The sequence below is a fragment of the Drosophila suzukii genome, chromosome 3 (assembly GCF_043229965.1).
Source record: "Drosophila suzukii chromosome 3, CBGP_Dsuzu_IsoJpt1.0, whole genome shotgun sequence".
NCBI classification, from domain to species: domain Eukaryota; kingdom Metazoa; phylum Arthropoda; class Insecta; order Diptera; family Drosophilidae; genus Drosophila; species Drosophila suzukii.
In genome coordinates, this window is record NC_092082.1 from 86,440,474 (window position 1) to 86,684,407 (window position 243,934).

Genomic DNA, 243,934 nt, shown 5'->3' on the forward strand with positions numbered 1-243,934 from the left:
CAATTGAGCCCCCTGATTTATGGCTGGGAATTATCTAAGGGGGGAAACCAAAGTCCGACGCAGCGATTTCCGGTGAATAAATAAGATTTTTATGCCTTTCGGGGGTGTCTTTAATGTTATAATTTATGTAGCTCGCCTGGAAGCGGGGCACATTATTTTTGTTTATTGCCTGCCGGACAGCCGGCTGTCAGCGAAATGTCGTCGTATTGTGAGCGGATTTCAGCTGGCGCATCGATTTGAATCGATTATCCGGGGCTTGGGGCCCTTAACTCACGTTTGCCATGAAAATAAAATGTAAATAAAAGGCGACAGCGACACATTTGACACACGGCAGCGATAACTTTTTCAATTTAGATATGATCCCGAAAGTATGTCGGGAAATGGCTGGGATAATCCCCCGGACCAGCGAATGGGCCAGGTGTATGGGTCTGAGCCTGAGGTTGGAGGCTCCTTTCCATTAGCAATATGCGACCAAATGGCAAAACACTGTGTTCCCCTCGCAGCTACGAGCAAAGTGAAATCTACGGCGAAAGGGGATTCCCCTTTTTGCACATAAAGGCGCAGGGAGTAAGCGATGTGTTTGTGTGCGTGCGAGAGGATTGGGCGCCGGAGGATGAAAATCTGCAATTCAGCCGGAACATAGCATACATTTTGTCGTTTTGCCAGCCGCAGGCGGCCACCAAACAAAAACCCCCGCACACAAAGTCGTACACTGAGAAAAACGGCAGACATTGTCATTCCCCCTTTTTTGTTTAATGTTCGAAGTGAAATAAAGTTGAACTCCACTCTTAAAAGTATTAGCTAATTTATAAGATGTCTAGTTCTCAAAGTTGTAGTTCCAAATGTGTCATATTTTCGAAGTAGAAACCTTTATACATATTATTTTTCTTTTAAATATACTTTAAGATACAATTACCTTCCATATATTATAAATTTTATTTATACTTCAAAATGACAGTTGAAAAGGGATTCCCTATGTAAAACCCATAAGACTTATTATTTATTTTTAAAATATGTTTTAAAAAATATACAATATACCTCTAATTTAAAATTAAGGAATGATAGAAAGGATATTTTGATACTTTAAATTTAAAACCCAATAGATATTTTTCTCATATTTTTTGTATTAGGTATTCTTTAAGATACGGATACCTTATACCATTTATTTAATAACTAGAAACATCAGTTAAAAAGTATCTTTTATTGTTCTAAATTTTAAACCCCTAAGATCTAAGATTTTTTTCACCATGTGTTACTCAAAAGCCAATGAGCCTCGGCAGTTGGGCAAAAGAAATAGAACGAGGAAACGTGGCCAGAATTGTGTGTGGCTCGAAGGGATGTGTACGTGGATGGAGATGGTGGCTGGGCCTTGGGTGTGGGGATGGGGCTGGAATGCATCTGAGCGACAACTTTGTGCAACTTCTGATGCAGGAAACATGGCTGTCATTGGTCACGCCGCCGCCACTGTACTTTGTTAGCGATGCGCAGCCAACGATAACTTTGGTGAACAATATCTTTCGCTCTCGGTTTTTTTCGACTGCCTCTTGGGCTTGTGTTCTTTGTCAAAGGGAACCGAGAATGCAATTGCATTTCACGTTGGGATGAGATGTGAAATTGACGTCAAAAAGGGTTTTCTATTGGAGAAGGCAAGCTCGCGATTTCTATGGCAACGAGAACTTAGTTTTTCAGAAAGACTTGGTCTTAAATTTCTTTCGGGATAATTAGGGTGGGTAAAAAGACCTGGCTAGCTTTGCTAAGGGAATAAGATATTAATAATATAAGAATATAATGATGATATTTGATCTATCAAACGTTCAGTGTATATATTCTTAAGATCGATTACTTTTAAGATCGATTACTTCAGTTTTACATTGGTTATTTATTTTATTTATTTTTTAATAATATTTATTTTTTAATAATATAATAATTACTGATTTTAAATTTGAGTTGTAATAATTATTTTAGACAGTAAGTTCAGCTAATGATCTCAGCTGCACTGCTTTTGCCGCGACTGTACCTGTCGCCATTCGGTTATCGGGAATGGCAACAGGGGGAACTTTAATTACAGGCCAACTCCACTGGCCACCACCACACCAATTCCACCGATGCCATTGCAGTCGAAAGGACCTCGCCATGTTTGCACATCCTTGCAGTTGTTGTTGCAGTTGTAGCTGTTGACGATGTTGCCGTTGTTGTTATTATGGCTGGGTTATCCTGGGGCCAATTGCATGGCACATGCACACAAGGTTAGTAGGCAAGTTCACAAGCCAAATATGCTGTGCGTATGCCATGGAATGTGTGGGTGGCGATGGGTGTTGGGTGGTATATGGTGCATGCCCCCTATACTTCCAGGACTCTAGGAGGCACTGCGTCTTACACGCAGGAGGACGATGTTGGCTTGTCGGTCGAGTTGTTTGCACCACGTCCTGAATAATGGATACGTTTCGTGCCACATTGAATGCCCAGCAGTGAGTGACATTGGCCGACGACTCGGGGTTTTTTGGGGCCATGTTTTCGGAATTGTTAATGTAATTACGCCTGAGAGCCCTTCCTGTTGCCACCTTTTTGGGGGGGGGGGGGGGGCAAAGGCAAAGTCGATAAGCATGTGGGAGTTTAAAATGCAGCCTGGCAATTTGCCTAATTGCCGTGCGGCTAATCAAGTGACGTATTCTCGGCTTTTCGAGTTGTCGAGTCTCCTCAAACACACCACCCCCTCAAAATTAGGGGCTGAAATAACTTTGTAGACGGTCGTTGAGCGTGAGTAAAATTCATCAACTTCAAGAAGAAGTAAAGCAGAAAATAATGAAAATAAGAGGAGACAACGGGAGGCTGTAAGCCGCTTTTGTTGGCCATGATAAAATGGCTACAAAATGGCGGCAGCTGACTTAACACAGTGTGTGTGGGTGGATGGGTGTGTGTGTGTAAGTGGGGGTGTCAGTGAGTGCATGTGGCACACACACTCACACACTCGAATCCCGAGTCCTTTGGCCTTGGCGCAAAACTGTCGTCTGTCTTGTGCCCTGCGTGTGTGGCTTAAATTTCACTTTTTTATGTCCTGCCCTGCAAAAAAGTTGTGCGATTTCCCTCACTGACCTTGTCCCGGGGTAAAATTACTTTCGCGCAAAAATTGCCGCTCACTGCAGGGAACATGAAAATGGATGCTGCATCCACAATGTGTAAAAGTTATTATGGGAAAAAAGAGGAAATATTGTGTGGCAGCAAGAAAAGTTTATAGAAATTAATTTATGATTACCTTTTATTGGCAAAATGCAGAAAAAGGTGGACATCTAATTAAGATGTTCAATGAAATTGAAACTTTTTCGGTCCCATTTGCCTGTTAGCATAGTATTTTCGGTTTTCAATTTATCCCATATTTATTTTATATAATGTGCCCTCGAGGACCTCAACTTAATATAATATAATTTCTGTGCGTCTTTCGGCTTGTTTGCAAATTTTCAACTTGAAACGACATCGCCAGATGTCGACGGTTCGAGTTCTGAGCGCAGCGGGCAGGATTTCTTCTCGCTTTTCCATTTCTTGTAGCAAAAGCAAAAGCACGGAAAAAGCAAAAAGTTCATATTGCGGTTGGCAGCAGATTGCACTTTGTGTGTGTGTCACTGTGGTTGTGCGTGTGTGTCAGCGAGTGTGGCCGCCATTTTGTTAACATGTTAAGTGGTGTGCGTGGGAGGATATGCAATGGTGATGACAGAATAAGCTGATCTGCATTAAACGAGTTAAGGTCCTTTTTATAAAAAATCTTAAGCAACTATGAAAGGATTTTTAAGGACAGAGGATCCTTGCATATTTTAGGTCTAGCATAGGTTTATAGTGAACATTTTTTGAATGAACCCATCATATTTAACTCTGTCTAAAACCACTGATGAACCATTTAATTATTCGAGTCCCAAAAAAACTGATTATTTGGCGAATCATTTTATTATATAAACAATTTCAATTGGTTCTCTATCTTCCAACTGTAATAAAATAATGGATTTATTATACGAAAAATGCCATCGACCGAAATGTTATTTAATTAAGTATTATAATCGCTGAAAGTGTTCATCGCTTTTGGCAAATAATGTGAAATATTTTTGTGCTGGCCAACCAATTAATGGCAAACAAACAAATCCGAATACTATTAGAGTGCACATGCGAATAGACGGCAAACTAATTCGCAAATCGTGGCGTTGTGCTGCGAAATTAATTAGATTTAATCGAATGTCAGTGGTCTGTCAACATTCGTTCGCCAAAGTTATTGAAGGACCTTCGCAGCAGATCCTACATACTTAGCTGTTGTCGTAATACCCAGTGAATATGTTTTAGGTGGTAAACCAGACTTCAGAAGATGGATGTAACAGGGATGTATAAGATTTTAAAATATTATAATACGTTTATGCTAAAAACATACTTATACACTATCCAATTATTTTGAAATATTTTGTTAAATACAAAATGATATTTAATCTGTAATTTTAATAACCTACTTTCTGTTTTAGTGTACACAATCTTTTATAAGTATCATTTCGAATTTTTTTTTTAAAATAATCCATGTTCTTTTCTTTGAAATAAAAATGTTCTTCAAAAGTAAAAAAGTGCGAACAGGATATAACCTAGTTCGACCTTTCCCACTGGCCTCTTTTGTGGCTCTGAGTGCGTGTGGCAGCCTTTGCAAACAGTGAAAGCAAGCCAAGTCCAGCTTGCGAATGACAGTCAGACAGAAAGCAAGAAATATATGGGAGACAGCGGGCTGTTGGCAGGCGGAAACGGCAGGTGAATTGGCAGCCAGCACGTTTAATACCGAAATTGACATTAAATTGCTTGTGACCTGAATCGCAACCCACGCACCCACTCACCCACTGGTCACCCAGCCTCCAGGCTCTGTTATCGACTTTTACGACAATTCCAATAAAGAAACATTGCAGACGTTGTCCTGCTGCTCCTGTCCCGTCCGCCTGATCCCAATCCTGATCCTGATTTTGACAGGGCGCAGAGCGATGTCACCTGTAGTGAGAGAATGCTTACCCTGCAGAGGACACAAAGTGAATTTGCTGCGAATTTATGAAGGATTTGCAGGGATACAGTGACCAGCAGATAATGAAGAACCACAAAGGCCAGGGGGAAATCAAACTTTGGTAATGGAAACAACGTGATTAACAGATTTCTAAATAACATTTCGGTCTTTAAAAATCAATTAATTTTATTACATTTTTGTTAATATTAAAACTATTTTTTTAAACCTATTATAATTACAAGCTCAAAAACAAGAAGAAAATTTACTGAATATGATAGAAATATTATATATATAAATTTATTTAAAAACTATTTTGACATTATATTTTATTAAATGAACTTTCTTAATTTAAATGAAATTTAAATGCACAGTTACTCAAAAAATTAAACATAGAAAAATATTTAATAAAACAAGTCTTGATACCAATCTTTTAACATTACAAAGAAATGTTTATATCATTTATTAAAACCTTTTTAATATTTTCCAAGAAAGCTTTGTAATACTTCCGGAAACACCCTCACAGGTGGCACCAGAATTGGCACGCACGTTATTTTATTATTACTTTTTTTGAAGAAGGGAAACAAGCGCACGTTGTCATCAATTGGGGGAGCCTACCTTCCTGCCATCGGATCACCATCACCCGGGAATATTGACAGCCATTTTGCCGAATGAAGTTGTTGATTATGTCGAATGCTGTTACACGTGGCTCTGCAAATACGCCTACATACCTACTCCGAGTAACATATATACATAAGCAATGACATGGCCAGGAGATTCGCAGGATGAGCCAGCGATTCTGTTTTTAGCCCAGTCGGCATGAGTCGGGGATTTCCTCGATGGCACTGCTCACTTACGTGACGCAAATGTCTAACGTAATTGTCATAACGGCGCACGGGGACCACGGGGCGTATGACTATTTCGGCCCACTGAGTTGCCGATGTGGAGAGGCAAATCCCGAGGCAGACATTGTTTAAGATCGACCAAATGTCCCCGGTAAGCGGGATAAACGGAAAACCCCCAACACACAAGTACACACACTCGCTGGAATCGAAGGATGTGGAAAAAATAAACACAACGGGGCAGGAGTAAAACTAATTTAAAATGACCTTCGACATGTGGGCCAGTCGGCACAATAGTCCGGTCATGTTACAGTGTACAATATGTCTCCCTAGATGCGTCCGTGGGTGGGTGCTTTTTTTGGACGCAGCTTATTTAACTTTATCCCGGTTAGCGAGGGTAGGAACGAAGGTTTTTTAAATTAAATTAAAGACTTTTTTAGAATTTATTATATGCAAAAGAGCTTCAAAATAATTAAATTTTTTTAATGGTTAAGGTATGAGCTTACATATTTGTAAAAATCTATTTTTTTGTATATATAATTTATTTAGTTACTATTTTTAAAATACTCTTAAAAATTAGGGACATTTTTTTAATGATCATTTTAAAGATGCACTTTAAACTTATTGTATTTAAAAGAGGTCTTACAAATTATTTAAGTTGTTCCGTTTAAGCGTTCCGTTTAAAATATGTTAGATAAAATATTTATTTTCAAAGTTTCAAATGTGGTGTTTGAGTTATTTAAGCCATACTTTAAAATGTCTTATTTAAATACTGAACATTTTATTAATGCTAGTGTAATGTAAAAAATATATTTTTTAATCTGAAAAATATTCATAAGAACCTGTTATTGTTTCCAAATATTTAAATTTATTTTCCGAACTGCATTTTCCACCCTCTGCTGCTCGTCCTCCCACGCTTTTTTCCATAGCCTACTTTTTGGGGCAAAGCAGCAGCGACTGCACTGCAGCAATTCGCATTCATAGTCCAGTGCCTTCTTGAGAACCCCGCCTGCGGCCGAGACAAAAACAGAATCGCCTCAATCCTGGCTTTAAGACTCATCCAGTTGCCTTTTAACATTTTACCATTTCCCTCGCTTTTATTTTATTTTTTGTGTGTTTTTGTGATATGGCCGAGCGAAAAACACCGAGTGACCAAACGGCAGCACCACCCCTCCGCATTTTTCGCCAACCGTTTTTGCTTGTTCTATAATTTTTCCTGTTTTCGCCTTGCTTTGCGGTGCTTTCCTCGCCGCTTTCCCCTACTTTTCCCGGTCTTAGTTATATTTTCCCTCCTTTCTGGTGGCTTGCTTTTGCTATTTTAGTTTTCTAACCAACAAAACAAATTGAATCACGTTCGCCTGGGAGAAACGTGAGTATTTTATTTTTTCCGTTAAACATTTTCATTTTTCTTTCCCAAAAATGGATGATAAATATATATAGGTCAGGCCGAAAATGTTAATACCCTTTGGGGAATGGTTTTAGAAGGAAATCTGATCGGATTATTACCATTTACATGTGTAAGTAGGTAGTGCTTACATTTGGTCATCTGTAATATGCTTTTTCTGGGAATCTCAAAATCCAGATCGTAATTTTGAAAGTAAATTAAAGTAACCTCATAGTCAAATCAGAAAAGGGAGTGATATATGATAGTATGATATAGTTAAATATCTGATTATCTTAAATATTAGTTCTAAGATCTTATCTTTTATATATTTTTATTTGTTTCTGAGTGTTTTGTAGGAGATAGATATTTTCTGACATTAGTTCTATATACAGAGTATTAACTAAAACTATTTTCATGGGTTCAAAGTCTGGTCTGAACTGGGACCAATGCGTTTTCCCCGATAATGACGCCGTTGAGCCATCGCCATAGCTTTCACTGTTGTTTTCGGACTTGCCGTCGAGTGTTGGCCGCTGAAGCATACAAAACACAATCACTTTGCCTTGTTTTTATTTTATTTCTTCTTCTCTTGTTGTGTTTATTAAAAAGAGATTGGAGTGCAGAAAGATTCCCAGTTTTGTCATGACCGGAGGAGAATGCCTCTGCCACTGGTGGCCACTTGGGCCTACCGAGCGACCGGAGCAACCATTCATCATCATTCCGGGCTGATGATTTTATTTTGATTCCGGGACGTTGGGGGATTACCAGGCTAATGATTTTATTATAGTTTTTCATACGGCCCTCGTTGGAATTTTGATTGATGGTCCTGTGATTGTGCCTCTCTGTCCTGATTCCAGATTCTGGTCTCATTGTCTTGACATTTAAGCGGCTTCATTATATTAAAAGCGAATTAATCCTGTCGCCATGGCGATGCGAGTTCTTCAAGTTGAAATAAAATTGCTCATTTTTCCATTCGCAAGAATTACATTTCCAAGTACCAACTGCCGAGAGTTTTGCTCCTATTTTTGGGTTTGCCAAATTAAATTTTCCTGAGTCCGTCTAGCTAACTTTCAATGGGCTTTAGAACATTTTCGAGGTCTGCACGAAATGGGCAAATTAAGATAGAGTGCTGGGAAATAAGTAAATTTGTAATAAAAGGTAAATCTCTTGTTAAAAAATATTTATTAAAGTGGGATCTTGAAATATATAAATTCAATTTAACATAATAATGGCAGTAACTTCATACAATATATTTCTAAAATCTAAGATAGCTTCAGCAAAATATGTAAATACAAAAATCCTTTGAACTTACCCTTATCACTCGCCTTTTGTTAATTGATGTGCGGTTTCTCCTGCTCCTTGTGGCCAACACCTATCATTCTGCCCGCATATTGGATGCTTATTACAGGAGTTCCCATCTTCTGATTTTAGGCATAAACTTAAGTGGGTCCCTCGGTGGGAAAACAGGCGGAACCGCCCAGCCTCAGAGGATCCCCAGGATGCCCGTACATTGTTATAATTACGCGTAACTTTCGACAAGTGTCGCCTTAAAATCGCCAAACGTTCTCATTTCAAGTGCCGTTGTCCAGGAAAAGTTGTCCCCATCCCACCCTTTTCTCCAAAATGGCAGTAGAAAGGGGAATCCCCCGCCAGCTGCTGTTTAATCTTCTTTTAAGTTGCACCCCGCCCCATTTTCGTTTCGTAAAAAGATGGCGACACCGTAAAGCAAAAGTTTGCCGCCACTTGTGGGTTTATAACTTAGAACAAAGCCAAGTCGGGTTGGCATGTGGGCGGGGGAAAGGGATATGGCAGTTGGGGGCGTGGCAGTTGGGGGCTGAGGGCTGAGGGTCCTGGAACGAGGGCAGTCCTTTGCACAGCTTGAAAATAGTTGGAGTTTTGTGAAAAGTCATTGTTACTCTACTCTGAAGAGCTCGCCTTCGCCCTGCGCTTTCAGCTCTCTAATTAGTCGTCATTGGCGTGTGATTTGTGGGCAGACTTTCGAGCATTTCCGAAATTGGAGAGCCAAACGCATTTCCAAAACCAGAACTTCTCCCACCACAAAAGCCAACTTGTAATTGTGTTCAGATTTTTGATTTACCTCAGGACAGAAATTTGATTGGTTTGCACTGTGGAAAGAGTTTCTGTCTTATTTACAGATCAATATATATATCAATAATTTTGTCACGGTTGTATAAGGATTTAAAGAAGTATGCGTTAAAAGATAGGACATTAATAATAAACTTTAAACTAATAAACATTTTTCCATAAAACAATTTCTTTTTACCCATAATTAAAGGGTGGTCATGAAACAAATCACATATATCTTTAAAAACTAAGATCTTAACTATCCAATATTTGTATTTTTCAGTGAAATGTTTTTGTTCTGTTTTTAGAATAAAATATTAACTAGTATAAAATAAACCGCAGTGTAGAAACACCTTAACCATAAATCTCGAACAGCACCTGCTGGAGAAAACTATTGCGACCGGGCTTCGCTCTCATTAGTAGAACCAATTGCAGTTCATGTTCAGTTTATATGGTTTATATTCGGACCATGGCGTATAGCTAGCCGCAAATGATTTAAAGCGAAATGAGGTGGCCACAATTTATGCTGACCACATTAACCATTCTCGACATAAAGGGAGAGCAAAAGTCCGAGCAAGTATTTAATTAAATTAAGCACAAAGGAAAACACCAAAGTCCGAGAGGCGAGCGGGCAGATGAAGTTGGCTTCTGTTTTTATGGCCTGGCCTTTAAAGCAGTCGTAAATCATTTAAGAAAATGGCAGAGCGGATGGCGATGGAGCTTATAATATAGAGATGGCCGCTAATGGCCAGCAGAACCAGGTCTTCCAGTTCTTCTTTTTTGTCCGAGTCGATCACGCCCGCTGGCCACTCGAAGGGCATTAAAATAGACTAAAATGCCCGCCGTTCGGCTGCCTTTATGGCCACTTAATGTAAAACAGTTAATTAGCCCACTCACCCACACACACACACATACGGCAAATGTCCTGGCTTAATGCAAAATGGCCGCCATCATTTTGTTTTTTCCCTTCCAGCCATTTCCTTTCCGGTTTCCACCGCCTTCGCTGCTGACGTTTGCCATCTTCACTCGGTAAAATTCGCCAGGTGAAATCAGGGGGTGGTGTTGGGCGCCGACTGCTGTGAAAGGCGGAAAATTACTTTTGATTAATGAAGCGCAATGAGGCGCGCAAAAAAAGAACCAAATAAAAATTATAAAAGGCAGTGGAGGGACAGGGCAAAAATCGAACACCAAGCTTAAATTCCCTTTGCAAAGGGATAGTTTTTCCCTGAAAAATGGATTATTATTATTTCATTTACAACGCTTTGTAGATTAAACTAAAAAAACGTTCTTTCCTGATAAAATACGTTTTAATTTTAAGTATGGAAGGATTACATTTCAGGATTTAAGACCTTGCTTTCAAATTGAAAGTCTTTATCATTAAATTACAAATTTCTTAGGGCAAATCATGCAATTATTTATAATAATAATATAATCCATTTTTTATCAATGTAACATTTTATTATTAACGCATGCAGAGTTAAGTTAGAATCTTCTTTTGAAAATAAGATAAAGAATTTTACAAATATAATCTAATTAACTTTATTATTTACATCTTTTAACTCTCAATGCTACATGTTTTTGTTTTCAATTGCCTTGAGGATACTTAAAAAGTTTCAAAAGGGCATCACAAAAAGTTGTCAATCTCTTCCGCAGGCGCGCATTTTCCGCATTTCCCGCCCTGCTGGAGCTTCCTGTTTATGGCAGACAGCTACTGAGTAGCCCCGAGTGTCATTCAGAAAATCGGGAAAATGGAAGGTGGTTTCTGGAAATTAACATGCAGACTGACGGCTGACATGCCATGGACATTATTGGACCCGAACACCTCGGCCTGCAGTTCATTATTAATGCCGATGCATTGTCTTCGATGCCCGGGGGAAAATTCCCGGTAAGTGTCATCGCCTTGTCCCCCACCTTTAATTACTATGATGCCCAGGACGTGACATAATGACCCAACCCATAAAAGAGATATATATATTTCTAAAAGATTGCTTTGTGCCAGCCTTGGCAAAAATGCAACCTGGCAGTCTTTCATAATTATGCTTTCACTAACTAAAGAAGGCATGTCCGTAATTGTGGCCATTAAACGTGGAACAGATTCGGCCTGGCAACTTTCGGGAAAATTCATTAGCCAGCTGATAGGGTCAGGTCATGGTCGAGCCACTGCCAAAGTTTATATTAAGTAATAAACGGTAACCGCGGCTTAATTTCCATATCCAAGACGGCCGCCGAGCAGCTTTTGCCTGGGTTAAGTGGCAGTGTAATTAAATTTAATCCAATTAAACGACTGACAAGTCCAGAGCAGCTTGCGGTCCGGCTTATTAATGGTGGCTTCATTAAATATATGCCAAGCCGGACCTAGCCTCATTCGGGAAAATGTTAATAAATTAAGAATAGCCCGTGAGCTCTAAATATTGATCCAACTGCTAAAAATTATATGGGGCCAGCATGTAAAATGAGGTGTTGAGGTGTTGTAAAGTGTACTTTTTGATGACGTTACACATACGATTGTTTACAAGACATTAGTATTTGAAATTGTAGTGCAATAAATTCTGAATATTAATTTCTTAACTTTTTTCTGAACTTGTTTAAATAGACATAAAAAGATTCCGCGTGGAATATTTATTTTAAATAGTTTAACGAAAAACCTTTTTTATAAATCATGGTTGCCGCAGTTTATTCCTGAGTATCCACATTGAAATTAGTAATTTTTAGATCGCTGATCTTTTTTTGTATGGATGAGAGTCATTCATGTTGTAGCCTGAATAGGAACCTTATTAGCCTCCAAAATGATTGGGAGTATTATCAAAAACGTGTGCATTACAATAAAACTGGGTGAATATAAATGGTGAAGTCAGATTTTATATCGAAACTGACCAGATAATTTATAATTAATCATTATATAAACAGCTGAATAAATGAAAATTGCAAATAAATTAAATTGAGCAATTCAAAAAAGCGTTACACGCGCATTATTTAGTGCATTCTGGCAGTCACGTGGAGTAATCGGCGCCTTATCGATTGTGTCATCGCCGTATCGATAGTGTTATCGGAGCCGACTTGTGTAATAAAAACAAGACAAAATTGTGTTAAAATTTCCGTAAATGCCGTGGACTGATTAATTAGTAATTGAATATTGAACCAGATTTTGTACTGCACCCAGGGGCAACTGGTGAAAAAGGATCCCCGACAAATGGTGGGTTGTTTGACCGGTGATAACGACGTCCAAAAGTCGGCGGCCGATCTATTTGGAGTCAAGGTTACGGATCTCAATAAATTGGAGCTGATTGTGGTGTTTATTTGTGATTGCAGAGCCCGAAAAAGAGTCTGAACTTGAGACTGGGATCGGACGTCTATTAACCCCATGCTACCCGCCATAATTTTCCGGCAGGTGCAGCGGCCACTGCATCATGGAGCCGCCACTTTGGAGCACGTCCTGGGCGTCGGCGGTAGTAGCTTCGTGAACTGCCTAAATCGCTATGCCGCCGCCACGGGATTCATCCGGATCTCGTTCCTGGACATAAAACGGCGGCGGAACTATGAGTTGGCCCGCCTCCGGCTTTATGCCGATGCCAAGAAGCAGTCGCTCCATCTGCGCACCCTGCAGGGACGCCACCTTCTGCAGGGCGTCATCGAGAGGAAGAACTTCCTGGTTGATGACATCCGGGAGGCGAGGCACAAGGTCCAGGAGCGAGTGCGCGAGAAGATCGACGAGATCCGCGAGGAGCGGGAGAATATCATGACCATACCCAACATGTTGACCATCAGTCGTGCCGTCCTCTCCCCCTACATAGGATATGTGATCGTCCAAGGGGATTTCACTCTGGGAATGAGTCTTCTAGCCTTCGCTGGGGTCACGGATCTGGTGAGTTTCTTGGGGTCGGATTTATTTAGGTACTTTTGTATAATATTGTATAACAACTATGTCAAAACCATCGAAATTTCTTGAAAGGGAATAGTAAACACAAGACAAAACAGGTTGCGGCGTACATTTTGGCATCATTTATTGATTTGTGTTCTGCCCGCCTGTGTTTATTTCAACAATCAAATACATATAATACAATTTAAATAGAAACAATGCACTATACTCAGTTCCAAAAATAGTTTGCTTATCCTAACAAAATAGCCACATATACTTACTGCCTCTCTGCTAGCAAATATGTTCTGAAATGATTCAAATATTTCCTGAAACGGCTCAAACGTGCAGATGATTCTAAAGAAAAGTGTTTTTACATATATTAAAATCTGTTTTCTTTCCCCCTAGTTGGATGGCCAGATCGCCCGTCGTTGGCCCTCGCAGGCGAGCAAGTTCGGCTCTTTCCTAGACCCCATGGCCGATAAGTTGCTGATGGGCTCGCTGGTCATCGCTCTGTGCTACACAGATTTGCTGCCCATGTGGCTCGCCGGAATCGTGGTCTTCCGGGATGTGTTCCTCCTGGGAGCTGGATTTGTTATTCGCTACATAAGTCTGCCACCGCCGGTAAGTTAAAGATTCCTTTTAATTTTTAGTCACTCATTAACATTTTTAAATCTTCCTTAGAAAACCTTTTCGCGCTATTTCGATGCCACTCGTGTTACTGCTCAGCTGGAGCCCACGCTCCTCAGCAAAATCAACACGGGCGTGCAGTTGGCCACCATTGGCCTCAGTTTGGGGGCTCCAATTTGGAACTATTTGGGTAAGATATAACACTCATTCATAAACAAGATAGAGTAATCCAATCTTTTCCTCCCTGCCACAGATCATCCCGCCTTGCAGGGTCTTTGGTATCTAACTGGCCTAACTACGGCTGCCACTGCCGTCAGCTATGTACTGAATCGGCGTAATACATTTAAGATAATCCAGAAAAAGACGTAGGACCGGGCATTTCCGATATACATATATCCGAAAACTACAAGGAGTAGTTACTCTCCTTAAGCAATGACTAGTATGTATTGTGTTTTCTAAATGATTACCATCTAAAATTAAATAAATCTATTTTGTTAACAAATCTGAGGGTTTTAACTCAGGAACTTTAAAAATGTTGGGTGATAACCGTTGATGGTTTTTCAAAAATGTCCACAACATATCGATTGTTGGTGTGTGTACTTGCTAAGCGGGTGTGACCACACTTTTCATTCTAAATATAACCTGCAATGCGCAAAGTGTGACCGCATCTTCGCGTTGTTATCGAAAAAAACGAGTATTTCCCAGCTCTAAAATCTCCCCTTCTTTTCTTTTCGCCCGTTTCCGGTGAGTGGTGTGCTCCGCGTGTTAATTTAGTTAAATTTTAGCCAAAATATATTTTTCTGTGAATTGTTAGGACTGTGAGTGGTGTAAATTATGGAAACCACGCCCTCTCAAAGTGGATTTTAATTTAAAATGCAGAAAACGTTCTGTTTCCGACCCTATAAAGTAGATTCAAAGATTCGCCGATGGCAATGCCCATCTGTGCCCATGAAAAATCCCAACAATTTATGCATGTAACACTCCGCATGGTCTGTTTGACCACATCTTTAGACTTCATAGGGACGGATAAATTCAGTGTTTTTAAAGATAATAATATACATAATAGGAAATCAGCACCCCAAAGCATCCGGCTTACTAGCTGAAAACGTGTTTGTTGGAGACATATTTTGGTTTCATGCTGCTGTATTATAGATTCCTCCAAAGATCTCAACTTACCATAGGAATAATTTAACTTCAAGGCACCTGTCTTCCCAAATCAACGGATATTACTATATATTTTGGCGGGACTTAGATATAAATTGTAACTACTGATTTGTTGATAAACTTACTAACAATTTGTTATTTTCCATCCCATTTCATGCACTCTTCAAACAAAAACAACGGATTTACAGAGCAAGCCGCCAAGATGAGGAAAATCATGAAGCAGGGCAAGATCGTAATCGTCCTTAGCGGACGTTACGCCGGTCGCAAGGCCATCATCGTCAAGACCTCCGACGATGGCACCCCTGAGAAGCCCTTCGGCCACGCTCTCGTCGCCGGCATCGACCGCTACCCGCGCAAGGTGACCAAGAAGATGGGCAAGAACAAGCTGAAGAAGAAGTCTAAGGTCAAGCCCTTCTTGAAGAGCCTGAACTACAACCATCTGATGCCCACCCGCTACACCGCGCACGACATCAGTTTCGAGAAGCTGTCGCCCAAGGACCTGAAGGATCCCGTCAAGCGCAAGACGCACCGCTTCCAGACCCGCGTCAAGTTCGAGTCCGTCTACAAGGAGGGCAAGAACAAGTGGTTCTTCCAGAAGCTGCGTTTCTAAGCTATCCATTTGCTACCCGTGGTTACTGGATTGTCGCTCTTTTTAAGGTTTAATAAACAAAGAAGTAATTCTGATAAAACTGACCGAAGTGAAAAACTGTGCCTTCATTCTGTGCGTTGAAGTGGGGCATGTGCCTATGGAACTATGTATATACCCATGTGATAAAGTTGGAAAAGCATGAAAACTGATGTTCCTATCTCAATCCAAGTTATCAAAAGGTTGATCCTCTGAAATTTAGATATTTTTCAAAACTCCCAATTGGTATTACTTGTTTATCAATAATGCAAATTCTAGTATCCCACTAAATGCCCATTATTTTTCCCGCCCAATCGAAAACATTAGTAAATACAGTGTCTTTTTTTTCTAATAAATATTCGAACAGAATAATACATTTTGTTTGAATCAACTTCTCAATATTACAATTCTTTTGGAAAATTTAAAATTACAATTTATATCGCTTTGACTATTTTTGGAAACTTGCTTGGCTTTTTAAGAGCGCAATGTGTGTTATTCTTGTTGTACATTAAACTGTTGCCTTAGGGTATTTTGGATAGAAAGTTAAAAAAAGAAAATGTATCTCTTAGTAGGGAATAAAAAAAGAACCAGAGTGAAGAAACATTGGATAGGACCGGCAAGAAAATCTGTGAAATATAAGAAAATACTTTATTAGTTTCCATTTAAAGGGCTCAAGATTTATAAAACTGAATTATACTTGGAGTTTGTATTACCTGAATTATCACACTTGGACATCGAATGAACACACAATGGACATTTAGCCGGGGTAACATATCATATTTGTTTGGGTTAAGCAGCGGAACAATTCGACCTCGATTTGATTATAGCGATTCTTTTTTTCTGGGCATCACATTTGGCTGAATGCATTGGCTTGGGGAACAAGGCTTCTCGAATTGGCTTAGTTTGTGGGTTAATATAATTTTGATTGGTTTGGTATTAGACTTGGTTCGATTTGGTTTGTTTTGCTGAGTTTGTTAGCAGTTGGTTGAGTTTCGGTAGTGCAAGAGAGCCTAAACTTGGCTAAAATAGTTTCCATGTGGCCTGCGGAGCGGTAAAGCGTTTTGGGTTTTCGGGGAGAGGAGAGAAAACAGAATAATTTTGTTGATTAGAGCTGGACAAGGACATTTTGGTTACACGTTCAAAACGAAAACTACATACTTGTGTACTGAATGTGTGTGTGGTGGTGTGATCTACTGGAGGACTACTTAAAATAAATATACAACAGAAATTTTTCAACAAAGCAATTGCTAAATAGGACGCCAATTTTGTAGACAGAGAGACCGAAAAATATTCCATAAACAATTTAAAGTCACTTGGTCACAAGTTATTTGCCATTGCTTACAGTAAAATAACCCAATATAGTTGTAAAGAAACCAAAAAGTTAGTTGTTAAGTGTAGTCTGTGGGTGTGCTGGTTGGTTAGAGACACAGTTAGGCCTTTTTTGGCAATAACACTTACAGTTCTGCTAAAGTAATCAGTAAGTAATTAAAATAATACAATAACAGAGCATGAAATCATAATACAAGGTTCTCTTAGGCAGAACCCATCGCAACAGTAAACAGTAGAAGGGGGACAAGCGATAGATGTTTGTTTGTTTAAAAACTAAATAGAAAATACAACACTCGGTTGTGACAGCGCGATAAAAGAACATATAAGCTACTCTAAATGCAGACGATTATTTTACCAATTCACGCGCTTGGCACTCAAGATCTTGAGTATGTTTTCAACCACATCGGTACTGGAGTGGGTGCCGCCAACATCTGCAAGATACGGAGATGATGTAAATGATTCTGTTGGGTAAGAACGCTACGGGGGATGATTACCTGGCGTGCGAATGGCATCGTTGACAATGGTCTGGTAGACGGCCTCCTGGATGACATTAGCGTGCTCCTTGTGGCCCAGATGGTTCAGCATGTCGACACTGGCATTGATCATGGCCACCGGGTTGGCAATGTTCTTGCCGGCAATGGCGGTTCCTGTGTTACGGGTGCCCGGCTCGAAGATGGCGTACTGAAAATGGTATAGTGAACATGAAGGGTGATACGTTTGGTGTAAGGGAGAGGTACTCACATGATCACCGTAGTTCCTGCCGGAAATGAGACCAGCTCCTCCCATCAGGCCGCAGAGGACGTTGGACACAATGGTGCCGTACAGATTGGTCATGTTCATGACATCGAACTGGTGCGGGTTGGACACAGACTGCATGCAGGTGTTGTCGATAATCATGTTGTTGTGCTCCAGCTCAGGATAGTCCTTGTGCACACGATTGGCTACCTCCAGGAAGAGACCATCGGAAAGCTTCATGATGTTGGCCTTGTGGATGGTGGTCACCTTCTTGCGATTGTTTTGGCGGGCATACTCGAAGGCATAACGAGCCACACGTTCCGCGTTGTCGACGGTCACCACCTTCATGCTCTCCACAATTCCGGGCACAGACTCGTGCTCCAACATGGCGTACTCGCCATCGGTGTTCTGGCGGATGAGCACCACGTCGATGTCGTGATGGCGGGCCGGGATGCCGGGATACGACTTGCAGTGCACCACATTCACGTACAGATCCAGCTCATTGCGGATGGCCACGTTGCGCGAGACTTCGGACAAGGTCTGCGACTTGGTCTCAATGTTGCCCTTGAGCGCCACTCCGTTCCTCTTGATCGAGGTGATGGCGTAGTCCAGATCGTCGTTGCCCTCGGTGGAGGGGTCGATGTCGATCACCTCGAAATCAATGGGGGCACCGCAGTACCGGAAGATCTCGCGCACATAGCCCATCAGCTCCGGACCGATGCCGCCGCCGGGCAGCATGGTGACTGCATGACGACCTCCGTACTGTGCCGAGGGGATGTCGGTGCCCTGTCCACGAAGATATATAAGGATGCTATAACCTCACTTGGGGGGCAGTAGTTCCAGTGGCCAGACTCACCGTGACTTTCTTCTGCAGCGCCGATTTGGTGTGGGCCACATCCTCGGACTTCTCCTTGGTTACCAGCAGCGGGTAGCCCTGCAATGGGAATAGTTAAAGACAATCTGTAGAATCTGCCCGCCGCGTAATTTCTTATGTAATTTCTATTTGTTGGCCAATTTCCCGGCCGAGAAAACGTACGCGGGTGAGGAACGGCGTCTGCGTCTGCAGCAGTCTCTGGGACAAGCGAAGGGCCATGATTCGATCCTGGGTTTATTTGTTTCTAATGCTGCTGCCGAGCTTTTAATATCGGTTAAATCACGGCCAATTTTATTCCACTTGGCCAAATAGGTGCTGCTGTTCCTCTTCTTCTTCCCAAGAACGACGGCTATCTAGGGTTGTCAAGTACACATAAAAGGTATTAAGTTATTTAAACCATTTAAAAAATTTAATATTTATATAAAAATGTATAAAAATTTTATATTTTTTAAAGAAAAATATGTTATAATATATATTTTTTCTAGGGTTAAAATATGGCTGAAGTTTGAACACCTTGACAACTCCACAGCAATCAGCTGTGGTGCACAGCGTTGCCGGACCATTAAAAACCAGCTGACTGTTACGTTAACAACCACATTTTATATTTTTGTTTATTAAATTAGTTTAAACAAATACTCTTGCGGCATGACATAAACTGGGTGTCTAAACCAAACTACTAGGACATGGCAGCGGAGCTAGGTCTGGATTCGGCCGCAGGGTCATTGGAAATCGGCATGCAGGAGCCGGTTAACAAATTGAAATTTCTACATGCCCTTGTGGTGAGTACCTACAATATTTACATGAGAATCAAGATCTTAAACTTGGGTCTTACAGGCTGGAGGCGTGGCTGGCATGGTAGTGGACATTGCCCTCTTTCCCATAGACACAGTCAAGACCCGCCTGCAGAGCGAGCTGGGCTTTTGGCGGGCAGGAGGCTTTAGGGGCATCTACAAAGGACTGGCTCCTGCGGCTGCAGGAAGTGCTCCCACGGCGGCCCTGTTCTTCTGCACCTACGAGTGCGGGAAGCAGTTCCTCAGCTCACTTACCCAAACCAAAGATTCGCCCTATGTTCACATGGCAGCGGCTTCAGCAGCAGAAGTGGTGGGATTTACCTAGATACTCCTTACTCTGTTTATAGAGCTAACAAATTTCCATATCCCTTAGTTGGCTTGCCTGATCCGCGTTCCCGTGGAGATTGCCAAGCAGCGCTCCCAAACATTGCTGGGCAACAAACAGTCTGGCCTCCAAATCCTGCTAAGGGCCTATCGCACCGAGGGTTTGCAACGCGGTCTCTATCGGGGATTCGGTTCCACCATTATGCGGGAGATCCCCTTCAGTCTGATCCAGTTTCCCCTTTGGGAGTACTTTAAGCTGCAATGGACTCCCCTAACCGGCTACGAATCCACTCCCCTGTCGGTGGCCCTTTGTGGAGCCGTCGCTGGTGGCATTTCCGCGGGTTTAACCACACCACTCGATGTGGTCAAGACCCGAATCATGCTGGCCGAAAGGGAGAGTCTTAACCGACGTCGCAGTGCCCGGAGCATTTTGCATGGCATTTATCTGGAGAGAGGCTTTGGCGGGTAAATATTTACCTTATAAACTTGGCTAGCAATAGGTTAATAGTTATGTTTACATTTATTTATGTATGTTTATGTGTTTTTTCAGTCTGTTTGCTGGCTTCGTGCCGCGAGTGATGTGGATCACGCTGGGCGGTGCATTCTTCTTTGGTTTCTACGACCTGACAACGCGAATACTGGGGGCAACCAGTACGGATCATTAAAATTAGGGCTATTTTCGTTGTACTTGTAGTAGAGGCACGTAGTTTGCAGTAGTAACTTAGTCGAGGACAACCACCGTTTGGATACAACGTGGACAATAAAGTGTTTGGAAGTAATTTAAGATTGTCTAGGCAATGGAAGCGTTACTTGGTTCCTGTGAATAAGATAAGCTATAGGAGGAATAGGTCATTATATAGGCTTCACTTACATCCTGAATGTGCAGGCGTCCGGAGAGCAGGCTGGCTGTAATCTGGTGATCCCCCAGTTCATCTCCGCAGGCCATGGGCACATCGGAATCCTCCTCATCCACGTTGATGTAGCCACTTCGCGGGGCCTTCCTGCGTCTTAGACAATCCAAGGAAACCCGGCAGCGACTACGAGACATGACGTACACCTTTGGAGACCCAAATGCATAAATTAAACAAATGTAAATTCACTTGAGCAAACAGACTGCGATAAGGAATGTAACGCACCAAGGCTGCCAGAACAAAAATGCCAACGAGCACCGCAAAGGGCAGCCAAATGTACTGGGCATCGTCGGGATGCAGGATATCCGTTTCAGTACTTTTCACGGTCGTCTCCGGCTCAAAATGTTGCTCCATTTTCGGGGGATTTACAAAAAAATCACAACAACAGCGGAGCAAAAAAGTTCTTAAAAATTTAAGCGCTCCCTGGCGTTGCCAGCCTGTCACCGAACAGGTGGCAACTCTGCGGCAGCTATGTTTAGTTTTTCTTTGCATTTAGTGTTTTGAGCGGGGATTTTCAATTCCTAACCGGATAGTACTAGTAATTTAAGGAAAATAACGCCATCTTATAATGATCAACATTCCACAGATGGATCCGCAAAAGATAAAAGTGGGAAAAACGCTTACCTTCACCATACGAAAGAGAGCGACCGAAGTTCGGGGTCATCTTGTGTCCCAAGAAGTGTCATTTTCAGGAGGTGCTTCGTTTTTGGAGCTCATCAACTGCTGCCGACTATGTCTGGAGGAGCCCCATCCCAACCAGATGCTAGACATGTCCAGCATCTATGACCAGGAGGCGGAACTCAGTTACTACGACTGCTACGAGATTTGCACCAAGGAAGATCTCCGCCAGACTCCCAGCCATGAGCCCAGAACCTTGTGCAAACGATGTGCCGTGGAACTGCATTGGGCCTACGATTTCCACAAGAAAGTGTCCATTGCCAACCAGCAGCTGAGGGAGATCTTTGAATCCACAAAAAGTTGCGAGCAGGAGGTACCAGAGGAAGAGGATGAGGAGGATATGAGCAAGGAGTTCCCTCTGGAGGAGATTGAAGAGAAGCAGGGTGACCAGGATGACCCTGAATCTTCCAATGCCCTTGCCACTTTAGAGGGCATCGTACCCCGTCATCGCCACTCAGGCGAATTTACCTGCAAATACTGCCACAAGGTTTTCAAGAACCATTCCCGCATGTCCAAACACCAGTTGATTCACCTGGGCACTCGCCCACACTTTGAGTGCAGCCAGTGCGACAAGGTCTACCTCACCAAACAGGCACTCAAAGTCCACGTGGACTCCAAGCATAGGCAAGCTGGAGTCCGCTGCGACACCTGTGGCAAGGTGTTCGCCATTGCCAAGGCCCTGGAAATTCATAAACGCTTTCACAACAAAGATTTTCCTTATGCCTGTGATCTCTGCGATCGTCGATTCGCCCAGCGTTCCCATCTAACTGTCCACCAGCAGGTGAAGCACACGGGATCTCGCTTTATTTGCGAGTTTCCCGACTGCCAGAAGTCCTTCACGTCGTCTTCATCGCTTAGGAATCACGAGTGCACCCATACGGCCATGCCATTTGAGTGCTCCCACTGCCAGCAGAGCTTTCCAGCACGTAACAAGTTAGTATCCCTCCTGAAATCATAATAAAATGTGCAATTAATAATATCTAATTCTATTTCAGATTGAAAGCGCACCTTGAACGTAAGCATAATATGGTAGTGGAATTGGAGGACCTGGAGGAGATGCGCAAATTTCACATGGTGCGCTCCAAGTTGGTAATGGCGAAAGTTTATACAGGTCATGAGCAATTAGACAACAGTGGCAAAAAGAAAACCGATGGAGCTTCTAATTAAAAAGAATTTGAAGCATCTAGCCAAGTATGCTTGATATCTCCCTAGTTTCTGTTCACACATGTCTAATGGAATCGATTATCTATTTTTAGTCCCATTATGAAATCTCCAAGATTGCCTTACAAATATCACATTCAATTTATTTCACACTTTCCTTTGGTTATCTTACACAAATAGGGATAGATTTTCACATACACATATAAATAGATATTCGATATCATAGACAAAATAAATGCTGCTAAATCTGATGGTATACAAGTTCGATCTCCGCCACAATAATCCTTCAGTTTGACAGCGTAAGGGCTAAAGGCATGGCTTTGGCCAGTGCTGTGGAGTCATCCGGATGTTGAGAGGATCCCGTAGCCGTGCCCGTCGTGGTGGTGGCCACATTTCCATTTCCCGCCTCCGCTCGCTTTCTAGAGGTTATCTTTTTCCAACCCCGCAAGAAGATTTGATTTCGATACTTTGGCGTGGTGAAGGTGTACAAAAGTGGATTAACCGCCGAGTTCAGTGGTAAGACGAAGACCACCAGCCAGGCGTATATGTCATCGGAAATGTTGTAGTTGAAGAAGACCCAGATCTTCATAACGATGATGGGCACCCAACACAGGAAGTCAGTCAGCACGATGAAGAAGAACCTCACTGCAAATTCGCAATCCAAGAGAGTCAGCGGAGTGGCACTCCGCGTGCGCCAAATCGAGATTAGGAGGGCCGTGTAGAGCATCGCAATCATGACCAGCAGCAGGAGGTTGACGCCCAGGAACACAAACGCCGAGTAGAGCCAGCCCATGGGAAAGGCCTCGTGGATGTGTAGTGGGAAACCTGTAATAATAAATTTCATTACTTATCTAGATTCATTTTCTCATGGAAATTTGTATACAGGTGCCGGAATAGGATCCGTAGTATGGCAGGGTGCTCGTCCGCCACAGAAGTACTGGTACTACAGCTAAGCCCACGCCCGTAATCCAAATGCAGATCAGCGAGAGCCACATCACTCGACTTCCGATGCTGCGATGACCACGGAAGGGATCAGCGATCAGCAGAAAACGCTCCAGCGACATGAAGGCCAGGATTAGCATCGATACCTCCGAAGAGCTTACGGCCAGGGTTCCAATCACTGTGCACTGCCATGAGCTTATCCAATCCAGCACAACCCTAGAAGATTATAGGATATTAACTCACTGTACAGTATATCTAAAGAATCGGATAAAACTTACTTGTAATATTCGTTCCGGTAGCGGTAGTCCTGCACTCCAATAGTGACTAAATAGAACCCCATCAGCATATCAGCCAAGGCCAGATTTCGGATCACCATCGTCACAGCCACATTCTCATCCCGGTAGATAAAGCGTCCCCAAAGGACCAAAACATTTCCGGCTATCGTAAGGGTGGCCATCACCCAAGCGGAGTAGCGCAGTACGGGTTTGCTCAGCAGATCCTGAAAGGAGCTGACTCCATCAGTGGACGGCTTGCACATCCTCACCCGCGGCGTCATGGAGCAGTAAAAGAACCGATCGTAGATGATGTATTTGAGATTCCGCATCGCATTGATGGCCGTAAAGTCGATGTGATCATAACGAATGCCCGTGAGATTGAGGAACGATATGTTCAGAGGCTCCATTAAACTGCGACTGATGTGGATAGGCATTTGGGCCAGAGAACTGGTGAGTGTTCCAAATAATCATACAAATAAAACCATATTTTTAAGGCACTTACAACTCTTACAAAGTGAAAAATAAAATTTTTTATTAACGAAAAAAATAGGTTTTTTGATTTTTTTAAGAACTAACTCATTGTAAATTTAAAAACCCCAACAAAATATATTTTTCCGAGTATACTCACAGTGCCTCCAGTCGAGTGTTGTGCAGAAATGTTTCGCCAGATAACTCCTTAATGGGATTACCGACAAGGCGGCTGTAAAACGAAATGCACGTCTAAGAATTATTCGTAGATATAAGGTTACCCATACGCCGCGTGTGCCGCGCATAATGGCCCCGCGCTTTCAACTGATAAAGCCAGCACACATTGTCGCCTTTAAAAGTTCTTAAAAAACAATTTTCTCCTTGGTGCGACTTTAAGCCAAAGCCACAACAAGTTGGCCGGGGCTTTTGAAAGTCACATAATAAAATCCCGCTGGGCAGCATAATAACAAAAATTCTTATTTAATAGCTGGCTGAGTATAAATCAGAGCGCAAACATTGTCTATCAATGTGTGGAATAGATGCAACTGGCCGGAGCTTAATGTGCTGGCAGGAAAGGGCGCATCATTCATGGCAGACAGGATGTGGCACAGTGGTTTCAAAACCACTCCAAAATGTTATTATATATGTGCAACTGATTTTGAAAGTCAATGCACCAAGAAAAAAGAGATTTCAGGTTTAAGTCCCAGTTTTATATTACATTATAAAGATTTGAATCCGGAAAAAATATGTCTACCTATATCTATCTATGAAGTGTGTTGTTAGAGGGCTTTTAACTTTAAATTGAATTTTAAATTCATAAAAAATATATATTTAAGGGTAGTCCTTTAATTTGTTGTTCAAAGGCTTTTAAGTTCTTTAGGAACATACTACCTCTGCAAGTTCTATTCTGAAACCCAAATTACTATTTATTTATAGTAAATTTAACTATAAATTTTGTTTTGTTTAAATTTATTTACTATCTTTAACCTTAGCAAGGAACTACCAATTTATTGACCTATTTTGGCGACACTTTTCCTCCGTGTGGAGAAAGTTATTCTGCTTTATTATTATGTTTATCGCGTAGGGTGATAATAACTTCAATATTTCCCCTGGCTCGGGACAGGGGAGCTTCGGTTCCACCGTGTCACGTCCATGGGAATTGCAGCATCTGATGTGAGATCTAGGGAACTGAATCTGATGGAGATGGTGCTGTAGATGTGGCTGTGGATACTGACTTTGAGCTCTTCGCCGAAGCTCCATTGCTTGCACTTGTCTGGTCAATCAATGCCCGAGCACCAACTGTTAACAGTTTGTTTTTATGGATTGTCGCCCAAAGACAATGGCCACACCACCCACACCACCCACGCCCACCAGGAGCTACCACAGATTGCTGGTAATTGCTTGCTGGCTATAAAGTTGCAGCGCAATATCTCGTGGTCGAGGCGAGGAAAATCTTAAACTAAATATTTAACTTGGCCACAAATTGAGCCGTTGGAAAAATGGCTACTGCGGCCAACAGATTTTTATTATGTAAATTTCAAATTAATTATTGAAGAACAGGCCTCTCGGATCTGCTGCCATCATGATTTTGCCAGCGGTTCCATGAGCTCCAAAAATCCGCACTTAATAACTTCATAAATATCCGGCCAAACCAGACGAGGACGAAAACACACGAGCACAATTAACATATTTCTTGTGGAGGGCAAGGCAACAAGTTGCAGTCCCTCAGTGGTGGGCCTCCCAATAAGCCCCGGTTAATGCCCATTGTTCATGGACGAGCACATCCTCCAGTGGCCACATACTACACGTGGCTCATTCCGGGGGCGGGTGACAGAAAAGTGGACATCGCAAATGCGTCAGTATCCAAAGGACTGAGTAAACGATGAAGGGCTGGAATGGCGGTCATTGCGCATTTAAGAAAATGACAAATAAATGCCTCTAGTTGTGTTTGTGCGCTACGTGCAAGGAGCGAAAAATCATGGCGGAGAAATATCACAGATTTGGGTGAGTGGATCGAACCGATTGTTAAATACACTTCCTGGGAAGTCCGTGTATCTATAAAACATTAACATTTTTGTGGGTCAAGAAAGATTGTTAAAAGGTCTACATTTTTTAAGAAGAATTCTTAATTGTCTAACAGAATTTCCCAATGATCAATGATAACTATCTCTAGAGATCATAAATCTTAAATTTAACATAGCATTGAGCAAATGAATTTATCCCTCCAAACAATTTAAATTTATGTGATAGGTAACAAACTAGAGCATTAACATGACTTAGATAAATCACACCTTACTTGTTAGAATGTTATTAGATTAACAAATTAAGCAATATTTAAAGAAGATATTTTAAATATTTCATGTGATATGTGACAGTTCTGACAGCTTATTAATAATTATTGTCAGTCCCAACATTCCCTTGATAATTTTTCCCTTTGCCAACTGATTCAAAGTACCCATTTCACTGCGAGTGCACATTAACCAAATGAAGCCATTTGAGCTTCCCTTGCAAATGACACGTTTCAGTTGTGGATTCTTTTGGGGCAATGTGCTCTGCGTAGGTACTGCGGAATTTGTTGCACCGATGCGGAGGCGGGGCTTTATTGACCATAATTAACGTCACGGCCATGTCCAGCGAACAATGCAGAACTTGAAGGTCTTTAAAGCGAATGGAAAGCATCCAAAAAAATCCAAAATCTCCGTAATGACCTGTCAGTGGCTCAGTGGCTTGACAGCAGGAATCAAATTAGTGCAACGATTTCTGAAATATTTTCGCTTTCGTTTGTTTTATGGCCACGTCGTCTCCACCCCCGAAAACCCCTGGGGGATACGTTACCAAAGACAAAACAAATCAGCAGAAATTGCTGGAGGAAGACAGGATACATGAGCAGCATTTAGATGCGTATCTGATAGATACAAATACACGGACACAGATACGCTGGCCAAAGGAATCTCTGTGCAGTTTATTTTTATCTGAGCACACAAGAAAATAGTGAATTACTAGTAAATATCATTAAATACAAAATGAAATCTAAGATAAATTATTAAAGGGTTCTTCATCCTCAGAAAAAACAGTGCAGAATAGTATGCTACATTTTGTGAATATTACAAAATTTACGAAGGTCTAATATACAAATTTTGATAGTTATTTAAGAAAAATATTTTAAAATAAATAAAACATACTATAAGAAGCCAGAACATTTGTCTTAAAATATAGTATTTCTATGTTTCTGACAAAGTAAGATCTTTTGAAACTTGTTAAGACTTTTGATAGGAATAATTAAAAACTCAATCGATTGCCACTTAGATTTATATTTTCTTTCCGTGTGGCCATAAAAGTCTTACACTTGCCATACAAGCTCCATGGAATGCTGAGAAATTCCTAGCACGCCAACAAAGGGCGAATTATTTGCATGGATCTGGGTTCGGAAGTGGGTGGTGTTACCAAGATGGGTGGTTTATGGTAAGATGGCAAGAGGTGTCATCAACAGGCGTAAAGGATTCGCAGATCAAAAGGGGGAGTGGCAACATCTAATGAAGCAATGACGATTGGGGAATACCGCCCGAGTCGATTTCAATAAACTCCTTCATTATTGGCCCACAACTTGGCTCGCAGTTGGTCTCAGTTACTGGCCAAGGCTTTGGCGAAATTGTTTTCACATAAAATACAAATTTATTTGCATTTTTATTTGGCCATAATAATGTTTGTTTATTTGTTGCTCTGGCTGCGGTGGCCAAAAGTCAAAGTCCCACAAGATACAGAAATGTTTGTATTAAACCCAATCTGGTCAGAAGAAAAAATGGGAGTGTGGTGTGTTCGTTATCATCTCGATATGCTGATGTATGTGTATATGGATGGGTTTGGTAAATTTATTAAGGCCACAGCTTGATGCTAGACGATGGATTCTGAGTTTCCCTGGACATTTATTGAATATGCCATTGATATATGGTTATGAAAGCCACACAGCTTTTGGTATATTTTCTTTTTACAAGCCCTGCTTAAAGACATCATTGGTTTTCCCTATCAAATATTGAGCATACGCCATGTTGTCTGAGGCTCATCAAATTCCTTCCTCAAAGCGCTAAACAATTTGTTTTCCCTTTTACGACTACCGTTTATAGATTCGCCCTCTTATTTTAGAGTTGGCCATAACTTGCATAATAATAAACTATGACTATAAAGGTTAGATTAGTTGGCCCATGGGGGTAAACTTTTTTATAGCGCGGGCGTGGTCAAGTTCATAAAAAAATATTTCTAACATTGCAATTGTAGGGAATTCAAGCATCCCCCAGAAATTTCTTTCCCTTGTTATTATTTATCTGTCTGTGGGCGCAAAACTTTTCGACTTTAGGTTTTCATAAACAGAGAGATTCCCATTTCGTATACGTAATTGCGCATTAATGAACTGAAATTAATATCATAGAATATGATTTTGAATCACAAAGCGAATGTCCAGAGAGGGGGCGGGATTTTTGGGGTTTGGCCGTTTGAAATCCTTTGCCAAATTAGGATTTACTTTGGGGACATTCCTGCGGCTTTGTGCGCAGTCCTGATTCTTTGACCAGAACTCGAGTTCATTTACTTGTGTTTCGCAGCATTATTTGTATTATTATGCTAATTAGCTCTCTGTCGCCATAATTCATGCTTAGTGTCGGTGTTAAACTTTCAGAAATCCAGAATGGAATTCACTCCCTACCCTTTCGTATACTCACATATCTCGCATATTGGTTAGATTCGCAAAGGCTCGTCCATGGATGTGGGTGATGAGGTTGTGCTGGAGATCGCTGTGGAGAGACAGGAGAATTGGTTAAAAATAAAAATCATAGAAAGTATTTTGTAGTCGGGGGTCATACATTTCACTTTTAAATACAATATTAGGTGTCTAAAAGTATGCAATAATAAATTTAAAAATCAGAAGTTTAATGAACTCATTCAGAGAGACGATTGTCCTTTACTCACTGCATACTTTTAGACACTTAAAATTTATTTAAACAATACTAGTGAACACATCACTTATTTTCTTATTTCTCCTTATATCACTTTCAATACATTTATACTTTCTATCTTAACTTCAACTTCCCATATGCTTCAGATTACCAAATAAATTGACGACACATATGATGCGATGATGGGCACAAAAATTGCTACACAATTTATACCATCCAAATCGCATCGCTGCCATTCGTTTCCAATGTCTGTAAAGGTTAACACATTTATTTACGTTGGGCAATTTGGGTAACTGATTTATTTTCAGTTAGCAGCTAGGCGTCGGGCACCCAGACGACCCATTGACTTATATTGTCAGCTATTGATGCATAAATTAATGATTATGTATGCTCCGCCAGTCGGGGATTTTGAAGGATAAAAAGAAGAGAGCCCACGACATGTGAGGCGACCTCTGATAAATGCTTCCAAGTTGTTTAGGTGACTGCCGTACGAAGTTTAAGGATTATCAAGGTATACCCTTTCAAAAAATAACCCAAAAATAATCCTTTTTGTGTAAGACTTTAAAATGTATAAATATATAATCTGTAAGTCCAAATAAAATGTTTTTAAATTCAGAAATCTTCTGCCAAGGGTAAACCCATCTTCGGTTAATAGATTCGATTTTTCCGCCTTGTTATTCCACGTCACTCTTCGTCTAAATATATGTTTAGCATATGTTATTTGCGTAAACAATAAAAGTGCCAATTTATGGTTATTGGCGCATAAATTCACTTGTTCTTGGTTTGACGGTGAAAAGGTGTCGAAGTATCGGGTATCCAGCTCAGTGTCATGTCAACAGTGCGTATACGCAATGCCCCGTCTTCCTTTTTCACTGCCTCAGCAACAAAGTAACCCACATAAATCTCTCAAAATAAACAAGTTAAAAAAACCAGTGAAAACGAAAGCAAAATGCAACGAAGAGTAAAAATTACGCATACGCCCCATAAAATCTAAGTACAACATATTTCAATAGACTTTTCGACACTTGCTGGCATCTTCTTTTCTTTTCTTTTTTTTTTTTGGTGGGGGAAAGGGGAAAAGTTGATTGTTTTACTTACAGCAAATGTAAATTATCCAATTGGGAAAAAGTTTGCTCGCCAATGTATTCGATACGATTGAAATCCAAATAACTGTAAAAGTAAAGAGATATTTATGCAGGCATCAAACAATCTGGCTAAGCTGTAGGCCTAGTTTTGTGTATATATATTTTTGGGTTAGTGCTCTAAGACTGCCTTAAGTCTTTTGTGTGTGCTTGTGTGGACGAGTGAGGAATGTTCCTTGGCCGGATGTAAGATAATCACAGTTGATGCTGTGCTGGGCAACTAGACTTTAAGGTTTAACTGGAAGTTTAAGGCAAGAACCTTTGAGATATTAAAATAAAAACTGAAGAAATTTGGAGAAACCTGTTTAACAAATACAAGAAATCACATTAAATTGATTTTCTAAATTTTAGAACATTCTGTTTAAAACAAAGCTTGTAATACAGGGAAAATACATTTAAAGATACATTCTCTAATAACTTTGAGGACATTAAACCAGTTAAAGTATAATAATATCATTCTTTTAAAGTTAATTTAAAGATTTTTAAGGTACAACAGGTGAGCAGTTAAAAAGCGTTTAATGATCCATCAAAAAAATTTCATGTTGCAACTTCACACAAGTCGCCACTAAAGGACATCAAACAGATACTTTGGGCACTAAGTGAGTGCCACCACGTTGACAACATTGTGTCAGTCCTTAAAGGGAATCACCCAACAGTTGCCGGTTTGTGGAAAACCAGCTAACCAGCAATCCTGGAGGACAGACACCCAATACCCGGGTAACCCAATGAGCAGGGTGCACCATCACCACCATTTTAAAGAGCATTTTACGCTTGAATACATCAGCGGAGCTGGATGTCCAGAGTACGACCCGATTTCTTCTCAGTTTTTAATCTAGCAAATAGAAGAGTAGCAGCGCAACCAATTCGATTTACTCACACTTCGTAGAGCGACGGGATTTTCGGCAGCTGCACATTTCGCAGGGTGAGGCGATTCCTGCTCAGGACCAGCCACTCCAATCGGCGGAAGAGCCGGAGCTGCTCCATGGGCAGGTGGTGCAGCTGGTTGTTCACCAGGAACAGCCACTGGAGGCTGTCCAAGCCCTTGAGGGCGTCGTGGGGCAGGTGGCTGATGTTGTTGTGGCTCAGCTCCAGGCGCTCCAGGTGGAATAAGCCACTGAAGCTGCCCAGCGGGACACGTGATATGTTGTTGTATTTCAGAGTCCTGCGGAAGGAGGATAAGTCCAGGTGAGTTGCAGTATAAGTTGCCAATTGTTTCTACCCAATTTAACTGATTTATGGACTTGCATAATTTTTTTTAGTAAGCGCAAAAATGAAAATATTGCAGATAACGCTTTTAAAAACCAAAGATACGTTTTATGTCAGTTATAAAATCTATAGCTTATTAAGAGCTTAAATATAATAAAATGTAGATTTAAGCTCACAAACTAACTAAAAAAATATATAAAAAAAAAAATTTTAATATAATTAATAAACATATTTCTTTCCTTACAGCTTTTGCAGACGCGTCAAATTGGCGAAGACATTGTCTTTCAGGGTCACATTGTTGCGGATGATGATCAGATTGGTGACCTCCGAACTGATCCTTGGAAACCGACGCAACTTTGCAAAGCGACCGCAATATATAATTGTTCTCTGGCCGCACTGACAGGTTTTTGGATATGTGACGATATCTAAAAATAATTTAATATAACCCGTAAAAATACATTTATTAATTTAATGCTGTGATGAAAAGCATAGAAATTCTTTTAAGTATACTTCTAAGTAATTAAAACATATTAAATGTAGCTGTATCTGAAAAGGAATATATTTTGTTAGTAATTCAAATAATCATAACTAATTAAACATTCTAGATATTTGCTCTCATGCTTCCTTTAGGATTATATATCTCTTAAAAACAAATATTTTTGAGTAGTTATTGACTTACCACAAGTCATGTTTAAAGTTAGGCTCTGATTCCTTGGCACCGCCGGCGGTGACAAATCCACCCCGCTCGAGTTCGAAGCGGAGGAGCTTAGACGCTGTTGCTTCCTTTCAATCGCATTACGCACAATCTTGTCGGCAATCTCCTTGCTTCCGTAGAGGAGTCCGCACTCCACCGGATTTTCATCGCTGCTGTCGGCGCAATCGTGGCGATTGTCGCACATCTGGCGCCTTGGAACGCACAGCGTGCCGTTGTCGCAGGCGAAGCTGCCCGTGGGGCAGGGTCCTGAGAAGGGGGAAAACACCACAAACAGATCCCAAATTAATTATCACCCAAGGACATCAGAGCATACTTCACTCGCTTTGGATTTTGTTCAGCTATTTTAGCACAGCTTTCTACGCATCAGTTATCATTTATGAATTATCTTTATTGATAGGGGGATCTTTAGAAAAACTTTTCAAGAGAATTTTTTAAGAACGTTTAAATTATGTTTTTGTTTGAAAATAGTTCAGTTGAAACCTCTAAAAATCAAACAAATCAAAATCTTTTATGCCAATCTAATACCTACGTACATCTATATTTCTATATTTATGTTTTATACATTTTATATCTAATTCATTTTTAAGACATTTACAACAAGTTTATAAGTGTAGGCTTATCACATGGCCCATCCTGCGTATGAGTAATTATTCTAATCGCTGTCAGGCAAACTTTAAACTCAAGATGTCAACTTAATTTGTGGGCCTATATATATACCCTCTATCAAAAAAGTATTTCAGTTTATTGTTAGCCTTTTTTGTCTTGAAGGCAATTAAACTTAATGTGCAAAAAAGTTTTGCCTGACTTTACTTTTTGTTTTGGGCTGCTTGCTTTGTTAACAATATGTTTTTTTAAGCATTGAAATCAAGTACATGAATCGAAATGATGGCTTGAAAGAAATCGGAGCTAATTTAACTTGAAAAGTTGAACTGAGTTTTAACAATTGATGGCAGAAATAACTTTCATTTCTTACTCTTAGATTTAATTTATCCTGAGAATTTTTTTTGCCTGAATGCCTACAACTTTTTTGGTAATTGTCGTAAAACGAAATGACCTTTTGTTTTGCATTTTATCATTTTTATGATTTGTTTGGGTGCCACGACTGGAGACTCTCTGCAGAATTTGGACCATAGTTCGTTAGACAAATGAGGGAATAAAAGCGAAAGTTGAGCACCTTGAGGAGCTTTTAATCCAATTGCAAGGATTGCGTCAGAGACATATTTTTTTGGGGTGGTTGACTAATTTATCTCGTAAAAAGATTTCTCTTGACCCGCTTGGCAAAGCATTTAGCAAATATAGATATTAAATTATAAGTGCTTAAATGTACATCGTTTAATTAACCATGTTTTTAATATCCTTAAAGTGAAAGTGAAAAATGTAAGTGAACATGTGTGTGAAATCCTTGATTTAAATTCCCTCTTAACATGGATATGCACTTTCTTTGGTTAAATACCCAACTGCATAGATTTATTTCTTCCTTTATTTCCTAAAGGAATAAATATGTAACTTCATTAGGAAGGACTCGTACTCGTGCACACACAAAAGCATAGTGCATTAGGCGGAGACTTTCAATTTCATTGTGTCCATGACAAGGACACATGTTAGCACACATCCTGGCTCCCTGTTTTCCCGTCTTTAAATCTATTTTACTCCAGCTGATTTAAACCTAAGCCGGACAAATGCTCTCTGGCAGATAAATAATTTCTCCTGATGCATGTACTTGGAATCCGAGGCGACAAAAGGGCATAAATCAAACATGTTTTGCCTATATCTGCTGGTATGGCAAATCAATACGCAAATTGGCATAAAAAATATAATATTGAGGCAGCAAAAAGCAGCGCGAATTTCTCGATATTGATACTCGTAAAACAAGATAAAAGCCTCGAACGAGGAACCAAAACATTGAAGAGCAAAAGCCCAGATATATATATTTATACATTTTCTTGTCCATGGATGTGCGAAAATTGTTTTGTGCTCAAGACAAAGTTTGCGCCGTACTCGTATTTATTTTTTTATGGTCAGCCGTTTGTTGTTTTTCCCAACCGTTTTTTGTTGCTGCCTTATTTTTTATCGTATTATACAACAAATTACTTTCAAATACTTTTGAGTATAAAATTTATGGCCATTTTGCAGCTTGGAGTTTGATTTTGGTTTTTGTTTGGGCGAAGGAAGGTTTTCAAGCAGTTGGGCTTTTCAATTGAAGGATGTGAAAAGGATATACTCATTACCACTATTATCGTGGACTTACTATTTTCAATTGGTTCTTAAGAAGTTTAGATATTTATAGGAACAGGCTAGAAAGCAGGTTCTATTATAAAACCTCATTGAAAACTACATAAAAATGGTAAAAAATGTATTAATATCCATTAGAAATACATTATAAATATCAAAACAATAATTTCGATGGGCTAAGAACTAGAGGTTAGAAAGATGGATATGATTAGGGACAAAAAAGTTATAAACATGTTTATTATTATTTTTCTTGAAAGTTGAAATTCAAACTAACGATTTGTGGGACACCTTTATAACAAGAAGTTTGGAATAGGTTCCCCAATAATAGTTTCGCCTGGGTATTACTCACCCAGACTCAAGTAAAATATTCCGGCGGCGAGCAGAAGGACGATGGTCATCAGGCAGACGCCTACGGCGATGCTCCTCCCGTAGACCATGGCGATTTATCGGTTTGGTCCTGTTTTCCACGCTCGCTTATCTAATTACTTGGCCAGCGTGGCTGCACTGGCTCCTTGACCGAGTTCATCATTAGGAGCACTCAATTCCCACTCCGGGCACGCCCCCACTCGCAGCAACAACCGATGCGGTGCTGACTCATTGAGTTTTTATATTATTATTTCTTATATCGTTCCCTCTTTTTTTTTTGTTAATTTCTTGTCACTTCATTTGGCTAATGTTCACAGCTCGTCGAGAAGAGTTTTAAGTGCCAGGATTACACAGCAGATGGAGCGAAAGGAGGACTCTGGTGTTGGTAGGGGGGTTCAAAATTAATATTTTGGATGGCAAGTGCTTTCCACTTGGTGGGGTTTCGATTTCAGCGCTGGATAAAATTGATTTGATGTCCATAAAAAATATGCATAAAGTGCTATTTTGGCAGACGACGAGCTTGAGTTTCACAGAAAGATTAAAGTTATGGACAGTTTTTGAAGGGGAATTGGTATTTTTGAGGTTTTAATCAATCAAAAGTAGGAACATAAGTAGAACAAAAGGTTACGATTTTTGTAAGTAATATTAAAATATGTCTTAAATTACAATACTGATCTAAAACCGTTCCACTTTAATATAACATATTTTGGTTAGTTCTCATTTCTTCCAGAAAAAGTCATAAACCTTTATATATTTCCCCCGCTGAGTCTAACAAATCGAGATGAATAATTTCAGTTGCGAGTCCGAGAGAGAATAATTTGGCTCCATTCATGTGGTTATATTTTTAAGTAGCCACTTTTATTTCCTGATTTATGCAGGACATTAAGCCCACAACTCAAGGATATAAATATATACAACAAAATGGAAGTGCAATATGTGACTGGCAATATTTGGGGGCCCTTTTTCTGCGACATTTCATCTCAGGCTGATTAAATTTCGCTTAATTGAATCCGGGGGCGGGGTTGCGCCTCCCCAGGGGGCTCAAGGTCAGCCGGAGACAAATCATAATTTCCGCAAAAGGTCACATTGTCTCTGCGATGCATGATCCCTAAACCGAAACTGGGACTCTCATTATCGCAATCATCGCAATTGAACAGCATTTGGTGTGGAAGAGGGCCATAAAAACGGAGCGGTTTCGTTCCTTTTTGCTGCCGGGCCACTTAATGCTCCCTCGACCACTTTGTAGATTGTGTCAATGCGATAGGATGCCCCCAAAACAGACCATTCAAATGTGTGTTCCTTCGCCTCTTTATTCCTTTCGGGCCACTTTCACTGACCCGTTAAGTGGGAAACACTTTTCTTTTCCTTTATTTTTTAAATCGAAAGTCGCGCGCGCTTCTCCAGGAAAGGAGTTTCTCAAGGGCGACGGAAATCGGCAAGGATAAAAGGACCAAACGCGTCCACGCACAGCGGCCAACTGAAGCTGGTAAGAGCATGTGCTGCTGATTTTGTTTTCCTCCGCAAAGGAAAAGTGGCCGAGCAGCTTCGGGTGCCAAAGGACTTCGGCTGACCGTTTTGTTTCAAAAGCTGCGGTTTCCTTTCCTTTCTGGATGCTTAGAGTGGTCCTGGGTTCAAGTCCCAGTGCTGGTTTTATGATTTTTTCAGTTTCGTTAAATATTTCATTCAAATTTTAGAAAATCCTTAGGGAAATACATATTTAACTTTCTAGTTTTCCAACTCCCCCAACAGTAAATACAAATCATCTTCGAGTTTTAAAGAAATAAATCATAAAAATGTATTTATTAGCTAATTAGATATAATGCAATTAGAATTTGTTCTAAAACCTTTTTAGTTTAAAGTTAATAGTAGTGTATATTATTCGATAAATTGCATTTCGGTTGGTGTTTTTTGTGGTTTACTATCAATTTGTGTAAATATTAAATATTGCTAATTAAAAACATAATACACAAATGCGACTTATCGGTTGTCTTTTAGTTTTATGCATTAAACCTTCCAAATAAGGATCATATACTAATGCGTGACACCTTTTCGGTCGCATGTTTCCATATTCGGTGGCTAAGGCTAAGCACTTTAAAAGTGAAACTTTTCAACAAAGCATTGCTAATTTGTAATTTGTTTTTTAAAGCTGCGCTAATTGCTAAGTACATTAATTTTTGTGTAATTCGAATTCTATAATGAATTATTCTGTGGGAGACAAATCACTAAGTGCACTACTTAAATGTTAAAAAGGCGATTCAAGTTACGATACTTTCGAATTATTGCAACAATTAAAGTTCACTGTTAAAATTAACAACTAATGGCGAATTGTAGAGATTGAAAAGGGTTTTTGTTAACATGTAGACTAGCAACAAAAATTAAACAAAAGTATAGCACACAAAATTAAAATTAGGGGCATGTGATTATGGACTCATTAACTACATTAAAATACAAAGTGCAGTGCAGAATGTGGAGACATGTGGGTTGTGTTTGCGAATTTGTAACATTTATCATTGCATTGGGAGATCCATAGAGTGGTTGGAATGTAAACATACTGAATGCACGTTAATCATTGTAAATTTGTATAGAATATTGTGTAAAATTGTGATATTCATATGGAATTCGATTTGTGTCAACTCCATTATGCATTCAAGATATGTTCATCAATTTTGTTCCCAAAAACATTATTTGTTGGAGGAGGAATAAGTCTAGAAAAATAGTTTCGATGCCTAAGGAGTGTGTGCGACTTAAACCCAGACGCCGTGAGGATTTTTACTGGTTGGAACAGCCGTTTCTAGTTGCCTGGGCGAGCCGATAATCCGCCGACTGCTGCCCTGCTTGTTAGGTCCCTCCAACAGGTGCTTGATCTCCTCCGTGGTGGTCACAGTCAGACTTTGCAAGTTCACCTCCTTCATTTCGTTGACCAGCTGCTCCACCTGCCGTTTCTTTTCGGCAATGGCATGCTCGATCATCAGCAGCTCCTTCTTCAAGTTATCTGTCGACTTGTTCGAAGTGTCCGTGTTGTGCAGGGCCTGGTCAATTTCGCTCTGTATGCGCTCCATTTCCATTAGGAAGTCACGCTCCACAGTTTGCCTGCAACAATCAAGGAGTGTCAATCAAGCTGGCTTAAAGAAATATCAACACTTTTACTCACCTATTAGTCTGCTGCTGCTGTTGCTGTTCCAGTTCTATGTCATCCATCAGCAAGCGCATCTTGTTCTTGCATTGCAGCAGCTCAGTCTCGCAATTGGCCAGCTTGGATCGGAGCAGAGCAATTTCCGACTTCAGAGTCTTCTCCTGCTGCTTGACCAATTCGTTTTCCTCCTCCACATACTGCAGGGTCTGGAGCTGTTCGCTGCCTTGACGAAAGATTTGGTCCGCCTTGGAGATCTCACGCGATATGGCCTCCAGCTCGTGGGCGTGGTCCCGTTCCTTGCTTTCCAAGTATACTATTTCCGTATCGAACTGAAGGAATTAAAATAAATAAACAATAAGTAATGTATGAAATCATTCTGAATAAAAAAATGTTCTTACCTTTTGCAATTCCATTTGCTGGGCTGTAATCTTTTCGCGCTGGAACTTGATGAGCTGCAACAAATCGTTGTATTGCGTGGCCTGGAACATAGTCTCGCCCTCCTCCATGGCCTGGCTATTATTGTTAATGCTGTTATTGTTATGGTTGCTGTGCTGATCGTAGTCACTGAGGAACGGATTCGTCGAGGAGGAGGCATTGGACATGGTGTCCGCATTGCTGCTGGGCAAACGTTGGCCCTGGCACATGGGACTGTTCCTCGGGGGCGGAGGATCACGATACGGAGGTGGTACTAGTGCTCCATTTGCAGAAATCGTCGGGGTTTGCTTATACAGCTCCGGTGAGTTATTGTTGTTATTCACAATATTGTTATTATTGTTGTAGTACATCTCGTTGGGACTGGAGCGTCGCAGTTCGTTGCTGGATTTGCTCAGCTGGCTGTAGATGTGCTGGTTACTGCTGCTGTTATTGTTGTAGAAGTCGTTGTAGCCGTTTGCTGAAGTTGGTGGATTGCTGCCCGTGCTGGTCATGTCCAAAGGATTCGATAGCGACTTCTCGTGCTTCGGCACCAGTGGTGCTACATTGTTGTTATCCTGCGGCGGCATCTGCTCCTGTGGGACAACTGGTGGGCTCACCGGAGCTCCTGAAACCGGTGGCTGCTGCTGAGGAATCCCTTTGACAATTCCAATGTTGTCAAACTGTTTGGCATCATAGCCGCTGCAAGGAATAAGGTTCATATTATATTATTTATAATAAAGAAATGCAGCTTGGTAGCCGAAGGTTTAAAGGGTAGCTCTAGAGTTAACTGATGTATTAAAAAGACTCACCCAAAACTCTTTTTCAATTCCTTTGTGCGGTAGCTGAGTTCGACGTTCGACTTTTGCTTTTGCAAAGTGGGCGCTGGCTTATTATTGTTATTGTTTGGGCCCAGCGGCTTTTTCGTTGTCATCACAGCATAGTTGTTGTTGTTATTGTTGTTTTGCTGCTGCTGTTGTTGTTGCTGCTGCTGCGTTTTGTTCTCGGATCGTTGTAATATAAACTGCACATCATTTGCATACTCGCCCCATTTGAGCAGCAGCTTCATGGGATTTTCGTTGGGGGCCAGGTGACGTTCGTTATTACGCCACCTTTCGATTAAAGTGAATCTGCCGACTTTTCCAGTGGCATGGGCCAAGGCAAATACCACATCCTGTGGAAAATAAAAGGTTAATTAGAGAAAAGTCAATAATATAGGGGATGTATTAGAGTTAATGACGAAGTAACAGCACTGGTAATTTAAAATTGTTATCAAGTACTACATTTCAATTTATTTAAAAACCATCCATTGTTGGTTTAAATATTTTAAAGCAATAGTGCTACTATTTTGACTGTGATTGACAGTACCTGACATGTGGTGTTCACTGTAACGCCGCAAACGATCCGCTGGATGCCCTCGACCCAAACTTTCAGCTCCATTCCGATTCCGGCTAATTGTCGCTGTCTCTTCAAAGATTTCGACCAATTATTCGCGTTTCTTGGTGTTTCTGTTTCTGCTACCAGAAAATTGCTTTCTTGTGCCGCTCCAGCTGAAAATGGGGTTCTACACTAATGGCTTTTGGCGCTTGACTGGCGTTCTGCTGTCGCGCAGCCAGCGAAGCGTGCTAGCTGGAGTGCAGTCTCTCCACTTTCCACCGCTTTTCCCCCGCCCCGTCCCGCTTTTCCACGATTTTCGCTTAATTTTCCGATCCCAGCTTCTGCTTCCTCTTCTTCACTTGCACTTATTTACAACAACAACACGACTGGTTCCGTGCGTTTGCATGTGTGTTTGCTGGGCGTGCGGTTGTGTGTGTGTGTGAGCTGGAAAAATTCTGATTCACTTTTCGGATTTCCGATTTTGTGTTTACTTTTGCGCTTCCGGTGGCGTTGGTCCGTTGTTATTCGACTTGTTTTATGCACCCCTTTCGTGTTATCAAGCAGCTGCACTGCTTCTCATTCGTTTTCACGGAATTTTCAACGGATTTAAGCGAAAAATAAACGCAAACATTGTTGTTGCACTTGTACTCGATGCCAAAAATCGATAGCAACAGCAGCGGACCAGGGATGGCCAAACAGGTGTCTGCAGGGGCTATCGATTAGATTTCTAGCCGATAGCCGGGACACCCACCTAACATTTGCGTGTGACCGTACTCGAAATACCGACGGTATTTTTCAGCAGGCAAATAAGGCGTTTGGTATGTTTTGGCGCTCTGGGTGCGGTCACACTGATGGCAACTCTACAGCCATTTTGCATTTTAGATTCGTGTTTTTTAGCAATTTTTTAGTTTTTCACCGCATTTAACCATATTCAGAAAGCTGATGACTCGGTAGCCATGTCACGTGCAGTGGTAACCGAGGAAGCGCTGGAGGCGCTGGTCTTCGAGCGCTCAAAGCTCTGGTCGAGCATAATGAAGGTGAGTCCGTTGGAGTTCCAAATGGCGTCTCTTTCTGATGGCCCTGTTTTATCAGAATTTCTCCACCGTGGACGACGGCCAAGAACTGGATGTGTCGGAGTTTGATAACCTGTTCGAGGGCGAGGACGAGAACTCCGACCTGCAGGACGAGGAGGAGGAGGCCAAGGAGGACAACGAGGCGGACGCGAAGCTGGAAGTGGGCCACATCAACGCCACCAGCGTGGCGGAGCTGACAATGATACTGTGCGCCGGCGAGGACAACAAGGCCAAGGCCGAGATAGAGGAGATCCTCAATCAGACGGTGCCAGTCGTCGAGGAGCACAAGCGCAAGTGGCGGGAGGCGGGCCTGGACCGGATTCTGGACACCTTCGATGAGAAGCAGATCGAACACCATGTGGGCCATTGGATGCGGCGCCACAATAGCGTCTACATAAATGCTGAGCCACCGAAATACCTCCACCCGCACGGCAACTCAATCTCGGACCAGAGCGACGAGTCGCTGCACTCTATCGATACGGCCCGCTACATCCAGCAGAGCCGCCGCAGGAACGCTCACATGACCACCAAGAACCCCAGCTTGACCACCATTAAGATGTACCGCAAACACTCGCACAAACGCGACGAATTAAGGGCCAAGTACGCTTACGACGACGAGCAGGAGCATCGCCACCACATGCAGGCCTTGCTGCATCGTCGGCGCGAGAAGGAGCGCAAGCTGGCTTACCTGGCCTCCACCCCTATGCACTGCACGTACTCCAGTGGGCATCATGTGAGGCGCAAGCATCTGCGTAAGCGGCGCAACAATTCCTGGATGTTTGAATCGTCGTCCGATAGTGATGACGATCCATCGTTCAGTGGCTGCGACTGCCACGCCTGCCGCAGACATCAATCTCTGTCCAGGACTGCCTACCAGTACTTACCGTATGGCAGGGACCAACGAGAGTATCACCACCGCCAGGCAGCATCGCGGACCATGCACACCATGCGCCGCCATCACACCTTCGACATGGACATGGACCTGCGACCAAGACTGCCGGAGAACGAGTGCAGCTGCTGCAACAGCGACCGCCTCTGCTCCAATTTCGTCCACATAGCCAACAGCTCCACAGAGGAGTGGGTGGTGGAGAATCGTAACAGCCCTTTGGTTGTGGGGAAGCCGGCCAAGAGCAGAAAGCACAAGCAGGTGGTCGCGGTTAGCCCGCAATCCGTTCGATCCAAGTGCCACAAGCTGAGATTACAGAAAACGAAGTCTGCCTCTACTTCTAAGTTGCCTACAACCAAAGCGAACTACATGTTTGATAGTGACACTTCCGACGAAGAAGCAAGAAAGCCAATGTTTTGCCATCCAGAGCGAACAAAAGTGATTCCAGTTGCACCTATTCCAATTGCACCAAAAGCAAAAAAGGCCGCAAGGAAGGCTATTGCAATGCATCCCAAGAGTTTGCCACAAATCAAGGAAGAAGAGCCCACTCCTGGCAGGAATAAGAATGTGGCCACTCCAATAAGCGAATCCTCCGATGAAAGTGAAGGCGAAATAAAGAGACGAAAAAGAATTGTGAGTTTCTCTGAGGCAAATTCCAAATCTAAAAAAAACGGTGAAATTCCCCAAGAGTCAATAACGGCGCCTATCCTAAATGTTCCACCAGTTAATGGACAGGAAGTAAAGTCCCTTCGAAAAATTCCATCAGTTGAAAAGGGTAATGAGGCAACAATCAACGCGAAAAAAGAATCTTCTCAAAACGGAGAAATCAAGTCTTATTGTATGATTTTGGAAACTACATACATCACCGTTAAAGATGCTGAGTCAAACTTAGACCCAGTCGGATCTGGAGCAAACAAAAACACATTGGAGGAAATCACGTCTCCCTTAATCACAGAAAAAGAAAACGCTTTAGCTGAAAAAGACAATGGTTTGAGTAACAAGAAAAAAGCTATAAGACATATTAAAAGCGGTCCAACCGATACAATCGATGAAGAAGTCATGGACAGGAAATGCATTGTGAGTTTATCTGAGGCCAATACAAAATCAAAACGTCCTGCTAAGAAATCTACCAAACCAATAACGATTCTAGCACAAAAGTCCGATTCACCTCCCATTCCCGAAGAAACCAATACCAATATCCCGGAAGTTGTATGTATAAACTCATCATTATCCTCTTGTGATTTAAAAGAGGAACGTCTAGTTGTACCGAGGAGAAGGACTAAAAAGAATTCAGAAAACTCAACTGGAAAGACGTCTACTACGGCACTCAAAAAGGCCAGACCCAATTCGCTTAAAAAGAAAACTACTTCTCCTGCTATTAAGAAATTGCCGCAAATCACTGAGGAGGCGCCCATCCGATCTCCCGATTCACAAACAAACCCTGAATCAAATCCCACAACTAAATGTTTAAAGACAAATGTAAAGAAGCCCGAAAATTCCAGTAGAGAAGAGACTGCAAAGGATGTGAATGACATTCCACTCGATTCAGAAGAGGAGCTGCAGCGGGCCTTGGCTTTGTCAAAGGTCGCATACAAGGAGGAGCAGCAGAAGCGGCGAAAGACAAAGAAACAGGAATCCAAGGAGCAGCCCCAGTCTCCTGCAGAGCAATCATTGGCGGTATTCAACAATCAAAGCGTGACGTGCAACTCCACAGCTGTGGCCAACGACACGGCCTGCAATCGTGTGCTGCCCAAGAGACGGGCGGTCAAAAGGGTAGCCGCCGTGAGCACCACAGAAGAGCAGACAAGTTCCCCGACGGGCATGTCGGTGGAGGAAGCCAGCGCCACAGGTGGCGATCCTGACTGCACGGTGGTGACGTCCACCACTTGCTGTGAACCGTCCGCAAGTGAGCCGAACCCACCGCCCATTAAGCTCACCAAACGGGGCATCCTGCTGCACAGCTCCTCGGAGCCGGGAGCGTCCAACTTTACACTGACCGAGCAGGGACTCGGAAAGTTCATAGGCGACCGTTGGGCCCGCAAGTACCTGAAATACCACATCGGCAGCCGTAGCTTTGACAGCCGACACTCTGTTTACTACCAGCCCACACCACAGTTAGCCGCCGCCCTGACTGCTCCGCAGAATGCGCAGAGCCTCGCCAATATCTCAAGCTCCAGCGCCAGCGATGATGACATCTTCGACCAGATAAACCGGTACGGAACGGTGTACAGCGTGCTCGAGAAGAAGTCTGGTGACAAGTAATTCTTAAGTTTAAGTTACTCTTTTTCCATTAAGTCCAAGTTTTGATTATACACAATGGTTTCAATGCGGTGTTAAACACATCCTTGCAAAAGGAATTATTAGAAACATTATAGTAGATTATTTTTTTAAGTTTTGATTTATTTCACGTAAATTACATGATCGATAGTGATAATAGAAAACATAATACGTCATAATCATTATAATCATCATAAATTTTCGCTTAAGTATTAAATAATTGTTTAAGAGATTTATTCGCATTGCAATAGTAATTCTTGTGTGTCGTTTCCATGAAGTTTATCAAAATTCATATCGGCTATTGTTAATTTTATGTATTCACAAGAAAACAAATAAAACGTAAGATCAATTTATAGAGTGAAAATGGCGCGTCGAAAAAAACCGAAGCTTCTTCCTTCCATGTATTTACAAATAACAAAAACTTACCTAAAAATATGTTGATAAATCAAGAAATTAAAATTAAACAAAGAGCGTTATGATGAAAACAAGAAACACACGACTTTTGACCCTGGAACATGCGCGCCCACACACATACACATGCGAAGCATATATCTACACGTACACATATGCCTGGCCGGCTATATAGCGCCCTACACATCGATCTGGAATGGGGAGCCGGGTATATGCTCCTCGCCCCACTTGATTAGGAGCACGTACTGTCCGCGGTCGCGCACCAGATACTGCACATTGTAGTTGTTGTGGCCAGCGTGCTTCACGTGGAACTCCTCACAGGGCCCCTTTGGTCCGTACATGCCCACGTACAGGATGTTGTTGCCTGAAAAAGGGAAAAATAAGTGATTAAGATAGGTTAAGTAATTGATATGGTATTTTAGGTCTGATATTTCAATGTCATGTAAAGTTTTAAGTTTGTTAACTTTCTAAGACGAAGTTAACATTAAGTATTCTCGCTTTCTCAAAGTTATGTTAGTTGTCAGTTACCTTCAAGTTAAGATACAACCTGAAAAACTGAATTTTTCCAAATCATCAATTTAAACTAAGGGACAAAAGTTAACATGACGTTGAGAAATCGGCTTTGAAAAGTTAATTTGTTCTCAAATTTTCAGATTGTAACTACATATGACCTAAGTGGAGATATAACTCACCCGCATCGGTGGCACAGATGCTGAACTGGTTCTGCTTGCCAATGTAGGCCTTCTTCAGTCCCATGCCCTTGGACACCACCTTGTTGGCATCCGACTTGAAGGTGGGCAGATGGACGCCCGTGTTCTTGCCGCCCTTGGCCACCTTCTGGACCGTCTCCACGATCACCGTCGACGTCTCCTGGGCTCCCTCATCTGCCAACTTGTCGCCGGTGGCGTTCACCTTGAATGGCGAGCCCACGATGTGCATGTTGTTGTACTTCACCGTGATGTAGTGCTCGCCGGGCAGCAGGGGAGTGTAGCGGACCTTGTAGCCCTCCTCAACCTCAGTGCAGTCCATGGCCACCTTGGAGGGTCCGTCGATGGAAACGGCGAGCGTGCCAACGCCGGCGTTGCAGGTGTTAATAATAAAGTCGGCCTTGTGTCCAGTCTTCACCTCGTCCAGGCCGTTGCCGCTAGCGTGCACGGCAGCCGGATCGGCCACATCCTTACCCACCTTGATTCTGAACGGCGAGTCGGGTATGTGGACGCCGTTGAACTTGACGTGGATGGCATGGATGCCGTTCTCACGCGGATAGAAACGCACTGAGTACATCTCGCCGTCGATCACCTGGATGAAGCAATCATCGTCCGTGCCGGAGGGAGCCACGATCTTGGCGTCCAGCTCACCCTTGGCGCCGTTCTTGCGCACCATGAATTGGTACGGAGCGTCGGCCTGGATGTTGCCCTGCGGGAACTGCTGAACCTCCAGCTTGTGGGCATCGCCAGCATCCGGCGACACGTACACCTTGAAGGGCGAGTCGGGTATGTGGCGGTCGTTGAACTTAAGACCCACGCGGTACTCTCCGGGTTCGGTGACCTTGTAGGACACATCGCAGCTGCCGTCCTTGCGGTCCTTGAACTCGATGTCAGCCTTGCTGGGACCCTCTACGGAAATGGCCAGGGAACCGCCGCCCGCCTCGCGGGTCCAGACATTGAACTCGGCCGCCTCGCCGACGACGCCGCGCTCCAGACCGGAACCTCCGGCCTTGACCAGATGGCTGCCGGAATCGCGCAGTGGACCCACGGTGAACTGGAAGGGAGAGCCAGGTATGTGCATCTCCGAGTAGCGCACCGACACAGTGTGCACGCCCAACTCCTTGGGTACAAAGTGCACGGCGTAGAGACCATCCTCCACCTCCTGAATCTCCGCATCCTCAGTCACGTTGCTGGGTGAGGTGACGCAGGCGGCCAGATCGAACGAGGTGATGCCGGGCATCTTGAACGTCAGCTTGCACTGGCTGCCGATCTCCGTGATGGGGACAGCATCGCGCTCCCGCTGGATCTTCTCGCGCTTGCGGTTGCTGCCCTCGCCGGCCACCTTGACGGTGAAGGGTGATCCCTCCACGTGGTGATCGGCGAACTTCAGGTTCACAATGTAGTAGCCCGGCTCTGTGGGCTTGTACGAGATGTTGAGGGTGCCGTCGTCCTTGTCGGTGCACTGGATCTCCGCCTTGCTGGGACCCTCGATGGAAACCGACAGACCGCCGAAGCCGGCGTTGCGTGTATCCACGGAGAAGATGTTGTCGGCATGAGTTTGACCCTCTTTGAGGCCAGCTCCGGTAACCTTGACCTTCTTGGCGTCGCCCACCTCGCGCTCGCACACGGTAACCTTGAAGGGGGAGTTGTTGATGTGCTTGCCCAGACGCTTCACCGACACCAAGTGCTCGCCGATCTCACGGGGCGTGAACGAGATGCCAATGTTGCCCGTGGGCATGCGCTTCAGGAAGCAGGGCTCCTCCAGGCCGCTGGGTGCCTGGATCGAGGCGTTCAGGGCGCGCAGATCATCGTCGGTGATGTCGCCGGGCATGGTGACCTCGGAGCAGGAGCCCACCGAGATCTGGTTGCGCTTGCGTCCCTCGCCGGTGATCTTGGCAAAGTACGGCGATCCCTTGATATGCTTATCACCGAAGCGAACGGATACCTGGTATTCGCCAGGGGCAGTGGGCAGGTATTGCACGGAGACAGTGCCGTCTTTGTTGTCGTGGTAGTTGATCTGCAAAGTGGAGAGACCATTATTAAATGTTTTCCTAGTCCTGGCAAAGGATATCGCTTACGTCAGCCTTGCTGGGTCCTTCGACGGCCATGGTCAGGCCACCGGCGCTGGCTCCCTTGGTGGAGATGGTGAAATTGGCCGGCTCACCGGTGACTCCGTGAGTCAAACCAGGTCCATAGGCCGTCACATAGCCGGAGGTGATTGAGTCAACGTGGAATTTGAAGGGAGAACCTGTGGACCAAAAAGAGAAGTTAGCGACTCTAGTAGGGAACTTCTTTGTATTTCTTATCCACTTACCTCGCACGGGTTCTCCGTTGTATTTGACCACCAGCTCGTGAGATCCCTCCTCGCGGGGATCGTACTTCACCGAGACGGTACCATCACGGTTGTCCTGGATCACGGGTTTGTCTACTTTACCGCTCGGCATTCTGACTTCAGCTGGAAAGGCACAAAAGGTAAATAAATATTTGTTAGATACTGTCTTTAGACTTCTTACTATTAACCTATATATTATAACCTTAAAGAAATGTCGATTTAACATTAGTTAATTATTAAGAAAACAATTTCTAATGAAATTAGATATTTAAATTGTAAATATTTATGAGAATTTTTTAAAAGCTGATATACTGATAGATAATATTTGATTTATGCCTCGTAAATTTTATAGTTTGATTTTCTAGGTTGTGCAAAATGTACAGTACCCCTAGAAACGCAACCGATACAAAACTCTGTTTGAAGACCATTTAATGGATCTGTTTTGTATACGCTGAATTATGTCACCAAAGCATTTTTCAAATAATTTGCGTGGGCGACAGCCACAAGTTTGAAAAAATCATAATTTAATTTTTATGTTCGAATTTGCGACCCATTTTTTATTCCACAAAATCTATTTCTGTTCTCTGCAGAGATCTAAAGATCGAAGAGCCTGTTATATTGGTGTCGAACCGAAAAAATAATTTAAACGGAACAAATGGTATTTGCCTCGAATGAATTCAAAAAGTTTTTCACAGTTTCCGAACAGGATATCATATAACTAGGGAACACACTTACTTATAAGCCGATAAATTTATTGTTATTAGGTTTCGAATGCTTCACAATAATATTCCACTAGAGAGACACATCCACAAATATATATTTAAGGTGAGTTCTTGTTTAGGCTGGATGAGTATCCTTGTTAAATAATCCTTGGCACTTGGGACCCGGAGTCCAAAATCACTTGTCAACTGAACGAATGCTCTGCATCGACTGAGTGGCTAGTAATCTGTTGGCTTTCCAAAGAAATTTCCACTAACGCCTACAATTGCTTTTATACTTTCCCACGCCATCAGGCAAGAAAAATGAAAACAACATCGTTCCTGAATTTCGTTGAGGTCAAATATAGGACACACTTTATATGTTTCCCAGTCACATATGTATGAGATCCACATATAACACTATATTGCCACTTTCATAGGTCCTCATCCCTCCCCCTAGCGATCCGGAGTATATGTCAGAAATGCATAAAAAACTATTTATAACATTATAGGTGACTATGTGCTGGAACGATAAATTTGGAAATTTATGCACGTGTCTGAATTTATATTTAATGTTTGTCCTCGATATTTATAAATTCGGGAAGAGGGCTTTATATACAGACAAAATTCCAATGGTTTTTTGCTGTCAAAACATCATATGGCATCTTCTGCTTAGCGGATCATTAGATAGAATAGAAAAGTCTGTTGTTGTTGACAAAAAATAAACGTATTTAAATGAATTAAGACATAGAACCCGGTGAATCATCTGGACATTACCCTTATTTTAAGTTTACAATTAAATTTATTAATCACTCTATATATTTTCAGTTTATTTAAGACATTTGCAGACACTTCACATGATCATAGCCGTAAATTTTGTTTTATTAAAAAGCATTTAATTTTGCTAAGAATATTTTCTTTGAACCGATCATAAATATGTTTAAAAAGGCCACTAAGCTTTCCACTTTCATCGGAATAATATTTCGCTTAGCTCTGATCCATCAGAATTAATGGGGTTTTTTTTTTGCGGCCACAAACTAAACCAAAAACAATGACGGTAAACACAGATAAATCAGGGGATCGTGTCGCGTGCCCAACCAAAATTTAGAACAGCACACTACATGTGAAAAAAACTAAACACCTCAAAAACACAAGACAATGGCTGCCAGAGAAAAATGCGAACGTGTCTTTGAAGAATCTGCCAAGAGAAAAATGTTAGAATTTATAGCCAACTTATGGGGTGGCTAAAATTCAAGGAACCTTTAAAGAACAATTACAGAACAATCAAAGGAAATATGCAAGACCTATATAGAACACAATGCATTTTTAAATGAACCAAAAATTTCGAGGTTATTAAAAGCACATTTTTAGCATATTTCCAACAGTTGGCTTCAGCTGCTTGCTTTACCAGTTTTAATGACTTGTAAAATTCAAAGAGGAACTCAAAATATGTTTTAATGGAATTTTGCATTCGGAATTCATAAAAAAATTCTTGAGAAATTGAATGTATTAAAAAACAGCGGCTGCCACATGACAACTTTATTTGCTATGCGTGAATATCTAACTTAGAGAACCCTCCCTCCAAAAAAATGAAAATATAATTATTTATGTTTGAACATTTGCTGCTGTCCGTCGTCCACCGCCCCTCCTGACCCCCCTTTTCCCACGATCACCTGCCAGCGCCGCCCATTGAAGCATGAGATACGACTGCGACTGAGGATGGGGATTGGAATGGGAATGGGAACGGGGATGAGGATGAGGATGAGGATGAGGCGGTGGCCACGACGACTCGGACATCTTTCGCATCTAATGGACGCTGGCAACACAAATGAAAGATTTAATGACTCTCAGGCCGCCATGGGCAGGCCAACGATGGTTTCGATACATCAGCGAGAGTTTGCCATTTGCGCATAGCGAATAAAAGTCTTACACAAGTCAGCAGGGATCTAAATTCTTTAGTACCTTCTTAGTACCTAGTAAGAAAATATAGTTGTCTTTCCTTAACTCCAATAAAATAGAAAATGTTCGGAATTTAATGTATAGTATTGGGTAGTATCCTAGGGATACCCATTTAAACGTAAATGTTTTATTAGGCTACGATACAGACGGCAACCTGTTGAAAACATTTCTTTCTTAAACTCCAGAAAGTCTGACTAATAAAATAAAATATTCAGATTGTTGGTTCGATTTTTTTAATTAGACTAACTACTAGCAAGGCTAAGATTAACCATGTTTTATTACATTTTCATGAGACTTTAGATATTAAAGTATTTTTGGAAGAATATTTTAACACATTCGGTTGAGATATCGACTGTATAATTTGATAAGAACCATTTCGTTTCAATTTTAAAAATGCAATGAATTTTATAGAAATCGAGGTGAACCATTCTTGGCAAAAAAGGAAAGAAATCGCGTTGATCAGTGTAAACTATCATCGCGGTGCCCAATACGCAACCATTGAGAAATTGCATGTGGAGGGAGCCAAACGAATTTTACGCTTTGTTGCATATTCTGATAATAAATCATAGAAAATAATTTGCAGACAAATGCCTATGGGGCCTTGGGGGCCCCCGAGGAGGAGGACATCCGTCCGGGGCACTTTTGGGTAATAATTCAAAGTTCTTTGCCCAATGCGCAGCAGCAAGTGCTTTCTGTGTGGGCCCGAATGGCGCTTGGCCGCTCTTTGAGTTGAATTGAATCGAAAATGCGAATGCGAATTTGAATATGAATTTTGGTGTCAGTTTTGTCATTAACACAAATGAGAAATTCTTGGGGCTTTAGTCAGGATTATTCGGTGGCTGCATGTGACATTATGGACGTCATTACGTTTTTGTTTTTTTTGGCAAAGCGTCAAGAATCAAAGGCCCGCAACTCCTTTGGCCCTCCAGAAATGAATTTACCTTGATGTGTAACAATTGAAAACGATGATTTGAAATTCAATGGCATAAAATCTGAACCATTTAGTCCTTGGTTCTCCGGTATGATGGTCTCATTGAAGTAGACGTTCGTCCGCTCGGGATGATCGCGCTCGGAAACGGTCACCTTATAGTACTGCGGCCGGAAGAAGTACGAGTGATCGGCCCAGGTGGCTAGCGGCGTGGGCGGTTTCTCCGTCAACCAACTGAAGTGCATTTTCCCGTAAATCGATTTTGGGTTCGGACAAGGGCGATTTCAATTTATTCGGCAGGCGCACGCGATTGGTTTTTGCAAAAAAAGACACTTAAAATTTATAACAATTTAATTTAACAACGACAAACAAAAACTTCTTGTTCGAGCAAACAGCAAGGATATGGAAATTCCAATTAAAATTATTCTTTAAACAAAATGCTTCGCATATCCTTGCTGGCCAAAACCAAAAAAGACTGATCGATAGGAGAAAATTATTGATTTGGACACTCACACTTGGGCAATCGACTAGAAGGGTTATATAATAATGGTATTTACAATAAAATTGCGAACGATCTTGGGGGCTCTTTGAGCGAATGTCCTGCACTGGCTAGATAGAGAGAGTCCTGGCAATCGATTGCTGTGCACTTGAACTACTTGATTATTATTCGGTTGGGAACGATTTTTTTAAGGTTTTTTTTATGGCCAGCGACGGTTTTTATAGGTCCACGCGTCTCCACGTCCCGATTTCAAGTGAACATCGACAGTTCCAAATCGAAATTAAGGCCAAAATATGAAAGCACATCGGTTCCTACCACCAAGATGCGTCTGCTGCCGTGGCCCAAAAGCAGCGCAGCCGCGGCGCAGCAGCCCACACATACATACAAGCCCATAAAGTCGGGGCTTTTCGAAAATATGGCCGACTGCTATAAGGCAGGAGAAGAGATCGGACCAATGAACGACATATGAAAGATAAAAAGATAGAAAATTGGAAATATTTGCTATGCGCCCGGATCTATGTGTGATATATACATATTTTTTATATACAAGTATAAGCATAAATTTCTTCTCGATCTTGGTGTTGGTTTAACAGTTGCCATTTCGAACATTTCGAACTCGAAAGGTGCAAAAAACAGCGGGGACTTCGGGTCAAAAGCATAGGTATACCCAACATATAGCTTTTTGGATGGGAATGTGCATGGAAGAATTCAAATTTATTACTTATTGCATCTCAGACGACATAGAATTTATTAATATTTTACCATTAAAACGGCGGGAAGCGTTTAAAAATAAATCGAACAAACATATAGACAATTCTATATTTTATTTTATTGGCATGAAGGCAGGCGGATTCGGCCATAAAACCCATAGAATACAAATATAGTCTTCTTGGTATGCCGAAAATGTGTTAATCATTTCGTTTCTATATCCGTATTATGTCGTATTAATCGTTAAAGTGGAAAACATTCCATTCGATGAGCCGCACGCTTTTATCCAATACTTATGTAATGGCCTTTGCCAATGGGAAATCGATTTGAAATCGAATTTGCAAAATGGCCAGAGCTACCGAACCAATTGGCCAAAATCAATCAACATTTTTGTTGATCTTTCAGATGACTACTTGGCAGCGATTATTGACTAATCAAAATTTACATACTCTTGGGGAAATAAATAAATATAAATGTGTGTGATTTATTATTGGGCTGGCCAAAAACACATACGCGAAAGCCTTACGATTATCCAGTCCATAAAAACTGTTGATGTCCCTACGATTCCGATTCAACCTGGTTAATTATATACATTTTGCCCCTTTCATTTGACGGGCAATGAAAAATCAATGCAACAAATGCGCAACAAATCTATGTCATTTGGTCAAAACGAATCATTTACAATAAACCATCTTCAAAGCAAATGGAGCGCGACATAGAAAGCTAAAACCCACAACGAGGCGTGGTCCAGATTCCTCCCAAAAACCACCAAATGAAACGTGGCGCGGCTTGTGATCTTAATGATGACCAGGATCCTCCACTGCCCCCCAGTTGCTCCTCCGTTCTGGCCCATCCTAGCCAAGCGGCTAAAATGCTTGAAAATTGCATGGAAGCGTGAAAAATCGACCAAATATTTGCACGGAGAGGAAAAGTGCAAAGTGCTGTTCATTGATTTGCATGCAGAGGGTGGAAACCTCATTAATCATGTTGAAAATGTTCATTAAATCGCGGTGCAGCGATTTGCAACTCGTAAATCGCTCGTCAGTCCAGAAATGACCAAATAAATTTAGGTAATTACCAGATTTCTACAAAGTGAAATACCCAATTACTTTCCCACGAGTCACAAGCGTTGGCCCAGTCAATGAACGTGTCGGAATGGAAAACAAAAGAAAATCCCCTCGAGAAAAGTGAGATGAGAGACTGCCAAGAAATGCAGCCAAAATACTAGAGACCTCCCAGAACACAGAGAGCACGGGCATTGTCTAATTAAGTTGTCGCCTGTCAGCGTTTAGCCTGATAACCCGTCACTCGGACGTCCATTTTCCCCATCCCAAGACTTGGGTGCGTTGCCACTTGTCCATGTGTCCCATCCAAATGCGACGCCTCAGCTGAGTATTTATATTTCTGTATACATTTCAGAGATTTACGACACACGAAAATCTTTGTCTGACAATGGGACACCTATGATATTTATATTTTCTTCACTCGCACTAGATTCTAAGCAAGTATGAGATACATGTTTCTTGCTTTAATGGCGCATAAATACTTTCTAGATTAAATAAACTATTCTACAATGTGGATTAATTAAATGCATGGCTACATGCACGGCTACTTTTTGTTCGCAAATAATTAACTTTGCCACGAGGCTTGAGTTTAGCACTTAAATATTATTTTAGAACTAGTACATTTTGCGATCTTGGGTTGTACATACCTGTAACGTTGCCGCCTGTTGTGGGTAGAGGTAGTTTCTCAAATGCTACACTGCGATACGTGATCTCCGATTTTCCGTTGACGAGCTCGCTCTGAAAGTGTTTAGTTTCATGCTATTATATTTATTACAAATTAGGTTACATCCTTTTTAAGTATTGGGAACCATGATATGTCTAAACTGAATAAACTATTTTTATAGATCTGTTTTGATCCTGTTTCAATTTTGTAAGATAAATTTCAAGTCCTCAAAACTAAATTACAAATTTTCTTATATCGTTTTGCATACATATGTATTTAATGTAATATAGTTATTATTCTATTGGTGCAATAGATTGCTGTCCCATTTTTAATACCAATTCTATCAAATTGGATGAAATATTTTTCAAAAAATTTGATGATGATTTGAAATACAATTTCCAAATTTAAGGATCATTATTTTGAATATTCCAGAACTTACCTGCGTTGTTTGCTGCACCACTTTGGTCGTGTGCTCCTCGATATATTCACTATGCGAGTATTGTTCGATACTTTCGACAGCCTGAGGTCAATGAAAATAAAATTGAAAATTAAGAATGCCGGAGCTCGTTTCGATAGAAAATTCGGAAAAACATAAAACAAACACACACTCAAACCAACAGCCAATAGATCATTAGCATGGCAGTCTGGAGAATGAGAACAATGCCCGAAATGGCTTACTTTTCGAGTCCATTTACTTTGCACTTGTGAATATTGAAGAACTACCGCATCAATATTGAGGGAGATGTCTGCTTTTTATTAAAACTTGACCTATTGAGTGAGATGGGGAAACTTGAAAGTGTGAAACAACAATACACGAATGAAATTATTAGAGAGGAAGTGAAATTGATTGACGCGGGCACGATTGTGCAAAAGAATTTCCAATTTCCACAATTGCAGCTGTTACATAAGCAAATAATTATATTTATATACGTTGTGTATATATCGAAATCATTTCGTATCCGTGGCCAAATCGAAAAAGTCAAAGATACAAATCGCTATAAAATATTTGAGCTATTAATAAGAAGTACGCCAATGCACGGCCAATCAATAGACCAGCAAGGAAAATCGAATTGCCAGTGGGCGACAGTTGTGGCTCCTCCTCTACATCTACATTTTGTATCTCGGAATATGGATCTCAATCTGAGAACCGTATACTATATATATATATATTCATCCCATTGACGGGAAATCCATCTCAAGCATCAAATCGGGAAAGTAGATGGGAATGTTGCGCACCGAGTTTTATACTTCCAGTTAACACCACTGCGACACGATCACGACGACGACCAGAACAGGACAATCTATGACTAAGACTAGACTAGATCGGCTGGCTAGCTAATGCCACTAGTGTCGGGCCTCCGCTCTTCTTCTAGCCACACTTTATGGCGCTTCCACTGGCGTTGGCAGCAGAAATCAGCACAACACACTTTGCGCCATTTTCATTATACATAATTTCATTTTCCTATTTTAATTACTTGCGAATTTTGTGCGCTGGCTGGCTATACAAATTCATTTTCATATGCAAATTCAAATGCAGTCGTCGTCGTGCCAGGCGGCGTATACTTGATTTTGTTGCAACCTGCCGAAAGCATCAACGGCCGACTATGGCAACTATCACAAAAACAGCGTATAGAACATGCTGATTCAGCGTGGGATGTCATCGCAGCCCCCGGCCCACTCCCCGGAATCATTTGGATGCCTCTATAGACTGCAGTGGCGTAGATGGAAAAGTCTTTGGGATGATTTTGTAGCAACAAAGTCTAAATATAAGTCCTACGAAGCACCCTGTACCAACAAAGATGTGCCAATAGAAGAAATTTTGATACAGCTCGGCAATAACAAAACAGTTTGTTTGTCTTATTTAAGAACCCTTAAAAAACGATTTAGAAGTCATAGCTTGGAGTATTAGCTCTGATGAGTTTTCTTTTGAAATGCCTTTTGAAATGAATTCCAGAAATAAATGGTTTAACACAAACTTTGACCTTTTTAAAACGCTTTTCACTTTTTTAAACATAGCTAGTATAACATTTCGAAAATTGTATAAAAAAGTTTTCTTCAAAAATATAAACATATAATTCTGGCGTGTCGCCCTATTTTATATTTCGTGTATAATAATAATATTTAATTCTTTTTGGCTAGGAAAGTCTGTGCATTTTTCTTTATCAACCACAAATGTGTGCTCTAAAATAAAACATAATAATTTAATAGCAAAAATGTGGTTGAGAAATTTCTAAATAAACATTGATGTTTCTTTTTGTGTGCGGCAGATCACGTAGACAAGTTGACGGTCCCCATAATGAAGTTGCTCTTGTCGGAAATAGTGGCAAACAAAGTTTCCCTTTACAAGTTGAATAATGTGGATAAAATTAATTTTGCACCCAGCTAATTGTGCAAATCTGTTAAACATAAATTTTGTGCGAAAACAACAGACAACTCAATTAATCTTGGGTTCACGAATCGAGCAAAAGTATTTCATTTTGGGCACTATGCCCGAAATCCGCAACTTTTTCGATCCCAGTGAGGCGCATTGTTCTTGGGGCTGTCAGGTCCCATGATTCTCGACCAGAATTTATGACACTTCATTTTTTAGATTGTCAACGCAGATGGCACGTGAATGGGTTAATTTCGTCATTCTACTTACAGGACGAACCCCCCCGACCGCTGAAATAGAATTTTTAGGCAAGTGCAAAGTATAGGCTCTACGTGGGTTAGGAATATTGTTGTTAAATTAGCAATTATTCAGTGATTAATTAACATTTTTTTTGGCAAACTTGTGCTCAAGCGTCAAGTGAGTGCGACCAGTTGTAGTACTTTTGGTTTTCAAGTGGTTGCCGTTTTGGTTTTGGTTGCGTTAAGTGCGTATGGATCAGTCTTCAATAAATTACAGAAACACACACAAACAACTTACATAGACTATGGGCTGGCTGGCTTACAAACAAAAAAGCATTAAGAATAATTGTTCATTAAATGCATAATGTAAAACAAAGCGCAATTGGCAGTGTAGCATAGCAGAAATAATTTTGAGAACGAAACAATTTTCATGCAATTAATTTTAGAATTTTCATAAGAGGATTTTGATTTTGTTTGGTGGGCAAACCAAAAGTTGTTTCTTTTGTTTCAGTTTTTTTTTATTTTTGTTGTCATGTTTTACAATGTTGCACTTAAATCGTATTCTTCTCGCTGAGCACTCTTAATTGGTATGTGAAAATTGTTTGCGTGTTTTTCTTTCTTTTTTCGGGGAAGCCCAATGTAAAATTTACACAGAAATTTAAAAACAATTTGAGGGGACGCACGGAACACAAACACAAAACAATGACAATGGACTTGACTAGAATATAGTGTAGATGAGGCTGAGCTCTAAACGGCTGCAACCTGACTTAAGTGACTAGAAAAAAGTTTAAATATAGATAAACTTTAAAATAATTGCTAATTTTCAACAATTCCCATTTGTGACTAGACTAGATTTGGCTGTGTCTGTTTTTTTTTGGTTTGGTTAAATCGAGAGTTTCGAAAGAAAATGTAGTTCAGGCTACCTTGATGGAGAAGCTGCCGTTCGGGATGTCCTTGCCACCAAACTTCACGTTGATGTCGTAGTCCCCGGGATCGTTCAGCGCATACAGAATGTCGAAGAAACCATCCTTTTCGATCACATCAATGTCCACAATTTCGCTGAGGTAGTTATCAGGTTTATGTTAGGTATAGAACGAACCCAAATCGACTGCAATCCTTACCTGCCCGCCTTGTTGGTGATCTTGCAAGTCACCGCTCCATCTCCCGCCTCACGGGCATCCACCTTCAGGTGCGACTGACTGCCCGACGACTGGATCTTGGGCGCCTGCTCCACCAGCTTGCACTTCTTGGCCTCGCCGGTGGGGAATGCTTCGAGTTTGAAGGGAGAGCCCTCGATCTCCTTATCGCCGTATTTGATGCTGCACTGATAGGTTCCACACTCATCGGGCACAAAGGACACCACATACGTGCCAGTGGACACTTCCTCCAGGCGCGGCTGCATCGGCTTGCCCTTGGGGTTCTTGATGGCCACATTGATGTCTGCCTGGCCGGCCTGTTTCGTATCGATTTCAAACTCGGCTGGCAGGGAAGCAGGCGTCTTCTTCTTCTCATTGACACCCTTAACCTTAACCTTGGTGGGTTCTGACTTGGGGAAAACGGTCATCACAAATGGACTAAAGGGAAAAGGGATTTATAAGTCAGTAAGGTTTATTAAACTGGTCTTTAAAAACGAGGAACAAGTTGTCCTCCTTAGAAAAGTTTAAAAAGTTAGGTATTTTTAATACCATATTGGGGACTTACCTGCATGGCACCTCCACCTCGGAGAACTTCACCTGGCAGGTGAGCACGGATCCGGCCTTGGGCGGCACATAGTGCACCGCGTAAATGCAATTGCCCTTGTCCTCCACGCGCAGGTTGTCCACCGGAATTCCCTCGGAGTTGGTTAGCTTCACGGCGATGCGACCAGGACCAGCCTCGCCCACATCCACGTTGAAGAAGGTGGGCACACTCTCGCGCACCTGGCCGTGCTCGATGCCCGGGCCGTACACCTTCACCTTACTGGGGTCCACCGTCTCCTCGACGAGGACGCGGAACGGAGAGCCGGGTATGTGCTTGTCGGCAAATCGAATGGTAATGTCATACTCTCCCGGATCGGTGGCCAAATAGTCCACATCGCAGCTACCATCGCGATTATCCGTGCAGGTCATCTTCGCCTCCGAAGGACCCTCGATGGCCAGCGAAAGGCCACCATTGCCGGCGCCCTTGGTCTCCACCGTAAACTTGTTCTTCTGATTGGTCAGACCCTTCTCCAGACCAGGTCCGTAGGCCTTGCAGCGTGCCGGATCGCAGCCACTCTTCACGTTCACCACAAACGGAGATCCAGGCACGGGGATGTTGTCGTACATCAGCTCGATGGTGTGACGGCCAGCCTCGAAGGGTGTGTACATGATGCGGAAGATGTCGTCGGTTGGACCTTGGACAATCTTGCTGGGCAGCACATGACCCATGGGATCGAAGATGGCGCAGGACAGCTTGCCGGAGTCAATTTTGCTGCCCACCTTGCTCATGTCCACCATGAAGTCCGTGGCCGCATTCATAATAACACCTGAAGGGGAATCAAAAATTAGTAAAAGGCCAATATATAGGGATATTTCGAAACATCAAGGCACAACATCAACAAGATTACGATGCAGTTAGAAGTGACGGATGGGATAGGTATTTTATATACCTATAGGTAACAGGTTTAACAGTAGGTCATTTTCGTACTTGAAAGTACAAATGAGATATTCCATACTGAACAGAATATTCTGAAGTATCTAGGAGCCTCAGAATTGCTCCGGGGATCAACCTTAGCTTGCACCTAGATATTCCCCATCGCTTTTGATTAGTGGTTTATGGTTTAGTTAAAATCAAACAAACAGAAGGGACAGCACAACAACAAGAAGGCATGGCTTGGCGATTGCAGAAAGCAACCTTGGTCAGGTGGTGAGTAGAGCGCAGAGGATTAGAGCTGTACGGCAGCAGGAACACTCGGAACTGGCAATTGGCAACTGGCAACTGGAACTCCTCATAGCCTACCATGCGGCTGGATGCCGATGCCACTGACGCGGGTATTCTTGAGATTCGGCACCGGAACGATAAGTGGCTGGAAGGGTGAGCCGTTGATGTGCCGCTCGTTAAACGTTATGTTGACGGTATAGTCGCCCGCTTCCGTTGGCAAATAGGCCACGTTGCAGGTGCCATCTCCATTATCCCGGCAATTGATGGCCGCCTCGCAAGGACCCTCCACCGTCACTCCCAATCCGCCCTGTCCAGCGCCCCGGGTATCAATCATAAACTCTGCCGGCTGACCCACAATACCACGCTCCAAACCGGGTCCAAAAGCTTGAACCTTATTCGAATCACTGCCCGTGAGGCACTGCAGCCGGAAGGGTCGTGGTGTTATCGGGGTGCCACCAAAGCAGATGCTCAACAGGTACTCGCCCAGCTGGGTGGGCGTAAAGTTGACCAGGAAACCCTCCGCCGTAGGTATGATGTGGGCCTTCACGCGATTGCCAGATGGACTGGTGATTGTTACCGCCAAATCTGCCTTGGGCAGGCCGTGTGTGATAATCCGGAACTGCTGCAAACTGTTTAGGGGCGCGGCTTTTGTTTTGGGTGAATGAAACGGTGACTTGGACTTAGACCATGACGCACTCAAGATGGGCATTTTGTATATAAAGTAATCTAGCTTTCTAACCTACGAATACTTACTGGGTTCGAGTCCGTCGACCTTGATCTTAGACACATCCACCGTCTGCTCCACGACGACCTTTTGTCCCAAAGGAACACGCTGTCCTCCGTATGTCATTGTGGTGGTGTAGGCGCCCTTGGAAGGAGGAATCACTTCCACTGAGTAGGTGTTGTCCTCGTTATCGATGATTCGGCACGGTACTTCAATCTTGGACTCCTCGTGTACGACCTTTACCTTAAGTTCGGCATCGCCTGCCTCGCGGGCGTCTACATTGAAGTGTGTGGCCACGTTGGGGCGCACTCCGGGCTGCAACCACGGTCCAAAAGCCTGCACCTTGGCAGCGTCTACCGGAACTCCGACGTAAACGCGGTGCGGTGAGTTGGGTGTGGACACTCCGCCATAGTTAACTGGAATGATAACATTGGTGTTATTACTTAAAGGCATATATAATGATCGCTAGGACCCACCTTCAACGGTGTGCGGAACTCCGGAGGTAGGCGTATAGGTGGCCTTCGTGATGCCATCCTTGCTCTTCAGCTCCACGGGCAACTTTGTGCCGTACACATCCTGAACGACAACGTCCAGCGGGGCATTGCCAGCCTTGCTGGGGTCCACAGTAAAGCTGGTCGGCTGGTTGATGGTCACGCCGTTTTTCTCCAATCCCGGACCACTGGCCTTGACCAGCTCGGGATGGAAATCAGTGCGTGGCAGGATCTGGGCGATGAACGGCGACTTGGGGATGTCCTCGTTGTCGCACAGAATGTGCACGGCATACTCTCCGACAGCAGTTGGATGATACTTGACCAGAGCGGAGCCATCGCCATTGTCGTGGCACTCGATCTCGGCCTGCGAAGGACCGGCCACGGTGAACCCGAGGGCACCAGTCTCGCCATTGGTCTCCACCACAAAGGCAGCCGGGTAGCCAATGACGCCGCTGCTCAGTCCAGGCCCATAGGCCACAATCGAGGACTCCTTCTTGGGTCCCACCTTCACCTCGAACGGGGATTTGGGCACTTCCTGGCCCGCAAAGGTCACCATGATGACGTAGCGACCCTCCTTGGTGGGATAGTAGTGGCATTCATATGTGTTGCCATCCACCTTCGACTGCATGACGTTCTGGTTCATGCCACCCGGACCAATGACGCGCACCTCTGGCTCACCCTCGCCGGCTCCCTCGGTGTGGATCTTGAAGTCGGCATCGTCGCCGACACGAACTCCCGTGGCCTGGAGTCCACGGCCGGAGGCGCGCACCTTACGTGCATCCGACAGCGGAGCCACCTTTACGGGGAACGGACTGTTCGGGATCGGAGTGCCGGCGTAGAAGACATTCACCGAATGCAGACCCTGCAGGGCGGTCACGTACTCGCAGCGCCAAGTATCGTTCTCCAACTGACGCACCTTGGCCGCCACAGAAGTCTTGTGGTTAGCCGGATCGATGATGATCACCTCGGGCACTCCACGGCCCGCATCCTTGGCAAGAATGTCGAAGAAGGTGGGCTTCTTGATGGTCACTCCGGTGGGCTGGATTCCGGGACCCGTAACCTTAACCTTGGAGGCGTCGCCGGCATGTCCTTCCACCTTCACGGGGAACGGCGACTTAGGGATGTCGCGACCGGAGAACTTAACGGCCACCTTGTGCGAACCCTCGGCTTTGGGTATATACGAAACCGTGTAGGTGAGGTTCTTGTCATTATTAAAGCGCACATCAGCCTTTTCGATCTCGCCATTAGGTCCCTGGATGTCCACATCCACGGAACCTAGAAGTAAAACATTGTACTTAGGTTCCTTTTTCTTAAATGGAGCTATGAAAACATACCCTTGCCAGCGGAAAAAGTTTCCACGGTGAAGTTGGCTGGGGCACCCACCACAGGGCCAATGGGTTCAATGCCAGGACCATAAGCACGCACTCTGTGAATGGAGAAATGAAGATTGGTTAATGTATATTTCAATATTTCGTGATGAGCTCTACATAGCCAATTATGATACATTGAATCAACATTTAAATTGCAGACAGCCCAGCGGCTTCAGCTTTTGATTCTAAAGGCTTTGCAAAATAAGTAAAATATAAACAAAAGATATGGAGTTTTTAAGAATGCGCAGATACTTCGTTAAGAAACAGAACTAGGAAACCAATTTTTTAAACTTTTTTGAAAACATTTGTTCGAGTGGCGCCACATTATTTCGAAAGTGGTGTACCGAAGAACTAATATTTAACATGTTTTTATGAAGCATACTTTTTGGATATTCTACATAAACAGATGTATGAAAAAAATTTAAAAATGAAAGTCTATTTTATTTGCATGTTTTCTTAAAATCAATGTATTGTATTAAGGCGTAACCACCTTCAAACCAGGTTTTAAATGCGGTTGTTAATAATTATAAGAGATTATTTACAATGTACGAAAGTCATAATTATTTGAAAAATGCGAGATCTTTAAGCCTGATCAAGAATAATAAAATCCCCGTTATCCACGGGTTACCCGGCTTGTAATCAAAAGCCTTGGTAGCTTAACAAAGCAGCAAATTAAATCAGCGTCGGCCAAGATGAATGCGTTTAGTGAGCGCTAATTGTAGAGAGCAATAAAAGCCGCCAGCCAGCGCAAGATACAAAATACAAACAGGAAAGCAGCGGCGTTGAAGTATCCATTAGATACGGATCGCTCTGGGCTAGCGCGAAAAGCGGAGAGCAACATAACAACAAAAGTAACCGAAACTGAAGAAACATTTAAATCACAAATACCATAAGAAGTCAATAAATTATAAGCCGAAAATCAAGCCAATAACAATGTTGGCCAAAAGATCAGAACGGAACGCAAAAGAACGAGAGGAGGCATGCCGAAGAAACTTACCGCGGCGGAGGAATGCTGAGTTTTGCATTTTGAGGCGTTTAATAAATATATATGGGTTGGTAGTATATATATATACATATTATGTATACGGAGCGGATAGGGAAAACAAGAACAATATCCAAATACATTAAAAACGTTGCTCAAATATACACGGAGGAAAAAAGATATAAAAAGAAAGAGAGAGAGAAGAAAGATAGATAGAGTCTAGATTAGAACCAAAAGAATGCATTAGCCAAAATAACAGACGGAAGAACTTTAGGATACAACTTGAATTTGAAATAGAGTTGAGTAGAAAGAACAACGCTGGTTTTATAGATCGTACAAAGAAGTCAAACTTTTCCAACTCGAACTTGAACCTGAAACGTTACGTCGAAGAACAACTTTCAAATCTTTTTTGCTGAATCTCAAAGTTTATAGTTTATGATAATGCTACAAAAATTCCATATTTAAGTAGTCTAATAAAAATCGAGGGATAATTTTACAAGGCCTAAAGTTATACCTTTTCAGAATTTCAGATATTTAGAAGGAAATCTTAAAAGATGATTCCAAACAGTACGAGTTAGAATAGTTCGACTTTGAGTTTTTACTCGCACTCACCTGTTGGGGTTCGTCTTGGGCCTCAAGGGAGCACCGGTCTTGAGCTTGGAGTTGGGATACTGCGACAGATAGGTCATCATGGACTGCTCGTCCACGTTGGGGTTCACCAGCTCCTCGGGTTTGATCAGCTGACGCACGTTGAGCCAGTCATCGGCCAGGCCCATGGCCTCGGAAGCGTTCTGCACAGCATCCTTGGGATCCCAGAGCTCCCAGTCGGGACAGAGACCCGGGGCACAGGCATCGACAAGGGCGCCCACCGCCTTGCCCGTGGTCCAGTCGTTGGTGAAGTTGTTGATGGGCAAGTCGGGTATCTTGGCGTGTATCCAGTTCAGCAGGCTGTCGATGGAAGAGTGATTTAGTGCACTGAACAACCAACCAAAACCAATTGGGTAGGCGTCACTTACCGCTGCTTGGGCGTGTGTCCCGATCCGTTCAGCTGCTTGTCGTCCTCGCCATCCCACATGGGCATCGATATCGAGTAGTGCAGAATCAGTGTCCATATCAGACCCAGTATCAGTTTCAGCTTGCAGTCCACAATGTCCGAGGAGTCTGAGGAGCAGGGCAGAGAAAGAAGAACACAGATTGGATTACACTGGATTGGCCGGGGGATAAAACCAGAACGCGCACCGTTACCAATCGTATATGTATGTTCTTAATGTATCTATTAATTGTCCCGACAACTTGTGGCAGCCACTGCAACTGCGTCTGCTGCTGCAGGCCTCCTCATCTGTCACTCGCAACACTTTGATGGGGCTCTGCTGCAAACCTGTTGCCATTCGACAAGCTGCCAATTATGGTCAGAGATGTCCGCTAACTGTTACAGCCACTTTGCCTTCTGGTCAAGTTCAGGGCTTATATTATACACGCAATCAACAGGTCTTGCCGGTTTCTTTCAAACGAACTGGCGTCGAACTGCCGAGTCGACCTTAAACTTGGCCAACAATGCCTGCGCTTCGGACGGATCGCCTTTTGTCATGCTAAACCATTGAGGAGAGATAGTCACCGGGGTTTATTGAACCTGTGTGATAATGGGATCTTCTTAATAGCCTTAATAGCGTAACACCGCAAGGTGAAAGGCGTGGGGATCGGTTCTGATAACCTATCGCCGATTAGTCAACACCTGGGCCCTCGGCCAATGCATTTGGCACGCACTCAACCATGACGCGAATGGAATTCCGCCTCCATCATGGGGGAAAGTTGCCACGGGGAAAACGCAGTGGCCAGTGGAATAACCAGCGGATTGGTAACCCAAACCACCAAGTGACGACAGACAGCAAGCTACGTCGTCAACTGACGTACTAGATGTTCTACATTTCTTTGCAGTATTTCAGCCGAGGGCTTTCTAGTAGAACCTGGCAACGTTTTGTGCTTTTTGGCCTGCTCAACGAGCCGTTAAACGATTGCTGATAGAGCCGGAGCTCTCTTACTGCCCAACACCCGCTACAGCAATAACCACTTTTTGCTGAAAATTTGCAATTTGGCTTTGTTTACTTGAGTAGCCGGTGGTCGGTCAACAGGTAAACCGGCTGGATGGGTTGGCAAAATGGCCAAATGACTTCGTTCGCTTGGCCTCTCCTAAAAGCCATCAAATTGCCGGCCATCTCTGCGTTTGGCCATTTAAAATACTTTTACGGTCGAGTGATGCCTTGACAAATGAATTAGCTGCCAATCTGTAAGCCCAGCCCGTTGACATATTTATGAAAAATACATCGATGGCACTGAGCAACAACTTCATTCGCGAGTCGAAAGAAAGCCGCAATTAAAACGGCATAGAAAAACTAAAATAGCCAGAGATGATTTGGCTAATTAGGCAGCAGTCGGCGTGCCAATCGGCCTGCCTTGGTAACTGTCTTGGCCAAAACTCCACTTCAGCTGGATGTCTTTGTGGAGCTCAAACTGGTTGCTTGTCAACTCCAAGACCCCGAAGTTTGTTTTTGGCACGGCAGCGCGAACAAGAAAATATGCTGTAAATTATATAGAAATATGCTAATGCCTGGAGAGGAGCACGAGATGCCATAACTGTGATAGGAATATGTAATGCATACTAAACCAGGCAAACTCCAGTCGAGGGAACTTCAGTTCCATACATATGCATAAGTGTGAAGATCGCGGTGAGCGGGAAAAGAACTTCACCCGAAGAGGGTGCTCTGAAATGGGAAATCTAATCCATCTTCGAAGTACAAAAGAACTCTTGGAATTCCCGATGGCTGCATGATCAAACTAATGTGATTAAGGCTTACAGAAAACGGGCATTCTTCGATTCCTGGAAAGAAAACTTATTTCCCGCTATATAAATAGGATTGTAACCTAACTATAGTTTTAGGACCAAGGATTTACTTATTTTCAGTTCTTAGCCAGGACCCATTAAAAAAAAACAACATTTTGGCAAAACCCACGTTACGTACGTTATTAAACTCAGATATTGGCTAAAATTTTTGGGACAGATAAGTTAAGTTTCCAGATAGACCAAGTATTATATTGTCATTGATATGTCTTAAATTATGAAGTTTTATTAGTACTTTGTTTGTCTAGCAACCTATACCTGATATATTCGTCTATTGTGTCAAATTTAACAAGTTCAGTGACACATATTTCTCCAGTACAATCTTATCTAACGACAGTACTCGTCATAAAGCATTATATAGACAAACTTACTCCTCTTTGTTTGGGAGTTTCTAAGAACAATGGCAAATCTTAAGGTTATATTTAAAATGATGTGTCACGCTTTAGAGCTTTATCTAAATATATGCACTTATTATTCTCGGAATAAAAGACAAACTTAGAAACCAAAAATCAGCTAACTAGCCTCTAAACAACAAAGATAACCTTATACCTTGGGTAAGATAAGTTTATCTGTTAATAGGAACATGTTATTGTTATAAAACTCTCTTATCTTAAACGAGACAAACACTTGATTTCAAAGATGCGGCAAAAAGCATTCAATTGAAGAAATTACGATTCGAAAGCTCTGAAATCTCTGGGTCACAATCTATCATAATTTCGCTGTCATTATACACAGCAGTCGGATGTGTCCACCCGAAACCAAGAGGCAGAATCTCGAACCAGACCTGTTACAGAAGCTCCAATCGTTTGGCCATGTCAAATGATGACTTGACATGATTTATGTGGCAGCGATTCTCGCCTCTCGAAGAGGCCAGAGTTATTATGATGTTAAGTGCAACGGCAGAAAAGTATTTAACATTCAGATAACAAGAATGTTGAGGCTGCAGCTCGGATTCCGAGGCCACAGTCCCGGTCGCAGTTGCGTTCACGGGTAACCGGCTTGGGTCACCAGACACGTTCTTCGAGCGGCACGCGCATACCAGAGGCCCGAGTTGGAGTTGGAATTGGAGTCGGAAAAGCAGCCACGATACAATGGAACGTCTGGTAAGATTTTCCAGAACGGATAAACCTGTTTCCGTTCGGTCTGGAGCCAATCCACCAGACGCCTAACTGTTGCGCGGCTAATTAAATTAGAGCCAGGGCAGGGCTAAGCCGCAAAAAATTGTTGACATTGCATGGAAAGTCGGAGCCTGGCTGACTGGCTTTGACTTTTTAAGCCGCTCAGTCAGAGCTGGATCTCCATTTTGGGCGCATTTCTGTGATGTGGGTTGTCCCACATTCGGGTGGCGGTGTCACAAGCGCTGAAAGTTTCTGTTATTTTTCACTTGTTTGGGGTTAATTGAGCCGGGTGTCGACGTCCCCAAGATCTCTCTAACGACCAGCTTTTACTAATTTAAATAATTGACTTACTGCCCGACCAGGGAATCTTGACATTCCATCGAGTAGCTGGGTAACGATGCTCATAACAACCTAATCTTATCACAATTGCCTTTGAAGTGTGACGAGAGGTATGTACATATAACCCGAGGTAAAATCATTGCTATTTTCAGCTGGTGGATCAGAGGGTTAGCCGGAGCTCAACGGTGACGTGTCTGAATCGATGGCGTCATGTTGATCCATTGCGAATGATTTATAAAAACACTGGTGAGTACGTGCCAGGTGATCAATGCAAGTACTGAAGTCCGGCCGTGTCATTTTCGAGCCATTCAGCAGAAATTCAACGGAAATTTAACGACAGTGTGGGCATATTTCCTTACTTCTAGCTGATTCACTAACTTAAGCTTATAAACTTAGGAAACGGAAGCTGTTCACACGAACCAAAGCCAATTTTCTTGACTAATTTGTCAAGAATGTTATACAATCTTTTTTGAGGAATGTTGATATTGCATATTGGGCTGGGCCTTAACAATCAAATTTGCAAACGGAAGATTGTAACCACAAACGAAAATAACTTCCATGACCAATGTTTTTTTGGGTAATGTTCTAGAGAACTGCTGATAAAATACATAAATTGTTATGCATGGCTATTAGATTCTTGCCTCCGTGGTAATCAACACATCATGGGTAAATCACAAAAATATGAACAAATTATTAACAAGCACACAACAGAAATGAAATTGGGTCAAATGGATGATCAAGAGGCCTTCATTAAGTGATATATGCATTCATGTGCTTTACTCATCGCCTGGAAAAATCTTTAACGCCCTCCATAGATGATGATTTTTAATGATGTTCGGGCGATGATGGCGTCATCAATAACAATCAATTGGCTGTGACAAATTGAGCCTGTCTTTATAGGAATGGTATGGTTTGCTGCTACTTCTGCTGCTGCTAATGGGAACTTAACTTTTTCGGACCCAAAAACTCCAGGCAAAAAAGTGAAGTATACCCCAAAAACCAGATGATGTCATGGAGAGTCAACTGAGCGACTTTATCTCTACTCTATCCGGCACGTATTAGGTTTGTTCTTCCCTCTGCTTTGTACTTTTAATTTTGTTATTTTTATTTGCTTATTTCGCTGTTATTGTGGTTTTTGTTTTTGTTTTGCATTTTATTGCGACCGCCCGAGAGGCTTTATTATTGTTTCTGTGGATTTTTTAGCGCAAACATTTGTAGATACGAACAGCGCCGCTCCATGGAAATCTACAATCCCACTTGGAGCCGGGTCTCCGGACTGAAAGACAAGCTCTTGAGCCAGCAGCTGCGTGGTTTTTGGCACACAAGCCGACACACACATAACTCCACGAAATTTCGCGCTAATTCAATTGACAGCACAAAAAAAGCAAAATACGACTTGGAAGGAAATAACACCGAACAGAAATGATCTGTGCGATATACAGTGGGAACCCAAAATGCTACCATCAAGCACTGAGAACCAAAATTTCACTCGGAAGCTTTCACTATACCAATTTAAGTCGATTGAAACCACAAACATTTTGGAAAACGGAAAGAGGTGCGGCTCGTTAAATTAATTAACTACGTTTTCTTATAATTTTTCTATTTGTGCAACCGATAATTGCCGAAATTGGTTGCGTTATCTGGTTTTGGTTTGTTTGCCAAAATGAACGAGCAATTAATGTTTGCATTCCTGTGATTAATGCCAGTTAACCAAAATTTAGCTAATGACTAAGCTGATGAAAAAGGTTCGACCTGACTAAACAGATGAATCATCTCTCCTTGCAAACACTTTTCGGTCAAACTCGCATTTAATTCGCGAAATTTGAGTTGCTAGCGTCGAAAATTTCGGAGTAGATATGAAAGCGTCTTATCGCTAACCCAAGTCCAGAATGGATGATATTGTATTTTTTATCGCACGAAAACGAAAGTGCTGATAGCTATATAAATACCTCTGAAACGATTGTACCGCGAAAAAGCAAAACGCGAACCGAAATTCCCTTTAAAATATCTTAAAATTGCATTTACTTAGCTTTCGGTGAACGATCGCGTTTGTTTGGCTTTCGTTTTTGTATCTACATTTTAGAGTCAGCTCCCCTTTGGGTTGATAAAAAAAGGTGTATGTAAACATATCTGTAAACATTATTTACCTAGCTGTCAATTATTGACAAACTGCCTTTTTTTCTGGAGCATTTAGATACTGAAGTTGTTTATCTGTTTTATACGGGGTAGTAAGTCCCCACTGAATGATTAAATTATTTCAAGAGTTTTGAGACTGACGGTCTTATCAATAACGTCACGGGGTCGTTTTAAAAGGCGTACAGGGTAACTGATTACATTGTGAATGAAATGTAATACCAGGCATAATCATCCACCGACTGAATGCCTCAGTGACCGACTGAGGCTTGAGTTAGAACCCTGACTGTGAGTCATAAAGCACCCTATATCACATGCTTCATCTGTATAGTTTTCAATCAAACAAATTAGCATGATGCAGTTAGTTGGCCATTGATATCAGGTTCTGTTACGCTCGTGATTTGGCAATGGAAATGGTCTTTGAAAGCGATAGTGCTCTAATGAAATTAACCTTCCAAATTGTCCACGCTTCGCTGGTGCTCTCTTGTCTAAAGGTATATGTGGTCGAATATATGATATGATATCTCTATTTTATCATATTCTATATTTTCAATATCGTTTCAATGTAATTCATGAATTGGGTCCTTTAAGATCAATGCGTTTTTAAATCATACTTTTCAAGGCTTTGGGCTTTGTCTAGCCGAATATACCCCTTTTTTAGGGAAAACTCAACTCGACTGATTGCGTACTGTGCAGGTACTGCAAATTACTCTACACAATCTTGAATTATGCATATAAATACAAATGAAAGTAAAACTCGCATTGAAGCTGGCGCTTTGAATAAAAGCGGCAATGACATCATTTTGTTTTGTAGTCTGGAAGCGAGTCACTCGCTAAAGGCAGAAATTTCGAATAAATAATACAACGGATCCACATGGGATCGTGCGGAATGCAGCGGGCAGAGGATCCGGTGTTAGCCCGAGGCTCTTGTGGCGTTGGCGGCACATCTTCAGTTGACTTATCTCCTCATTGAAAGAGCAAATTATGCAATTTTCAATGGAAACATTTCCGATGGCCAACGATGCGAGCGCTTCTAATTAATTCATAAAGTTGATTCACGACCACAATTGTGCGGTTGCTAAAACTATTAGAGATACGTGAGACCCAACCCAAATTCTGTGCCTTAAGTTAATCCGAGAATTCTGGGAATTTCATACAGACGAACATATATGTGCTACTTACCAATGTTAACGATTTTGATACCCTCATCCTGGAGGAATTTCAGGGCCACCGAGACGTTTTCCAGTTTCTGGCTGCGGAATGTTGGGCGTTTGTTGTACTTGGGCATTCGCTTCTGGGACAGCACCTCGACGAGGGCGATCAGTCGGAGGCCGTCGGACAGGTCCGTCTCCAGGTTGCTGATCGACCGATCGATGGTCTTCAGGTGCTCATTGGCCCAACGGGTGAAGGTGTTCTGTTGGATCTTCTTCCATTGCGCATCCTCGGCGAGATCGCGTTCGGCCTCCATGTCCTCGTCGAAGTTCTCCTCGTACTGTTCCGCCTGCTGGCCCTCCTGTCTGGATTGGTAGTAGTCGTTCGTCTGTGGGTTAGCGATTACGCAGAGATCAAGTTAGCCGGGTTTAGTAGGGTTGGATGATGGGTGTGGGTGTGCCGGTAAATGGGTGTCTTAATGGCTGCGTGTGGGATGTTGTTACTTCGAAAATCACTTAGCAACTATGCAAAACCGATCTCCATTAAAAACCGTCAACTCCACTCCTGGAGCAAATTGATTCGAATGGATCCGATTGGATCACACAAGGTGTGGCGTAGGCCAAGACTTGTTCCAGTTTCGTATGGCGAGCCCAAACATCCCAAGCAGAACTTCGGTATCGTTTCGGTGGACTGTCCACTTTCCACACATGTCCCACAGCCAAGTGGCAATCAAGAATTTAAGACCAGGCGACATCTGAATACGCTTTTTAGGACTACTATTCTAGGATTTTACAAAAACTATTTTTAGAAATAATCTTTAATGGTTCCAAAAATGTTAACTACTAAAGTTTGATTGTAAATTAGCCTTTTACTTTTAAAGGAACTAATTATGTGATGTTTTTTATCCTACTGAACAGATATATTCCGAAATAATAATAACAATGAACAAGAATGAATGAATGCTAATGAATTTGTAAGTGGTTCAAGTTGAAGAACTCCGTATTTTTTCAAACTTGTGGTTCGCCCTTATCTGTTAACCGGAGAAACAAGTTCCCAGGTAACTCCGCCTAAATTCATTGTTTACCAACTTGCCCGAAAAGTTCCCGAAGAGGGTATAGAGACAGAAAGGCCCGCGAAGAACGAGCCCAAAGCGGAGTGATCAGAAGACGGACAAGGCGGACAAGGGAGCAAAACGGAGTTCGCGTGCCACACACAAACAGAAACGTAGTCGTCCCCAAAAAACCAACAGAAATAGAGCCCCCGCAGCCCCCTCTTTCATCCGTCTGGGCCTGGCCAACATGGGAATATGGCTAGAAAAAGAAATTGGAGTGGAGTGCTCGAGTGCGCAGCGTGTGAAGTTCATTAACATTTTCATTAATTGCGAAATGCCGCGACAAAACGCAATGTGAACTGCAGCAATTAAAAGGGGCAAAGTAAACTACAGTCAAAGCTGGGGGTTCTAAATTACCTGCAAATTATAGGTACCTTTAATATTTTACAATTTTGTTTTTAAAAATCAAAGAATTCTACAAAGTATTATTATTTAAAAAAACATTTGAAGGCCCCAAAACAACTTTGAATATATTGTTATATTTGTACATATTAAACTACAAATTCTTGGTTACTTTTTTTAAGCAATTTTACGATGCAAATTTTATATTTTAGGGTTCTCTGAAAAATGTTCTATACAAAAGTGGGAGTTCCCCGGAACCGTTGAATTTTTACTGGTTAAAAAACCGTGAGCTTCAATTCTTGGAACCACCAAAAGTCTGTTGTACTATTTAACACCCAATGATAAAACTGCTAAGAAATCTAGATAAAGTTTGTCTGATTGAAATTTAAGCCCAGAAAGGCAAAGAAATTATGGACTTTGATTATGAGTATAAACTTCATTGGAGTTATGGTATGGTATTTTCTTGCTAAGAGCAAATTCCACATATTTTCTTGGAAAGTTCAACTTAGGGAAGTTCGCCTGTGGCCCTACGCACACTCCCGCGTTCCCCCACACACTCACACACACCTGTTGATGCCAAACGTCGTAGTGTGCGGCTGGCTGTTGGGCGTAGAAATTTAAGTTGCTAAAGTTCTGCTCCGGATTGTTGTTGCTATTGTTGGTACTGTTATTGTGGTTGGTTGTGTAAACACACGCGTTTTGCTGATTTTGCTGCGAATTTGGCGGGTTCTTTCTGTGGTTGTTGTGGCCGTTGTTGTAGTGGCTATTGTTGTTGTGGCTGAGGAATATGGTCGCCTGCGTCTGCGTCGTTTGACCGTTTGTATAATTCGCGTTTTGCACTAATTCACCGCCGTGCGTCGAAGTTGTTTCTGCCGATTTGCCGGGACGATCAGCGTTGTTACTCTTGCGCGTTAAACCGTTAACTAAATTTGTGTTTTTCAGCGCTGCCGCTGTTTGTCGCACACCGGCATTCGCTCTCTCGCTCTCCATCTCGCCGTCCCGCTCCCGATCGCTGTACATTGTTGTAGTTCCTGTTGATCGCCGCTCTCTCGCTCTCCCTCTCTCTCTCTCTCGATTGTTTTGTTGTCGTTTTTTCAAGTTTGTTTACCGCTCTCTTCGCTACGTTGCGTCAATTCACCTTACGTAAGCAAAGACACAAACCATTGTTAAAGAAAAGGTGTCCGTTTTGTTAAGGGGGTTCACACTTACGCCCGTGAACCCCGTTTATAAAGTTCGTTGAGCTTAAGAAGAGTTTGGAATGCTGAGCCTAACAGGCCTGTAAAAGTAATCATGTTTTTATTGTCTTGAAAAATTGTACAGCCTATCCGCCTTTTTCCAATTCAACTAGAACAATTTTGGTTGGAGTTCTTAACAATTGAGGAACTCAACAGTTATTATTTATAATTTTTATAAGAGCCCCAAAGTATGCACTAAGCTTGGTATGTCGCTTATAAAATATTAACGCTTTTTCTTCAACCTGTTGACCAAGTAACTATTTTTAAAAAAACTTGCAGTTTTTCCTTAAATTTAAAATAAAATAATAAACAAATTTTTGGAATTACCCTAAACGTACGTAAGATTGAATATATACCCGTTTAAAAACAGTATTAGACTTTGGCCAATTAGAACCTGTTTAGGAGAGCTATATCAAATGCTATGAATCAGTTTTATATTATGTTTAATGACTAATTTGTATATTTTTAATGAATTTTAAATGGATCTAAACGATCTAAACCGTTTGTCAAAATCTAAATAAACCAACATAACTATTCAGGAAAAAAGCTATTCGTCAGTTTTATATATTATCAAGAACGTAGCTTGAATGTATAGAATGTGATGACTAAATAACTTGTCATCGAATCTCACCGCTATTTGTAACTGTTCTATTGAAAATATGTGATTCGTAGTCAATAAAAACAAATGTGATTTTTTTCAGAATCACAATTATGATATGTGTGACATTGAATCTTATAAGACCAAGCCTTCGAATCTCTGAGTCCCGACCCTTTTTAAATCGGGAACCAAAAGCCCAGCAAATAACATGATTCATGTTCCCCCTACACACCCAAAACCAGGGAAGAGCAAATAATTCTGGTAAATATTTTGGCATTTTTGTGGATTGCTTTTGGCAATGCCTTTTTAATTCCACTCCCCCTTTTTTCGCCTGATCAAATGCAAAAACGAAAGGCAGACACAAATGCACAACGACGGTCAGACAAGTGAATGAGCTCAGCAAATGGGGCTGACAACCAGCGACCTTCTCGATATGGTTAGGAATCGTTAATTTTAGCCAAATGAGTCAAAGTCAAAACGGGTAGCTATGTATGATCGATGGCGGATCGATGCTCGGCGACTTCGTAATGCCGTTTTTTGGCAACAAATCCTTCGCCGAATTTCCCAAGGGAGCTTTCCAGACCCTTCCTTATATGTTCGTAAATCGCAAATCTCAATTTAATCAAAACATAGAGCTAAAAATAGAGCTACCATATTTGCGGAAAAAACGGGCAAGATGAGGTATTTTAGTATTTGTTCAATTGTTTCTTTTTGGGGAATTACATAGTAAACATTTGACTAGCCAGAACAGAAAGTATAAAACTGAGAAATCATGTTACCACGTTACCACTGTCCATACAGAGTTACCAAAATGAAGTTCTTCGCTGTATTTGTTCTTTTCTGCGGCATTGTAGGGCTAATGGCCCCCTCTGCGAACGCGTCCTCCTCTTTCTTCCCTTCGGATTTCGACGGTACACTCACCAGTACGGAAGTGGTGGGTTCTACTACCAGTACCTCTGCTCCTGCGGTAAAACTCCCCTGTGGCCCAGTCGGACGATGTGGCAATAAGCTTTACTTTTTTTACTGAATAAAATCCTTGCTTTCCAGGAGCAATAAAATATAAAAAAAATGTAACCAAATCAAGTTCTTTATTATGAAAAAGGGGGTTATCGAACCGAGAACGTGATTCCTAATCGAAAGAAAGAAGAGGTTTTCAGAATAACTTTTGGTAAAGGAAACTTTTTATTTCAACCAAGCACCAAATATAAACTTATATATATAAACTTATAAACTTAATTTAAACGGCACGTGGTGTTTAAAATGAATCTACTATTTTTGTCGACAAACAGCGGTACAAAACTTCAAAATTCTGTAATTACCACATTCTATACGGAGTTACCTGAATGAAGTTCTTCGCTATTTCTATACTCCTCTGCGGTTTTTTAAGACCTCCTGTTTGAATTGTTGCAATCGATCAGATACATGTACCACAAAGAAATTGTCTACATCTACTACTACACTACCCACATATTGTGGAAAAAAACGTGACTTTTATTACTATCTTAAATCACAATTTCTTCGTAATAATTTAGTAATATATCTACCTACCTCTACCTCTACTATCAATTGTTAATTGGTAAAATAAGTATTGACCTTAGAGACTCGTGTGCTAACAATAGAGCTACCATATTTTTAGAAAAAAGGAAATGTTATAATTGTTATAAAACTTTTCTAGTGTTTGTCCAATTGTTTTAATTTTAGGATTTTATTTACCAAACTAGTACTTTTAAAGCATTTGTATCAATATTTGATTTGCCAAAAATGGCAAGTATAAAATCCGGAAATTCTATCACCAAGACATCACTGTCGATACAGAGTTAACAAAATGAAGTTCTTCGCCGTTATTATTCTTTTCTGCGGCATTGTAGGGTTAATAGCACCCGCAGAAGGCTCGTCCGCCACTGTGACATGGGAGACTCCCACTACCACTACCTCTACTCCTCCGGTAGAACTCCCCTGTGGCCCAGCCGGACCCTGCGGACAAGCCCCTCCCCCACCCTGTGGCGCTGGAATTGCTAGCGGCAAGAAACTTTACTTCTTCTACTAAATAAATTTCAAGATACCCAGGATTAATAAAATAATAAAGAATAATAATAATAAAATAGTTCACTGCCTTATTCAAAAGTGACAACAAAACCCTAACAGATAAATTTCACAACATAATGCATTTTAAATAAATTATAGTTTTACTAAACAAATTAGTCTCTTGCTCAGTTACTTAAATGATTGGAACTTTAGAAATCGGAAAACAATTTCACTAGTTAACATCTAGTTCGCCTAATTTAGTATTTACGAAGATATTAACAGCGCAGTTGATGGGAAGATGATTTCCAGAGGCTTTCAGAACAAATTTCGTGTAGCATACTTTCTTAGTTCAAACACCTGACGGGCGTTGTAGGCTTGATTTAGGCGGCGCATGGCACTACAAATAAATCTACCATATTTGTTGACAAACAACGGAAAAGATTTTGATAAATACAATATAAATCTTATATTTAGCATTTGTGTTAACAGTTGTTATAACCAAATAAGGAGTACACAACTCCGAAATGTCAATAAAGGTATCCCGATTTTTAAAGGTATAAAAGTGTAATGTTTTAGATGCGAACTATAAGTTTTAGTAGAAAGTTAATAAAATGAAGTTAATTGCCATACTTCTGCTCCTAAGTGCTTTTGATCTAGCTGTTATTGTAGAAACGCTAACCTCAACGGAAAATGCAATGTATATAACTACTACTGAGCTTCCATGTAAAGGAGATATTGGAGGACCTGGCGCCCAAAAATTGTACTTCTTTTATTAACCGAGAAATAAATAAATTGAAGTAAAAATAAATGGAAGTCTTTGAGAATAACCTATCCCCCCTTGGGATCCCATTATTACAACTAGCCAGCTGATTTATATTATTATTCTAACAAACACTCAACTTATGGAGTTTTAGGAAGCCAGTCCTTCATCACATTCCACAAGGGAGTGCGACATTGCAACGCGGCCCATATAGAGTAAGTTCGCCTCGCTGAGGCTTCCCTTATATGGAAATAAACTTTTCGAATCGGGCCAAAAACGGCAGCTACGTGAGGCGCCACTTGCATCGCTGGGGAATTGCATGAATCAGCGTCGCCGAGCGACGCCAATGAAATGCTAAATAAATTTTCACTTCCACTTTAATTAATTTGAATTTATTTGAAACTAAAATTACACCCAACATTTACACGGCGAAGGCGCAAGTGAGCAAAATTGGCCCGCCCGTTTGACTAAAAATAAATTCACAAATATTTTGTTTTTATGAAAAGGTAATGAAAACCACATGTCCTCCATTTTCGTCGTACATAAGTATATTGTAAAATATAAACCAGCAATGGAAAATCGTGTGGGTGAAATGCAACGATCGGCGATCAGATAAGGGCCACCCCTTCCCCAATAATGGACTCACTTTTCGGGACGCCATATCGATGGGGTTTGCTGTTGAATGATCTCAAGTCGTAATACTTCAGTGGGTGCTTAATACTGATCACTTGATTGCCCGCTAATTACACAATTCCTGGCGGGGCAAGCACGTTCAAAAACACAACACTAACAAACTGGTGAGCCTTCTTTTTTTCGTAAACAAATTTCAGAATCTTTTTCGTTTTGAAAATATTTGCACGAGCTGCGCGCGTTGCTTTCGGTTTCTTTGGTACCTGTACTCGTACTGGCCGCGACAATTTCTCAACTCGACTGAGTTGTGTGCGCCTCCTTGCTCTAAGTTTTTATGCAGCCAAATGCTCGCCGCTTATTCTCAATTTCTTTATTATTATTTTCTCAGATAAATCATACAGCTGAGGATGGTCATATAGAACTGAAGATCCCCTTGAACAACTCCTCTTAGAACTTGAAGTAAAAGAACTAAATTGTAAATGCATTACGTATACGTTTTTAAATCGTTATTGGTTCTTTGGTTTGCCTTATAATACTTCCCTAAAGCCATGATTAAAGTAACTCCCAAAAAGGTGAGCTGGTGTTAAAACAAGATAGTATGAAACATTTTTGGGGTCACTTATAAATCTTTAAAAAAATCCAATAAACTTTATCTTATAATAGTTATATATATTATTATGAAAGTACTTAAGTTAAAAATATTATCCTATAATAAACAATAACACCTTTTTTTTAATGCAGTATGTTAATATGTTATAAAAATGGTATGACCTTATACTAAAACCTCATATATGAAGATGATAAATGACCATCCTCGACTGTGAAACATCTTCAATACATAATTTGTTCAATATTTATTTCGCTTCATGTTTTGTGTTGTGTTTTTGGTATTGCATGTGACGTTGACTGGACGTCGACGACGACGCCGAAGTCGACAGCACTCTTGACTCTGTTTGGCAGGTTTTTGGCGACGCTGCTATAAGGTCCCCCGATCCCCACGATCCGCACCCACCGTATACCCCCCGAAAACCCCCTGTAACTCATCGCCAATGTGATTTTCGACGCGCAGCTGATTTTGTTGTCATTCTATTCATAGAACTGGTTGTGGTCATTTGTGTGTTATTTTTTGCAAATATCTCTGTTGCTGGCCACAATTGAAAGTGCCTCCTGCGAAAATGATTCGTTTTTGGCCATCGCTGGCGGTCGCCCCAAGTGCATTCCGCGTTCCGTGTTCCCCCGCCAGTTGACTCACGATTCGCGAATAAAATATGCTAAATCGGGGGACCGTAGAACCCATAAAACTCTTAAATCAAAAGCATATGTACGTATATTATATGTTTGTGCGGCTTGTTTAGTCTTTCGGGATGACTAACTCGCTCCGGCCAAATCAGCTGTCATAAATTCCTTAAATTTATTTAGCTTGGGGCGAAAGACCCTCTATGTTTATGTATGTTTCTAGATAAAACTCAGCGAGAGCACGCTACAAATATCGTAAATTTTATTTTGATTATATGATTTCATAGCTCTAATGATGCCATAAAATCTAGAGTTAGGTATTTAAGAAATGTATGGTGATTTTCTTTAATATTTTATTTGAATCGATATCTTTTAACCTTTATTTAATTATTCCCTAAGTGCTGAACGATCAGTAAAAAAAATTATTTTAGTGCTTAATATTAAATTAATGTTAACCACAACTACATTTTTGTATCACACCACATTTTCAAATTAATAATATTTAAAAAAAAAACATAAAATATTTTTGTTGTAATCACAGTCTCGTGACTAATGACAACAAAAAAACATTGTTTTGATAAGAATGTGTTTTTTTAAAAGTTGTGTTGTGATAAATTTAAATTATGCCGAAGTTGTAGTCATTTTTGTAGTCATTGCAAACAGAAAAACCGGTTTTGTTTATCTTAAGAACAAAAATACACAGTTCCGACAGACTTAACTTGATAGGCTTATTGTTCTTATAAGTACACTAGTTTTGGTGCCTCATTCATCGAAATTCTCTAGTGAAATTCCCTTTATTTAATTAACCAATTCATTTAGTTGCTGCTTATGGACGCGAAGCGCGTGTACTTTTAAACAAATTTTATTTGTATTGGTTATCATTATTCATGGTACTTGAGTTTATCCAACAGCTGCTTCGGTTGTTAATATTTTTGGTTGCGCATACGCCCCGTTGCCGACAAGTAATTTCACGTGCCAATGCTCTTTCTAAGATTTTCTCTCCGAAAATAAATGAAATACAATTAACAACAGAACAGCGGGGATCCGAAGAGAATTTAGCATAAAAATGTATTGGATAAAATTTGTATAGGTGTTTCCATATTTTCTAAATTTTAAAAGAACTTGACACACAACAGCTGTCGATAAATTTCGCAATATAATATTAAAAATAAATATTTGCCAGAGAATGATGGCATTTAAATAAATATATTATTAGAGCAACTGTTTTTTATAAAAGTTTTTTAACAATTGAAAGCAAATAAGGGGCAAAGTATAAATTTGACAAATTGGTATCAAATATTTATCAGTTTGTGTTGAAATCTGCAGAGATGAGGTTCCTAACGATCATTGCAATTATTTGTGCTCTGGCAGTCCGTGTTCTTTGCGAAGGCCAAGCAACGACATCATCTGGATATTATTGGGATCCGAATTCTTCCTTTTCAACTACTTCGTATCCTTACCGGGCGGATACTACTACACCTGTACCCAACACTTTGTCACCGCCATGTGAGGAAAAGATCCAAGGACCTTGCGGCAAGCTTCCCAAGGGTGCCCAGAAGATGTACTTCTTCTATTGAAATCGTTCAAATTTTGTCACCCCATCTTCAATAAATGATTTGGAAAAACTAATTGCCCACTCCCCTTAAGTAATCCCCGAAAATAACGCAGGTGCGCCAGAGCCCATCGAGGCTATATAAAGATCAGAGGCGGGGTTAACATCTGGTGCCCGACAGATAAATGCACTTCACGTTCTCACAGCTAAACATTTAATGGCTCTTTCGCTGGGATCCAGCAAAAAGAGACCTTTCATCGCCGGCATATATCACAAAATGGCAACGCCTTGTACGCAATATTTCACCCAGAAATTCACATAACATGAAATATTCCGAATCTATTATATTTTCGCATATGTATATAATATTTTCTTTAATGTGTAGTGGGCCGTACACTTTTGGCCGTATTATTCATCACTCATTGTAGATATGTCGTAAATATTTCACCGCGCATTTGCCTTTATTGGAGACATTATTTCACATACTTTGGCATTTTCACTTGTTTTCTAACAATTTCCCCACGATAATGCACAAGTTGCGAAATTTCACTTGCTATATTTTCGTGTATATATAGAAATATGGGCGACACACGCGTCTACATATAGTTCACGGATTGCGTATACGCCGCGTATTCCAAAAGAAATTTCGAGACTCGCACCGCACACGTCCAAGTCAATGCAGCAACTGAAAATCTTTTCGAAAATGCCAAGATACAACCCACAACTGAGTGTTTTTCCCGCTTTTCATTTTTTTTTGTTTGTAGCTGAATGGCGAGCGCCGAATGAAATATTTTCAGAATTTCCATGCGCCGTGAGCGATTTCTTTCGACATCTTTCTCACATCTGAAAAAACATGACTAAGACCACGGCTGTCTGGGTCTACCTGCCTTCAATTAGATCAGCGCTACACGTGTGGCCAGTGGGACACTTTTGTGTCTTCGGCATAAATCACAAATCAGAAATCCTATAGATGCGGTGGGATGAATCAGTCGGACATTCCGGCAGTCTGTCTGCACAGCCTTCTGGCCGAGGGCCAAGAATTTCTTTTGCCTCCAGCAGCATCCAAATTACCCACAGTCTGTAATCAGTAAAGAATATCATATAAATTTAGTCAAACAAGTATGGTTTTTAGGGGCAAAGTTTAGAAAATTGGTAAGTATTCCCAGAATTGTTAAGGTTTTATGGGAGCAATATACATATACCTTTTATATTTTCCTAGAAATTTTTGACAGCGTTTATTTAGTATTCTTAGACAAATGAGCGCCCATTATGTTAGATAGATAAAATGTGAATTTCGATTTATAAAAATGTTTCTTTGACTGTACCAGCAATCTTTGCGCAAAACTATATTAGTATCTTATGCCAGGCTACAAAACATTTTACGTATTTCATTCGAACGTTTTGTGTATTTAATGATATTTAAATAGTTAATATAGGAGACCATTCTTAGCACACTTGTAATTGTTGGATTGTTAAATGATTTCTACTTTTTAGGACAGACATTTTCTGAGAGTGTTTAAATGTATTTATTTAGCCATTTATTGTCTGCTGATTGACCTGCGTACACCTGCCATTTCCGCTCATCGTTTGCCGCATCCAGTCGTAGTAGTACATGACATCCATGAATACATCCGGAACCCCCTGTGCACAGGGTACGAAAAAATTGAGTATGCCCACGAGGGTGCTCTGGTGAACCAGAGGTCCTCCAGAGTCCCCATGGCAGGCTCCAATGTTGGCCTGCCGGTAGGCACATAGGTGGCAGGGACCCAGTTCCAGATCATCGTAGCCGGAGAGTAGGGATGCGCAGGCAAGGCTGCTGAGATGTTGTTGCTGGACTCGCTGCAACTGGGAGGGTAGACTTCCCGCCGCTGACTGGGATCCCCAACCAGTGAAGACCAGTTCCGAAGTTCCTCGGGGAAAGGAAGATTTTGGAAGCTTAACCGCCTGAGTCAAGGCATTAAAAACCACACTTTCGTTTAATTTCAGCAAGCCTATGTCATTATGATACTTGGGACTGTCGTAGTTGCAGTGCAGGTAGATAGCTTCCGGATAATACAGCGCCCCTGGTTGCGCATAGCGAACTGTTCCAGTGGCCACTTGGAGTCTGCTGGCTGGATAACCCTTGACACAATGACCGGCAGTTAGGATCCAGCGATCCGAAATGATGGCGCCACCGCACAAGTGACTGCCCAAAAGTGTTTGCAGCGACACCTGGTATGGGGCATCTCCCTCCGCCGCATTCTGTCCACCCACTATAAAGTGCTCCTCAGCCAAGAGATCTTTAAATAGTATACAACACAGGAAAATATAAAGAAGGCACCGTGCAAACGCCATGGCTGAAATGCAATCGCAGACTGAACTAGTTTGGTTTTACCTTTTCGATTTTGATTGGCTTGGCCAAAGGTTCCAACAATCGAGGCGAACCATAAACTGATTTTTTTATCTGGTTCCGATAAATGGTCAAGAAAGGCAGTTATTCGGTTTACTTAGTTTGGAACTTTATTAGCTGACCAGGCCCAGAACCAAGATGTCGACAGTCTGTTTGCTTGTAATACTGGGACTTGCAGGACTTTCCTCCATCTCAGCCATACGAATCAAAGGAAACTCCACTGCAGCCGGGGTTTTCAAGGATCAACGGATCATTGGAGGGCAGGTGGCTGAAGAGGGATTCGCTCCCTATCAGATATCCCTGCAGGGCATCTCAGGAGCCCATTCTTGTGGTGGTGCCATAATAGCCGAGAAATTCGTCCTTACAGCCGCCCACTGTGTGGTGAATGCCAATATCCAATGGCTAGTGGTAGTTACAGGTACCAATAAGTACAATCAACCGGGAGGCAGATATTTCCTAGAAGCCATCCATATCCACTGCAACTACGATAATCCCTCGATGCACAATGATATTGCCATGTTGCAATTAATAGAGCCAATTGTGTGGAACGAACGCACCCAACCGATTCCCTTGCCCAAGGTGCCCATGCGGCCGGGTGACGAGGTGATCCTCACCGGTTGGGGATCCACGGTGCTCTGGGGCAGCAGTCCCATCGATCTGCAGGTTGTATACCTTCAATACGTTCCGCACCAGGAGTGCCTGGAGTTGCTGAGCTACGATCCGGACTGCGATGTGGGCCACATCTGCACCTTTTCGCGTCAGGGAGAGGGAGCCTGCCATGGAGACTCCGGTGGTCCTCTGGTCAGCAATGGTTACCTAGTGGGACTGGTCAACTGGGGATGGCCCTGCGCAACTGGTCTTCCGGTAAGTTATCTTCATTATTTTTACTCTTCTAGCCTTTAAACATAACTTGATATATTATCAAGATCGAAATTCCATATTCTTGGAAGTATAGTCACTCGAAGTAATCTTATTTTTTAGAATTTCTTAAGTAGTAAAATAATCAAATAATGATTCAGCAGATTTGTATAATTCCGAACACCTACAATTATTAACCAACAGAAAAATAAGACTTATCATCGTTAGAGAAAGGCCAAACAACAAATACCATAGTTTTTTTCCACCTAAACCTATACATACTTTTCAGGACGTCCATGCTGGTATATCATATTATTACGATTGGATACGCAAGGTTATGAGTGGCAATACGAAATGCACTGGCTTCAGCTCTACGGAGGGCTAAAGTTTCCATAAAGTCCATAAAATTGCCCAGTTTATAAGGCCACGATAAATTGACTCTCGATAAGACCGGGCTAGTTAATAATAAAGTTCTGATAGCGATCAAGTTGACTTTTAGTGTTCAGTACGTGGCCAAACCTTCGAGATGCAACTGCTTTGCCTAAACCTTTTCCTCCTCCTGCTTCTGCAGCCCCCGAACTTCTGCCAATCGAAGCGCTTGTTTGGACCCCATTCCACGGAATTATCGGGTAGGATTAAGGGTGGCGAGGAGGCTGAGATTGGATTTGCTCCATATCAGGTTTCCCTGCAACGCACAGTGGGTTCCCATAACTGTGGTGGTGCCATACTTAACGAAAAATGGATCATCACCGCCGGTCACTGTGTGGAGAACTTTACTCCCGCCCTGGTCAACGTGATCACGGGCACGAATAAATGGGCAGAGCCGGGAGGCATCTACTACACCGAAGAGATCCACATGCACTGTATGTACGATCAGCCCTATATGCATAACGACATCGCCCTGGTGAAGCTCACCCAGAATATCACCTTTAACGAGCTGACCCAACCCATCGATCTGCCCAATAGACCGGTGCGTTCCGGCGACGAGATTGTCCTAACGGGTTGGGGCGCCGAGGAGGCCTACGGTGGATCGGTAGAGAACTTGCAGAAGTTGACCCTGGGCTTTGTTCCTCTGGACGAATGCTACGATATCTTTAACCAAACCAGCAGCATGGGTGTGGGTCACATCTGCACCTTTTCGCGTGAGGGCGAGGGATCTTGTCACTGCGATTCCGGTGGTCCGCTGGTCAGCAATGGCCACCTGGTGGGCGTGGTCAACTGGGGAAGACCCTGCGGTGTGGGATTCCCCGATGTCCAGGCCAATGTGTACTACTACTTGGACTGGATTCGCAGTAAGATCAGTGGCAACGACAGGTGCTACTACTAAATGATTTACTGCCTAGAAAAACGATCAATTTGCTGAAATGGTTAATTTTCATTAAACAGAAGAAAATAAAGAAAATCAAGGAAAACTTTGTCTATTAATATGAGGGGACTTCAAAAATACGTAATTAGTAGGTATATTTGAATAAGGCGATGTTGTTATTATATCGCAAAAGAAATAGAATTGTTTTAGAATTTGGGAGTTATTTAATGGAATTGTAACTTTATGATTCTTGCTCTTACTTCGTTGATTCCGCCTGGAAAATATTATAACTTGGGAAAAAACTATTCCCAATTTTATGATAACATCCTTTTAAGAAACGCAGTACTGTCGATAACAAATTGTATAGTTATGATAACAGTTAGATAACAGTAATAAAAATTGTTTGGGTTTCGGTGATTCAAATCGCCTGTTACCTAGGTAGCAAAACTATACGTTCTTTCTTAATCTTAAATTTTACGATCTGCTCTCGACTTTTATTCGGCAATAAAATGTACATTTTAAATAAAGCCACTTAGTGAGAAATTTTTGTTTAACACCTACAATGGTTAGCCTTTTTTGGGAGGGGCAGATGGCCAAGTAACTTACTCGAAGGAAGCCATTGAGAACTCCTTTTTAAAATCACAGGCTGGGGTAGTTACTGGCGTAGCAGTGGCAGGTGCTGCAACCCAAAATAATTTTCCTGATCCAATCCAGATAATAATACACGTTGGCATGGCTGTCCGGTTGGCCGACGGCGCAGGGATAGCCCCAGTTGACCAGGCCATAGAGGATTCCTTCGAAGGTTAGTGGACCGCCGGAGTCGCCGTGGCAAGCTCCCTGTCCTCCGGTAGTCAGGGTGCAAACGTGGCAGGGTCCGTTCATCGGATCGTTGTTCATTATCGCCTGGCAGGTTGGGTAGTCCACATGCGTGAGATAGGCCTTCTGCAGCACATCGGGTGTATCGCCCCACAGTTCCGTGGATCCCCAGCCCGTCAAGAGCAACTGGGAACCATTGGCCAGCGGTGCAGTGGGCAGCTGCGCCGGTTGAGTGTACTCATTGAACTTGATCGTATCGTTCAGCCGGATCACAGCAATATCGTTGTAGTACGAAGGACTATTGTAGTTGCAGTGTATCCAATGCTCCTCCACAAAGTACAGGGCATCCGGCTGGGCCCAACGCACAGTTCCCGTGGCCACTCTTAGGTAAGTTGGGTTATAACCATAGACACAGTGGGCCGCCGTCAGGACATGGCGTTCGTCGATGATACATCCACCGCAGAGGTGACCGCCGTACATTCCCTGCAGCGATATCTGGTACTTGGCCTCGCCCAGTTCCGCATCCTCGCCATCGATCACGCGATTCTGAAAGTTCAATCCTCCCGACTTGGAAATCCACGCCAGCTGCTCATCACTAAGTTGCGCCGATCGAATGGCATTACTGGGATTATATCCACTGCAGACCAGAAGGATAACAAGGATCCCAAAAAGACCCGGTTGAACCGCCATTATCGTGAGTGCTCGAGTTTCAATGCGCCAATTAAACCTGCATATGGGTCGTGATTTTGCTTTTATACTCGAACAAATCGGTGTTTTATCGTAAGTCTTTCGCTTTTATCGTAAATCGGAATCGATGTTCAAACAAGTTGTATCTATGCCATAAAGTCGAGAATCGTATAAAGATATAGACGCACACTGATTATGATTTTGTGATGGGGCAATCAATGTCAGCGCCGTCATGGGATAAGAACATTACCTGAAAATGGTCATTCCCTGGACATTGCCATTGGAAAATATTAAAAGCGAGGGCTGAATTTTTTAGTTAAATGGATAAAAATTTCTTAAATCAAAATATATGTATATTTTTAGGAAGAAAAGGAATCAAGACCCATGTTTGCCTAAAAACATATGTGGCCGGTTTTGTAAGGCGCAACAATTATCCCATTTAGTCCATTATTCCAAAAGTTAAATTCGACAAAGATTAGCAAAAATAATATTTAAATTTCAAAATGTTAAAAAGAATACTTTTTACTTAATACAAACTGTTACAGTACTGACAAATTTCCATTTTAAATTTCGTCAGCCCTAGCCATTATACCATTATCTCATATCATAATGTGTTAGCAAACAGAGCCATAAAAACATGGGTAATCACCCATTTAAAAGCAGCTTATGGCCAAATGAGTAAGTGGAAAATGTTATAAGCGTTTTTTTATCAATAAATATATTTCACATGTCAATACACATTTTAAAAATCCATCTCCTTTGATCTCTTTCAGTTAACACGATTTTTGCATCCCGTGCGAGTTCTTCTGATCCATTCCTGGTAGTAGATAGTGTTGGCATACCTAAAACGGATAAGAAAATGGATTAGTTCTTTTTAAAAAGTTCTAGAACTCGAACTTACATATCTGGCATGCCCACGCCGCAGGCTCTTCCCCAGTTAACCAGTCCCACCAGCTTTCCCTCCCACATCAGAGGACCTCCAGAATCCCCTGAGCAGGCTCCCTCGCCTTCCCGCGTAAAGGTGCAGATGTGACCGATGTCGATGCCGTTGTGGTAGTCCCACCTCTCCCGGCATTCCTCGTGGGCTATGATGGTCAGGTTGATGGTCTGCAAGTGCTGCACCGTGGGAAAACTACTTTCCGGAGCACCCCATCCTGTCAAGGTGACAATGGAACCCGCCGGCGGCTGCTCTCTGCTCAGCTCAACAATCTGGGTGCGATCATTGAATACAATCGATTCGTTGACATGGATCAATGCTATGTCATTGTTATAGACGTAGGGCACATCGTACAGACAGTGGACCAGAGCCTCATCCGGAAAAAGAGTTTGTCCCGGAACCAGTCGATCATTCGTGCCCACGATAATCCTCAAATCCTCAATGCTAAAGTCCAGTGCACAATGACCTGCGGTTAGGATCCATTCTTTATTGAGGATGACGCCGCTGCAGATGTGGGTTCTCCAGGTGGTCTGAATGGATACCTGATAAGGAGCCACCCCGTCAGCCGCCTCCTGGCCACCCACAATTCGATTGTCGGACAGTTTATGATCCAAACGCTTGCTGCGCGTGACGTCAATGGAAGTGCCCAGCAGAAGTAGCCAAATTACCCAAATCAGAGACATACGGACAGCCATCACCACAAAATTAACTCCGGAGACGAGGGACAATTCCCGGACAGCGCGAATTAATGACTAGCAATGGAAAATTGTATGACCCAACTGGGCGTTTTTATATGGATTCCATATAAACACATAATATCGCACCTAGTTTGGGTTTTTTGTCGCGACCAACTGACCACTGGCCAGCAAATCTTTATGACCACCAACGGTCGGGTATCTTTACGGCTTTAAGGATAAAACCCAATCGGTATAGGCGGAACGTTCAATTGGACCCGTAGGACTATAAAATAATGGACTGGTGTGACACGGCAAATCTCGGCGCTCTATAAATGCACCGGTCGAAGTTGCTGGTCAGCTCACAATGCCCACGGCTGCAAGCCAATATGTATGATGTGTATGGATCCATTATCGCCCCTGTCCAGTCCCATAAATGCCATATTATCCAAAACTTGACCATTCGCTGCGATAAGATCCGCCATATGAAGTGTAATTTTAAGGTGGTCCGTTGGTGGGGTTTTAGTTTCGATTGTACCGTGCATATTATACCTTATACCATGGGAACCAGGTGGAACTTGACGGAACTGCTGGCCCTGATACTTCTGGCAACTCTTCAGAAGCCCACGGAGGCCATGAGGATGCGAGGGGAACCGCTTCCGGGCTTGGCCAATATCAATAAGCATCGCTCGAGCGAAGTTGTCCCTGAAGGTCGCGTGGCAGGGGGCACCACCGCCACCGAGGGGAAATGGCCCTGGATTACGACCATCCAGAATGTATACTCGTATCACCTGTGCGGTGGCATGATCATCGACAAGGAATGGGTGCTCACAGCGGCCAGCTGCGTGGCGGGCCTGAGAGCCAGGAACCTACTAGTGGTCACCGGAACCTCCGATTGGTGGGATCTGTATGCCGCCTACTATACCGTGGACCAGATCCATGTCCACTGCAACTTTGATAAGCCTCTGTATCACAATGATATAGCCCTTTTGCATCTGTCATCCCCAATTGAGTTCAATGATGTGACTACGAATATAACCCTGGCGGATATTGATGAGTTGCAGGAGGGCGATAAGTTGACCTTTGCCGGCTGGGGCAGCACAGAGGCCATGGGCACCTATGGGCGGTATCTGCAGGAGGCCTCGGGAACCTATCTTCCCGTAGAACCGTGCCAGGAGAAGCTGCAAAACTATGATGATGTGGATCTGGGTCATGTGTGCGTCCAAATGGAGGCTGGCAAGGGCGCTTGTCATGGCGACACCGGCGGTCCACTCATCGATGAACAGCAGCGCCTGGTGGGGATCGGCAATTGGGGCGTGCCATGTGGTCGTGGCTATCCGGTGAGTTTTCGACCCATATCTGGGAGTACAATATGTATTTATTACCCTCTATTTCCATTAGGATGTGTATGCGCGAGCCGCCTTCTACAACGATTGGATCCGCACCACCATGAACGGGTGTACAATCGCCTAGACATTGGACACCTCTTATCTGTGCACTGAGGGAAAAGGCACTTTTCAAACCGACAGTGGATTTTTTTGATATGTATATCGAAAATAAATATAAAACATGATTTGTTAAGTTGGCAATGAATTCTTATTATCAAAAAGACCGATTACATTTGATTTATTAAATTGGCAAGGCATATATTCATTATATACTGACTACCTTGGGTTCAACATAATATGTGTGGCACTTCCAACATTTTAGGGCGTGAAGATTTAAATCTTCCCATTTTTTTGATAGTGTTATTTGAATACATTACACTATTCTAAATGGAAAAAATAATAATAATTAAAGGTATAAATGATAACTTTTTGATTGGCCTAAAAGATACTTTTAGAGCTTTTACCGGTTTGAAATAGTTTCGTTTATAGTGATAAATTCAATTTACAAAACTTTTCAACAATTAAACCTTTCTCAAACCTTTTTTTGTATAAATCGATTTGATGGAAATTTTATTAGTTATTAGATACGTTCCATTATCTTGAATCTGTTTAAATCGAAGTCAACCTGAGTGTAACCACAACTGGAATAGCAGAACAACTATTATGATAAGCTTGTTGATAACCTGAACGATAGAGACCCAACACACATTATAAATATTTGGTTATTAAGTTTTTTTCAAGTGTAGGCACAGGTACTCATGATTTGTGTTGGTGATTTAATAAAAATTATGGGATTTTTACGAGGGGAGAGTTTTTGGTTTTTTGCTCAGGCTGACCATGATTGAGATTGCACAACCTTTATGGCAGATCATTAATATCACGCCAGCTATCTTATATCGTATATTGAATATCGTATATCGAAGGTTAGTTGATTTTCAGCTGCAATTTCGTGCAATTAGTCCAACTTTAGCTGTTCGTCAAAGATGTCTTTCCAAATCAGAACGGTCTCCTTGGTCGTCCTCGTCCTGCTGGCGATATCCTTTTCGGAGGCTAGTCTTCGTCGTCGCGCTGTTTCCTCAGACTCTGCTCCTTCCGCGGAGAAGTTTAGCTCCAGAATTATTGGAGGAGAAGTATCCGATGTCCTGGCGGCTCCCTATCTAGTCTCGCTGCAAAACGGCTATGGGTATTGACTTTTAAAGAATTATATCTAAAGATAGTGCTGTAACTCTCATGATTTTCTGATATTTTTTTTAATACATTAACTAAGACTATAGGTAAAAGCGTTCCTTTTCTAAATATGTTAATTTATAACATTACGTCCTTTTCGAGTTTTAAGGACAAGGAAGTAAATGAATTGTGATTTGATTTCTAACATTTTTCTAAAAATGTTAAGTTCTTGTTTTTGTTTTCGATTTTTTAAGCATATAATTTTATTTTGACAGAGAATTTTAACAGTAGTTTTTTCCTTACCATTTTAGGTATGGTCGATACTTATAAAAATTATTATTCGCATTTCTATCATATTCTATGTAACCTCTTTCAGCAACCACTTTTGTGGCGGTGCCATCATCGCAAATCAGTGGGTGGTGACCGCAGCAAGTTGCCTGGGTGGTTTGCGTAAGAACAATGTGAAGGTGGTCACCACTACCTACAACAACTGGGGGTCGGCTGGCTGGGAATACTCCGTGGAAGATATCATCCTTCACTGCAACTTCGATAAACCGATGTACCACAATGACATTGCCTTGATCAAGACCCATGCGCTTTTCGATTACGATGATGTGACGCAGAATATCACCACCGCTCAGTTGCAGGATTTAACGGAGGGCGAGACGCTGACCATGTACGGATATGGAGCAACGGATGTCAGTTTTGATTTGTCGTGGGAGCTGCACCAACTGGATGTGACCTATGTATCGCCGGAGAAGTGCAACTCCACCTACGGCGGTACTCAAGATCTGGATCTGGGTCACCTGTGTGCCGTGGGAAAGGTGGGAGCCGGAGCCTGTCATGGGGATGCCGGAGGACCTCTTGTGGACAGTCGAGGTCGCCTGGTGGGCGTTGGTAATTGGGGCGTGCCCTGCGCCTACGGATTCCCCGATGTCTTTGCCCGCATAAGCTTCTACGACAGCTGGATTACATCCACGATCAACGGTTGTGCTATTTCCTAATCAATAAATTTGGATAAAACTTGTGGTACGTCTTTATCTATCAGATATGGTGAGACAGACTTTTCCAAAGAGAAAACTCCTAAAGATACTACACACATTTTCGATCTAGTATCTGTATTTTTGAATCAATAAAAAAGAGTAATATGTGTGGTCGCTTCTGATGTATTAGTTGTTTTGCCCTATACTTTTCCAAAAAAAAGTGGCTACAATTTATCTTTCATGTTTCCTAAGATAATTCTTAAAATTATGTCAGAGTCCAAAAACCGCTATTTAGGCATTAAATTGCTGGTAAGAGATTAAATTGAAGTCTTGATAATCCCTAGACCAGACGTCTGCATGTTGTTGTAATTTTTGTGTGATAAGTGTATTGTCAAAGTTTCATTGAAGCCATAAAATCCATTGGTTTTTCAGAAAGAATAGAATACTCTACATAAGTAGTATATTTCCCTGCCCTTAGACTCCCAATCATGTTGTATTAATATTTATCAGGGTTTGATAAATGTTCTCATATACATTGGATATTTAATTTACACCCTTATCTAAATTATTTTTTAATGAGTCGATTAATTCTCTTTGTGATTGTCCTATCTAGAAAGTTATATATTTCTTCAGAACTTGATTACCCTAAGGGTATGCCAACTTCTGTATCTTTAAGGGGCCTTCAATCATTTCCCAATTATTTCAGCTGAGTTTCGAGTAAAGTTCCATTCGATTACGGCCCTATCAAGCGACATCGTCTGAAGATCTCCCTAGTACAATTCCAACCACGAACAAAGTCCGTAACCATTGCGTATGAGTAATCTTATTGTGGTCGTGTGCTAGTTGTCTATCACTCACAGTCCAAATGGTAGTAGAATTCCCCCCCTATCAGGCACCATATATTGGCTATGGTAATTGTCATTATCAAAGCTTCCCCCAAAACTAAGTCGCTTATCGCAAAAAACATATTCGAAAGAAACTCTCGGCGCGATAAGGAGAATTCGCATAGACCCCGGGGCTATAAAAACGATTGCGGTGCCGAAAAGTGTGCAAACAGTTTACAGAAGTTGAAGAAAACGCAGCACCCAGAAATATTAAATATATAAAACAAGAAAGAGATAACTATAGCAACATGAAGTTCCTAGTAGTGATTAGTGTTTTGGTGATCCTGACGCAGTGTTCGGCGAAAAACATTAAGATCCCCCTTCGTCATCAGTTAAATCATCATTTGGGTTACGTTAAACCCGAGACCCGTGTGGTTGGTGGCGTGGATTCCCCCACTGGATTCGCTCCCTACCAGGTGTCCATTATGAACACCTTTGGCGAGCATGTCTGCGGTGGCAGTATAATTAATGAAGAGTGGGTCCTCACCGCCGCCCATTGCATGGAATGGCCCATTCAGTATCTGAAGGTCATCACCGGCACCCTGGACTTCACGAACCCTGGAGCGGAGTACTTGGTGGATAAATCGAAGGTCCATTGCAGTCACGACAAGCCGGCCTATCACAATGACATTGCCCTGATTCACACGGCCAAACCCATTGTTTTTGATGCACTAACTCAACCGATCCGGCTGGCCAGAAAGGGTAGTCTGCCCAAGGCGGGGGATAAGCTAACACTGACCGGATGGGGCAGTACCAAGACCTGGGGAAGGTATTCCACCCAGCTGCAGAAGATCGAATTGAACTACATAGAGCACGATACCTGCGAGTCCAGCGTGCGAAATGCCAACTGGCTGGGCGAGGGACACGTGTGCACCTTCACCCACGAGGGCGAGGGATCCTGTCATGGCGATTCCGGCGGTCCCCTGGTAGATGCCAACCAAACCCTCGTCGGAGTAGTCAACTGGGGCGAAGCCTGCGCCATTGGCTATCCGGATGTATTCGGTTCGGTGGCCTACTACCACGATTGGATCGAGGAGATGATGACCGATGCGGGAACCGCCTGTTAAAAGTCCAAAAGTCACCCGAGGGGGTACAATCGCCAAAAAACCGAACAAAAATAGCACCTGCCATATAATGGCTCCTGGCTATTGAACAAATTAGCTCGTAAATTTTATCACTCAGGTATCATAGATATCATAAATTATTTATGAACAAATAAATGTGCAATTACGCTTCACTTTTAAGTTAAAACTCTTTTATGACTTGCTTTTTACTTAACTAGACTATTATTTTGACTTTTTCTTAAAAGGAATAGCAATCTTTGAGGCTCTCTCCAAAAGAAATCCCCCACTTTAAGGTGTCTAGATAATTCCACATGCCAGTCATTCTTACGATCAATCATGATATTTCTATTCGCAGAACTGAGTCAGAAAACAAGTAAGCGCCAGTTCGGAAGAAGTGGGCTATCAGGAAGTATTGGTTATCAGTCTTCCAATTACCTAATTTAAAGATAAGAAGCACTACTTTGATTGGTTATGGAAGTAAACAAGTTTTAACTAAGTAGTTTCCAGGAGGTTCTGTCTCTTTCTCAAATTGTCAGATGATTAAGCTTTGAGTACCTGTTTATTAAAGCCTAGCACTAAACATAGAAAAATCACTTATATCCGGATTAAAGAATCCATTCAAGATCCAAGTATAAGTATTTCAAGGTATACAATTGTCGTTTAATTCCACAAACGGTTCAAAGCTCTACTTATTGAAAAAGCACTCTTATCAAAATATTTGAATTCTTTGTTATGTAAATTCAAGTTTATTTGATAGCCTAAGCCACCCTACTTATCAGGGTAACCTTGTTTTGTGACAAGTGCTTGCCTAGAATTAAGTGTTTTTCAACAACTCAGCTGGACTTTTCCAACCAGGAACGTGACTGAATTACTAATTGCATAAGCCCAAATCAGCCTATAAGAAACATTTCCAGATGGTGCAAAGTTCAGTTCTTCAAAAGTAAAGGAGTCATCATGTTGTTAATTCTACTACCACTAGTTCTGTACAGCTCTTGTGCCTCTAGTCAGATCCTTTATCCACCGCAGTACACCAATAATCGAATTGTGGGCGGCGAGGAAGCCCCCGAGGGCATGGCACCTTACCAGATTTCCCTGCAGGGAGCTGGAAATGGATCCCATTCCTGCGGAGGTGCGATCATCGATGAGCGGTGGATTATAACGGCGGCTCACTGTACAAGGGGAAGACATGCGTCGGTTTTTCGAGTCCTTACTGGCACTCAAGACCTGCATCATAATGAGTCGAAATATTATTATCCTGATAGGATCGTAGAGCATAGCAATTATGCGCCTCGCAAGTATCGCAATGATATCGCCTTGCTGCATCTGAACGAGTCGATTGTGTTTAATAATGCCACTCAGCCGGTGGAACTGGATCATGAGGCCCTGGTTCCCGGATCCCGACTCCTTTTAACCGGCTGGGGAACCCTCTCCCTGGGAGGAGATGTCCCCGCCCGTCTGCAGAGACTGGAGGTCAACTATGTGCCCTTTGAGCAGTGTCGAGCGGCCCACGATAATAGCACTCGGGTGGACATTGGCCACGTTTGCACTTTTAATGATAAGGGACGTGGAGCTTGTCACGGCGATTCCGGTGGTCCTTTGGTGCACAATGGCAAACTGGTGGCTCTGGTCAATTGGGGTTTGCCCTGTGCTAAAGGTTATCCAGGTAAGAGTGATCTTATACGATTTTTTCTTTTATTAAATCTTATTTATTGCGTTTTTTAGATGCCCATGCTTCCATTGCTTACTATCATGACTTTATACGCACTCACCTTAGTCTTTCTAAGACGGACAGTTCTGATGAGAATACCGAGGAGATAACCATTGTCAAAGATTAAGATCTAAAATTGAATTGAGTTTAAGCTGATAGAGATGTTTTTCAAGTGGACCTTTTTTTATGCAACCTTTTTTTATAACTTAAAATCCTGAAATAAAAAGAGTACATTTTGTCATTTATATAGGAAGCCAGTTCTAACTTGTTGATCAAAACAAGCCGAAAGTAACAATGTAGCTTCATTTTTAAAAAACTGCAAAAATTATAAGTTTTAAGAAAACACAAACAAATAAACTTACCAATTACGGGAAAGGGCGAATTGGGTGATGCCTGGAGATGGAGTTCCGTAACAATGGAAAGGTTTTCTGGAACTTGGCAAAGGGTTCGGTTAGGCAGCAGATTCGAAATGCCGCCGTCAAGAAAATGCTTATCGCCAGCTTTAGCACCACCAAGGAACATTCGAACTCGGAGCAACCAAATCTTCTAAAGTACCACGTTATACCACTTGAAGAAACCCTGAAAAGGTTTTTGACCACTGTTGAACCACTGCTGACTCCCGAGGAGATGGCCAAGCAAAAGGACTTGACTGTTAAGTTCTTGAGGAGGGAAGGCTCCGATTTGCAGAAGCTCCTGCAAAAAGTTGGCAGTAAGGAGAAGAATTGGTTGGCCCACCGCTGGCTTAAAGTGGCCTACCTACAGTTTCGATCCCCGGTCACTGCCTTTGTGAGTCCCGGCATGACCTTTCCCAAACAGTGTTTTGAAAATGAACACGAGTTTGTGGACTATACGTCCAGAGTTATCTTTGGATTGGGTGAGTTCAATGACATGGTGCATGCCAAGAAAATTCCGATTGTTAAGATGGGCGCAAATGAGTTGGACAACAGTCAGTTTGGCAAGGTATTCGGGACATGTCGAATACCCAGAAGAACTACCGACGATATCGTCTACAATCCATGCTCTGATTATGTGGTGGTGATCTACAATAATCATTTTTACCAACTCAAAATATATGATAAGGAGGGAAAACTAATTATAGCTCCCTGTCTGGCTGTTCAGTTGGAAGAAATCATGTCGAAGGAAACCAAACTGGGAATTCCCTATGGTATTTTGACCACCGACTCGAGGGACAACTGGGCCGAAGCCTACGAACATCTCTCAGATAGTTCTCGAAACAGGGAAGCTCTGAAGACCATTCAAAATGCTCTATTTACTGTCTCCCTCGATAAGTGCACCTCCCCAAAGGAAGGTAGGGAAGATGAAGAGCTAATTCTTTCCCTGATCCATGGAAAAGGAAGTAAGGCCAACAGTGGCAATCGCTGGATGGATAAAACTATTCAATTGGTGGTCAACCCGAATGGAAACGTGGGATTCACCTATGAGCACTCACCGGCTGAGGGCCAGCCCATCGCCATGATGATGGACTATGTGGTGAAGAAGTTGGACGATGATCTTAGCTATGGGGAATGCGGATCAGAGGACTTTACCCCGGCACAGAAAATACAGTTCTGTCCCGTTAGTAAATGCGTTGAGCAATGGCTGACTATAGCGCAAAGGAACATTGATAAACTGGCCTGCGCTCTGCAAATCAAGGTTCTCCGGTTCGAAGGATATGGCAAGGACTTTATTAAGAAACAGCGCCTTGGTCCGGATAGTTTTATTCAGATCGCCCTTCAGTTGGCCTTCTTTAAGATGCACTCTGAGCCAGCTGCCCAATATGAATCGGCACATTTGCGAATTTTCGATGGCGGTCGGACTGAAACTATACGTTCCTGTTCCAATCAATCCTTGGCCTTCTGTTACGCTATGGAGGATCCGGGTTTTTCAGTTCAGGAACGGGCTGATAAACTTCGTGAGGCGGTTATGTGCCATCAGATGTATGCCAAACTGGCTCTTCAAGGCAAAGGAGTTGATCGTCATCTGTTCGGACTGAAACTGATGGCTGTGGAGAATTGTCTGCCCATTCCAGAGTTCTTCACATCGCCAGGATATGTAAAGTCCACTCACTTCCGAATGTCGACCTCCCAGGTGGCCACGAAATATGATGCTTTTATGGGTTATGGTCCCGCCACAGACGATGGATATTCCTGCTGTTATAACCCACGAGAGAACGACATTATTTTGGCCATATCTGCGTGGCGCCATTGTCAGGTAACAGATCCCATTAAGTTGGCCAAGATCCTTAAGCAGTCCTTTACTCAAATGAGGGAGGTTCTAGAAAACTGCCCAGATTCGGGAGAGAAACCACCTGCGCCTAATTGCAATCTTTGAACATGTTTTTGATTGTCCACTTTCATTTTAAAATTATTAAAGTATTTTATAACACCATGCAATCAATGTTTATATAAGAATAAAATAAAGAATCAACGCACAGAGAAATCAACTTTATGATAGGGGTATAGTCCATTATAATCATCTAGAAATGGACTCTAGAAATTGGGGGTTTCCTTAGCAACCACTTTTAAATACTTGTTTAATCAAAAGAAAAATTTTTTTAACAATTGTATTTTAATACAAAATCTGGTAACAATTGGCAATCACTTAAAACTAAGAGGTGTTGATGACAGCTAACTAGATCTGGATGTGACGAGCAATGAAGAATACTTAGAACTGATTCGGCGGCAGGTAATGGTTGCCGATGGGACCTACTCCAGAATTTCCAGCGCCATTGTCCACAAAGTGACCCTCTGACTGCTGCTGCTGCTGTTGCTGCTGCTCCTCCTCCTCCTCCTCTGGGGGATCCAAGGATCCAACCACCGAGGTAATGGGGGCCACACCCTCGTCGGTGATGGTGGAACTGCCTCCCAGGGTGTCGTACTGCGACTGAATCTGCCGCTGGGCATTCAGGGCCTCCTCTGGAGTGCGGTACTTGATGAAGAATACCTCCGGCTTGTTGATGTGCTGCGGCGTCTCGGCAATGGCATCCTGCAGATCGGAGGCGGTCGTCTTCTTGGCCAGCACATAGACCACGGTCTTCTCCTGCTTGAGGGTCTTGGCCAAGTTAAGAGCAGCCGCACGGTTCGTCTGCGCCGGAGTCTTTACAAATAGCACATTGTAGTGGTTGCGTGGCTGCTGGGCCAACTGGTTCAGTTCGTCCTGGACCTCATCCTCGGATTCTTCTGGCGCCGAGTGGATGAAGAAGTTCTTGGTCACAATGGGACGCTTGGGAATCCTCACCCGCGGGCGGGCACGTCGATGCTGCTGGACTGGAGCGGTCTGGAAGTTGACGGGGAAGCCGGTGGGCATGGGGAACGATCCGGAGGTGGGACGAGAAGCAGGCTGGGATTGGAGCTGGCCACCGGGAGGTAGATAGGGCAGTGGCAGAGGCGGCAGCACTGGATGGGAGGATTGGTGGGACTGGAGGTGTTGCTGCTGCTGCTGGAGCTGCTGGTTCAACAGGTGGGCCACCACTGGTGGCTGCTGCTGCTGGATGCGGTAGTTGTAACCCACCTGGGTCAAACTGATGTCAGCCTGGCTGAGGCTCAGGCTCAGGGCCCCCATCAGAACCGTCTGAAAAAGAAGTAATGATTATAATCCTCTGTGATCCATTTGGGTTAGAGTAATCCAAGGGCCAACGCACCACAAATATCTTCATGCTGTCGCTTGGGTGGGTGTCTCTCTGCTGGTTAGCTGTCTTTGCCGGATGCTTCCTCGCTGTCCGAGTTTCTTATTGCTGTGATGATGGGTCAACTGGGCACCATGGCTTTTATACCAATCTCCAGTCACAACTTGTTTATAATCGGAAACAAATCGTGAAACAGCAGCCGACACAGTTGCAACAGTCAAGGGGTCATAAAACATTTGTTATGCATGGCGAAGAGATGGTTTCGGATCCATCTGGTTGGGTGGCAAGTGGGCTTTTGTATAAACTTTACAAGGGGTTCCCCAAACGTCAAGCGAGAGGAAATCCAAACAATGGGCGATACACATAAGGGAAAAAATTAGCAATCGTTGTAAGCAAGTTGGTGAAGTTGTAATCACATTATTTCGAGCATTCGCTTCAAAAATACGATGTTTTAGTTTCGTATCACTTCTTGCTTATATTGCTTGGGACAAGGATTATAATATTCCATTTCAGATTTGATCTATCTTAGAAAATTGTAATATTTTTAAGATATCTCAGCCACTCTGCCATGGTTGCCTTGTATGCAATCAAACCCTCATTTAAATTAATACAAAAGTATTATTATTCCTCAATTTTTGCAGGTCAGTTGAATGTCGCAGAGGGATATGTAAATATTGATGACGAAGATAGGCGACGAGGTTACAAGCCCGAATTAAAATGCACTTTTGTTCATAGGACCATTGTCTATACTTTGTTTTATTGTTCGAAACTTGTGCTATCAAATGGAAATTGAAAATTGTATATTCGGGGACTACAGTATTTCGCATCTGTTTTAGTTTGATCCAAGGTCTAGGTCTTTGTATCCATTCGATGGGGCGTAAATATAGTCAGCTCCAAATGTGCCAAATTGAGACAAAATGCTCGTATATTTGGAATCGGAATTGGTATCGGTTGTCGAACTAAAGAAGTGAAGGTAAATCACCAGATAAAATCGAAAGTAAATCTTGTCAATTGGATATGGCCAGCTTCCAGCGGAAATTAGTTGTCATAACAAACACAAAACAGATGCATACGAAATGAGATCAGATATAGGGCCTTATAGGGCTAATTGCCGGGTCTATTATAACGGGGTGATTGTATGCTGTAACATAAAAACGGAGATAGGAATCCTTTCTAATTTTGACTTGTTCACTAACCCACTTGAGATATATTGCGGTATCTTGTGCATTTAACGGAGTGCATCTCATTAGCCGGGGGGATATTCTACCCACAAATCAAAATAAACAAGCCAAGGGCAACTTGGCCACCAGATGACAAGTTAGCCCACATTTCTAGCGGCTGATATCTGGTCAAAGCTAAAATGAAAAACTGGTTTTCTACTTTCTCACGCCAATTTCGTGGGCCATGAAAAAAGCAGTGAAATGAAACCGAATCATTGTTTATTTTTTGGCTTGAATCATTTGTTTATGTGCGGGCATTAAAGATGCAAAGATCTGTCAAATAAATATACGATAAATTTCCGTTTGTAATGGGAAACCAAAATTACGTTGTCATTAATTAATAGACCCAAATGCATTAAGATGAAAGTAGCCAACAAAAAAATACAAACATTTTAATGGGAGCTAAAAATGGAATCCGACCAAAGTAGAGCCCTGTGATTAATGGGCGCCAACTATTGCCGCACTTTGCATATTTTATGCAAAGCGAATAAGTTGCTAAAATCTATTGAATGCAAAACACTCGGTGCACAGATTAGCCAAAGCATAAAAGTGAATGTTGACGGGACACAAATTATGATTTGCGTAACAAAACTATTTTATTTTAATTTATTAATTCACACCATGAGGGATTTTGACATAGACAGCCTTTGTCCACTTCTATGCATAGTATTAGCAACCGAATCCGACCCCAAACCCCGTCAGTCCGTGAATCCGTATCCCACATCCGTCAAATCGCATTGATTGGGCGATAAATGCCCCTGCGAGGCCTATCATCCGGTCATAGTAAATTCATTTTTAATTATTGGCCTAAAAATGAGTCAAAATTAATTATGGGACACCTCGGGTTCACAACTATTTCGGGATGCCCCCGAAACCCAAGATAAGACCACCAATTTTATAATAAGCATGTGGAACGAATCGTCTTTTGCTCAAAAGCTGACAGTTTTACATGGGCTGTGGCACAAATATTGACAAATGATAGGGATCAATATCCGAAACAACTTAAGTGGATAATGTCTTATAAGTTTCGAGAAGATCAAACAAACATAATAATTAATTATGGTTACTCAAAAGCGAAATAAGCAAATTTGTTTGGAATAAACTGGTGTAAAATAGAGCCTAACCTTTGCGTTATACCCAATTAAAAACACTTAACCATATTATTGACAGTAAACTGTAAACTATTCAATTTATTGATTAGATTTGCGTTTTACTCAAAATTCAGTAGATAATTATTCGATCCGGCTTATGCAACACGCGTGCTATACGAACTCAATCCATCGGTCTCACAGAAATGGTTGTTAAAATACTTGCTGAGGGCCAAGACAATATTTTGGCCCACACGCATACACGTAGTACATAGGTCTAAAAAGCATGGTAATCATAAGAAGTTAAGGGACAAATGCTGTCGAACAGGTTGAGTGACTTTGGCCCTCTCACAAATTGCAATTCACATAGTTATCGAGTTCGATTTTAGTAGTTCAACAAGTGTTCAATTAGTTATTCTAGTTGTATGTATATATATATATATAGTATATATTTAGTATATGTTTCAGGCGTAATTGTATGTATGTAGATAATGTGTAAACTGTATTGGCGTTACAATGAGTTCCTCTCTTTAGGATCTAATAATCAAACAGCAGAGCAGAATTTGTTAAGTACAAAGATCCGCCATTCGCTTTGTAAGTTCTCTAAAATATTAATGTTTCCGATACACTCTCTATATATATATGTAGTTTTTAATATCACGTTCATCGTTTACACTTTTTGCTTGTTCTGTTACAATGTTTGTTCTGATTCTGCATCTATTTCTTCTGATCTCGATTGGAGTTTTAAACTACTTTAAGCCGATTTAACAATAGATATAGATATCTGTAAATATGTATTTAATATATAGAGCGAGACAAAGTAACCGACACTGGTGAAATTTTGAAAATTCCGAATGGGGACAATCCTTTTGGGTTGAAACGCCTATAATTTAGACATAAGACATAGACATTAAACACGCTTCCGGCGTTTTCTTCGGATTTAGCTGCCTTTTCACGGTTCGTGGCTTCGGACGAACTTTTCCAGCTGTCTGTGGAGCTGATTGTGGTAGGGTATTCGGTGTTTGCTGATCGCCGTCGCCGCCAAACACTGCAGCGTCACAAAGTTGAGCAGCGGAATGGTACTGGTGGGATTAGAGGCTATTAGGTCGTAGGGCCGCTTGTCGGCACGATTCGGCTGATCGATGTCCGCTCCGCACTTGAGCAATAAATGAACAATCTGTGGGTATAAATGGGCGATTAAATATATTTTTGTAAACTTTTCTTTTTGATTTCTGAAATATCTGCTTATAAATATTGTAGGGAGACCAAATGACCCACTTACCTCATTGTCGTAGTTGTAGGGCTGGCAGGCTACGTGCAGGGGCGTGGATTTGGCTTCGTTCTTGATGTTGACATCGACACCGCACTGGATGAGCAGCTTGATGACATCCGCATTGGGGAACACAGTCTTCTAAGGATGATAATAGGGTCGTTTATTAAACAAGTCAAATTTTAATAGATGTTACGCACATCGGCAAAGTTGTCGTCAGTGATGTAGCCGCTCTTGATGACGTTCAGCCGCGAGGCGCAGAGATGGAGCATTGTGTCGGCGGTGCTGGCACTACGTAAATTGCCCACAACCACGGTCTCGTGTACCGCCTGGCAGATAAGTTTGTTCTGCGCCTCCGTGTGGACGGTATTGATCAGCAAATAAATAAGATGAGCCAAACACCTCATCACCCGGTCGTAGTTCTCCTGCTGCCTTCTAAAAACAGGCCTCAAGAGTAGCAGGTGCTTCACCACAATGGCGCTTTCCGCCAGCGTTCGAAAGACGCCGAGCACATCCTCAAACCTGGGCAGCACTTTATCCTGGTGCACAAACCTGGCTCTGGCATCGCTCCTTATATGACTCGAGTTCTGAACATGCAGATCCAACATCAATCGCACCAGCGCCTGCGCTGCGAAACAAGTTTCAAAATGCAGGATGGACCAGTTTGACACGCGCACTTCGAGCAGGAACCGCCACAGGTCGATGCAGCGCTGAAGCTGGAGTGAATCCGCATACGAGGCGCCCCTGGAAGAAGAGATTCAAAAGTTAAAAAATGTTGCAGCCAGCTTATTCCACTTATTTTAATACTCACCTAAATGTTAACCGAAACAGCATATCCTTATGGGTCAGCCCCAGAACCCTCTCGCAAATGAGCAGGCTCTGGGTTCGCATCGCATCCATATCAGTGGCAATGTTGTCCAGTTCCTCCAGCGTACTAAACTCCACAGCATTCTCGTAGGCAGTGCGCAAAGGAACCTGTGGCTTCTTCTCAATATACGGAGAATATGCTGCCCGTATGTGATGTGCCATGCGCCAATGTAGGATGCACACCCGCGACTCGTTGTGCTCGTCCAGGAACGTCGATCCCATCAACTCGTGTGCCTCCGCCAGTCTGGCAGGCAAATAATTCAGCTCCTTCTTCAAGAAGTCGAAGATCTGATGAGCTCCCTTCAAGCAGGCAGTGCGAAGGGCATCGTCTCCGTTCCGACTCTTGGCATACGGGTCTGCACCCTGCTCGATTAACATCTTTGTGGTGTCCAGCCGATGCTCCTGGATTGCATAGTGGAGCGCCGTTTTGTCCTGAATGTCCCTTGCGTTAATGTCCGCTCCCTTGCGCACCAGATACAAGCACAACTGCACCGACTGCACCGAATTGATCAGACAGGTGCCGCCATTGATGTTCGGTCGCTTGATATCCGCTCCGTTCTCCACCAGAAACTTGACTGTTGGGTTTAATCAGGAATTTTTGTATTATTAAGTTTATTACAAGTCAATTGATAATTTTACTAAGGATTACATTACGATTTCCATATCTAACCTTTATTTTAAGAAATAGTTGTAAATATATAGGAATGAGAACGAGAATCACTATCAAAGATTTCTTTCTCCGAAAAATTAAAAATTCCATTAAAAACTATTGCCCACTTGTATTAAAATGGTGAATAATAAATTTAGTATCAACTTTAAAAATATATACCTTGGTTATTATATTATATTAGTCCAATGGGATCCATTCTAAGAGGAATGAAACACCTTAGCACAAGCAACTTTCTCTGACCTAGTTTTATTTGTTATCATGCGAATTTCTATTGATACTTTGCTAATCAACAATTACAATTTTTTATACGTTCTTAAAGTTATGAAACGTAATTTAATTTGGTATCAAGACAGAACATACGATTACATCGTGTGATTAAACCATCTGTTTATGGAACTTGTTAGTGCAGATTGTTTAAAAGTGGGAGTGTGTGTACAATTGCAAAGTTTTGAATTAAATGGACAAATTGCGTGTGAACGAATTTAATTGGAATGAGAACCTACGCTAAACAACACGAAGCACGGTCCGATTACAAAATTCCAAGACTACTACCTAAGCAATCTTGAATGCTAATCAATAATGCATAGCCCTCCGCCCCTTAAGATTGCTTTAAAAAGCTTTACTGTAGAGACCAATAATAATTACCGATATCAACGTGGGTCATGTAGCAGGCACTCCTCACGGGCGTCGATCCCGAATCGGAGGTGGCATTAATGTCGCATCCGATCCGCACAAGGTACTTGACCATGGAAAGTTTGCCAGAGACGACGGCTGCCCAGAGTGGCGATACATAGTGGAAGCTGTTATCCTCCGGCACCTCAAAGTGACCCCTTTGCTCAATGTCCGCCTCGCAGATGGTGATGAGATACTCGGCGATGTCCACGGCTCCTCTTTTGCAGGCAATGAAGAGGGGTGCGCAGCCATTTCGCTGCTTCCGCACCAACTCGCGACGGGAATCGCGGGGCAGCCTAAAAAACAAAATTGCATTTTGAATTTTAACTAATGTTTATGTTTTTAAAGTTAATTATTATTTTCTGTGTAAGTTTAAGGGTAGAGAATCGGAAGCTTTCGATCAGCACGTGCAGGGGCAATGATTTGGTGGGTACAATTATTGATAAGACGTCAAAACATTGGGAGCTTTTGGTAGAGATTCCACACAAATGACTAGTCATTTCAGATTAGAAGCTTTTCCAAAATGAATGAAAAATAAAAATAAATATTTATGTACATTCTCCGTTTCAACAATATAAAAGATAATTTCTGCAAAGATATTAATTAGTACTCTTTCAATTAACAAATATTTAATATAATGAAATCGTATGATAGTTCAGTAAAGAAATATTTAATCGGTTTCCAAGAATATAATCTAATAAACATATCAGTTATTGCAGTAGCTATTTATCGGTAATCAAAATTATCTCTTGTATGTGCCTATAAAATTTAATGTTATAAAGTTTATGTAAAAGAACCCGGTCTACGATATGGCGTCATTGTAAATTATATGTCAGACGGATCGATTAAGACGTTTTTCATACTATATAAGAAATTACTAGCTGTTCAAGAAATATGGTTGTAAAATACACTGTAACTTTGACTTGCAGATGACCTTTCCTACATATTTGATTATTTCTGGGCCTTACTTTCGCTATGGACATTTGCTTATCACTTTGTTTACAGAATATGACATTTTATGTTCACTTAATAGAGAATTTATTCAGCTAACGATGCACACACCTTTCTTTTAAATGAAATGTAATGTACAGTGGAACTTTGGGAGTGGACATCAACTTTCTATTCCAACAAGCTACCCAATTGACTTGTTCTATACAGAACACATAATTCTATGACTCTTTTTTACAGACATACTTTTCCAGCTCGTGGCGCAGGTGGCGCGACAGCAGCGAGTCCTCCTGGCTGCGCTTGCACTCCTCGATCAGCTCGTGACTGAGCTTGGTTAGCTCCACCTTGGGACTGCTCTGCTTGCGTTCGTTGGCCATCGATGGCCGTGCGACTTTCTGCTCCTGCTCCTGGCGGGGACTCCGAACCTGATCCTGATCCTTGGCTTCCAGCTCCAGCTGCAGCTGCTCGACCTGTCGACGGCTGCCTTCAAGTGAGCGCATTGCCAGCGCACCGTCTCATTGCCAAACAAAATTGGTGGGTGGGTGGCTGTCTCTATATCCTTAGCAGTGGGCGTGGATTGTGGGGGCTTTGTGTTGGGGGCCTCCTCCCGAATGTCCTTGGGCCACTGCCCCCTTGCAAAAACGGTGCGGCAGTGACCTACTGAACCCACCAGCCTGGGCTACTTAATTGGGTTGCTTGGCGCTGCTCCCGTTTTTCGCCCAAGGCCGTCGGAGCACTTTCTTTTTCTCTCTCTGTATCTCTGCTTGGTTGCCTTTCCTTTCCTCCGTCTCTTCGAATCAATTTCTGTGCAGCGTGCAACTTGGGTGCATAATCTTTGGGGCTCCTTGGGCGATTTTCACAATTGGCAATTGCAAAAGTTCAAATGAAACAACAACAAGTGCGGTGTGGTGTGTGTGTGGCCGTGTGTCGGTGTGGTGTGGGTGTCTGGCTCACGGTTCACACCATGTTTTCCCGTCTTTTCTGTTTATAAATAAAAAGTCAGCAAAACTCTTAACGTCAAAACAGTGTGTACACAATGACAATAACCAAAACAGCTGCTGCAACAGACGACTGTTGGCCATAACAGAGCGGCAGGGTTGTCGTCCATTAAGATAGTTGCCGATTTTTAAGCCAACGTAACTATCATATAAAAGTATTTCCAATTTTATATGACTGCTTTTTATTTTTGAGTACATATATAAAATTAATCTATAAAAGAGTTAAATTTATCAATGTTTTTTGTCTTGCATCATATGGAGTTGCCTTGTTGACGACTACCCCACACGCGTAGGTCCGAAGAGAGGGTGAACTTTAAGGGCGGCGTGCGCCTGGTGGCGGTCGATCGGGGCGATCGTTTTATTCTGTTAACAATTCAAATCAGCCTCATACATTTCAAACTAATGAGAAGCACAATTTATGGCGGCATCCATTAAACCGATATTAGTAGGCCCGCACTTCAAGGGCCAAGAAATCCATACGACATCGGATAAATTAACAAATACTAGATTTCCTTAGTCTACCTATCGATTACAATGTTCGACCGTCGACAAGTTTAATTTATCAATGTTTTTTTTATTTTAATATTAAATACAATGTTTGCTGCAAGTAAATACACAGTATATCAGAATGATAGAGCATTTATGAACCCGCTACAACTAGTTCTCTTTGTTTTGTTTCCATATTTAACTCCCTTTATAAAAAATCTATTTGATATAACAGATTTGATTAAAAATTTACCAAAACCTGTGACTTAAAGCGATAGCTGTGCTCGGTATTGAAACAATAAATATCTTATCGATACCCACACACTGATGGCAACTCTGCCAGTAAGGTATAAGGTATCGATATATGGCAACCCTGTTTTCAAAGCCACAGCAACAACGACGCGCTGCCTGCAAAAAAATAGCCATTATTTGTGTTTGTCTCTCAAAATTGTGAAATAAAACCAAATGGAATCTCCGGCGATCAATGATATTGCAGCTGGCATGGGTGGCGAGAAACTGGAGGTCTTCCGGAAGCTGAATCTCCTGGAACAGCATCGCGTGGAGAGCTTCAAGAGTTGGCCCTTTCCAGATACGGCTTTGTGCAGCATTACAAAGGCAAGAATGATTGGATTAATTATCTTAAATACCGATCAGAGCTCATAACAAATATTACTCAACAGATGGCCGAGGCGGGATTCTATTGGACGGGCACAAAGCGGGAAAACGATACCGCCACTTGCTTTGTGTGCGGGAAAACGCTCGATGGCTGGGAATCTGAGGATGACCCGTGGAAGGAACATCGCAAACATGCTCCTCAGTGCGACTTCGCCAAGCTGTCGTGTCCCGAAAAGAATTTAACTGTGAGTTCCCAAACCCTGAACCCACATACCATCCTATAACTTGGTACATCCCTTTCATAGGTCTCTCAATTCCTCGAAATACTTGGAACTGTTGTAAAAGGCAGCATAGAGAAAACCTGCAAAGCCTTCAAAGCTAGCTTCATTCGGGAAAACGAGGAGCGTCTAAATGAGTTTACGCACAATCAAAAATAGAACAGTAATATTTAAAAATTTTTAATATATATTTAACCCTTTGTTTATAAAGATTTGCTAATAAAACGGGATGTTTATGCCATAATAAAAACAAATACTAACTAAAAAATAATATTAATTAGTAGAAGATTAGATAAAATTGACTTGGTTAAGGGCCAAATCCTTAATCACCCCCAATCAGCCAGGCTACTCCAGTCTACGGTCATACTTAAACTTCAGTAAGGAACAGCTGTTCTAAAACAAAACTAGTAAACAAATCAAAAGCAGTTTCAAGACCAACCATTTATAGCACTTTGGACTGCGTAAACGGTTTGATTAAACGCCATGTTAAAACGAAAATTAAACCAGCAAAAAGATAATCTGGAGGATGTGGAGCCCAAAAAATCATTTCCAAATGAAGAAAGTACCATATCCGATTTCTTCATCCAGCCTCTGTGGTTGAAATTCTATAAAACAGAGGTCAAGTTGAACGAGTTGCTAGAAGAACTGACCCCCCCTCCGAACATTAAGTGCATCTACAACCCCATAGTGTATGCGTCACAATTGCACTGTGATTATGTGCGACGGTATTTGAGTGGTCCGAAAAAGCTAGTGTTTATTGGGATGAATCCAGGACCCAATGGAATGGCTCAGACTGGGGTAAGTGTGTATTATGATATGTGCATCCTTGCTGTTGATATTATGTATCTTATTGAGTATTTAAATATCCTACTTTTCAGATACCCTTTGGCAATGTGCGCACTGTAAAACTTTTGTTGCAACTATCAGGATCTGTGGACAAACCTCCTGTCGAACATCCCAAACGTCCTGTTTTGGGCTTGGACTGCAAGATTGAGGAGCCCAGTGGGGTTCGTCTGTGGGAGTTATTTCTGCGATTGGCTGGAAACGTAAACATCTTCACCCAGCAATGCTTTGTGCACAATTTTTGTCCTCTGGCCTTCTTCGATGAAGCGGGCAAGAACCTAACGCCCAGTGAATTGAAAGGACCTTACAAAAAGCAGCTGCGGGAGTTTTGTTTGGAAACACTTGAGGAGCAATTGGTTCTACTTAAGCCCCAAGTTCTTGTGGCTGTGGGGGAATATGTCCATACCGCATTGAAAGGATCAAGGTACTGCCAATCGGATTCCGTTTCTGTCCTCCGGCTGCCTCATCCAAGTCCTCGATCTGTTAATAATAACGATTGGCCGAATAAGGCTCGAGCTTTTTTGGAGGAGAACAACCTAATCCGTTTTTTGCGGAATGAAGCTTAAAACACAAAATGCATCCGGTATGCATTTAAAAAAACAAACTTTTTTATAGGGCTTACAAATTGGCAATACTCAATTACTCATTATTGGCTAAAAAACCAAAGTACAAATTTTATAATTTTTGTAAGCAATTCCAACACTTTTTATAATCTTAATGAAACTATTTGATACAAAAAATGGATCTTCTAAATGTAAACAATCGTATAAGATTAAGGGGGACAAATATATATATAATCATTTTCAAAGCTTTCAAAATAAAAAGTTTTTAATTTTAAAGTACAAAATACTTCTATGCTAATATTGAAATAGTTTTTTATAGTTGCTTAATTTTATACATTTTTTTAATACAAAATAAATTTTTTTTAAATTCTTAGAATATTGAATTAAAAAAAATTGGGAGTACCCTAAATATTTATTGAGGGTGATTTCGCTGTGTCACTGTGACCGCTCCGGTCGTGACCGTTCACCGCCAGCTGTTGCTCAGTGTTGCAAAACGCCGCCAGAGTGAGAGCTGTTCCGAAGTCGCCTTTTGTTTTTGTTGACCTGGTCATCCATCTGTGTGCGGCTTTTCACCCAGTTCGCCCGAGATTATTTCCATGCCAAATGGCCGCCTTTATGGAGGAAGCGTTGGTGGAGGCACGGCGGGCACGTGACGCCGGCGAGGTGCCCGTGGGCTGTGTTTTCGTTCATGGAGACAAGGTGGTCGCACGTGGCGGGAACGAGGTGAACATCCACAGGAACGCCACCCGACATGCCGAGTTCATTTGCATCGACGCGATCCTGGCCAGCTGTCGCGAGAGGCGTCTTCCCGCGCGTCAGCTGTTCAGCGAGATTACCGTGGTGGTCACCGTGGAGCCCTGCATCATGTGCTCCGCTGCCCTCCACACGCTGGGGGTCAAGGAGATCATCTATGGCTGCGAAAACGATCGCTTTGGTGGCAAGACAGTGGTGGACGTGGCAGCCGTCGTTGGCCAAAGGATCGATATCACGGGCGGAGTTCGAGCGGATGAGGCGATGGCCCTGCTGAAAGAGTTCTACAAGGGCGACAATCCGGCGGCACCGCCACAGGCCAAGAAGAAGAAGTAGGATGAGTCAGGGAAATTGCCAACCACTTTCGGGAAATGGGGTAACTAATAGTCAAGTATTTGAAAAAGAAGTCAATATATATCATTGCTTTCAGGAGCAGGTATGGAGTTACCGACAAACCCTCAAGGAAAGAGGGTAGCTGCAACAGTTCGTGGATCATAGAACCTTCGAGAACTTACCCTAAAGAAGATAAGGTAGTTAGCCCCCAGAGGTAAAGAAGATCAATAGGTAGAGAAACTGTGAACCTTCGGTTAAACTAACTATTTCCCGACCAAAAAATGCCTGGGAACCAAAAATTTCCTGAAATCCATAGCTTAAACCTACAAAAGGGGCAAAACAACCAACTTATTTATTTTATAAAAGAAAATTAAGTGTTCCACTATGAAATGGAGTTTGCTTCCGTTAAGAAAAAGTAGTTAGCAAAGAAACTACATCCATTGGCATCCTGGAAAATAGCACCGAGAGTAAAATAAGTTACAGTGCATCATTCTTCGACGATTTTTGTATATGTTTCAATTTATTATAAATTTTAAGCATAGTCTAAGATATATATATTATTGTATATGGCGTTCAGAACGTATGTTTAAACTCTAAACAATACAATTACTGCATAATAGCTACAACATTTACGTGTGTGTAGTGAAGGCTGTGCCTGTTTCCACTATAGGAAGACTACTCAAAAAACCTTTTGTTTCCTTTTCAAATGCGTAAAGTGCAGTCTCGCAGTCCGACACCAAGAATAGTTAACCCTCCAACAACCAAAGCTTCGGGACAATTTATATACTTCAATTGGAGATTTGACATTTCAATACTATAAGTTGAAGCTTTGTACTTAAGTTTAGAATTGTTTTCTTTTATGTTCCTTTTAAGCTGTATATGTTGGAGGGGTAAACCCGGTCTTAACCTACTGTAATTTCCCTACGTCCTAAGCTAACTCTTCTGTTCGATCGTTTGCTGTGCCAGCCTAGTACAAAGATGTGAATCCCGGGCTGGCGCAGCAAACAAACAATGGCGGGCTTCTAAGCGAATCTAGACTAAATCTAATTAAATGCGCATGCTGCGGCGTCTATGGCCAATGTTGAGCCACTCCAGCGGCACATTTCCGCCCACATTGTAGGTGGTTGGTGTGCAGTTGAGCAGCTTTCGGGCGGGTTCGCATCGACGACTCACGTTCCAGTAGGCGAATCCCTGCGGGCAGCGGTGGATCTGGCCCTCAATGCGTCCCGTCTGCTCCGAGAATCCGCACTTGACGAACAATTGGCCGCACTGGTCATCGTTGAGCGCGAAGTGACCCTCATCCGGGCAGAGAGGGGCTGTCGAGCTGATTTGTACCTATTGGTGGGATACGATTAGATGGTATTAACGGATTTGATCTAAGAAATTTTCTGGACTTTAAATAGGTGGATATAAGGACCGCTTTGGCCATGACTTACCACATTCTGAAGCTTTGATTCCTGTTCGAACAAGGTTCTCTTCATGTCCTTTAAGCATTTGTCACCCGCCTGGGGTTTGCCACAGCTGCAGGTCTTGTCCTGGTAGACAGTTCCATTAGGACATTGGAACACCACAATGTTTAGATCGTTGCTATCCGAACTTTCGCTGCACTGGTAGAACATGCCACACTTCTCCGGATGTTGACGGAATCCAGTAGGGCAGACGTACGCATTCTGTCCAGGACCGGTAGTGGGGCAAGGGGCGGAGGTGTTGGTGCCGGGAGTGGGAATCTCAGTGGTGGTTGGGGCTTCAGTCGATGGCTGATTGGTTGTGGTTTCTTCACCACTTGTGGTGGTTGTCTCTGGCCTGGCTGATGTAGTGGTGGTTTCAGGAGGTACGGTGGTAGTGGTTCCAGGACTAGTGGTTTCAGTGCTTCCAGAAGTAGTGGTTACGGGGGTAGTTCCACTGGTAGTTGTTTCCGATGTTGGCGTGGTGGTGGTCTCAGGAGCTCCAGTTGTAGTGGTTTCGGGAACTTTGGAAGTTGTTGTTTCAGGAACTTTAGAAGTTGTTGTTTCCGGAACTTTAGAAGTGGTTGTTTCAGGAGTTCCAGAGCTTGTTGTACCTGGTTCCGTGGAAGTCGAAGGCGCAGTCGTCTGTCCAGATGAGCAATTTCCCGACACTTGATCGGCATAATTGCAAGTTTCGGTGGATACGTCCCAAACAGTTCCCTTACCGCACTTAAAGGCATAAACCTTGTACTTGCCATTCTTGGCCGCATCTACACAGCGGTAATAGCGACTGCAGTCTTCGGGATCGGGGAAGAATCCCTCGGCGGAGCAGTTATAGTTCGGCTGTGGCTCAGGCTGAATGGTGGTCGAAGGACCTTCTGGTGTGGTGCTTTCTGGGTTTTCCGTAGTTGTTGTCGGTTGAGGTGAGGATGTGGTAGTGGGTTTTTGAGGGGCAGTGGTGGTGGTAACAGGCTCTGTGGTTGTTGTAGAAGGTTCTGAGGTGGTGGTTGGCTTATAACCAGGTGTGGAGGTTGTAGTTTCAACTTGAACAGGCGTTGTTGTTGGGTTATAGCCGGGAATATTTGTGGTGGTAGGTTCCTGTGTCGTTGGTTTCATTGTCGTCGTTGGTCTCTGTGGTTTTTCTGTTGTAGGTTCTGCTGTAGTGGTTGGCTTTCCGGGATATTCGGTCGTTGTGGGCTTCTGGGGTTTTTCTGTTGTAGGTTGTTCTGTGGTAGTTGGCTTTCCGGGATATTCAGTCGTCGTGGGTTTCTGCGGGTTCTCCGTGGAAGGTTCTGTGGTTGGTTTTGTGTTGGGCTTTGTAACTGTTGTAGGTTCATCCGTTGTTTGTAGAGTTGTACTTCCAGGGTCTTTGGACTCTTCACTTGGTGTCGTAGTCTCCGGCTCTGCAGGTAACTTTGAGCATCTCGGTATGTTCTGCATGTAGTCACAGGTCTGCACTTCTTCATTCCATCCAGTACCCTTGGGACACGTGAAATTGTACTTCCTGTAGGAGGCTCCAGCGTTGATGCAGCGGTAGTATTTCCTACAGTCTTCGGGATCGGCCATGTAACCCTCTCCTGTGCATTCAGTTCCAGCCGGTAGGGGTTTCATAGTGGTTGTAGAAGGTGATTGCGTAGTGGCTTCCGGATTTGGTGTCATCGTTGTGGTTTCAGTTTCCGAACTGATTGTTGATGTACTAGGCGGTATTGTAGTGGGGGTACTGGTCGGTGTTTCTGTGGTCGTTGTGGGTGGCAAACGTGTTGTTGTAGTGGGAGGTAATCCAGTTGTAGTGGGAGGTAACCCCGTAGTTGTAGTGGGAGGTAGCCCAGTTGTTGTAGTGGGAGGTAAATCAGTCGTGGTAGGGGGTAGATCAGTTGTGGTAGGTCGTTGTGTGGAGGTTACAGGTTTCTGAGTGGTCGTTGTTCCATTGGTTGTTGGTTCGCAGGGAGGTTTCGTTGTGGTGGATTCCGTGCCAGTGTTACAATTGTTGAAATTGTGGTTGCAGGTCTGTAGATCTTGATCCCAAACGGTACCAGCTCCACATTGGAATGGGATTGGGGTGAAGCCACCTTTGTTATTCCTAACACAGCGATAGAACTTGGAGCAGTTGCTGGGATCAGCCATAAAGCCTTCGGAGTTACATTTGCCATCGGTGTTGGGTGACTGAGTAACAGGAGATGTGGTTGGGGAGGATGGAGATGTGGAAGGAGAGGAGGTTGTTGGTCGGGTGGTGACAGGACGTGAGGTACTAGATGGATCTGAGGGTCTAGATGTGGAAGATGGTCCTGAAGGTCTGGATGTGGAAGATTGTCCTGAAGGTCTTGATGTGGTTGTTGTTGATGGTCTGGGGGTGGTGGATGGAGGAGGAGTCGGAGGAGGAGCAACGCCACCGCATTCCTTTACAGCCCAAGCATGGTTACAGGCCTGAAGTTGGGCATCCCAAACAGTACCAGGGCCGCAGCTGAAGGCCACCATATTAAAACCTCCCCTATCATTATCCACGCAGCGATAAAACTTGGAACACTGTGTCTTATCTCCAATAAATTGTCCATTGACCTTGCAAGTTTCCGATGGATTTGGTTTTGAGGAAGTTGAGCTGCTGCTTGAGGAGGATGAATTAGAGGACGATGAGGATGAACCTTGGTTATTGTTGTTGCTTGAAGAAGATGAAGATGATGACGATGAAGAAGTCGATCCATTTCCGGAAGTGTTGGAACCAGAAGAGGAGCCACTATTGGACGAGGAGCCTTGATTGGATGATCCACTGTTGGAAGATGATCCACTGTTTGAAGATGATCCAGTATTGGAGGTCGAGCCAGTATTGGAAGATGATCCACTGTTTGAAGAAGATCCAGTGTTGGAGGAGGAGCCAGTGTTGGATGAAGAACCAGTATTTGATGAGGATCCACTGTTGGAAGAAGTGCTGTTAGACGAGGAACCACTGTTGTTGGATGAGGTTCCGCCTTGATTGACCACTTTTTTGCACTTAAGGGGCATGGTCTGGATCTGATCGGGGTGATTGCAGCTGTTGGCCTCAGGGTCCCATAGAGTGTTGGGTGGGCAGGTGAATGACACTTTTGTAAATCCACCCTTACCATTATCAACGCAACGATAGAACTTGGAACAGTTTTCTTTGTCATCCAGGAAAGTTTCTTCACTCTCACATTTCTCAGCGGGCTTGAAGGGTTTCTGCGTGGTGGATGATGAAGATCCTTCAGTAGTAGAGGATGAAGTCTGGTTAGAAGAAGAAGACTGCTGAGAGGACGATGTTTGATTGGATGAGGACTGGTTGGATGAAGATCCCTGATTGGAAGAAGATCCTTGGTTGGAAGATGACCCCTGGTTTGAGGAAGATCCCTGGTTTGAGGAAGAGCCTTGGTTTGAGGAAGAACCCTGGTTTGAGGAAGAGCCTTGGTTCGAGGAAGATCCCTGGTTGGATGAAGATCCCTGGTTGGAGGAAGATCCTTGGTTTGAAGAGGAGCCCTGATTGGAAGAAGAGCCTTGGTTTGAAGAGGAGCCCTGATTGGAAGAAGAGCCTTGGTTTGAGGATGATCCTTGGTTTGAGGAAGACCCTTGGTTCGATGAAGATCCCTGGTTTGAGGAAGAACCTTGGTTCGAAGAAGATCCCTGGTTGGAAGAAGAGCCTTGGTTGGAAGAAGATCCTTGGTTTGAAGAGGAGCCCTGATTGGAAGAAGAGCCTTGGTTGGAAGATGATCCTTGGTTGGAAGACGATCCCTGGTTGGAAGAAGATCCTTGGCTTGAAGACGAACCCTGATTGGAAGACGATCCTTGGCTTGAGGAAGATCCCTGATTGGATGAGCCACTTCCATTGGCCATTGCCTTGCACTGCTCCTTTTGCACATCCGTGGGATGGTTGCAGCCCTTAGTATCGGGATCCCAGACCGTTCCCGGTGAGCAATCGAACGGAACCTTATCGAAGCCACCATTTCCATTCTCTACACAACGATAGAATCGGGCACAGTCTTTTTTATCTGCCAAATATGTTTCCGTATCCTGGCAATTACCATCGGGATTGGAGGGCTTGGGAGTCGTTGATTGAGTGCTGTTGCCTGATGAATTGTTATTGGAGCTCGAGCTTTGATTGTTGGATGACGAAGATGAAGACGAACCTTGATTGGAGGTCTGATTGTTCGATGAGCCTTGGTTGCTGGATGATCCTTGATTGCTGGACGATCCTTGATTGCTGGAGGAGCCTTGGTTGCTGGAGGAGCCTTGGTTGCTGGAGGAGCCTTGGTTGCTGGAAGAGCTCTGGTTGCTAGAGGATTGATTACTAGAAGAGCCTTGATTGCTCGACGATCCTTGATTGCTGGACGATCCTTGATTGTTGGACGATCCTTGATTGCTAGATGATCCTTGATTGCTAGATGATCCCTGATTGCTGGATGAGCCTTGATTGCTAGATGATCCCTGACTGCTGGATGAGCCTTGATTGCTAGATGATCCCTGATTGCTGGATGAGCCTTGATTGCTAGATGAGGTCTGGTTGCTTGATGATTGATTGCTAGAAGAGCCTTGATTGCTTGAGGAGCTTCCACTAGATTGCTGTCCAGAGCTGCCACTGGATGTTCCCGATGGGATGTTGCATTTCTTCTTTTGATCTTCAGTGGGCAGATCGCATACCTTATCTTCTTGGTTCCATACGGTACCGGGTCCACAGGTGAAAGGCACTTGTTCCAATTTTCCATCCTTATCTAGACGACATCTGTAGAATTTAGCACAGTCTTCTTTGTCGGGGATGTAAGTATTTTCATCCTCGCATTTTGTAGGCGCGGGTTTACTAGATCCACTAGTGGTTTGATTACCCGAGGAATTCTGGTTGCTGTTCGAACTGGAGGATTGGTTGTTCTGGGAACTCTGATTGTTGCTGGAGGATTGATTGCTGCTAGAGGAGTGGTTGCTACCGGAATTTTGACTGTTGTTCGAGGATTGATTGCTGCCAGAGTTTTGGTTGCTGCCAGAGGATTGGTTGCTACCGGAGTTTTGACTGTTGTTGGAGGATTGGTTGCTGCCGGAGTTTTGGTTGTTGCCAGAGGATTGGTTGCTGCCGGAATTCTGAGAGCTTTGGTTACTGTTTGAGGATTGGTTACTTCCTGAGCTTTGACTGCCGCCAGAGCTTTGGTTCTGGTTACTGCTAGAGGATTGATTGCTTCCAGAATTTTGGGAGCTTGAACCCTGGTTGCTGTTTGAGCTTGTGCTAGACTCCTGATTGTTGCTAGACCCGGAGTTGGACTCCTGATTGCTGCTAGATCCTGAGCTGGACTCCTGATTGCTGCTGGATTCGGAGCTAGATTCTTGATTGTTGCTAGATTCCGCACTGGACTCCTGATTGTTGCTAGACGAGGAGCTCGACTGCTGATTGCTGCTGGATGTGGAGGACTCCTGACTGGAGCTAGAATTGGACGTAGAACTAGACGTAGAGCTGGAGCTTTGCGTGGAATTTGAGGAACTGGAAGTGGAGGAGCTCTGCTGGCTGCTTGAGGTGGAGTTCTGGAAACTGGTCTGCGAGGATTGTGTTGACGTTTGGCCGGCGTAATAACCGTCGTTCTGGGGGACCGCTTGATTGCGACATCCACCATTGGCACGTACGTCAAACATGTGGTTGCAGGACTGCAGGGATTCATCCCACGCCGTGCCATCGGAGCAGCGGAAGCCGATTTTGTTGTAGCCCCGTCCATTCGAGATGCAGCGATAAAACACGGTGCAGTCGCTGGGATCGTTCATGAAGCCATCATCCCGGCATATTACCCCCTCCGCCTCCTCGGGGCCAACAGCTCGCAGGGATGATGAGCTGGAAAAGGATATGACAGAGACACCGCTGAGACCTGCCATGCCATAATTCGTGGGTAGCCGATGGGTGGAGGCGTAGGTTCGCAGCTCATTGGCCGCAGGTGTGACGGCCAGGTTAAGCATCGCATTATGGTCATCCTGTCCGTAGTCGTCCTGCTCCCACTTCTCCATGCTGCTGCCGTCGTCCACCTCTTTCACCTGGTCCACGCACTCATCCCGGCCAGCCATCGCCGGTGGCAGACACATTCGCAGGGAGCGCGAGAAGACCGCATCCTCGGGACAGGCCAGCAGATAGGGCTGGATGTACTGGCCCGAACGCCGCTCGCAGCGGTAATAAATCCGGCAATCGTAGTCGTCCGCAAACAGACCTTCTCCAGGACAGTAAAAGGCCACGTCTGTCTGGTCCATCGACGAGGGAATGTCTGAAAGAAATGCGAATTTCAAAGATATTAAAACATTTTGCCATTTTATTAAAGTAGTTAAAAATATGGGTACTAATACGATCACCACACACAATTTTAATAATGAATCAATGAGTTATCAGGTATGTTCCGATTTTACGTTAAAGATCTTAAGAGGCTTAAGGTAAACCACTTATGTTTGGGAACTATTTTCTATGAATTTATGGTCTTAAATGGCATTACCTACAAAATGGTATTTCCTTACAAGACTTGGAAACCAATTCTCGAAAATGTTATGAGTCTAGATATAGAAAAGTTGTATATTGCTACTATTTTCCAAACGCTATTCCGAGCTAAAATATATAACAAATCGTTTTGACGTTATCAATGAGTAAAGAAATGCATGACAAGTTAAATAAAAATGCATTTTTATTTAATAAAATATTTGTAGATATAAAAAATGCACTTGGCCCTTTCCCTAATTTGTTTTCGAACTGGAGAGTATCAATCTACAAATTAGCATACTTTTTTGGAACATGCATATACACACACTATGGCCAGGCAATTTGAAATCGCCCGCTGGAACAAACCATTGAACTGAAACTTCCTGTCACAAATTCTCTCGACTGCATATATTACATACATATTTATAGTACATGTATGTCGAACACATCTATCTACATATATTTTGCTCAATTTCGTTTGACATTTTCCGCGCTCGTCTTTCGTTTTTCGTTGCGGGATTTTTCGCGCTGTCAAAATAAAATTGATAATTTATTGTCATTCAATGGGCGAGAGTCCTCTTTTTTGAATATTTTCCTTTTTGGTTTTTTGTTATTTTTCTCGTTATTTGGTGGCGGCATACGCAGACTTTGGCTTCCAATAAATTTAAATGCATTTATGGCCGTTACAGCGGAACAAATTCATTTTGAAAATGAATTGTGAGTATGTGTTTTTCTTTGGGCCTGTTTTCATCCAGCTTTTTTGGGCTTTTTTAAGTGCTGTTTGCCTGTGAACATTGTAAATGCGCGGCTAAAAATTAGACCGGGTCTGGGCATAAATTCACATCAGTCACTGCCTAATATATTTGATTTCGCTTTTTTTCACCCCGCCCTTTCCTTTCCTGTTGTTATTATCGGGGCTTGTAAGCCTTGGCCAATGGTTTATGGTCTAAATGGCCGGAGGCCATATATTTCTTATGAAAATTGCCAAATTTAATGGCCATAAAATTTAATTATACCAAATGTGGTTAGGCGGCACAGCAGAGAATGTTCATTTGGGCAAAAAGTGTGTCAGATTGATGGAAACTTTCAGTGATAGGTGGATGTATGCTTCAGTTTGTATAAAAATTAATTGCAAATAAATGGGTGGTAAGGGATGTGTTCTGGTCAATATAAAATAAGTTAAAATGAATTGATATTATGGAAAAATACAAAGGGGTAGTATCTGGCAACCAAGTTTAAATAGAATAAACTGTGTTCTTTGAGTTTGTAATTTTTTTTAAATTCTTGTTAATTCTCTGAAAAATTCTCTTGTAATATTAAATTGAAAATATAATTAACAGAAAAACTTGATTAAAATTAATGTTTATTATGGAAAGATACCAGGGAAAGTATCAAGAACACAGTATAAATATTTAATAACACCTTCCATTGGTATTCACTATTGCGAATTATAAATTTGATGTTTAGAATTCATAGTAAATTTAAATGAGTACAAAATTGTAATTAATTTAACTAGAAAATTTATATTTTCTCTAAATTCATTTCTGAATAAAATTCCTAAATAGGGCAAATTTTACTTAAATTCTTAATGACCCCTGGTATTTACACGCCCATTTGCATCGATGGCAAAGCGCTTAAATTTAAAATGTAACCTCTTGCCTGGCCGCAGCCGAAAATCCAGTAAACTAATTTAATAGAACGCCTCACAGCACACGGCTTGGCCCGCTGCTCGTTGGCAAACAAACATAAAGTTTCAATTTGTACACGAAAGCCCAAAAATGCTAAACCCATTACACAGATGGCGGCGAAGGATGGAGATGTGTGTGGTTGCCGTTTGTGTGTGTGTGGGTGTGTGTGGAGGATCCTTTTCGTCCTTGTCCTCCAGCGATGAGGGAAAATTGACCGTTTTACGATTTTAATTATATATGATGTGTACTTTAGAACTTATGCAAAATGAAACGAAAGGAGAGCGCGGCAATGCGACCGCAAACTTATGCGTGGCCGTTGCCCCACCGAAACGCCCCAGTATCCTCTATAATATATATTTATATATAAATGTATATATACCCACTGGCATCTGCCAACCGGGAGCAGGCGTAACATGGTTAGCCACAATCTGACCGCAGAGCATGGCCGCAAATAGTTTCGGATATGCCATTGCCACTGCCACCACGCAGCACCCAGAAACACCCATTAAGCCGCCCAAAAACAGTAGTCCCCCCAACTACCCATTGCATTAAAATTTCAATTTTCAACATTTAAGCACGTTACGGTTTACGAAAATTTAGTTATAAAAGCATACATAAGTACACGTTCACTGTGTGCAATTTTCCTCTTTCCTTTATTTTCCATTTTTTTTTTTGGGCTATATAGGCATAATTTTCATGGCCCAGCCAGCTGGCGAAAATGACAAATTGTGATTTCTATTTTTCACTCTATTTTTCCTTGATAATTAAATATTTATTGAGCGGCTGGTTTGTGCGGTTTGCTGTTTTGCAGACCCCATCCATCCAGCTGGCTGTCATTGAGTTTGCTTCGTTGAACAGCAATGTCTGTTATTTAAATTTTCATTTGACAGATAGAAAATCTTGCCAAATGACCAACTGTAATACCAAATTTTTTTTATAGTTGTTTGTTTTGGAGGTTCCACAAAATGCCAACTGGGTACGCTTAAGCGTTCCATTGTCGCCTGGGGCAGTTTTCGGTGTGGTGTGTGTATTTTGTTTCAAGAAGCCAGAGCAAATGTCCCTTAATTAGTCATTAAAAGTTTCGTCATTATATTCTGTGCTCTATTTTGTTGCCTCTTTTTTTGTGATACCACTACCGCAGGGGTTTTGTAATTTAACTTGCCCTGATAGTGAATTAAAGGTGTGAAAGGGGGGAATTGGTGGAAATTTAAATCCTTTCCTCGACTATATATAAAATATTGCATACGAAATAATATAATATTTTAATAGTAAATTAAATCTGTTTAATTTTTAAATGTATTTTTATCACTAAATATTTTTAGATATCTTTGTTTAGGAAGTTTTATATATAAAAATGCACTTTAAGGGTTTTAAATCAAAAACTTCCCTTTCAAAAATATTTAAAATTTAAACCCAATACTTTAGCTCCGTTCTGTATTGATGGTTTATAAATACGTTTTCTTAGGTTTTCCTTTCCGAACTACGAACTTTACCATCTGTTTTAATGATTTTAGTGACTTGATTCTATTACTTGGCTTAGAGAGTGCAATGGAAAAGGGGAATTCAAATGTCAGTTAGCAGCTTGACATTAGCCGCCTGTCGCTTCCTTTAATATCCTTCACTCTGGGTCTGTTTTTCTCCATCTGTCTCTATCGCTATCGCTGGCCCGCTCCATCTGGGAAACTCCCCGGGGGCCTTGTAGTTGCAAGTTGTAAATATGATATTTGGATTTTTGAGCTTTCGCCCATCGTCGGGCTGGCAACTCGGTAATTTCATTTGCCTCTGGTGGCATTTTGCGCCTGTGTCTTCATGTTGAAACGAGCGAGGTTGTCGTACGTGTTGGCCGGATAGTCCGGAATCTGGAGTCCCGGATGGTGGGGTATACGTATTTTCGTTTCAAGTGCATGTTTATGCCACGCCCATTTCATTCGGTTCCGCCTGCCCCGCTCAAATTTCATGGTGGCAAATGACCAGCTACAGGAAATTCAATTTATTATGCAGCTTGACAGTTTTTAGCCATTCTCTCTCTAAGATGACAGCTGTTTCTACTGCTCCAGTTATGATACTGAGAAGAAATCTGTTCTATTCCATCTACCAATTTTTTTTTGTTTTTTATAGCATCCTACCGCAACCCTTTTTTAAACTTATAAAAACCTATTTTAAATATAAGAGTAATTTATAAATATTATTTTTCAGATACTCAAGAAATATTTAATATTAAATATTAAAATATTTATTTGGCAATACCAAAGTAAAAGTCAGTTATCTATTGTATTTTTAAAAACATATTAATAGTTTTTACGATAACTCTCTCTCTATAATTTCTCTCTGTGTACTACTACTTCTTTTGCTGATCCTGTGCTGCTGCTTTCTGACAGCTTCAGTGGATGAAAATGAAACAGAAAATAAAAATGAGTGAACTTCTCGCTAATTCTGGCATCTGTCGGGCTTCATTTTGGAGTCTCCTTTGAATTTTTTTTTTCTATTCAAGCACCGATTTCGAATGCGATGCGCCAGATGCATTTGAATTTCGCGCTGCGCTGCGCTCGAGCAGATTTTAATATTGGCAAACGTCCTTGAGGGCATCGATTGTTCCCTAGGAATTTCGCTTTGGCCAGCAGTTCCAGTCATTACTCATACGCAGCGTGTGACACAATCGCCACTATGCATTATTCATGGCGATGCGGCTACGCTGGATAAACTTGTCGGAAAAGCTGCCGACAGCTGGCAGGAAAATGTTAAATATTTAAATGCCTTTGCCATCCCGCAAGCCCCTTTCTCAATAACCATCTATCCCTCTCTCTGTCGGGGAATTGCCTTTAACTAGGAGCAATTAATTTGAATTTGAACTATTTAGAGGCACCCCCGCACTCATGGCAGAGGGGGCGTGGCGGATGGGAGGGCGGTTAACTGGGTTCTGGGTTCCAGGACCAGCCATCCTGCCGGTAAATTAAGCATAAAGCGCTTTTAGTTACAATCACGTTCGTCTCAATTAAACTACATTAAATTCAATTAGCAGGCAACAGGAACACGAAATGAAAGCAACATTGTCATTACGGTTTCAGGCAAAAGCATCTCAGGTGCACTGAAAAAAAAGCGGTGTTTATGGAGTATGATATTATGTTTATGTGGCTTCGAAGCATTTTTATGACTATTAAATAAGCATTTTTATAATGTTTCTGGTTTTCTAGGATGATTTAAAAACAGTTAAATAAAAAATGAACCAGTTCAATATTATTACGATTCTTAAGTTGTTAGTATATTTCATAATGAATTTTTTTCTAATAAGCATTTAACACATTTAATAGCAGGATATAGTTTATATTATTCGCTGACATTCTCAAGAAAACTAGGGATATTAAAATACACATTTTCCTTGGGAAGAAAGAGATATTGATGACCAAAAGTTAACGGAATTTCCAATACTATTATTTAAAACTGCCTTCCGCTCAGTGCAGCAACGATAAGAGCCAAGTCTTCTGGCCAGGACGAAAGGACTCAAGACGCAGGACACCCAGGAGGTGGGGGCAAAAATCTAGCGATGGCCTGACTGACAATTGACTTTCATTATTTCCTACATTCCTGGCTGCATTATTGAGGCCTGGTGCTGGGCAAATTTGACAGGACGAAGGAGCTCCGCCTTTTGTGGAGCCCCTTCAATGGTGTGCCTTACTGGCGCTGCTGCTGCCTCGGCGTGTTAGTTTCTCAGTGTAATTAAGTTTAATATTTAATTTAATTGCATAAAGATACACGCACACAACTACATTGTCAATGGGCCTCATAAAAGGACACGCGCAGAGACAATGTTGGCCATTTTGCTACTGCTAACTGAAATTATGATGAAAGCAGCGGCGAAGGCTTTTACAGTGGGTGGACCAAAGGGGCAGAGTGGGCCACAAAAACCCTTAAAGGTGAAGGTCAGTCCAGTGCTTTCTCGAAACTGGAACGTGCTCGTCTTAGCCGGGACTTAACTCGGTGTCCGGTTATCCAGTCACTTGGCCAAGTTACTTCATTTGCCCCTGCTGACCTCCTTGGGGCTGCATTATTATCATTGGAGTTTTCCTGCCCCGACTTATATTATGTCCTTGCCGTAGGATTATGGCGTGTTAGCAGGTAGTTCGTGTGCCCTCCAACTGCTCTAAACATATATATACATATCTACACTGTGAGGCGGTCATGTAATGAATTGTGTGCCGGCAGCTTGATGTTTTGTTTGCTGCTCAATTTACTCAGACAGTTAATCACATTGCGTGAAAGCTAATGTCATTAGGAGGTCTTCGTGCTCCATTTCCACACCCACATACTTTGGCTGGGTATACTTCCCGAGGTATAACGAATAAATTTCCCATCCAACTCTCTGTCGATATCGTGACTTTAATGAAGTTGGAAGTTTTCTTTTGGATCGGTATAAGGATATATTTGGAAATAGTTTGCCTTTCTTTGATATACCACCATATTAATGGCTAATAAATTGCGGGAATTTTCTCGGTCAGTTAATTCAAACAAAAGTTCCCCTAAAGTCGCCTTTAAGCAGGCCAACATATGCCGAAGAAAACCCTATGCCTCGAACAATTGATCAACTTTTCCAGCTATTGTATTCACGTATCGGAGTAGGCCGACACCCTTTCTTTATTACCCCTTCTATATGGTATACACCCCTAGTTTGGCTATACTGCAACAATAGCCCCCGGATATTGGGCGTATAAAAAGTTACATATGTATGGCGCAACTTTAGTTGCCAATTGGGGGAGTGTGTGTTCGCCTGGCCCCGGGGTCCTCAATTAATTTCATTTAGGGAGTGGCGCACAAGGAGGCCCCCGGCTATAGCTAAACACATCCAAACAAAAGAGCCAGACACACACAATATTTTCAATTAAGCTGCTGCAATACCAGCAGAATAATAACAATTACAGCATGTACATGAGTACAAGTAGAGCGGCACGGTTTAAAGGAAACCGCCTGCGAAGGAGTCTGTAGTCCTTTCTTGGAAAATCACTTTCCTACTGCACTCTGTCGATTGTCGATGGAAACAATGAACTAAATTAAAAGGCTCTCTTCGAATTTAAGCTCAGTTTAATTGAAGGCATCTCAAGTAAAAATTTTGAATCTCAGTTACTTTAAAAATTTATTTAAACTAGAGATACTAACAGAAATATCCATGGTCAAAGTATTTTGATTATGTAATACCTCAAATAATCTTACACAATAATAAAGATCAATAAAAATATAATACTAATCCTAATTTATTATAATAATAAGATATAAAAACATCTTAATATATACAAAAAATGTATAAAATACAATCTATAATTCAAGATCCGGTAAAAAGTGTTATAATAAGCACCCCCAGTTAGTTAAAATTTGTTAACCAAACCTATTAGATTAGGATTATAGATATTTAATATTTTAAATTAGAAACATAAAATGATTTTTAAGAAAATGATTTAACATCAAATCCGCCTTTCTGTCATAATAAATACCCGGCATTCCCGTCTATCTAATCCTGTTAAACATAAACCGAGAAACAAAGCGCAATTGGATGTGGGAAATCGGTGATGTAGGTTGGTGTAGGTTCGAGGCAGCGGGGACGTTTGTACTGTAGCAATTACAGAAATACACGACAAGGGAGTGGGGCAAAGTTACATACAGTTCTGCAAATGAATTGCTGACAATTAGTTGAATTTGTTGGCGCAGTCAGCTGTGGCAAGCTGGAAAACTTGGAGAGCGGCAATCAAAGCAGAGCTGCCACAGCGGGCGCCACTTGATGAGACCCTAAATCCTTGCCCACTGCTGTGGCAATTGCAGTTGTTCTTGTCCTGGTTATGGTTATGTCAGACCAAACTTTTCTATTGCATTAGTTTTGTGTCAATAATAATAAAATTCCCACAGACTGAATGATAGTATCTTTAGCTAAATTTTATGGGACACTCATGCGGTTAAGTCAAGGTTATTTAGCAGGAAAACAAAATTTATATACCTTGATATTAAAAGTGCTCTTTATCTATTCACCATTTAGCAATTCCAGCTATAAACATCCTTATAAAAATAGTTCAAATTGAGTTTGAAGAGCTGTCATTCAACACATTCCCCAATCTAATATTTATATCCCTCGAAGAGGTCATTAACATTCATTTAGCTGGGAAAACAATGCCATGAATAAACAATTAAACGTTTTTGACTGTCCATCGCAGACACTGAACTTCTCGAGCAGAACAAAAGCCCCACACTTGACAACTTTACGGAAGTGCTTTTCTTTTCTACTTCCAGGAAAAGAATAGCATCGCAGCATCTCGAGTTTCAAACTGGACACTCAAAGAGTCAACAGTTTGCTATAAAAATGCCAGCAGCCCGTTGCAAATTGCAATTCAAACTATGCACGTGTTAATTATTTATTTGTCCAACTCCTCGCCCAAAAGAAATTCCACGCAAGGTACGATAAATCAGTTGGCCATAAGAAGCTATCGCCTTGTAAATTCCACCTTTTGCGGAGGAAAAGAGTTCCACGTATAAATTATACAAATTATTATTTAACTCCTAGTTGCACAAACGACTCTGAGATTCGAGGACCAAATGCAGTGAGGGAAAAATGTTAGGGTAAGTATTATAATATTATTTTTACAAGAATCTCAATTTATCCTTATTTTCCTAATTCCCAAATGTATAAAGAATTATCTAAGATTATCTATATATTATTTTACTCTTATCTGAATATGTATTATACCAATTTTTAGTGTTAAAATATCTGAGCCAACTATTATTATATAATTATTACTTCCAATGCTCGCAAAAATTGGAAATTGAGGAATGGGAAATCAAATATATTATAAGACCTTTCTTGAAATATAACAAATCATTAAGATTTTAAGTTTTTAAATCTTTCAAGAACTTTTTCTCTCTGCACTTCTTGGCATGTGGCTTGGTTCTTGGTCTTGGCCCAAGTTATGCACAGACAAATCGCTTATTTAGATTAGAGCTGACAACCGAGGTGGGGGAAGATTGCAGCTGGGGTCAGAAGAAGGAGCTCCAGAACGCAGGCGCGGATGCGAAGATTCACATATATGTATTGCCACAACTGGTTGCAAGATCTTTATTCGCATAGCAATTTTCTCGTTAGTTTTTTCTTTATTGAAGGCGTGTCTATGTTGTTCAACAGACCTACAAACTGTCTACTTAGTTTAAGCCCAGCTGGTACGTTCAACGTAATTGTGAGGCGAATCCGCGGGTAACCGGTGATCATTTTCAATTAGAGACCCCATCGTGGGGCGTGATTTAGAAGCTGTTGTGGGTAAGACGGTAGCTTGATTCCGATTATGGGATAAGTGCGGGAGCATCGTTTATAAAGCCAAAGCTAACGAACCAATGACTCGAAGCACTTTGCAGATTGTTGTTAGATTAGCGTTCGTAATAAATGAGGCTTCTCCCCGATGGAAGGAGCTGGGTGTTGTCTAGACTTGTGATTGCAAAACAGCGAGTTAAAAAAAGGAAAGTCTCTACCTGACTCGGCGCATTTGTCATAATAAAATTAGCATTTGCCTGGGTCAACAGGAGACTCAGAACAGCAGGACAGCAGGCACAGGATGCAGGACAACCAGGGGTGACAGCAGTAGCAAAACTTATCAGAGTGTTGACAGACACGCCCCCTCGAGAAGGAAGACTATGAACAACCAGGTGAAACTGTGCTAAAATAGACCACCCTTTTTTAAAATAGGAAACTTTCCGTAAGCAGTTTTTAAAGTAGACAAAATTTAAAACACATAGTGGTGATAGGGATTTAAAACCACTATTGCTAAAAAATGAATATGAAAATATATAAAACTATGCTAAATGGTGATAACAAAGGTGTTATTTAATATTAAAAAAAAATATTTACTTATGTTCTATCTTGTATTAAACGTATTTTTAAGTATAAATACCATGATTCGCATACCTATTTTTTATCTGACAACATTTTATCTTGTTGGCCTCTTCCAGAAGCCACTGTAGATTTCATTCCTTCTCCTCTTTTAAGTAGGAAGTTAAACAACCTTTTCCTGTCTGGCCGATAAAAATTCAAGTTGCCCTTACAAAATATCAACGAAATGGCCAATTCAATTGGAACTCTATTAGCCCCACATTCGATTCCCATTCGCTTTCGATTCGCTTTAAATGACCAACAAATCGCACAGAATCCCTCAAATTCCCGAATCCACTGAATACTTTGACTCGCCAGCGGCAATATTGTGCTGACTAAACGGAATGGGAGTCGGAGACCGGCATGTAAAGCGAAATCAAATCACGTACAGTGTCCGTTCCGTTGCTGGCCAATATCTGCTGACCAAATTTCACGCAGCTGCAACAAATCAAAGAGCAAAATTTCGGACGACTCAGGCGAACGAGTGCTAAATAAATTGAAAATTCTAAAATTTTAATAAAAATTGTCGCAATATTGCAATAAAATTCGCATGATTGCCGGTCGGCCAGTTGCCCATCTTTGATTCAGGGAATTTCTGATTTTTTAAACCGTCTATGCGTATCACGTGCAAATGCAATTCCATTTTTTCAAACGTCAACTGCAACACCATTTTGATAAATATATATATCTGTACCTCGTGAGTTTTTCTTTTTTGAACTCTACCACTTTGTGTATGTCAGTGGAATTGGGGATTTTGTTGTTGAGTCAGTAGTATTTTGAGAAAATTCAGGTGGAAGTGTTATTTCGTGAAATGGTGATTCCCTATCTATGTTCAGTATCTTTTTGTAAATGATATTTAAAATGTGAGCTGTGAAATGTAATACTTTTGGCTTGTGGACCAAAATATCTAAGCTATTTTCTATATCATTTAAAGTTCTTAAGGGTTCCCATAGTTAACACAAATATATTTAAGCAAGATAAGTATTTTAAAAATGTAACTGTTTATGTTTTGGTTATATATTTGTATTATTTTTAAAGCCATGTCCGGGAGTCGCAAAGATTCCTTGCCCCTACCCAACAAATAAATATAATTGAATTTTATGCCGTTTTTAAAGCGAAACTATCAGATTAATTAATAATATTTATGTGCGGTATTCGATGCACACGCTGAAAACAAGCGGAAGGCATTGTTTGTCCGTTCGATTTTGACAGATACATAATTAGTTTTTGCACACCATAAGGCCGCAGGTGCCGTTGCTGTTTTCATTTGTCCAATGCACCCGACTATGGATATATAAATATGTGTATTTTTTTAAGCCACAAAAGCTATCTATGCCGGCGCATTTTATGCGATAGAGCTGCGAATGAATTTTTGTATAAATGTTTATGGATATTTACCTCGAGCGGCGGCGGCGCCAATGCAAAAGCCGAGTATCAGCAGGCGGCAGAGCCAACTGGATGAGGATTCGGATTCGGATGTGTATTTGGATTTGGATGTGGATGTGGATGTGGATGTCCTTGTCGCCATTTTGTCGAGCTGCGAAAATGGCGGCGTCTTTGGCGCCATTGCGTTTTGCTTTGCCAAAAAAATGTCACAACAGCTGCAAAGAGAGTGTCGAAAAAAGGATAGAAGTGTTGAGATATTTGCTGGAAATTCCCCTGTTCCCCTGCAAAAAAACAGTTTGATTTCTTAACGGCAGTGAGTGAATTTAATGCAAAACATTTACTTTCAATTAGATTGGGTCCCTCATGCTGTTTTCAATCGACTTTTCCCCCACTTTAAAGGCTTGGTAATTTTGCGCACCATAAAACTCAAATCAATTTCGCTAATTAGCAAAAGTCTCATGTATTCAGAGAATGTCTTTTGCACTGGCAAGCAGAATAGTTGTAAAATAATTAAATGTAATTTGAGAGGCAAAACAGAAGGAAAACTTGAAGATGATTGCTAAAATTATTGTTTAAATTAGGGTAAACATTATAACACAAATTAAAAGATTTTATGTTATCCTCAAAGTCATCAAAAAATATTTAAAGGAAATTATAAGCTTTAAAGGAGAATATAAATTATTTTATACTTTTCAGGAATATGAAGTTTCAGAAATATGTATAATAGCTAGGACATTTTTTCACCTTATACTTGTATTCTAAGAAATCATTGTAACTCTCATTTATAAGACTTTTTTCCCCTGGTGAAAGTGAATATTTCCCTATCCCGAAGCGGGAAAATAAATTACTTCGGTGTGAAGTGAGCTGGGAGGTGTTTTGCTTGTGGGAATGTCCTCTTTTTCATTTCGCGCTCACTTTTTTTCCCTGGAAGCCATCTTCACGCCTCGTTCGGTTTCACTTCCACAATTACCATGCCCACATCCCCTCGGCCTTTGTCTGCGCCATTTAATAAGTTAATTGTTACTGCTGTTGCACTTTTGCCGCTTTTGAATTTACGATTAGCCGCAACCGCCGAGCGCCGCAATCAGAAGCCAAGTATTTAACGCTGCTCAAGGACTCCCAAGACATGGCCTACTTCCACTCCGTCCTTTAGCCACCCAAACACCCACCCAGCCAACACCCATTTGCCCAACCATTTTGACTTGGCCAAGTTTACTTTAAGCCAGCAGTGACAGTTCCACATAAATGTCAACTGCTGCGGTCCTGCTGCGCTTTATGCAGTCCGACTTTTATGCATTTCTAGTGCTTCCCCTCTGATAGAATTCATAGCTGCCAAGGACTCCACATAGTCCATGGTCCGTAGTCCTGTTTCCCCTCCCAAAGGACCTCCCTTTACTCACTCCGTCCATCCCATCTTGACTCGTCCGAGTCATTATTGTCGTCTGCTTTTTCACTGGTCGCTGTAACTGCTGCCTGACTTTGTGTCAACTCCATAATTATAGTTTCTGCTATTTTCTTATAGCTTCTGTAACAAAAAACTTTCAATGAGCTGGGCACAGTGGTTTTTCTTTTCACCCAAAGTTAAAATAAACGTTACCAAGAACTAATTATTTACTTGATATAAATATTTACTTAAATATTTGTATACTAAAAAGGACATTGCTATAAAAAGTAAATTTAAAATCAAAATGTATTGATTGTATCTATAAACCATTATATTTGTTTCGTCATGAGGTAGAACTATGAAATTACAAATAAAACTGCAGAGTGTGCAACAGTGACCCATTGATTAAACACTATTTTTGAACTTTTTCGTCTTACAAAATTACAGCTAAAGCTCGCTTTAAGTTTTATGACTTGATAAAAAACTGAAAAATAATACTACCTTCAAGCAAATAAATATTGCACCAAAGCTAGACGTACCCATGCTGGATTTTCGGATCAATTTGACCTTAATCAACCTGAAAATCCGCACAGAACCCACGGTTACAGAACTTAAAGTTGCTCTACATGGAGTCAGCCAGCAGCAGCCATACACATAAAACTGCAGAGATTCTATTAACCCAAGAAATTATGAGAAATGAAAACTTATTACGAGAAGTCATTAAAATTCAAAGAATTAAAACTTGAAAAAGTAAAACTGAAAATGAAGCAGAGCCAAAGCGTTGTTGCACCGATGTTGCTGCTTCTGAGCGAGAGAAATATATGTATATATATATATATATTATATATATAGTATTATAGTAGTTCGCGAATCGGGGAAAGTCGACGACTTATGACAAAGTCGAGGGGTGGTGGGGGATAAAGAAAAGGCAGAGGCTGCGTCACTGGCAGCGCATTTTCCTCCTTTCAAGTTTCAACTACTTGGGCGGCAAAGGAAAGTCATAATTGTTAATGGGCTTTTAGCTTAAACGAATCTTTACTGCGAAAATGCCCCTGTATAATACCGAATTCTGTTTAAGTTTTAATTAGATTTTTAATATATAACCGAATGTGAAATATGGCGAGTGCAGTAAGTCTGATTAAAAAACTTTTTTTCCCCTATGATGTATGTTAAATCATTTTTTGTTGTTGCGCTATTGCATTGTGATTTTTCATTTAAAACGTTTTTTTCCCTTATTTTTTGTACTGTTTGTTGTTTGTCTGTGTTTTTTTTTTACTGCACGCCTGGTTTAATGAGCCGGCTATTAAGGCGCACCATCATTACGCAATGTCAGTTGGCACTTTTATCAATGTTTCCTGTCAGTTTCGAGAACTTTGCGCCGCGTCACGACGTCACGAGTGTCAGCGCCAGCGATTTTCATATTCACTGTGCATTTTTATCAGCCATTTGCCGACTCATTAAGCCAACGTCAATGTCCCGCCGACCACCTCCCATTATTCCCCCGGGGGCCCTGATTCGGATCCTGATTCTGATTCGAATTCTTCTTGATGATGGCTTGGCTGCATTTAAAAACGTCATTCCCGATTGAGTTTTACATGCTTTTAATTGACGACGTCATGTAATGAAATTCAATTTATACTGCTCGCCATTAATAGTAACTCATACCGCTGCCGCACACTATCTGCCTGCAGAGGAAAAGCTAATAAATCTTTATTTTTATAACTATATAATTTTTTAGTACCTACTTTAATCGAAATAAAATCAATGATAAATAAACCATAATTGGAGAATAAAGTAATTAATCAAGTAATAGCTACATCGATTTGTTGAGAACTGAAAATGTGATTTTAATATTTTTATTTCCCTCATAAATCAATGATGTTATTACCATTTGCATTGTAATTTTTCCCGTGTGTAGAGTATCTTTACCTCAACTTTACTGCACCCAAGTCGACATGAATATGCAGCACGTGAGGCGACGAGTGAGTGCAGCACGTCCGTAATAGCACCCTTGCATATAAGAAATCTATATGTTATGTAAAGTGTGTTCTAGAACAACATCAACCCATCGAACATGACAACCAAGTGTCGGACAACTTGAAATTGAATATGCGTTTTATTTTATTAACAAGTTATGCTATGTTATTTCAGCTTGTTCGCATTTTCATTTTATAGCTAAAACAATTGTGCCATAATTGTTCTGATATGAGCTTGCCAAGCAATAAAACCTACATAAAAGTGGAATTGTTTTAAGATAATCTTAAATAATTATGTTTAAAAACACCACACTAAAAGTTATGGCTTTCCTAAAGTATCTAGTGGATTTTAATAAGTTGTTTATTTCTTCTTCAGAATGTTAAGTATTTTTGATTAAGCTTTAGCAATCTACTTGAAATGTAATCAATAGCAGAGATCTGTACAAATCCATTTATAATACTCAGATGTATATCTAAGTATCGATAATGTTCGACACTAATGTTTTCCATTAATCGGTAATCTTATTTGTGACATAATAAGCCCCAGACAATCTTAATTTGCATTGATTATCACGCTCAGTTTCATGCGAATGCAAATCAGAATGATACAAAAACAAGTTTTATCAGATAAAATTAAAGTGAGCTTAACAGCCACTTAAGGCTTATATAATTTAATGGGCAAACATTTTCTGGTCATTACGGTGAAGTCCGGTGGCTGCTTTTTAAAGTCGCGTGCCCGCAAAAAAACCATATATAAATGGCTAAAAGAAATGCAAACAATGTGAGGGAGAGAAAATAAAATCGGTTGTCACGATTTCAATGAAAATTAAAAATCCCAGCATGCATTGAAAGCATTTTAATTAAAGCCGACCAGCGCCGCAACGGTCTAAATTGTTCAGCACTCACCAAAAATATTAATTGACTTTTCCGCTGGCCAAAATGCGTCGCGACGGCCGAAAACATCATTAACGCAAATATAATTACGTGACAATTTGATGCTTTTGCCCAGGCACAAATCGTAAATCAAAAAGCGAAATTAATTACACCCAGCAGCCCGACGAAATCGAGGCGTGCTGAGCCACCCAAGGGATCAATCAGTGCAAAGTCGCGAAGGTAAACAATAAAGCGCCAGCCGCGACATTCATGCAAACACGGCTCAGTCCACAATTCCCAGTGTCCAGTCAAGCGGACCTTCGGTGAATCCAAAAAAAAAGGGTCGCCGACGCTGTTTAACTTTGAAAAATTAAAATCCACTTGGGTCCCTCGTGCCGAACCCCCACCGAAAAGCCAACAGCGAAAAAAACACCACCCCTAGCGGATAGTCTCGCATTTTTCAATGGCCAAATAATAAAGTCCGCAAATGTCAGTTGGGAGTTATAATCTGTTTGCCGGTTTTTCATGGTCGCCATTTGGCTGCCCAGCACGGAAAAAAGGGGTATGTGTGGGGTATAATGCGGATACAGGGGTTGGCAATGATCATAAAGAATATCTACTTGATGGTGGGATTTTCTTTGCTAATAGATGATAATATATGGTAATAATATGTGCTAATAATATTTGGATTATGTATGATAATAATATATGGATTATAAATAAAATTGGTTTATTTTCTTTAGAAACTCTTAGAACTTATGAATATATTAATCTAAACATAGTATTTAATTTTAGGAACGGTATTATATTACTACCTTGATCCTAACCAATTATAAAATTATATAGGAAACCGATATCATTAGGAATTTATTGATTTATATCTATCTTTTTAGGAAAACATATTAATTAAGAAACAAATAATAATACCTCACAATTCAAATCAAGCTCCACTTAGGACCTCTTAAAAATCCAAAGAATTTACAGGGTATTTCCCCGGTAGACCCTTTCTTGTTGCCCAATATTATCTTGTTCTTTTTGTCTGTTTTAGACCCTCTGACAATGCCGATTAAATGAAACGTAAATTTGCAGCAATTACGAGGGTAAATATGCATTAAAATAAATTTGCATGCAATTATTTTTGGCACATCAAAGAGTCATGGAATTCATCAAATTATCTTGCGGATTTAACACTGTTTTTCGTGTTTTGATTTTCCTTCTCTCGCCGAACCTAATTACTAACTAAAACAATTGCAAATTACATGGATTCGATACTTTGATGTTATTTGCCGTTTTGGCCCCTTTTAATAATACAATTTGTTATACGATTCGGCGAGGTGTTAAGACTACAACACAAAATACTCTCGGTGACATCTCGTTTATCAACTTGAGGACATAATCTTCGAATTTGGTTTTGTCTGCATATCGGTGGCATTGTGTTGGCATTTTATGATAAATGGCTGGGAAATGCGAAAGCGGATTTCTGGCTTTTGTTTTTCTTTGGTGCGGGTGTCGAGTGAAAAGCGGCTTACAAGTTGTTGATCTAAGTTTTGGCCAAAGGAAAAAACGGAAATGGAAACGCGGAAACAGAAAGTAAAACATTGTCTTTGCCAACCTAATTTCCAGAGCTGCTATCCCGACTTTCTTCTATAAATAATATTCCTGCCCTGCGCGTTGAACATGTGCCTCATTTTAAATAAACATTTAGCATTTTCTCTGTGCATTTTTCGGTTACATTTCTTCTTGATTTCCCTGGCCCTGTTTTGCATACATTTTTTCCCAGCGAATTAAAAAAAAGCGCACAGTTTTGTTGGAGATAAGCTACTCAAAGATTTACGACTCTCTCGTTTATACGGCGCTGTTGTTGTTGTGCGAATTTCGTTAGCTAAAATAGGGAAAAGTGGGAGGAAAGTTGGGAATAAACAAGGCCAAAGCGTTTTCAGCGATTTGGCGTGACAAATCCGGCACGATTTTGGAGCTATCCGTGGCAGACGCAACTTTGTCGCAGATTTATATGCAATGTCAGTGGAAACGGTTTATCACTTTGGCCTAGGCCTGTTCGTACCTTTTTGATGATGCCTGCCCCCCGAAAATCCCCGCGAAAATCCCCAGAAACCCCATCGAGCTGAGGACCAAAAGGTTGAAATTCTCTCAAGACAAATTCCCCTTAGATTTAGTGCAATTTCATTTACTTTTGTCTTGGCATTTAGTGAGATTTGTTAGCCAGTTGCTTAAGACGCTTGTCAGATGGGATGGTTCGGAGTTTAGGGTTCTGTTGGAATGGGTTGGGTTGGACTTTCATTTCACACAATATTTGATTGCCCCAAAAATTGTGGAAAACTGCAGAACCTTTTGTTGTCGTCCCGGGAAACCTGAAGAATTGTTTGCGTTTCGTTGCCGCCTTTATGTTTTTAAATTACCTTTGAACAAGTGTCGAGAGCGTTGTCCCTAACAACCCAGTAAAAGTATGGCTGTTTGCCCCTCATCTCTAGGCGGCTTTATTTTTGTATATCATTAGTGGGCTTAGGAAACTTCCTTTTGGGGGGATTTTCAAGTGCGGACATCTCGAAAAACCGCTTGGAAAAACTGCCCTCTCATTCAATCCAGAAGCAGTGGCTGTTTAAACTTTGGCAAGAAGTTTAGGAAATTTACGAATTCCTAATGATGCGCAATTTTAATTATATGCCCCAAAAACAGGCGTACATATGTGCACTGCGGGAGATATTTAAATCATATCCAGATTTTTAGAGAAATATTAGTCATTAAAATTATTTAATAATAAATAGAGAAGGGTTTTATATATTTTAGAAATTGATAGCAGTAACAAAATGGATTCGAATAATACCGCTAAATTATAAAAATATAATATCATGTTTTATGAATGCTTGATTTTTAGGAATAACAATTATTTATATGTAAATATCACATATACTTATATCAGCAATACCTGCAAGTAATTTAATAATGTCTGATGAAGTAGAGTTTATAGTGTATAATACATTTAGGAATAGATAAATTTACATAATTGGAGTTTCGATTTTAGTTGTAGAGACCTAAAATATGTGCTGTTGCTTTAAGCTTTATTTAAGCTGGTTTTAAGTCGGGTTTTTTCCCTGTGCATGTACGTTCATTATATTATCTGCTCATGCCGCTCCAGACCTTTTTGATGTCAATCACTCAGGCGCTTAAGGAGCTATCATGCCCGACTACTCCCAATAGGACACCGCCGCCTTCGGTGGTTCGGTGGTGCGTTGGTTGCGCCTTTGGCGGCGCCAAAAGAATTTAAATTAGCCAAGGCAACTGCCAGTGGGTGCAATAGACGTGGCTAAAAAGTTATCCACTTGCGCTGGTCTGACTTTCCTAATGAATCATGAATTTCTCAACACCATTTTTGCTTTTTCTTCGTTTTTTTTTGGCGCGCACCACTTGGCTTTGTTTTGCTTTTGGTGTAATAAGCGTGAAACTTTTTGGTAGCCCCAAAAAATTTAGCTTTGCCTTTCTGCTCTGCTCTGCATTTCAACCAATTAGTTGGTTTGTTTGGCTTGCTTTTTTGTTTTGCCTTAAAAATACAAGCAAATCCAACCAAACGACGGTGCTGATTGACAGTCTCAGTCTCGAAATCGTTGCCAAGCGACGAGGGAGCGATTGCCGAAAGAGACTCCAACTTGGCCGGAATCTGTCAAGGCGTGACTAATACCTGATCTCTTTCGGGGACTACACTGGGAAAAAAAATATTAACTGTCTCCGAAAATAAAAGGGTTTTAAGTACAGGATGTTTGAAGCAACACAGCTTAAATCTACATATACCTATATTAGATTGTAAAGGAATACCAAACACCTATTTTAATTGCATTTTTATTTCTCTGTGCACTTCTGTTTCACTTTCTCATTTCTTCAGCTCTTTTTTGCCTTTTTTAAATTGGGCAAAGTTTTTTCCGTCAGCAATTGAAGGACTTGTCCAAGAACACGCCCCACACACTCACACACGCCCCCGCAATTGTCGTCCTGAAGTTTTCCTGTCGCATTTGACGTGCGTTTTATGTGTTCGTAGGTGTAAGCGTTGCCGAATGACAACTTCTTACAACTTTGAGCAGGTATTTTTCAGGTGGTGGAGCTTCCGCCAAATTGAATAGTAGTTTTTCACGCCATCCGAGTGGCTGCCTTTTATCTTTATTTTGCCTTTTGGCTAGCAACTCAATATCTGGTTGAACTTTGTCAAAACCACTATAGATATTTTCTAACAACACGGGAATAGTAATATCGAAGAGCTAAGCTATATAATAAGTTTTCAGATATTTCCGTTCTTATGATTATATCAACATGTTTTTGCCAGAGAATTTGTTTTGTTATACTCTTAGCTGCGTGGCATTTGCTTCCATAGTTTCAGACTTTTAGCATTCTATTGTTGAACTTGTGGAGGAAATTTGTATTTTTCCTTGAAAATGACATCTATAGAAGTTTCAGGCCTAATCAATCATATTTAAAGCAAAATTGTTTGCCTAAATTGAGTTTTTTTCGGTATTAAGCCACACCTGCCACCTTCAATTATGGCCAAATCAGTGGCACGAGTTGGCAAAGTGGAAGCCACCCAGACAATGGCCAAGTGATTTGCTTAACTGGGCGGATCCTTCACACTTCAACGCATCGCCGGCAAGTGGATTAGGCCTGTTAATGATGGGGATTCATTCTGATTTGGCGCTTCGAACGCCGAACTTCGAACCAAGGAGCCAATGTTTTTATGAGTTCCTCCCGTCAAGAAGGTGACAGTTTTTGTCAAAATCGACATTACGTATGCGGAAATCGTTCGCGAACATGTTGGCTGACAAGCGATACGAATATATTGCTGTTTGCCTTTTTGTCCTGTCCAACATTTTTGCCGTGTGCTGCTGGTACAACGGGGCGTATGATTTTTATAAATGCCTTGTCGTTGTCGCAACAGGAAAACCAACTCACAAAAGGCAACCGAAATTTGCTCTTTTCTTTGCCGGCCCGTGAGTGTGTTTGAAATATATCCAGGGACCTTATATAGTCGAGGCTAAGATACTAGTGTTTTAAATTAAGGAGAGGGATTAGAACAACTATCAAGCGAAGTAAAATGTTTAGAAAAATATTTTTTAGTTTCCAAAAAAGTTTACCCAGTAAACTCTAAAAAATATAATAATATAGTAAACATTTTATAGAAATATTTCCTTGACCACCATTGTAGATATACATATATAGAGCTGACTTGCTGTGGCGCTTTTTGTCGTTTCCAAAATCAATCCGGGCCATGTATGAATGAATTTTGCACGGCTACGGCTTCTATTTTTTGCCATCGAGCTTCGCCCTCTGCCCCCAAGGAATTTCGGCAGCTCCCCAATCAATTGACTTTTGTGTGGGTGAGTTTGGCGTTTTGTCATGCTGCTTATTATAAAAAATACCAGTAAAACTGATTTGTCAAGGCCATAAAAATATTTGCTCTCATACAACATTAAATGAGCATTTTTGCTTTATTGCACGTGTGTGTATATAGTTTCCATTGGGTGATCAGGCAAATACTTTATAAGTAGGGGGAAATGATATTATATGAGAGGTCTGAGGGTTTGTGCAAACTTTGGTGACTTGTCAGATTTGGGGATGTCTGCAATGGAATGCTGTCGATTAAGTTGATTATCAGGATGAAGGGGCAAAGTTTATCCGAGTGTCAGGAAATGGGAGTGGATTAGAAGGATGCTAACTGTTGGATAAGGACAAATGGCAGGGATTGAAATGCCGAGCTGATTGTTCATATTTGCCAACTATTTGCGATTTGCATTTTCAATCAAAGTGTCGATGATGGAAGAAAACAATATCGATATCAACAAACGACAATGGTGATTTTGATGCTTCGAACGTGGCAAGGTTTCTACACTTGAAAATATAATAAAGTACATTTTTTGTGTGTTACTAAATCAATTTGTATGTATTTTTTCCAGACATATGTAGGTAATTAAAGAAATACTTCTTCATTTTTAAGAAATATGAGTTTTAGATAGACTTTTGTAGATGGAAAATGACCCATTTAACAAAATATCTTTCTAGCTATTTCAATTTCCAAAGAATATGATATAAAGTCTGTTTTTATAATCCTGCTTCACCTGTGACCATCTCAAAAACACTTTTTGTTATCATTTCTTTAACAGGAAAAACAGCATATTCTGAGACACCTCTTCCATGTTGATATTTATCAAAGTGCAATCGCAAAAACTGGATGGCAGTGTGCTAAGGAAGAGCTTCAAGTTATGTTTGTTTGCAGAGAGCTGGAGAAAACTCTTCAAGCACGAATGCCCCACAGTCACACGTTCAAGATGCCGAGAGAGAGCTGGAGAAATTTCACTCGGCACCTGTCTGCAGGTGGGATGTGCCCCTGTTCTGTTGTCATATTTTCATCACACTTCAGGTGTGAAATAAACACACATGTGTGTGCATACAGCAGAGTTCCTTGAAGCTGAAGCAGAAACTTCGTGCAGCCCGTAATATTTGCTCACAATCATTTCCCTTTCTTTTTTTTTTCTTGCTCTGGGACAACAGCTTAATTTCGCAGTGGCCCGGAAAAACTTTAACATCAGTGGTGGGTTTAATTCTTGGTCTATTCTATCGTTTACTTTGCGCCAATGGAAATTAGTTCGGGCTGCTATGTGCTTTGCATAACTAATGATTGGCTCGCTTAAAGACTGAGCTAATATAAATGAAGAAATAATAAACTCTTTATTATTAGGCCATCGCTTAACAGCTAGCTATAATATATATATATATATATATATTTAATTAAAAAGTTGTGGGCCAAAACCAAAGGAAGGCAAATATTTGCATGGAGTTGTGTGTGTGTGTAATTCTGGCAAACATTGCGTAAACACAATCAGCCACTTACACACACACACACACTCGAACCCTCATCCAGACATAATATCCGATTTCAATTGGAAGGAAAACCTATTAGAAATTATTTCCCTTCACTAAATATTTGCTCGATTGTGTGCGCATCGCATCTTTGTTATTGTTGTTAATGCCATTGTATTCAATGAAATGCCCCCAGAACCCCCGAAAAACATTTCCCATAATAATTGTCAGTCTGCTGCCCTCACAATCACACAATCCCTTTATTTGGTTAGATTTTAAGCCTTGAATTTTCGTGTTGGGTCAGCGTGTTTGTGTGGGCCTTCCTATCCATGTGAGTGTGTGTGTGTGTGTGTGTTTGGCACACATGGCGTATGCGTATTGTTGATTTAGTTGATTGGCTTAAAGGCGTGACCTAACCAATGCTGGCCTGCAATAATTGTCCGGATTCCTGATATTTGCCCCAGTTGCCCCGGCTCCCCTTCAATTAGCCCCGGCTATCTTACCTTTTTGGCCTGCAACCTTGGGAGTTCTTCAATATCCGACACCTGAAATAAGAGGAAATTCACTGATGAGTTCTCAACGCAAAATTACATGTTCCGTTTAATCAAGTGGCTTGCATTAGACATTGTTTGCTCGGCTCGCATTCCGGCCTGCCATCGCAATTAATATTCAAATCCAGGTGAGGTATTTTCTAAAACTACATTTTCCCTCTTCGGTATGCTTCAATTAATATAACTTTGTAGTTGGGTTTCGGGTTTACGTTGCGTTGCGGTAGAATATCGAATTCCCGCCTCAGAATTTCTAGCTCACAATGTGTGCGTTTTCCTTGGATAGGTTTTTTCGCCAGCAAACTGCAGCTGGAATTTCTCTTTTTTTTTTTTAAGGGTTTGCTTTGTTTCGAACCTTTTTTTTGTTTAGGGTGCCCGGTTGTTTATGAAGTGTCCAAAAGTGTGCGCTGGCCTGGCTGCCTGTTTGTTTGCCTTTCATGTTAATGGACTTTACGCGCACATGGACACTGGCAGGCAAAAGCAGCAGGAGCATCAGCGAGTTTTCCTGAACAGCGGTTCCCTTTTTTCTATTCAGCAGCTAACTTTTGGTGGATGGCATAGAGACATAGATAGGCGAATATATGTGCACAGGAAAAATTAATACAAGTAACTATAGTGCAAAAAAGAATTTTAAAATCTGGCAAACTGCAAAAATTATAAATCTTGAGGTCAAGAAAATGGTACGATATGAAAAGATACTTTAGTTTTGAATTAATATTACTTATATTGATCGAAAAATATTATTCATTTCAACAAATACTTGTGAAATTATCTATAATATTGACTTTAAACTTTTTTTTAATTTCATATGATATTTTTGATTTTTTTCCAGTGCACATATATGGGTGGCACAATATATGCATTGAGTCTGCCATGTTCGCCCAGCTGTTGCCGTTTGAATTTTCCGGAAAACTAACAGCGTTTGGTTTTTATCGATGGTTTATCGTTTAAAGTTTTCCATCAGCATAAATTCTGAACCGTTCACAGCGAGGCCTTCAGCAATTTTTCATTAGTTTCTGACGTGACAATGTTGCGTATACTTAATATTTATCCAAGTTTCTTACGACAATCGTAAATAACCGCAGAGACACAAGACACCCATATTCACGCGTGCAACATGCTGTTCGACAATTATTTGTGTTGCTGCAACACGCCAAATAAAGGTTTTATTTTTTTTTTGGTTTGGGGTGCTACGAACTGAGACAAAAGTCAACATAAAAATGAAATACAAGGCAATAATATTTGCTCAACATGTGTGCGTTCTAGGGGTTGTTTCTGGGCCACCCCCTATTTGTCTTGTTCGTGCGCGCATAAGTAGGCAACGATATCCGTTGGGGAAATTAATAAACTTTTTGCACCTTTCTCTGCGCCAAACTGTTTTTATTTACCCCATTCCCCTGCGCTATTTTTTCAATAAAATACCCTTCAAACTGCATCTCATTATGTAGGTATTATTAAAATTCTTTGCCCTACAACAGCAGATGTTTCTCCTTCGGTTTTAATGGGGCAGCGAAACTTTCCGTCAAAACTGGAATAATAAAGCTTTCATATGCACATGCGTATGTGGGAAATACAAACATTGGAGCCAACTATAGGTTTTTGGATCGCCGTCCATCTGGCGAAATAATGAAATTTCTTTAATGCTCTGCTGGCACACATTTAGCCAGGGGGTCAATGTTGGTAAACATTCTGCAGCACTGCATTCGGTACTTAAAAAAATGCGATAAACTTCGAAACTAGTTTGGTGTTTTATCCCTGAAAACAAAATTAATCATGGGATTAATGGGATCAATTTAATCAATTTTTTGATACATTTGTTCCTTTAAAAAATCCATATGTTTTCTACTCTAAGAGGCAATATTTACCAACATTTTTTTAACTTTTAAAATATTTTATTATCGTATTTTTCTACGTGTAAGTGCGCTGCAGTTTTGGGCACAATTTTTAATTAAAACGCACCAAATCGAGCTTATTAAAAAGTTGCACTGACCGGCCAAAGGTGATGACCTCGGTTCTCGGCTGAGCCCGGGAATTAAATTGCCGACCGATGCGTGGGCGAAAGTTTACCAACTCGACCCGCTGATGCGTTGTCATAATGTCAAATGGATCGAAGTCCAAACGGGGCCGTGCAAACACACGGTCGTAGTAGGATATAATAACGGTTATCCGGCAAACAGCGTGACAACTGTGTGCCATATCGTTCCCCCAACCCAAACCATACCATCCCATACCAAACCATACCATCCCATCCCAAACCAAACCAACCCATCCAAACCCTGCGGCTGAATGGGCCACACATATTGCCATTTTCAGCGAGCTATGCAATTCGACGGCCTTGTTGACATTGTCCGGCAACTGTCATCGGCTATCGGGAGAAAATATTAACAAATACTCCCTATTTTTGGGCCAACAACAGTGCATCCCCTGGCTTATGGCGGTTGGCACTATTGTGTATGGATATGAAGGACATTTTTTCTGGCCCTGAGAGTGAGTACATAGAGAAAAATTGACAACCAAGCTGTTAATTAAAGCTGTCTCATCAGAAATATACCTGAGAAAATAGTAAATAACCTGAAAAATCTGTCAGGAAATTTCTTTTCTTCACATGCAATTAAACCGGAATATTCTTAAAAATGGAACTTCAATTAATTTAGGCAGTCATGGAAAAATGTTTTTATCCTACGATTTCAATGTTCGCTTTAAGTGAATTTTACTAACTCCCTTACGAATCAGAAACAAACAATTAAATCTGGTTCTGTGGCTTTCTGCTTACTCATGCAGGCGGCTTTTCCATAAATAATAACGCTCGCCATCCCTTCCATTTGCTATTTGAATTTTGCTAGATTTTATAAAGTGCAATTGGGTAAAATAAACTTGAAATGTGTATATTTGTCTGCCATGCATATATATCGGCACATATCTGCCTTTGGGTTATTTTCTATTTTCCATTAACATTACATACGGCATGGGGACAACAAAAAATCCTTGTGCCATCAGTTTTATATATTTTTATGTTGGATTATTTTTCGTTGGTTAAATTAGTTTTCATAATCGGCAAACTGAAATCAGAAGGGACAAAGAAGCAAGTCGATGTGGGAAAATAATTTCCATTCGAAGTCACTGGCTTTCTCAGATGAAATTAAGTAATCCAATCGAGTGTTTTATTGCTCTGGCAAAATGTTTATCATGGCCTCTTTTTCCGACTGTCTTTGCAATTTACAGACAATTTGATTGGATTTGCTTAGCATTTCGTTGCATTTTATTTCACGTTTTGACAAATAACAAATTATTTATTTTGAAGACAATTATCCAATCTGTGTAGTTTAAAGTAATTTTATGAGGATCCCTGGCGGAATGCAAGGCCACCGAAGCAAAACCAGAGTCATAACCGAAACCATCGTTTAAAGAATATATATTTTTGGGTGTAGGAAAGCGCAGCGGAAGCGTCAAAATGAACGGAAATTGGCTTAAAAATGACAACAGAAATGCAACAATGGCGGCCAAAAACAATGGCAGTCAAGTGGTGTAGCCAAAAATAGTACACGATAGCTGCTCTTTTTGAAGCCCTTGTACGCAGCAGTCAGTCATATACATATCTACAAACAAAACTATATATATATATAGAAGCAATATCTATTCATGCGAAGTTTGGTTTTTCGATTTTCATTCGGTTTTCATGGAGTTTTGAGCATCGTTTTTGCATTTATAATTTTTAGTTGCATTGTTTCTCTTGCACACACACAATTTCCTATTAAATATGGCAGCATTTTTACGTCTCGTTGATTATTTTCGCGGTTGGTTTTGTTTTGCATTTATTTGTTGCTATTTTTTTTGCTGCATTTATTTGGCAGTATGTTGTTGTTTTGGGGCCATTTTCCGCTTTGGCTTTTTAGTTGCGCTTTTGGTCGGCCCCGTGTGGTCGGTTTTTGCTGCTCTTCTGGCCAGGCTGGGCATTAACTTTTGCACGTTACAAGCTTAACATTGATTCTGCGGATACGCCGGGCAGGGTCCCATTTTCGGAGGCTTCCGCCTGTTTTCCCGATTTCCCCGTTTTTCCCGGTTTTTCCACGGCAGATCTGTTGTGTGTACGCCGTGAGCCATGTGTCCTGCTCTTCCGGAGGGCATCATTTGCACAAGAATTGCAAAAATGTTCGCCGTCCGGCCGCCTGACATTTGCAAAAAGTTAGTTGCCGTTTTGGCCGCTTCCACATTGGGCTTTAAAAAGTTATAAAAATGCTTTTGCTAACTAACTGAATTATTTTCTTTAGTTTAAGGGAATTCTTTTTATTTATATACTAATATTCAGTCAAATAAATATTTTATTTTTGATAACTAACTCAATTATTTGCTATAACTTTAAGGCCACATAAGCTAAAATGGATTTAACTATTTTTTTATAAATGCAAAGAATTTCTATTTAGAGGTGTGATGTTCAAATGAATAAATGCTGGAGTTTTTTACTGAACAGAGCACAGGTTTAGGAAAAATCTATTGTCATGATTCGATTTAGCAAATCAAAGCTCCATGCACATACTGCGTATACGTGATATTTGAATGGGCTTAGTGATTTCAGTACACTGAGCTTAGTTTGTTTTAAAATTGCTAAGCTCTGGCAGGGAAATTGAATTAACAAAGCGTTCGGCTTCAATGTGACCAAACAAATCCCTGAGAAATATGCTTGACTTTGCTCGGCTCATTTGATGTTGGCACTCGCCGGGAATATCCTTACCGGATATGAAAGGAGTCGGGTTGGGGGGGTTTTCGATCCTCTTCGACTGCCCTCGTACGTTTTTCAATAGCAAACACAATCCCGGCAGTTTCAATTGCCAGAAAAGCTGCAGCTGCTCCGCACGCAGACACACGAGCACATATGGATGCGCTCGGTTCCGTTTCCGGTTCTAAATATAGTTATTTCTGCACTGCTGGCAGCCATGGCAACTCTTTCAAGCACTTGAGCAGCATCAGCCACCTGACTGACTGCCTGTCCGTCTGTCCGCCCGACCTGTCCTCCTGCATTCCGGCGTTCAGTCCACCCGGAGCCATTTCCCAGTCCCGGCAACAACTGTTTGCTTACCCACGGAACTTGTCGGCACGGAAAGAAATAGTATGTAAATCAGGTTTATTCCTATATTTACAGACTGATACTATCGAAACATCAATTAACCTAACAAACAATAGTCCCAACAGAATCAGAATCATCATGTTTATTCAAAACTACTTGGAAATATTTATAGAAGCAGGTTTTATAAAGGTGCCTAAAAGATCACTATGGCTTTTGAATTATATTTAAAGGAGTCTTAAAGTATGCAACAATATATAGGAATTCGGAAGACGACTGCATACCATCCATTTCTATATTTTAAAGGGTCTTTTAACAATGCAGAATATAAAAACTTATGTTTTTAGGCGTTGATCCAGAAATAACTGGTAATGGTGCTTAAAAGTATGCAACGATAAAAAATCGTATGAATCCATCGGATTCCAAATAAAACCGAATTCGTTGCATACCTTTAGACACCTTTATCGATGATTTTAAAATCCTTAAAAAATATTCAAATATTTTTCTGAATGTATTTTATTCAACACCGCTCCCCTCGCTTTATCTCTTTCTCACTGCACTGTGTGTATTTTTGTATGCAAATAAGCAAAATATTTTAACAGCAATGTTTTTTGCGCTGTCGTCTGGGCCGCTGTTTGCCAATGACTTGTTGATTTTACAACTTTTCCAATTGAATGAACTTGGAAGGAGTGGAAAGGAAAACTCATGTTTGTGCCAGGGACGAAAAGTGATTTTCACTTGCTGTCACATCTTTTTTGAATTATTGATGAAAATGCATCAGTTTAAAATGAAAAACTGTTTGCCGTATTTGCCCGGCACACACATGTAATCCAAATGCAACTCCAGTTGCGAAGTAGTAATAAAAACATATTGCATTTTTGACAAACTTCCATCACTTCAAAGTGCAGCACGTAAAACTCCGTGGAATTTCGCCAGATTTTCTAAGTGGATTTGCAAACGAAATATAAATATCCAGATTGGCGACATCGTGCCCTTATTTTTCTTCATTGTTGTGCCGAGGTTTTAACCACAGGCGGGCGGGGTTTTTGGCATTCTGGAATTTTGTTTACACAAAGGCGGCACGTTTGGAAATCGCCAGAAATCGAATGAGGCAAGTGGCGGAGAGAATAAATAAATATTATGAGTGAGTTTTTCGGGGCGAATGACACGATTTGTCAGCGGAGGCAAGCCCTGGTTGCTGTTGTTGTCAACAACTTTTGGCACTTGACACTTAATGTGCATCATTGCGCAGCTGACAATTTCAAGCCATTTCCGTGGTGCCAGCCAAGTCACTGCCACATCTTCTATTTCTCCTTCTGCCGCCGGAGTGGAGTAAAGTTTCCACTGTTCAAGTTTTGCATGGCCATATAAAAATCGAATAACAAATTGCTCACAAAAGCAACTGCAACTGCAACTCCAGCTCCAGATCCAGCGGATGGGGACATTTTCTGACATTTTTATGAGCAGCTGCAAAAGATTTCTGGCGTTCGTTAGATTTTTGCCCTGCACTTCCTCTATTCCAACTTGTTTTCCACTACCAAAATTTGTTGTGCGTGAAAAGTTCTCAAGATGAAGATAGAACTTTTCCAAGTGACTGATGGTGAGCGTGATTTTCGGTTTTCCAAATGTCAGCCGCAGACTTCTGCACTCCGAACATCTGATTGACAAACATTTTGTGGCTGCACGAAAGGTGATTGCGAATGTGAATGCGAGTGTGAGTGTGTAAATTCAATTGAACGGCTGCCCAGGGAAATTCAGTTACCTTTAGTGGCCAACAGCTGTCGCTAATTTACAGCCAGGTAAAACTTTGCCACTGCCACCATATTGCCATATCGCTCGAGTGGGCCCGAACTTTCAATTAAGCCCGAAAGGACACACACAAGTTTCCACTTCTACGGCCGTCGCATATTTCAATAAGTTTTCAAACTCAGAAGCGACGCGCTAAAACAACATAATTCATACTTAACTCACCGAAACAGTTTCCCCGAAAAGCGCCGCCCAAAAGGAAAACTCTGCAAAATGGCCAAGGGCTAGCTGCAATGAAAAATGGCAAAGCGGGAAATAAAATTGCATTAGTGGTGCATACACAGAGAAAAATCAATTGATAAGAAATATATTTTTTAAGTCCATAATAACCCCTTAAATAAATAGCTTCATTTGGTACTTTATAGATGTTAATTTTATAAATGTTGTGTTATGTTAAGATGATATGATATATAATGATGAGTCCAATAACGTATTTTATTATTTTATTATGAATTATTAGGAACTATACATTTCCTAAGACTTAAAAAATAAATTGATAGATCTATGGCTTCTGTTCGAAATGAAGTCTATAAAGTACTGATATTTTAAAAAGTTTTTCTCTGTAGACTTCATAGTGAATTTGAGTGTCCTTTTGAGTGTGCGTGTGCCGTAAGTTGAGAAAGATGTAGCTGGGCCTCCTCATAAAACGAAATTAAATTTATGTACAGTTGCAAAGTTGGTGGGGAAATGGCGGATGGGTGGGGCATAAAACTTTCAAAGGCAGTCGGGAAGTGGATCTAAACACGCGGCCAGCCCTTCCTGGCCGTAATTCAAAATTCGAGTGGCAGTCGCAGTTTGGGGCAGTACAGTAAGGCAACCGCCAAAGGCGCAGGATGCACGGCAGCACTGCATCCTGTTTTTTGTTGTGGGCGGGATCTGTTCACGCTTGTTTTCACTTGGCCGGCATTGTAGGCCTGTTCCCAGGCCCATTCCCATCCCCATCCGCATCCCATCCTGGCCCGAAAACTTGGCCATGTTGCCCGCGGGTGTTTGCGGTGGCTGGCTGCATTGCTGGCCACCTTTGCCTGTCAGCTGCCGCAGGCGAAAATCTGGCAGTTGCAGGAATCGCAACAGCAACATCAACTGCCAGGAACAATCTTTAAGGCACTGGCGAAAATTTTAACATTTTAAATGAGTTTTTACTTAAATAAAATATTTAAGAATTTTTCAGCTTGGCAAGGGACTATCAAAAAAGTATCTTTTATGCTATTAATATCATTTTGATTTTTGTTGTGACAGGTAAAAAATATTTAAGCGTTATAACAAATACTCAAGGCCTTCTAGTTTGTTGTATATAACAATTTTTGCCTGAAACTATTCAAATACTATCTCTATAAACTCCTGTAATTCATTAATATAAGTAATAAGTTAAATAAAGTGCTTTTCCTTTGCTTTAATAAGTAAAATTACATTTATAAAAGCTAATATTAGTTTGTAATCAATTGTTATCCTCTGAGTGCAAGCATTTACTTCAAAGAAACCCTAAAAGCAAATAAAACCCTAAAAAACAGCCTCCCCCAAAAAGAAAATGTAAGTTTGCCTCACTGCAAATGCGTTTTTCGAATTAAGTTATTGAGTTGAAAACCCAAAGGAGGTGATTAAAGCCATAGACATTCGCCTGGAATGCCTTCAATCTCGATCTCTCTAATCCCGCCAAACAATTGGCAGCGTTCTCAGCAATTTTAATTGAATTTCCTGAATCAATGCAGCCCCAAGTCACTACGGCCACCGGCCAACAAAAATTCAGCTCAACTTTAAAGAATTTACAGAGAAATAAAAAGTGTTCTTAGCACTTAAGATTGCATTCTTGCTTAGCCAAGGAAAACACACATTTAAATTCAAATAAATAGTTTGACAAACCTCCAATGAATATAGTTTGCTGTAAGCATTGAGAGTAAGTGCTTCAAGCTGACCATTATTTATTACAAGTTGTATAAATTACAAACAAATATTTATTATACAAAAGAAAAGGCTATTACAATATGAGAACCTACTCTAAATACATTTGTAAACAAGATGTAGAAATGAAACATGGCTTGACTACTATGAAATGCTTATTAGAATTGTGTTTTAAACGAAAGTACTCCGAAAATCCCAGTACTTGAAAGATAAATTGTCTTTATTTTACGATATATGTAAAATTGGGTATCGAAATGAACCCAGAATCACTGAAGATGCCATAACTGCGGGCAATTCAATGAAATACGGCCGGACAGTGGAAAATTCGGAAGGGATATGAACACGTTCGTTGGACATTGTATTGGATCCTCAAAAAAGAAGGACTCAAAGGAGTCTGAGTCCAGGACCAGTTCGTGTGTGTAATTGCCAAAGGAACGGACTGCGGAGCTGTCTGAATGGGAATTATTGATAAATTCCAATGCATGCCAGTTGACAAACATGTTGTTGTTATTGGGTTGGGTCCAGTAACCAACTCTCTCATCCAGGGACGTTTCAATTGTAATTACGTTTATTGCATTGCTTTGGCTTTCGGTTTCGACTTTTTCCTCTTGTTTTCCCCATTTGCCGTCTGTTGTTTGTATCATTGACTGGCTCTCGTCTGTGCCGGAAAGCACAAAAAATGAGTTTCGGTAGGCAATTTCGCAGATACATACTATATATAGATACGGATACGAATACGGATACGGATACACCCACACAGGGCCCTGAAATACGCACACGAACTGGCCCCATAGCATATTTTTGACATTTTGTGCATGCCTGTTCGCCAAAGTATGCAACGTTCCATAATCGAAGGCTGAGATTTCCAAGGCGAGTGTGTGTGAAAAGCGGAGGAAAAGCGTAGGAAAATGCTTGTAGGTGAATGGGTGGATGCACTGCAATCGCTGCCCAGCACAATCGAAGTGATTTGCCCCAGTGCAGGGCTTTGAATACTAAGCAAGATCCCTAAGTGAGTTGTAAAGAAATTTTATTTGGCCGCTTGAACCGCAATGACCCACACGCGTTTGCAATGGAAATAAAATTGGGGCGAGTCACTTGCATGACACTCCCATACACTGAAATTCCAAAACCGGCAAAATTAAAAATAAAATATATTCTTTAAAATTTCATATCCATATACTGCTAGGAACTAAAATGTTTACATTAATCTTGTGTATCTTTTAAGAGTATTTTATTAGCTAGTTCCAAGAATTTAAATATTTTTTCAATACTTAAAATATTTTCAATGAAATTAAAGTATTTCAGTTAAAAAAAAATATAAATAAAATAATTTGTTTCCTTAATTTATTAACATATGAATTTTTTTGAATTTCTGCGATCCTAATTTTTTTTTATAGGTGTTTTTAATTTTCTTTCAGTGTTTTTGTGCCCACAATGGAAAAGGTATGCGTGCAGCTATCTTTTTCCTGCCGAAGGTCCTGGGAGCGAGCACCTTTTTGGCATGCAGGCCGCAAAACTATGCGAATGCGAATGTCTGTGAGTCCGTCTGCCATGTGGCATGCAGCAACAGTTTCCAGGACTTTTGTGCGGGGGTCAAGAACTGGACTTGTCTAACTTCCGGACCAGCTGGGTCTCCGTAATCCTCGGCAATCCCTCTTGCCACGCACCCGGGATGAGATTGAATGTCTCTGCTGAAATGCGAGGTAGGCGGGGAATGCAGACGCTCTCAAACGCTTACTAGATACAAATATTTTCCGATTCTATTTTTTTACGGGGCCGACATGAATATTCCATGGGACATTTTATGGCCTGGCCCACAGGTGCGTTCTGAGCAAATCAAAATGCTTTTAAAAATTTCATCTTTGGCTGGGCATAAAATTTTAACCTGTCCATATAATATATTTTGACAACTTGCTTGCGACAATATGCCAGACGACGGTGGAGAGCCATTTGTGGAATTGCATTTAAAAATCGTTTACTTTTGCATGAGTGCCCCCATTGAGGGACACGCCCCTTTTTTCAAGGGGGTTCAGTGGGCGGTGGGTGGTGGTTGGGGCAGGGTGGCCCAGAGTGTTTATGCTGCAATTTGTTGCGAACGCACGTAGCAATTGCACGGCAATGGCAATCCTTTTGGCCAACAACATTGTTTTTCTTCATTTTACTCAACTTATGAAAAATATATTCGTATACCGCACGCTCGCTTTTTATTTATATAGGTAGTCGTATTAAATTTTGTAGGTAGACCAAAGAAAAGTTACATAAATTGTTGCAAAGTTGTATTTAAATTCAAGATTCAAACAACATTTTGAACCAATATTATATTTTAAAATATTATTTACTCAACATAATTTTGTATAAAGAAATCCACCTTTCACATACCCTATATCCCAGGACTTTTTACCTATATTCTGACCTTTTTCGTATCACCATCTTGCCAGGTATCGTGTATTTCTGCGGGCTTTGCAACAATGCAGTGGAAATCGCTCTGGATGCAAACTTTAGCCCAAAAATCCTGGCTCAAAGGAAACGCCAGTGAAACAAAGGCGTGTGGATAAGAAAAGAACCCTGGAAATGCTCGAATCTGTTTGTTTGTGTTTGTCAGCAAATTGTGTGTGAAGATGTCAACAAGCTAGTTAACTGCATTTGATCTGCACTTTGCCTGAAACACAAACACAAGACCCATCTCTCGGTGTGTGTGAATCTATTATTGCTCAAGCACATTTCGCTCCGCAGTTATGTTAGTTTTCCTTGGTTTTCACCATTTTTCCCTCGCTTTTTTGTTCGCCAACGCTCACGTCGCTTAATACTTGGCTTCATGGCGATAGTTTCCCTCGCTGGCTTTTTGTCTTTCGCCCGGGAAAATGTTGTCAAAATGACAGAACATTTTGCTGAAGTTTAAGTAGCATGAAGTACGAAAATGGGCGGGGGCCCCCACGCATGTGTGCGTTTTGTTTGGCAGGACTTGACACGCCCTGTCATTTCCACAGAATTTCCCGCCGCCCTCCCACAGCTTTCCCTCCCCAGCACGGCTTCTCCGTAGAAATTCGCTAGATTTCAAGCTGCTCTTGAATGAATGAACCATACTTGACTTGCCGCAGCACTTAATATTCCATTCAATTATCTGAATACATTTAAATCCAAAGTCGGTTTGAATTTATCGTCTAATTTGCGAAACAAACTCCTATATTTTCTGAATGCTCCTTAAATGATATTTGCCTCAATTAAAAGTCTGAAATGCCAGAGAAAATGCCTGCAATATTTATATCCATAAAATGAAATAGAAACGCACTCGACTTTTAAAAGTCAAATGGCTGTAAAGTGAGTGTGCGTGTGCCAAAAGCCAAAAATTATTGCCCCCAGAAAAGGAGATTTTTGACCGAAATAAATTTCGAATGCAAAACTATTTAATAAGCATCAGACTGGCCGACCATAAATAAATAAAGGCCTGAAAAGTGTGTACTCAAATACAGTGAATATAATGAATATTAAAAGTCGAGTTAATGTTAAATTGTATATACAATGAGAAACAGCAATTCTGAATAATTTTTTTTACTTTTTATGTCGATTTCATGAATATCAAAGATAAAACTTTTAATGAAAAATATAATGAATCATTATGAATAAGTCTTACATTTTTAAAGAATTTAATATTTTTACAGAAGGTTTAAACTCCCTTAACAAAGTGTTGTAAAGCAAATAGCCACTGTACTTGAATAAATTCATGTGCTTCAGCTATGGAGTAAAACAAATGTGATGTTGTGCTTTAAGTTAAAGCTTTTAATTGCTTTGTTTTTGCAAGCATGAGTTATAACAGAGCGGAGAACAAGAAAAAACAAAGCCTAAACGGAAGTGTCAGTGGGCTACTCCGATGTCTGCTCAACTGAGCCAGCCAACAACAAGCTGTTTGTTATGCCCTTGTGCCGCCCCAAACTCCCATCCCCATCCTCTTTTGGCCATCTCTAGTTGGCCAAGATGAGCAGAGGAACTGCACTCAGAAAAAAATAAAAAAACCATTTTATCCTTCATTGTGCAATGGTTTAAAATTTTATTTTTATTATAAGTACATTTCATTAATTCAATGGTTAAATAAATTCTAAAGATTTATAATTTTTCTATATTTTATAATTATGTCATTTAAGTGGATTGAACTATGAGTGGATAGGTCGTTTTATAAAGCTAAGCCAGTTTTCAGGTTTTTCCTTATTTATTTTGATGTGTTTTTTAGATAATACTCGAATAATTTTGCATTTTTTATACATTTTTTTTCTCAGTGCGTTGCCGCTCATTCGGTTGTAATGAATACGGTCTCGTTAGATTTTTGGCGTGGTTTGGGGGGCGGTACAGACGACTTATTTATGCTTACGAGAGTGAGCTCGTTCGTCTGCCTGTGTCCAGATGTCCGACTGATTTGCATCTTTTTTGCATGCATCCAGACACACACACACTCGGACGGAACATGCACACACAGATACTCACAGACACACACACACAGGAGCAGCAATTATTGCATTTATGAAATTCAGCTGCTGCTATTGCGGCAGCAGCTACTTCACAGATACTCGCCGGCTTTAGTATGTGCCTTTTGGATACAGGGCTTTTCCTCTGCCTTCTTTTTCCTGTTTTCATACACTTTTTGGGGGTACCTATTATGTATGGCATGATTTTTGTAACTCGATATTCGGACATTATTATTAAAGTGGTATCAGGTTAAGGTAAACCAATTAGGTAAGTTACTTTATTATGTTGAAAAATCCATATATACTTGTTCTTGTTTGTTAAAAAATCAAACATTAAATCAGGATATCTGAAGAATATTTTCAGTATTATTTAGTACCACCAACTGATCTATTAATCTGAAAGGGCATGCGTGTGGTGATCTTCTAGTGCCCAGTTACCCTGGTGTTGTTAAATTTCGGCATCGGGGAATTCCCTTCTCCGCCCACAGCTATGGCAATTATCATTGGCCCAATCCCCGCCGAAAGTCCCAATCCGCTCTGGTAACCCCTTCTCCAACTGCGTGCCCAAAAACCGAACCCATTTGGACTCCATCCTCCGTTCCCCGCCTGCCAGCAGGCCCATTCAGTTTGCGGCTTGGTCTTGTGGCCAACGACCCTTTGCCCCGCACTTTGGCTCTCCAGTTGAGCGGCCCTTGGCCGGGGTCATAATTTCTGAAATGTTTTGACTTGCATTCGCCTTTTATGCTGATTTACTGGCTGTTGTGGTTTTGTGACAAATCTGTTTTGCTCACTTCTGATGTGATTCTCATTCTTTTGCAGCCAGCAGAGGCCTTCGTCGCTCCACTCGATGTGCGGCTTAAATCTGCCAAAAAGTTTTATTTCAAGCAATTTAGTTTTGCATTTGTTTGACTTGCTTAATTTGCATACATATAGCATGTAGGTTATACGTATTTTGGGCCTCTTCGGTGGCGGGGCGGAACAAACAGATTGTGTAAGGGCGGAACGATTTAGGTTCAGTCATTAGGCATAAATCAGTGTCTGTGGAACTCATTAAATCACGCGGCCTGCAATGGAGGGGGCGTGGCCCATGGGCCTAGGCTCAAAAACGCCCCCTAGGATGTATATCTTTTTTCTGGTTTATTACGCTTTCAGGATATCCCCCTTGATCTCTGACTTGTGGGGCAGACTTTCGATGGTGCATCAAGCAAAACAAAAGATGCACAGCAAAAAAACTGGATAAAGATATTGGACTTAAAGTTGTACATATCTCTAGACAATAAAATCCTTCAATATAATGGTATTTATTTTTTCTCTGCGTGAAGTTCTCTTTAACTGGACTTAAAGTTGTACATATCTCTAGACAATAAAATCCTTCAATATAATGGTATTTATTTTTTCTCTGCGTGAAGTTCTCTTTAACTGCCCGAGAGCCTTGGCATTTAATTCAATTTGAGCCATCCACACCTGATGCTGGACGCACAATAAAAACCTTAGCAAATCGCTTTGGTCCCTGCTAATTTATTGGCCAGGCTTTAATGATGATGATGGAGTTTGAGTCGGCCTTAAAGAGGGGGAAATAACAATGCATCGATGCCAGGTCCCGAGGGCATCACGTAGACCATCCAGGTGCTTTTCAAGGTCGTATTTGCCCCTCTGTCTGTTGCAATCTCATCGCGGTCATAATAAATTTATGCAGGTACAGCTCGTCTACCGGTCCTCTGTTCCATCGGTTCCACAGTTCTTTGGTTTTCCAGTTTGCCGGCTCTAAAGAAGTTATAAAAACCAAAGCCGGTGTGTGTGTGTGCGATGGGTGTTAATGCCGGGAAATTGCCGGCGGGTAATTGTCGTTGTCGGTAATTGTGTCCATGTGGTCTACAAGTTGTCTCGGCCGGTTCCCTTTGTCCACCATCACCATCTCCTACCATCTCGTTGGGCTACAATGTGGCTCATTTGTGCAGCAAACGAGGTTGCAATTTTGTTACCATTTTCAGGAACCGGGGACAAATCATTGCCATGGGGCCAGAAGTAATTGGTTGCCAGGCCTGCAAGCCCTGCACCCCAAAAATCCACTTGACTGGGGTTGTCATAATTGCGGTTGAGGCACTGTCCTTTGCATTTTAAGCCCTTAAGTATTTACACATCGTTAACTCTGAATTACTGTGGGCTAGTAGGATATACATACGTATATTGAGTGGTCAGATTGAGAAGAAAGAGCCATATTCTTCGGTTATTTTCGGTGCTATCTATTTTTCTTGTGGTCTCCATTCCAACGTGGATTTAATAGCATATTTTATACCGTCTCTCTATCCTTTCATTTCATGGTTGAGGTTTTTTGTGTAATGAAACCGCAATTTTATGACCCATGGCCTTGCATATTCTTGGGCGATTTAAAGCGCTTTTAAATCCCATAGTTTTGCATTGATTTCTCTTTTATATGATTTCCAACTTTGCCGTCCAGCCGTAGTCTCCTCTTTTTGCCTCCGCTCTTTATGGGATATATTTTTTAATAACATTTTTTACTGACCATATATGGGTGTTTCAGAGGTTGTGTGTGTGTGTTTGTGGAAAATCGGAATTTGTGGCATCTGCGGCCTTGTGTCCTTTCACCCCACCATTTCCCAGTAGTTATGTGCGTTTTATTATGTCAACATTGGGCCATTGTTCATTGGGAAGCTCACTGGGATCATCATGGCGGGATTTTGGGATGTGGATGGGATGGGGATGAGGCTCTATCCCCCTTCTGTGTTTTTCTGGTATTTTTGCGAATGTTCCAGGCTTTTAGCTTTGATATATTTGTTAGTCTGACCATAAGCTTTGTGTAATAAAATTGTTGCATTTTGAGACCGTAATTGTCCGTTTGTGATGGAGTGCATTTTGATGAGGGCGATATTTAAATGGAAAAAGGCTTGTGGTGGTGTCATAGCTTAATCAATTTTAATAAAAAATGTGTTTCTTCTAAGTATCTCGTAGAGCCAATTTCCTTGACCAAAGCCTTATTTATACCCGTATTCTTCATGCCGGAAATTAGAAGTCGAAATCTCTATAATCTGTATGTTTTCTTAGGGTCCCAGACGACCAATTTCTATGGTCACTCATGTCGTTGGACATAAATCGAAGTAGAGCTGTGACAGAAGAGAAATCAAGCTTATCGGCCGACAGGGAAAATATCCATTACCACCTGGGCCACGCCCACAACAAACCGACCCGCCCCCTTTTTAGCCTTTTCAAAAAGTAACAAACAAACAAATGGCAGAATCAAGTAACTTAAATGTCATGCCGAGGGAGAACATGAGCAAATCTGCAATTTGTTTTACGTAATAGATTAAACTCTTCTCAGGCTTTTTTTACACAGAGGAAAAAGGATTATTTGGCTTTGTTTGATTTAATGTTGGTCAAGATAACAAGATATTTTGGCAATTTTTGATACAACACTACAATTCTTTCACTATATAGACATTATGTGCCCGTTTTTAATACCCATTGCTTATTTAAGCTTCATTTGATATAATACAGATAATGTAAACTTAAAGTACCACCCTGTAAGAGGGGCAAACGAAGTGATAACACCTAATTTATTTCACAAAACGTTTTCAGTCTTAAACATCCTTGACGTAAACTATTCCTTTCGACTTCTCTTGGCCTTTTTATCCACGGTGTAGCCGTGCGGATGAGGCCAAGTCCTGACCCAGGCCAACTGCCAACTGGCATTGGCACCGACTCCTACGACTCCTACGACTCCTACGATCCTCCACCTCCGCCTCCGCCCAAATGAAATTGAAGAAAATTGCATTTGCACGAGAGACAATTTCGAAACAATTGCAAAACTGTTTGACATGCCGCCTCCATCCTCCATCCAGCCGGATTCCACCTGATTCCACCCAACCCAACCCAGCCCGATTCCAATTCCGATTCCCAACCTGTGCGATGCTGCCAAACAGTTTAGCAGGTAATGCCTTATATCGATATCGCTCCAGAGACAGAGATAGCTACGGAAAAACAGGAGGACCGGTGGACAGGAGGACAGGCGGACTTGGCAGGCAGTTTGATGCAGTTTAGTTGACTATTGACTGCCGGTCGGTGCCAAAGTCCCGGGTCCGGCTCAAAAACTTGAGGTTGGGTTATATCACGTCAGTTGCAGGCCATACTACCGGCAGACTCGACTCGTTCATCGACAGTTTTTGGCACATTTCAGCCAGCTGCTGCTGAATCTGAAGCTAAAGCTAAAGCTGTTGCCGAAGCAGAAGCCATTTTGGCCTTTTTGTCCTCGACTTCCGCTTCCTGTTGCCCTTCCCCATCCCCTTCCTCTTCCGTCCCTGCACTTCCGATCCATGTCCATGGGCAGTGACTATAATTTAGTTAAAGACAAAACGTCGCTGTGTCTGCAAAATCGAACATGATGCCAATGGGCCAATATTCGCTCCGTCAATGGCAGCCTGCAGTTCGTGTGTGTTTGGGCCAGTCCATTTTCGGGGGACCCACTGAAATTGGTATTGGTATCTGCATAAGGCCAGGGCCTGGAAATGGGACTTAGACTCCGAACTACAACGGCAACTGGGACCGGCGAAAATATGTGTGAGCAGGCTTTTTACACTGGGAACAGTCCCTTAACTATAATTTTAGAATTCTAAGGAAACACTTATTGGTTCTTCAGCTTATAAATCCTTTATAAAAACTAAACTACTTGAACTAAAAATTAAACTTGTGCCACTTCTAACCGTTAAGTTGGTGGATCAACGTTAAAAACAAACAATACTCAATAAAATTTTAATAAATAGCTTAAAATTCAGAAAAGATTTTTGGTTCTTTAATTTTCAACTAATAAATCCCCTAAAAGAAATAAACTACATAAAAGAAAAAATCATTTTAGTCAAGGAACTTTGAAGTCCCATGATTTGTAGTTTTTAAGGTATTTTTTGTAGTGCAGAAATTTGGCCAAAATGGAGTGCCTGGCATGCCGGCGCACATTGGCTCCTGGGCAGTTGTAAAAACGGCCAGTCAAGTGCATAATTACTTAATTTCCTCCTCGCTATATTTCGGCCACACATGGCCAACGGAGACTCCTGGCCAATTCCAGATAGGGAGCTCATCCCAGCCACCTTTCAACCTTTTCATTCGGCTAATTTTGAGACCGGCCACCCGGGGGAATTTCTCGGCTCAATACAAAACGTGTTTGTCTTTTTAGTGTCGCATTTGATGCCACACAATCCCGTAGATTTCCCCAAACGGAGCCACTCGGCTGGCGGAAAACTGTAAATTTGCACAATGACAGGCCTTGAGAGGCATTTGGAAAAGGGGACCCTGCACGTAGTAACCTCACCTCTCAAGCGTTCCACAATAACACAAAAATTGACAGACAAAAGCCAACGGCTTGAGCAACAACTCTTGGACACAAGGACCGCAACAAACAGGACGGGTTGGTAGTTGGATTGGGTTGATATGGAATACGATGGTATGGGATGGTATAACACAACCGGGCAACGGGGACTGCCAACCCAGAACCGTTTCCGACTTCTACGGGGGCAACCCAAATTGTCAAAGCCAAGTTAAGACCTGTTTCGAATAGAGGGCCACGTGTCCCGGTCTCGACTTCACACTTGTCCCTCCTCGCAATTTAGATCCTTTGTGCTGTCAAATCGCCTCTGCCACAGTGGAGATTTTATTTTCTGTCACTCAACAAAAAAGCTTTTCCAAGAAAAACTCTTGAAAGGGCTTTTATATGAATACGATCTTTATAACCTAAAAAAATTTAAATATTTAGATCCTAACTTTTGAATTAATGTTCAATCATGTACTATACCAGAGTGAAGTTTCATTGAAAGGGGTGCCATTTTGCTACGTTCTTAAGGGCTTTTAAAAATATATACCATTTTAAAAATATATCCTAACTAGTTTTTTTTTTTTTGCATAGTTATGCTATTGACAGCTAGATCTTAATCCTACTTAGGGAGGCTCGACTGTATTAGATAAGGGCTCAAGAACATGGGCAAGACTGCGACTTCGACTGAGGCCAAGACCCGGTTGAAGGTTTGTCTTGGCCTGGCCTACACCTGTTGCCAATTGTTGTCTACTGCCGGCCAGCCCGGCAGTTTATGTTTATGTTTATGTTTATGGCCCTGGCCGACAAGACAACCTCTGTGGGCTTCCGACTAGCCGAAGATGTAGTGTCCACAGGATTTTGTGCATTTTGTTTACCTTTTTGCCGTTGTAACTTTTTATTTGTTTTAAATAAATTTTACACGGAAGCTTTTATGTAAATTTTATGGTAATTTGCCTGGCAGATTTGCTCGACGCTGGTTGCATAAGTTCTAGGGGCCCCGAAGTTGTTGCCCCCTAAATGGACAGTTGAGTGGCTTGTCTACTCAGCACTCGAACTCCTGAGGCCACAAAGCAGATTTAAGTGTAACACTTTTTATGCCGATTGTCTTTTATTTTTTTGATTTCTCCCGAATTGCTAAACATGCTGATTCATGGGGGAAGAATGGCCTGGGAATTACATGACCAGAAGTTTCTTTCAGTCTTTGCCAAACGATCTCTCGACTTTCGCCCATTAAGAGCGAATCTACCGGTTTAGAAGATACATTTGTATGCAGAACAAAAAATCATCTAGATTTGAAATTGAATTGAATGATCGTTTAGGCCTTAAACCCATAAAATTGCTATGTTAAGCTCTCAATGCTAAAATATTTGAAATTCAATGAAACCATATTGCTATATACACTGGGCACACAATTATATCAACAATATGTCTTGTCTTACAAATTATTTGAAATCAATTCAATACTGTTAGCATTATCGGACTTAAAAAATGCTATAATACTTTGTTCAACCCTTACATATTCTATTTCTTTATCTATTTTATAGCATTATTTTTCTCAGTGTGCACCTGTTGGCGTGTGTGCTTGATGATAATGGCTTCATCTAATCGATTACATCATTGAGGCAATCGCGTGCCTTTTAGAGTTCAAGTTGAATTGTTGCTTAATTCGAGCGTTTTGCTTATTTGCCTTACTGCTTTTTTTTCGTTTGTGTGGGGCAACTTTGTTTGCTTACTTTTCTGTGGGCTTGTTATTTTTTGTTTGTTTGTTTGCTTGCCTTTTTGTACGCCTCGTTTGATTCTAATTGAAATTGCATCATGAGGCAGTCAAATTATGTTTTGCCCGGGGCAGAGAAAGTCTTTCCTTCTGGGCAATTGAAGAATGTGCGAAGTTTGACACTTTGAGTAAATTTACCACTCCCGCTTGATTTCACAAATCTCCGCTAATTATATATCCAGCTATGATATCATACTTTTCGATACTGGGTCAATGTCTTAAAAAATCACACAATGAATTTAATGGTCTTACTTAATTGGCTGACTTCTATTGTAAGTTCCTGCTTTTAAATTTCGTCGAGGAGATTCCAAGGCATTTGCATAAAGCAAACAAAATATGCAAATTCCTTGGACCGGAGACCCAGAAAAATAAAAGAACCTGACCACTTGACTGGCACAAATCATGTTTACACATGAGCAGCGGCCACTTCGGGGCTCGTCCCCATTTGGCCGAGTAACCCAAAAAGTATCTCAGCCCCCATCGTGCTTATTGGCAGATAATTGACACATAAAATTAGCATAATTTCTGAGCAAGTGAACTGGCCAGATAGCCATCGGAATGCATAATGACCGGCAAACGATATCATTTCACTTTTCTTACGCCCTTTTTTCGGATTCGAACGCCTACTCCTCTTCGGTTGGCTTGTGCAAATATTATTAATATGTATATTTGACGCCCGGCAAATGTATGGAATTTAAATTAACAAATTTTCACAGCATTTTTGGGTCTTGTCACAGAGATTCCTATCTATGCAGATGGTTGGATCCAACCGAAAGCTGTAGAAAGCGTGATTATGGTCTAGTTTAAGGGTCACCACTGTTTTGCCCGTGTTGCGGTATAAACTGAGAATTTAGAAATAGAAAACCATGATTCGTTTTGTAAAACTTATAAAATAAAAAACCTGAAATTGACCTTTGGAAGGTTTAAATTTTAACTCAAGACTTTTTCTTCAAATATACTTATAAACTACCTAATGACCATAAAATATTTTTGATAGCTATAACAGGTATTTAAATAAAGTATTAATAATAAAATCTACTTTAAAGCAGCACAATTTTATATGAATATAAAAGCAATTCAACTATATATTTAAAATTTTAAGTTGCTATTATCATCTAAAAATATTTTTTATAAATTATTTTCCGCTAAACCCCTTCAGAAATCTAAGTAAATATTTTATTGATCATTGTCGGCTAGCTTTTCATCTATTTTTCTCTGACTTTGATGCATTGAATTGTCCGATTTGGGCCACGCCCACACATAAATCGCCGGGCAAAGAGTTGTCAACATTCGGCGCTGTCACTGTTGTCCTGCGACAAACAATTTAATTTATGAGAATCGCAGCTAAACTAAAGCAGAATGCCAAGCAAATTGACAAAGTGAGCATTAAAGGCGGAATCGGAATGGGATTGGGAATGGGTATGGAAATGCAGAGGGCCAAAAGCACGGACAAGAAGTCAAGTTGAAATGCAGAGGGAAAACGTCCTTCGATTGAAGTGTAATGCAAGTGTGTGAGCTTTTCTTTTTTGCCTTATCTTCCCTTACATTTGACACTTGAGTGCCTTTTGCCTGGTTTTTTTCTGTTGTTGTTGATGTTGGGCAGTTTGCGCAACGAATCAAATTTAAATTTCTTGATTGTCTGCTCGAGTGGCAGGCCAAAGGCAGTAACTACTGCGAGTGGAACTGGGGTGAGAGATCCTTTTGCGATTTTGCGCATAATAATAATTTGAACAACGTGCCTGGAATTGATGACTGGTCAGCGATGGTTGCCACTGTTCTTATACCTTTAATGCACCAAAAGAAAATGGTGGAAAATATTTTTTGGGGTCACTGTAATTAGATTTTATAGGTCTTCCAGTTGTTTTTGAAGAAAGGTTTAGTAAACGTTCTATTCAGCCATAAAACCGTTGCTAGACACTATAAAACTTGGAGTGAAAAAATAAATAGATACATTTCGAAAATAAGATACATTTCAAATAAATGGAATTCTACACAGATCTATGTAGAAATGGTTTTTTTTCTATTTAAGATAATATTATTAATATTTTTACAGAATCTTAATCTGGGTAGCCTCTTAAAATAGTATTTTATATGCTTCTTATTATTTATTTTTTGGTTTCGGGTGCCCAAGTAAATAACTATCTTGAAAATCGTTTTCGAAAATGTATCTTTCCCTTGACCTATTTGTGTGCTATTTTTTCACCGTGTAGGGAGAAGTGTCGCCTGGGCCCGAGTGACTGATGGACTTGCTCACTGACATGGCTCAGACGGGCGGAGGACCGATCCCCGACTCCCCTAAGCTCGTTATCTTTTCCACATTTTTTACCAGGCTAGCTCCTCGATTCCTTTTTTTTCAGTTTTCGCTGTCAACGCGTTCGGCGGCAATCTATGGGCTGTTAAATGGAGCAAAAAGTGTTGCCCGAACAATGGTGTCAATTAAACTTTACATTGTTACATTTAAGGCGACTGCAGGGGAAATGGCTGAACGACCTTCAGTTTTGAATGCGTGTGCTGAAATTTCGCCCTAAAAAACCCCCCAGGCTCCTAAGTGTTTGCTATTTTCTGAGGTTTCACATCCGTCCCTTTTTCGAGGTGGTTGATCATTTGGTCTGATGAAGGTTTTAGGACCACATAAAAATAGATTAATGCCAGCCGAAAAAGGGGTTTCCACTCGGAGTTCACAGAACAGCCATTTGTCTGGTTTATTTTCGGTTTTGAGTGGGCAAGCAAATGGAATAAAATTGCCGGCCCTTGAACCCGCAAAACAATGGCAAAATAATTTTAATTTATGGTTTTTTATTTTATGTATTTAATTTATTATATTTATGCATATTTTTGTACTTTATTGATCATAACTTTGTCATGGCTTGACTTATGATTCTGGTTTAAATCAAGTTTATTAGCAGTTGGGGGGCCGAAAAAAAAAGTTGTCATATATTTTACAGGTATTTTATGGATCGTTAGGTTTATGGACCTTCGTTTTGTTTTTTGTCGACACTCACCACTTTCTTTATGGAATTTATCTGGTCCTTTTTTGGGGGTTTAATTTTTGTAGATTAGCACTTTGTGTTTGTGGGCACTTGAATTTTCGTGTGACACTTTTTCACTTTTGTATCTTAATCCTGCCGCCAGGATAAGGATTTTTTTAGGGGCGCTGCTTAAGTCGGCGCACGCGTAACCGAATCGGGAGAGTTTTTGCTGCAATGGTCAGTGGAGCCGGGTTCTTTTATACCCTCGTTCTGAATTTCTTCTGCCGCCGTCGCTAATGAACTTCATAATGAGGTTCCACTGCCGCTGGCGACTGCGCTGCCAGATTCTGGGCCCGGCAGAATTCGCGATCTTTTTGCTGTAATGAAAGCCAAGCTTCGCCGTCGACGTCGCAGTCCGCGTTTGCGGCATAAATTGTAAGCGGTTCGCTTCATTTTAACCCATTGTATAACGCTCCTGAATCTGTGAATGAAAATGGGAGATTTACTATTTAAAAAAATATTCATGGATTTTTTATTTTTATTAATTATTATTTATTTATAATTTTTTTATTAGTAGTAATATAGTAGTAGTAGTAGTAGTAGTAGTAGTAGTAGTAGTAGAAGTAGTAGTAGTAGAAGTAGTAGTAGTAGCAGTAGTAGTAGAAGTAGTAGTAGTAGAAGTAGTAGTAGTAGCAGTAGTAGTTGAACTGCTACTACTAGCAGTAGAAGTAGTAGTAGTTTTGGTAAAAGTATTTTTCAAAACAATTGCAAGTCCAGTTTTCATAAAAACCCCTTTTACATAAGTTACACATTTCAAATAGGTGTTGGAAATTGTATTGCATGTAAAAAACATTCAGTAAGAATTCGCTAAGAATCAATCCATGTTTTTTTGGATTTTAGAGTTTTTATTGATTGTGTGGTGGGTAGAACTTAATTTCCAAAATACAACATTTATTTTTATTCTTATCTTACAGTAAATCTTTTTTTGTTGGTTTTTGGAATATAAAAATTCAAATGGTTATTCACAGAAGAAGTCCTATAGAGCTCTTTCTTGCTGGGTAGGTCTAATATCGAAATTACATTTCAAAGATATTTACCCTGTTGTAATTCTTCAAGATTCCACCTGTTGTCAATGGGTTAAGCGGGAGATTCTCAAGACGCCGGCTTCGCTGCCGCTTTTTGTCTTTGCGAATTTTTGCCTTTTGCCAGCCGAGCTCTATCTGCCTCCCTTTCGAGCGCACTGAAACCAGAATTTCCTACCAAAAAACGCGGCTTCTTGTTGTTGGTCAAGTGGGCTTTTTTGGCCCTGTCTTCTGCGATTGGCCAACTGCCGGGGGAGAGCCCTCAGCTGTTTTTTATTTGTTTTTTTTGTTGGCTTTTTGTTTTTTGTTCGTTACTCATTTTGCGCGTTTTTTGTTTTGTTCGCTCATTTTGGTTGATTTATGCCGGAAAATATTTGTTTACTGTTTGTCAGCGGCGAATCTGGCAGAGCAACAAGTGATTCATGGGCCTTTAATTAAGTCAGAGTGCAGGCGGATTTATATTTATCGGTCGAGAGATACTCATTAACTGCAATCCTGTGGAACGAGCCACCAGAGTAGATGTTTCAATTGACAGTTTTTTCCAACTCTAAGGCCTGCCCGCCCACAAAATCATTTGCCATATCAGCGATGAACGTGCTGGGATTTTCTCCTCTTTTGACAGAAATTGAAATCCGCTCGTCGATTTTTGTCGTAAACGTAAATATAAAAAAAATGCTTATATTTATCTGAGTGAAATTAATTCCGGGCGCTCTACGGTGAAAGCTTTCTGCCAGAATATATAGCTCGTATTGGTTTTGGTTTCTTTCCACTGAACCACTTCCGCATAAAATTTAAATTTGGCCAAGATTTTGTTTCTTTTTCATTTTGGTTTCTTGTGGCTCCCCCGCAAAAATTAAATTTCAATATCGGTGTCAGGTTCAGTGGAGCAAAGTTGGGCGGATTCCGGCCGAGTATCTTTGTATCTCAGTATCTGTATCTCTGGAAGATGCCTAGCACAGGTGTTGGCGCCATCAGGCGGACAACTTGAACTCGACTTGGGTTTTTTTCCCCTTATTTTGCTCTTCTGGCAGTTTATGCGCGCACGTGATTTGCATTCGTAAATAGCCCAGACATCGAGTGTGCGTTTGTTTGATATACAAATGCTAAAATAATAAATTGCCTCGAATTATTGGCACTTTCGTTGTGCTGATAAAAAGAATGTGTCTTGGTAATAACAATAATAATGCGACAACGACATCAGCAACATCTTTCCCCCGGCCAAATTGTCCAACGAGAGAAAAAAAGCATATCGCATCGCATCTTGTTGAGGCCCCCGCAAGGCCATAAAAATATTATTATGATTTTCAATAATCACATGCATTAAATTATCATAATGCGAACATTTTCAATATTTCCACGCCTCGGCGGCGTTGAGAGTTCGGCTTTGCCCTGTTTGCCGCCACTGATTTTCCAATTTGCACTGCTGAAAATTGAAAATCCTGCCGCAGTAGAGGGCTCTCGAACAGATGAGCTGGGGCGTTATTTTTTATGAATATTAGTTACCAGGATTTGGGGCTAATTTTTGCGGGGAAATATTCGGGGCTCCCTTTTTATTTTGCACTTTGTACATTTTCGTGTGAAATGGAATCTCAGTTTATAATTTAATTTTGGAATATAATTTCTTAATATAACTTGATTTAACTCACAGGTGGAAGAAACAAATTCATTTATTGTATTTGTATTTAGTCAGTCAGAAGTTTTATTTATATGTGGGATGGAAAAAGTTTAAGCCAAGGAACAAAAATTCTAAAAAACATCATAACTATTTCCTTTTGCAGGTAGATAATATAAACTTCCCAAAATCCTAAATTAATTGAATAATCAATTTCATCAAATTATTAAAGAAACTGTTGTTTAAGAAATTGATGTACTAATTTTCTTTAATTGGACCTTAACATTCTTTCAGATTATCTCAGATATCTCAGGTTTGTTAACCTCGTTTGCGTCATCAGAAAGCCCGCAATAAAATGCCGAAAATGCTGTAACCCAATTTGGGCCAGCCTATAAACATATCTTGTTTAAATGTCTGCACAGAACAGGGAATGAAATATAATAAAAAGTACAAATAAGCGACCGATTTCTAAGAAGAGAACACTTCTTAGTCCGCAAAAGGCCGTACAGCTGACAATGACGCATCAAAAGCGGCTTTCTTTCGGCATCTCTCCACCGCCAGTCATCTCCGAAATACAAATAAAATTAAATCAAAATAACCACAAAGACAGCCAACCTTCTAGATACAGTTAAGTAAATTTTAATGTTTTACTTCGTTGAAATCACTTGAGACTCACAGCCGCGCAAAACCCTGCTTCGCAAAAAAAAAGGAGAAAAATTCTTATCGGGAACTAAGCACTTGAACATGCGAATTTCAGAAGGGCCCACACACATGGGAAAGGCCAAAAATCCGACCTGTCTCCAAATCAGTACTTTCACCGCTTGACGCCTTAAATGCATGCTGATGAGAACCGAGATGATGACGTTGTCGCCGGCTAATAGAAAGTTCTTTCCCCAATTAATTGCCAAAAAAACAAAGCCAAAATATATATTGGTATTGTCTGGAACCAAAGGGGTTTACGGTCAAGGAAGGCCATTAAAAGTAAATCCAGTGCAAGAAGCTCGCCCAAGCGAAGACAACATCTGAATTTTTATAAACTTGTCGCAGACGTGCCACTCAGTTTCCCCGGCTCATTGGTGCTGTAATTGTTTATTGTATTCTTGTTTATTTTTTGTTCTTTTTTGCCTCTGGTATTTTTTGTATTATATTGTAGGTGGTATGTTGTTTTGTAGTACCCACACCCTGTCAAAAAAATTCTGTGCCAGTGACCGAGAAAAATTAATTTTGCCGGCTGTTCAGCCATGCCGACGCCTGTGGCGATTTTCGGGGGAGCAAATCTATCCAGAAACTCGTACAATTGAGCGCGCGCTACCAGTTTGTTGATTGATTTAGCCAGAAATATTGCGCGCGGTCGTTGTCTGAACTTGGTCGTCTTTTTGTATTGTTTTTTGGGAACGGTACAAACCGGTTGCTGCTGTAATTAAAACCCACCCAATGGCTTGTTTTGATGTTACTATTTGCGGAATTTTTGGGGAATAAAGCGATCACAGACAAAGCATTGTAGTAAAATGTTTAAAAGGAATTTTAGCATGTTAAGTCTTTGGTAGAATGACAGAATTTTAGCCAGTTTTTATATTATAGATATTTAAAATATTTTTTGTTATAATACTTAGTTAAGTTATATTCGCTTTGTGAATAAAATAAGTTAATAAAATAAATCAATTTTTACTTATAATATATTTTTGTATAAAAATAGAGTTTCCATTAGTCGAGTATATGTTTTTAATGAGATCTCTAACAGATCGCTTGCCTAACTAGGCAAAAATCCATTCATTCTTAAAATGTTTTGTTGATTCGAACTCTTTAAAATCAGAGTTAGAGAGAGCTCATTGGATGTTAATAAATTCACCGGCTGACAGCTTTCAAGAAGACAACTCGTTGACCGGGCGATGATAGGGGTCTGAGCAGAGGTTAACCTTCCGTAATTTGCATATATTACTTTCGATCCGACCAATGAGTAAGGGCAGTGATATAGGGGGAAACCTCGCGCTTCCTTTTATTTTATTTTTTGCCTTATGGCATAATTAATAAACATCAAATATTATGACGCATTGATGCTAATTTCTTTTGTCTGTGCAGGTGATTGCTTCATTTGGCGCCATAACCTTTTATTCTGACCCACCTCTTTCTTCGCCCGATTAAAATATGCAGAATGAAATTTGCATTTAAATCACCGTGTGTTGTGTGTGCGATATGTTTACTTTTACTTTTGCCCGTAATTGATTGGGTTCATAGGTAAAAGTCAATATGCATAAATTTTAAAAAACTTTAAGAACCGCTGTTGTTCATAACTTATCAGCAAAATCAAACACAGTGTCTACTTAGGGCAAATTACTGTAATTTTAGCAACATAATCAAGGCGTTTGCTCAGGTTGAAATCTAAATATAGACACAAAAGACTCTAAAACACCAATTATGAGCGTGGTTTTTCTGGATGCATCTATAGATGTAGCGAAAATGTGCAGAACGCCTGGAAGACGATGATGATGTAAAGGAGGAATGCCAAAGGACAATTAGCGTTGGCCAGACTCAAGAACTTCAACTCAAAATTGTAGTATCCTGCACGGGGAAAAATTTTCTGAAGAAGTTTGTACCGAGGATTATGTCTTACTCAATGGTCCAAAAAAGTACGGTTTTTGCTACTTCTGAACTGAAATGTAACTGATTTTAAGTAATCTTTTACTTTTTAAAATATATAATAATTGTTTTTATATTAAGAACAATATCTTCTCATCTTTAAGATTGTATTTATCAAATAAAGTACGTTCCTATCTACAGAACTAATTCCTAAAATAATTATGTAGATATTCAGGTAATTTTTGTTTCTTTAATTACTTTATTACTTATACTTATACTTAGAACCATAGAATCTTTCCCAAAAATTAAAAATGATTGGATCCTGTTGACTTCTTTGTCGAACATCATTTAAAAACTCCGATTCTAGTATCATTTTTTTTCTGTGTCCTTCCCAAGGGAGAGTTTGGTTCGAGATCAAAGCCCATAAAAGGCGCAGTCTGAGGCAGCATTTGTATCTAAATTTAGACAGTCGTACTGCGCCTGCCACAGCCACGCCCCCAGCCCCCTGGCCGCCCCCCTCCCCCTCTTCGGGTCCCAGGAAGGGGAAAAGCTAAAGCCAGAGGCACAGGGAACGTCAGCAGATGTCATAGATTGTCATAGTTAGCTGCTGCTGATTCTGATGCTGATGCTGATGCGGATTGTGATGGTGATGGGGCCCCGAGGACTACAGCTGCCTGTCGACTCCTGGCGACTTGGTCGCGAAGTGTCGACGAGTGTTTGTGGCATTTCCGCAGTGCGGACGGCTAACTAAATTAGCCAGCGCCTCCTCCCTGCAGTTGCATCGCCAGCTATAATTAGATGAAATCATTAAGCTTTCATTTGCTGGCATTTTGTGATTTCATTATTTTGTATTTTACGGCGCCTTAAAGCCCCATTTTACGAGCCCTATCTATGGTTAGCATATCAGGATATCTTTCAAGTGACTTGAGTGCATCTGAAATGCCTGTAAATGGCTGTCAAAGCGGCTTTCCTCTGTTGTCAGTTGGCAGGTTGGCTTGGGCTTTGGCTTGGGCTTTGGCTTTGGCTCCCTTGGGCTGGTTTCTTTTGCGAAAACCTCCCTCGGATTCCCCAGTTGGGTGTGCAATAAAATTGTGGCCTTATCATAAAATGGTAATTCTTATGTCTGGCGATTCGAGCATCTCACCATTTCAGCATTTTTGTTTTGGTCAGTGAGTTCCCGATGGAGCGGCGTTTAAAATTAATATCTTGAGTGTTGTATTTACGATACATTTTTATGCCTTAACGTTTGTAATTTGCAATAATAAACATTGTTATGGTTTTTACGCCATAAACCATTGGGTTTTGCGATGATATTCGCTGTCTGGGGAATATTAATTACTTATATGTAGGCTGTGGAAATTGTCAAAGGTTAATTGCCTCGGGGCATTACCATAACCCCATAGCCCCGGTTAACCTAACCCTAATAATTAAGTATATGTATATGTATTTTTTTCCCACATTCCCATTGCGTGCGAATTATTACTTAATTAGCTTTTCACTTTAAAATGTCCTCATCTCATTTTGGTTTGCTCTAATTTTTTTGCTGCGTGCCTCGCGTGTTTTGCGCCTTGTCACAGCAATTTTTCAAATGCTCACCGAGGAGTTGTTTGCAATTTATTAAATTAAATCATATTAAAACGCGACCTGGCCCGACCATAAATAGAAATTATGACACATTCGTGCGGACACGGAAGCCCAACATCTAATGACTGCTTATTAATTAGCTGAAATTCGTGTGTGGCTACAGATTGTGGTCCTTGTTCAGACCGCACAATAATTTGGGTTATTCACCTAATGAAAAAATATCCTCTGCCTTGTCTATATATTTCATTTCCTTCTTTAACCTCATTTACATACATTATTCTTGGCCAGCCCTTCCCAGGAATATACCTATAACTATTATGTATATTTATTCCCCTTTAAATGCAAAACGCATTATATCTGCTGTGACAGATGTTGGTTAATATTATCATCACTTGCCAGATGACCTAGCTATGATGTCTGACTTTATACTTGGTAACTTTTAATTTGTTGCAACTGGCCGCCATTGAAATATTTGTTGGCATGGCGACAAAGTTCTCCTCACTTTGCCAGGATATAATACACCTTTACTATATATATTTTAATATAGCTCACAATTTGCTACGTTTTTCTTTTCATTAGCTGCACTCAACTCATTTGCCATGCTCTCTGAGCCGTGAGCTTCGTTGCTGTGCAGCAAATAATTAAATTTTATTTCACTTTTTATATATTATTTATACCACGCAGTCCTTGAACAATAAGGAGGGATTGGTTTCGTATACCTTTGTGAAAAAGTGGAATGATTCATCCTACGGGATACCGACTTGGAAAGTATTTTATATTGATCTCTTTTTTTAAAGATACATCATTTTCTAAAAATCGGAGATAAAAAATAATATGAAATGTTTAAACATAGATAATCTGATTAGATATTATTATCAACTAATCCACTGTATTAGGGAAATCATTTTATAACAGTTCTTCTTAGTTAATATTTTTTTATACCTTCCTATACAAGGTATTATATAACTCATACACCTGCTGTCCTGTGGGTCCCACTGTTTTTACCTTCAGTTAATGACATCACTTCAATGGAAAAGCGACAGCTATGAGCTCGGCTCGTCCCTTTGCGTTCGCTGATTCTTTAATAATGTTGTCATTTATATTTTCACTATTATAGACATTTTTTCTGCCTTTATTGTCAGTATTCATTATCCCGTTCGCAATAATGGCTGAAGTGTTATTTGCGTGCCTTTCCCCCAAAGCGTGCGGCTGTGTTTGTCCTTTAAATATTTTGTAATAATTTCCAGGAACCAGCAAGTCCCTTTTGAATATTTTTTGCGCAAATAGTGCAGACCCAGCCCGCCTGCCATATTAAGTGAGCCATTATCATTAGTTATATGCGTGTAAATGATGGCCGAGCCCCGCACTTTTTCCCCAGCCAATGTTAATGAGCCGCAATCACATCAGCATCAGGGTTCAGGACTCCGGACATCGGACAGCCGAGAGTCAGCAAAATTGTTTGTTTGTTGTTCCATTCTGCGGGGCGGTTAATTTTAAATTAATTAAAAGTTGTTTGTTTGTTATTTTAATGGGTGGTGCTTGAGATATAGTGAGTTGAGCTGTGGCAGCGCATAAACTCATGGAGTTCTGAATTTAAGCAGTACTTCAGAGAGAGGTTTTTGATACAACGGATTTAAGTTATTTATATTATATATGTTCTCAGATTTTTTTATGGATATAGATAATAATAACAATATAGTAGCAATCTTTATTGTTACAAAATTCTTAAAAAATGAAACCGTTTTTCTTCATTGATGTATGCTAATTTTTTCAAGTAAGGTATACCTTTAGATACATTTTTTGCGAATTCATTGGAAAACGAGAGATTGATCTTCAACCGTTTATAATGTAAAGTATCTGCACATTCAACACTTGTAAGATTGCAGTTAACGATGATTTTGTGTAAAATTTCAATGCAAATTATGCATGCAGTTTATTATTAAAATCAATTTGCATATCAGCCGAGTTTTTGCCTTGTTGCTCACTTTTTGGTCATTACGATGACACTTCGGTCTTAAATATGCCACAATGTTCCGCTCCCCTGCTGCCACTTTTTGCCCCCTTTCAGAGGGGGTAAAAACCCCTTTTTCCTTAACTGGACGACGCCCGCACAAAGGATCATAAACAATGAGAACAGGTAACAAGATGGAGGTTCTCGGAGGGGGGAAAAGCACCTTTTGCTGTATTTGCGCTCATTTATCATGCGGCAAAGTTGTTAAGCAGCATTTTAATTTTTTAACAGTTTTGCCGGGGCGCTGAAACAAAATGTTTTTGTGTGTTTGTTTGTGCGGCCAAACGAAATGCATGAGACAGCTTAAGTGAGCTGCGCTGCTGCTTCTCCACAAAAAGGGGCGGTGGGGCAGTGCTACGGAAGAGGGCGTGGCAGGGATACGGGTGGATACGGATGTGGCAAAAACAAAAGGACGGCCAGGAGTCGAATGAGCTGTTTTTGTCTCTGGGTTCGTTGCTCGGCTTTTAAGTGCAGGAACGAGCGTTGTCCTGGTTTATCCACACACTCTGGGAAAAACGTTATCCGAATCTCAGGTAAGTTATGTTTCTGGATATCTACAGGACCTTTAACCGTATGATAAATATTTATTTTTAATTTCTTTACATTTGTTTATTCGGAATTATAGGAACCTAATGTCCTATTCAAGGAGTAGTTCACTTAACTCTGAGATTTTATTTTAAGATATGATTTGAAAGATTTTGGTCTTTTATCTTGGTCTTTTATAATCAATGTTATTTAATAACTATTATTACTAATATGTGAAAATCAAAACCAAAGCTTAAAAAAATCAACATCATATAGATAAGTTGTGAACTTTACTTATATGTAGATATCTTTTTTGAATGCAACACTTGCTAAATCTCCTAACTGTTTTTATAGTACCTGGTACAATTTATAATTTCAAGTCAAGGTCTAGTAATAATCAAAATAATTTTATTCTTTATAAATATAATAGTTAATAATACCTGAATTTTGGTATTTTTCCAAGAACATTTTCCGAACCTTGTAACTTTTTGCCCAGTGCCCCAGCTCAAACTTCCCATCTTCCCATCTCGGGCACTCCAGTTTTGTTTTGTTGTGATGAATGACGCTGCATTCGGCCGAGTTTTTGTTTGCGCCACTGACAACCTACAAGACACGAACATTAGCACCCGACATGAGGTGACCTTAATGGTTTTATGCAAGACGAAAGGATTATTTTGTTGTGTCTGCCACGGACAGCGGACACTTTTGGGAGCCATTGTTATCGCTTTTGACACTGAATGCTCATTAATTTGTGCTGCTGCTTGTTTTCTTTTTTTGCTTCTGCCTCGAAGGAAAACACAGGCAGGACAAATCAAATCAAAGCTGGACCTGAACATTACTAAAAGGACATAAGGACATTTGGGGGCCACAACAAATGCCGATCATTTAAATGAGTCATTGTCATTTTAAAGTCGCATCTCGGACACACATCTGTCGTCGATTTATGTGCAGCACTTTGCACAAGACATTTAACACCTGCCCCAACTGCCCACCCACCGGAGTTATCTCAGCTCGGCACCAATCAGATTTTTCAGGAGCACCTGGGATGCAAAGTTGGCTATTTTCTAGAGCCGGAAAATGGAAGTTAAAACTAGATATTCTTATGAAATATATTTTTATAAAGCATTACTTAGCTTGTACAATACCTCATTCGACTTAAAACGATTTAATACAAATTTAAAAACTTATTTTCTTAAACTTCCTATAAGATTTTGGCTTAAACAAAGGTAAAAGGCTCTCAAAAGCTAGCTGTTCTGATGGAATTTTGGCTATCCTTAGTATTTTAATCCTTGATTTAGCCACTTTTCGGCAGCTCCAATCAGGACCTTCAGCAGGGGCAACTAAACGCACATCAAAATAATTTATGATGCACATCAGCCGAGCGGAGGTTCGTGTTGCAGCGAGAGGAAAACACCTCGCACACGCAACGTGTGGCAGTCGCCAGGTTTTCAGGTTGCCAGGTTGCCAGTTGCTCGGTCTGGCTACAACTTCGATGTCCATTTTGTGGCCATAATGCTCGGCCATAAGTTTTGCCCAGCAAAAACATAAACAAGCTAAATCAAGTCAAATGCGCTAATAAATCTTGCAGAGCGTCCGAGGCGTCGTCGTCGTCGTCATTGGTGTTGCTGTCGTCATGCAAATGTCGGTTATCTGGAATCTAAGCACTCTAAAAAAAATCTATATACCACACCAAAGCTGGAAAGTTTTGAGGAATTAACTTAAAAAATAGATATAAAACCTATAAAAATTAATAATGTTTCTTATTTCATTTGGGGTTTGTTAAGTTTATATATTATTTTTATTTGTTTAAAGGAATTTAATATAGTACCCACTATATGATTTTTGCACCATAAGCTTTATTTGAAATTGATATTACATTAATTTTTTAAAACCACTTTTTTGCCAGGTGTAAGTAACTTGCGTTTGCATTTTCACTTGGCTCTTCACACCCGGCGTATACTTGATATTAAAAGCCATAACAATTTAAGTTGATTTACGCTGAAGAGCAAAAAATCAAGTTAATTGTGTTTGGGGCCCAGTGACCTTCTAATTGCTGAGTAGCCAGCTCTAATTGAAATGTGCACGCATAATTAATTTCGCCCAGCGAGAAATTTAATTGTGCTGCCGCAGAATCCGCAGAATCAATTTGAATGCCAGTGTCAGAGTTGCTAAAGATATCATTTCATCGTGGCTGCCGGGGTGGGTAAGTCGGGGTTTATTATTGTTGGCACAGCGGCTATTCAAGCAGCTCGTTACCAAAGGCAAAAACAATCTCGATGGTCAGCGGTCGCCAAGGGAAAATCAGTGGAAAAGGGGGAAAATCAGCTGGGGGAAATCAGCTTAAGTCATTTCGACAGCGAGTTGTGTAATCCGTCGCCTCGGCTGCCAAGGAATCTGATCTGATTTGCATGTGTTTTTGTCCCAAAATGCTGACAGATTAACAGTTGAGGTCGAAATGGTAGTACCAGTAACTCAAACATTTAAATTGCAGTTTTAAGAAGTATCCGAGGCTAAAATACCTGCTTTAAATACCATCCCCACATAAAATAAATACAATTTTTAATATTTTCTAAAGCTTCTTTTCTTTCAAAAAATTTTGTTAGTATTTGCATAAAATCTTCTTATATCTTTAAGTTCATAACTAACTGTAAGGGCTTTGATTTAATTTCATAAACTTTTTTCCTTTCCAAAATGTAGGTTAAGTCCACGTTAAAATGGAATATTCGAATATTTCTTGTGCAAATTAGTTTGTTGACATCCCGTCCTTTCTGAATGAATTGCTTGAGCTTTTCTGTTTGTTTGTTCTTTTCTGATAAATGCAGTTCACTCATCCCAGAGTGAAAGAGGAAGAGAGGGTCGCAAAGTATCTGAAAGATACACGCTTGGCAACCGAAAGTTACGCTCGAAACCAGTTGATTTGCTTTTTGAAATTCTCGCACGTTTGGCAACAGCCGCGACTCCTATAAATTCATCATTTTATTTAAAATTTCACATTCGCTGACAATTTCATGGCCTACGAAATGTGGGCCCGATTCTTTTGTTCTTTCACTCTCTCTTCATACACGGCGAAAAATGTGTTTTAAATGCGAGATTTGTATCTTGATTATTTTGATTGGATTATTGGATTATGGATTTTTGAAATAAAAATACAGATGTTGCTGATAAAAAACTGTTTAATATTATTCGTAAACTGTAGGTTCTTCATTAATTTTTTTTCGACCAGAATTTTTTATATTTATTTCTCTGCATACAAAATTATTCCTTTCTTTGTGGAATCTTATTTTTCCATAGCTTGTTAATGATCCCACTGTCACAGGGCATTGTTTTATGCGCTCGTTGGGCATAAAAATATTTGCACAGTTGCCTTTGCTCTTTATATGAGTTGTATGTAATAGCAGGCTATCTCTTTCGCCGGCGTTCGCCCCCTCTCTTTCGCGCCAGGAGGAAACCTTGGCAGCACTGCCACTTCATTCTGATGCCGCACCGTGTGATAAGTGGGTCAGTAAAACGCGCGCCGGTATAAAAAATAAGAAAAAAAAGGCTGAAACTGAAATAATAAAAAAGTGTCACACCTGCTTCTGGGGGCGTGACAGTGGGAGTGAGAGTGGGGTGGGTGCTTTACATAAATGTTATAAATATAATAAAAATGTTATTTACACGCTTTTGAAAAGAGAAAGTCCAGAACGGGGCGAGCACACATACGAGACGTGCATTCATTTACTTTCGCATTTGGTTTTTATTCCGCTTTGTTTCGTTTTTGATTTTATTTCGCCAGTTCAGTTCACCCCTTTTCTGGGCCCGCTTAATTTCGAGCAATTTATATGTGAGAATTTTTCGGGGGAGATGTTTGTACATGGGCAATAACACAACTTTTATGGCCAATTTATGGGAGGTTTTTTTCGTGTCGGTTTTTCAAACGTGCGTTAAATTTGGCGAGTTGACATGTTAGGTTCTTTTTTTCGCGGGAAAGTTGGACGTAGTTGGGTTCATTACCATGTTTAGATAGAGGTGACTAGATATCCCAGGTTTACAGTTAGGTGCCGCAGATCTGTGAAATAGTTTATATCTGTTTTCTTTTCTCACGCCTAGTTCTTGAGATCAAGCTGTGAAGAAAACTATAAATAAACGGTTATACAAATAAATTCAAATAAGTATCGAGATTCGGTTCGGAATAGAAGACTCAGAGTAAGAAAATCAGCAAGAGTGTGTTAAATAATAAAAGCCTTTTAAAGCCTTATAAAGTTGTTCCGCGGTCAATGAACTTAAAATGGGTGCGTTTATTTGTTCCAATCGCTGCGGAATGCAAACAATCTTTATTGAAACGGAAATACTTACACATTTGCATAAAGAAAATGGCCAACTCTGAGAACTATTTTTGTTAGAGGAATGTTAAGTCAAACAAAAGGCAGTTATGCAAACACTATTTGACAAATTTTTGCAAGCTTTTTATTTACTATTCATTGTTTGCCCCATACCGTGGAATATGTCTTGTTCCATGCTCAGCTTCTCAACTTCTAACTATCGCAAACATTTTGACCAAATAAAATAGTACATTTTACTATTTTTCTAAACATTTTGATAAGCCATACAATTATTTGAAAGCTCAATGGCATTAGGAGAATTTTTTTTAGACTGAAAGCAGAGTATAGATATAAAGTCGTAAAAATTAAATTAGATATATGGATGTTCTACTATAATCCCTCAGTTGAAGTCTGACTTCTTGTTTACCTAATAGTTAGCTTCCATCTTGTAATTGAGGCAGACACACCCAGCGTCGTTGACATCGCTTTCGGTTTCATTTTCAATTCCGATTCCCAAGGTCGATCCCGACCTACATCCTGCTACAAATAACTCGATGTCGTCCAACTCCTGCGAATTGTGGATGGCGAAGTGCATGTGCATTGGTATCGCTATCGGTATAAATGAATGGGCAAAAAACTGTTGCACATTTAATGAAGGCGCCCCGCCGCTTCGCACTCCTTGACAGTCGTAATTTATGCTCATCTACAGACCGCACATAAGCGGCACATAAGCTGCGGACACTTGTCCAGGCGATTGACAACATGACATTTTGAATGCGAAACGCCACTAGTCGGCGGACAGGAGTTCCCGGACAAACGGACAACGGACAGCGGACAGGAGCAGCTGGGCAGGGGTAAAATATGACAGCGGGAGCAACAAAAAACTAGGGTCGATTAAAAACAACCGCTACGTGAGCTGCATGCCAATTGGCATATCAAGATTTGCAATGTGCCGGGCCAAAGAGCTAACTTGGTGATTTTTTTCCAGACCTTAGAAGCGTGTTTGAGCCGCTGGCACGCGTTCCATCACCATATGCCGGCCTCAATTGAAGTGGCTCAAAAGGGGTGGAGATAGTGCACTGAAAGTTAGAAAGTATATAACATTATATTATATTATATTATATAAATAACTAAATAAAACGTATGTTATTTTATTGTAAGCTAAGATTTATTGTAGACCAATCTTGAAAATAATCCCTATCTTTATATGATACAAATTAAAGGTATCCCAAATAAAAAAAAAATTTTTACTAAGGATTACTTTAATATTAAAACAAGAAATGTTTTATAAAGTAAAAGAAAAATTTTTTTGTGTGCATCAGCACTTCTAACAAACAGATTGACAAATTCATGGGGAAAAGTCTTCAACCGTTTTGGCCAAGTAATCCGATCAATCCATTGAGGAAAACAAAGATGTCGATTCGGTGGGGCAAGTTCTCCTGAGAACTGTAGGTGGTTCAGTGGTTCAATGACGCGGACTGTCTGTCATTTAGCCAAGGCTCTCAATTAGCTTACAACCGAAATCACTTAAGTTCTCATTGCCTGTTGGGCATAAATTCTGGCTAAAATATGAGTGGATGCCAGAGCTTATTCCTGTTGTTGTTCTTACGGCCTGTTCAGCATGCAAATCTCGTTCTCAAAGAAGTGGGCCAAAAACTAAGTTACAAATGTTTCTTTTTAGTCATGCCGCATACTCTCTTTGGGGTATATTAGTTGGTACCAAGGAGGAAATATGCAAGTTAATATAAAACTTATAACTTACAAGAAAAGAAGATAGGAAAACCAAAAAAAAATATTTAAGGGTTTCAACTTGGTTCATTATTAATTATTATATATCTGAGATGGCAAAGGGCATACAAAATTCTCGATTCTTTCATTGAGTTCTCTCTTTTTGGCATTTATTCAAATTAGCCTTTAAAACAAGCAAAGCAAAGCATTAAGTTCACACAGACACGCCGTTATATACAATTGTATTTTATATATTTAACTGGTAAGGTTTCACTGGCCGTCCGATGTGCAGATGCGGCCTAATTGAAATGCAGCGGACGTCGGCGAAAAGGGGAACAGAACGCAAAAGATGCTTAAGTTATTATTGATATTATAAAGAACATCGTCATGGCGAATTGGTCAGTGAATAAGTTGCTTGTTTCATTGCCGTATCGGATGTTAAAGTTTTCCGCTTATTAATATCAAAGAATGCCAAGCGGATTTTGTCTTAAATTTAAAATCCTTAATATAATGTACACTTAACATCGGTTGGTTATATTTAACTGAAATATGTTCAGTAGGTTTTAAGTAAGCTTTCATTTTATAAATACAAATTTACATTAAATTACATAACAAAAACATTTTAGTTAGAAATAATTAACTTATTATTGGAAGTATTTTTTAACTTTTAAGGGACTATCAATAAATCTTCTTCATATTCCTTAAGTACTTCATTTAGAAGGTTTTCTGGAGTGTCCGGCCTATGGGTGCGACCTTCAAAGCATTCTTTTGGAAGAAATCTGAAATTAAAATTTTATAAAATAAATGTATGCTTGATAGCTATGATACATGATAAGTATATGAACCTATGGATCACTGGCGATATCAGTTCCGCACGGAGAGTCTTAATATCCGTGGGTTTTGTTACGAGGGAGACCAATGTCCCCACCACCAGGGCTGTGACAACCCCAATGGGATTTATCCAGAGGTATGAAAGCCGGTACAGTGGAAACACTTGATCCTGATCCACCCAGTGTGCTTCAGGGATGGTCACATTGTCTAAACATCCCTTTACGGACACGGGAAGCATCTGTGATTTGAGTTGTCCCGATGCTGCTGCAATCTGCGATCCGAAAGTTATCCATCCTGCAAGTAGGATGCTCGATATCCCACCAACGGCTGAGCCAATCGTATTTGCCCAAGGAACCAGCATTCCCAGGGTAAATATTCCCAAGGCAGTGCCACTTGTGATTGACGTTATTGCATTGCAGACACTTAAAATGCCTCGCAAGTATTGTAGCAGAAATACGAGAAGAAATGTCAGAATTCCCTGGAATATAATGCTCGACTTGATTAGTATGGTGGCTACCCTCTCGCTGGGCTGCCTCTTGAGGAATCCACGAACTATGTCTTCCAGAAACACCAGGGAAATCGTATTGAAACACGACGAAAGTGAACTTAGACCAGCTCCGAATATCCCGGCTATAAATAAGCCAGGCATTCCATAAATGTGACCCATACTTTGGACCACAAACAGCGGCAGGAGTTGATCGTCATTCTGTAAGTAAATTTAAGTAAGTAAAATGTAAAAAATATGATATATTAGAGCCCCATTTACCCACCGTAATAAGCCCAGCACTCAGAGGATCACAGTTCTTGTACTTGGAATAAATAAGCAATCCCGAGAAACAACAAACGGAGACAAAGATAGCCACTCCAATGGTGTAAAGACAAGAAGCCTCTCGGGATTTCTTTAGCGAAGGTAGTGACAAATATCGCTGTACCATATGTTGACCAGCGGCACTATTAGAGGTAAAGAATGAGAAGCCCCCAATAATAACACTCCAAACGGTATGGCGAACATATGGTGACGGATTTGTGTTGGTTAATATTAATCGGCCACCCTTTTCCACATCGTCAAAAAGTGCTCCCAAGCCATTAGAGTAGTAAATGGCTAAAACAGCTATTGCCACCATGGAAAAAAACATAACCAGCACTTGCCAGACATCCGTGTGGACCACAGCCTTGAGACCACCCTACCAATAGATCAAAATATCAAAATGGATCCAATAATTAACATAAAACTTACCATAAAGGTATAGATAACGCAAGCCATTATAACTACCACTTCAATCAGATAAATGTTTAGGCCAGAAACTGGATATAGGAACAAACTATTATGAATATGACCAAATTCTGACAAAAGGACTACTTACCCTGATTTAAAGATAATGCCGGAACAAATACAACGAATGGCAAATATGTTAGCTGCAGTTTTTTTTAATAATTAATACATATGCAAGATATGCAACAATGTTTAACTTACCGTACTGAAAATATATATAATAGAAGCTATGCTCCTAACACTCGAGTTAAATCGCAACCCCAAGTACTATAATGACAAATAAAAATACAGAATTTATGCAGGTAAATATCTAACTACCAACCTCATAGGCTGAGCCAATTTTAATAGCCGAGTAAACCGGTAAATAAATGTAGGACATGACAATTCCTTGGAGAATAATTCCTATGATAACAAGAAAATACTGAGTGCCATAATGGTAGATCTCTGAAGGCGTGCCTACAATGGTAACGCCTGAAACGAAGCTTTTAGAATAGAGTTTAATGTTATTTGAGTACCTAATGATCCAAATTAGCTTAGCTTACCTGCCTATAAGACTAATGGCTACTGGAACTGCTTTCATATTACGGGATCCCAAAAGATATTCGTCTATCTTTTTATACCCAAAATTTTCCTTTGGCTGGGAAACTTTCACCTCATGCAGTTCATTCTGGGGTTTCCTATAAATCATAAATAACTGAGAGTAATGGTCTAGTTGATATGGAAACGTACTCACCTTCCGAAATATAGGCCTATTCCAGTGGACAGCACCGTCACTCCCAGAAGTGCGATGTAGTCAATTGTGCCGAATCTGTAGTTATCCATAATTTGGCGGGTCTATAAAATAGTAAAGTCTCGTTGCGTAATGGTATGCAATCATTAATCAAACTTAAATAAATAAATGTATACATACATTATATTGCAGTTTTCTTAGGTATTTTAAACTTTATATGTTATATTAACGAAAACAAAAAAACAAACTAGATAAAGAAAATAGTACGCATGGAACACATATGTTAATCACACATAATAATCTTGTTGTCATTAAAAATATATCACATGTGAGTTGGTGGATCCAACTACTTTTTCACACTGATTTCGACTTCGAGAGAAGAAGGAAGGCAGAGTGAAATAAGAAGATGTTTCGATGCCCTCTTAATACTTATGCAAATCTAAGGTTGCACAGTGGGCCTAAGTGTGGAATGTATTAATCATTTTGTAATGATTATATTAAAAAACTATACATTTTTTGCTATATTGTTTTTATTGTGCTTTGAAAATATATACTACAATTTTATGACTTGCTATTAAAAATTAATTTACATTTTTTTTAGAGCTACACCTTTGTAGTTACATTGATTTTCTTATTATTCAAATTTTATTATTTTTAGAAGCCCAAACCAAAGAGTTTTGAAATTATCTTTTTCCATAGGTAAATTTTTGTTCGCTGTATGTGCTGTTGTGCCCAATATATGCGGATTGGTAAAGCAACAAAATATTACGCAATGTGGGTGTGTTACGTACAGTTAGCTTCTTCACGAAGGCTGCCAAAATACAATGATGATCATGAAACTAGGTGCTCCAGTTTACAACTAAAGATAAACAATCATTTTTATCATAACCAAAACGTATGTACTTTTATGGTGTTAAATATGCAAAGATAAATGGCAAATACAATTTTTATTTTTAGAATTGGTTTTTGTTAGCTTGTAGACTGAGCCATAATGGGATACCAAAATAGGTTTCTGTGCAGCAGGCTTCTGTTGGCCAATTGGCAGCTTTCTAGTTCCTGTTTCCTCGCCCCAAACGCGAACCCGACCTATGGCACTAATTACGTGCTGCTGTTTGGTTGCCAGCTTAGACAAAGTGACGCCGACGACAAAGTCGCCTGTCGACCATCAACCATCGACCATCGACCATCGTCCACTCTCCACCGTCCACCGTCCATGGTCCACAGTCCATCCTGCATTGTCCTGTAGCCTGGTGTCGCCTTCGATGCTCGCTAATCCATTACCAGCGTCATTAATCTAATGAGCTGTTGCTGCTTGGCGCTCCGCTCCTCGATGTTGTTAGTTGCTGCTCGGCGATTGTCGCTGCCAATTGTTGTTGCCACTGGCGGCATGTGTCGAGTTGCCTGTGCCTCTGCCTTTGGCCTGGCCATCGATTTGTGCGCTCCAGTTTACTTACACATGTCAACATCATGGCCGCCGTCCATCACCTGATCCCCCAATGTGTTAATACATGGATATGCGATTGTGGCTGGCCCCCCATCTCCATCCCCATCCCTTATATCTCCCATCCCATATCTCCTTCAATATCCCCTACATCCATATATCCCTGTCTTTCACAGCACTGTTGCTCGTTTGTTTGCTCGTGGCAATTAACTTGTGCTAAACTGTTATCAGCTTGTCATTGAATTGCGGACTGCGGATTGCGAATACGACGCATTGAGCTCAGGGCATTACCTTTCACTAGCTTCTGGTTCTCCTTCATCATTACAAGAAGCTGGGTAAATCGTAGCCATGTTTATAAAGTAATTTGTGTCTTATTGGATCCCTCAGTCGGGAAAAAATCGCCTTCTTGAAACAATCTTAATAGTACTTTCGTCTTGATTTTAAGAACGGTTCTTTTTGAATATGTGAGATCGTATATTATCAAACTGAGAGCACTCGATTTTTCATATTTCCTGTGGCTTACAGAGTGGGAACCCACAACTGCACGTCTAACTTCCATAACTTGGGTATTGGGATCTCGATTTTGACGTGGGATACCTCTATGAGTTTGTGGTTGAATCGTCTTATATTCTACATTTAAATTTTTACTTTAAAAGTTGGTCAAAATTTCAACCCATTTTCATGTTCGAATTTTCCGTATTTCCAATGGGGATCATAATGGGAACCCAAAACCGCATTTCTAACTTTCATAACTTGGGTAAATGAATCCCGATTTAGACGAGGGATACCTCTATGAGTTTGTGGTTCAATCCTCTTATATTCTACATTTAAATATTTACTTTAGGAGTGGGTCAATATTTTAACCCATTTTCATGCTCGAATTTTCCGTATTGCCAATGGGGATCATAATGGGAACCCAAAACGGCACTTCTAACTTTCATAACTTGGGTAATTGAATCCCGATTTAGACGTGGGATACCTCTTTGAGTTTGTGGTTGAATCCTCTTATATTCTACATTTAAATATTTACTTTAAGAGTGGGTCAAAATTTTAACCCATTTTCATGTTCGAATTTTCCGTATTTCCAATGGGTTTCATAATGGGAACCCAAAACCGCATTTCTAACTTTCATAACTTGGGTAATTGAATCCAGATTTAGACGTGGGATACCTCTATGAGTTTGTGGTTGAATCTTCTTATATTCTACATATAAGCTTTTATTTTAAAAGTTGGTCGAAATTTTAACCCATTTTCATGTTCGAATTTTCCGTATTTCCAATGGGGATCATAATGGGAACCCAAAACGGCACTTCTAACTTTCATAACTTGGGTAATTGAATCCCGATTTAGACGTGGGATACCTCTTTGAGTTTGTGGTTGAATCCTCTTATATACTACATTTAAATATTTACTTTAGGAGTGGGTCAATATTTTAACCCATTTTCATGCTCGAATTTTCCGTATTGCCAATGGGGATCATAATGGGACCCAAAACTGCACTTCTAACTTTCATAACTTGGGTAATTGAATTCCGATTTAGACGTGGGATACCTCTATGAGTTTGTGGTTGAATCCTCTTATGATCTACATTTAAATATTTACTTTAAGAGTTGGTCAAAATTTTAACCCATTTTCATGTTCGAATTTTCCGAATTTTTCTTTTAAATATTTCCTTTAAGAGTTGGTCAAAATTTTAACCCATTTTCATGTTCGAATTTTCTGTATTTCCCATGGGGATCATAATGGGAACCCAAAACTGCACTTCTAACTTTCATAACTTGGGTAATTGAATCCCGATTTAGACGTGGGATACCTCAATGAGTTTGTGGCTGAATCGTCTTATATTCTACATTTAAATTTTTACTTTAAAAGTTGGTCAAAATTTTAACCCATTTTCATGTTTGAATTTTCCGTATTTTCAATGGGGATCATAATGGGAACCCAAAACTGCACTTCTAACTTTCATAACTTGGGTAATTGAATCCCGATTTAGACGTGGGATACCTCTATGAGTTTGTGGTTGAATCGTCTTATATTCTACATTTAAATTATTACTTTATAAGTTGGTCAAAATTGTAACCCATTTTCGTGTTCGAATTTTCCGTATTTCCAATGGGGATCATAATGGGAACCCAAAACTGCACTTCTAACTTTCATAACTTGGGTAATTGAATCCCGATTTAGACGTGGGATACCTCTATGAGTTTGTGGTTGAATCGTCTTATGTTCTACATTTAAATTTTTACTTTAAGAGTTGGTCAAAACTTTAACACATTTTCATGTTCGATTTTTCGGTATTTCCAATGGCTTCCAGTATTGGAACCCAAAATTGAATTTCTAAATTCCATAACTTGGGTAATTAGATCCCGATGAAGACGTGTGATACCTCTATGAGTTTGTAGTTGAATTCTCTAATATTCTATATTCTTTTAAAAGCGGCAGATTTGCAATCGCACTTACGATGAATAAAAATACTTCACGGTTTCTGTATAATTTAATGTCATGATATGGTTTAAGCTGCTAGGGTAATTACCAGTTTGCCGAAGCTAGCTTCCATTTTTGTTTTGAAACCTAATTGGCTAGTTTGCTAATTGTGTGTCAACATTTCTTCTTTATGTAATAAAACGTAATTCGATGTGGTCTTTGATATCATTACCTTTTTATGTAAATTTAAACAGATAATTTATTCATCATTTTCTAAAATACAATAATGACTTAATTATTAAGTCTTTGTGGACATTTTTGCTAAAAATGCATATCGTTTGGCGTTTCTATGTGGAAAATAAATTGCATTTCCTGCTTCGACAAACATGCTAATGTTGATTACGCAAATTCCTAGCACACATGCAACTGCTAAACCCAACACTTACCGTGCTTCCTGCAGAAAGTTTCTCTGCCTCGACAAAATATTTTGTCGCCGAAAGCATTTCTTTAATTTAGTTGTGATTCAGAATTTCTCTTGTTTGTGTTTCGCACGTATATTTATGTGTTCTTTGGCATTTGGTGGCTTTTTCCCATTCTTATGCGTTTTGTACTTGGGTTGTAGGTGTTGGTTGGCGTCTGGGTTTGACTATTTTCCTTGTTGCCAAAAGTTTTCGGGGCAGAAGAAACTTCTTCTCGGCCAGCAAAACAAAGGCGCAAATTACAGTTGCAATTTTTGGTGTTTTGTTGCAACAAATTCAAATATACAGTCGAGCGTCAACGGCTTAAACAGGCATTTAGCAAAAGCACCGATGTCGCCTTCTACTAGAAGGCATTTCGACTTTTTGTAATTCTTCTTGATATCTGTTGTTAAATAAATTTAATAAAGAAAGTTATAAATATGAAAACCTCAAAGGCAGAATAAGTTTTATTTGGGAAGATTGAGAAAATGAATTTCAACCTTGCTGAAAATTATTTTTTTAGTTTGCTGCTCGAATACCTCAGTTATGCAATTATATTGGCACATTCATTCGCTTTTTATTTGCTATGATATTTGACTGGACATCTTCAATGAAAAGCCTTTCAATTAAAATATTTCATTTTAATATCAATTTTATTTCATTTAATTCTTTTGCGACCAATTTATTACCTTTAAATGCTCATCTCTACTTCAATATCATCTTTATTAAGAAACACTCGTTTCCAAAAATTAAATCTTTGTCTTCATTTATTGAAAATTACTATTTTTTTAGTACTGTACTTTAATGCTTGCATAATAGGTATAAATTTAATACTGCAAATGTATACCCATAACGAGATTCAATTTTTTGCGCTCTTGGTGTTGCTGCCAAGCATTTCCGCAATGGTCCAACACGAAATTGGAGCATTTCCGGTGTGCTTACAAAAGACAAAACAATTACAACAACACAAAAACAAAATAACAAAGTATAAATAAAATAAGGCAAAACAGCAGTCCCAAAAACGAAGACGTGAACAATGAAATGTTCTCAGCTACATATTTCTTGGCCAACTTTGTTGCAGCTGCATTTCGCGCAAAGTTTCCAGAACTCAAGTCTCGATTTCTTTGATGAAGCAAAAACAAGGCAAAACCGCAGCACCACCACAGCATCAGAGTTGAATCCGTGTTCTGTGTTCCAGCACCACCACCCGAAAGTCCTCCCAACACCCAAAAGTATTCCCATTTCGCTCCATCCCCGAGAAAAACAAAAAACAATTACAGCAACTAATAAAGAAACATTTAAAAAGCAAAAGTTTATGCCAGGGCCAGTACTGAGCAAAGATCCTTTCCTTAGGAACTCGGACCCTGGTCCGTCAGCACTTTTCCTTGGCGGTACATGAATAAGCAATTAAAAAGTTGTTATTAAAATTATTATGTGAAATCGTAATGAGAGTATAGTGTACTGAACGAACAAGTGCCGCCCTGCAGGCCAGTGTTAAATTTCCTGTTTTCGCTCGCCCCTTTCAATCAGTTTGTATTCCCTTCAGAGTAAATGGGGGAAAGCAAGTGATTTTGACACTAGTAAATGTATTTAAATGAGGATAGTTAGCAAGATAGTATTTGTTAAAATAGCTACCATTTTAAAAGTTTTGTAAATTATGCTGAAGGAGATCAAAAAAGGAAAGTATTAAGATATTTTGAACTATATCCAAGCCCTTAATGGGTTTCCTTTAGTCACTCGCTCAACTTTTTTATGAATTCCAGTTACATATACTTCATTTAAATGAATATCTCCCAGGGGGTCGAACGGAGAGATTTCTTGGTAATTGTTCCTAATTGTTGGTAAGTTAAACTTTTGCATTAGAGTTCACTGTACCGCCATTGATACGGTCAAAAGCATGTCAATGCCAGGACAGGTCGCCACTATCAACCACGCTGTTTGCTGTGTTGTCCACTGTGGTTGGGGGCAACACAACCTTGTGCCACTTCCATCCTGAAAAAGCCAAAGATCTAACAGCGAGGATGCCACCGCCACCGACAAACTGACTTTCCTGTCCCGCTGCATACCAGATGCAGATGCAGATGACGATGAGATGCCCAGTTGCGGGTTTCTGGCATTTTGTTTATTTTAATTAGTGGAAAAAATATGGCACAGGGCACGCAATGAAGTGCTCCACTTGGCCAACTCGCTTCAATGCGCTCCACACAGCCGCAGGTCGACGCAACAATGCAGCTTTGTCGAGCGGCAGCACAGGAAAAGTGCACTGGGAGAAAAGGGGGCTAAGCGATTTGCTATCCCGCAAATGTTGTATTAATCTTTAAAGCAAAGGATTAAAAATCCATTTACATATTTATAAATATAACATATGTTAAATAAATATTTAATAGGCCATCTAAAATAGGTATATATTTTTTTAGAAGCTAGACATTTCTAAAAGTACTTAAATACACGTTGTTTGGGCTAAGTAATATTTAGAGAACTCCCAGATTTACTACACCTTAGTTTCCCTCAGTGTGTGTCAGGCCAGGCATGAAAGATGGCAGATGCGTTAGCGTTTGTGGTCCATTCGTCCCTGTCTGCTGATGGCGATGGCGATGGTGATGCCATCCTCGGAACCCCAGACCCCTGGACGGATGGAGTCAACCCATTTCCCATGCCCATGGCCCACACCCATGCTCTTCCATCGCCCAAGAGCACATTGTCGTAATGAGCACACCGCAATTTGTGTCGTGTGCTGCGGGCCGTTTGCCATTCATTTGGTAAAAATAACAATTAAATGTTTTCGCAGTGGCCTCTGCCCGGGAACTGGACTCGGATCTTATGTCCCGTGGTTCGGGCCAACAATTCACTTTTGTTTTTGGCCTTGTTACCGCTCGACTGCGGCCACTGCTATGAAAATAATTGCTGTGCAAATATTCTTCTAAATTACAACATTGTCTATTTATTTTAGTTGGCCTGACGAACAGTCGCCGCCGGCCGACGACTGGAGAGCCCTGGATTCCTGAAGAGGTCCTGTCAAGGCTAACGCAACTTGTCAAATGCGAGAGCACGCACTGAGCGAAAAAAGGCGTTTAATATTGAGCTCTGAGTTCATGAAATTTTACAACATTAATATAACATTTTATTGACAGCCTATAAAAAAATATAATACCATTAAGACAAAATAATGAAGGTTTCATGATTGTACTTCCCTTCTAGAACAACACAACAACATTTCCAATTGGTTTTAAAGATGTAAGAGCGGACAATATTGTATTAAATTTGACAAATTTAATTTCCTTTCTTGCGGTTTTTATAAAGACATCATGAGACAGAAAAACATTTTGCCGATGAGCTTGCTTCCTTGGAAATACCGATTTAATTTCGTCTGCTGACAAAAGCAACTTTAACGAACGAAGATTTTCTTATTGTTGGGATTAAATCATTTTTCCCAATTTATTAAATTCCTTTAAAGCATGTTTATCATCACAGCGGGGTAAAACAAGTACCTCTTATTCGAGGGGATTTCTTGAGTTTCCCCCTTCACCTGGCTTTTAAAGACCTCAAGCAGCCAATAAGGCGGGCGACAGGTTCGCTGCCACACCTGTTTGCATTGGCTCCCCAGCTGTTCAGCTCGCACCACTTATTATGATGATGCATTTGCGTTTGCACCACCATCGGCATCCGCAGCACCAGGAACCCCCAAAACGGGGCAACTATAACCCATGTGGGGCGGCAAACGAGCGCAATTTTGTTTATTTCCGGCACAAAATAAACTTTCAAGGATAAGCAAACTTTTTGGCTGCCACAGCCGCTGATGCTGATGCTGCTGCATCCTTAAGCAAATTTCATGAAATAATATTTTAGTGGCGCCAGGGGCAATATGTGAAGTCGTGGAGCACACATCCGCCCCAGTTATCCTCCCCCCCTCCCCAAAAAAAAAGCCCCAAAGCCACCAAAGACCCACCCATCACCCACACATCACTTCCTGGCAAGGCAACCGCATAATATTTTTAAGAGCATTTAGTATTTTATGCACCTCTCGTTCGCAAAAAAATCTCAATTTATGCGGCTGGGGGCTTGTGTTTTTCCATTCGCTCTAATATTTATACAGTTCCCTGGCTGGCCAAACATTGCTCAAGTCTTGCAGAAATATTTATCTGTCTGCGTGTCGGTGGTCGCTAAAGTAATTAAGGTGCTCCAAAAAACGGGATCGAGGTTAAGTAACCTTTTCGGTACTTTCACAACGGGATACCATTAACCCTTGGTTTATGGACACTATTATGGGGTTTTACCCTAAATCTCTTATTATGGAAAATAATGGTATCTTTATAGCAAATCCAAACCAAATCGTAGTATCATGAGCTCTTTAAAAATTCTGTTATCACACTATTCAGTGTGCTATTCTGTCTGGCAATCCTTAAACAGAAAACTTCCTAAACTTCTGGCTGTCAGTTTGGTTTCGTATTAAAATTTAACTCTAACATATCGTCTAATAAAACATAACATTATGTTGAGAAACTAAATTTTTCCTAAACAGCAACTTGACTCAATGACAAAAGTTAACATGACATTGAGAAATCGGCTCCGAGACCGAGAAATATTAATCACTTTATCTGAAATTTGGATAAGCACTCAGTAGTGAGTACTCATTAGCGATGTTTTCTTGTTTGTACAGAAGATATCTGTATATCTAGAAACAATTAATTTGCAAGGCTAAACTGCGTATTTTTACTCGCTTTTTTACTGTCTCTGCTGGCAAGTTTGCTTAAATATTCAGCAGCTTGGCTGCTAATTCCAATGCTCCTGTGCCGTCATCATCAGCGTCGGCTGCCTCTTGAAACATTTCATTTGCTAAATGTGCGATGTGTTGTCACATGAGCACCACCTCCCGAAAACCTCCGGAAAACCACCCAAAAACCCCCTCCCCCAACAACCATTGTATAGTTCGCACCACACACATACAAACTTCAGCTTTTCCCCTACTTCGGCAAATGCAACACATGGAAATTTCTCTCTGCTAATGAAGTGTGATTGAAATTTTGTTAATTTGCTCAAGTGCTGCGTTCATGTGTGTGGTGTGCTTGTAGAATTTCTTATTTACATAATCTCAAGCATTTACCATGAATTTCTAAAGATTCGCTTAATTGAATGTAGAAATAATTTGTAAGGCCTCCCGTAAAGTTGCTCGCATAATTTGGCTATTCTCTTCGGAAATCAGAGAAATCAGTTTGACGCTTCTAATCGACAAAACGGCAGGAATTCTTTTCACTTTAAGTGTGAGTGGAAAAGTTTTAAATAAGTTGTCTTTGTGGTTTTATAAATTGTTCTTAATGTCAGGGCTGATATTTAAAGTGGGTACGTTTCTTGAAGTTATTTTTAGAATTCTATATATGTTAAATTTTCCTCTTTTGTACTATAAATGATATAAGAAAATGATTTTGTAACTATTCATATCTCGACCACAAGACTTATAGCTCCTCTTCACATCCTTGTCAAATTAAATTTGACATTGCTCTATTACGCAATTTTGCGAGAGAGCAAACCCGACTTTAATCGAATAAAATGCGTAAATAGAATTTGGCCAAAAGCTCGATGGCAAAGCGGAAGCAAACCGCAAATATAAAGAGACAAAAGTCGGAATGGAGAGTGTGCAAAACACACTAATGTTTTCGGAATAAAAACTAAATAAGTGCTGTGGCAAAGTATTTCACATTTTTTTAAGGTAACACACGGCCAAACGAGGAAGTATAAAACAATTACGGAAGGCTAAGGACTACAAGGACAATACTATACCTACATATATACACAGACTGCTATGCAGGACAGTCACGGAAATGAAGTTATTACCATTGCTGTTGCCCTGCTGAATTTACTGTGGCCGGAGAGTTTTGCGGCGAATGCTTTCTTTCTGCTTTTTTATTATTTTATTTTCCTTCTGGCTGCCCATTAGGGTTCAAGGAAAGTGCCTCTGATTCGCGTCGCCCAAGGACACTCCTCTTAGTTTTGGCCATTTCCAAATTGGGTATCAAACAGTCTAGAGTTGCGCGTTGCAGCTGCCGCCGTTGACCAGGATAAATTTATAGTCAACGGAAAGGCGCGCAAATAAAATAACATTGACAATTGGCAATTGAATTTTTCAAAGAAATACTCGGCAATAGCAATGGCAATTGATTTAGGCATGCCAAGAGAATTTGCGCTTATAAATTTTAGTCGTGCATCGCATCTGAGACAAGACCGCGCGCTTTGCATGGCAAGTCTGAAAGTTCACTGACTGCACTTTAAGAATTATGTTTTTATTAAAAAAAGAAAATAGTATGGTTAATAAAAAAGTAAATAATCTTGGGTTCTATAAATGTATTTCAAATAATTCTTATAACTTAAATCTTATATCTATATGATGCTATTCACTTAAAACTAAGAATCAACGCTCAGTAAAATCTACTTTTGAAATTTCTTATTATTATATTTTGATAATCCTAAAATGATATGCTACGGCAGTACTGTCTATTTAATCTATTAAATATATATAAAATGTTTAATGGACATAAATACATTTTTTGTGTGTGTACATTTACAACTCTTCTTCGAGGATGTTTTACCAAGTTGTTGTGAGACTATTGATTGCCTTGGGTTATATAATTTTGTGAGTGTAGCGACTGACATTGTCCATGATAAATCACTGGCGTCCAGCATCCAAGTGCAGCTGCAACTGTGTTGAACTTCGGCTAAAGGTTAGCCGCCAACGCAGCAAACGGGCAAATAAGGCAGCAGAAACAGGGACATTTCAGCGGGCCATGTATAGTACGTGTTTTGGCCCAAACCTGCGAGCCAAAGTCCTCGGCAATTGCCACGCATTACACTCCCTGCACTGCAGTTACTTTTGCGGAATGCTTAATTCATGCGTGCAACTGTGGTTGCAACGTTTATGATGTGGTTATGTTGCAGCTGCATTTGGGATGTTGCTGCTGTTGCTCTTGGATTCTGGATTCCGCTGCTGTCTTCGTCGGCGGCAGCGTGCTGGCATTGTTTGCTTGGCTGTCACACGGCGTATGCGTAATGAGCTTACGTACCTGCATGCCGTGCAGGTGTGCTGCCTCTGCTGCCTGTGTTGCATGCAGCATGCTGCTGTTGTTGCTGCTGTGCGTGGGCATGTGCTCATGCCACAATTAGGCATTCTGACTGTGGAATTTGCGTCCAGAGCAGACAACTGTCGAGACTACGTGATGCTGGGATGCTGTCACACAGCCCAAAAAATATTTTGATTTTTGCTACAGTTTTCTAAACCATATATGTGGATGGCAGGAAAAGTATAAATTCTGAGAAATAATTTTTCATAATATTTAAAGACAAAATGAACCATATTTTAGACAAGTCTAAAAGTTGATTTAAGGCAAATCACTTTAATCTAAATGTAAATAAAATTATATTTAGTATACATTTCGTTCATTTTTCATATTTCAAGGTAAAAACTTTAAACCAAATTTAATTTTGCTTTTAATTCTTCTGCTGTTCACAACCTAAATCAAATTTCTCCCAGTGCGACCGCTGGCTTCCGCCAGCAGGTGTGCAAATTGAAAGCTTTAAAAGGCTGCGGATCGTCAGTTGTTGCAACTGCAACTGCAACTCCTGGCCGGCGGACCTTTGGTTTCGTTTGGATGACAGCTTTGCGTGCATTAACTGTCAACACTTGTCGACGGACGATTGCGTTTCAACAATTATGACAAAGTGCCGGATGAAATTCAACTTTTGGTCGTCTGCCGAGCAGCCATGGCGATGCCATTATATGTCAGTTAAATGATTTTCAGACGGTTTTTCACTCGAATCGATTTTTCTGTAATTTTAAGTTCGTGAGACAGGTTTTTTCGTAATCCCTTTTTGTGGGTAATTAACGGAGTGCGAGTAAAAGATTAAATATACTCTTAACTTCAACTAACTGTCTTGTACTAAATTACTCAAATATTAAACTTTAAAAGAAAGACTCTCTCGTTAATTAGTATTAAATAATACGATTTTTTGGTTGAGCAATAATTCAATACTTAAATTTTATTTAATTTAGGTGTTGAAGCAAGCATATCAGTCTTCAAAGACCACCCTTTATTATTTATTGGTGTATATATGTTTGTAGCAAGGTTTAAGTCGAGGTAAAATTTCCTGAGAATACATTTTGATTTAAAGTTTATATATATTGTGAGGTTTTAAGCAGAAATCACCAACAAATATTACTAGTTTTAAATGATCCATTTGTTTCCCTAACTTGAGAAGTGAGTAATGGCTAGTTATCGATCCTGACATCTTTCCTGTTGTCCTGACCGCTGATTGTCCATTTGTTAAACTGTTGATTATAGTGCTTCGACACCGCCATCTGCATCTCCATCAGCATCCATATCCCCATCACCATCTCCATTGCAATCCGAATGGCTGGTCCCCCGGCGAGCTGGCTCACAAGTGCTTTTCCGTTTGACAGGTTGCTGATGGGCCGCAAGCCGAGCGAGTTTAAACGGCGCTTAAAGGCTGCGGCTTCTGCGGCATCTGGGAATGGGAATCGATCAGGGTAGCGTTTTTATCTGCGCATTTATGGCTGTTTAATTAAAGACCCGCACTCGCGATGTATGCACTACCCAGTGGCTAGTGCGGGATGTAATTTAAAATTTGCATATAGCGAAATTAAATGCAAATTACTAGAGCAAATATATACGGTGATATTTGTATGCTGCCAGCGCAAACAAGCGACATAAATGCGCAATTTCGGTTTATTAAATTACATTTAATTTTTGCAAAACAACTACGAAATCGGTGTGTATTTAAGTATATATTACATTAGTTGTTTCTGATAATATACATTTTCATTGAGGGAATTTATCGGCTTTTTTGTCCAGCATGTTTCTTTTTTACTGGATTACAATTAAAATAAATTATGTTTGGTAATTAGCTGGCTGGCAATTTTTGGCTTTGGAATTTATGTCGTGTAATTTCTTGTTCGGCACAGAATATTAATTAAATTTTTAGTTTTTGCCAGAAATGCTTATTAGCTATCATTTAAGTTCACCCATAATTAATTTCGCCTTTGTGTTGCCCCAGCAAATTGCAATTAAATTTCATTTCCACAGACTGAGGTAGTCACAGAAAAAAAGGGAGAAAGGAATCCAGCGAAAATTGCGTGAAAATATCAAAATCAAATTGTGTGCGTAAATAAATTGAATTTTGATTGCCGTTCGCCAGGTTTGTTGCTGCACTAACGAAGCTCCATTGTTGCCACGCCTACCAGTCCGCTCCCTTCACCGCCTCCCGAGCACACAGAGAAAAAAACCCCAGTCAGTCACTCATCTAGGCTTTATTAATGACGATTTGTCAGCGGATTGCACGTAGAGGCGCCGAACAATATGCAATGCAAATTCGTGCGAAAATTTCATTTTCCCAATTCAGTTGGCGGAATTACATAAAAACCCCCTTCAGCTCATATGTTTCTATCAAACAGTTAAGGGTATATTATTAGGATGAGGGCTACGGGAAAATATTCAAACTATTTTAATAACGTGTACCTAATTTGCTTGCATTTATATTCATGGTTTGGTGTGAAAAATAACTAAAAGTTAAGTGATTAGAATTCAAATTGAAATTGTATTTTGGTATATTAAAATATGCACATATAGTTGGTTTTTATATGCTACATACTAGTGCTAAAATTTTACCCGTCACTGCCTTTCCATATGTTCGATTTGAGGTCGAAAGTTGGAGCGTGCCGATGTTAATAAAATATTCATGGCATCAATCGGGTCCTGACACATGCCCTGGAATCAGACCACGACAATGGCTGGCCAAATTTATGCTAATGTATGGCCTAGCTGAATTACCAAAGCTGGGAGTGGTGCCCATAAGAATGGATTCGCGTATTAAAACTCCATTTCCATGTGCATAATCCTTAAATTGTGTCGTACAACAATTTGAACGTTTTAGCCCTGCATTTCGAATGAAAATGCGAATGAAATCGCTGTGTTTTAAGCACTAACGAAGCGATTGTGTGACAGCAACACTGAGAGAAAATCCCCCCGCCCCCCCAAAAAAAAAAGAGTAAATAGGAGATGGCATGGGTTTGGCTTTGACAGATTCGTTGGGCATTAAAAGTCAAATTCAAATGGCCATGGTCAAATGCCATGAACTCTGCCAGACGAATCAAATTCGTTGGCCAATATGTCATTCCATGTGCTACTTCCCTGCTCATGTGGCCCCCATATTTCCTCTATTTTTCCTCCGATATTCCTCTGCACTTTCCTCCTACTGATTTATCTCGAATGGTGAGTGGCTCCTGCTGTTGCTCCAGTGATTATGGCAATTGATTTGGTCAACCGGCCATGCCTCTTTCTGGCTTCTGAGTCCCGGCTCTGGGCCTCTGTTGGCCATTCACTTTTATGGCTATATTGGCTGGCAGCCCGGACCGGCTATTTGGCAGGCTTCAATTAATTAATTGACCTGTAATGAGCTCCCCCAGACTGACACTGAGTGGGCACAGAAATCTCTGCATTGGGACACTTGAGTAATAAAAATGGTTTCTTATTTCCCGAGTCCCACTTCGGAATTCTAGGAAATTCGGTGTTTACTTAAAAATATTCAACGAAAATGAATTAAATTCTTTGACTAGTCAAAAATTACAGAAAAAAACTCCATTAAAAGTGAAATAAATTATCATAAATAATGGTAATACTTCAGAAATTATACAAAAAGCTTACTTATTTAAAAAAATTTTATGACAGTTTTTTTTGGTTAATTTTCTTCTGAGCCCCATAAATATTTCAAAATAATGTGCAGAATAATTCGGTTTTTAGGAGCTGAACTGCCATTTGATTACCAACCGCCGGGTACTTAATTCCTTCCGCCATATATTTGGATTATGTTATCAGGCCGATTGCCCTATAAAGCGTATCGCATAACAATACATCATGGCCACTTCCCCTCGGCTGTACCAATTTGGTCTTTAATGCTGTGGCATAAATCATTTTTCCGCAATTCGTTTCAATTGCATAAAAGTATTTCATGCACTGCCTTCTTTTGGCTGACTTTCAGTTGTGTGTGTGTGTATTTTCCGGGATGGGCAGCTGAGGGCGTGGCCAATGAGGCGGCGAGCGGAAGTGCCATCCCAGCCGCCGTTAACATGCAAGAAGCAAATGCATTTGCCATCTACCATGAGGCATTTACCCAGCATCCAGCATCCAGCATCCCAAAACCCAATACCGAATACCCAATGGCCACGGACCTCGCTCGCTTTTTGGCCCCCGGCCAGTCGAAAAGTAATGAAAAAATGCGTTTGCCAAAAAACCAACGGCAGCAGTGCGAACAGCAAACTTTGTGGCCAAGTGGAGGAGCTGATTTCTGCCCACTTATGCAGGCATCGAGGCGAGCGAGTGTGCGGCAAATAAAAACCAGTTTCAAGGCGGGCACCGCAAAAGCGGAAACGGAAATCGGAAGCTGTGCAACTGTAGAAGAAGAAGCAGCAGCGGGAAAGGCAAAAATAGGCGGCGCACAAGGACAACAGCAGGCGGGCCTGGGACAGCGATAAAAGTGTTGCAATTTATGGTCAGGCTAGATGGCGCCCGAAACTCGGTCCTCTTCGATTCCACTACAGCTTCAGTCCAGGGATGTCCAAATTCGATAGTTAAAACTAGCTAAATCGGATAATGCAGTAGCTAGAAAAATATAGTTGTTAGGGTTAGGTTCAATTTAATCATACAAATTTTTTTTCAATTTGTATGTTTAATTGAAAAGAATTTTTAAAAAGGAATGTTTTTAATGCTAGCTTTTTCTTAAACAAAAAAATATTTTTTAATATTAATCTTTGCTATCCTCTTGTTTTCTTTATTTAATTGTATTTTATATGTTTACTAATTACTATAAAACTTACAATAATTTTTTTTTAAATAAAAAACTACAGCTGAAATAAGCCGAACTTCATTTGTAGGGTTCCTATTTTTAGCTACAAAAAATCTGAATGGCCACAGCTGAATTCATCCTTTTGGCCCTAAAAAGAGTTGGCGTCCGAGTCGCGACCAGCTTAAGTTTCTAGCTAATTGATTTTGCGATTTTATCTTTTAATGACTTTTTGGGAAAGTGCAGAGCTAAATGGTGAGCTGCTGCCCTCTGTATATATATTTGATTTTAATTGCAATACGTAGACCTGCAGCAGTTTCTTAAGCGACAGCAGCCTAAAAGTATGCCCCACAATTCTTAGCACAAATCGCTGTGGCGTTTAAAACCGCGCACGAAACGCGCTTAAAATCGAATTTGTCTCACTTGTCAGCGCAAAGTGATATAGACGTTTTCCTTTATATTTTTTTTTTCATAGAAAATGCCATCGAAATGCAGCTGAGCTCTGCACTGTCATTTAAAAGCCTCAGTTTAATCTGCCAAGGAACGAGTGTCTGAAAAATCGATGGGAGAGCCTAAGAATCATTTCTGCAAGTCACCCATTGATGATAAAAAAAAATATCACTTATGTGAATGAGAACTAAATATTAGCCTTTTTATATTTTAAAATATTAATATTTATAATTTAAAGGTTTTTTAAACCTTCCCAGCCCTTAATAATTTTATAAAAAAAATTAATCCAAACAAATATTTGGTAAGATCCATTGTAACCCCTTAAATCCCAGCGAAATAAAAAGCCACACAAAGTTGATTATTACTGCTTGTTTATTTTGGGTTGAATGTTTTTTGGTTTTGTCTTGACATTGGCATTTCAGTTGTTTACATTTTTATGTGTTCATTTTTTCCATCGTTTCAACGATTTACACTTTTTACTCCACTTAAACATTAAGTTGATATTCGCTTGGGTTGAAGCTAAATGCAAATGAAACATTAATATTTTATCCAATATTTTATGCATCATTAAATAAACCATTAATTAACAATTAGTCGCGTGTTTGTGTGTGTGTGTGTGGGCGCGTGAGTGTGAGTGCGAGTTCATTTAAGTGTATCCGTTCACACCATTAAAGCAAATATTTACAGTTACATAGGGTTTTCGTGTGGATGTGTGAGCTTAACCGGGAATCGCATCTGCATCTGTGTGTGTATAATTTAAATTGCATTCGATATAGATAAATAATGCAGTTTACGGCCGAGAGCTCCCTAATTTCCATCGCTGCTCGATAAGCCATACACACTCGCCAAGTCCCTCCAAGTCCATGTCTTCCAGCCGACTGACCCCCGATTTAGCTACCAGTAATTAGTTGGGTTAACATGGTGGCCAGGCAGATGGCCACGCCCCCCGAAAAGCCCGGCGCCCCCCGAAAGGCGCTGCGGGCCGAGGATGTTGCGAAATAGGTCTCCAAGAAGCCACGGAGTCCGGATCCCGACGACAGCGTCACTGCAATGGCAAACAGATGTATTTTTACAGAGGGAAATAATAGTATTACCAAAATCTGGTTATAAAAAAACATGAAAATCATTTAAAAAGTTTTTTAAAAATTCTACAGTTAACACTAGATATCTATTACCACCCTCAAAAAATAAGTTTACATATTATAATGATTTTATTTCGATCCATTAAAACAAAAAACATGCTAAAAAATAGGGAACATGGTATATTATATATAATATTTTCGAAATAAATGTTATTTTGAAAATGTATCTATTAAATTATATAATAACAAGAAATAATAAAAGTTTTTAAATAATTAAAAATATTTAGAATGACTTCATAATGATATGTTGACATACCAATATACTCCAAATTTTTTGTTTTATACCATTATCTTATTTATTGAATATTAATCAGTTATATTAAATAAACTGAAGAAATAATAAAAAATGATCTTAATCCTTCCTAATAAAATCTTAAATCAGTAAGGTTATTAGCAGACATCAACTACCGACATCTTTTCTTTAAGTGCTTTGTGGCCGTTGGCAGTTTTGCTTTTGTGGCTTACCTCTTGCCGGCACCGGATCCTTTTGCGGTGTGCCCAGCTCGATTTCCTTGTACTCCTGATAGAGATCGCCAATTTGCGCCGTGCAACGCAGGACGAGTCCACCGCCCCCGCCTCCCTGGTGCAATGCGTTTGTGAGGCCATTGCCGTTGCCATTTCCATTGCCATTACCATTCCCATTTCCATGGCCACTGAGGCCGGCCACAAAGTGAATCGCCTGCAGCTGCAGCTTCAGACTGAGCCGGGATGCAATCAGGTTCTCGACCGATCGAATGTACTGTGTTTCCTCCGTGCCAACCTGGAAAATATAGAAATATAAATATTAATGGGTGTACAAAAAATATGGCATTCACTCAGAGTTTTGTGGCTTGAACTCACAGATATATGTGAATAAAATATGATAAAAAATCCTTTTACATGACTCCAGAACCCATTGCATATCTGAAAGCCTCTATTCTGATTGCAAATCCCTCAAAGAGTAAGCAATCAAATCAATCCCCTACTTTAACCACAATATTGTTGGGGCTTTTGTCATTTTGAATACTAATCGAAAGCCGCCGCTACATGAACTAAAATATGCTTTAAATTATTCATGGCGTGCTTCCAGCTGCAATTGCAGTTGCAACTGATTTTCTCTTCCGTTTCCGACGCCCTCACCCTCATTCTTTTCCCCCTTACCCCTTCGTCCTTTTACCCTTTAACCCCGCTGCAGTCACTCCTTTTTACACAAGTCAGAAAATAATGTTCCAGCATGCAGGCAGAAAGGAGAAATACCATCAGCAAAGGGGGAAATAAGAGAAAAAATACTAGAGTTTCGCATTGAGTTTTGTGCAACTGCATATGAATGGCAATTTGTCGTCTGTCTGATTCCGCAACTCGCCCCCTTTTCTGTCCGTGTACATTTGTGTGTGTGGGGTTAATACAAGCATGTTGCACTTGCGGCCATGGCTGGTTGCCAGTGACCAATCCTTTGACCAATTCACTGAGAAAAATGTTGGGTGAGTTTATAAAACAGATTAAAGATGTATATGTATATTAAAAGATGTATATGTTTATTATCATCATAAAACAATTGGATAAATATGATTGAAAAACGACTGTTAATAGATGAAAAATGTTTTTAGTCCAAACATATATCAACGAAGTCGAAAAAAATACTCTATAATATTTCTATAGGTCATTTTGTATTACCAGAGTATTAAAACAACTACAAATATTTGAACGAATTTTTCTCAGTGCATCTGAGGAGTGTGCTGAGCTTTTTGGCCTGGCTATGGAAAATGCAGTGAAAGCTGCGAGGCAAGGAAACGGACACTGAAAGCCAACGAAACGAACGGACATGGGCATGTCATATTTTTGTTGTTGTTTGTGGCGAGTTGTTGGCCAAGTTGTTGTTGCTGCGATTGTTGTTGCTGCTGGCCAATGCCATTTAAAAACGAGTTTTCAATGTTACACACAACTATGGCAACAACAGCAACATCAAGAGACACTTATTCACTCATCCGCCTGGTTGGCTCTGTTTTTTTTTTTGCCCCTCTCCAAAGTGTCCGGCATTTTGTTCGAGTGTATACGAGTGTGTGTGTGTGTGTCCATCTGAAGGCTGTTTTGCCATGGAAAACTGTTTATTTGATGCCTTTTGAGGAGCGCTGAAAATTTCATTTCCGCCATGACACCAACAGCAACGCCTAAGCTTGACTGCTGATGTGTATATATTTAATGTATATTCTCGCCATGCATATGCGACACTCCTGTGCTAGCTTTCCGCTTCATTTGCCTGAGTTCTCCTTTTCGCTTCGCACACAATTTCCTTTTGGCGCGAAAAGAAAACTCTAAACTGCCGTGCAATGCTTTTAGTCGCAAATGGCGCATCGTCCATTGTTGCAGTGCGAAAAAAAGATGGCGGGAAATGCAGGCGCCATTTTGAAAACGCTCGTGCTGCCATTTCCGCTCTGCTGCATGTCCTGTTGCTGATTCATCTCCACATCCGTACCCCGCAACTCTCTGCAGCAAAGTTCACATGACAACCTGAGCTTAGCCGGGGATAAAGATGCGCCGGAAAACTCGCTGGCAATTTAAATACAATAAATATGCATTTCATTTCCACTTACAAACTCATTTGAGCGCCATTTACTTATGCATGTATTTTGGCCCCCTTCAAGACAAAAAGGTGCAAGATATTACGGGTTTTGCGGGAATTTGGGTCAGCTAAGGGGGTGCACTGGCGAAAAAAAGTGTTATAAGTTACCCTACTAACTAAAAAAATGGTAATACAATTTTAAAAAATTTTTTACTATTGAAATTTTGTTTTAACAATTTATCCAATTTAAACACCTTTTTTATATAGTGTTTTTGTGGAAAACCCTTAGTATTTATTTATTTTTATTGCATTTTCTCAGACTCAGCACTTATTTCTCCCTGTGCAAGGGCTCTCAAGGATCTCTTCACCTTCACTTCCCCACCACTCACCCACAACATTAAAAGCAAAAGCGCTTTATTGCCGAGCGCTCGCTGGCTTTTTGTGTTGTTGGTCGCTCTTTTAACCCTTTTTAAGAACAGCATCTCACCCAAACACATACTCCCCCACTTTGTTTTGGGTTTTGTGCGTTTTTTGGCTTATCCTTTTTATTTTATTTGAATTTTATTTTTATTTTTATGCTGGCAGCGGAAAAGCCCAGACGCAGCGACATAAAAAGTCATTTTCAGTTTGCCCTGCCGCACTTCCCGTCTCTTTCTTTTCGTTGCCCCTCTCTCTCTATAGCCATCTCTTTCCTTTTGCCATGTGCTATCTCGCTCTGCCGATTTAATGCCGCGTAATTTACGAGACACTCTTAAGAAGCCAAGCGCTTTAATTAAGCATGTGGCTGAGGCAGCGACCCGAAAGTGAAAATACCCTCATATTTCTTGTGATTTACCTTTATGGCATCGAGAACCCGACCCCAAACCCAAACTAGAACCCAAGCCCGTACCCTCAACCTTCAGCCTTTGGGCAATTAAATGAGCATTTGGCATTTGCTGGCCTAAACACTTTCGTCCCAGCAAATTGTTTTCAAACAAGAAAGTTTGTTTTGCGTTTGTGTTTTGGCCTGCTGCTATCTGGCCAACTCTCTATTTTGATGGCCTGGCAATTAATATCGCCTTGATAATTTCTGCCTAGATGGGATTATGCAAATTGTGTGGAAAATTAATACATGTCGATCTTGGTATTAACAATGCGAAATTGCAATTATTGTGTTATTTGCACCTAAATATTTCTGCCTTTAATTTGCGCTCCTTTTCGGACTCGTTCTTATCGATTTCGCCGAGACAGGGGCATCCATTAATCATGGGTAAGCCAAGCTTTAATTATGTCCCTAGTTTTCTGTGCTCAATAAATAATTTATCAAAAATCGATGGCCGCACAAATCCGCACGTCTAATGGCCAGACTTTGGCCCTAATCTCAACTAATTCCCTGGAATCACCCAAATAAAAGAAACACGGGTGGCAGCCAGAAAAAATAAAGGCCAACACATTCTGAGCTACTTTTCCATTAATATGACAGAAACTTTTTAACAAATTATGTGAGTCGTTAAAGTTTTTTTCGCCCCTCCAACGCAGTGGGTCATACACATGTGGATACCATATATATATATATATAGTATCTATCTCGGAGCAAAGCTTTAATCTCGAACTCAACACGTGCTGGGTCAATGCTTTCAGCTCGGAATTATTTATGGCATTGTTTTGTGTGACAGAGTATTATCCCTGGCCTTCTATCTAATTTAAAGAGCGAGAACAGCTCCGGCGCTCAGATCATAATTCAATATCAAAAAGGCATCTACTGCCCGGGCATATGAAACTAAATTGCACGGCCATTGCCACCGGAATGGATTTGCCATCCTTTTGCTATCCCCTTGTTGTTTTCGCTGGAAAAATAAACACGGTGTGCAGAGAAAAAAATATTATGGTAACTTATGGGTAAGGAAAGTATGCAGAGGTTCATAGAAGATTTCAACTTAAGTTTAGCCTTTCAACTGATATAGTTTAGGGAACTTTAGATTTTAGTTGAATTTATTTGGAATTTATGTGTTTCGTTTAGTATTCCTTTTAAGGTGATATATTTTAAGGTGCTTTAGATTTTAGTTGAAACTACTAGGAATTTATGTGTTTCGGTTATCCGATTTTTTTTGGTATTCGGAACTTTATTAACAGAAAATCTTGTTAAATCCCAAATTAACGACCGAATCCTTTGATATTTTCCCCTGTGTAAACATAAAATTTTATGTGACAGACGGGGAGACGAGGCCCTACTATTCGCAATCCTCAAACGCAGCGGCGTACTTTTGTCTCGGCTTTTGTCATTAGTTGGCTGCGAAGAAGTCTAGATAAAATGTTAAACGGCCTGCATGTGAGTCCTGGCAGCATGTGTGTGCGAGAGCCCCGAAAAGTAGACTACCGCCGACAGATATAAAACGACAGGATAACCATCCCTCGCAGTGGAAAAATAGAAAAAAAAGAAACAAAGCAGACGGGCAGAGGAGGACACGTTATGTCTGATGATGTGGGTAGACATAATATAAAAATTTATGAAGCGTTTAATAAGTTTTCTTCTTGGTTTTCTTTTTTTTTTGTTGGTTGGTGGTCCCCATGCCCGCACCCTGGGAAATCGTAGAAAAGTTGAATTCGTTCAGCGGGCGTGTCAACTGAAAATTTGTTCATCTCGTAAATTCATTTAAAAACCGTTGTCCATTGTCCTTTGTCCTTTGGCCATTTTGTCCACTGGCCCGTCCGGCAATTTCGTTTTTGCCACAAGTTGAACGTAATTTATTTTATGTCTCGGCTATGATTAATAACATTTTGGGCGAAAAAGGAAACAGAAAAGGATTTCGGGGTCAGGTCAAAGAATTGGAATCTGGCATTGCTTTAAAACGATTGCCGGAAGCATTTCTTTTTTGATTTATGCAGCTGATTAGCGGCACTCGCAGAATTGATGCAGAAATGGAAGCGTCCCTCAAATGACTAATGATGTTAGAGCCCCATATCGTGGACATATGTATATGAACAGTAGCTCAAGATAAATAGGGACATGCCATTTAAAGATACTTTTATTTCACTGACTCTTTAGAGCACTTTAAAATCAATACAGATTTTTTGTGTTTCATTCAGTTTATTTATTTTACAACATAATATTAAAAAGTTCAAGTGAAACCTACACGAGATACTCTCCTTTCCTCCAAGCCATCTTTGATACTACCATTATGACCCTAGCTGTTTATATCTATATGCAGACGACTTGTTTGCTGAGCCTCAACTCCACATCCTTGACGTTATGATAAATGACAAAAAAGGGAAATCGCAGAATCAAATCAAAATCCTGGCACACAACCCTTTTTTGCTTTATTGACTTCATTTTGCCCCCAAGGGTATTCTTCGCCTTGCGGTTTCTTGTTTGGGTTTCGACTTGAAATTTTTAATTAAGTAGGTAAGATGAGAGCCCCTGTAATTCGGTCGCTTGGCTCTGATTAAATTACATAATATTCATAAATAAAGAACAAATTTTGTGAGGCACGTCTCAGTGGATTAAACGAAGGCCACACATGTTCCCAAAAAGGAGTGGTGGGTGCCATTATAAAGGATTTACGATGCCGTTAGGCAAGTCAAAGCTGTTTAATTAGGCAAATCCCCCACGCACTTCGCCCAAACATCTTGGCGCAGCCAGACATTAATTAACAATCAATGCGCGGCATGATGTAAGACATTTTAATTGCCGATTGTAAAGCGTTTTGCCCTCGGGGTCTTGGGAATTTACGGAGATCATATCCCGGGGATCTTGACACGTAATTGTATTTTGTTTGCATTTGTACCTATATTTGGGTCGCTTTATGATAATATTACTTACGGGTATATTGTTGATGGTAAAACGAAGGTCAGCTCGAGGACGAGAGCCCAGAGTACTGCAGTTGGCTCGCAAAACATCACCGGGTTCATAGCGCGTGTGTTCTGTAAAAAGACTCGGACGCTTTTCCGGAAATTCTGAAAATAAAAATAAATCATGGGATAAACAAATGGTAATTGAACACTTCTAAAAAAGCAGGACTTTTACTTTAAATAAACTCTGAGTCTGTTATTTTAATATGCTATGGAAAAATCTAAGCTTAAAGTTTAGTATTATTTCCATTCTAGTTTAAAAAGTTTTAGGTTAAAATCGCTATCATTATTTTAAATATTTATATTTAGTATCTACACAAATATACTTCTCATTTCAACTATTCAAAAGCTAAGGTACTCTTCCTTCAAATCACTATTTCCCCAAGTACACAAGTGTTTACCCAGGACCTGGGTTCTTAATTGCTGGCAGTGGAGCGACAAGGGCGCATCTTTGGACCATTGTTCGCCGCACTTTCCAGTCACGCCTTTGCCTGCGACTAATGAGACAGGATCTGTTTGTCATTGTCAGATGGCCCTGAGTTGCCGTCAGATACTGAGATACCCAGATACCCGAATGCCCAGGAAGGCAGGAGATACTCACCCACAACTTGCATATGGGCGTAGGCGGTGGCGGTGGAATAGAGCGGTGCATCCGCCGTAACCTCGCAGCTGAATAGTCCGGACAGGGTGAAGCTAACGTTGCGGATGAGCACCATGGTGGCATTCGAGCCGTTCTCCTGCGGGGAAAATTGGAAAAACACCCAACCCGTTCCGTCAAACAATGAGCTCCGAACTCCGCTAAGGGCAGCAACTTACGTCCACTCGGATGCCGGGGAACTGAAAGACCTTGGTGTGGGGATACTCGCCCGGTGTGTAGCGGTAGAATTCCATCTGGCCGCGATAGAACTTAATGGAGTACAGGGGTGCCTCTTCCAGCTGGTAATCGCACCGCAGGGCCACCGATTGACCCCTTCGAACCGCCGGTGGCTGCACCAGCAGATTCACGTCACGCAGCGCCGCCTGCCCGAAATCTGGAAGGCAGGTGAAATTCATTATACTGGATGCGGTGTCATAACAGTTGGGATTAAGTGCACAGCGAGAAAAACAGTAAGCTCCCTTAAAAATTTGGCTAAAAATATATCAGTTCTTTATTGATGATTCCCTATATTTTAAACTATTTCCTATATATAGATTACCTAAAAGTTAACAGATGATTGAGCTTCCTAACTTCTTTTTTATGCGTAGTAAGAAGAAGTAACAATTTGTAAGGTTCTCAATGCATCATTTTATTATTTCAATAATTTCCTTTAAGCTTCGATTTTTTTCGAGTGCATAGTAAAGGGTTCCGCCTGTAGGGTTCAATTTTAAAGGAGATTTGTCGGGCCCCCTTTGTTATTTTAAAAGCCTTCTGCACTGGCTCTACACACACGCATTTGCATAGCCGTTCAGGAGCGTGGTGCAATATTGAATCTGGCGACAGTGGCTGCGCCATCGTCATCACCGTCATCTCCATCATCATCGTGGTCCTTTTCTTGGCTCTCGCCCATAAGCCCCATGGGATTAAGAATTGCAGCCGCTGAAAGTGCAGCATACTCTTGGGCGCTTAAAGCCTTAAAACTTGCCAGCCGGGCCAAACAACAAACCCGTCTCCATCAGTGCTGGCAACTTCATATTGTGTTTATCGTTAAATATTGGCGAGCACAAATATTAAGCAATTCATAATGATTTAAAAACACAGGGCTACATCTAAGATTTTCGGAGGTTCCTTGACTTAAAGTCAGAATAATATTCAGTTTTTAAAAACTCTAGTTGATTCTGGGTTTTTAAAATATTTAAAACTTAATTGGGTGATGTTTTGGAATGCATATTAATGGAATTCTTTCTCAAAACTTATTTTTATCTTAATCATTTTTATCATTAATCTCAAATTTAAAATTATTTTTAATTCGGGATTAATCTGTTGGTCCATAAATGTTTAAATTTTGGATTAATGCCATTTATAGAAGTATTTTAAATGAACCTTCTTGATTAAGTTTCCAACCAATATGAATATGAAAAAAGGTACAGAAAAAGATATTCTTCCCGATTAAAGGTTGTTGATCACAGAACCTTTCCTAGCAGTGTCCAATTTTGAAATAGCTGCTTTTGCCTTCAGCACTGATCTTCATCGCTTGTTCGTTTTCCACTCCCGATTTCCCATTTTCCATTTTCCATCTCCATTCCCATCATCGTCATCGTTGTCGTTGATGGCAGCAGGCAGCCGGCAAGGCAAAGTTGACTGACTACATCAAAAAGCAATTTTCCATTTGTTTTACAATATGCCCGACCCCCGACCGCCGACCTCCGACCCCGCCGCTTATCCTCGGCACCCACACATGCTCAGACAGACACATCCATATGACTTCGACGTGTGTGTTTGCGTTGAGAGTGTGTTTGGCTTTCCATAAACTCGCAAATCGTTTAAGCCGCCTTACGAGAAGTTGTAAACCTCTTTGCAGCCATTTTTTTGCCCCAGCTCCTGGCCGCCCTGTCCTCGCACTTCTATTTTTCCGCCTGTGCTTTGTTTCAAATAGAAATCGTGATAGCAACGCAGCATAATCAATGGCCTTACACTGAGAGAAACCCCAAGTCTCAAAAGGTAGAGCAAGGATATCGATGATGAAACATTTTTAAACAATTATTGGTTTGGATAGAAATATAAGTAAAATAAAAGAAAATGTTTTTAAATGTTATATTATATCTGAAATTGGTATGTTATAAAATTATATTTCGGTACTAAGCCCAAAAATATGAAATAGAATTTGATAAAAAGAAGCTTTACTTATAATTCGTAGCGAAAAATATTAATCTAACAATGTTTCAGGCGTTCCTGATTTATGGTAGACTATTATATCCTAAAATTGTGATGCTTAAAAATGGAATTTCACTATTAAATCATCAAAACAAAATAACTAAATTCATATGTTATAAAAAAAGAGTATAAAGCTATGTAGATTGCCTAGACAATGTTTCTAATAATCATGATTCATAGCAAGAAATACAACATAAATCCAGATTAGTTTTCCAATTTAGGTGCTATTTTTTCTCGCAGTGTCCTCCCCAAACGTCCCCTTTCCTGCCCCGTGGGCGTGGCTCAATATCCGCTCGACTCAAGCTTGTTGCTTTTACTACAGTGCTCCTGCTGTTTCATCTTCATTTTCATCGACAGCTTCCTGTGTTGTGTTGTCTTCGTTTCATTTTATGCCTACTATTTTTTTCGCACTCCAGCCTCTGCAGTTTGAGCCTGCGGCCATTTGCCTTTGGAAATTAGGCCGGGCTTAGCTCTACGTCAGCCCCCTGCAGTTGAAGTGGCTCCTACTCCTGTTCCTGATCCTGCAGACCCACACATGGATGTGGGATATGGCAAATGCCGATGGGTAAAAAAGTACGAGGGCTCAGGCGCATTGATGATGAATTCTTGTCAGCAGTGATTTTGTCTGGCAACTGCTAGAACTTTATGGCCCTTCGATGGATTGCCTGGGATCTGTTTCAACTTGGGCCCAGTCAGCCGGCAGCAGCTTAGCCCGATTTGCAGCCAGAGGACGCGGCATGCTGCCCATAATGACCTTAAATTTTTCGATTGCCCTCAACGGGTTTATCCTCCTCTTGTTACCAAATGCACCCACCGCCCCCCGCCCCCAGCCATCAACTTTTATGCAACTTTTCCATGACAAAAGAGGGAAAAAACGAGAGGAAAATTGTGAAATATGTGCAGCTGTGATCATAAAACGTTTATTGACTGCAAAATTCAATATATCATGCATTCACCATTATGACAATATGCAGTTGCACAAACACTCATATATTTACGCAAGCATGCATGTCTGTGTGCCAGGGGTGTCGTTATGAAGGGGGTGAAATTCTCTTATCCCTTATCAGCGAGAAAGAAGTAATGGTACTTTGGGTCTGAAAGATAAATTATCATATCATTTGGGATACAGATGTTATTTAACACCAAGATCCTAAGACCACATCGTTTTTTTAATGTCTTGCATGTATATCCTGACTTTAGACTGCTCCCCCTAGCATCATCATGACTACGCCCCTGGCATATGTAGAAAAACCAGCGCACTCATAAACTTTTGCCACGGCACTCGCCCAGATTTAGTTACAAATGAGCGCGGTAAAGACGAGGGGGTGGATTTTTAGAAGGGGTCCTTTGGCCCCCGGTTCAGGGAAGGCTAAAACTGCCGAGGAGGGGACGGAACCAGCTGTTGGTAAACTAAAGCCAGACGAACTTTTCGCAGACATGCGAATTGGGGGCACTCGAAGTGAATGAAAACCGGTGGAAAATGGAAAATGCGGGAATGTGCGAGCCATGTGATGAACTCACTTGTGATAATTTATGGGTAATATTTTTATTGTCCTACAGACAGGCAGACGCGAAGAACAAGCGAGCGATAAGATGTTGGAAAACCACTAGAACTAATTTAACTAAAAGTCTGCAGCTCAACCATTTTTCCAGCACTTTTCGGGGTGGTATTAAACTTTAAAGTACATTTTCTTTTTTTTATATTATGAGACCGTCATGGAGCCACTTTTTCTTTTAAATATTTAATGTTAGTTTTCAAGTTCTGTTTTCTTAGCCGCGCTGTCAATTGCTTTGCACAACCCCTATAAAAACATCCTTTCAAAACTCCCCCCCTCTTCCCATTCAGCAGTGAAAATTGGTTTTTCGGATGATACGGCCAACATCCAATAAATGTTTTAAAGTTAAACAATTTACGACGCCAAAGACAATAACAAAATTTTACGCATGAATTCTTCATGTAATTACGCGTGGCCAAAAATGAACAAAATTAACAAAAATATAAATTGCGTGGTTGCACACACACACACCCACACACAAACAGGATCAAACAGATACAGACGCCTCTGGGCAAGAATATGTATGTATTCTTTATACGTATACACTCTGTGGCATTTCGTGATAATTAACGCAATATTTCAGCTATACGAAATACTAAAAAGTACCAGCAATAACGTATAACTTTCGCAATGCGAAAAAAATGCTAGCAATTATTTAGCATAATGCATAAGCAACTACAACGGTATATATTAGACAGAGAGAGAGAGAGCAGAGAAATATTTGCATAAATTTTACACAGCCAAATTGGCGTTGAAATTACATTTGAAGTGGGTGGTAAAATGTTTTAGGGGATTGTGAGTGGTCTACGGTCAACGTTTTTGTAGACAAATTGGCGCTGTTACAGTTTTGAAAAGTTTCTGACATATTTCGCTCGTCCGCAGTCCACAGAAATGGGGCGAAAGAGATGGCGCTATGGCCAGGAGAAAGAGACGGGAACAGAGTGGTCGAGTGGAGATAGACAAAGCCGGCATGATATAATTATGTGTTGAATTATGAATTGAAATGTTGAAAAGTTTTTATAGTTTTTATGCGTTATGAAAACTTGCCATTCAACTAACATTTTTGGCCAACATTTATTGCTAATTCCTACAGTCAGAATGTTTTTAGGGGATTTTAATGCACTTGTCATGATGAATTATGTTTTCGGGGAGAGATGGACTGTATAATCTTTAACGGGAAGAGGGGAGGTTTGAAATGATTAGACTGTGATTAATTATGAATCAAATTGTGAACAGTCTGGCCAGAAATTCACTTATATTTGAATGGTGTTTGTAATTTTTTTGTATAAAGGAATTTATAAACTTTATTAAATAAATTGGTTGACTAAAGACATTGAGAATGTAATAAATAATAAATACATATATGTTAAATTTATTGATGTGCTTTGACATTTAAGGATTATCAGAAATTCTTTCACAATATTAATTATGGGATATTTCTGCCAGACGGTTTTTTTGGATGTCCATATTTTGTACCCTCAAGGCTATAAATACGTTTGGCATTCCCTTTTTTATGAAAGAATTTCTGCATTTGGCCAGCAGTCATCAATAAGCTTGTCACAGGACATGTGCTATCGGATGCGACTTCACATCTTCTCCAACTATGCACACATATGGGGCTTTCATCTCCGACTTTTGAGCTTCGTATTTGCATGCTGCCAATAAACATAAAAATGAATGTCTGCCATGTGGGTGGCCATTGTTGTTCGGGCCTGTTCGAATGCCTCGTATCATATCAATTCAATTATATTTTATACCACACAGTTGGGTCACAAAGCCCCAGAAAAGGCTCCATGCCGCTACCATTATTGCTGACAATATAGCCGTGGCATTATAGTTGTTTCTCCCCTTGTTGTGGTTTATTATGTTGTTCACACTTGTGTAGTTTAACTTAATAGAAGCACCTTCGAGAGGCTTCAATCGATAATGGTGCTAACCGATTGGAATGATTCGCTTTGTTTCTGGCTCGAGGCGTTGATTACTTCGGCTGTTCTGTGTAAAATTGATTTTGTGGCTAATTGCTTGGCTCACAGACATGCACACACGTGCAGCTTCCTCCTGGGCTAATCCCTTTAATTTATCCCAAAAACATCAGACACACACACACACGACCAGGTAAACAAAGACAACGAATCCGCAATCCTCAATCCGCAGGTGAGGTGCGTGTTTGGGTTCTGATAACAAATTGCAGCGAATAGTGGTGGCAAATCGGTTGGCACAAAAGTGCGGTGATGAGCCAGAAATAAACCACCGCACGAACCTTTTGTAATTAAATGTTGAAAGCAATTTCACGCCCAAAACCGATTCACGCGAGGGGTTTACCCTCTCCCTGCTTTTTCTCCCTTTGGCACACGTGTCTGCCCCTTTTCTGGTGTTTTGGCTTAAATAAATTTCCACAAAATGTGCGTAATTAATGCGATTGAACGGGGGACTTTGTAAATCACTGGCTATCGATATACATTAAATCATATGATTAAAAATACATTTTTAGAAGGGATTTTCTCCTTAAAGCTTGTTCTTAAAGACTTTAAGGAAGATTTATTCTACTTTCCACCAAGGCCATACAAAATGCTTTAGAAACTTTATCTTCTTGGTCCTTGAAATGTATTAGGATAACAATTTCAGGAGAATATATGACAAAGCTCTTTAATTTAAAATAAAGTATAATTTTAATTTATTGAATTTGATATCTGTAAAGTTATAATAGGCTTAAGCATTAAGAAAACAGGATAAGGGAAAGAATTTTTTGAAAATATAAATATGATATGATATGATATATGACTTAAAAATGATAGATCCTTTATGGAACAATATATCTTTCCTAAGAAAATCGTTATAAATGCTAGCCCTGAACTTCTTATAACCTTTTTCGGAAGTATTTAAGTTTTTTCAAGAGTGCCTGATTTTTCAAGTGTGTGCATTTGCGGTCAGCACCATGTTGCACGCACTGTTGGACGCCTTTCAGGTTTCTTATCGACTGGCACTGGCCATTGATTGCAGTTCATTAAGCACGCGCAGGCTCACGCACTTTCCTTTTTCTTTCGCTTTTCACCGCCCACCGGGGCGTATCCTCAACCACCTAGAACCACCCATCACCCACTACCCATCATCCTGTTTCCACTACCCCATCCATTTGGCCGACACCTGATGACTGGGCTCATTAGCTGGGCATCCCGTTCGCACCTCCTGGCACTTGACCATGGCCAGTTGGCAGCCTTGAAACCCCACCCCCAATCTGTGCATATATTTTCATAAAATCCCCATCTCCGAACCACTCACCATTCACCTTCAGCGAACCCAACACCCATCCACTACCCCTCTTTTGGCCAACCCCGATTTCGCAACTCGGGGCCATTATTGTTGATTGCTTATTCATGCATTCAGTCATTTATTCATATGCTCGAATCTTGGGCGATGAGCACTTTGCTTGTTTGCCTTGTTATCAAAATGAAAGTTTTCCGCCTTCTCACCGCTCACTTTCCACTTTCCTGGCCCACGAACTAGCCCAAATTAATTGCGCTCTCCTCGTCTGTTTATATTTTAAATTAATTATAAATATTTATTTATCCTGATTAGTTAAGTGGGCGGTGTGTTGGTGGGTAGGTCGGTCTGCCTCCTCGTCGGGGGCTTAACCAAATTGATTTCGGTTTATTTTAGCATTGGCCAGCGCTTTTGCGGAGCCATCGATTACAAAGCGATGGCTTTAAAGCCATCCGACCAACCAATCAGCCAGCGGCAATGGAAACTCAATTGCACGCCAACTGTCCATTACTCTTGGTCCACACTGAGGTTTTTTAGGGGGAAACGATACTCGTAGATATAGAATACTGGTAATTAGATCTGAAAATGCGCTTAGTGAATATGAAGAGTATGTGTAACTAATGAGGCTGATTTATCAAAAATATTATTTGGAAGATTAAGTTATATCCCAGCGATAGATTCTATGGATTTTAGACCAATTTTCATTCATATTATAAAGATTCTTTATTAAGAGATTGATTAACTGATTAAATGATTAAACAGTAATACGTTTTCAAGATTAATTTTTGTTTAAATAGGAAAATGGAAAGCAATGTGGTATATACTAAATGGATTTAAATATATTGAATAAGAACTAATAATCCTAGCTCTTATAAAGATTTTCTATAAAAAGCCCTATAAAAATTAGCATTTCTTTCAATGTAGTCGCATCTGAGTCTGGTGCCTTGCTAACCGGATTCATTTTTCCCATCCTGCTGTCTTGCTCCTCTTTGTGGTTTTCTATAATTGATGGCAGCATCAATTCCAAACGAAATAATCAAGCCATACAGCGATGGAGGGAAAAGCTGGCCACGAAAAAAAAGGAAGGAAAAACCAGAGAGCCACAAGTGCAGACTGTACAGTGCGGCACATACGTGTATGGCCGGCTCACGTAGACCGATTTGCCATGTTCCTTCGCTGCATACTTTCCTGGGCCAAAGTTAATTTCAGGTTTAAGTGGCAGCAACTGCAGCTGCTGCAGTCGAATTATTGAAGGCAGCAAAAAGCGAATGGGACGGGGGCGAAAACGTTTAAATGAAAAACACGAGTCAATTTATATTGCGCTGACGTACCGCCCAGCAATCCCCCCTCCCCCCCTCCCCCTTGGTTGCCATTTAATCTTCTTCCATTTCTTGGCGCTATTTTCAAATGTTTTTCTTTGCTGTTTAGCCATTTTTTGCTGCTGTGGCAGTTGTAGCGAATAAAAAAGAACCCAAAACCAAGCGTTGTGTGTCGGTTTCCGACTCCCTTTTTTTTATATTTTTTGGCTGCCCATGTGTGTTTGTCTCTGCTTTTTTTTTGGCCAAAGCTGTACAGAAATCTGCACAAAAATGCACGGAAATTCATCTTGATTTGTGTTGAGCGTTTTTATTTATTTTTTTTCCCAACTCTCCCCCTGTATATCTTATTCAAGGGCTAAAACTGCAGCAGTTTTTTCATCCAGCACATCTCTATATCACTTTGGTTTGGCGGTTTGTCTTCCCTACTTTATCCCTCGGTTTTTTATACGAGTTTTGCCCCCGGGGCGTGGCGCACTAAATCAGAGACATTTAAGCGCGTTTTGTTAAAAGTCACTTACTGCACTCGACCATGGCTCATTTGGCGGCTTCTACTTACCACAGAGAAGGCACAGTAGCAATAGCCATTGCAGGATGTTGCCGCTGTAGTTGCAACTATTGTTGCTGCTGCTGCTGCGGGTGATTTTTGTGCGACAGCAACACCTACGCATTGCTGTTGTCGCGATGTCTGGTGATGGCAACATGTGACTTGGCATTTCCGCGTTTTCCAAGTTGCAACTGCAGTTGCAAGTTGCTGGTGTTGCTGCTGCTGGTGCTGCTGCTGTTTGTGTTGCTCTGAGTGATGTGCTAAAAGTTGATAGTGTCTGCCACATTGTCAACGCTTTTAGACACTAATTAAGTGCGAAACGAATGTCTGCTTGTCTTGGCAAGTCCTTGCTAAATTATGCTAATTTATTTTATACTTTAAATTTGTCTGTGTCTGCGTTTGTTTGGTAATTTATTTAATTTTTTTTTAAATATTTCTTGTTGACTTGCACTTTTTACGTATTTTGTTTGCTTGTTTTTGCATATATTCAATTTATACTTTGCACCAAAAACTTTAACCTCGTCACGGTTTCGTTCTCTTTCTTTTCAAGATTTTTTATCTCTTTCATTGCCGCGATGCGAACGCGTCACGCAATCGTCAGAATTGCGACTGAATGCTCGAATGTTGCTGCTGTCTGTTGGTGTTGCTGCTGTCAGTTGATGTTGCTGCCGTCGCTGCTGCTGCTGCTGACGTCTGCCGACAACATGTTGCCTGGAAAACGTCGATGGCAATGTCTTGCAGTTGTTCCTCTTCCGCGAAATTGTTTGTCTTTTGACGTTTATGGACGATTTTAGTGCTGCTCCTAATTACTTCATATGCTGCTCCAGAATTACGCCCTGCAATATAATGAAAAAAAAAATGAAGGCAGAGAATGCCTCAATTAGTTGTTGACACAGGCTGAAATATTAGTTTTATTGCTGTCTCGTAAAGCGTACAAAGTTCCAAATAAAAATTCCGGCGATCGTCACGTGCCGCGACCGTTTTCGAGATTGATTTATGCGTTCAGGGACCCGAGATAGGAAGTATCCATGCCCCACGACCCACGACCCACGAACCATGCCCATGCCCAATGACCTTTCTCAAATCGCTCGGGGGCACAAAAACGCGACCCGGGGACTAATTAGCAGGCCGTCCACTCGAAGGCATCCAATTTGGATTTGGTTATTTCATCGGCCAGCAGCAATCGGGTTTTGCATTATTTACGACTTTCCCCCAATGCTCAATTATGCGCTTCATTGCAGGAAACCGCACATTTGCCGCCAGTCCTTCAAACTACGAGTAGACCCCTTAAAAAAAAGAGTTTTTCTCTTCCTGTTTTGGTATTGTTCAGCAATTGCTTCCTAAACAAAGAAGGGCCATTGGTGCTGGTCGCACCTAGAGAAATATGTCACCAAAATGTATCTATTAGATACTATCTATAGCTTTATATGCTTACATAAATGGGTTGGTAAAGAGATGATCCATGAAATGTTCTATTTGAAATGCCAAAAAAGGTTTTAAGTAATAGATTTTGGTACATAATTAATTAATAGATATTTTTTCTTATCGTTATCTTTGAAGAATTAATGTAGATATTATAAAATTCTAAAGTAATTGTGTTAATTTTTTTAATACCGGAATACATTTTTAAGGCGTGTTAAAACGAAAAAATATTATGCTTTAATTAGTTATTTTTTGGATTTATTAAATATGAGCTAAGCTTTTATAAAACCTAGATCGATTTAAATGCTTATAATGCTTATAACTAACTCTCTTCGTAACTCTTTTTGTATTTTAAGGTTAGTTCACATCTCTTTCCCAATAAAGGCTGCTGATTTTACTACCTTTTCTCTCAGTGTATGCAAAGTTTGGCTAATTGCTGGGGCAGCATCAGCATTGTTCCATGCATTTCCAGCTGACGGAAAATCGTGCGCTGAAACCAAAAATCACTTCCGCTTGGTCATCGATTGCTGGTGCGGGGTGGGGTTAAGGGAAGTAGTGGGTTAAGCGCAGTGGTGGGTTAAGGGGGATAAAGGCCTGCACTTCACACATCATTTCCTCTGCTGAACATTTATTATGCCATTTTGTGTGAGACCGAATTGTCACAATTAGTCGACGGACGAGTGGAAAAGGGATGGATGTTGCGGCTCTTTCGCTATATATACACCTGTCCCCTCGAATTTTCCCCGGCATTTTCCCCCGCTTTCCCCCCCCTCCGACGATCACGAAGGGCCCTCCGATTCATTTATAATATTTTGTCATTGTCTGGGCCAGCGTTTGCTGCATTTTATTAATTTGTTTGTCATATTTTCACGTTTGTTTATTGATTAAAATGTGTGCACAGGCGTCGGAAATCTTTTTTTTATGGGGAATGGGAAGGGATGATGATTTGGAGTCTGCTGCCAGCCGTTGTTGTTGTATCTGCGGTTCTGACTGCTGCTGTAAACATGTGTTGCCGGCAACATTATCACTGCTGTTGCATTGTTATTTTTATTCCCCGTCTGCTGCCCCCTGGCAGCCCCCCTTTAAAAAACCCCCCTCTTGTTTGCTGTCTGGTATTTTAAATAAAACATCATTTTTTGTAATTGTTGCCTCGGCGTGAAACATTCTATTGCCCCATCGCAGTCCCCCCAGTTCTTTTGTTTACCTAGGCTACTGTTGCAAACATTTCCCTTGTCCCTTGTTTTCCACACTTTCCCTCAGCTTTTCCCTGTTTGTTTGTACAAATTATTATGAATGATAATTTTGTCTGTCGCATTTTTCATGCATTTTTCCCTCTCTGACGCTTTTATGGCCTCAATTGTTGTTTTTATGCGTGTGGCTTTGTTTTATGAATTTTATAATTAATTGTGTTTGACATATTTTATATGCTTGTGCTGTTTTTGGCTTTTTGGTGCCATCCGTTCTTAACTTTTGATTGATTTTACCTAATGTTTTGCCATTTATCATGATTTGTAAAACGAATGTGTGTTTGCAAACAAAGGACAGAGAAATAAAATGATGGTGTTTGTTTTTAGCAGGCGATTAAATGGTTGGAAAACCTATTAAATAATTGCGGTCAGCTTTTAAAATTTCTATATACTAATGCTCTGCCATTGTCAGAGTATTTAATTAAAATTATTTTAATTTGACTGGTCTCAGCTTACTGTTTTTTAATTATCAATATTTATTCTATGAATATGAATACCATATATGAATATAATATTCCATTCTATTGCGGATACATAAATGAAATAAATATTGTCTTTAAGCAAAAATGGATTTAAAATACTTGTTAGTAATGGTTTTAATTAAAAATAATAAAGCAATAAACTATAAGACATAATTTTTTAGAATTTTCAAAACAATAGATATATAACATTTATGTTCGACCTATGGCAAAAAGGTAAAAGAAAGTCAAGAAATTAATTGTCCGCTTCCCTTTGTCAGCGTATTTAATTCCATTCATTTTAATTGGCTCTGATACACTTATTGAGTTTAACCTCTGTGACCCGAACGAAAGCAGTCACTGTCAGGCCAAAAAAACATTTGTATTGTAATTGTCATTTGGCCCAGGGAATTTCCACATATGTAACTGTAGCCCTCGCTTGTCGTTGGCATATTTTTTGGCCAAAAAAACAAATGACAAAGGACAATTAGCTAACTGAAGGCAGGAAGCCTCTTAGACATTTTGCCATTGCCATTGCGAGTTGGTTTTAATTAAAAGCAGATTAGCATTGCGCGTGCAGCGAATTTGCGTGGGAAAAGTCAGCCAGTCCAACCAACCACCCACTTTCCAGGAAAATTATTGTCCCGCCACCCACATTTTCCGCCTGTTTTGGGTTGCCTGCGATGTGGAATGAGCTGGGCACTCAAACTCATTCGCTTGTTACGCCATTTCAGGCATCTCGGGCGCATTTGTCTGGAGACATTGACAATGACAGCGGCTCAAGAGTCGGCTATATGCCGTATGTACAGTGTATGTACAGTGCTCACATCCAACATCCTCGTGCCTCTATGTGGGGTTAACTGTCTCAGACAATTGCCGGAATAAAGCCAACGCCATTTCGAGTGCCTGCTCCTGGGCTCCTTTACATTTTACATTTTACATTTCACTCCTGCCACAGCGACTCTCGTTACTTTTAATTCCAGTGCTTGAATGGCACATTTTTATGCACGCTTCTTGCATGCAACACGACTCGAAAGGGGGATTGGGGATAAAAGTAGTTGGTAATACCCCTGCACTGAAAGAAAACGAGCTGGAATGCTGAATATTACCTCAGGCATACAGATTATATTTGGTAAAAAATGTATGTATGGATATATCAGCCACTGTTTTTGATGATATATCACCAATATGTAAGTGGCTTTCCTCTTAAATTAACTAATTGACTATCCTATTTTCAGAATAGAATATTATAAACTATTATTTACCAGAAGCTTTTTCTTAGAAGAACCCAGAACTGGATATCATATACTATAAAATAATATTTTTTAGGAAAAGGAAAGGCTTATCTCTTTTTAAAATATATAACGATTTTCAACAGAAAGCATGTGAAAAGATCTATACTGTTTAAAAAGACTCAGAACAATTTCTCTGTCATTAAGTGTGGAACATTTTTAAGAAGTGTCAACTTCTGTAGCCCTTTTTCGCCCAGTGTGCCACTACTCCTTGTTACTCGCCACATCAGTCACCGCTCACTTGACACATTTCGCCTGCCATGACGCAATTGGCACGAAGACATGCCCAGCACATGGGCAATAAAAGTTGCCGGCAACTCCGGTTGTTTCTGCTCTTGTTGCTCTTGATGACTTAAAAATAGCTACAAGTTTTTCACACCAAATTGCCAGAACGGCAGCCGCCAACAAATTGAAATGTTGATTTCAAAGTTTCGGGCCTCCAACGGGCCATCAGCTGTCAGGTGAGCATGAGACCCCAGATGGGCGAAAGTCCCTCGGATTGTCATAAATCTGTCGTTGCAGTCGATGACATTGATCTGGGGGTGGTGCTTTGGATCTCTGGTGGTGCTATATGTATGTTCTATATGGCCGTGGTGCAGCTGTGAAGGTGAAGTGATGTCATCAGCGGTGCAGCGGCATTAAGTCAGCGGTTCTTCCTGCCACCGGCGGGTGGGGCATTTAATTACCCGCTCGCTGTGTTCACAGCAAGTCGAAGATTTTCACATCAGCTTAATTACTGCGACAGCGAAGTTAACCCACTGAATACGAAAGGTAGATAAAAATCCGAGACTTTTAATTTAAACTGATCAGTTACAAGTTAAAAATATTTAAAATTCTATGACTAGGCTAACTTAACTTGTATGGACAGTTCTTGGAGATTACAAGTACATGTATAAGCGCTCAGAAATAAGGACCTACAAATATTTATATATCTACCTCCAAAAAAGGTATTTTATATATAAATATATATATATATATAAATATTTTTTAAAATCATTTTGAGTAATTGAAGGGAAACCCAGTTCTTCTTTTTACTAAGAAAATGTGGATCTGCATTGATTCTTGGAATGTAATCAAAAGATTTATTTATATAGATAAAAAACAGTTGTGCTTAAATTTAACTCTTGCATCTTTCTTAAGAATTCCCATATTACACACCCAGCTTTAAGTCAAACCATTAAAATCACTTCTCGTTGGATATCTCCGCTTCTTGAACTGCCCTTAATGGGTTAAACGGAGGGGCAAAATCAGCAATTTAAGAGCGACGTTGGCTGCACTTAATTGCCGCAGAAAACGCATAAATGCGCTTTTATTAAATACGCTTTAAAATTGATTTTGCACGCCCCATGATCGGCATGCGGTTAACCCCACACCCGCCCCCGTCCATCCGTCCGCCCATAATTTAACCCTCTTCATGTGGCAACTTTCCCACATTTGCGGTTCTGTCTGCCGCTGAGCCTTTTGCATGAATGGCCTTTATTCATAATCATATTTTGTAAATTCATACGCATTTATTTTTGTTTTCCGTCTCTCTGGCTTTTGCTTTTTTTCCGCTGATTTCGCTGGCAACTTGACTTTGAATCTTTGCGCTTCTGCCGGCTTCTGTTTCCACTTTTGATGCCCCGCGAATTAATTAAAAGCCCCGCCCCAAAAGTCAAGAGAAGAACGTGCATTGTTGTTGCCCCGATGCCACGCCCATTTTAGCATTAAATCCGCGTTTCGCCGAGCGTGCGAAATTTATAAATGGGGCAAAAAAGACAGAAAGACAGCTGAAGTGCCGAGGAAGTTTTGAGTTATTCTATGGTTTTTCAGCGGAACTTGAGACACAAATAGGATTGCAATGGGTCTGCTGGCTAGGATCTAATGGAAAAGTTCCCTCACCATCCGTGGCCGTGGCTATCAAAATTTCAGGAACTGATTCCAGAACTCGGCCCTGACCCCCAGCTAATAACATTTGGCCTTTTCCTTTCCTTTTACTTGCTTTTTTCTCTGGTCAAATCTCATACAAAATCCAATTACGTAACGAGAAGGAGGTCGAAACTCACCAACCCACCCACGCACACACACACACACACAGAAAGCACTTGAAATCCAATTTTCATAATAAGCAGAGGAAAAAAAGAGGAGGACTAACGGATGCGAATTTAATAATAATATAATTTCGGCACAATTATCTCAACAAATTAAGCCAAACCGCCGAGCAGTTCAGTTCAAGTGAGCAGATCTAACAGGGTCCCCCCTGCTGTTTTTGTAGCAGTATTTCGGCTGGTTTTTCTGGGTGTTTTGGGTGGTGCTGCTGACTCTTTTTGACCCACAACGACAGCTCATTTTGCGGGCACATGGGCCTGAGGTCGGGCCCCCGTTCTATGTAATTAAATTGAAATTTCAATATTGCGAGTGGCCTGGTCCTCATGGCGGGGAAGGGGGCGGAGGGGCCAGGGCCCAAGGACCAAGGACCAAGGGGATACGAACCCAGGCCCACACCCGCAGGAGCAGAATCCGGCGGAGGACCAACCAGCTGTCGACGTCGTCGCGTTCGGCGAAACTCGGTTGATTTATAAGCCGTGGCCAAAAATGCTCCAAAATTAAAGTGTAATTTATGTGGCAGCCTCTCGCATATCCTGCGGATCCTGTTTATCCGCCAAGTGCGTGAGATGGCCGCTGCTAGGCGACCTTGCCAGCAGAGTCACAGGCCTAGCAGGGCACACTTCAAGGAAATGGTTCCAAAATATTAATCCAATATTCTGGACATTAATAAAATCCCAAAGTAATTTTTTCTGATTTGAGTTTTATGTTTTTACAATTATTTCTACTATTTCTAATAATATTTAATAAATATTTGTTACTAATTCTGGTATAGTTTAAGGTTTATTTCGACTTAAAAATATTTTATGAATTTTGTGATAAGCAAATACATATAAAACATTTTATTTTAATACGAAGCATCTGAACAAAGTATCTTTTTGGAGTTCCTTAAAAACATTTAACAATATTCTGTAATTCTTTTATCCGCAGTGCACGAATCAACGATGTATGTGAAAAAAATGAAAATACTTGGCGGGCTTAATGTTGCCTGGCCAACTTTGACCCGCCAGCACTTCACCTGGCACCCAGCCACCCACTGCCGCACCACCTTAACACCCAACCACCCCACCACCCACCATAAAGGACCCCACCCATACGCAAAGTGTTAATGTGTTTATGGGGCCGGTGACTTCGCCATACGTCCGTGGACCTGCGAAGCCCCTTTCCTTCGGCTTCCTGCCTTCCTGGCTTCGAGTGTCCTTTGCTCTTTTGCGCCGTTTGCCACTTGAGTTATTTAAATTGCGTAAGTGGAGCTGGCAGCGGGGCCAGCAAAAAAGATTGATAAAATATGTTAATTGCGCCTGTTGTGCCATGGGGCCGGGGATCTGCTGCAGCGGCAGTTCTTCCATGAAATTGTCGCCAACAATGCTGAAAAGTTAATTTTCTTGGCATTCTGTTGCGTGAATTTAAGGCGTTTTAATTATGTTTATTGCATACCTCGCCACTCCAGCTCGAAGCGTTGCCTCGTTGCCATGGGTGCTTCCTTTTGTTGCCAGTGAGTCGGCAACGCCGCCCGGCACAATTGGGTAGTGTATCAATGGGCCTCAGAGCCCTGCTCACCTGCTCACCAACTCACCTGACCACCTAATTAACCCAATTTCAACGCCAGCGACGGACGCCACTTTCAGTTGCAATCACGCATCGCTGTTTTGCGGTTAGGACTCAATCAACCTTTCAAACATTGCCCCAAAGCAACTGAATCTGCCAAATGTGGCAATACTTTAAGATATTTTTGTTTGATAAAAGCTAATTCCAATTCATGCTAAGTCCTAACTTCCAAATTCGATTTAAATAATTATTATAAATTATTTACATATTTAAATATCCAACAGTTATAATTTGACAATGGCTTATAAATTTGATTATTAGTTATAATCATAAATTTGATGCAAGTAAAAACATATCTCCGGCAATACTTTAAGATATTATTGTTTGGTAAAAGTTAGAAAATCAGTTTTCCAATTAAACCTTTTTTCCATTCTATATCATAACATCCAACTTTGAGTTAAATCATTCTGTATAAATTATTTACATTTCTGAATTTCCTTCAGTAAAACTTAAAACACAGATATATCAACATAATTGAAATGAAAGTAGAAACTTACAGAACATCCTGGTTATTTTATCGACCACAATGGGCTTATGAACATCACCGCTTCGATTCAATTTTTCAGCTAAACTGCAGGCTACCGCAAATATTTCAAAGATATCGAATTTACTGACCAAAATATGCAGAAGCCAGCGGTCTGGCCGCAATTATCTGCCTACGAATAAGTTATGCCCAATATTTAATGAGCTATTGTTGGCACACAGCGGGCGCAACGGGAATGTGGATGTAAATGGATTTTTAGGAGGCTGGGTAAACTATCCTCGAACTAAACCGAAACCACGAACAACCGAACAAAGTTTGCCGCCCACCTGCTGTGCTGATTGTTCCAAATAACCAGCAATTATTTCAATTATAACTCAGTTGGTGGGTGGGTAGTTCGTCGGCAGACACCTCCTGCGATTCCCATTGCCTTGTACAACATAATTGGTGCGCCTGGTTGTCTAGTTCAGGCTGCTTTGTTTATCAAGGAAGTTTTGGATGCCAAAGTGGTTGGGATAGGATGGCAGAGGAGAATCTGGGGAGAGCCACTTTCATAAGTGTGTTCAGCTGTTGTTTTGACTTGGAAAATATCAACAGTTTACTGGGAATAACTCTGTGTTGAGGGAGAAATATGTTCTCGAAATTCAGAATATTACTTTAAATATATATTTAATAACATAAATAATTTTAAAATGAATATATAATACTTATCAAATCCTTAGATGTCTTTTCCTAATCCAATAAATGTTGATTTTTCCCTAACTGAGGCATTTGCACAAAATCAACAATTTAAATATAGTAGCAGCAAATACGTTTGGACCTCTTTCACGCTTGACCCACAATCAACACATTGCTTGGTTTAACCTTTGACTTGGCACATAAGCACATACATACAATTTCTCCTTCGTAAGCACATATACAGTGTACACGCATTGGAGTCCTTTCTGGTCGAAAAGTCCTGATGCTGCTGCTACTGTTATTGGCAGCCAATCGAAGGCAGGATTCGCCCCTTCTTGCCGGCAATTATTCGTGAGGTTTGCATCTGTTATGCTTGGTTTGGGTTTTGGGTCCCTAAAAACCGAGGGTTACATAATCAAAAGCCAGGCGGCCCGGGCAACAAAAACAAGTAACCGATTCGGGCCATCTTTTATGTAGCCTGACTTTTGCCAGCGATCCGAAGCAGACCAAAAATAAAACTTCCGAGATGTTGTTTTTTTGTGGGGTGTGTGTATAAAGCTTTCTATTCACGTGTGTTTAGCACAGCAGCGGTTAAAATAGTGCTTTGAAAATTAGTTATAATTATACTTGAACATTACCATTATAATTTATGATTCTACTTTAAGATCTCTAAAATAAATTATGCTTTGGGTATATTTTTTTATGTTACTGAATGATGGTTTTTCGAATAATAGTTTCTAGCAAATATTTGTAGATATCTTGGTGCATAAAACTTAGGTATAATATTAAAAAATTATTAAATACATATCACATCTTTATATCACCGACACATGGTGATATATATATATTTATTTCGGATCACTTAAAAATGTATTATGGAAAATTTTTTTTGCATATGCTAACTATTTTTATGGACCCAACTGTATGTGCTTGGGTGGGTGGAAGTGCGTGTGTGTTAGTGGCTTGTACATATCCTTCCTGCTCCTTTCCTGGCGTCTTTGGCTTTTGTTGACTCAATTTCCGTATTTAATGACCCGTTGCCAAATATGCCTGAAATTTTCAAACCGATTCCAGCTGCTACACACGTACATGTGTGCGTTGGCCTGTGTGAGTGTTTGTGTGGTTTCCTGATTGAGTTCACCCAAAATGCAGGGTTTTCCCACTTTAAGACGGCACACTTTGGGCCACTAAATCAAGATTATACATTATAGGGCGCTAAAGGGCAAATGCAGGGGCTTACGGGATCATCAAAACATATTGCAGCCGCTAATGATTTCGATATCTTTCGGCACTACCCGACAAACAAACACCCATTCGTATTAACCGATTCTCGGACGTGGAATGGAAGCAAATAACCGAAATGCGATACGCAATTATAGCTTAATCCCCGGCAATAATCAAATACTATAACCTCGTGAACAACAATGAGCAACATGTGTGTTCGTGAGTGTGTGGGTGTCGCATTGCTTTTGATAATGGCGCATAAATGTTTTTTAACAACGCCAAACAAAGGCAATCACCAGGGCCCCACAGAAAACCAAACCGAACCGAATCGAAACGTATAACGAAAATCAAAGGGGAGTTTGAGGACTGCAAATTGTGGGCAAAGCATCATGGCACATAAACAACAATAAACACGCTTGTCGACCTTCACCACCCTAACCACCCTATCAACCAGTCACCACCCTCCTTTGACCATATAATAGGGTATATCTACACCGGGGAAAAATATAATATTAGTTTAATATAATCTTTAAAATATTTCTATACGATTTGTATCAGGCGTTATTGGAGAAGTTTGTATTTTTTTTAAATATCACATAGTTAGGAACCTCAAAGAAAATTAGAAAGATCAGATAGTTAGATAGATTGCGATGGGCTTAAAAAATAATTTTTTTTATAATCGCTTCAAAAATAATTATTAAAATATTGCAATTTTTAGAATAGGATCTGTTTTCTCAGTGCTAAATCGAGTTGAGTGAGACAGCGACTTTGGCATGCATGGGATGTCGTCGTCTTTTGTCCCTTGGTCGACTCTTGTTTTCAATCCTTTGCACAAATAAAGTTTTTATGATGGCTATTTGTAACCTTTTTGGATTTTCGTCCGCTTTCCGTACTCAATATGGTCTAATAGCGGTTAGGTCCCTTTTTTCCCAAACCCAGCTTTGATTTAAAAATATGTTTTATCCCTCCAATCATTTAAAGGCAATGTGATTGTGTCCCCTTTTCGACGACTCTTTTTGAAAATAATTTCCACCCGATAACGTTGTCGTCTTCTTTGGCGGACTTCTCGTCCTTTAGAGTCCTTGTACCGCCTTCCTTTGAGCAATTTTTTTCACTGCCATTCGAGACGACTGCATTTTCACATTTCTGTTCGCTTTAAATTGCATTTACCATTTAATGCTGATTTTTCTGGTCATTAATTTCTACCTTTTGCTGTCTGAAATAATATTTGTGTTGCGGCGCCTTTTTTTAATATTTATTATGCTGCTTAAATACATAATTATTTTGTATTAATTACTATTTATTTTTGTTTGCCTGTCTGAGTGCCCTGATTTATTCATTAATTAAATGCCATGGCAGTTGGCCATTTTAGTTGCTTGTTTGCTTTCGTAATATTTTAATTATGAGTTTACTCTTCACAGGAGATTGAGTGTATAATTTCATGATTCATTTGTTGACAAAAATAACTCTTTGAGCAGTAATTTTGCTTTGGGAACTTTTTATGCCTGGTCATAACTTAATCCTGCCATTAAACCATGTTTTTTATACCCTACGCCTATTGTCTAGGCCACCTACGTTCTTTTACGATGTCCAAGCCGGCTTTTCTCCATAGAAATTTCCTGAGAACAGGAATTATGAGCTTTTGTGCGATAAGTTCCTTTACGTAATATCCAAACTTTTTGGCTGAGTATACATAATTTGTAACGCTACATAAAAAAGGACATGTAAAACTAGTAAAAAGTAAGTTCGTTCGACAACAAACTAACTAGAAACGATGAACTCAAAGCCAAATGAATGAATTGTTGTTAACTGGCATATCAAAATGTGTCAATAAAAAACCATAAAAATATGATTCAAGTCGTGCGTGATGAGCAGAGATCACAGCTATTCCCCATCTCCAGTCGAAGTTTATTTTTTGCTTCATCAACGACAACATGAGCATTATTGTCATTCGCATTTGAATCTTGTGGCAAAAATACACCGAAAGAAAGCCAAGAAAAAGTAAATGTTGCGTTCGAATGCAACTGAGATTATAATTAAGTCTGCCACAATATTTCTAATTGTGTATCACATAAAAACATAGTTTTTGTTTTTAAAAGTAAGCTATACTTGAAAAAATTAAAATATTTTCTAAAGAAGAACTAAAGATTAGCTCTTGTTAGTTTAGAATGTTTTTTAACACTTTGAGTTTTGTAAACAAAAATGTAAAACATCTAAAATTTTCTTATTTATTTATTTTTACAGTGCACATATACTGTAGCGTGTTTGTCACACATATCCAATAAATTTACATTTTTATCGAAAAAGTTTCTCCCTGATGTTTTGCTGCTGCTGCTGCTCCACCAAAGCGGAAATATCAAAAATAAATCTCTGGCTTGTTTCCGTTGTTAGAATGCGAATAACAGCGTCTAACGCTTGTAATTGGCACACACAGATACACAGATACAAGCGCAAACAGAACAGGAGACATACACAAGCACACATTTGAAACAAAAACATCAATTTGCGACTTTTAATGGCATCATCATTGACTCAATCAGCAGTGAAACTTTCATTTGCCACACATCCAATCTCTGTCAAAATCGAGGACGTAATACCAATGACAACCACTCGTCGTCGTCTGCATCTCATGTTTTCCACTTTTTACGTCCTTTTCGATAATTCCACTGAGTGGGCGGAGGATCACAATCAGTTGTGTTCTTAGCTTACATTTGTTATTTTTGGATGGCTAATGAAATTTCGCCGAACCCATTGTTTACCTGTCTGCCGTGACCCAGACATTCTTTGCCGAGTGTTTCGAACCCCCGGACCAAAAAGTTTTCTTCGATGGCAAATTAAATGATTTGCGACTTTTGGAAGTTACCCTTTTGGAGGTCGCCACTAGTGGATATTTTACGACTCCCTAGTGGTTCCTCCAAGTAGGCCAATATGTTCCTCAGTCGCCACCTTTTATGTTGCCAACATCGATTTTGGGCCCTCTTTGTGATGAGCAATTAATCAGAGATGGTAAGTGAAGTGTTTGAAACCAAAAGTACCATCGGTTTCTAAAAATTCGCAATAAAATAGAGGAAAATATATAAATGGTTTCAGAGTACTGTAGAAAAAATTTATCTATATTGTATTTTATGCGAGATTATAAAGGACCTAATGTTTCCAAAAAAAAGCCTGGTGATTTTATGTACCCTATATATGATATCGCTTTCAAAACAGCTACTTAAGGTATTATTTCTTGCGGAAAATCTAAGAAAATACTATTTACTGCAATTTTACTGACTTTTCCAAGGGATATTTCAGCTCAAAAAGGGCCAAATTCCCATCTCTATATATTCCACGTCGTCCTGTATTTTCGCTGTTAGCCTTTGGGACTTTATTGCCCATTGTCTTGGGCTGTTGGAGCACGCTGCTTGTCAATTCCATGCTCCTGCATTAGTCACCCGGGTCGTCCTGTGTCCACTACACCGCCACCAAGCCACGATACCCATTACCCCCACCAGGACACAGGACATACCCGACAGTGCCATTCATTTTGCCTGTCATTCAGCCATTCATTGCGGGAAAAACCCGCTCAGTGCGTCATGGAAACTGGCGTGAAAATGGTGTGGGAAAACAGAAGGAGCCTTGTTGTTGCGCTCCTTCTTCAAACGCACTCCTTGGCCTTTTATTCATGGCAAGGGCGTGAATGAGATGAGTGAGCCACGTTGGAGGGGCTAGGAACTCTTTGGTGGCCAAGGATCTGAAGGCAATTGATGGATGGCGACGGCTGAGGTCAGCCTGCGAAGGAGTTAAACTTGAAATTGATGGAAGGAAGGCAACTGATTTGAATAGGCTGGAAAATCTGTTGCTAATACAATATAGTACCTGCATTTAAGAAATCAAAATGACTTTCTTAAATTACTCATAAATAAACAAAAGCGAAGACTGCTTTATTCACTCGCCATAAACAAGTTACTTCCCGTTGATAACAAATTTCTAGAACCACTAAAGACCTTGGGATTTTATATCAATAACCAAGGAGTGGTATTTTATGCAATCTTCTGAGGGAAGTAGCCCTTAACAACTGGGAAGCTGCAGCTTAATCATGGCATCGGTGCAAAGAAACGTTGGATGGTTGGGGAGAAATTAAAAACACTCATGCATAGATAATACCCGAGTGTTGTGGCGAGCAGGAGTTTACCTGGCTGCCAGCAGCCCAAGTCGATAAGCCAGTGGCGCGAGGGAAAATGTTGTTAGGTGGATGAAAAAATGCCGAGGAGGAGTGGGAAAGTCTGGCCATATTTACGTAAGCTTAAATCGCACCATGTGTGTGTGTATTCCACCAGCAGCAGGAGTCCGCCATGTGTTGCAAATTTCTGCAGCTCCTGGCTGTTGCCGCTTTTCCCTGCTCTCGAATAAAACAGGCGGCCACAGTGCGTATGAGTTATGCAGATAACACTGAGCGCAGCTCGAAAGCGACAGCGGCTGGCTGGGCGACCGCAGAAAGTGTTTTACTCAAAGGCATCGTAACTCTTCTGCGGCGCTTTCTTTGCCATCTTTCACTACTTTCTTCCGCAAAGCTTCTTTCCACACAGAGGGAAAATTTGAGCAATTCTTGGAGGTAACAGTTCCCTAGAAATGATTGTTTCAATGTGATTCTCTACTATCTTTACACAATAATGATTTCTCTGTAAACTATAAAAAAATAAAAAAATGAAATAAATCTGAAAAATATATAGTTACCCTTATTCTTTATTGAATTCTAGTAGTTATAGGTTTTTTTGTGTTAATTATTGTATTTTGGTCTTAACAGAAACCCAATTTTATTACTTATTTCCCTATGTGCACTGTCAACTTTCTCGAAACTTCAATTTCTGTATCTGAGAAAAGCGCTGAGTTATTGGCAACTTGGGGAGCGAGTGAGTAAAACGAAAAGGGCCCGCGTCGTGCATTCTGTTTTGGCCTGACAAAAAGTTTCCAGCTCTGTATTATTTTTGCGTGATCATATTTTTTATCTGCCCTGCCCGCGTAGCTGCTCAAATTTAAATTAAAACTTCGGCACTTTTGCATTTTATCCTTGACTTTATGACTTTGGGTTAACATGGCAATGAAGTGATGCCGTTGCTCAGCTTGGCATTTTTGCTCATTTTCCGGGGGAAAACAAGGGAAATTGGTGGGCGGGGCCGGTGGTTCGCGTGTGAAACTTTGTGTCGACATTTTGCGGTTGTAAAGCGTCAAACGCTTAAAACTTAAATAGTTTTTCCTCCTCTTGTTGCTTTGTCATTTTTTTTTATCATTTTATTTTGGGCGAATGAAACGTTTTTGCTTTTATCGCTTAAGTTTGAGGACTGTGGTTTTGCATTATAAAAAAGTTTGACTGCGAATTTGTAACCAACCTCCCCCAAATCCCCATAAATACTCTCTGCGTTTTGCTTAATTTTATTAAAATTTTGCATATTTGTGTAATTTTTTTGCGACAGCCACAGATATTTTTTATGAGCGCAGGACGGCATGTTCGAGTGCTTCCTTATCGTGGTGCTAAAATGCGAAGTGCTTATTTGAATATTTTATAAATTTTTCATTCGCGCCTTATTTCGCAAAATATTTTCGCACACATTCTTTGGGCAACTTTGACATTGAAGTGTGCGCATGTGTGTGTGCTGGGATATACCAGGGTGTGTGTGTGTGTGTTGGTGTGGCTATATGCTAAATGTCTGAAACACGTCTGTCTGGTTGCTAAAGGCCAGCACACATTATGCTTGGGTCCTGGGTCCTGGGTCCTGGCTCCTGCACTTGCCCCAGGACCCTCTTTGCAGGAACCCCTCTCCATTTTCCCCTCGGCCACAGAGCAAATTTGCATACACACCAACACACACAGGCCGTGTGTGGTTTGGCATTCATTTTCAGTTCAAATTTATGCAATGGCTTAAATAAGCGCAAAAATGCCATTTTACCCACAGCAAGTGACAAAATGTATGTTTCGCTGCGCATAAAAAAATAATTATGCAACGAACATAACACATTTTCGGAACTCCTGGAGTCGAAGAAAAGCAGGAGAAACACTTAAAAAAATATTTTACAAAATGCTAGAATAATACATTGCTTACATTGAAAAAAAATATAAGTTACAAAAAAATCTGCAATAAAATAAAATACTTTTATAAACAAAATGAATCAATTGCTTGTAAGCCATTTAAAAAACTAATGAAGTTATGGTTAGGAATTCTTCCAGATTTTACCCAAACTTAAGACCTTTTATAAAGACTTATTTTCCTTTGTGCACTTGTTAGTACCTACTTCATACTTTATGTTTATCGCTCTGTAAATAGAGTAGCAGGTGCTTGAGCAGTTTCGGGCAAAGTTAAACTTTATGCAATTGGTAAAATGTTTTCATCAGCATTTGCATTCGCCAGCGGGCTTCAGGAACTCCACTCTGGACATTGGGCAGTGGATATTTACACATTTGTCAGGGACATGGGCCTGAACTCTGCCCAACCAGAGACCACCGACCGCATTTAGTTTCGTTGTTGATTAAGTGCCAGAGTGCAAGTTGAGGCCGGGAAAACTTTGCCTTTGGTCTTGGCCAGGCTAGAACTGGGTGTTCTTAATAAAAACAAGATGTTCGGTTTTATCTGGCACCTACCCGAAACATCCTTCCCCTGGCAGTTCCGCAGCCCCAAAGACAAACATGTGCGGGGCCAACGTGTCGTATACTTGATTTTATATGCAAAGTACTTGCAGCGTTTTATGTGAGATTCAATTTCCCACACTGCTTCGTCATACTGCTTATGCAAAATCAATAAAGAGCAAGCGGAAAATGAGGGGGGAGGGGGGTTAGGGTTGGAAAAGCAGAGTGCAGGGAAAATATTTACGCATGTCAAAGGGGTTATAACACCTAACCGGTGTGTCTGTCCCCCCGGCGAAATCGAATCCAACTGAAGACAAAGAGCCGTACAAAGTGATGTGATGCGAGGCGACGTGATGGCTCCATTTCGTGAAAGGAGTTTGGGACCATCAGAAATCAATTTCCTGTGGCGCCAAAAGGGAAAGCGCCAAACTTTTCCCAAAAAGTTAAAGCCAAGATGAAGGAAAGTTTTACCTTTCGCTGGCAACTTTTACCTGTCGCCTTCGCAATAAAAACATTGCCAGCTGCTGCCACAATCAGTCAAACAATCAATAGTTTGATTAGGTTTCCCTGCCACATGTTGACTTTAAGCGAAAAATTAGCCCTAAGCCTCCCCCAAAAAAACTTTTCACCCCTGCCACAATAAGCAAACAAAAAAAGCGCAAAAAAAAAGGAGAAACTTTGAACTGTTGCCGGTTATCTGGTGTGGGGGCATAGAAAACTTTTAGATACAAAGAAACAAAAATAAATATATTTAGAGATAGAAGGGGCAGACATATGCTTACTGCCCGTGGCACTCAAGTTGACATTTATACGAGGGAGCATGCAACAAGAAAAACAACTCAAAGTCAAAATGGCCAAAATATGCACATAAATTTCATTTCCAAATAAAACCAAAAACAACAACAGCAAGTTGGTGGGGAAATGAAAATGGAAAATGGGAACGGAAAAAGTTGCAAATGTGCAGAGATAAGCGCATGCTGCAAAACAACATCAACTGGCATGCTGGGATGTAATGAAATTAAACAAATTGCCTGGCTTTGCCCTGGTTACCTGCCTTTTGAATCATTGTCAGCGAGTGGCAAAGTTTTTCCCCCTCATCCCCTGACAAATCCCACGACATACAAATGAGTTGTCTTGCGGGGGGCGGGAAAAGTACGGAAAATGGGAAAAATAGGGAAAGCAAGGAAGCTGCTGCTCCTGCTGCTCCTACTGCACAGCAAACGACAATTCATGTAAATTGCTTAATTTATTAGACTTTTTCAGGAAAAAGCAGGCTGACACAGCCCCCTGAAAGCTTCCTGACTTTGACAGCGTCGCGACTTTGGCTTAAGTATTAGCAATTGTTGTTGCTGCCGGCTTTTCTATTTGCGCTCTGCTACAATTTCCTTGACGGGCTTTTGTCTCGGTGGAAAAAAGTTTCACAGCATTTTGCCCCATGTTTTTCCTCTCATTTTCCTCTGTTCAGTTCGGTTCGGCTTGGTGTTTTCTGTGTTCTGCGAATTTGTTATCTTAATTCATGTCATTTAAAACAGCGAAAGAAACGCAGAAAAGTCTGCCACCATTTGTTTCTAAATAAAACTCATGGCAATTGAATTCATGTCGTGGCGGTGGGGTGCGGGGGGTCTGAAAACTTTTGTGTAATACGCGGACAGATTAAAAGTTTTTTTTCTTCGTACCCCCTGAATACCCCATATAGCGTATACGCCGCGTGTGCCGCTCGCCCGTTTCACGTTACGCATACGCCTCGTTGGCGCTGGCGAAGAAAATGCCGAGCGGGGCGTATTCAAGCCGTGTCAGCTTAATGGCAGCATTCATACAAATCACAGTTTCCCGCCCGCCGCTTCCGGGCTGCCATTGCACTTTTCCATGGCTGCCTTCTTGTTTTCCCATGTTCTAAGTTTTTTTTTCCCTTTTTTGGGGGGCTGCAGCATGAATTTATACGTCAGAAATTCAAGAAAATGCACAGGAAAAGAGGCGGAAAACAGCGGCAGCAGCATAAAGTGCAAGAAAAGCGCGCCGCACTCACGAACACTTTGGAAGTACGGGGAACACATGGCATTACTGCAAAAAACTAGGTTACAAGTTGCAACGTGAAACCTAGACGTGATGTAGGAATTTCTTAAAGCGGCCCCACTTTAATTTTTGTTGAGGAAAGTAGTGAAAACATACCCAGTTATGTGGAAAACTCTGGTATGCTTTGGAGGAAAGGGTTCTTGTTTCGTACGCCCGAGTTCGAAGATCACTCGCTTTTCACAAAACACGCGTCGTCACTCGGTTTTCTTTCGTCACATTTGCCGGCTTGGCCAGAACTGCTTCGCTTTGTTGGCTATTTTCAACTGGCAAACGATTTCTTGGCCCCCGACTTGGCTGGGATTTTCCGCAATTCGCCGCAGCAGCTTCGTGGGAAAAAACCGAACTTGCATTGCCAGCAAGAGCGAGATGTCGGTGATTTTTCCGACACTCTCTCTTATAGCTGGGGTATAACAGTTTTTCCTGCTCCAGTTTTTCATCCTGGCGTCTGTGTGTGAAATTGTGTCATTAGGTGCATTTGTTTTCGTTGTCCTGACCACCTAGCACCACCACCCACCACCCACCACCCACTCGACCCTTCAACCCTTCGACCCCCTCTGTTGTTGCTGTTTATTTGCTTCATCTTCATGCCGTGTCACTTTTCGAGTGCCAGTGTGTGTCAACCTGGCGCCGCTCATCTAACTAAATGCCAACAATTATGTTTTGGAGTCTCATTAGTTGCAACTTAAAGTGTTCTAATGTGTTGCCGTGTGTGAAGAACGATGACGTTAATGATGTAAGCGGCTGCTGTGCTCTGGATACTGAAAGCTGGTTGCTGGTTGCTGAAAGCTGAAAACTGAAAGCTGAAATCTGAAAACCGAGCGCCGAAAGCTGAGTGAAACGGGTGGCAGGAGCCAAGAGCCAACAGATGCCAGCGGAATCGAGTCAAGTGGGCTCTATATGCCCACATATATGTATTTTGGGGTCGAGTTCGTGCCGCGCGGCGTTTTGTTAATTGGTATTACCTGACCCACACGGTGAAAAATTGATGAGGTGCTTGTGAATGTGCTTTAGAGAGAAGAAATACAGAACAATCGGTAGCTGAAAGATTTTTTATGATTTTAAAGGGGTTTGAAAGAGTTAGTTTATTTCCTGGTTTAAAAATACGACTCCTTAATCAAATCAAAGTTAAAGTTTTTGCGGCGTGCATTAACTTCCCACTTCATTTTCGATTCCTTAGGCAGGAATAATAAATACATCATAAAATACATTATCTATGAAGTTGTCATTCAGCAAACTGCAAATTATGCTTATTTTATAATCGAAAAGTTGAAGCTTCAGGGGTGACATTGTCATGAGGTGACATTGTGATCATCTTAAATGTTTTAAATAGACATATATACTTTAATTTCCTTTGCCACCCACAGTAAACACCACTTTACCGATTAAAGCTTTACTTTATTTTTGTTTTGTGCACCAAATTGAGTATGGAAATACACCTGTGCCCGTAACCCCGAAAGGACCCGATGACAATGCCAGGGCACTGAGTGAAAAACAAAGCCAGTGGCACAATATGGCACAACTAATCACGCTGACGTTGACAGAAAATGCACTAAACAAAGAGCCAAATAAACCGACGCCCAGCCACACCAAACGCCATACGCTATGTGCCACCGGAGGGGGTCAGGCCATAAAAATCGCATGCGAGCCAGGGTTGGTTTAATGAATGCCCGGATCCGGGGATCTGGGGGGATCTGGGGGATCAGGGGATCCAGGGATCTGGGGGATCCCGCCATCCTGGTATCCGAGGGTCCGAGAAAAACGGAACCAGCGCACACAGGTTACCAGGTTGGGTTCAGGTTGCTGTCGGAGCCAACTAATTTAAGCTGCGCCTTGTTATAATTACGCCGAGCAGCAACAAAGCTGTTGGAAAATGATGCGCACGTGACATCCGGCACGGTTCTGCCGCCGTCCGTCCGTCCGAGGGTCCATCGCAAGTCAAAAGGCGAAGGGAGAAAAGCCGGGAAGGCCACGGAGCCGGGAAAATCAGCCATCAGCCAACAGTGAAAGCCACAGCGTCAAAAAAGTTAGTACGCTAGGTGGGGCAAAGGTTGGGACTAAGGGATACCCAAGATTTACTGGAAGGTCCCACCAAAAATCATCCTAATTCATGCATTCCCTTGAAGTATGGCATCACTTTCCATTCAAAAAAACGCTTGTTGAAATTGTATTTTAATGAGGTAACCTTAATTACTTGTAAGTATATTGTGTGAGATATATATGTTTCAGTTAAATACACTTTAAGCCATTTCAAAAAATCGTTGAATATACACTTGAACCTTTAAGTTCTATTTCTATTCAAATTTCATAGTTTAAATATTTGTATGAAAATGGTAAAGTAATGATATAAGTGCCTATTATGCCTTCTTTCTATTTCTCTTTTTTTTTTTAAACACACATTGGCGTAAATACGATACTTCCCCGAACCCTAAAAAACACTGGGTATAAAAACAAAGGGCAGGCCAACGAAGTCACACGCTCCGAAAGCAAACAGAGCAAAATGCAGTCTTTGCGGGTGTAAAATAACCAAGCCCCTGAACCTTTCCCCTTTCCCTTCCACCTCCCCGGCCAGCTTAGTTTTTAGAAAATTATGAGTGGGTGGCAACTGGGGGTTCCTGCATTTTTTATACAATTTTCTGGGATTACTTGCACTCGGCGGCGGCAGGCAAAAAAAAAATGGTGGAAAAGCGGCGGAGGGACTCAAGAAAATTAGTCGCGCTTTTCGCTCGCGTCGGAAAGGAATAAAAAGTGCAGCCAAGGAGCGAAGTGTAAATGTACTTCCGCTGCAAAATGTGGGCGTGCTGCCCGTCCGCTGACAGCTGACTAGGGGGCGGTGGGCGTGGCCGCTGGCTGGACAGGGCAAAAAAATGCAACTTTTTCTAATTAAGCGTACGTGCGACTGTCAACGGCTTCAGCTGCTGAGGCAGCGTGCTCTTTACTTGTATAACTTATTGCCGTTGACAATAGTTTTAATTGAAAAGCGCCCAGCTCCCCTGTTCAGAACGTGTATGGCTATGGACATGGGTGTGGGCTGGGAAATGCGGACAGGGGCGAAAAACCAACTCCTGAGCTCACCTCTGACAATTCAATCAACGCTACAAATGCTGACTCGTTTATTTTTCAAGACGCCCCGCAGCAAGACAGCAGAAAGAAAAGGTACTGAGAAAAAATATTAGTGGAACTAATAATTCTTAGGGAATGAAAGTATCTGAATTTAAGGTAAATGATAAACTATTTTATATTTTTATTACATTTTTCGTTTTTAAGCTTAGTAGTGCTTAACTAGGATCTAAATGGGACAATTCCCATGAAAAACTGAACTTGGGACTTTATTTTATAATATAATATTATTATAGGAACAAGTTGAATATAGGTAAGTATTTTGAGCTTTTAAAATATTTTAGAAATAAAATAGTAACTGCAAAATGTTTTGGGATGAAGATTTTACTAGTATGCTTTTTTTGAAGATATATCATTGTTAAAACAAAGCAAAGTACCTATGTATATCTTTAATATAGATTTATTTATTGGTACAATACAATTCCATTAAAGAGATAGCTCCAAGGTTTCCCTGATATTTTCCAGTGAGCAGCTGTTGAGTGAGGACAGCTTAGCCGGCATTTGTCTTTGTAAGAGCTTCTTGCTCGGGGGCCAAGAACAAGGACGCTCGTCTTGGCCGCCACTTAGCTGCTGACCAACTGCAACTTCGGGCCAAGAGTTGCGCTCGCCCGGGCCCTAATTGAAGTTTCCATTGATGTTGTTGTTACTGGAGTTTCCCAGGGGGTGTGGCAGATGGGTGGTGGGGGTGGCACATATATAGTGGGTGGCTGGCTGGCATAACTCAGCCGCATGCTAAATCAAGAAGCGTCTCAGCTCGGAATCCATTTCCCATAGTCATGCACTGGCAGCGAACATTTATCAAGATGATGGCACATGCACAGTTTACCTGTGCGCCATAAATAAGTAAGGCATCTCTCCGCGCCTCGTCCTTCTGATCCTTCGAGAGCGATGCAATCAGCGCCAGGACTCCCCCGCTGCCACGCCCCCAGTCCTTTGCCTCGCGCACCTGCCACCTGCCGCCACTTCTAACGCCCCCATTTTAGAGCCCACTGTCTGAGAAGGCGGCTGCAAGTTTCTTAATTTTCGTTCGCCGTGAATTTGCTCACACATTCGCCGAGTTTTGCGCCTACGTCGGGCTACTTTTTATCCTTCCCCTTGGAAATACTATACACGGCGAGAGAAAATGGGTACTACTAAATCTGGATCTTAAAATAAAACTATATTTTATGGATAAGGTTTAATTTAGGACTTAGTTACTATTACTACAGCAAACTAACTTGACTGACTTAAAAATTATAACATTGAAGATGGAACACTCTGGAAATTTTATAATCAATTTAACCACAATAAGTAACTTATATGAAGCTAAATAAAATACAATCCTTATATCAACAACAGGTAATTTAAATTTTAGCTCATCGCGTTTGGGTAAATAATATTAAAGTCTGTTTACGTAAGATCTCCAGATTATCCTTGATTCTGGTACTTTTGGCAGTGCACTACTGTGAATATTGTTGTGCAGCTTGGCGTAGCAGAAAATCGCTTAAGACGCAGCTCTGTGCGAAAGTTTACCCCTTTTTAGGGGGTTGCAGAGGGGGTGGGAGAAAGTGCCAGCCCCCGGATAACCGTAACTCCCACCTGGCCAAGTTTTACAACTGCGACTGCCTCAGTCATCAGTTTTGAAGTTGAAGTTTTGCCGGGTTTGCATCTCGCTTTTCCGTATCTCTGGCTGCCTTTACGTATCTTTCCGGCTCAACTTCATCGACATCGTTTACTTTTCGATTCGTTTCGTTTTGCAATCTGTAATTACGAGCAGCAGCCGCTTTTGATGCTTTTTCGGTTTAACTTTCAACAGCTGCCAGGGAGTCTTCCTCTCTATCTCCTCGTCCATATCCTGGTATCCTCAATCCCCTTTCTTCACTTGAAATATAATCGACATTGTCGATTGGCGCGTGTGTTTTTGTGGTTTTTGCTGGGAAAAGTTTCCTGTTAGTTTTGTTTTGGTTGGCATTTCTAATGCCTTGGAAGGGAGTTTTTTGATTGCGTCGAAAGGATTGCATATTTTATGATGATGTGCCGCTGTTTGGCTTGGTATTAGACTGTTTTTGTTTGCCACGGAAAGTGCGTTTCATCATTGAGTGGCGCTGCCGCTGGCTCATTAAGCTGCATTTGATATGCATACGAAATTTCCGGCAAGGATTCCTCGAAGAATCCTTTGACTGACGCTAATTAGAAAAGTTGGCCCAATCACGGGTAACACTTCCGCTTTCACCCTTTTTTTAAACTTTGTTTTTGCCCGCCATTAACGCAACATTGACGCTAATAGAGTCGGCGACTTTATCGAGGACTTTGGCAATAAGAGTTTGCCAACAAGTTTAAAATTGTCTGCATGCCTTACGATGGCGGCAAAAAAAAGGGGTAAAAAATCAAGGCGCAAATGACGGTTCACTTAATTTGCATTTAATTACAAAGTTCTACAAAGACCTGAACTGAAAAAAAATCCCCCCCATTGGCAAGCAAATATTTTCACAGATACATAGCGTATAAACAAACGAGCAAATAATGTATAATGCATATATAAATATCATTTATTTGGTTTAGATGTTTGTGTTTTGTGGGAAAACATTTCACATATTCATTGGGCGGCACTTAAAAGATTAAAAAACATTTGATGTTGTATCCAAGAGAACTGAGGCGAGTCACAAGCAAAGTTTTTGCGACCGCAACGAGGCAGAAAAAATGGGCGGGAAAATCAGTTGATAAACAGCTCACGCAAAAGCTGTAAAAAAAAAGAAAACAAAATTTCATACAAGAAAATTGAAGCATAATGAAAACCATCTAGTGAAAACATGAATCGCGCTTAAATATGTATTGAAAAAGTTTTGGTTACGATATTTTTATAGGGATTGCTTCTTAATGAAGTGTATGCTAGATGCTGCCGCAACAAAGGGCACTCAGAAATTAGCATTAGTACGCGTTCCCACTTCCTTGACCCACATTTTAGTTGGTGCCTCCAATTCGACTGACGTGCGTGAACTTGCGCATTTCGTGCACGTCCTTGTCGTGTCCTCACTGCTCCTGTAACATCCCATTCCCACCCATGCCATCGCATCCAATCTCTCATTTCAGTGGCGTAGTCAATAATTCACCAAAAGTCGGGAGAGCTTCAAAAAATAAGTAAAACAATTAAAAAAGAACAATTTTTTGCTATGTATTTACTTTAATTATTTTAAGCTGGAAACAATAAGTGTTAAGAGTTTTTAAGTGGTAACTAAAAAATTACTGAAAAATTTACCCCTTTAACAAAAAAAACCCTGGCATCATATTTTTTTTAATTAAGCATTTACTTACTCATTCAATTTATTGTTGACGTTTAAAAATCTTTTGTTATTTATATCTACTTTTAATTGGACCATGTAGCATTGTACGAATTTAAAGTTACAAAATAAATATTTTTAAATAGATTTTTTATACAGTATCCCTTTTATCGCTACGCCACTGCTTCTTGCGGCTTTTTGAGTTGCGTTGGCGAAATGGCAGCCATTAAACGAATGGTTTCCCGCTTCTTTTCCCTGACTGAATATTTTTATGCTGCAACTTTTCGGGGCAAGTTCCTCATTGGAGTTTTGATTGATAAATGTATTATTTTTTATTGCTGGCGCGCGCTTTTCCGCTTCCATTTTCCACTTTGCCACAGTGGCTTTTATGGGGCCACCTGAACGTGAGCCGCAGTCCCTCGGAGCCTCCTCCTTCGGCAGTTAATTTTCAAATTAGCTGGCCTTTCCCCGGCCCAGAGAGCCAGCCTTTTAATTACAAATGCCATGGCGAGGCGGTTGGCGGCTGGGGCAAACAAAAAATGATGAAGGGGCGGCAACAAATGTCTGATTAAATAAATTGACACAAATTAAAAGAATACGCTGCCATGGCAACAATTAAATCAAAATTCTTGAGTAGCAACACAGCCTCGCGTCGCTTTTGATTACATAAAAAACAAGCTAATTACGCGAGGAAGCAAGGAGCATCCATAATAACCATCTTTCGCTAGCTTCTTTGATGTAAGTGGGTGGCGGACCCACTTTGGCATTTGTTTTAATGTCAATTTCCATTTAAATTAGCTGCCTCCCGGGCTTCTGGAGCTTGTGGCCAGGCCGAGTACTCCGCAAAGCAAATGATTGAATGCTCCTCGCACGGCTTCATTGTCGACTGCCTGCGAGCGCGATTTACTGCAAATTTTTTCATATTTTCGCATATGCAAGCCCTTGCAAATTGAGAGCGAATAACGCAAATGAAAATATCCACTTTTAATGGCAGTGACGTAGTCAAGGGGCGATTGTGGGGATAATGGAATGGAAGTTACTGGGTTTTCTGCACCTCGAGGGGAAACCAGGTGTGCACTAGGAAAAATAAATTTGAAAAAATAGAACTCTGTCCTCTTAGTTGAATATAAAAAATATTTTTGTTTAAACTAATGTTTTTATATGTAAAGCTTTCCATTTCAAACCAGGAATCAACGCGCAGCAAAATCCATTTGAACTACCCTACTCAACAAACTTCTTATCATAACATTTTTATAACTATTATGGGGCTCCTTTTAGTTATGAAAAACATTCCGATATATTATCTTTAATACTTTGAAATTCTCGTTTTCTGTTAAATACAGTCATTATATTATTTTCCCCGGTGTTTCAACCCCTTTCCCACACACCACTGCCCCGATTATAATATATACGTGTGGGCAATGCATCATGCATGGGCCCAGGAATAATCGGCGAGGCAATGGAGCGTGCTATCAATCGATTTCAATGGCAATAACTGGCATAGTCTACTTCTGTGCGCACGGCTACAATTGCTGCGGCCCGGGCGTGAAAGTTTTTAATTGCCCGACTCGACCGATCCGATCCGGATACCGTTCTCAGCGAACTGAAGCGCACCGCAAACAGGAAACTCAACCCGCGCACAAATCATAATAAAAATATGAAACAAGGCCAAGCGCGGCATTGTAATACGAGCACACAATTATCAACATGCCGGGCCACTCGTTCCATTTACAAGTGCATATTGTTGAAGGAATTTCGCTCGCAAAAGCGAAAAGTACCGAGTCGAAACCCCGCGTATGAGTAATGAACTGAAAGCCAGGGCAAATTAAATATCTGCATTAGAACTAAATACAAAAAGTTTATTTTACACATAATTAATTTGATTTCGGGTCGGTTTGTCCGTGGAAGCACACAAAGGCAACCTTAATTAAACGAAAATAAATTAGCCAGCTCACACAAAAAACGCAATGAGGCACCGCAAATGCGTGAAATAAACTGGGTAAAAATAATGCAAAGGTAAGTGAACATGGGGAAAACCAGCCATGGCTGAAAAGTTTAAATCTTTTAGAATAATCAGTTTGTTTTTCGTATGTAAATTGGTTTTTATAATTAGGAACTATTAAAAAAAATGGTTTATATTTTGAAAATAATATTAAAGTATATTTTCATGTTTTGGTTTTATTCCTCACCATTACAAATAATATAGAGATATCATTTTATACCAATATAATTCTTGAATATAGGCATTTTCAGTTCGGAAATGGGTTTTGAATGGAACTAAATAGCTCTGCTTGTAGACTGCGATCATTAAGGCACCCAAGAACACCTTCTGACTTAAGCGTTTTCCTGGTAAAGTAGCAAATATCAGCAATAAGCAGGAGCATAAACTGGCTAACAACTGGGAAAGGCCTCTTGGCTCATTGTTATGCCAACGGCGTGTGCCTGCCGTGTTCATGCTGACAAATTATGCTGTTTTATGCGTTTGTCGCCAACTCGGGCACCCACACTCATACTCACACTCACACTCACCAGAAAGACCGAGCGAAAAACACTCACATCCTCGCACGCATCAGGATAAACGCACGCATGATATACGCAGCCCGCAACTCGACCCCAAAAAC

The 243,934-nt window shown here is 40.8% G+C and overlaps 30 protein-coding genes across 46 annotated transcripts; 17 read left to right on the plus strand and 13 right to left on the minus strand.

Annotated features, from left to right (window-relative positions):
• Positions 1 to 12,348: 12,348 nt before the first annotated feature.
• CLS (cardiolipin synthase) lies at positions 12,349 to 14,301 on the plus strand. Its single transcript, XM_036818703.3, has 5 exons — positions 12,349 to 12,509; positions 12,626 to 13,178; positions 13,578 to 13,793; positions 13,854 to 13,989; positions 14,053 to 14,301. The coding sequence occupies exons 2-5, from the start codon at positions 12,678 to 12,680 to the stop codon at positions 14,166 to 14,168; spliced, it is 969 nt and encodes a 322-aa protein (XP_036674598.3). The 5' UTR covers positions 12,349 to 12,509; positions 12,626 to 12,677; the 3' UTR covers positions 14,169 to 14,301.
• Positions 14,302 to 15,151: 850 nt separating this feature from the next.
• Positions 15,152 to 15,656, plus strand: RpL27 (ribosomal protein L27). Its single transcript, XM_017085992.4, has one exon. The coding sequence runs from the start codon at positions 15,166 to 15,168 to the stop codon at positions 15,571 to 15,573; it is 408 nt and encodes a 135-aa protein (XP_016941481.1). The 5' UTR covers positions 15,152 to 15,165; the 3' UTR covers positions 15,574 to 15,656.
• Positions 15,657 to 15,919: 263 nt separating this feature from the next.
• Positions 15,920 to 18,868, minus strand: Idh3g (Isocitrate dehydrogenase (NAD(+)) 3 non-catalytic subunit gamma). Of its 2 annotated transcripts, XM_036818377.3 has the most exons (7): positions 18,689 to 18,868; positions 18,509 to 18,586; positions 17,659 to 18,438; positions 17,412 to 17,598; positions 17,273 to 17,348; positions 16,302 to 16,629; positions 15,920 to 16,214 (listed from the first exon to the last, which is right to left on the minus strand). In XM_036818377.3, exons 1-6 carry the CDS (start codon positions 18,743 to 18,745, stop codon positions 16,599 to 16,601), a joined length of 1,209 nt encoding a protein of 402 aa, XP_036674272.1. In that variant the 5' UTR covers positions 18,746 to 18,868; the 3' UTR covers positions 15,920 to 16,214; positions 16,302 to 16,598. The 2 variants fall into 2 exon arrangements, with proteins under 2 accessions (XP_036674272.1, XP_036674273.1); XM_036818378.3 differs by lacking the exon at positions 16,302 to 16,629.
• Positions 18,869 to 19,090: 222 nt separating this feature from the next.
• Positions 19,091 to 20,420, plus strand: LOC108019978 (S-adenosylmethionine mitochondrial carrier protein homolog). Its single transcript, XM_017088062.4, has 4 exons — positions 19,091 to 19,305; positions 19,361 to 19,627; positions 19,691 to 20,106; positions 20,192 to 20,420. The coding sequence occupies exons 1-4, from the start codon at positions 19,210 to 19,212 to the stop codon at positions 20,304 to 20,306; spliced, it is 894 nt and encodes a 297-aa protein (XP_016943551.1). The 5' UTR covers positions 19,091 to 19,209; the 3' UTR covers positions 20,307 to 20,420.
• LOC108019979 (uncharacterized) lies at positions 20,143 to 20,999 on the minus strand. Its single transcript, XM_017088064.4, has 3 exons — positions 20,778 to 20,999; positions 20,513 to 20,698; positions 20,143 to 20,458 (listed from the first exon to the last, which is right to left on the minus strand). The coding sequence occupies exons 1-3, from the start codon at positions 20,904 to 20,906 to the stop codon at positions 20,432 to 20,434; spliced, it is 342 nt and encodes a 113-aa protein (XP_016943553.4). The 5' UTR covers positions 20,907 to 20,999; the 3' UTR covers positions 20,143 to 20,431.
• A 119-nt stretch (positions 21,000 to 21,118) lies between these two features.
• Positions 21,119 to 22,640, plus strand: LOC108019980 (zinc finger protein 73). Its single transcript, XM_036818615.3, has 2 exons — positions 21,119 to 22,163; positions 22,226 to 22,640. The coding sequence occupies exons 1-2, from the start codon at positions 21,121 to 21,123 to the stop codon at positions 22,395 to 22,397; spliced, it is 1,215 nt and encodes a 404-aa protein (XP_036674510.3). The 5' UTR covers positions 21,119 to 21,120; the 3' UTR covers positions 22,398 to 22,640.
• Positions 22,641 to 22,677: 37 nt separating this feature from the next.
• Lgr3 (Leucine-rich repeat-containing G protein-coupled receptor 3) lies at positions 22,678 to 35,213 on the minus strand. The gene is made up of 10 exons (XM_036818433.3): positions 34,667 to 35,213; positions 32,050 to 32,331; positions 31,615 to 31,795; positions 31,042 to 31,326; positions 30,121 to 30,192; positions 28,789 to 28,860; positions 24,237 to 24,308; positions 23,612 to 24,055; positions 23,275 to 23,549; positions 22,678 to 23,216 (listed from the first exon to the last, which is right to left on the minus strand). The coding sequence occupies exons 1-10, from the start codon at positions 34,752 to 34,754 to the stop codon at positions 22,678 to 22,680; spliced, it is 2,310 nt and encodes a 769-aa protein (XP_036674328.3). The 5' UTR covers positions 34,755 to 35,213.
• A 1,234-nt stretch (positions 35,214 to 36,447) lies between these two features.
• RASSF8 (ras association domain-containing protein 8) lies at positions 36,448 to 40,270 on the minus strand. The gene is made up of 5 exons (XM_017088068.4): positions 39,596 to 40,270; positions 39,040 to 39,401; positions 38,215 to 38,929; positions 37,835 to 38,145; positions 36,448 to 37,773 (listed from the first exon to the last, which is right to left on the minus strand). The coding sequence occupies exons 1-5, from the start codon at positions 39,665 to 39,667 to the stop codon at positions 37,428 to 37,430; spliced, it is 1,806 nt and encodes a 601-aa protein (XP_016943557.4). The 5' UTR covers positions 39,668 to 40,270; the 3' UTR covers positions 36,448 to 37,427.
• Positions 40,271 to 40,444: 174 nt separating this feature from the next.
• Positions 40,445 to 44,332, plus strand: cal1 (chromosome alignment defect 1). Its single transcript, XM_036818612.3, has 2 exons — positions 40,445 to 40,641; positions 40,697 to 44,332. The coding sequence occupies exons 1-2, from the start codon at positions 40,561 to 40,563 to the stop codon at positions 43,823 to 43,825; spliced, it is 3,210 nt and encodes a 1,069-aa protein (XP_036674507.3). The 5' UTR covers positions 40,445 to 40,560; the 3' UTR covers positions 43,826 to 44,332.
• cher (filamin protein cher) lies at positions 43,943 to 77,384 on the minus strand. Of its 14 annotated transcripts, none has more exons than XM_065866785.2 (18): positions 77,244 to 77,384; positions 70,557 to 70,914; positions 63,905 to 64,049; positions 63,501 to 63,836; positions 62,904 to 62,918; positions 61,871 to 61,962; positions 60,522 to 61,811; positions 60,075 to 60,461; positions 59,400 to 59,966; positions 58,122 to 58,926; positions 57,542 to 57,994; positions 57,344 to 57,479; positions 54,250 to 54,330; positions 53,794 to 53,905; positions 47,273 to 47,413; positions 47,037 to 47,206; positions 44,944 to 46,975; positions 43,943 to 44,615 (listed from the first exon to the last, which is right to left on the minus strand). In XM_065866785.2, exons 1-18 carry the CDS (start codon positions 77,256 to 77,258, stop codon positions 44,431 to 44,433), a joined length of 7,320 nt encoding a protein of 2,439 aa, XP_065722857.2. In that variant the 5' UTR covers positions 77,259 to 77,384; the 3' UTR covers positions 43,943 to 44,430. The 14 variants fall into 14 exon arrangements, with proteins under 14 accessions (XP_065722857.2, XP_065722855.2, XP_036674498.3 ...); XM_065866783.2 differs by lacking the exon at positions 77,244 to 77,384 and adding an exon at positions 72,547 to 73,089; XM_036818603.3 differs by lacking the exon at positions 77,244 to 77,384 and adding an exon at positions 72,547 to 73,087 and having other exon boundaries at positions 53,794 to 53,884.
• A 2,392-nt stretch (positions 77,385 to 79,776) lies between these two features.
• Positions 79,777 to 80,092, plus strand: LOC118877937 (uncharacterized). The gene has a single exon (XM_036818613.3). The coding sequence runs from the start codon at positions 79,792 to 79,794 to the stop codon at positions 80,038 to 80,040; it is 249 nt and encodes an 82-aa protein (XP_036674508.3). The 5' UTR covers positions 79,777 to 79,791; the 3' UTR covers positions 80,041 to 80,092.
• Positions 80,093 to 81,470: 1,378 nt separating this feature from the next.
• Positions 81,471 to 82,382, minus strand: LOC118877905 (chymotrypsin-2). The gene has a single exon (XM_036818432.3). It carries the CDS (start codon positions 82,347 to 82,349, stop codon positions 81,546 to 81,548), a length of 804 nt encoding a protein of 267 aa, XP_036674327.3. The 5' UTR covers positions 82,350 to 82,382; the 3' UTR covers positions 81,471 to 81,545.
• Positions 82,383 to 82,510: 128 nt separating this feature from the next.
• LOC118877929 (chymotrypsin-2) lies at positions 82,511 to 83,749 on the plus strand. The gene is made up of 2 exons (XM_036818535.3): positions 82,511 to 83,268; positions 83,552 to 83,749. Exons 1-2 carry the CDS (start codon positions 82,543 to 82,545, stop codon positions 83,645 to 83,647), a joined length of 822 nt encoding a protein of 273 aa, XP_036674430.3. The 5' UTR covers positions 82,511 to 82,542; the 3' UTR covers positions 83,648 to 83,749.
• Positions 83,739 to 84,674, plus strand: LOC108019319 (chymotrypsin-1). The gene has a single exon (XM_017087139.4). The coding sequence runs from the start codon at positions 83,789 to 83,791 to the stop codon at positions 84,587 to 84,589; it is 801 nt and encodes a 266-aa protein (XP_016942628.4). The 5' UTR covers positions 83,739 to 83,788; the 3' UTR covers positions 84,590 to 84,674.
• A 348-nt stretch (positions 84,675 to 85,022) lies between these two features.
• On the minus strand, positions 85,023 to 86,116 carry LOC108019317 (chymotrypsin-2). Its single transcript, XM_017087138.4, has one exon. The coding sequence runs from the start codon at positions 86,072 to 86,074 to the stop codon at positions 85,208 to 85,210; it is 867 nt and encodes a 288-aa protein (XP_016942627.4). The 5' UTR covers positions 86,075 to 86,116; the 3' UTR covers positions 85,023 to 85,207.
• Positions 86,117 to 86,755: 639 nt separating this feature from the next.
• Positions 86,756 to 87,791, minus strand: LOC108020793 (chymotrypsin-2). Its single transcript, XM_017089171.4, has 2 exons — positions 86,973 to 87,791; positions 86,756 to 86,913 (listed from the first exon to the last, which is right to left on the minus strand). Exons 1-2 carry the CDS (start codon positions 87,701 to 87,703, stop codon positions 86,841 to 86,843), a joined length of 804 nt encoding a protein of 267 aa, XP_016944660.4. The 5' UTR covers positions 87,704 to 87,791; the 3' UTR covers positions 86,756 to 86,840.
• A 407-nt stretch (positions 87,792 to 88,198) lies between these two features.
• Positions 88,199 to 89,263, plus strand: LOC108020800 (chymotrypsin-2). Its single transcript, XM_036818534.3, has 2 exons — positions 88,199 to 89,022; positions 89,084 to 89,263. The coding sequence occupies exons 1-2, from the start codon at positions 88,243 to 88,245 to the stop codon at positions 89,153 to 89,155; spliced, it is 852 nt and encodes a 283-aa protein (XP_036674429.3). The 5' UTR covers positions 88,199 to 88,242; the 3' UTR covers positions 89,156 to 89,263.
• A 753-nt stretch (positions 89,264 to 90,016) lies between these two features.
• LOC108020797 (chymotrypsin-2) lies at positions 90,017 to 91,402 on the plus strand. Its single transcript, XM_017089175.4, has 2 exons — positions 90,017 to 90,253; positions 90,614 to 91,402. The coding sequence occupies exons 1-2, from the start codon at positions 90,054 to 90,056 to the stop codon at positions 91,239 to 91,241; spliced, it is 828 nt and encodes a 275-aa protein (XP_016944664.2). The 5' UTR covers positions 90,017 to 90,053; the 3' UTR covers positions 91,242 to 91,402.
• An 865-nt stretch (positions 91,403 to 92,267) lies between these two features.
• On the plus strand, positions 92,268 to 93,355 carry LOC108020795 (chymotrypsin-1). Its single transcript, XM_017089173.4, has one exon. It carries the CDS (start codon positions 92,353 to 92,355, stop codon positions 93,169 to 93,171), a length of 819 nt encoding a protein of 272 aa, XP_016944662.4. The 5' UTR covers positions 92,268 to 92,352; the 3' UTR covers positions 93,172 to 93,355.
• A 621-nt stretch (positions 93,356 to 93,976) lies between these two features.
• Positions 93,977 to 95,064, plus strand: LOC108020803 (chymotrypsin-2). Its single transcript, XM_017089183.4, has 2 exons — positions 93,977 to 94,831; positions 94,891 to 95,064. Exons 1-2 carry the CDS (start codon positions 94,123 to 94,125, stop codon positions 95,001 to 95,003), a joined length of 822 nt encoding a protein of 273 aa, XP_016944672.4. The 5' UTR covers positions 93,977 to 94,122; the 3' UTR covers positions 95,004 to 95,064.
• A 67-nt stretch (positions 95,065 to 95,131) lies between these two features.
• LOC108020808 (carnitine O-acetyltransferase) lies at positions 95,132 to 97,322 on the plus strand. The gene has a single exon (XM_036818821.3). The coding sequence runs from the start codon at positions 95,276 to 95,278 to the stop codon at positions 97,205 to 97,207; it is 1,932 nt and encodes a 643-aa protein (XP_036674716.3). The 5' UTR covers positions 95,132 to 95,275; the 3' UTR covers positions 97,208 to 97,322.
• A 116-nt stretch (positions 97,323 to 97,438) lies between these two features.
• Positions 97,439 to 98,676, minus strand: TwdlW (TweedleW). Its single transcript, XM_017089190.4, has 2 exons — positions 98,517 to 98,676; positions 97,439 to 98,446 (listed from the first exon to the last, which is right to left on the minus strand). The coding sequence occupies exons 1-2, from the start codon at positions 98,529 to 98,531 to the stop codon at positions 97,541 to 97,543; spliced, it is 921 nt and encodes a 306-aa protein (XP_016944679.3). The 5' UTR covers positions 98,532 to 98,676; the 3' UTR covers positions 97,439 to 97,540.
• A 2,203-nt stretch (positions 98,677 to 100,879) lies between these two features.
• m-cup (ankyrin repeat protein mann-cup) lies at positions 100,880 to 106,262 on the minus strand. The gene is made up of 6 exons (XM_036818431.3): positions 105,483 to 106,262; positions 104,262 to 104,584; positions 102,891 to 103,521; positions 102,280 to 102,823; positions 102,092 to 102,220; positions 100,880 to 101,986 (listed from the first exon to the last, which is right to left on the minus strand). The coding sequence occupies exons 1-6, from the start codon at positions 105,734 to 105,736 to the stop codon at positions 101,762 to 101,764; spliced, it is 2,106 nt and encodes a 701-aa protein (XP_036674326.3). The 5' UTR covers positions 105,737 to 106,262; the 3' UTR covers positions 100,880 to 101,761.
• Positions 106,263 to 107,079: 817 nt separating this feature from the next.
• Positions 107,080 to 107,884, plus strand: Det (baculoviral IAP repeat containing deterin). The gene is made up of 3 exons (XM_017089197.4): positions 107,080 to 107,335; positions 107,401 to 107,580; positions 107,641 to 107,884. Exons 1-3 carry the CDS (start codon positions 107,186 to 107,188, stop codon positions 107,770 to 107,772), a joined length of 462 nt encoding a protein of 153 aa, XP_016944686.2. The 5' UTR covers positions 107,080 to 107,185; the 3' UTR covers positions 107,773 to 107,884.
• Positions 107,885 to 108,014: 130 nt separating this feature from the next.
• On the plus strand, positions 108,015 to 109,268 carry Smug (Single-strand-selective monofunctional uracil-DNA glycosylase). Its single transcript, XM_017089191.4, has 2 exons — positions 108,015 to 108,411; positions 108,492 to 109,268. Exons 1-2 carry the CDS (start codon positions 108,097 to 108,099, stop codon positions 109,020 to 109,022), a joined length of 846 nt encoding a protein of 281 aa, XP_016944680.3. The 5' UTR covers positions 108,015 to 108,096; the 3' UTR covers positions 109,023 to 109,268.
• A 237-nt stretch (positions 109,269 to 109,505) lies between these two features.
• Positions 109,506 to 110,730, plus strand: LOC108020817 (tRNA-specific adenosine deaminase 2). 2 transcript variants are annotated; one of them, XM_036818506.3, is made up of 2 exons: positions 109,506 to 110,145; positions 110,206 to 110,730. In XM_036818506.3, the coding sequence occupies exon 1, from the start codon at positions 109,623 to 109,625 to the stop codon at positions 110,103 to 110,105; it is 483 nt and encodes a 160-aa protein (XP_036674401.1). In that variant the 5' UTR covers positions 109,506 to 109,622; the 3' UTR covers positions 110,106 to 110,145; positions 110,206 to 110,730. The 2 variants fall into 2 exon arrangements, with proteins under 2 accessions (XP_036674401.1, XP_016944684.1); XM_017089195.4 differs by having other exon boundaries at positions 109,510 to 110,145; positions 110,200 to 110,730.
• A 394-nt stretch (positions 110,731 to 111,124) lies between these two features.
• Mur89F (Mucin related 89F) lies at positions 111,125 to 164,068 on the minus strand. The gene is made up of 6 exons (XM_036818504.3): positions 163,896 to 164,068; positions 147,612 to 147,674; positions 140,537 to 140,578; positions 128,958 to 129,160; positions 111,539 to 117,777; positions 111,125 to 111,437 (listed from the first exon to the last, which is right to left on the minus strand). Exons 4-6 carry the CDS (start codon positions 129,124 to 129,126, stop codon positions 111,150 to 111,152), a joined length of 6,696 nt encoding a protein of 2,231 aa, XP_036674399.3. The 5' UTR covers positions 129,127 to 129,160; positions 140,537 to 140,578; positions 147,612 to 147,674; positions 163,896 to 164,068; the 3' UTR covers positions 111,125 to 111,149.
• A 15,722-nt stretch (positions 164,069 to 179,790) lies between these two features.
• Positions 179,791 to 182,474, minus strand: LOC108020794 (sodium-coupled monocarboxylate transporter 1). 2 transcript variants are annotated; one of them, XM_036818724.3, is made up of 10 exons: positions 182,297 to 182,474; positions 182,120 to 182,220; positions 181,929 to 182,063; positions 181,709 to 181,868; positions 181,588 to 181,653; positions 181,478 to 181,529; positions 181,351 to 181,418; positions 180,884 to 181,297; positions 180,128 to 180,819; positions 179,791 to 180,061 (listed from the first exon to the last, which is right to left on the minus strand). In XM_036818724.3, the coding sequence occupies exons 2-10, from the start codon at positions 182,206 to 182,208 to the stop codon at positions 179,950 to 179,952; spliced, it is 1,788 nt and encodes a 595-aa protein (XP_036674619.3). In that variant the 5' UTR covers positions 182,209 to 182,220; positions 182,297 to 182,474; the 3' UTR covers positions 179,791 to 179,949. The 2 variants fall into 2 exon arrangements, with proteins under 2 accessions (XP_036674619.3, XP_070852337.1); XM_070996236.1 differs by lacking the exons at positions 182,120 to 182,220; positions 182,297 to 182,474 and having other exon boundaries at positions 181,709 to 181,857.
• Positions 182,475 to 199,084: 16,610 nt separating this feature from the next.
• On the minus strand, positions 199,085 to 235,191 carry beat-IIb (beaten path IIb). The gene is made up of 7 exons (XM_017089161.4): positions 235,036 to 235,191; positions 215,783 to 216,606; positions 207,056 to 207,270; positions 206,841 to 206,976; positions 206,211 to 206,344; positions 200,338 to 200,632; positions 199,085 to 199,775 (listed from the first exon to the last, which is right to left on the minus strand). Exons 2-7 carry the CDS (start codon positions 216,054 to 216,056, stop codon positions 199,621 to 199,623), a joined length of 1,209 nt encoding a protein of 402 aa, XP_016944650.4. The 5' UTR covers positions 216,057 to 216,606; positions 235,036 to 235,191; the 3' UTR covers positions 199,085 to 199,620.
• A 391-nt stretch (positions 235,192 to 235,582) lies between these two features.
• Positions 235,583 to 235,729, plus strand: LOC108020822 (uncharacterized). Its single transcript, XM_017089201.3, has one exon. It carries the CDS (start codon positions 235,583 to 235,585, stop codon positions 235,727 to 235,729), a length of 147 nt encoding a protein of 48 aa, XP_016944690.2.
• Positions 235,730 to 243,934: the final 8,205 nt, after the last annotated feature.

What these genes read in the sequence shown, in the direction of transcription:
- LOC108019317 (XM_017087138.4), bottom strand. Translation starts at nt 86,074, where the DNA reads ATGGCGGTTCAACCGGGTCTTTTTGGGATCCTTGTTATCCTTCTGGTC.
- cal1 (XM_036818612.3), top strand. Translation starts at nt 40,561, where the DNA reads ATGTCACGTGCAGTGGTAACCGAGGAAGCGCTGGAGGCGCTGGTCTTC. An exon ending in TCTGGTCGAGCATAATGAAG is followed by an intron (nt 40,642 to 40,696) that starts GTGAGTCCGTTG and finishes CTGTTTTATCAG; the next exon opens with AATTTCTCCACCGTGGACGA.
- m-cup (XM_036818431.3), bottom strand. Translation starts at nt 105,736, where the DNA reads ATGCGCTCACTTGAAGGCAGCCGTCGACAGGTCGAGCAGCTGCAGCTG. An exon ending in CATGACCCACGTTGATATCG is followed by an intron (nt 103,522 to 104,261) that starts GTAATTATTATT and finishes TAAACCCAACAG; the next exon opens with TCAAGTTTCTGGTGGAGAAC. An exon ending in CTGACGACAACTTTGCCGAT is followed by an intron (nt 102,221 to 102,279) that starts GTGCGTAACATC and finishes TATCATCCTTAG; the next exon opens with AAGACTGTGTTCCCCAATGC.
- LOC108020797 (XM_017089175.4), top strand. Translation starts at nt 90,054, where the DNA reads ATGTCTTTCCAAATCAGAACGGTCTCCTTGGTCGTCCTCGTCCTGCTG. An exon ending in TCGCTGCAAAACGGCTATGG is followed by an intron (nt 90,254 to 90,613) that starts GTATTGACTTTT and finishes AACCTCTTTCAG; the next exon opens with CAACCACTTTTGTGGCGGTG.
- LOC108020803 (XM_017089183.4), top strand. Translation starts at nt 94,123, where the DNA reads ATGTTGTTAATTCTACTACCACTAGTTCTGTACAGCTCTTGTGCCTCT. An exon ending in CTGTGCTAAAGGTTATCCAG is followed by an intron (nt 94,832 to 94,890) that starts GTAAGAGTGATC and finishes TGCGTTTTTTAG; the next exon opens with ATGCCCATGCTTCCATTGCT.
- LOC108019978 (XM_017088062.4), top strand. Translation starts at nt 19,210, where the DNA reads ATGGCAGCGGAGCTAGGTCTGGATTCGGCCGCAGGGTCATTGGAAATC. An exon ending in CGGCTTCAGCAGCAGAAGTG is followed by an intron (nt 19,628 to 19,690) that starts GTGGGATTTACC and finishes CATATCCCTTAG; the next exon opens with TTGGCTTGCCTGATCCGCGT. An exon ending in CTGGAGAGAGGCTTTGGCGG is followed by an intron (nt 20,107 to 20,191) that starts GTAAATATTTAC and finishes GTGTTTTTTCAG; the next exon opens with TCTGTTTGCTGGCTTCGTGC.
- LOC108019980 (XM_036818615.3), top strand. Translation starts at nt 21,121, where the DNA reads ATGATCAACATTCCACAGATGGATCCGCAAAAGATAAAAGTGGGAAAA. An exon ending in AGCTTTCCAGCACGTAACAA is followed by an intron (nt 22,164 to 22,225) that starts GTTAGTATCCCT and finishes ATTCTATTTCAG; the next exon opens with ATTGAAAGCGCACCTTGAAC.
- Idh3g (XM_036818377.3), bottom strand. Translation starts at nt 18,745, where the DNA reads ATGGCCCTTCGCTTGTCCCAGAGACTGCTGCAGACGCAGACGCCGTTC. An exon ending in CGCTGCAGAAGAAAGTCACG is followed by an intron (nt 18,439 to 18,508) that starts GTGAGTCTGGCC and finishes CTTCGTGGACAG; the next exon opens with GGCACCGACATCCCCTCGGC. An exon ending in AGTGCCAAGCGCGTGAATTG is followed by an intron (nt 16,630 to 17,272) that starts GTAAAATAATCG and finishes ACCGCTCCGCAG; the next exon opens with GCCACATGGAAACTATTTTA.
- LOC108020800 (XM_036818534.3), top strand. Translation starts at nt 88,243, where the DNA reads ATGGGAACCAGGTGGAACTTGACGGAACTGCTGGCCCTGATACTTCTG. An exon ending in CATGTGGTCGTGGCTATCCG is followed by an intron (nt 89,023 to 89,083) that starts GTGAGTTTTCGA and finishes TATTTCCATTAG; the next exon opens with GATGTGTATGCGCGAGCCGC.
- Mur89F (XM_036818504.3), bottom strand. Translation starts at nt 129,126, where the DNA reads ATGGCGCCAAAGACGCCGCCATTTTCGCAGCTCGACAAAATGGCGACA. An exon ending in TGGCGCCGCCGCCGCTCGAG is followed by an intron (nt 117,778 to 128,957) that starts GTAAATATCCAT and finishes CATTTCTTTCAG; the next exon opens with ACATTCCCTCGTCGATGGAC. An exon ending in AATCAAAGCTTCAGAATGTG is followed by an intron (nt 111,438 to 111,538) that starts GTAAGTCATGGC and finishes TCCCACCAATAG; the next exon opens with GTACAAATCAGCTCGACAGC.
- LOC118877905 (XM_036818432.3), bottom strand. Translation starts at nt 82,349, where the DNA reads ATGGCGTTTGCACGGTGCCTTCTTTATATTTTCCTGTGTTGTATACTA.
- LOC108019979 (XM_017088064.4), bottom strand. Translation starts at nt 20,906, where the DNA reads ATGGAGCAACATTTTGAGCCGGAGACGACCGTGAAAAGTACTGAAACG. An exon ending in TTTTTGTTCTGGCAGCCTTG is followed by an intron (nt 20,699 to 20,777) that starts GTGCGTTACATT and finishes GGGTCTCCAAAG; the next exon opens with GTGTACGTCATGTCTCGTAG. An exon ending in GACGCCTGCACATTCAGGAT is followed by an intron (nt 20,459 to 20,512) that starts GTAAGTGAAGCC and finishes TCTTATTCACAG; the next exon opens with GAACCAAGTAACGCTTCCAT.
- LOC108020817 (XM_036818506.3), top strand. Translation starts at nt 109,623, where the DNA reads ATGGCCGCCTTTATGGAGGAAGCGTTGGTGGAGGCACGGCGGGCACGT.
- Smug (XM_017089191.4), top strand. Translation starts at nt 108,097, where the DNA reads ATGTTAAAACGAAAATTAAACCAGCAAAAAGATAATCTGGAGGATGTG. An exon ending in ATGGAATGGCTCAGACTGGG is followed by an intron (nt 108,412 to 108,491) that starts GTAAGTGTGTAT and finishes CCTACTTTTCAG; the next exon opens with ATACCCTTTGGCAATGTGCG.
- Det (XM_017089197.4), top strand. Translation starts at nt 107,186, where the DNA reads ATGGAATCTCCGGCGATCAATGATATTGCAGCTGGCATGGGTGGCGAG. An exon ending in CTTTGTGCAGCATTACAAAG is followed by an intron (nt 107,336 to 107,400) that starts GCAAGAATGATT and finishes ATTACTCAACAG; the next exon opens with ATGGCCGAGGCGGGATTCTA. An exon ending in GTCCCGAAAAGAATTTAACT is followed by an intron (nt 107,581 to 107,640) that starts GTGAGTTCCCAA and finishes TCCCTTTCATAG; the next exon opens with GTCTCTCAATTCCTCGAAAT.
- CLS (XM_036818703.3), top strand. Translation starts at nt 12,678, where the DNA reads ATGCTACCCGCCATAATTTTCCGGCAGGTGCAGCGGCCACTGCATCAT. An exon ending in TCGCTGGGGTCACGGATCTG is followed by an intron (nt 13,179 to 13,577) that starts GTGAGTTTCTTG and finishes CTTTCCCCCTAG; the next exon opens with TTGGATGGCCAGATCGCCCG. An exon ending in ACATAAGTCTGCCACCGCCG is followed by an intron (nt 13,794 to 13,853) that starts GTAAGTTAAAGA and finishes AATCTTCCTTAG; the next exon opens with AAAACCTTTTCGCGCTATTT.
- LOC108019319 (XM_017087139.4), top strand. Translation starts at nt 83,789, where the DNA reads ATGCAACTGCTTTGCCTAAACCTTTTCCTCCTCCTGCTTCTGCAGCCC.
- RASSF8 (XM_017088068.4), bottom strand. Translation starts at nt 39,667, where the DNA reads ATGGAGCTGAAAGTTTGGGTCGAGGGCATCCAGCGGATCGTTTGCGGC. An exon ending in CAGTGAACACCACATGTCAG is followed by an intron (nt 39,402 to 39,595) that starts GTACTGTCAATC and finishes TATTTTCCACAG; the next exon opens with GATGTGGTATTTGCCTTGGC. An exon ending in AGCAAATGGAATTGCAAAAG is followed by an intron (nt 38,146 to 38,214) that starts GTAAGAACATTT and finishes TAATTCCTTCAG; the next exon opens with TTCGATACGGAAATAGTATA.
- LOC118877929 (XM_036818535.3), top strand. Translation starts at nt 82,543, where the DNA reads ATGTCGACAGTCTGTTTGCTTGTAATACTGGGACTTGCAGGACTTTCC. An exon ending in CCTGCGCAACTGGTCTTCCG is followed by an intron (nt 83,269 to 83,551) that starts GTAAGTTATCTT and finishes CATACTTTTCAG; the next exon opens with GACGTCCATGCTGGTATATC.
- LOC108020793 (XM_017089171.4), bottom strand. Translation starts at nt 87,703, where the DNA reads ATGGCTGTCCGTATGTCTCTGATTTGGGTAATTTGGCTACTTCTGCTG. An exon ending in GGCGTGGGCATGCCAGATAT is followed by an intron (nt 86,914 to 86,972) that starts GTAAGTTCGAGT and finishes TATCCGTTTTAG; the next exon opens with GTATGCCAACACTATCTACT.
- LOC118877937 (XM_036818613.3), top strand. Translation starts at nt 79,792, where the DNA reads ATGAGGTTCCTAACGATCATTGCAATTATTTGTGCTCTGGCAGTCCGT.
- Lgr3 (XM_036818433.3), bottom strand. Translation starts at nt 34,754, where the DNA reads ATGGTCTACGGGAGGAGCATCGCCGTAGGCGTCTGCCTGATGACCATC. An exon ending in TTGACGCGTCTGCAAAAGCT is followed by an intron (nt 31,327 to 31,614) that starts GTAAGGAAAGAA and finishes CTCCTTCCGCAG; the next exon opens with GACTCTGAAATACAACAACA. An exon ending in CGGATCCTATTCCGGCACCT is followed by an intron (nt 23,217 to 23,274) that starts GTATACAAATTT and finishes TTATTATTACAG; the next exon opens with GTTTCCCACTACACATCCAC.
- LOC108020808 (XM_036818821.3), top strand. Translation starts at nt 95,276, where the DNA reads ATGGAGTTCCGTAACAATGGAAAGGTTTTCTGGAACTTGGCAAAGGGT.
- beat-IIb (XM_017089161.4), bottom strand. Translation starts at nt 216,056, where the DNA reads ATGTGGCAGACACTATCAACTTTTAGCACATCACTCAGAGCAACACAA. An exon ending in CGCCCATATGCAAGTTGTGG is followed by an intron (nt 206,345 to 206,840) that starts GTGAGTATCTCC and finishes TTTTATTTTCAG; the next exon opens with AATTTCCGGAAAAGCGTCCG. An exon ending in GGATCCGGTGCCGGCAAGAG is followed by an intron (nt 199,776 to 200,337) that starts GTAAGCCACAAA and finishes TTGCCATTGCAG; the next exon opens with TGACGCTGTCGTCGGGATCC.
- RpL27 (XM_017085992.4), top strand. Translation starts at nt 15,166, where the DNA reads ATGAGGAAAATCATGAAGCAGGGCAAGATCGTAATCGTCCTTAGCGGA.
- cher (XM_065866783.2), bottom strand. Translation starts at nt 72,999, where the DNA reads ATGTACAGCGATCGGGAGCGGGACGGCGAGATGGAGAGCGAGAGAGCG. An exon ending in ACGACGTTTGGCATCAACAG is followed by an intron (nt 70,915 to 72,546) that starts GTGTGTGTGAGT and finishes GCTAACCCACAG; the next exon opens with ACGAACGACTACTACCAATC. An exon ending in AAGGACCCAGCAAGGCTGAC is followed by an intron (nt 46,976 to 47,036) that starts GTAAGCGATATC and finishes TCCACTTTGCAG; the next exon opens with ATCAACTACCACGACAACAA.
- LOC108020794 (XM_036818724.3), bottom strand. Translation starts at nt 182,208, where the DNA reads ATGGATAACTACAGATTCGGCACAATTGACTACATCGCACTTCTGGGA. An exon ending in TTATATATATTTTCAGTACG is followed by an intron (nt 181,530 to 181,587) that starts GTAAGTTAAACA and finishes AAAAAACTGCAG; the next exon opens with CTAACATATTTGCCATTCGT. An exon ending in GGCATTATCTTTAAATCAGG is followed by an intron (nt 181,419 to 181,477) that starts GTAAGTAGTCCT and finishes TCCTATATCCAG; the next exon opens with TTTCTGGCCTAAACATTTAT.
- LOC108020822 (XM_017089201.3), top strand. Translation starts at nt 235,583, where the DNA reads ATGCCAACAATTATGTTTTGGAGTCTCATTAGTTGCAACTTAAAGTGT.
- LOC108020795 (XM_017089173.4), top strand. Translation starts at nt 92,353, where the DNA reads ATGAAGTTCCTAGTAGTGATTAGTGTTTTGGTGATCCTGACGCAGTGT.